Below are 288358 nucleotides of genomic sequence, written 5' to 3' on the forward strand. Positions count from 1 at the left end.
ACAGGTCAGGCTCTGTGACCAACACAGAAGCCTGGAAATGTATACTTTGCTTACTCCTTCTGCAGCTGGCTGGGATACACAGTCTAGAAATAAATTCCAAGTTTGGGCTAAGTGATGGAGAAACTCTAAAGCTACACTCATACTTCCATGATGACTCCATCATTAAGCTGTAGTGGGGACTCAGTCACATCAGGCACTGTACCCAGTCCAGTGAAAAAGAGGTGAAGAGAAATAAGCCCTACTGCCTAAGGCTTGCAGACGGTGCTGAGGTGACAAGAGATGCTCTCAGCACTTCCTGTAACTATAGCTGACACCTATTGAGTACCTAATATGTGCTTGATACTGTGCTAAGCACTTGGTTGTTTTTTAATGTCATTCAATGCTCATTTGAAATAAGTACTGTCATCACCCCATTTTAGAGATAAGAAAATTAAGGCACAGAGAGGTTAAGCAACTTGCCCATGGCCGTTTCTGCTGTTGGGTCCAAGAACCAGAATGAACTCAGAGCCTCTGTTTGTAACCTCTGACCTGCTCCCTTTCAAAGACTATGTTTTCCACCGGGGCATAAAAGAGACACTTCTTGCAACATTTACCCTGCTGTTCACTCTACCAATGTGAACTTTTCTGTGATTAGGATGTCAGTGTATTTGAAAGACAATGTAAAATAAAGTGAATCATTTCTCTCTGTCAAAGTGGAGCTAGAGCTGGGTAAGCGTAGGGTCAGGGTAAGTTGTATCAGAAGCCAAAGGAAATAAGGATAAAAACATGGGCAGAGGCAGAATCCCTCAGAAAAGGGGTGATCAGGAACTGACAGTGCAGCCATGTTTGATTGGCATGGCCAGTTGGCTTAATTCCCAGTGCATTGGGGCCCAAGGGAGATTCAGAGGGGAGGGTGACACGGGCTCACTTCAGAATCACGGACTCACAGGGAACTGTTGAGAAAAGAGGTCGTTTCAGAAAGGGCTCAAGGTTGGGAAGAAAGAGGTGGAAAATAACGTCAGGGACTCCTCCTGGATATAAAGGCTGAAGAAGGTGAAAGGAGTGGCACGACCAGTGCCCAGGAGAAGTACGTCAGCCGGGACGGAGGCAGGCAGCCAGCCTTCCTGGGGCAGCTGCACCTGACAGCCTTTCTACAGACTGGCACTTCTGCCAATCCCATCACCTGATTCAGGGAGAGTGGGGACCCTACAGATAACTAGTGTCACCAGGAGGAGCTGGGATTTAAGTAAAAGGGCAGAAAATTCTCTCTTCTAGTCAAGACTCCGAATTGCTGGCAGTAGCCAGATCGCCCCCGAAGCACAAGCTTGGAGTCACAGAGTGTTTCACGGTGAGTAGAGGGAAGCGAGGCAGAAGGAGATGACAACAACAGGGAACTGATACCCCCATTCTGGGAAAAAAGATTCTAGTTTACTCAGTGTCTATAGAAAACCTTGTCCTTGGAAAGCTCTGAGAGTGCAGAGAGGGGCCCAGAGGGAGACGGGGACACAAAAGGTGGTTCCTCCAGCTTCCTTGGACTCATTCTCCTTAGCACATACGTATCAATACATCCCCGGGGCAACCCCACTTGCGGAGGCCAGATAGGGTATGGGGGCTGCCGGGCGTCCTGCTTGTACCTGCCGTTAATACCATGTGCGCGAGTCATTGAATGAAGAACTGGAGGGCTCCCGGCCTGGGATTGGAGACAACCAGATTCACAGTGGTCTTTCCTCCCACTTGGGGTTCCAGGTGCTGAGAAGGCCAGACTAACAATGAAGGACCCTGTTCAAGGTGAGAGACTGGACACCCAGGCCACCCCTCAGGCCTCCCCTGGGTAAGCCTGTATGGAAACCACAAACCTGGGTATATTTCTGTTCTAGCGTCCCCGTGGGGCCACTGGACTGGCACGTAATGTCTGCTTGCACACCTATTCTGTAGCCTGTAACTGTTTACTAGCTGTGTGCTGCCAGGATGGGCTGAGCACGTGTGGACAGTTATAAACGTGAGCCTCAGAGCCAGGGGAATCCCAACACTGTTGACCTTGACGGCACCTCTCTGAGCCTTGTTTTCTTCATCTGGAAGATGGGCTGATGAGAGCATGCACTCCATGCTGCCTCTTCCCCTGTGTTCATCACTCACACACTATGCTGCCTTCTTCTGTTTCTCACACACCCTGAACTCAATCCCATCTCAGACCTTCCGGAAGGCTCTCCCCACCGTTCTTTCCACGGCTGGTTCCTTTTCACCCTGCAGGCTTCACTCAAATATCACCCTTCGCCATACAATCATACCTTCCTTGGCCAGACAATCTCAAGTAGCTTCTCCCCCAAACTCAAGTTCGTTTTTTTATTCTGATCTATGGTCTTCACAAAATTTGCTACTCTTTGAAATTATCTTGTTTACTTGTTTACACACTGCTTTTGCACTCACTCAGTAAGAACTCACCTTACTCCTTATGGAAAATTATTTCCAGGCAGGATGGGGCCCCTAGAACTTGATCCTGGTCTAGGAAATACTCTCTTTATTACCCTTTCATGGTAAAACAAATCTTTTTGTTGAGTCGACTTGGAATATTGAAGCTCAACTGTTAACAAGCGCTATGTTAAATTACATTAAAGTCAAGGTTTGAGCATTTCACACTAGCTAATAGTGCCCCACCCCTTGGAAACCTGATTGGCTTTTAGGTCAAGGTGAGTCTAGAAGGAATCTATCCATGTTAGACACATCCTGGCTCTTCCAATGTTTGCCATGTGTTTTCACTGTCGTGCTGTTTGATTTTTAGTAAACGGCTGTGTTTTCCTATGCCCAGTGGAGCTGCATTGAAGCAGAGGGGTTGTCTGTCAGAGAGGCCAGCAGTTTAGAGTAGTATATGATTTTCTCAAAAGAGGGAAGCCCAGACCCAGGCCCGCTATACACTGGATTTCCACCATGAAGAGTATTTTTTTTTAGGAATGGAAGGCCATGTTTGAGCTTTCAGTCCCACATTTAGGGGACTCTTCTGATACAATAGACACATCCTCCCCCAAAAGGAATTTAACAGTTTGATGACCTGGTAAATCCCACTATTTGAGGCCTGAAAGTGGGCATGAAAGCCTTTGAGAACCCAACTTTCAGCTGATTTTAAGTATTTGCTCTGACTTTAAGAGCACTGGGAACTTGGTGAATATCATACCTGAGGTTCACTGATTGTCTTTAGACAAATCCTAATCTCACAGGTGTAGCCTTGGAAGGAGAGGAGAACCTGGGTGAGTTCCTGATCAGGCTAATTGTTTGCAATTGGCTGCCTAAAAATAAGACATGCGACATCTCCAGACCTTTGGAAGTATGGTGGCAACCAAGATTTTTATTTTTAATGCCATGTTCCTACAATAGCAAATGTCTGGAGAAGAATGGAATCTACCAGTATGTGTCTGGAAGCCTTACCCCGTGGACCCCCAAATTGACTGATGCTGCATATCCCACTCTACCAGCTCCTCCACCCCTAGCTTGGCCCAGGTTCACTGCAGATCTCAAGACAAAGAGCTGGACCTTCACAACTCTCTTCACCCTCCCAGAGACCTCAAAGCTCAAGAAAAACGGAAATCGGCGAGCCCTCACCAGTGATGGGGAATCCCTCCCCTGGGAAAAGCAAAGGCTAGAGCCCAGCTGCCTTTTATTCTTTGTTAGACTAGCTAATTACAGCCTTAACTCACAACTTTTCTCCTCATTCAAACCTGAAACCTGGACAACTCCCTTTTCTTGCATAATATCCTGGAGTTACCACTGCAAAGGAAGATGTGTGACAGGTAAGTTGCTTTCTCTATTTCTAGACTAACTAAGGTAGATGTGAGAAGTGATGTAATCACTGACCATGAAAATGTTGTTAAATTATTTTATCTAAAAAAATGTTTGTTGCAGTTTGCTATGCATACATGTAGAAGTCACAGTCAGTATTCTGTGAGCACATTTTTGAGGCCTGATACATTTCATATAACAACCTCCTCTTTGAAAACAGTTTTTAAAACAGAATTAGCACAAAGCATTGATGTCACTTTTAAAAGTGGTATTTTAAAATGAGTTTAAAATGCTATTAAGTTGTAACCACCTTACAAAACAATATGACTAAATATAAAGCAATACAGTACAAGCTGAGCTCACAAGTTTGAAACGAAATTTTTAAAGATGAAGCAAGCAGTGAAGTTCACATTCTGTTTAAGCAGATCTTCTGGTACTCCCATTGTAGCTCCTTTACCCTTATTCCAATAATTTGAATTTTTTTAAATTATGGCAATTTGAAGAGTTCTCAAAATAAGATCTACCTTCATCTCAGTAACAACAGACATATGGTTTTATTTACCTTGAATTATAAATTGGCATATTTTGGATATTTTTTTCAATCACACATACAGCAAAACTTTATCTATACAAAACTCAGCTATCCTGAAATCTCAGGGAGACAGGGGTTGGCTCAAGACCACAAAAAAATTAAAATAAATAAATAAATAAGTAAAAGAGGCCTCTGGTTAACCAAATAAATTTTGGAAAATCTATGCACTAAAGCTCATGCACTTGATTCAAGTGGCAACTCAGAATCTGTTTTGGCTTACTTGATTTACCATTCTAAACTTACAGATTGGGACTTCCCTGGCGGCACAGTGGTTGGGAATCCACCTGCTAATGCAGGGAACACAGGGTCGGGCCCTGGTCCGGGAAGATCCCACATGCCGCGGCCCATGTGCCACAGCTACTGAGCCTGCGCTCTAGAGCCTGCGAGCCACAACTACTGAGCCCACGTGCCACAACTACTGAAGCCCGTGTGCCTAGAGCCCGTGCTCCACAACAGGAGAAACCACTGCAATGAGAAGCCTGCGCACCGCAATGAAGAGTAGCCCCCGCTCACCGCAACTAGAAAAAGCCTGCGCGCAGCAATGAAGACCCAATGCAGCCAAAAATAAATAAATAAAAAATAAACTTACAGATTAAACACTGCATAAAAAAGAGGGAGTTAGAGATATTTCTTCAAGGTTATAACATTATCATCATCAATAAGCGATGGCTGAAAGCTCATCAGCAATGAAGGAGGTAAACAAACCAAGAACCAAGAACCAGCCAGTGAAATTGCCTATATGAAGTAGATATTTATTTATTACAGGGACAAAATCCCAAGAGCTGTCACTGCATTTCAGCTAATGTTCACAGTGATAAACCTCAGTCATCAAAGAAAGATAAGTTAAGTTCAGAACATTCCGTGTACAAATGGAGAGAAATGTTTAGCCAAACAGAAAATTAAGCTATTCCGACTTATTCATTCATTCAGCAAATCTTTACTGAATATATCTATTTATGTGCCAAGTACTGTGCTAGGCAGGTCTTGGGGACACACAGATACTGAGATAGCAGTTCCTGCTCTCAAGAAACTCACATTCTGGGACTTCCCTGGTGGCACAGTGGTTAAGAATCTGCCTGCCAATGCAGGGGACACGGGTTCGAGCCCTTGTCTGGGAAGATCCCACATGCCGCGGAGCAACTAAGTCCGTGTGCCACAACTACTGAGCCTTCATTCTAGAGCCCACGAGCCACAACTACTGAGCCCACGAGCCACAACTACTGAAGCCTGCACGCCTAGAGCCTGTGCTCCGCAGCAAGAGGAGCCACCGCAATGAGAAGCCTGCACACTGCAACGAAGAGTAGCCTCCGCTCGCTGCAACTAGAGAAAGCCCACATGCAGCAACGAAGACCTAACGCAGCCAAAAATAAATAAATAAAAATAAATTTTTAAAAATAAAAACACATTCTAAGTCAGAGCTTTCAAAGTATGGTCAGGGAACCCCTAGGGGTCCATAAGATCCTTCCAGGCTATGTTCAAGGTCAAAGCTATTTTTATTAATAATACATACTAAGATGGCATTTGCTTTTTTCCCACTGTTTTGGCATTTTCACTTATAGTGCAAAAGTAATGGTGAGTAAAACTGCTGGTTCCTTAGCATGAATCAAGACAGTGGCACCACACATACTAGTAATCATTGTATCATTCATCCCCCATGCACAGAAAAAAACAAAAACAAACAAACAAACAAAACACTCCTGCCACTTTCACTGCAGAATGTCCTTGACATAGCAGGAAAAATGATCAATTTTATTAAATTTCAACCTGAAATATATATCTTTTTAATATTCTATGTAATGAAATGAGAGTTATGCATGAATCACTTTTGCTGCATGTTGAAGTATGATAGTTGTCTAGAGGAAAAACACTTGTGTGATTGCTTGAGTTACAAGCTGAACTAGCCACTTTTTTAATGGAACCCAATTTTCACTTGAAAGGGTGATTGACGTATAAACTGTGTTCAAACGGGTATTTGGCAGAAGTTTTGTCAAAAGTGAGAAAAGTGAGCCTATCACTTCAAGAAAACAACCTGTATTATTGGTTGCCAATAATATAATTTGAGCTTTCAGATGACACTTGGAGTTTTGGAAAACTAGAGCTTGCAGCTTCCCAATAATGAAAGATATGTTTGATGAGAATGATACTAACAATTTTTTAATATTATATAATGAAATCATCAAATTAGAATGATGTGTATAATTCAGTGAACCAATCTTTTCCAGATTGCCAAAATGTATGTTACGAAATCACGCATGGATAAAAAATTTCACTCAAAGTGAAGAATAGACCAAATGGATTTTAATATAACAAAATACAGAAAGTTCATTGATTTGCTTTCACATTACACATCGAACGTAAACTTTAAGAATCTACCATTTGTTGAGTTTTAGCATAGTATAAAAGAAGAATATCCACAATTACCTGAAAAGGTTATAAAAGTATCTTTCCCTTTTCCAACTATCTGTATGAAACTGGATTCTCCTCATATACTTCAAGCCAAAAGAATTTATTGCAATATATTGAATGCAAAGGCAGATAGCAGAGTCCATGTACAAATGTATAACAATGCCATTTAAAAATGTATAACAATGCCATTTTCTCTCTGAAATTTTTGTTTTGAAAAATATAATTTTCATAAAAACATGTCCTTAGATGTTAACATGTAATAAGTTTATTACCATTATTTTTAAATGAATTGATAAAAATATTTTAAGAATTTCCCAATTTTAATTTCTAATACAATAAATATCAATAGTGATACCCACATTTACAAAAGCTCTTCAGGGTCCTTAATAATTTTTAAGAGTACCAAATATCCTGAGTCCAAAAACTTTAAGAACCACTGGTCTAGAAAGAAGACACAGACCTATAAGTCACTAATTCTAACCTATTTCTATATGGACTTTAATAGGAAGAAGCACAAGATACCATGGGAGACTAGGGGATCCAGCCCAGTCTTGGAGAGTCAGAGAAGGCTCCCTGGAGGAAGTTATCTCTATGCTAGGACTTGATGGATGAGAAGCTAGCATAGTAAGAGGGGTAAGATGTTTAGGACAGAAGGAGGAGCTGATGCAAAGGTCCAGAGGAAAGAGAGAGTATGGCTCATTTATGAAAATAAAAGTTACTTGGCAGAGCTAGAGACTAGTTCGTGATAACCTAGATTGTTCTACTTATATGATCATTTCAATAAAACGAGCATATATGTGCAGTGAAGGGTAAAAAATGGATTCTCTCTCAAGTATACATAATACTAATAAAGGGGGGAAGGTGGAAATAGTCTCTGGCGTGCTGTAAATATTTATGGAAAGTTTAAAAAAACCACCTTAATAAGTTGGCACAAATATTTAATTAGAAGTTGTAGTCTACATTCCATAATATCTCTAAACTTAAGCCAAAATTCAGACTATCTTTAAAAGATTTTTTCATGTTTAAAAGAATTCTAATGAGATAGTTAAAGTCTGATTTGAATTTGAAATATTACATGTTAAAGTTTAAAGCCTTATATTCTTTATAAATACTATTTTCACCCCGATCAGTGACAGTTATCTCATGAATTCAGGTTGTATCCAACAGTGATTTCCTCTAAAAGTGTCATAGATTGTAATGTCAACTTCTCCACATCTTGGTGGCTTCTTTGTCATGTCTGCCATATGGTCATGGTTTCCTGTTTTTTCATTTCAATTCTCTTTAATAGAGTCTTCACATCACTCTAAAGAAAACCTTTCAGTCAAATGCCCTGGAAAACTCCACCAGGAGTGAGATGTTGGCAGAGGCCAAGGTAGGCATGTGTCCTGAAGACCAGGTAACCAGCAACTCTAAGAGGCATGTTCATACTCAACGCCCCTGGTCTATCCCATGGGTATTCATGAGCTGGAACAGAGCTTCTGAGAGTGATTTTTTATCTTTTTGGTAGGAGTTCAGAAGAAGCAGAAACAAATATTTCTGGCTCAGAGGTTGGGCTCTGTTTAACTGGTATCTTGGAACAGAAAGCCACCCACAATCACGTGACTGCAATCTTTGGATGGCAGGCTGCTGTTATGTATTATAGAATTAGGATTCACTGTGAAGAAAATGCAGTGGCCAAGGCTGTATTGCTACACTTCACAAACCATCTGAAGGGCTCTCTTTATTCATAAACATTTATAGGGCACACCAGAGATTATTTAGTCAACTTCTGTTTGTAAGTCTGCATGCATGTTGCTTTATCAGTATATCTTCTGCATTATATGTTGCATGTTGTTTTGTTTGTCTATATCTTTTGTGGTTCCTGAGACTCTGAAAGGACAAAATAATACAACCATGGGTGGACTATAGTGTGACATTTTTTATAGTCTATTGTACTTTAAGGTATTATCAAAAACAAACCAAAAAAGCAGCAAAAATATGTCAAACCAGTAAAACTAAGTAGTTTAAAAATAAGATCAACTCTGGAACTGTGGACACCACCTATATCTCCTAAAAGATTTAAAAGGACATTAGACAGTTAACATACTGTATCCCCAGCAACTAGCACTGTGTCTGACACCCAGTGTGTATGTAGTAAATGCTGAATGAGTAAATGAATGGATGACTGAATTCTATGATATAGAAATGATAGTTATGCACAGTTTTCAAATGAGGAAATTGAGACACAATGAGATGAGGTAGCTTGTCTAATACACACAGCTAATAAAAGGTGGGACTGGGCTTGGAAGTCAGGCAACCTGACTAGAAACACACTTGATTAACCTCTATGCCACGCTTGAACATAACGTTAGTGAAGTTTTCAGAGATCATTTATATTTAGGAAATGTGACATTTTTCCATCAAATATGATGATTGAATATTTAATAATTATTTTTTAGGATGAAAGGTCAGGCTGACAAATAATGTTCTAACTTCCTCGCTGTCAGTAATCACTTACTGGGGTCATCTCATTGGTGACAGTGAGGGGGGTGGTGGATGAAAATCTCAGGGGACAGCACATGTGGCTCAAAGACTAGCACAGTGGCCTTCGTGTTCACATGACCTAAGTAGCCCCCTCTTGCATGCTTCCCTGCTGTGTGCCCCTGCTTCATGCTGCTGTCATGATTAAGGTAAAAATGCTTTTCCAGATCAAATCAGAACCTTCTTTTACAATTACCATTTGGTTTGGTTTGTTTGTAATCCTGATGATTAATACATTTTGAAGTTTCAAATACTTAAAAGGCAGTCGATTTTTATATTTGCCACAGGAGGGCATATGGTTTAAAAGGCTGAGAAACGACAATATAGTCATGTTGCCTCCAGGTTATAATAATACCTGTTAGTGATGGTCCTAATGACCTTCCTGTGCCGGTTTTGTATCCTGGAAAATGGAAGCATGGGAATTGAGAGAGACAATGTTTCTGAAGCCTGCTACAAGCTGTGAAGGCAGTACAAACGCCCAGTTACACGGGGGCTGTTCTGAGTCTGGTCATCAACCCACGCCCCTTTAGTTCTGGCAGATTCTCCACACTCCTTACTGCCAGTTGGCTATTTCTTGTGTCATGTCCACTAGCGGCCAGCTTCTCACTCCCTGGTGTGGATGGAGAAACAGTGATTCAAGGGCATTCAAGATGCCATCTCATTCCACACTGAATCTGTACCACTTCACAGTTCTTTCAGAGGCATTTTGTCCAGTGAACCTTCCTTTATTATCATCTAAAGAATGTTTAAGGTGCCGTTTCTCCCCTTTCCCTGGTTTTCCGTATTTGCACTTCTTCCCTTCTGGAAAGTAAGCTCTATGAGGGTAGGGACCAAGCTTGTTTTTCTCATCATTGCATCTTGAGGAACTAGAGTAGTATCTGGTACATGGTAGATGGTTATTAAAGACATGCTGACTGAATAAATGTATGAGTGACTTAATAAAGGACTATCCCTTTGTGTGCTGATATCACATCTTAGAAAACTTACTTTTATTCTGCTTGTCTGTATATGATTTCCCTTTTTTTCCTATCACTTTTAAAAACTTCTCACACGTACACACAGAAGGAATCCATCTCTGAAGTAACTAATCCATAAGCAACTATGGAATTCTAAACAGAACCAAACTCTTTTCAGAAATGGCAAAACTTGAATACCATCTAATGGGAAATCGGATACTTGCTGACTATGGGATTCGAGATAGACGGCCCACAGTTTTCTAAAGGGCAACTCTGATTGTATCGCTATTTTAAATCCCAGTGGTTTTCAGATGTTCTTGCCCAGCTCCAACCTATTTAGAGGGTGAATACCATGTACCCTGACTGTGCTCTATGAGAAGCACAAAGATGAGAGATGCTGCATCAGGCAGCTTCACAAACAGTCCCAATCCTTCGTTCCCAGACCCATTCTCCCCATGACCCAGCCCACAATGGGTGGGACTGGGACATAGCCATCCAGAATTCCAGGCTACGTGGGAGCTTCCCAGAAGGCATGACACAAAGAATTAGGTTCCCAAAGTGTTACCTGTGTTAACAAATTACCACAAGTTTAGTGGCTTAAAACAACACAGATGAATTACTTTACAGTTTTAGGGGTCGGAAGCCCTAAAATCAAGGTGTCAAGCAGAGGTTCGTTCCTTCTGGAAATTCAAGGGGGGAATCCATTTGCGTGTCTTTTCCAGCTTCTAGAGGCCACCCACGTTCCTTGGCTCGTGGCCTTCTTCCCCCATCTTCAAAACCAGCGGAGTACCTTCAAATCTCAATCTCTCTGTCTGTGTCTCTCTCACCTCATCACATCTCTCTTCCATCATCACATCTCCTTCTCTAACTCAGACACTCCTGTCTCCCTCTTATAAAGACCTTTGTGATTATACTGGGCCCACCCAAATAATTCAGGATAATCTCCCCATCTCAAAATCCTGAGCTTAATTACATCTGCAAAGTCTTTTTTGCCAGGTAAAGTAACATATTCACCCATTCCAGGGATTAAGACATGAATGTTTTGTGGGAGGCATTATTCTGCCTACTACCCCACCCCCCTGCTTTCTTCCTAATAGCCTCACGAAGTGGCCTCAGGGCCTCCCCTCTCCCGAGGCTGAGCACACTCAGAGGTTGCTGGAGGCCTCCTGCCATTTCCTCCTTCTGAGTTTTCCTGGTCCTCCCATCCGGATGCCACCTACTTCTTTCTCCACATTCCTTGGAGCAAGCCGGACCCTCTCGGGGCATTCCTCTCTGCTGCCTTCCACCACATGTGTGTGTGCATGTGTTACCTTCCTGACTCGCCTGAGCCAAGAGCCAACTCTCTGTGCCCTCCTGGGGCCTAGAACACTGCGGCGGATTGCAGGTGCTCAGCAGAGGACACGTGAGCCACTTCTCCCTGGGCCGGGGGCCATCCGGAGGTTCCCCCCAGAGTCCCCAGACAGCACCCCTCACCCAACCCCGGAGCGCCTCTGCCCGCGAGGGATGGCTTCCCTGACCGTAAGCTGGTTGGATCTTGCTGTTTAGACTACAGTTGTCCGTGGGGCGGGGGCCGTTTGCCTGTGGCCCGGGAAGGGAGTTTGCATTTACGTCTGCAGCTTCCCACCAAGCCGGCTTGTTATTGCTTTGCTGTTTGCTGTGGCCCCGGCAGTTTGTCTGCAGTGCCAGCTGAGGAGCTCCGTCTCCAAGCAGCCTTGGCTATTTCCACTATAATTCTCTTTCCCTCAGGATGCCATCCTCTACATTGGTATGACTCACTGGGCACTTGTACTTGGTAAGGGCCTGAGCTTAATGAGAAGGTTGGCCGAGAACTTCCCAGTCTCCTTTTCAGGCACTCCCTGGGCAGGTCCTACCTCAGCACAGGCAGAATCTTACCTCTAGCCATCAAGAAATGCAGAAGTAAGAACTGCTTAATTGCCAGACACTAGGTGAAGCTTGGGGCTGGAGTTGAAGTGGATGAAAGGGCAGGGCAGGTGAGGGAATAAAAACATGAAATCAAAGTTTCTGCTCTTACGCATTCAAAATCGGCTGGGGAGAAAGATAGGTTACCAAGTCATTGCAAAATCTTCTCTCAGCAAAATGCTGTGGGGCTGAGGCAAAATGAGTGGATTCATGTCTCCCAGTCTTCATCTGGATAAATCCAAATCATTAAGAAAAAAGTCTTAAAAGTACTAGAAAACCCCTGGGTGAATTTTTCTTACATAATCTCAGAATGGCAAAGGCCTTTCTAAATATAACATAGGACTCATAAACCATAAATGAAAAAAATAGTTAAATTTAACTACATAAAAAATATTCCCCATGGCAAAATCTACAATACATAGAGTCAAAAAAAAAAAAGTCAAAATGAGAAAAAATATTTGTAAATCATAGTACAGAAAAAAAGCAAAGTTCCCTAATGTATAAAAAACAGACACGGATCAATAAGAAAAACACTAACCATCCAATAGAAAAATGGGCAAAGGATATAAGCAGACAGCTCATAGAAGATGAAATGCAGATCACCCTTAAACGTATGAAAAGATGGTCCATCTCACTTATAATAAGAGAAAAAATTTTAAATCCATTCATAAAAACTGAGAACAAAATGTAACAAAGGAACCTATTTATGTATTGAGTTAGTGGCATAATATATAAAAAGGAATTAACTCAAGTGACTTTAAAACTGCATCCCTGTGGGATATATCTAATAACAAAGAAAATTGCAAAAAAAAAAGAAAAATATCCTAAATTGCTTTCAGTAATCCTATTGATATCAGTAGCATTTTTATTGCTATTCTGTTATTCTAAGAGGGTTGTATGCGAATTGTAAAATAAAACAAAAAGAAAAATGACCATTTTGCTGTTTTTGGCAACTGGTAATTTTGGTTCTCTAGTGTGATACATTCTAAGAACAAAAGTAATTGCAAAAATTTTAAACTGCTTTTAGTAATCATTGTTAGCAAAAGTATTTTGACCTGAGACTCCTGTCAGTATAATTTGTATATATTTTCAGATAAAGAAAATGAGAAATTATCTGCTCTTCTAATTCTTTCACCCTTGGTGACTTTGAGAACTGGAATTCTTGGCATAAGACAAAGGAAATACAGTTGTAAAATTGAAGGGTAAGCAAAATCTCTGTAGTCCTGACCCTGAATTGGCAATTTCAGTATGAACTCTTATTATCTAGAAAAAAAATTCACTTTCTATTTCTGTCCACTGAAAATACCTACAAACAATGACTAAGATAGTAGCAACAAGTCGCTCCTAGTATTCAGACTATGGTCTCTAAATACAATTTCCCTCTTAGGGAACTAGGGTTCCATAGAGAAATGGCTAATTCCATGTTCTGAGGCCAGGTATATTCAAGGTGAGCTGGGAATATCTTAGCATATCACTGCCCAAAGATTGAAAAGTTAAAATATCAATATGAATAATGACTTAAGTTATATTCTTAATGATACAAAAAAATTATTAATCACCTTTGGAGGATGTTATGGAATTCATTATTTTCAAAATTAGTAAATAAAGAGAATCATGTGTTTATCTTTCCCTTCCTGCATAAGTGTACCTCAGGCTAACCAAGTGACAGGGTGATATTTCTCCGAACAGAAGTCTCCCAGCTGTCAAATGAAGAAAGAATAATAAAATTAGAATATTATTATATTCCAACCTTTAATGAAATAAAGGATCTAGGTAATGATCATCAATGGCTGCCAAGACCTCAGGACAAGGTCAGCCAGTCTTTATGTGCTTCCTGATGGAAGAACACAGTATCACCCAAGAAGTATAATTGCAAAAAAATATCAAACCTGAATGTGATCAAGCCTTTAGATTTAACTATCAATATACAGATAATTCAGGAGATGGACGAACATGTTAAATAACAGAGATGCAATCAGCAAAACTCAGACTGTGAAATTCTGCAGAACAAATGTTCCTACTATTCAACAAGAAGTTTCAAAGGAAAAAAAAGGGTAGGAACACAAAGATTAAGAGACTTAAAACATATCAATCAATTGAAATATATGGATCTCATTTGAATCTTGATTTAAATAAGCAAACTGTAAAAATCATTTGATTGGGGATAATGGGTACATGGAGGTTTCTTATACTATTCTCTCTCCTTTTATATACGTTTGAAATTTTCCATAGTAAAATATTTAACAATAGCAGAAACAACTAACCCTTACTGAGTGCTTATTACATATACGGCACTATTTTAAGCACTTTACGTATTTAAACTGTCCCCCTGTCTGTGAGGTGGGCACTCATCTCTACTATGCAAATGAGGAAACCAAGGCATAGAGTGGTTAAGCGTCTTGCCCAAGGTCACACAGCTAATAAACTATGGTGCTGGGACTTGAAAGCAGGCAGTCTGACTCCAGAACCCAATTTCTAACCTGTACACTACTACCTCTCATGATGATGGTAGCTTGGACCAGGATGGGGACAGTGGAAAGAAGTAGAAGGATTGAAAAGATACTTAGGAGGTAAAATTGACCAGACTCCATGCTAAATTGTACATGGGGCTAAGAGTCAGGAAGGAGTCCAAGATGCCTGTGAGGTTTCTGCTTGATCACAGGATAGGTGGTGATACCGTTCACTGAAATAGGAAAAGTGAGAGAGGATCAGGTTTGGAGGGCAAAGATAATTTGGGTTTGGAGCATGTTGAGCCTGAGGGGCCTTTGGGACACCCAGGTAATATCAAGTGGCAGCAGGTAACACAGGTACTCTTATAAGTTAGTTTTCCCCTTCTTCCTTAGGACTGTATCTTTTTTTCCTGAGATGGGGAGGGGAGCAACTACTTTTCTAGTTTGCAGTGTCACTTAATATTCAATTCTTGTTTCAGAGGTGTTGGTAGTTGTGCCCAACTTGATGTCACCTACACATTTTGTAAGGGTGCTTTTACTTCATTATCTGAGAAACTTGGTCAAAACAGGTCTATTCATCAATCATGTCTTAAGTGCTTACCATATTGCAATCACTGTATTAGGCATTTACATTTATATCATTTACTCTTCTCTTACGTAGTTACTCACACAGTTGTAAATATATTCTGCCCAGTATACAGATGAAGAGACTGAAGATAAGAATAAGTCACTTGCCCAAAGTTACAAAGTTTTACATTGGCAGTCAGCATCTCTAGTCTGTGTTCTTCCATTTTGTCTCTTTTTCAAAGTGTGGGTAATGACTTAGGTGGTTCATGGTCATGGCATTTAATTGCAAGAACTCATACAGTAAGAAGGCTCTTCTGTTGTTTTCATCCAACCTTCTGTTATGACAACGGAGAATGACTCAGGTGCTAGTATGTCTTTAATACCTCTCTAACACTTGCTATCTCTGTTTTTAACTTAGGGCACACCTCAGGGTCAGAGTCTTGAGCAAATAACAACAGTGTATAGCAGGAATTTTATCATATTACTTATTTTCATTATGTTTATTCTTAAGGATACCTCCTAATTATAGTAATATTAGTGTTTCCATCTATACAGCAATAAAGAATTTCATTTAAAATAAATTTAAGTAAAAGAAATAGAGCTAATGAAAACTATTACATAAATAAAAGTAATGGTGGTTCAGAGAAATGGAAGACAATCACTAGCTGACGCTAATTCCAAGCCTGAAATTGGAAAACAGTGGTCCTCGCCATATCTCCTCCCCCCATTATGGGCTTTGGTGCCTTCCTCATCTCTCAAACAGCAATTGAATGCCTTCTCTTGACCAAAATGTGATGTTACCATCTCACTTGGAAACTCTTTGTCACTGCTCACTGGTGAATGCAGCTCACCAGTAAGATTGTCACAGACCCCGAGTGCTGTGGGCCAGATGGTATCTTTAGTCCCCATTGATCAGACTGGCATTTAGGATGGGGCCAGGACCGTGTCAGGGTTTCAGGAAGGAGCTAAGAGCAAAGAGTACATTACCAATAAGTCAGGGTGGTTAACAGCTAAGACCATGGGCTATTTTGGAAGTCTTAGTATATCCAGGTGATTTTTTTTTTTTTTTTTACTAATATGCATTCTAGTATTAAAACTATATTGACTACTCTAGTTTCCATCCATTCCTCTTCCTAAGCCTCTTATCCCCCAGTCTTTTATGATAGTACTGTGTTTGCACGTTTTGTTCCTTCTTCACCACCACCCCCCCCTTCCTGGGACAGAAGCTATATTCAGTATGTTTGTAGAAATGGTTGTAGATGGGCTGCCTTTAAACAACATTTTTATGAGTTCTTCTAAACATAGACAAAGACAATAAAAATTCCCAATGCTACATGTATTTTAAAAGACATCATTGTCACATGAAATAATTTTTGTGTGTTCCCCAAGGAACTGCAAAGTATATTATAGTCACTATAATCCTGCTGGGTAGAGACAGTATCTTCTCTTTATTCTTTGTTATGCCTGATATCTGTTCAGCATATTATTAAGAAAAATCTGTATCTGGAATAATGCATCTGCATTCTTCTCATTTCCCACGAGCACCACAAAGCCAGTACTTTTTCATCAGTGGCTCCTGCAGAGTAAGGTCCAAAGCCTGAACAATGGTAAGCTTAGGTTTTGCATTTTTGATGTATTCTTTACAGTGAAGGTGGTGAATACTGGTAAATATGTCTTCCTGAATTCACATCAAAGAAGAGACAGGTTCCATCTTCCCGGGCGGGGTACCCTCAGCCCCACGTCCGCTGTGCTAACACAGCTCCTGAGAACCTGGCTTCAACGCAGATGGGACACAAGGCAGAGACCTGACTTGTGCACCTCGGACAAGGTAAAATATCCCGACTCTGAAAACGGAAACCCATCCCATTCTCCTGCACCAGCGGGGTGAGGGTTTGCAGCGGGCGGTGGGTGTGGTGTGGGGTGTAGGTTGGGAGTGTTTTCCCCCCTTAGAGTCCTCCTGCCCCTTGACTCGCGGCCCTGCCCTGACCATTGTCCGCACATCTCGTCCCTCCAGCTTCCGGGCCGCGGGCGAGATGATTTGCTGCAGATGACATCAGCCCTGGGCCAACGGCTGGAAGAGCGGAGGCAGCCACCCCGTGAGGATGTGCCGGGTGGTCCTTTCCTCCTCCTCTTCCTCCTCCTACCCGCTTCCCTGCCTAGTCTCCATATAAAAGAGGCGCCGCCTCCCCGCCCTCTCTCACTCCCCAGTCCTCTCCGCCGCGCGCTCTAGGAGAGGGCGGAGGGGGAGGCGGCGCGCAGCGCCAGGAGGAGGGGAGACGCAGGGGGCGGAGCGGAGACTGCACCTTCGGAGATAATCCTTTCTCCTGCCGCAGAGGAGAGGAGCGGCTGGAGCGCGGCACTTCGCCGAGGCATAGCAAGCCGGCAGGATGGCGACCGTGGTGGTGGAAGCCACCGAGCCTGAGCCGTCCGGCAGCATCGCCAGCCCGGCAGCGACCACCTCGCCCAGCCTGTCGCATCGCTTCCTCGACAGCAAATTCTACCTGCTGGTGGTCGTCGGCGAGATTGTGACCGAGGAGCACCTGCGACGCGCCATCGGCAACATCGAACTCGGTAAGAGGCCCTGCACCCCGAGGGGACGCGTTTGGGGAGACGCGCAAACGCGACCCCACCCAGGGCGCGACGGCCACCTTTCTCCTCCGGCACGCCCCGCGCCCATGTCTTACCCCGCTACTTCCCACACTCGGTCCAGACTCTTTTTTTCTGGGCTCATTTCGGAGAATAATTCGAATTATCAGATTTGAGACGCAGTGGGAGAGCTTCTCCTAATCTTGATGGATCCGTTACCAGGCTGGGTCGGCAGATCCCAGCTGGCTACCGCCTCTCCCGCTAAATGAGATGCAGGTGTCAAAGGGGCAGAGGCCACAATAAAGCCGCAACCGCAGGGAACCAAAGGTGGGGGGGGGCGCTGATGCGACCACTCCTTTCAGCCCCCCTCTCACCCCCGCAAAATGCTGGGATTGCCCCTCGCCGGCAGACCCCAGGCTGAAGTACCATGTGCCAGGGCTCGCGTGGGAATCATTCTCACCACAACCACCTCAGCCCCCGAGAAGTGCCTTTGCTGGCTTAAAACCTCCCCATCTTTTCTTTCCTTGGAATGACTAGGCTAGTCCTAGGGCCACGCCCGCTCCCCCCCACCCCCCGGGACGCAGAGATGGAGAACCGCCTGCGCCTCCTTCCCAGACGGCGCCTGCCTCGCTACCGCCCCTGGGGCCTTGGTTGCAGCTTTTAGCAAGGACAATGGGACCCCCAAGTTGTGGGGTGGGGCTTCTTCTTCTAAAATTCTCGGCCTCGGGAGTGATAGCTTAGGGAGGGGGCCGGCGGGAGGCCCGCGGGGGGGGGCCGGCGCCTCGCCCGGTGCGCGCACTACGGGCGCGCCCTGCAGAGGCCGAATAGCGGTTTGCCGGGAACCCTGGGCGGGGCCGTGAGGGTCCGGCGGGCGCAGCCTCGGGCGCGCGGACCGACCCGCCCCGCAGCCCCACCCGGGCTGCCGCAGTGCCCCCGCCCGCCGCACCTGCCCCCCGCACTGCGGCGCCCCCAGTGGGCGCGGCTGGCCGGGAGTGCGCTCCGCCAGGGCATGGGGGTGCTACGTGCCCCCACCTCTCCCCAGCCCGGCTTTGTTGCGCTTGAAGTCCCCGGGTAGGCAGTCTGTCCTCTGCCTGTCCCTTTACCCCCGGCGTTCCAGACCTCCCCTCGCCCTGACAGGGGTCGCTGGTCCCTCCGCAGGCCCAGCCCGCGCTCTATTCTCTCGGGGTGGTGCTGAAGCGGTTCTGCCCGGAGACACCGGCTGGTGGGCGTGGTGCAGTCCGCACTGCGGTCTCTACGGCAGCCCGAGGCGGACAAAGAGCGTTCACGCAGCCCTCGTTCCCCGCGCCCGCCCCCCCCCCCGCCCCATAAATTTAAGACGAGAGAAAAACCTTGTTTTAGATGAAAAAAAAATAAACGCTAGTCGTCTGCCGCTACATTTGGAAACGGTCGCCTGTCCCCAGAACAAAAGGCTGCAGGGTGGGGGCTGGAGTTGCAGACCTGGTTCTTTTGTTTAACTTTAAAAGCACTGATGTTCCTTTTCAGATTAAAAAAAAAAAAGAAAGAAAGAAAAAAGAAAAGAAAAAGAATGTGAGCAACAAGCAGTCTTGTTATTTTCTTCGGAAAACAATATTTAAGAATAGGATATGTCAATAGTGAAATGCCTCATTTGAGCATCTCAATAACGCTTCATTTTCAAACTACAGCCCTTTAATCTGATCTGTACTCATTTAGTTTATTTGCACATTTTCTCCTTGGAAGATTTCACACGTACTGATTTTGGGTGTGGCTACGGTATGAATCAATGACTTTGTATTTTTAAAAAAATATTAGTTGTCAGCACCTTTGCTGGGAAGCAATAATACATCAGGAAGTGTTTTTCTATCTATAAAAGGTTCATAACCACCCAATGTGGTGCGAGGAGAGGGACCACCATCCCCATTTTGGAGATGGGGGGCCCAGAGAGGCAGGAAGGATAAAGGCACCGGCTCAAGGTGACACCACTCATAAGTGACAGAGGTGCCAGCACTGCAGCATCACTGGTTTTCTGGCCCTGTCATGATGTTAGTGCAGGACAAGCTAACATCAGGGAGATCAAACAGCAATTTTCAGAGCTTGCCTTTATACAAAGGCAATAGTCATCCACTTGTGGGCAGCGCCCCATGCAGGGAGGTGGTTCAGCAATCACCTTCCATGTAATTATATTCCTGCTTTGTTACTCTGCTGGTATCCTTTTAGTGCCCCATTTCTCAGGGGGTTTATTCAAGCTGCTTCTGTTTGAGGATAAACTAGAGGCATTCAAGTATCGCTGTGAAGTGCTCTCTACTGATTTTTACACTACTGGCGCTTAGGGATAATATTCAGATTTGTCTTCCTGTCTTTTAAAAAAATTTTTTTATTGATGTATTATATAGAGAGGAAAAGGCACAAATCATAAATGAGGAGCTTGGTGAATTTTCACAAAACGACATACCTGTATGATCCTGATCAAGAAGCAGACATTACTGGAATCCCAGAAGCCCCCTCAGGTTTCCTTTTCAGTCAGCATGCCTTCCTGATTTTTAATTCCCTGATTCAGTCAGGTTTTTGCAGGTACCTCTGAAATGGCAGTATTGATCCCATTAAGAATCAACCAAGTGAGTGAGCAGAGCCATTTCCTAACGCACAGTAACAGATGCTGCTTTTCCTCTGGAGATCACTCTCTTGGGTCCTGGGGTCTCGGATGCAGATCAAGCTGCAGGGCCTTCCAGTGCTAAGTGAAAATACTGCTCCCGTAGCTTTTCTGATAGTCTAAGATGACTTAGCAACAGGGCAGGCTGGCTGTTTCCCTGTGCCGGACTCGCTGCTGCCTCAGCTTTCAGGTCCCAGCTGGACCTCCTCCAGAGGTCACTCTGATACCACGGCTGTAGTTGCTGGTGCCCATGGACCCCGTTGTGTGAAGCAAGATGGAGATGCTCCAGGGGGTTCGGCTCTGATTGTGTGCTGCAGGCTGGGAAAGCCGTTCATCATCTGTTCCTCTTGCTTCCCATTTCCCCTCTTGTCTTAACAAAGGCTCTGTGGGTTTGGAGACCCTGGTGACTTGGAATTTTGCCATTTGATGACTTAGGGCTCTCTGGGAAGTCCAGAAAATAGATCTGTAGGAAGATGGTGGTAATGCAGTAAATCAACAGGCCTGAAACACCCCAGCATGGATGCTTAGTAAATTCTTCATGAAACCCGGTGTTACTGAACCAAACTCGGGTCTGCTCACCCTCGCACAGTAAAGCCAATCTACTGACACCAGGTTGTGGTGAAGGAAAGTGCAGCTTTATTGTAAGGTGCCAATACAAGGAGAATGGGTAGTTTGTGCTCAAAACCCTGAACTCCCCGAAGGGTTTCAGTGAAGCATTTTTAAAGGCAAGGTGAGGGAGGGCGTCCCAGGGTTTGTGACTAGCTCGTGCACAATTCTCTGGTTGATTGATGATGAGGTAACAAGGCGGTAATGGGCACTATGTGCTCTTGGTCATCAAGTAGTTAATTTCTTCCATTTGGTGGTGGTTTTAGCATCTGAAAAACAAGTCAGGAAGTAATGCATCAGATACTAATATCTAGGTACTTCAGAGAGGCGCTAAAGCAGAGGATATAGGGGAGGGGTCTGTCCCAGGAAGGCCCCATAGGGTCCTGCTTGGTTACACAAGGAAGAGAGACCATCACTCATTTCTTCAGCTGTATTCAAAATGCATAATGTAGGGTCTGGTCATTTCTTCTCAAATTTGAAACAATAGACTTTCCTCAGACTGGTCTAGCTTTAGTTAGTTAGTTATGCAGGACTCAATGCCAAACCATTGTTGTTCCATCAACTGCTCTTTGGCACCTCTGTTGCCCTCTTCCTAATTAGTCCCCAAGAAGGACTTAACAGTCATCCCTATTTTTAGCAGAGCCTCCACTCCTCCTGTTTATTTTAGGACATGGACTACATATATCCATGCCTTGCAAAACTAATTCTAGAGCCTTGTGAAAAGTTTTCTTTGCTTTATTTTATTTTTTTTAAAAGAAACTAAAACATATAAAGAATACAAGGTATCCGTTTGATGTTTTCAATTACTGTTAAAGAGTGTAACTTTCCTCTAGTTAACATTGGGAATCAGCAGGATTTGTTCATAAAAAGATAGATGTGTGTAACATCTAATGTCCTGGATTTTTAGATGTAAGTTTCGCTAACTACAGTGTTTCAGATGTCATTTATTGAATGTTTTTAGTCTAAGATGGTTAAGAGAATTAAGAACCCAGGAAAGATTTGGGGTTTCATTTCCATTTTATTTCAACAGGAAAACAACAACAACATGGTGGGAATTAAAAGAAATGTTGGGGACTGTTAAATTTATTATGTTCATCTTCATACTTTTCAAAGTCAAAAGGCAGATGCCTTTCTGCTTGCACTGCTTAACTGGTATTACCTACTAAGGGTTCTTTGATCCATGCTGAAATATAAGCCAGACACTAAACTCAAGGTCATTAAATTGATGAGTCATTATTAATCTTCTCTAAAGGCTTACTTTTTAAATAAGTTCTAACTTTTAGGCCAATAAATAAATTATTATAAATCACTTCTTTTGCTTGCTTCTAATGTGAAATGCTAGCCAAGACCTAAATTATTTATCATCAATGCTTTGAAATGATGAACTCTGTAAGATACTGTCTGCATTACACATAACATATAAATTATGAACGTCAAATTGTTGGCTTAAAACAAAAGGAAAAAAGCAAATTGAAGGTTAGGTCAAGGGAAAAAATTGGAAAACTTTTCTCTAGGAAAGAAAACCTTATGGAATTTAGCATTTCTTTGTTTTAATTGTTTCTTTATGATTCAAATCTGACTTCAGATCACGTTTTAGCATAGTTTTGAAAATAGAATCTTATGGTTATAGTTTAGTAATAATTTAGGAACTTGGGCAAAAAATATTCAAAGTCTGTTTCTGAGAGGGAGCAACTAAAGCTCATGGAAGAAAACCAACTTGCTCAAATAGCAGTCAGATAGAATCTGTGTACCATTTCAACACACAATGCATGGTCATTTCTTTCTGCTTTCTTCAATCTATTGTCTCTTTCAGGATATAGATTTTAGCCTTAAAATGAGAGGTGTTTTTAAAAAATTGTTGGTTTTATTAAATAATCCTGCAAAACGCTTGCATGATCAGTAAACTTGGCAAGATCTAACCTATGTAAAATAAGGCGACCTGGCTCTTCCTTATTGTTCACCCTGACTTGTCCTGTGATACCCACCCCCCAACAATACACACACACACACACACACACACACACACACACACACACACCCTTTTCTCCTTTTTTCATCTGTCAACTTTATGTGCACTTTAGCCTCCCCTTTGTGCACTGCCACCCCTGGAATCAGAGAACTGAGATGGAAATCCATGATCCTTTGTTCCTGCCTGGTCATCAGGCTATACACAGACAGTGATGGTACTTGCTTCCAGGGCTGGAAGACAGCGCCAGGTTAGGTAAGGGTGTTCTCAGGATGCTAGCCATAGGCCAGCTGCCCAGGGGTGACAGATGTTCTCTGGGCCCAGTTTAAAAAGTGGAGGTTGATCTCCTCCAACTGGTGGGGTTGTTTTGTCCCCACCTGGGTAAGCCTGTAAGGGCACAGTCATGATAGTTTGCTGGAGAAGCAAAGGCCCAGGGAAGAGCTTGACCTGGCGTGGATTGGGGGATAGTCAGAAAAAGAGCCAGGAAATTCCATGGCTTTTCTACTGCCCACTGGAAACCAGGATGACCTTCTTCTGAAAGCCTCTTCAGACCTTCTTTACCAGCACCCCGCTATCCCCTCCACCCGTGAACTCAGGGAGGGGACTATGTGAGAAGAGCCAAAGAAGACATTTTTTTTGTCCTGTGAGCTTTAGAGGGGCCACTGCTGGCTTCTTCTTAGGCACAAAGGAGCGATATATAAACTGACTAAATGCAATATGAATCTTCATTGAGAAGTAGTATTTCCCTTTACTAACATTATCCAGTAGAAGGTATAAGGTAATTACACAGTATTTTCTTTCTAAAATTGGTATAGAAAGTGGCTTGGTTCCAAAATTTTCCTTTCCAACTAAAATTACTAGTAAATCCATTGTAACCTTCATTTTATAAGTGGTAGTGGTGATGATGCATCGTTAAGACGTAATTTGGCTGGAAATTGCTCCCTTGAAAAGAGAATCCTGAATTTTTAATTTCACTGGGAGTATAAGTTACATTATCAGCTGTTTGCTAATGTAACTTAAAAATTACTAAATGGTTTTTCTACTGTTTCATACTTTTTCCATTGCTAAATTACAAATCATAGAACCAGGAGTTTATGAAATAAAAAGCAAATGTTTAACTGCATGTGTCATGACATTGAAGTTAATTGAAGCCAAGGGAAAAATGGCAAACAACAATCTAAGAACAAGTCTATGTATAACTCTAGATGAAGCCATTCAAATCATGTAGCAATTTAGACATTTCTTAGAACAAAGGCAGAAAAATTATACGAATTTAATTTTAATACATATGTTCATTATTAACTTTATTGACCCTACTTGACAAGGCCTGAAGACAAAGTGGAGCTCAGACCTGGAGCACAGATAATCCGGTCAACAATTTCCAATTAAGCAGCTCAGACAGGAGCTCGATGATTTTCCATGCTAGCCGAATACACAGTATATATACGTGGAAGTAAAATATTCTAATGAATTCAGGCCTCTCGACCTGTCAGGCTTTCTGTGAAACAAACAAACAAAAAAAACCCCATTTATCATTTCTGCACGAAAAAGATCCACAAAATCACAGCGTGCCTTTCTTGTTAAAATTTAAATACTCCATTAGCACAAATGCAAACTGAGACTGTTAATGTTTCCAGGGAGACCCATAAAATTCTCCCTGTAATTTAGCCTCTCTTTAGGAATGTTAACTCTTGCACACCTGAATTCTTCCCAAAGATTGTATGAGAAATTTCTGCCTCTATGTAGTAGATATACATCTATTTGAAAATATTTCTCATATTCGTAAAGGTGTTTGGTGTATCATCTGAAGATATTTTAGATGTGTAGTCAACTCAGTTTCCAGAATCTTTGTAGTCTGTGTGTGTGTGTGTGTGTGTGTGTGTGTGTATCTACCTTCATTCTTTGCAAGACAGGAAAACTGAACAAGATTTAAATGGGGGTAAATGCACGTATGCCTTAAGGATTTAAGAGGTGTGTTTAAATAACACACTGCCATTTATACTCCCAAGTCTGTATGCATGACTAATGACCAGCAAAAATGATTAAATGACCAAGTGTTTATTTAGAGATAGTTCACCTGTGTGGTACCCCTAGACGTTCAAGTCCCTGCCTTTAGTAGATAGGCAATAATGATTGTTGTTCCAGAGGTTTGTTTCCGGCAATTGAGGATGCTTCATGCAGGGGTACAATCAAGGATACTACCTACGTAATGGCTCTACCATGAGCCGTCTATTTGGGAAGATATAAAAATACATGAAAAACAAACACACACTCCCAGTTCTGTGGTTCCCCAATTTTGCCTGGCCTGCTCCCCTGGACTCCCACCTCTGCTGTACCCTTTAGCCATCTCTCTTGGAAGGTCAGGAGAGAGGAAGCAGGAAGAGATGAGGGAGGTAGGGCGTCAGCACTCCTTACCCTCTCATTCCCCTCACCCCAGCTTCCAGTCTTGTGAACGGAAGCCTGAACTTTTGTGGGAATAGACAGTTCATGGCCCTCAACTCTGTAGAAGTTTTATACAGTATAAAATGTTGCCACATTTCTTTGCCTCTGGATAAGAAAATTCAGGACAACTAACAATTGTGAATGAAAGAGCTGTCTGCCAAGCTAGTCAGGTAAATGCCTGGGAGGACAGAGAGGCCACGTCTTTTAAGATTGAGATCCAGCTTTCTTAGCAAAGATCACACAAATTTTGATTGATATCTAGGGGTTGAGAAATCAAGGTCAAGAATGGGAGGGGTAAAGAAAAGTAACCAGATACACACACAAAATGCATATGCACACTGCAAAATCTTTAAAAACAGAGCCCTGGACTTGAATGCCAGCCTCCGTATCTCTGCTTCCCCACCCTCATTCTACATTTTCTAGCCACGTACAAGCGGACCATGGGAAAGCTAGCAATTGTCTGGTAGCCCCCTAACTGCTACAGGCTCACCATCTTCCTGTCCTTTCTACTCCCTCCCTGGAGTAAAGCCTGTCATTTTCCTAATAACTGTTTTCCTTTACTCTTCCAGAAGAGCTGCATTTACATTTTATGGGGGGCAGGAGTTCAGTCCACACTGCTAGTTATCCTTCCCCTGTGGCCTGGTGGAGAGACTTCCCCGGCCCTCCCATTTTGTGGGCATCCACTGCTGGTCACCACGCTCTTCAGGAAAGGATTTTCCACATCCTTCCTTAAAGCCTGAGAAATGCTACCGTGATGCTTTCCAAACCACTTCGAAATGAGTAACTGGAGATCTGTCATCTGTCTTCCTTTCCTTCCTTAGGAATCCGATCATGGGACACAAACCTGATTGAATGCAACCTGGATCAAGAACTGAAACTTTTTGTATCCCGACACTCTGCAAGATTCTCTCCTGAAGTTCCAGGTGAGGCTTAGTTCAGTATTAGTCAACCTAGAATTTGAAAGGACCAGAACAGACCATTGGCTGGAAAGCTTTGCCTGGGGCATGGAAAAGATTTCCTCTTATTGCTAAAGGATTCTTTGTGTTTGTTATTATCAACTAGGTTAGCAGGAAGCCATATTTTAGGAAAGTCAACTAACTCTTAAGTTGTCACTGTGTGGGTTTCTATTTTGTGGAGTCTTAAAAGTTTTTAAGTTCTAGGGTAAATTTAAAAAATTTTTTTCATATTTATCTCACTGTACTCTGAGCTTAAGGGTTTGTAAACTATTTAAATGTTAATTTTACTCACATGAAGTCATGAATACAAATTGGATGCTCCCAGAATTTCATAACTGCCCTTCCCTCTCAAGAAAATGAAATATCTGCTTTTCTGCATTTTCTGTCTCAATGAAATATACATTATCATTTTCGTCATTGCATTATCACCTACTTTTCTTAGTGTGGGTAAAAGAGTCTGAAATTCCAAACTACTGTTAAAATAGCCTTTCTTTCAGAGATGAAAAAGAATACTACAGAATAATTAAAGGTAAGGACACAAACATTTGTCATTTATGAAGATGCTGCCGCTAACTAGCCGCTTCACTGGGGATGTAGTCTACCTGTGCCTCTAGGCCTGGGGATGTAGGCAGACTCACCCACCTTGTCTTCCTCATGTGAGCTGTGACCCATACTTCTCCCACTTAGTCACATTTGAGGATTATGAACAGAGTTACTTGCCCATAAAGACTCTAAACCTGGGGTGTGTTTCTCAAAAGCTCTGCCACTGATCTATCACAGATACTGTTTTGCATTTTATTTCTTAAATATCACCTAAATTTTATGTAGAAGAGAGAACACTCTTTTCTGTTTACATGATTCTGTTGTATGATTGCAAATTTTGTTGGCATTGATAAAAAAACCAGCAAGGAGGTTCAGCCTTTTGGACTGATTACATCATATTCCATTAGCCTTGTGCATACTGAGATTGAAAATCACTTACGGAATGTCAGTGCCTTCATGCATCGCACTTGGCTGCGGCAGTATGCCCATGACACTGGGGTAGTTCTCCTTGAGTTGCTATTAGAGTAAAATCCCATACTTTTCAGTTCTCAAATGAATTGTAGCTTTCAAGCATGGAGTTGAGTAAATGTGTTAAGAACAACTTAGCAAGAACTGGTTCATTAAAAGTTAAATTTGCCGTAAAGCCATGTGAAAATCAGCTCTGTAACTTTGCGTCGAGACAAAAAGAATGATCCAGAGACTATCAGACAGCGCATGATTTGCTGAAGTAAAGGTACGGTATGTGGTTGTTTCTCTCGTTGTTATGTTGTATTTGTTATGTCTTGCACATTTCCGTGACTTTTAAATTCATCTCATGAAAAGAAGAATAAGGGAAGTACCCTTTTCCAACAAGTATGTTTCAAAATGTAAAATTCAAGCTTTTATCCTTTCTCTGTAGGTTGTTCTGGCTTTCTTACTATGACTATTTTTTTTTTTTTTTTTTTTTTTTTGGTAAATGAATCCTGTGATTTGCATTGTGTTCATTCATACTTGTATTTGACTTTATAGAATGACAGTATATTGTGAAATGAAAGGCTGCAAGAATTGCTAAAGAATTAACCATTTTTGAACCAGGGACCTAGTATTACTCTTGTGGACTAAGGAAGGTCAGGTCCCCCCACAAACCACTACCTTAGGCTCATGTAGCCCATTCTCCCTTCTTTTCCTGCTGTCACCCACAGTAAAGATTGGTTACCGACCTAGTTGTAGCAGTGCTGTGCTAGGCTCTGTGTCTAGAGATTGGCGCCTGGACACACAGCACCCTCCCATTCTTGCCAGCTCCAGGAAGAGGTTATGAGCTTCCCTCCCCAGCCTAAGAGTGCAGCTGTGCAGGGCTGGGCCTCCGCTCTGAGAACCGAGCATCCAGAATGCAGCCATGGGGGTGAGGCCCTATGTGGGAAGCATTCAGAGCGGGGTGTAGGTTTCTAACCAAGACTACAACAGAGGATAAAAGCACACGTCAGATTCAGTTCAGGTAAGTAAGTGTGTTTTAGAGAGAAGAGATGTTACGTTAGAGGATGAGGATGCCAAATTGGGGTAAGCGGAGATCGTAGGGTGATCGCTGGATTGGACCCAAAGAAGCCTTTAGCTTTTCCTGAACAAACTGAAGGGTTTTATGGGAAAATTTGAGATCTGTTTTTTAAGTGGCTTCCAATCTAGTGTGTCTTCCCCACTCACTGATAGTCTGTAGAAGCTAACGCATGTACCTCAGGCCCCTAAAATGGAGGCAGCGGAACCTCTGCATTTAGAGTTTCAAGAGTCTGAGTTAACTTAGAGGCAAGGAGCAAGATGAAGGTTGACTCCTCTAAAAAAATAAAGCTGTTCCTTCAGCCAATTAAAACATACCTAAATAGCACCTACAGTGTGCCAGGCCCTGTGGGGTGGGGAAGGTGAACATGCAGTGACGAACAAAAAAGCACAGTCACTGCTTTGCTTACTCTTGTCTTCTTGTGAGAAGAGCAGGCATTTAACAGTCATATACAGACTAGCACAAACTCTAGCACCCTGCATCAAATCCAAACAGTTTTTGTTTTGCTTTGCTTAGGCTGGCAGAGTTTTAATAAAATATTCACTGTGCTCCCTGATGACACGGGTATAGTGGCACTCAGAATCTGTAGAGATTTGGTCCAGGACTCCTGTGGATACCAAATCCGATGAATGCTCAAGTCCCTTATATGAAATGGCATGTTGTTTACGTATAACCTACGCACATCCTCTCATATACTTTAAATCATCTCTAGGTTACTTATAATACAATGTATAATACCTAAAAGCCATGTAAATCGTTGCCAGCCTGTGGCAAATTCGAGTTTTGCTTCTTGGAACTTTCTGGAATTAAAAAAAAGTATTTTCAACCCTTGGTTGGTTGAATCTGCAGATGTGGGACCCGCAGATACGGAGGGCCAACTGTAGATGAGGAGCTAGGGTTGCTCATATATCTCTTTTGCATTCATGCTACTATACCCCTGTTGCTATTTTTAAAAATTGGAGAGTCCTTATAAAAGACTGGTGATAGCCTCAAATGCAGCTAATAGCTCATGCGAGCAGCACAGCCAGATTTGTCAGATTTGTTCCCTTGTACTAGTTTATGTCTTGTACTAGTTTTTAAATATGGTTTTGAGATTCAGTTGGCCTATTTCTTCAGGATTGCAGGTCTGATTGAATGGCCTAGTCATCTTGAACAAATATCCTTTGAGCAGGAAGCTGGAATATGTTGCTTTCTCTGCAGAGGTGGAGGTCATCTACTATGAATAATGAGGTGATGGGTCCTCCAGCTCCCCAGAATGTGAGCTCTGGGATCACCAAGTGCCGTCCAAGTCTGGCATACTCTAATTCTTGGAATAGTCAGTCATCTAGGGTCATCTTACTCGCTCAAACCTGTTGCAGCATTGACTTCCTCAATATCCTTCAACAGATGTCTCTGTTCCCAGGGCAGGTCTCTGCTGATTAGCCCTGGTGTAACACCACTCCTGGCCACATCTAAGCAGGGTTCAAGTGAGACCAGTTATCTTGAGAGAAAAGATTATGTATTCTTTCATGAACACCCCCCCAGTCTTTTCACTCAAGTCAAAGTTCAACAGTTGAGTCTTTTCAAAATAGAGGAATAGTCTTATATTTCCTTATATGTACAAATTCAAATACTATCATAAAATTTTTGTTTATATGTTACAGTATTTTTTTTTGTACCTTAATTGTGTTGGGTGAGGATCATTTTGATAAATCTTACCACGAGAGTAGAGCTAGGTTTACCATGCTGAATGGAATTTATTTCACTCTCCATTCCTATTTGCTTCTTTCCCTAACTTAACTTTAGATCTGTCTGCCCCTAACAATAGAGAGGACTATCTCCTAGGGTTATAGAAAGTGTCCCATGATTGCCTGTGTTAGACAAACATCATTTCAAAACAACAAACAAATACAGAGCATTCCTAGGACAAGGGACACCAGAATGAAAATTAATTTCAGTCTTTTTTCCATCATTTTGCTACTTCTGCCTACAAAAATAATTCAACATTTTTGTTAACCCAAATCCTCACCAGCAACAGAGCATGATGCAGATTCTGGGTCCTAGCTCTAAAACTTATTTGCTGTGGGATCTCTGACACAAGTTACCTAACCATTCTATGCCTCAGTTTTGTTGTTTGTAAAACAGAGATGATCGCTTCTACCTCATAGAGCTTTCATGAGGATCAAATGAATTAATTTGTATAAAGATCTTGAAACAGTGCTTATCACATGGTAAAACAATAAACTAAGCTTGTATTAAAATTGTGGCCCTTGTTGAAAATCTATCAGATTTGTATATTTGGTGATTCTTATTATCTAGGGGAAATAGTGGCTTTAGATATTGGCTGGCTTCCTTTTTGTAATAATTAAAAAAATTGTATGAAAGGTGTTTCTCAGAGAAGCAATTGCCATCGACATTATCAGAAGGCACATGGTTGCTGCTTACGTGCAGGAGACAGCAACATTCTTTGGCTGAGTTTAGGAAGGTCCTTTGGGTGTGAGAGCGAAATGGAGTTGATGCATTAAGGTGCTGCCATAGCAGGACCGTAGGGCAGGGTTGAAGACCATTTGCAGAGTGGTCCTGTTGCTGCCTCTCTGAGGATGCTGATGTGGATGAGGTTGCTAGCGTGCTCTCTCGCTGTGATGATCTGTCCATGGGTGACGTCTTCTGATCCCTCCTACCCCTCGGTTCTCTCTTCTTTTCTCTCCAAACAACAAGTGACTATAGACTTTTCCAGTTTTAAGAAACTGAGATTTCTTATGGCTTATTTTCTTAGTCAACTGAATAAATAGTAAGACTTTGGTATATTTACATTTTGTCCCTAGTTTTATAACTCCTAGATCGCATTCACAAAAAAGCTTCATGCGGTGTGATTGACTTTGTAATGTGTATATGGGTGGTTCTGTTTAAGAATCCACGCCTTTTCTCTGGAAGGTAAATAAATCACAGATTTGTGCTGAGTGACTGCTAAAAATATCTTGCCTCAAGATTGGTTTTTGACGGAGAATTAAAATCAAGCCCTTTGAATTTAAGTCATGAGAACCCCTTCCTCCCGTTGACATTAAAGAGTCAAGGATTTACAACATTTGCTGGTAGAATGATAAGAAAATACTAAAATGCTCTTAGAAAAGGTCTACGAATGTTTGTAGTCATCTTCTTTCTCTGTCTAGACTTGTATGTTTAGTCTGTCATTGTACAGAATTATAGCCTAATTGTATGTGCCTAGAATACATCAACCCCTCTATAACAGCCAGTAATGAATGTGTTTTCGGCCCTGCTCCCAACCTTTAAAAGATAAAGCACACAAATACACGTTCACTTGCATTCGAGAGGCTGACTCGACCCTCAGGGATCCTGTGATTTCCAAGGGAAAGCAGATGCTTCATCCTTCTGTTCTCTCTCTCTCACGTGCATACGCACAGGTACAGGCACTTGCTCACATGCCCACCGGGCTCATCTTTTCTCACTGCATCATCATATGAGGTTATGGGAGGAATCCTGGTCTTAGAAGAAAATGGCAAATAAAGAGCCTTAGTTTTGTTGAAGTAACCAGACCTCTGTTTAACATCCATTGAGGTCAATGCCGCCCGCCTGGGAAGGGGACTCCCATTTTAATGCAAATCACTCGCCTTTCTCCACTCGCCCCCTGCCCTCAGCCTTCCCGGCCCCTCCAGCTTCGTGCTCCACCCAAGTGCTCCCATTCACACGCTGCCCCAAACTGCCCGCTTGGCCCCCCCCCCCCCCCCCGCACCCCCGCCCCGCCCGCATTCCTTTGAAACAGTGAGAGGTCCAGACTTTCCAAGGAGAAGATCCAGAATTTGGTAGTGTATGCAATACAGGCGTTAATTCCTGTGAGGTTTGCAGTTTGCTCAGCTTTGAAATTTGGCGATCCTTTATATCCATAGATCCTTACAGCGCATGTGATTTTTTTTTTTTTTCTTTCTTTTTCCGGTGCAAGTGTGGCCGGAGGAATAAAATGGTGTTTCATTGCCCTGTGCAGGTGCCTTCATTCCCCAGGGTTGTTAATGATGACTCATTCAGACCACCCTAGATCTCACTTTTTTTTCAGAGTCAGAAGGATGCTTTACTCTGCCGGCTGTAATGGCTCTCAAGCAGTTCCTAATGGACACTGCGGAACCACTCAACATAGACAAGCACAGGCAGGAAGGTAGCAGAAAATTGGCTGCCCGGGCCCAGTAGCCATTTTGGGGACTGTCAGTAACCCCGCCATTAAATCTCACTGGGTTCATCCCAGAACAGCTGCTACCGTCGCCCACCAAGGACGGCATCTTACGCTGAATGTCAGTGCTTTTGTCTTCATTTCCAGAGACCAAAGAGAGCCCATGGTCTTTGCTAGATTTGTTGCTGTGGTGGGTGTGTATTTGTTTGTTTTTAAAGCACACCACACAGCAACCAGCAAGTACAGTCCCTTTACTTTTTACTGCCTGCTTTTGTTTTTTTGTAGGATGTTTTGTTCAGCATCTATGAAAACATGCTGGAAATGATGGTGGAAGATGAGGAATAAAGCATCAGCTAGTAGATTTCTTTTAAAAAAGTCAAGTAATATTTCTGAGTGTTTAGGAATAAGCAAGGAATTTGTAAAGGGATCTATGGAAGAATTAGGTATCCCCACTGCTTATAAGTTAGTTGGGAAAATAGGTCATTCACAGCTTTAAAAGACACTAACAAAGAGTGTTTCCTTAATTTAAAAACCATGTGTGTGAGAGAGACAGACACAGGAGGAGGGGCGCGGGGGTGGATTTAGTCAAATTCCTAAAGAAGACAAGGGGTGAGAAATGGACATCATAACAAGCATTGCATTTTGATTGTTCAACCAGAGATTGAGTCACAGCGACAGAGGTTACCGAGGTACCAGCATCCCACCCCAGCTGCACCCCAAGCCTAATTAAACGCTACCCAGGCAACCATCAAGTATCTCCAAACATCATACTCCAGGGCTTACGCCTTTTGTTTTCTCTGCCGCGGTCTAAGGGTAATTTCTATTGCATGTGAAGTCAGATTTCCTTGGTCCTAGAGAAATGTGAGAAAGTAAGAAGTGCCCCTGGGGACGTGCACTTAAAAGTGGGCCACAGGGACTGGAGAAATTAACATAAACACAAGACAAAAATAATGTTGTTTTAATAAACTTTTCTAACCCATGTCGTAGACTTGCCTACAGTCAGGACTAGAGAGGTGACTGCTTGCAGAAAATGCAATACGAGAGTCTACATATGATTTAAAAATAAAATTATCTAATTAAAAATGAGCACTAAAAGCCTGGGGAAGGTGGCGTTCTATGAGATGTGGCTCCTTTCCGCAGTTACAGCATCGCTCATTTTAAAGACACACACTGAATTGCCTCTAAAAATTGCCTTATGGAGTTAATTATCTGAGGGTTTGAGATAAAATACGAACATCCCTAGGATTGCCTTGATTTGGAAAGCCCTCTAAACCTGCCCTTTGCTGGCCCTTTCTTTCCTGATCAAACTGATTTTCATTGGAGGCTGTGAGTAAGTGAGGCACAGTGGAGCATTTTGGACCAAACTCATGGATTCCCTGTTTGCATCTCACATGGATAGTCTGGGGAAGGGACAGCTGCTCCCCTGAGGGGCACCGCATTTTGGCGCACCTTGTCCCTAGGATGCTGCTGCATATAGATGTTGCTTTTTGGTTCCGGAAATGTCAGTCGGTGGAAATGTCACATTTGGGGAAGCTAACTTGATAACAGTAAAACTAAAGACGGAATAAATTCTGCATCTCAGGCTGACGACACTCTCTTGGTACAGAGCTCTTCAGCCATTTTGGGCAGTTGTTTTCTGCATTCTAAATTCTCATCTGGAAGTGTAGACCTGTGTAAAAAAAAGACCAGTGAAATAGGCATGAAGACTGATTGATGGAACTCCTCCCCTTTAATGTTTGTGTGCATCCAAGACAGACAGACAGACAGACAGACAGAGAGAGAGAGAGAGAGATGGAGGGAGGGATACCTTATCATATTTGGAAAGGAGATAATCTTTTCACATTATGTCTTTTGAGAAGGTGTCCTAGAATCAGCCAGTCTGTCATTAAACATTTACGTGGCAGTTCCTGGGAGTTGTTTACAATTGAGCGTGAAAATAAGATGACTAACAGAACAAGTCAGGGTATAATAATGTGTCAAATGAGAATTTTGCTGGAGAGAATCCTTCTGTAAATTTTTTTGTTCAAGCTATTTTAAAAAATATACAGGCATAAAAATATGCACTAAAATCTTATTATCTATACAAATTGAGGCATAAATACAACAGATCTAATGTACTGGATTCCCTCTGTGATCAAGAAATTTGGATTCATACTGAATTAATTATTCCCTAGTTTGGAGCTACATTGTAAGCCCTTTAATTTAATTATGAAAAGATTGAAAGTTTTAGGATTCCTTCCCCCACCTCTCCTCCCCTTCCCAAAAAAAAGAGCATGTGAGAACAGAACTGCTGAACTAAATGTAGAGGCTTGATTTCAAAATTGTCTTCATCTTTGAGTGCTGGAAAATTATCCATTGGCAGACTCTGAAGACACTTGGGAGAGATTGTGGCAGTGAAAGGTTTTATGGAAATAAATCTTAAGTAATCGATTCACTGCCCCGAGGCTAGAAGGAGAGAGCAGGGAGGGGACATCTGTTGTGAGCTGCTTCCCAGGACCGCCCCCCTCCAGAGAGTCCTCGAAGCCTGACCTAGTCAGCAGCTCTGGGCCACACCTGAAATTACTGTCGCCCACGTAGCCCCCTGAAAAGTTGCTGTGAGGCCTTTCCCCTTCTTGCAAAACAAAGGGGCTGGACTAGATTGGGGTATCCGAAGCTTTGTTCTGCCAACTGTTAGTTCTGTAAAATATTAATAGATAGTCAGTGGGGAAGAATGCCATGGTGAAATAAATCTGGGAACTATGGCATACTAGATCTTACGTTTTGAGGAGCCATAAGGTATGTAACTGCGTGTAAATAAACTTGTTTAATTTTGTATAACCGTAAATGTCCTTAACCTGTTTGACCTGTCACTTCCACCGCTACTGTCTCCCAGGGATCTAAATTTCTCTAGAACACAATTTGGGAAAGGATGGACTAAGTGATCTCTGAGTCCCTTCCAGTTTTTGTATTCCATGATTCATGGATTTTTACTAAATTGTCTCATCTGTGAAATGTAGAAGGGAATTTGTCCTGTTCTGTGTTTAGCTTACAGTGGCTTTTAATCCAAGTTTTAAAATGTCAGTGAACAAATTTAGTTTAGAAAATCTGCCTGTCGCATCTGCTAGGATTATTAATTTTAGGGGAAGATGCACGGCTTTATGACACTCAGGCTGACTTCCCAGTTTGGTAATTCTTGGCCCTTGGCTTTTCCCATCTGTCTTTACCTTGCAGACAGACCAAACAAGACAAAACTTAATCGTGTTTGCACGATGCCAAACACCTGCATGGAAAGTATTTCAGAAGTCAAATTCTTGAGCGTTTTGTCTACGTAATGCCAAATAGGAAATAGCTCCATTTTTTTCCATTAAAATTAGAATTTCCACGTTGATGTTTGGTGCTGCATTGAGCTTCAGATTAGTTACTTATTCACAGATCTTTGGAAGGAGGCTGAAGACTCAACCTCCTGAGTTCTGGGGATCATCTGTAGGTTGAGTGTATTAAAAGTGCCAGGGACCTCGTTTGTTCTGGATAATTGAGAATGGCCTGCATTTTAATAAGCATGATCAGCTATGCATATCTTGTCATGTGAACCATCAATTAGCACAACACAATTTAACAAGTCAGTACATGCAGATATGAACACCTTTGGGAAGCAATGCTCAAATCAAATTATTACTGACAGTGTACAGCTTGCATGCGGGTAATCATTATCAGAAAGCCATGATGGTCCAGAAGGGAAAGTGATTTTTATGGTAATGTGTCATGTGATTGACTCTTGGTATCTAATAACCTTTGAGGGAACAATTTCAGTCTGTCCTCTCCCTAATTTGATCATGTTTGCAAAAAATGTTTAATTCACTCCCTAAGACCTATGTGTAATATTTTTACAGCAAACCTTACAGAGTGTTCTAAAACGCAAATGAAATAATCTTTGTACCAAAGACATTACTGATAATATCTCTATGGATGAGAAGACTGGTCTGGTTAATCAAATATTCTAGGTAATAGAGAGTTGCCAGTAATTCCTTGTGGGATTATTATTCTTTGAAAGTTTTAGAATCTAGTTATACAGTCCTTTCTTTTATATATACCCTCAAATTTATCTAGAATTAGAATTCCTAAACCAAATTTATTTCTTTAGCTCAGGATATATTTAAACAACGTATAGAAAACATGCCCTTAGAAATCTGTTGTTCCTTTTTCCTTCCGATTACGGTGATATTTTCAAAGGGAGTTTTTAATAAATAACTGTTGTACTTTTGGGGCAAATATTGGCATTTTATTGAAGCATGGGCCAAGAGAGATGCACTCACACAAGAGAACACACTTTGTTTGCCACCTACTTGGAACCCAAGCTCAGAACAATCTAAGTGAGTCTTCCTTAGATAATTCAGGAGGAAAGTCCCCTGTGCTTCGGGTCCTCATTACAAACGCTAGTGGTGACTACACTGTCTACACAGGGGTGTGCTGATTAGAAGCAAGTTCTTGTTATTGAAACATTAGCGAGCAAACCATTTATGTTGCGCTAGCCAAATGGCCACCTCAAAACTAATACGATTGTGTTTCTATATAAGACATCGGATGTCCCCGGTAGTTATACTGCTTTTGAAGAGGAGTTATTGGATCTAAATATTGCAGTGGAACTCAGAACTGCTGTAGGGAAAGAAGGGGAGAGTGGAGAAAGAGACGACGGCAGTCTTCTAGGTAGCTTCACAAAATGGGACTTTGCAAAATATGTGTTAGCCCACTGCGTTTACATTGTCCTGTTATATATACAACTACTACACCCCACTCCTAAGTCCTCACCATTTTTCCTGCTTCCTGTGTCTCTTGCATATGAAAACATGATTTTTTAAATAGAGAACTGTCTTCTCCATTACACCATATCCCTCCTCATGAGCTAATAAACAGAAAAACCCAACCAAGTGGTAAAGGAAATGAGAAGTGAGATTATTTTTAAAGGCTTATGGCCTGTGCTTTTAGATGGTCTAGAATAGCTTTGGATCTGGGAATAGACAGGTTGTGTGGCTAAAATTGTGTAAACATTTACATGCATGTATGTAATTATATGTGTGTGCGTGAATGACTTTGCTTTTACATTATTTCAAAAACATCTTTCCTCTTTAAAGAAGCATTCCAACAGCCAAGTAAATATCCGTTGATGAAAAAGTGACATTTCATGTGGGTTTACCTCCTTTACTTCCATTGTTTTGTCATCTGTATCACTCAAGCCTTTTTTTCTAATCTAATGTCATCTATTTCCCCCGTTTCTCTTTTCTTTTTCTTACCCTTTTTCCTAATATGCCCCTCCCCACTCTCCAATCACAGTTTTCTTTTCTACAAATAATGCCGGTTTGGGTTATTTTAAAACATCTGACAAGATCGTTGTCTGCTTTTTAAAGAAGCATTATATTATGTATTCGTTATACATATTATTATACTGTGTCTTATTTTCATTTTATTGTTTTATACATAGAACAGAGACTATTTGGAGCCTTTGGAATAACATTCCAGCATATAAATATAAATGAAATAATTTGGCAAATTGACTCACTCTGGGGTCATCTAGAAATATGATTCCATCATCAGATAGAAATTTCTGTTGTTGGGATCCTTTAGCCAGCAAATGGATTTTCTATGCTTGGTAAGCAGACTCATCAAAAATATGAAACTAGTTGTTAAAAAACAAAACAAAACAAAACAAAAAAACCCAAGCTCTAACTTACAACTTAAAAAGAAGGAAAAGAAAAAAACCAACTAACCAAACAAAAACCTATCTCGAATGAAAAAAATGGAGACCAAAGACTTTGAGTCAAGTAATCGTAGGGCTAGATTTTTAATCTTTCAGGATTCTAACTTTTCAGAAATGGCTTTTTCCCAGTCGCAGCTGAATGATAAGAGAAAAGGAATGCAATTAGGTCATAACCACAGAACTAAGGAGGCCTTAGGCTAATGTCCCTTAATAAAGAACCGTAGAACAGTGCCTGGCACATAGTACTGGCTTAGTATGTGTATGACAATGAAGAAGAGGTGTCATGGGTTTGAGAAACTATAATTAGCTCTTAGGCTTGACAAATAAGCTGCATAAGAAATCTGAAAATTTGTAGTGATTACTTATATTGCAAACAATTTCTTTATTGCAGATTTCCTTTAAACATTGAGGTGTGGCAAAATGTTTATTTACAAACTATTGATTACTTTCAGAGACTTGGTAACCTAGAAGCTCTGGTTAAGAGCCAGTGTCTTGAGAAGCAATGGATAGAACCTTTGGAGGGTGGAGGTGAGGGATAGAAAATGTGTTCCAATCCCAGTTTTACTGCTAAGTAGATTGTGCTATTGTGGACATATTACTTAGCATTTATTAACTTCAGTTTCATTACCTCTAAGATTCCTTTTATGTTCAGTACTCTGATATAATACCAACCCATAGTGAAAAAAGTCATTTACATATTTTAAAAAAATGGTTTGCCTGGAAAGTTGATATGCATAGCCAACGTGTAGAAGCAAGATGTGTTGTTAGTATAAAGTTCTTTGGAATTCTTAGGATACAATAACTTGCTTGGCTGAACAGTGCATAAAAACATACACGCAGTCTATTCATTTCACAAATATATATTGCTTGTCTGATAGGGCTGGTACTGTGTCAAATATTGAGGTTAACGATAATAAGCAAAATAAATAAATCCGTATCTCCTACATGGTCTCCCATGGAGCTCTCAGTCAACGTAAGGAGGCAGATATTAATCAAATAGTCATGTAAATATGTATCACAATCTGTGCTAAGTACTAGGGAAGAGAAGATGGTGCTATATAAGGATATAAAAGAGGAAACTGACCTATAAGGGGAAAGTGAGAGAACTGTAGAGCTGAGATTCGTGATGAATGCTTTTTATTTTATATTAAAACATTGGACACTATTTATCTTTCCCTTTGAATGCAACATTAGCAATTTAACCTAGTTTTACAGGTTCTAGAGTATACAGATATTTCTTGACTTTCACAGGGGTCAATGTGAGGTTACAATAGCACATTTCTCAGGATATAGGAACAATTAAATAGACATGATTTTAAAATATTTCTGTGAAGATACTAACATTCTTGTAAGGATTCCACTACTTTGCTCTGAGTTAAGAATGGAAGTAAAAGAGAGCTATCTGAATATTCATTGGCCTCTTAAAAGCATGGGCTTAATTACAAATTTGCTGGGCTGCAAAAATCCCAATGAGAGGGAAGTGAAGCAACCAAAATTTCTGAATCAGAATTTGAAGGTTTGTGTTGCAAAATAATTATGGTTCCTGAGTCCCTCTGGAACATCCCTCATATACATGGTTCTTAGAGGTTCGTTCAGTACCTTCCTCCCAGCATCTTCCCTGTGCCTCCTTCAGGGATACTCACCTGGTAATTGTAGGGCTCTGTTAGGCCAGACATCTCTTACTGATGTTTTCTTTTTTTTTCAGGCCAATTATAAGCAGCTTTCTCGCATCACCTCTCTGATCATTTGTCATTTACCTTCTGGTTTAAAAGTCCATTTCTCCTCTTGCATGGCAATTAATATCTCTTGACCCTACTTGATGAAGTATAAAAATACTTTTGCTTTAACCTGGAGGATATGACCATAGCAAACAACCTATGTATTACTGGAAACCAGTGTCCCTTATTGGGAAAAAGAAAACCTGACTTTCCCATTAAGTCTAGTATAGAACAGGCCTTCTTGTTCTACATAGGATTTTATGTGAAGGTGTTAAAAATTCAGTTGCATTGCAGATTAACTTTCATTTGTTCACTCCCAGATCTTGGCTACTCTTCTGACGCTATCTGAAATTAAAATATGTTGTAAAGAAATATTGAGATAGAAGTATTTTTCATTATTTTTTTCTGAAATACTCTTGAACCCTTTCAGACTGCAGACTTTGGTCTTTTTTCAGGTGCAAAGTTCTTTTCCATATATCCTTGTCATTGTCTCTGTTCCCGTTCTGATTTTAGCCTTAAGAATATGTATAATTCTTATAATAGTATAAGTTGTTTTTATACTCATCCTCTGTCTCATCATTTTTCTTTGATCTTTTGCCACCTGTTCTAGAACACCTCACATTTGCCTTGTACATCACGGTCAATATTCTACAGGGTTTGTCCTGCCCTTTATTGCCAATTTAATTTCTGCTACTGCATTTCGTCTTTCCCAGAATTATTTTGTTAATTCCACTGTCTTCTTTTTCAATCTCTACCTATAATTCAGCCCATTCTATTTTTATTGTTCTGTGTCATTTCACAGAGATGATGTCTGCCATCTTTTGTATCGAGTGTCATTTTCTAAAATTTTATTTTGTTCCCTATGGAAAGTCATTTTTAGAGATCGGGTTTTCCACCAAGCCTCAAGACAGTGCTCATTTTTTCTTGTGCTGCAGAGTCTTTTCAAAGGTCCCATTTTTTTCTATTTATATTCTTCTTCTTATAACACAGAGGAAGGTCTGTCCAGGCACAGCACTGGCTAACAGAGGGTTGTGGAGACTACTTACTGATCCCCACTGCCCACTTGGGTGCTGGCAGTTTCACCCTTTCATAACTAGAGCCTGGAAGTCAGGCTCAGGTGCATATCCCCACCCCGTGTCCGTGGTCCAGCATGTGGCTTGGGATGCAGGCCTGAGAAACGATGGTGTGTCTTTGCTGTCAGAGCTTCTGCCTCTGATAGAGAACTAGATGGAACCTGCAGTTCGGCTTTGTGCAAATAAGATGTCAGGAAGACTGCAGTATGGGCTGCTCTCTGAGTTCTTCCTCTCTCTGCTTCTACTTGCGAGTGCTTTTCCTGAGAAACCATTCAGCTCAGGTTGTAATGCAGGATGGCAATATTTTTCTCCCCCTAGTGTCTGCTGGGTTCTGAAGGTGAGGAGCTGGAGGGGAGGGGCAGGGAGCAGTGGGGACAGAGTTATCAGTTACCCTGCAGTAAGGGACTCAGACCTCTTTTTCTGGTCTTTGCATCCTAGACTTAGGAGCAGATATTGAAAGGGTGAGTCAAAACCTTTTTAACCTTCTTGAATCCAGCAAAATGGTGAAGGGCAGGGACTCAAGAGGTGGAGTGCCCATGTTCAAATACAAGCTGCACCTCATGCTTAAGTTCTTTGTGTCATGGTTTTCTCATCTATAAACCCCACCTTTAGGGGATTTATGTTCTTCATCTATAAATCTACCTTACAGAGGATTTATGAAAATTTGGTGGCATTAGGACATGTAAAGCATTGAAGTGGTGGATGGAACATACTAAGTGCTCTACAAACGTTAGCTATTGTTAATACAGGTACTGTTTTTCTGGGGTGGAGAGTATGTTCAAGTGTGCCCAAAAATGTGTATTTCAGTTCCCTTTGGTACAATTCTTCCTCCCCCTGCTGAACCCCTCTACCCACCACCTTTCAGCATATGGCCATCTATTTACTTTTTTTTTTTTTTTTTGGCTGCGTTGGGTCTTCGTTGCTGCGCGCGGGCTTTCTTTAGTTGCATCGAGCGGGGGCTACTCCTTGTTGCGGTGCACGGGCTTCTCATTGCGGTGGCTTCTCTTGTTGTGAAGCACGGGCTCTAGGCATGTGGGCTTCAGTAGTTGTGGCACTCGGGCTCAGTAGTTGTGGCTCACGGGCTCTAGAGCGCAGGCTCAGTAGTTGTGGTGCACAGGCTTAGTTGATCCGCGGCATGTGGGATCTTCCTGGACCAGGGCTCGAACCTGTGCACCCCGCGTTGGCAGGCGGATTCGTAACCGCTGCGCCACCAGGGAAGCCCCATCTATTTACTTTAAATCACCGTGGTCAGTTTTTCTGATTTTATATATTTTCATGAATGTTTCAAAAATTCATAAATTTGCCTAAGGATATATTAGGCACTTCTGCTACCACATTAACCCACTAGCCTTCCTAATTCCAACTCAAAGTAATAATTAAAGGATATAATCTTCATTTGTGAAAATCTGTAATGCTTACATAATGTGTCATTTTGGCATCTTGGATACACTTCAAAATCATTTTTAAGAGAGAATTACACATGTCATTTGTACAAAACAAATCCTCTGGTAAACTTGATTCGTTTCATGGTAAACAGCATACCATTCTTATTCTAAATAATGTGTAGAATTCTGTACTATAAACAATAGTTTACTTTACCAAATATGTTATATTTTTTAAAGGGATTTTTAGATAAAAGTGCTTTAAAAGAAAACTTTGTGAATGATTAATGCTTTTAACCTGCTGTTCAAGGAAATGAATTAGAAATGTTAGCAGGAAAAGCTGATTCATCTTGATGTAATGTTCAAATGACCTGTAACATTTGCTACTCATAAAATCTACAGTATTATTCAAGCATAATTTGTTTGGGCTTATGGTTTCTTTATAACATTATCAGTTCTCTTTACTTGAAGTTCCCTAGAGCTAAATATCTTTATTTCTCTGTATCTAATCAAGGCTTTACACATTTCAAAAGTTTATATAAATCCCTCTCTTCTTTACAGTTTAGAAAATTCCTTCCTGCAACTTCTAGCTTCTGCCAAATGAAGTGCCACATTCATTCTTATGTCACTGTATGAAAACCTTGTGAATTACAGCTTTCTTTTTTACCTTCAGTTTGTGCATGTTTGTGAGTTTTTTATGTGTGCACATGTTGTCTTTTGTGACACTACAGTTCTACTTGGTTGAATGAGAAAAATGCAGTTTTATTTAAGTGGTATCTTGGGGACATAAAGTTTGCATCAGAAAAATCAAGCCTGAACCCATGGCCCAGGTAGTGCTTTGATTTCTGCTGCTTTTGATATTGTCCCAGCAAGACTCCACCACTGCTTTCGTGGGTCCCATTGTATTCACAGAGAGGGCCCAGTGGGAAGGGCTTGCCTGCCCCTCCCAGCGCCTCCATCACTCTGCATTATTAAGCCTGTAATTACAGCGGACATTACATTTGTCCCCAGCTTCTGTGAGATGATGTCATCACCCGTCAAACAGGGGATTAGCATGAAGAGCGAAATCCTACTGACATGTTCGTTTTCATTAAGAAGAATTTGGTTTTACTTCATTTTGTTAACAGGAACTGCTGTCTTACTTCATAGGATAAATTTTTAAAAAGGAAAAAAAAAAACAAGAAAAACTTGAGAACTTAGAAGCAGGCATGCGCTGACTGCATGAATGGGAACGTGCTCGGTAGCGCTACTCTATCAATTAGTGAAAGAGTCTGGGACACAAAGCATGCCTGGGAAATCTGCTCCCTTTCTTACAAAAGCAGAATATCATTCTTCTCAAAGCCCACAATGGCCTGGGCCTGGCTGCAGCAAATGTTCCTGAAAAGAAGGAAAGCAAAGACTGTGGCTACAGCTGAAAGGGTATGCAGGCGGCTGGTCCCACCCACCTCTGAAATGTTTCCCTTTCTTAAGATGGCATTGATCGAGGATGTCTTAAAGTCTCATTCCTTACATCTTAGGGGAAAGCTTAGTTCCCTTCCCATGTGGAAAAAATAAATAAGTCAGGGAGAGAGGCCTGATGGTCAAGGATGCTTTGGTCCCAGAGCTGAGTCCATAGGAGAACATAATTTATATCAATCATTTTCAGTGCCTCCAACAAAAATAAGCGTAGGAAGAAAATCATGATCAGGCTTGGGAAAGGGAGTCCTGTCCTCCTTTGGAGCAAACTACCAATAATTCTGCATCAGGAAAGCTGGATTCAAACGCCAGCTCTGGCTTTTACTTAGCTCTGTGACCTTGGGTAGCTGAACTGCTCTGAGCCTTAGTCTGTTCATCTGTACAGTCGAGTTAACTAGCAGTAGTGCCTGCACCTCATAGGGTTGTGCCTGGTACCTTTTGGCTGTTTTTCATCTCCCAAAATGATTTCCTTTCAGAAAATAGTTCTGAAGTGACCTTATTACTCCAGTGAGTAAAGGAGGCAACCTCCTCTTTTCCTTTGTCTCACCATTTCCCTCAGCGTCTTGCAGGCACAGACCTAGGTTCTCGTCAGTCTAGATTCTCTCCCTGGAGCGTGGGCTGGGAGCCATGAGATTGAGGAGATCGAGGGTCCCTGGATTAGATAGGCTCTGGAATTTCAGTCTTTTTGAATTTTGTCACAGCATTGGAAGAATTTTTACAAGTTCTCACAGATTTTTCTTGGGAGATTTTCAAACCCTTCTAATGTTTCTCAGTTCTCTATATTTGGACACCAGAATTTTCTTAGCATCCAGTTTCTTTGGAACAGAGTCGTCCTGTGAAGAAGGCTGAATCCAGTCCAAATCAGGCCCTCCTGCCGAGTGATAATTTTCCATCCACACTGCCCTGGGACCTTTCCATTTTCATTTTTGTCTTGCTTTGAAAGGTAGCTTGGTAAGCTATTTCTTTTTTCTCATCTGGCTTCTCAGGTTCAATTACCTAGCTAATTGTTGCTTGTTAGAATGACATTTTAGAAGTAAGCTCCTGAACCACACGTGGTTTTGAGGTGTAGCACAGCTGGGTTTGACCAAAGGTCAAAGGTCTATGTGTTTGATTGTTGTGCTGGAAGGGAACCTAGATGTGCCAAGCTCTGCGTGAGTGTTCTAGAAAGAACTAGACCCTCTGAATCGCCTCTCCCATTGCCCTTGTATGGAATGAGGAGAAGGGAGAAGGCACTGACTCGTGCTGAGCACTTACCTGCGACGTAAAGTGCCAGTTACTGCCCTGGACATACCTGGGTACCTGTGCTCTCTGAGTTTCCCCTGAGTTTCTCTACTGAATTTATGGAACTTTGCCATTGTTTCCTTCACCCCCACCTCCAGTACTCCTTAGATTATCTGAAATACAGGACAGGTCTCTTAGCACAAGTTACCTGCGTGTAGATGGAATTCCTAGGAGACATATTACAAGTAGGAAATTGGCAGTTGCTTTTGGAAGTTGAAATTGCTCTCTGTAGGTGGCAAGATGCTTTTTCCTGGGCGGCTGGTGGGGCAGTTAGGTCATCTTCCCAGTGCCTCACTGTGTCCTCTCCAAGCTCTCAGCATGGTGCTGTCGTCCTAGGCTTGTCCTCATCTGTGGGTTTGGTTCTCTAGGATAATTAAATATCTGTTTTCCACCCCCTTGCCCCCCATCTCCCCAGACCTGATAGCTGAGATGGTGGGAAAAGGGAAACATTCTCAGCTGCCCCAGATCATACCTAGTCTAATGCTTTGTTCTCTCTATTTAATTGTTGGCCAGCCACTCCCTTCCCTTCCAATTAGAGGATATTCTTGAGTTGTTTTGTATTCTCCCCTGATTATAAACTGCAGACTTACAAATTTTGTCTACTGAGTCCAAGTCAGCCTATAAGAAAAATCTTGTCTAGAGTTTGCTAAGATGAGTGAATAATATGTGAATCTTTTTTTTTTTTTGTGCAAGCACAATATAAAAATTTATTTTATTAAAAATGTTTTGAATTCAGTTTTGAGTATTTTACATTCGGTCTTTACAAGTTGTAGAGAGATTCAGATTTCTGCATCTTCTTCCACCCAAAAAACCGAGTGCTTTTACTGTTACTGAAGGCTGTGTTTATGGCACACCAAATCAGTGGGGTTCTTAGAGTGATTGGCATTTTTGTTTACAGCAGCAGTCTCAAGGGTTGAATGATAATTCACAGTTCCACAAAGTTAGTTCAGTTCATTCATTAGGATGCTTTTTTACAAAGCAGCTTTTCCATTTATCTTCCTAGGGATGACAGACCATTTGGTGATAGATCCTGTAGCTTGGCTGTTGACCTCCATGGATAGGAGTAAAATCAATGACTTGTTGGCCCTGTTGCTTTAGTGATTGATCATCTTGACAGCCTGTTTCTGTAGAACTTTGGAGTGGATTGTATTTCCCAGATCAGTTTCCTCGGGACGTACAGGCAACAAAGGTGTTCCATAACTGTGGCTTCGTGAAAACCACACATTAAACCATATTTTTCATTTGAATTATATGAAAACCTTGTGATCTTTAACTGGTAAGACCCGTCTTCATCCAAAATGAAGTGGCAGCATCTTCCCTTAATTGGCCTGGCCAAATCAAGCCTGTATTGATTTTAAATGATCTGTAACTAGTGCATATCATGGTGTAGGAGAAGCTCTGGTTTGAAGATTCCTCTTTCTAAAAATGCCTTTTGAAAAAAAAAATAAGGCCACCTCTCTCCATTCATCTGATATTTAAACTTGGGTTTTCAATTATCACGATTCCTTAAATCAAGGCACATATACCTGTGTCTAAAATTGGTTCCAGAGATGGCTTCAGAACTAAACTTTGCTTTCTCTTAATGATATCTAACATGAGTCAAGCTTGTCTGTTTAAGTGAAGTAACCTTAAAAATATTTAGTGAACAGAGATTTTTAGTCATAAGATCCATGTGCATGAAATGTTATAAATTGCTCCAGTCCACCATTTGTCTTTTGTTTCCAACACTTTAATATAATCGGCATGGAAAAAATATTAACTCTGCATCCTATCTTGGAAACATGGAGAATTGCCGTCTATTTTGTTTTGTTTTTTACCAGCAGGTGGCATGAGTTATTGCTATGCTGGTAACAATGTAAAAACCAATGCATCTTGTTACTTTAAATTGTTTTAGAGTTAAAAGTGATTCCCAAAGTTTTGCTCAAAATATAACAGTCAAAATTTAATATCCATATTATATAAAGAGCTTTTATAAATTAAAAGTAAATCCTTAACATTTCAGTAGAGAAATGGGTAGATATGAACATTCAGTTTACACATATGTACACAGACACACACACAGCAGGGAGTTGGGGGGGTCAGGAAAAAGTGAGGGATAAAAAATGGCCAATAACATAAAATAATAACATAAAAAACACTCAACCTCTCTATCAATTAAGAAATACAAATGAACACAATGAGGTACAATTTTTTACCTATAAATTGTAAGGCTTTAAAAAATACTACTACTCATGATTGGCAAAGAGGACAAGATAGGCAGCTTCATATTTTGTTCTTTGAATATAAATAACCTTTCTGGAATGGAATTTTTTAATATATATCTGGAGTCTTAACAGTACTCACACCCTTTACTCAGTAATTCCCTACAGAGAATTTGTTCTATGGAAAATAAGTAGAGATATGCACACACACACGCATACAAAAAAAAAACCTATGTAAAAAGATGCTTACTGCCACATTATTTATATATGTGAAAAACTGGAAAAAAAAAAAACCCCAAAGTTGTCAATAATAGTGAATGGTGTAATGGATAATGATTCATCAGTAGGATGCAACATTTGGCCCGTTTTTTAAAGCATATATTTAAAGAATCTTTACTGATTCATATTTTTAATGAATCTTTACAGTCATTACTGATGTGTAATGTTGAGTGAAAAGGGCAGGATATATGAAAGTATTTTTCAGTTTGATCACAATTTTGTACCGAAAGAATTTTTGTATATTCATAGGCAAAATACACCCACATTTTTAATATGGGTTATCACTGACTAATATGTCAACAAGTTCTTTTAATTGTCTTCCTTATCTTTTTCTGTATTTTTTACATTTTACACAGCGGGCACATGCTATTTTACAGTGAGGGAAAAGTATAAGACTTTTCAAAAATGGTAAGCCTAGCATTGGAGACATGAGTCACGAGTGCTTTTGTGATTCTCCTGGAAATGAGATTCAGTAGTAAGTTATATGTCTGGGGAAAATAGAGCTCATTTGAGTCCGAGGTTGGGAAGCTCTTACGAACACTAACCTCAGAAACCTCAAACCAGTATGAAGTGGAATAATGACATGGCATGAAAAGCCACAGATGTCAGTTTGAGTTAAGGAGGTTAGGGTAAATACATAATACAGCCAACAGAGGAGAAAACTCACTAGTGTCTTACCTCCAGCTCTGGTAACCTCTAGGGTCAGTCTGTGCCGCCATATTTAATCTGTATCAAGGTGCATTGCGCTGGGGCTGGGTACTGGAGGCCTGTGTTCTCCTTCTGGCTGCTCCGCTGATACATTTTGTACTTAACCTTGGGCAAGTCACCAAGCTTTCTGCACTCAGTTTTCTTCCAGGGCTGGATGTTTATTCTTTTTTTGCAGTTTGGCATTCTGATACAGTTTTGAGCCCTATAAGGTGAGTCTCTTGTGGTGTCTGGCCAATGCTGAGGCGGATTGAGGCCCCTTTGGGGTCACACCCTTGAATCAGATGCGTCTGACGTAATCCTGGTCCTGTCATTTTTGAATAATAAGTTACTATGACATATATCCTTGAGAAGGACTGCAGTCGAGGGTAAAAAAGGCAGTTTCATTCTCTCTCGGAGCTCACAAAATGAAAGCAGAGATATGTCACAGAACGTGAACAGACCTGGTATACTTTAACAATATATTTTTTTCTTATATAAAAATTCAAGTTTGCAGACTCACAGACATAAAGAACAGGCTTGTGATTGCCGAGGGGGAGGGAGGGAGCAGGGGGAGGGATGGATTGGGAGTTTGGGACTAACAGATGCAAACTATTACATATAGAATGGATAAACAACAAGATCCTATTGTAGTGTATAGCACAGGGAGCTATATTCAGTATCTTGTAATAAACCATAAGGGAAAAGAAAAAAATTCAAGTTTGCAATTACCAAGTTAATTTTCATCCCATCAATGGTAGAGGTGGTTTTCTAATTTGAGACTTTAGGGGCAGTGGATCTGCATCCAGTAAGTACACTGGCACATAAGGTGGGCCCAGTGCGGGAGATTTTATTGTTTAACCCAGACGAACTTATATTCAGAGACGTATAGGAATGTTTTATAGACTTGTTTTACCATAACTGCAGTATAAAAAATATGTGGTGACTCACGAATACATATAAAATAGAAATAAAATTCTCACAAGACAATACCTGTCCTTCCTATTTTCAGTGCGTTAGGATTATTTTCTCTTCTATTTTATTCTATTCTGTTAAAAAATACTGGTTGCGACTCACTAATGTGATTTCCTGCCACACTACAGTATTGCAAACTTCATTTTGAAGAACCCTGGTATAGAGCTTTTTAAAGAGATGCCCAGAATGGAGAGAAAAACTATTAACTAACCTTGAGAGCTATTAAATATCACTTACAAATTTCTTTGCAGAGAAATAGGAAAGGAAAATAGATCCTTTCTGTATTAAGTTCTTTGTGAGGAAACAAGAACGCAAATAACATAGGAAGCACATGTTAAAGAGGAGGTTTGCACGTATCCAATAATTTTCAGGTGAGAAGAATGCATCTGAAAAGAGGTAAGATTGTGCTTGTGGAAGCAATCACTTTAAACCTCTGCAGGTGGAGGAAATTGCCACCGACTTTAGACAACTCAGGAAAAGAAAAGGGCCAAGATCTAAGTGGGCCTGTTTCTAGCGTCCACCTAGTTCTTTTTGCTTTTTGTCTCAATACCAACCTCAATGTATGGGTCCTTGTGATTGAAAGGATTACCACACAATAAACCAGCTCTAGGCAGCAACTCCTGGGGGTGGGGTGGTGGTGCACTGTCCAATTTCCACCTGCCTTCTGGACCACTCGATTACTGGGGATGCCCACGACATAATGTGCTTTTTCTGGTGTCTGGGTCTCCTGCAGCATCAACCTTGGCCAGTGTAGGGAGGAGTGCCCTGAACCCCAGGACTCCACTCCCACCATGTAACTCCCTGCACTCCGTTCCTGCACATTACCCTCCTCCTGCCCGCGAGCTTTTCTCCTTCTTTCCTCCCGTCCCCTCTCTTCTGCCTTTGCTTTGCTAGTGGCACCGGTGACCATAACGTACCTCAGCGTATGGCTGGTAAGGCTGAACACTTGTCACCCAGTGCGCCAGGATTTAAGTGGTTGGAGGTCCTTGAATAAGACTTGGTAGCCACAAGTCTTTAATTTCTTCAGCAGGTTTTTAATGGCCTCGGACGCCCAGTTAGAAATAGATGAAAAGACCTTTGTGCCGGGCACTTTATCAGCAGGCCAGCCCTGTCTGTGGGCCGAATGGGTCTCTTGAAATTATTAATGCATCGAGCGGGGACCAGTAGCCAGACTGACCTTTCCCACTCGTGGCCAGCCTGGAGCTTGGAAAGGTTAAGCTCTTTCCTGTGTGAGCTACCCCCTCCGTCCCCGGTACTGCATGACTCAGAAAGCTTGAAAGTGCCCTAGGATGACTTTCTCTGTTGAGCCCAAGAAACACTGTGTAGAATCAGTCTGTCTGAAACTCCTTATATGGAGAGGTTCTGAGACTCTATTTTATGTTTGGTTTGTAAGAGGATCACAGCTTTAAAAAAGAAAGAAAAGAAAGGAAAGCCTAAGGCAAGGGAATGATATCATATTACTAAGAGGCTTGGTTAGAGAAAGAAAAATACCCTTTCCAATCCGTTCCACCCTAATTCTGGATTACTGTCGGGGCGACAGCAAATCCATCATTTGCACTGGTTCTGGCCGACCTTCCTCTGCATCTTGAACCCTTTGGACCAAGGAAGCCCTCCCTGATGAGACGCTGTCTGCCCGTGTCTCCCAGCGCGGGCTGCAGAGAGGCTGCGAGGCCGGGAAGTCCTGCCACGTGTTTCTGTAAATGGGAGGTTTTTATTATTTCTGGAACGCAGCCCCCAGCCCTAAATCTTAAAATGCTGACAGGGCAAAAGCGAAGGAGATGTGTGGGGCCTTAACCAGCTACAATTTGCTGACCCTCTCCAACCTGGCTCCGTGCCCGGAGGAGTGAGTGACAGCAGTGGGGGACCGGCTTAGGGGCTGGGACACCCTCCCTGTGCCCACCGTGGACCCCCAGCCCTCCTAGCTACCCTGAGTTGACTGGGGGCGCAGGGCCAATCAGTAAAGAGGAGTAATTGATTAAGGTACCTCTATGGGATGGGGGTCTGGGCGCTGCTTATGATGCAGATGAGATTGTGGTGCCAGAAACTTGCCTGCCTGTGGGTGGGGCCTGCCTGCCTGTGGGTGGGGCCTGCCCGCCTGTGGGTGGGGCCTTACCCACCAGTGGGTGGGGCCTGCCTTTTCACATCCACCTCCTTTCATCAGGGAGGAGAGGAGCAGGGGCAGGCTTTCTGTGAAACCTCTCAATGTCCTTTAACACAGTGATGACCCGGAACCTCTGATGGGTGAGCAAGAGCCGAGAGCTGTACCTAGGCGTTTCTAGGTAGGATACTGGAGCCAGGATATTGGAACTAATTGAGAAAAAATGACATGGAAACAAATTCAATATCCAATCTTAAATGTATTATTTAAAATGTAGTTAAATAAAGCTGTGCACTTCTAATTTTCAAAGATGATTTGAGAAGACAAGACTTTTCAAGTCAAAGAGACTTGAAATAAAGAAAAAGATTTCTCAGGGAAAAAAATGCTCTCCAAGTGGAACAAGAGAAATTTTCCAGCATAAGTTTCAATGAAAACAAACAAGCAAACAACACCCCGGCAAACTGAGTTCAGCACATGGTGTTTGGGCAAAGAATAAAAGACTAAATCAGAACTGTTGTGGGTCATTTTTATATGGCCTGTAATCTATATTTAAACATTTTTAACTTCCAGTTTTGATTTTCTATTTCTTAATAGGTTGGGGGTGAGTGGGTGGATTGAGGCATAGAGTTTTTAAGTGATTTGAAGGAAAGATATAATCATTCTAGGTCCAACTGCATAGTTCACCCTTCAGAAATAAGATTTTCTGGTTCTTGTGTGAAATCCATAGTGAGAAGTTTGGTTGTCTAGGTGCCAACACGTTGGTGTTCTAATAAAGGATTCTTCTGTTGTGTTCTTAAGGGGGGTGTGTGTGTGTGTGGTTTCTACAGGAACACACAACTATTGACGAAGTGTGGAAAATCTTTATATTTACTTTAGATAAGCTGTATAGTTTGACCAGGATTCCCAGACAAGAAAATGTGAAATATTGGTCCCGGGAATTTAGTAACAGAAGAATACACTGCCTTGTTGAGATGCTATATAAAAGAGAATGTTCAGCACAGTCCAAGGGGCAAATATGTTTCCTTTCAAAGACCCTGGGGTGAGGCAGTGCAGTGAGGCCTTGCTTGAACCCCTTGAACAAAATCCAGCCTTTTAAAAACCAATTCAAGGTGATCATTATGAACGTCCACCATTGGATCATGTCATTATGCCTTCAGTGTCCTAGCAGAGCGGACTTGTTGGTTTTTCCATCACACTAAATGGTCTCATCTATGGTTTTTTATTTTTTATTTTTAAAAAATTTTTATTGGAGTATAGTTGGCTTACAGTGTTGTGTTAGTTTCAGGTGTACAGTAAAGTGAATCAGTTATACATATACATATATCCACTCTTTTTTAGATTCTTTTCCCATATAGTTTCAGCTATAGTTCTTTAATTCATAGTCTTTTAGAAAACTTATCCATCTTGATCTCCTCCATTGGTATCATGCTGTAGGTTGTTTCTTTCTAAATTACCTTCACTTGTTTCTAAGTACTCTTCCATGTTAGTTTTCTACGGCTGTCCTAAGGAAGAATCACAAACTGGGTGGCTTATAACAACAGAAACTTATTCTTTCACACTTCTGGAGGCCGGAAGTCTGAAATCAAGATGTCAGCTAGGCTGGTTGCTTCTGGAGGCTCTGAGGAAGAATATGTTTCATACCTCCCTCCTGGTTTCTTATGGTTGCTGGCAATCCTTGACATTCCTTGGCTCATAGATGGATCAGTCCAATATCTTCCTCTGTCATCACATGGTGTTTTCTCCCTGTATCTCTGTCTCTGTTTTCTCTTCTTATAAGGACATCAGTCATTGGATTAGGGCTCACCCACCCTAATCTGATATCACCTCATCATAACTAACTCTATCTGCAAAGAGCCTATTTCCAAATAAGGTCACATCCTGAGGTTCCAGGTGGGCATGAATTTGGGGGAAACATTTTTCTTCCTTCTATTTTGTTCTTTTGAATCTGCAGTAGATTAAAAATCCAGCAACAAAGCCTATTAGACCTCGTATCTAAAGGAGAAAAAACGAGGAGAGACTTGACCCCGTGTGTTAAACCTTGAGGGATTTCCCTGGAATAAAGTCCTTGAGCTTTAGTGCTTTGACTTAGTTGTATCTGTTTTGGAGCTCTTTTCTTTTCTTCCTGGACTCTAGCCTGAATGTCCTGTAGTGGAGATTGCTGAGTAAAGAACCTCTGAACACATGATGTGTTATCGTTGGATCCTTCAGACAGCGCTTTGTAGGGTACTGGGGGAAAATGAGCCAAGTAATGCTTCTGAGAGGTAGTCTAGGCCATTACCAGAAATGGGCAAGAAGAGGCTGTGTGGGAGAGGTCCTAGAATGCATTCCTTCTTACAACTGAAACACAGATCCCTCTTTTTGCTTGCCCATCTGAGTTGCTGGAGACTGTTGGTGCTTGTGTGTGATTTTAGAAGAGGGCCATCCCTGCCTGTCTCTAGTGCTGCTGGTGAATTACTCTCTGTGTCGGTGCAGATCATGTTCTGTACAGCTGTGGGGAACAGTGTCTGGGACAAACTCCCTCCTCAGTTCCACTTATTAATATTTTTTAAGAACTACCCTTGTGCAGATTTGCCCACTAGACTGTGGACAGGGCGGGGAGGGCATTGGCCTCTAAAGAAAATGAGAACAACCCTAGTGGAAAATGGTCACCACACAGTATGAAGTTATGGAAAGATCTTCCTGGTAATTTGGGAGCCCTTGCCACCAACCTTTTTATTTCTCTGCCGAAAGAAAATACTAAACCTCAGAGGAACACAAAGAAAGAGAATATGAAACACAGAATGATTTTAATCTTTGGCAGCAGCCCACATACTTAAAAAAAAATCCTGTTTCCATTGTCGTGCACCTGTCATTACTCTGAATGAGTTCTTTTTCTCTCTTGATGGATGGTGGTCTTAAAAGCTTGCTGTTTTTCATTAACAAAGTGAAATGGGGTGCCAGTGCGAATGCTCTGTCATTCTGATGGAGTGTAATGCCTGAATCGGTGTAATTATTCAGTGTTTGCATAATCAGCAAGATTTTGAAGGGGAATGTTGCACAACTCAGAAGTGGCCTAATTTCACCTACAATATTCCATTCAGACTCCAAGCATCTCCTTCAAGAAGAAGTGAAGTGTTGGTGGATTTCTGTAAGGCACAAGGCAATGATGGTGGGAAATTGAGTTGTCCTAAATCACTGGCTAATTATGATAATGCCCAGTGGGCACCTAGAGGGTCTTGCTCTAGATCTCAGATATATTCATCCTTATTGTTTTAGAAATGTCCTTTATTTATTATGCATGAAGCATGATATGTTGTCCCACACGGGTCCAGTAAGGAACGACCAGCCAAATCCATTAAATTCCATTCAGGAGTAAAGTTAGACCCAGAAATATGGGCAGTTTGTCGGGAATCCTGACAGAAAGGCAGAAGCTGAATAAAGAGGTAGGCCAAATCAGAGACTCCTTGGGAGTGATTTGGAAAAAGCTACGTAAGTTAAATGTATACTTTTCTTTCTGAAGGAGAGGGTCTCATTTATCTATACAAGGAAGGAGCTTGCTCAGTTGAGCTGTTTCAGAAACCCTTGCAATACCAGTTGCAAAGAGGGAGACTGAATTTTTCATTAACTCATTTAAATCAATTTATTTCAGCCCTGCATGACACCAGAACCAAAAATCTGAACAGTGCCCCAGGGCTGGATCTCACAGTCATCCAGCTCATCAAATTTGGACTAGATTGCTTTTTTCATTAAATCTAAAAATAATTTCAGGCAGGCCACCTTTCTAGGGATTTCTGTGGTGAATCATATTCTAGGGAAGAATGCTTGCCTTTCTCAGACAGAGCTAGTGGCTTCTGAGTCTGCGTTTGTTCCCCTTTCCTCCATGAAGCCAGCATGCCTTGCTCCTCATTTATTTTTTTCAGTTGAAGTATAGTTGATTTACAATATGGTGTTAGTTTCAGGTGTATAGCAAAGTGATTCATTTATATAGATGTATATATATACATATATAGACATACATATATAATCAAAAAGAATATATATATTCTTTTTTTTGATTCTTTTCCTTTATAGGTTATTACAAGGTATTGAATATAGTTCCCTGTGCTATACAGTAAATCCTTGTTGTTTATCTATTTTATATATGGTAGACTGTATCTGTTAATCCCATACTCCTAATATATCCCTCCCTGCTTCTCATTCTTGATGAGAGTTAATAATAGTAATAGTAGCTAACATTTGCTGAATGATCACCTTGTGCCAGGCACTGTTCTAAGCACTTTACATGTATTAACTAATGTCATCCTCACAACCTCCCAAGAGGGAGGTACTATTATCATCCGCATTTAACTAGGAAGAAACTGAGGCACAGATTAGTTACATAGCCTGCCCAAGGTCACATAGCCAGTGAGTGGTGGAGAGAGATGGGGCTCAGACTCCAGCAGTCTGCCACCGGGGCTCACTCCTCAATTCTCCAAACCTTTGAATACGAGTGGAGAGCATTCCTTAGGTAAAGAACTCCTGCATTCCAAGGCAGACCCTCTGAGCACCTTATAGGTCTGGGGCAAATGGATTCCAAGCACAGGTAGTACATGCATTTGAGATGCAGCATCGACCCCTTTCTGGGGCACCTAAAACCTTTTTAAAAAGCGGAGCCTGATTGGCAATGAGATATGCTAAAGGATACTCTCATACACAGCTGATGGAAGAGCATATCTTATCAAAATCCTCTTTTTAAAAAAAAAAATGAGCAAAGCCTAGAATCAACACTGCTGGCCACTTTCTCAGTAAGGCTGTACCAGAAAGGCCTGTCTTTTGTCACTGGGCCAACATCCTGAAGGACACCTGTGTCTTATCACTTGCTCTGTAGTTATTTATAGTCCACGTTAGAGGCATTACTGGAAGGATCCCTTTTAGTGATTAAAAAAGAGATGGGGGAGATGTCTGGGAGGGAAAGGCAGGCTCAGTCCCTGGAAGCCCAAAGCCTGGGGTGAGGCCCACAGAGGACACCCCGCTGAGTGATGACTTGGCCAGTGTTCACGTGTCCTCCTAGGACTGCCCGTCCTCTCCTCCCACTGCAGTCGGACGATCAGTGGTGGAGTCGGGGTGGCCCGCTGGCAGGGGAGGACTTGGGAGAGATGTCAAGGGAGAAAACTGGTGACTATTGGATGGACCGGGGTTGGTGGCTGTTGCCTGGGAGACCCTGCTGACTACAGAGTGGACCAGAGGAGGAACCAGTTTGCTGTCTTCACTGACAGATTTATAGACTGAGAAACAAGGTCTTCTTACCGGACCCCAGTGAAAAGTTAACATGAGAATGAAAAGGAGTCTCTGCAAAGTGGTGTTCAGGACGGTGGTTTCCAAAACATCTCTTGGGTACAGAGGAGAGAAAATCACCCAAATTAGGGAAATGGTAAGTTTCCCTAAATAGAAGAACAATTTCGTACAAAGATGGTACCTAGTTTATAGCAAATGATCCATATTAATTATAAATAAATTTTATGGTAGTTATGAGGGGTATGAAGACTTTAAAAATAGGAATTATTTCTTAAAATACTTATTTCCTGAAACACTTCTTTTGCATTGCTCCTTGGAACCAAAGAACATATCCAGCTTAGTGAAGCCACTTCTGAAGCTTTATTCTGTGGAACTTTTCATTTCACCCTGAGGTAGCACAGGGCTTCTTAAAGTCCTCTTTCCACCTAGTCCCCTGGGGATTCAGGGGACACCCCCTCAGCCCCTCTGTTCTTGGAGACCAGTGGAGGCGTGCAAAAGAAGAGCCCTCATGCAGGGAGGTCTTTGCTAGCACTGTCTAAGGAATTGGCCACCCGTCCTTGAGGTAACCCTGCTAGGTTTCAATATTCTCCTCTTCAGATTCATTGCAGAAAGTCCAGCTTAGCTAAAGCTTTCATCAGACTCCCTTGGCGGGGGCATGCGTGTGATGAATCTACAGCTTCCTGAGTCTCATCCCAGAGCTGCTGACCTGGAGCCTCCAAGAGTGGGATCCAGGAATCTGCATTTTGAACGAGCTCGCCACATGATTCCAGTGCGCATCAGAGCAGTTTTCTGCTCTTTCTAGAGTTCGGAAGGCGACATGGTCTTAAGCATTTTAAGATCCGTGAGGTCTTAAGCATCACTGTTCCTTCGAACTAACAAGGTAGAGATTTCCTATTTCTAACCAAATGATTTATCCCCTCTTGGGGCAGTGTCCTAGTCAAGCATGTTAGGGGAGGTGGTGAGCAAAATCTAATTTCCCTTTTTTCAAAATAGACATTTATTTCACTGTGTACTCTCAACATACATCTGATGAACATTACATTTGACAAGAAGTGTTTGGTAATTTGTTGCCTTTGTTGAAAAGATTGTTAGCTCATTAGTAAGACTCTGGTCCAGCTTCCTAAGATTGGAGAACTTGATTTTCTAAACAGATTGTTGAAAGTCTCCCAGGACGCCCTCTGGACAGAGTTTGTTTGCTCAGTGGGGATGCCTCTGTCTTCTTCTGTCACTCCTCTGAACTTTTATTTAGAACCATGGAGGCAAGTGGGTTGGAACAGAAAATGGGGTGGAGGTAGGGAGCAAAAGGAAGGTTTTCTCTTACATATACCCTATAGCCAGAGGGGAGACAGTGGGATAAATGAAATTCAAAAATAAGAATTTAAATTTATTCCTCAAAGCCAACTTCTCTGTGTATGTTTGGGTTTTTGTTTTTTGTTTTTTCCTGAATATTGATGTAGCCACTTGAGTGCACCATGGGGAGAGAAATCTTGGCAGGATTAAGTTTGTTTTGGGATTTGGCTGTGTGTGTGCGTGTGTGTGTGTCTGAGTGGGTATATCACATGGGATCCCATTTTCCCCACTAGGAGCTAGGCGTAGGCCATTTCTGCATCTTTACATACGTAGGTTTTCACTCATTTCTTAATATCGGGCTGATATTTATTCCCATTTAGGTTTTTACAAAAATGAGTGTGTTGACTTAGTGTGCAACACAAGCAGACTGGCTCATTTAAAACACCACCATGGTTTTCTAGGTCTTGATGTCTGCTATTTTTATTTTATTATTCACTAATTTCTGATTCAGAATCCATTTAAGATTTTATACCGATGTAACTCAGGGTACTTGCATTCTCTTTTCTTATGGGCTGAGATTTTCTCTGGTGGTCACTGGCATTTTATTCTAAGCATCATTAACTGACCACAAAGCCAAAATGGACCCAAACATTCAGGAACAACCTGTTGTGCCTAATTTACCAGTGAGGAGTAACTTAACCCCAGAGAGAACTGGATACAGGACTGTTTTTTTTCTTAAGCCGTTCCCGTGGTGTATTAACAGAGTGGGCACAACTTGGAGGCACCCTGATGCAGCAGTGGGTGTCCGGTGAGGGTGAACTGCAGAGCTGTTGCCCAGTGGAGTTTGTGGGCAGCCATTAAACCTGTGTTTGCGAAGCTTTGGGTTGATGTCGGGAAGTCAATTATGAAAGAACATTAAGTGAAGAAAGCAGGACCGCAGAACGGTGTTTCCAATATGCCTTCAACTATGTAAAAAATGTGCGTGTAGAAATGAAAGGAAATACAATGAAAGATGAACAATAATGATTGTTTCTGGGGAAGGTGAGTATAGGTGAATGCTAGCTGCTGCTTCATTTATGGCATCCAAACTGTCCACAGTGGGACATTACATTTACTTTCAAAATTTGTTAAAGGTGTTAGAAAATCCATCTCTGTGAGACTGAAAAGGGCGTGGTCTTGCTGTTGGTATAGGCGGCCTCCCAAGGCGGCAGCGCCGAGCTGGCCTGACCCCAGGGTCCTTGTTCTATCCCTCCGTGGTTGTCACAGCTCCCTCCCTTGTTTTTTGGGTAGGTAATAACCCCTGTGTGTGGACTGAGCATATTTTTAATCACTTTTGACATTTCTTTTATTTTTGAATAATTTTAGGTTTACAGAAAAACTTTAGATATACAGACATTTGAATAATTCTGGATTTATGCAGAAGTAGCACAGAGAGTTCCTCTAGACCCTTTACCCAGCTTCTCCTAATATTAACGAGTTCTATAACCACGGTACCTTTATCAAAACTAAGGAATTAACATTGGTAGAGTGCTAGTAAAGAAACTACAGATTTTATTGGAATTTCCCCAGTTTTTCCCATTAATGTCCTTTTATTGTTCAAGGATCCAAGGAAGAATTCCACAGTGCATTTAGAGGGTGGTTCTTCTTAAAGGTACAAATCAGAACAGCATTCTAGCAGGTGTGTATTATTCTATCTGTTGTAGATTATCATATCTGCTTTATGTACATAAAAACCAGATTTTTCTTCCTCTAGGGGTGGAGTGACACAGTTAAGCAATCAGCCTCTAACTTCTCAAAATGAGAATTTATTTTTTCTCCAAAACCCAGGGGTCTAGTCCTATTCTATCCCCTTCCCACCCTGAGCATTATGTTGAACAACCGCAGGTCTGTGAGGGGAAACATAGCAGAACAAAAGAGAGCATTTGGAAAATCCCATATTATTTTTGATGGCATTTCTTATAAATAAATCAGGTTCTGTAAAAAAAAAAAAAAAAAAATCCAGCTTTGGTTGAGAAATACCATTTCAAGGGAGGACAGTGTACAGCTAGGCCTCTGAAAGCAGTGTGGCTGCAGCGTGGCCCCCCGGGCTGCTGGCCGGCCTGGCTGTAACGGGAAGCAGCCCCGTGGTTCCCCCAGCAGAGCCACAGGGAAACCCAGGCCGTCTGAAGTCTGAGAAGAAAGCCCGTCCAGGGTCCCAGGAGTGAGCGGAAGAAAACAAAAGTCAGTCGGGGAATCGCACTGTGGCTGTGTCTGGCGTCCGGCTCTATGGATTCTGACCAGACGATAGACAAGTGTTCGCTCAGTTACCTTGTATTTGCGGAACCTTTTTGCATAGGTTTGTCTTTCTTCGCGTGCCACCGGCACACGCGAGGCCACAGGTCACCCTTGTTGCACGGCAACCGGCTGCGTTCTCAGCGCCCGAGTTCTCACGGGAGGGAGGGGCGGGGCGCGTGCAGGTGCCGAGCCCACACGTCATCCCCCCTGGAAGCCGGTTCACGAATAGGCAGGGGCTGCAGTTAACTTGACGAGAAGCACTCACTTGGTCTTGTGAAGGTATGAGGTCTTTTAATTGGCTCAAGTCAGGAAATATTTGGTAGAAGCAATAGTATTTTGCCATTTTTTCTGCGGGTACCAATCTTCCATTATAGTCTCACTCAAAAATGAAGTGGAGACAGGCAGAACTGAGGCCTTAAAGCTGGTGTGGTGGTGATTTATAAGGGTGGGTTGGAATTGAATCCGGGTGGGACCACACATAGCGGGTGGTGTGTGGCTTTGGGCGGTGGGGCATGAATAAGATGGGCAGTTAGGAATATAAACCCCTGAAGATGTCGGAATCAGTTTACTTTCCCCTTTCCATTCCCTGGGTTCCCTCCTGGGGGTCATGAAACAGGGAGCGAGAGGGCATCCCTTACCCTGGGTTTAGAGACCACAGGTTGACTTTGAAGAGCAAATGAGAGTGGAAATGCCCAGAACAGCTCCAGCTCTCAGCTGTGGGACCCTGTGGGCAGCGTGCTGCACGGACTCACTCCCAAAACCTGTGCTGTTGCTTTTACATTGTCTATTTTTTTTTTTTTTTAAATCTCTTTTCCTTAGATGACGTTCAAAACACAAATTCCGACTAAACCCTGCAGGTCGGAACTATAGTTAGGGACCAATTCCTGATTAAAACACCCTGCAAATTTCTCATATAGTGAACAAAAGCAAAACCAAAGCAAGTATAGTGGTATAGAATTATTAGTTTGCTTATATTTCCACTGGGGGATTGATTGTCTTTATTACTTGTCTCCTCTTCCTCGCCCACCCCGTGGTGTCTGTCGCAGTGGGCATGAGGCCGTCAAGTTCTCTAGGAACGTTATGTACCTGGAGTGTTCTCATGAGCAGAGGGGACAGGATTTGGGGCCAAGGAACAGGGATGGCCCTGCTTAGGGCCCACGTGTAATGCCACACAGACTGAGTGACTTTCTTCCAAGTGTGTGTTAGGCTGACATATTTTTGGATCAGTTGAATGTTTTTGGTCCCGTTCCAGTTTGCTGTTAACAACTTAATCTATTTGTAAACAGACATAGAGGTGGTGTCTCTACAACATGAAGGGAGGTTTGACAACTTATAGTTAATTTGGCCGCTCCAGATGGCCACAGGCAGGCGAGAGTCAGCGGGACATGGGGGAGCAGTGAGCCTTGTGGTTTCAGCTGTGCCCAGCATCCTGTCCGGTGGAGCTCGTGAGCTTTGCCAGCCAGGGTTTCCTGCATAGATAAGCACAGGGCCCCTAGCAGACAGAAGGTGGATGTAGCACAGGCCCCAGGCGAGCAGTTGTGCCACTCTCTGAGCCCAGGCTTGGGGGCTGAGGAGCCGCTGCTTGTTCACGGGGGCCTCTCTTCTCCAGGTGCTCTGGATCCCCGCAGGACTGGGCTTCCTCATTGCTCCCCTTTGTGTATGCCTCCTCGCACTGTAAACAGGCGTCCTAACAGCTCCTGTCTACCTCTGCTCACCTTGAGAGTCATGTCTTCTAAACAGGGAATCTTTTATCTGGGGAAATTTTGCCCTGACAAATCCAGGCGCACTGCAAAGTTTTGAGTGTCATCAGCGTGCTCCAAAGCCTAGATTATACTAGACTCCAGGTTGGACAACAGATTAGGTGTTCTTCCAGAAATAGAGGGCTGAGCAGTGTGGTGAACTGGAGATGAATCCACGTCCTTACCCACCGTGTCCCTTCACTGACCTGGCACTTGAATATATACTAGCATATATTTTCTAAATATTTTCTATACAAAAATCTGGCCTCACTGACTAGAATGTTAAACTCCTCAAGAGTGCTAATTCCATGTTTTGTACATCTTGTTCCCCCCAGAGTATAGCAAAAAGCCAGCTTGGGAAAGGGCTTAAATTCTAGGCTGAGGAGCTTGGATTTAATCCTGAGGGCACTGGGAGCCATTGGTGGTTCTTGAGTTGTGGACTAACTCAACAAAAGCAGTGATTGAGAATGTGATTTAGTGAGAGTGTGATGGCTCGAAAACAGAGGTTGTGGTTTTGTGTATTCCTGTCCTTGAAAGTTTCTGGTAGTTGTGCTAACAACAACAAAAATATGTTATGGATTCCATGAAAATAGTGTTTAAGTCTGTGAAGGGTAATGTCCCTCATCGAGGAATTGCACAACCATCCCATCATTTCCAGGCTCACACAGCCACATTCAGGGTCTCCACTCTGTGTTCCCAGCATCAGCAGACTTGGAAGAGCAGTAATGTTCTCTGGTCTATGGTGGCCTTTTCTTTAAAAGCATATATATATATGTATATATATTTATTTATTGAAGTATAGTTGATTTACAATGTTTCAGGTGTACAGCAAAGTGATTCAGTTATGCACATATATATATACACACACACATATATATATATATTCTTTTTCTTTTTCAGATTCTTTTCCATTATAGGTTATTACAAGATATTGAGTATAGTTCCCTGTGCTATACAGTAGGTCCTTGTTGTTTATCTATTTTATATGTAGTAGTGTGTATCTATTAATCCCAAATTCCTAGTTTATCCCTCCCCAGCCCTTTCCCCTTTGGTAACTATAAGTTTGTTTTTCCATGATGGCCGTTTTTGAAACATTTCCTAAATCACTTTGTTTCTTGACAGTTTCCCCCTCACTTCTGAGTAGCCTTTCGGTAGAACATCCAATAAGAATGGTGCAGAGGTAGTTGAAGGATTTTCATGTTGAACACACATCTAGCTCCTCGGGCTCGCCCCTCTGTCCCTGCCCCCCGATTTTCACTTCCTCTGCTTCTGAAACACCGAATTTTCTTTATGGCATTCATGTGCCATCATGCTTGCTACTCCAGGCTGCGTGAAAACAGCAGGGGGAAAGTGCCAGCCTGGGAGGTGGGGGCCTTGCCCACGAAACCCACCCCTTTCTGCTCCTCAGCCTAACTTCCTTCTGTATGGGGTTTCTTAAGCTCCCTCTGGGGATAAGCACTCAATTTAGGAGACAAAACAGAAATCTGTCTGGCTAAGCAAACATTTACTTATGGACCAAGGAGACAGTAGATGAAGGCAGGATATTTTAAAAAATCTCATCTTCTTACAAACAAAAGGCCACCTGATCATGGAGTATAGCATGGCCACATAGTAAGAGCCACTGTGTGCTAACTGAATGGTATAAGCGTAAAATATGACAGAGATGCTTAAGCACAGTAGAAAGATAAGCTATCGATTCCTGATCCTGAAGGTCGTTACATTTCAGGGATGTGAGTGATAACTCGTATTTGTACGGTGCCTTCCAAAGCAGTTCTCATGTTACCTCTTTTAAATTTTGCAACAACCCTGTAGATAAGAATTGTCATTGTTCCCATATTGTATACCAGGAAACTAGGACCTAGTAAGATTTAGGGACTTTATGGTTCTTCTGGTTCCAGCTCCTGTTGCCGTACTTTTCCACGCACAATGTGGGAAACTGTTTTTTCTGACACACACAGGAACACAGAGCAAGACCAAAGTACCCGAGTTCCTCTGGAGTGTCAGAGCAGAAAGAGACTCTCTAGGGAAGCCAGTACAAACTCCCTCCCCACTTGTTCCCACTTTACAGATGAGGAAACTGAGGCCAGGGAGACCTTGTGAGTCAGAGCGGAGAAGCAGCGGCATCTCATGGAGCAGACCTTCCACCTTCCTGGCTCCTAATCTCTTTGCTGTAGGCTTATTTGTACCGGGCAATGGATTGTAAGCTCCCACACCCACCCTAACTGGCTGGGGGCCCGTGACCAGCGCTTGGTCAGTGCTTAGTAAATGTGCGTTGAACAGATGTATGAATGATTGACTGCCTTCAGTTGTAACCGTATGCAAATAGTAAATTTCTTTTATATCTGTCTTGACCTAGTTTTCCTACCCAAAGACGTGATTTTTCACTCTGGATCGAGAGGGTGTTGTTTATAAAAATCCTGAGACAATCAGCTGAGAGGCCCTGTATGTGTATCAAGGACCATCAGTGGTAATAATGAGTCTCTTTTCTGTAGTACTGTGGGTTAATCAAAGACCTTTGTTATAGTTGTTTTAAACACAAATCTCCAATTTGTTATTTAATTTCTTGCTTTTTCTTAACGTATTTGAAATGCAGATAGTAGCAAAACACAGGTCAACAGCTGCAGCTGTGGGTTGAAGACAGTGGGAGGCAAGGGACAAGCTGGATATGGGATCCCACGCCCTCCCAGGGGACTGACTGGGGAGGACGGCTTCGATTACAGGGAACGGGGGAGGGTCTAGGAACAAGGGGGCAGCAAAACCTAAAAGGAACCATTGATCTCATTCCCTCAAAGTGGAAAAAATGACTAGAGAGCCCATACCTGCCTGATAAGATTCATGGCCATCCCCTAATGGATCATGGCTGGAGAAGCAAAGTCCAAGCCTTCCAGTAATTGCTCTGGACTATGGGAAATGACAGTGGTAAAGGAAATAATGCATGCAGAACACTTTCAACAATGCCTTGCACAGGGCATCCCTGGTGGCGCAGTGGTTAAGAATCCGCCTGCCAATGCAGGAGACACAGGTTCTAGCCCGGGTCCGGGAAGATCCCACATGCCGCGGAGCAACTAAGCCCGTGCGCCACGACTACTGACCCTGCGCTCTAGAGCCTGTGCTCTGCAACAAGGGAAGCCACCGCAGTGAGAAGCCCGCACACCGCAACGAAGAGTAGCCACCGCTCGCTGCAACTAGAGAAAGCCGGCCCGCAGCAACGAAGACCTAACACAGCCAGAAATAAATAATTATTAATTATTTTAAAAAATGTCTTAGAAAGCACCTACTAAATGCTAGTTGTTGTTACTTTTTCATCTGATTTGTATAATATTATAGTCCTTATAATCAGATGTATTAGTAAGAGAGAGTGGGAAACTCTAAAATGATGCAAAATGAAATGAACATTAAATCTTGTCCTAATTTCGCACAACTATTTAGGTGACTAAAGCAATTGGAGAGAAGAAAGAGAGGTGTTCGGGAAGCGTGACCGGGTTCCCTTCCCGCTAGCAGCAATGGATACACAAGGGAAATGTCACGTGGCTGAATGGGGGAACTTTGCAGTGGTGTTTTATAGTTGTGTGATTTTTAGGATGACTAATTGGGAGAGGATCACCGATGTATTGATTGGTAAAGCAATGACAGCTTGGAATTTTGGTGAGATCTAAAACTCATGCTCAGTGGAAATGATAAAGGAAGTGGCAGGTAAGATTGAGGTGCACAACGCACTGTGCTGTCCCTGTTCTAGGACTCTTATGGCCGAGCAGTTCAGGAGTGAGAGCTGAAGCGTGGAGGACACTGAATGGAGACAATCAGGGCGTCTTGGAGAGGAGCACAGGGACGGTCCGAGGGGTTATATATAAATGTCTACATTTTGATATTGAAAGGGTTCATTTATGCAGGAAGTTAGATACTTGGGCAATATATCCGACTCCAATTATTATAGTAATTATAGCTACGCCCATTTAGTGAGCCACCCACATGCCAGGCTCCTAAGGAACAAGACCTCATTTAATCCTCACTACAGCCCTATGAGGTGTGGGTCCTGTTCTTCCCATTTAATGATGGGAATGAGGAACCTGAGGGTCAGAGGGATTCAGTAATCTGCCCAGCGTCATAGCTAGCCAGTTGCAGCGCTGGGATTTGAGCTCAGGTTTGCTTTCTCCACAGCTTCTTTCACTGCCTCTATTGAGAGAAGGAGCGTTATACAATCAAGACTGGGGAAAAAAATCTGTCTTCGATAAAAGGCTGTAGAGAGGTGATCCATCGTTGAAGAAGGATGTTTAGGAATTAGTCAAAATAATAGATTACTACCCCATTATGCCTGCATTTGCACTTATTTCTTAAGAATCCTTAAAAGTAGCAACAACTCTCTGAGTCTTTTGAAGGGGCAAAAATATCCAATGTCTGGAAGCTCCTGAATAGGCAGATAGGCTATGTTAACACAGTGAAGAATATTGCTAGGTGCTTACTTCCTAAGGGCTGGTAAGTAATTAACAATAGGCCATCTTCTAGCTTGGCTGTGTATATGAAATTATTTGGTTTAAGTTGACATATTGTGTCGTTGATAAACATCATTATACCAGTGATTTAGCTTATGCCCTGGAGGAGGAAGTGCCTTCTAGACTCTCTTAATGTTCATTAAAAGTTGGCATTGATGGATTTTTGAGGGTGCCCTCTAGCCATTGAATGATGGAAATGAAGAAAGGAACATTTATAAAGATTCAACAGGGATTTCAGGGGCCCTACAGGAACTAGAGTTTCGTACCAAATTCATATCTGAGTCTGAGTCCAATTTTCAGGGGAACAATGTTTCACGAATAGTGTGAGATCCAGGCCTTCCTCATGGCTGTTTAACTTGAGAAATGGCGCACACACCGCCTCTGTCCACAGGAAATCATGCTTTTCACCTGGTAGAGGACAGGGCTCCATCGGAATCACACCCAACTTGCTTCTTTTCTGCTTCCTTATCTTTCTGTGGTTTCTTCTTGAGCCAAAATGTGAGGACTATTTCAGTTTTTGTGGAGAAGGGCAAAAATATGTTTTTGAACTGAGCAAGGGAAGGTTTCAACCCATTCTTTTCTCTTCCCTGTATTTCCATTTTCACTTTGAGCACAAAGGAGGTTGGAGGAGCAGGAGAAAGGAAGATGTTATTGTGCATTAGGGACAGAGGAAAAGGGGGCTGAGCTGGAACTAAACCCCACCCTAAGCAAAAAGACCTCCTGCAGCCACTTGAAAAGACTCTGAAAGGAGAATAACATCTTTAATCAAGAGCACTAGTGTTAGGTCTTTTACTACAAGTTATACTTTTCTTTGAGCCTATATTTATTTTGCCTGGCTAGAAATAGCTGACGTTATTTCAGCAGCCATGACTATTGTCTAGGAATTGGATGTGGGCTGGGAATAGACTGGCTGATTATTACACGGTTTAGAAATAAACCCCTTTTTTGGCAATCTCTTCTGGTGAGAAGGGTTCATAAATGTCCCTGTGGCTGGTTGTTCCATGGTGCTTTTTTTTTTTTTTTTTTATCCAGTAGCCTTATAATGCGATCATCTTCTTCTGGAATATATTATTTTAAGCAGAGTGCACAGAGCTAGTCCTGTTCCTGGAGACAGGTACTATAGGCAATATCAGGAAGCCTTGTAAGAAATCTCTTAATTAGTACTAGCACTGGTGCTACAGTGAGGGGATGAATGAACTGAAATGCTTCCCTCTCTGAGATTCTTTTCAACTGAAAGGGCCTCTTGCCCCATAGCAGCCCGTAGTCCGGCCGATGGACGGACTGGGAAAGTTGCGGTGGCCGCAGTTGGTGATGTTCCTGGCTTCCTCTGCCCTTCTTACCTACTTCTGCGGTTTTCTGCACCCTCAAGTCACACTTGGCTCTGTTGATGGTGTGGTGAAAAGGTAGGTGTTAAAAGAACCAGAATTGTCAGCAGTTCAGAGACCTTATGGGCCTTCAGGTCTGAGACAGTACTGTGGGCAGCATTACTGCATCCAAGGTGAAAGGCACTGGACTTTCTGTGGCGCTTAAGACCTAACATTCTGTGATCAGGGATGTGGCCTGTTGTGATAAAACTGGTATGATGGACCAGATGAGTGTCTGAGCTGGAAAGAAAGGGAAGAACCTAAAATAGAGGCAGAAGTTTTTTTTTCTCCTATGGAAGTCATTGTCGATATGACCACTTTAAAGACCTTTTCATTTCCTCTGAGATCTTTTCAAAGTGACTACCTTGAAAAATCTTTGATGTGAGGGTCAGGACGTGATGGGGAAAGCATCTTCTTTTTCTCCACTTTTATCTTACTCCTTGGAGGAGAGATGAAAATAAAATGGCTCTAAGGAAAAGGAAAACATTCTTTTAAAAAGAAAGTTAATAAAAAACAAAAGGTGATAGATAGCTCTTTCTAAACAGCTTACCACCTTACCCCCTGTGGTTACCTATGTTACCTTATGGTCGTGATAATGAAATATTTCTAAAGAAATATAAGGATGATCACATGATTTTCCCTCCTTAGATGTTGTCGCTTCGGTGGAGCCCAGAGATTTTGTTTATGTGCATCGTGAGGGACCCAACACAGTGGGGACTTTGTAAATATAAAATCATTATCATTAAAAAACACTTCCTCCTTCACTCTGAGATCTTTCCATTTTATGAATGCACATGGGGAGAGATATTAATTACAGCACAGTGAGTGTTGCTCGGAGGTGATTATGCCACCGGCTTGAAGCCTTCCTGTGCAGGGTATGAGGATTTTCATTTCATCCATCCTCCAGAGTTTGCCACGAGGGGGTCTCCGAAGACAGGAAAAGAGGAGCCTGAGGAGAGGAGACTTACTGGACATTCTGTGATAGAGTTCCCTGCCTCCACACTATATCGTTTTGTAACTAAGATAGTTATGTTTTCCAGTTTGTTATTTTTCTAAAAGAAGAGAGGATGTGTGACCAGCAGTTGTAGCCTAAGTGGATGAGGTTCGATGTTCTTGCCATCACTGATCCAAATAGGTAACCTAAGAACAGGGCTTCAGTTGCTTCTCTCGCAGTCCACTAAGGAATCTGAGCGATATCTAGACTGAGAATCAGATACCTTTTATGTCACTTAACAGGATGCTTCCGTTTGCCGTGGGATAGGGTGCAGGTGCAGGAGGGAGGCATCTGGATCCCAGAGCCGTGGGGTCACGAAGCTCTGTGGGAGCATCCTCAGCCTCTGCAGTGGTCCTGCCAGGAGAGGAAAAAGCTTGGGTGTCGGGATACCCACGCTTGACTCCTGGCTCTCGCATTATCTTGCTGTGTGACTCTGGACAAGTCACTTAGCCTTTCTGAACCTTAATGTCTATATCTGTAAGACAGGGGTTTGGAATAGAGCCATCCAAATTCACATTTCTACAAACCTGGATTACTGGCTCTAGGCCTTCTAGCTGGACTGGATCTCCTCATCCCTGATGGCTTATTTCTAGGGCTTGGGGCTCCCTGCTGTACACCTTCTTGCTTCATTTCCCCGCCATCTTCTAACTCCCATCTAGATGCCATCTTAGTACGGAAGCCTTCCTAAGCCCTCCAGTTACTCCCTTGAGCACTGCCTCTCCCGGGTCAGTGTGTGCCCAGAAGGCAGGGGCCATCCTGCTCTTTTTGCTGACCACTGCCCCACAGTTCTAGGGTCATGCCAGATTCAGCACTCTGTCAGGATTTGGTGAATCGAATTATACCCGATCATGAAGTAAAGCACGGCCTCTGCCCAGTCATTTGTTCCTGTTCTCACATTGGCTTCTAGCTCCTTCCAGACTTCTTTGACTCTACGCTCTCCTGGCTTCCTCCTGGCTGGATGTCTTTTTCTTTCATTCTAGCATGCCACCTCTTTCTTTTCCTGTTTTCTAACTTGTGAAAGCCCCTTAGATTATCTCCTGTTTCAAATCCTAGAGGCGACTATCTTGATACATTGAGAAGAGGAGAACTTTCCCAGAGGAGTTGCTTTTTACAGTGTCAAATGTGGTTATAAATCACTGGAACTTAGGATTTAAAGGGGCCCCTAGAGAAGCTTCTGGAGAGGTCAGCCCTCCCCCCAGCACTAGAACAGTCTGTAGAACAGAGCTTCCCAAATCTGCTTGGTGATCAGAATCATCACCCAGTGCTTTTAAATCACAGGTTTCAACCCTGGCTCTAGGGATTCTGACTTAGTAGGTCTAGATGGGACCCAGCCATGTGTAATTTTCACAAGCACCTTCCATGCTCCCGATGGTCAGCCAGGACCAGGAGCCACCATTCTAGAACTGCTGACAGCTGGACCGTCAGCTCCTGGTTTCATACCATCTCTACAGTGCGGGCCTCACTTTCAGCCAGTCTCTGGGAACGTGCTTTCAGCCCCCCCTTTCAGCCAGTCTCTGGGAACGTGCCTTGACTCTACAGTGCTTGAAATTATTAGCTGGATCTAAAACCCATATTTGTAGGTAAAATAAAGTCATTTATTTAATGACTAGATTAAATCAGGTACCTGTTTGACAACTTCTTCTCTGGTATTTATGAATAGCTGGAATCAGCTTATGTGGGATACCTTTATGCAGCTATTTAAAAATATCTGAGTATAACTCATAGTCTGAATCAATATCTATCCCTGTCTGCCTCATTTGCAAAGTCTCTTTTTAATGATTCTGCATCCATTATTCAATTAATAGTACTATTTTCAAAACCTTGAACTACGATTTCCATTAAGGAGGCCTTTTCTTCACACTGTCATCCCACTGATGAATAATAAATAAACGCCGAGCACCCACCTGTAAGAAAGCACCGGATTCCATCTTGAAACCTGATTTCTGACATCATAGTGGGCCTCTGCGCTGACCACGTGGGGAAGCTGAGAGGGACGTTTACGATCGTGGGAGTGAGCCCCAGCTGCTCTGGGGCTGGGCCCTTCAGAGAAGACTCCCCAAAGGTGGTGATGTGTCTCCAAGACCTGAAGGAACATAGGAAGCAGCCAAGTGAATAGGAGGGGACCAGTCTTCTAGACAAAGGGAACAACATATGTAAAAACCCAGAAAGACCGGGTAGAACAGGTTGAAACATCCTAGCTATGGTTTGTGTGACTATGATGTAAAAACTGCATAATTTGTGAGGTGTGTCCCAGCACTTTAAGCCTCAGAACGTTTGCCCAGCATTTCCTCCCAGAGCCCTGTGGCTTCTGAGGCTCACACAGAGCCTCGCCTCTGAGCAGTGCGGCTGTTTCGTGACCCACATGAGAGTCCAGGGGGCAAGGGCAGCTCGGGGACGCATTTCCCGTGTCTGAGAGGAGAGAACTGACCACTGGAATTGTGATGGAGAGTATTCCAGGGTCCTGCTATATGATGGACACCTGTGTGTAAAAAGCATGTGATTTTGGCCCAAAGAGCATTCATTGTGGTCTGGTTCTTCGCTCTCACCTGCTGGACTGGGACCCAGTGATAACAGAGCAGTATTCACTCCCTAGAAATCGCTTCCAGGCGCCCAGAGGTGTCTCCCTCATCTTCCCCTCGGCTCTCTGGGGTGGGTGACTGCCTTTAGCTCCTTTATTGTCTGCAGCCAGCAAGCCCTTGTGATAACGGGAGGCCTTGGAAGTCCAGCAGTGCCACAATTTGTCTCTGGGACTCTCCTCTGATAACGTGGAAAGAGAAATACAAGCCCCAGGCACCAGCAGCTGGCCGGCTTCCAGAGCCAAAACTGAATTAGAAACTCATTAAATACTTCGAGCCAGTTAGGCTGGTTGGGCTGTGCAGTGGCTGGGAAAGCTGGGAGCGGAGGAGGGGACGGGGCGGGCATCTCTGGTTGGCAAATGGCAGGCTGTGAGCCGGGCAGGAAACAAGACAAAACAGAGCCGACTTGCCTGTCACACAGACGTGTTTGTGAGTGTGCTGGTGTAGCACAGTCACATAATGTATGCTAATTGCTATATTTCCTTTATTTTTGACACTGGAAACGCTCCGTTGGAAAGCTTTGAAACCAAAGAGGCAGCGCAGAAATGCCCAAATGTAGACGCTACAAAAAAGAGAGGAGGAACAAAGGGAAACGGGGGATGTGGATTTACAGAACGGCTTAGCATTCTGCTCTGTGAGCACCTCCCTCTCCCACGCAACCTTATGGAGAGTAAGTGAGCTGAAGGGTCTGGTTTCCTAGTCTGAAATTTGTTGGTTGGATATTTTTAAACAATGGAATGAATATAGAGGTAGCAAGATGAAACTCAAGAATAGTTCTCACAGCTTCCAGTAAATGTTAATAAGAAAGCGTGAGCTGGTTCTCTCTCTGCGACTTTTCTGGCCAAGCCAGAAATGCAGAACTGAGGAGGGCATGCAACTGAGCCCACTTAAATAATTATCCATTAATAGGAAAGACTCTGTCAGTAACTTTTTTTTAACATGTCAAACCATGTAACCCTAGTCCCATTAGATACCCTTGGATGACTGTCATTCTTTAAATCAAGTAAAAACAGACCAACATATTAAAATAATGGTTTTTCTAATGAAGCTTATCAGAGTGCACAGACATTTTATATTGAAAAAGAATGGGCTAGGGAAGAGAAATATATTCATCAGTGACATCAAAATCCCAAGGGTTGTAGTATTGATAAGTGAACTTCTTGTCTTTACCCCAATAACCCTTAATTTTTTTATCATTAAAAAAAGATGTAATTTATTCTTTAAAGCAGTTTTGGAGACATGAGACATTTAGGAAATTTCATAATGAATTGATTGGTCTGATAGCAAGACAATGTAGATATTTTCCGGAACAGTATAGAAAACACATCAAAGCATCAGATTATATCCTTTAAGAGTTGTGAGAAAAAAGTGACATAAATTTAAGCATCTTTTTCAGATGTTTTAAACTTCCTATAAGGCTTTTTGTCCCAGGATTAAACATTTAGCCACACTGCACAAAAGATACTGGATACATAGTCAAGTGCCAGTGTGGGGAGGCCTCTATTTTATATACAGAAATCCTCTTCTGGCCCATTTCCCCCCAAGTCCTGGTTGTTGTCTGAGGGCAGATTCCTTTTGTGAAGCCTAAAGTTGTGAGAGAAAGAGCATCCTCTTTGTCTGGGGCTGGTATTCTGGTCCAATTTCAGTTAGGAAGTTGCCTCCAGAACCACATCCAGACCCTGATCCAGAAGCATTTCTCTGAAAGAGGGAAGACATCCAGCAGGTCCTGGAACCTCTTCACGGAAAAAAGTTAAGGCTTTAAAGGGAGGATGGTATTGGATTTGCCTGGAGGCAGGACGAACAGTGGTCCCTTTTCTTCAGTGTGATTTGCAGAATAACTGTCTGGGCTGCAGTAAACCCACTGGTACTTAGTTCTCTGTATAGGAGAACCTCGTACTGAAGATTCCAAAACCCGGATTGGGAAGAGCCAGGAACCTTCTAGTGCACTTGTGCAGCCCCTGGTCGTGACCAGCACACTCCAGGCTCTGACCTGTGCTCCAACCTCACAAAATCGAGTCAGTGGTACCTGCTACAACCTTCGTGTACCCGGCTCACCTTTCTAGCTTCTCCAGTGACAGCCTCTACTCCAAAATAAATGGGCAGGTGTTCAGTGTGTTGTTCTCTGGAGCAGAATTTGATGTTCTTTCTTCCAGTTATACCCCAGGGCTCCAGCAGAGGACGCTCTGGGGAGCCTGATTCTGTCTGTTCTCCAGAGCCGGCTTACCTGTCGGCATTTTTCACTTGGGACAAAACATACTCTCAACTCACACTCTTTTATCTGTGAAAGGACAAAGAGTAATGCATTCTAAGAACTTTGCTTAGCATACACATGGAAAGTGCATATATTCCATGTGTATAAATACATAAAAATTAACCAAGAAAGAATAATACAAGATAGGAATGTAGAAAGTGATTTTATGCACTTTCTACATTTTTTTTCTTATGAGAACCTGTTACTTCTCACCGAAATTAAAATCTAGAGATTCTCTTAAAAGCAAGTTTTCCCAAAGTCCCCAATTTACCTACCTTTCTCTTTGAACTTATTCTAAACTGGAATTTCAGTCTTTCTTAAAAGATGATTGAAGAGGGTAGAATTTGCTTGACTGACTGACTATCTGTTGGAATCACTTTGCATCACAGGGTTTGGACTTTTTTTCAGGAGAGCTACCTCTGTTGGTTCAGAATACACTTAACACTGCCTTGAAAATGCCCCTTAGCCAGATTTGATTGAATCATGTCAAAAACCAATCTCTGCTAAGTAAATATTAACTAATTATATGGCCCTGAATTTAGTCCTTGTTTCCTACATTAAATTTTCCTAAGTCCGCAGATGTAGTCATTCAGCTACAATCTCCCGCAGAAGGTCAAGTGTGGTTTGGCGACATACAGTGGCACCACACTGATGGTGACCTTGTGAAGACCTTGTAGATGAATAGAAAATCAAGATGGAATCTTCCTAATGATGCCCTATGTTAATTCTTTAAGGAATCATAAGGGGGTGGCTGAACGACCAGAGGCAAAATTCAGTGCATTGGTGAAAAATATGAACACAGACAACTCCTGACATCCTTCTCCTGCTGCTGTCTGTTAGAACGACACACACAGAGTAGAGAGGATAACATGGGAGCGGCCGGGGTGGGGGGGGACTTACCTCTCCTTCACTTAGAATAAGAAAAGGAGGGGACTTCCCTGGTGACGCAGTGGCTAAGACTACACACTCGCAGTGCAGGGGGCCTGGGTTTGATCCCTGGTCGGGGAACTAGATCCCACATGCATGCTGCAACTAAGAGTTCACAAGCCACAACTAAGGAGCCTGCCTGCTGCAACTAAGACCCAGCGCAACCAAATAAATAAATATTAAAAAAAAAAGAATAAGAAAAGGAGCAAACTAAGGAGGAAAACATGTGAGCAAAGATGTCAAATGGCTGGGGCCATTTGTCAGAGCACGGCAAGGGATCGAGGTGCAGCAGAAATCATGAAAGACTGGCTAGGAGCCACGAGTTTTCTAAAGAAAAGTCCTTTACAAATGGGAAGAGTGTGCTCCAGAATCAATGAGATGTGAGCAGAGCGTCTGAGTCAGAGAAGCTGAGGACCAGGCTGTAAGTGAAACTTCACATCCTGGGTCAGCAGACAGGGCACATAACTGAGGGCGAAGAACAGGAAAGCAAAGAGGAATCACGGCTCTGGCCCTGGTGTGCTGAGCATCACCCTTCAGCCCCAGGAGAGGGAAGACCCAGGGCAATCAGAATTGGGTGTACTTTTCTGGGCAGCCCAAGCACCAAGCCAGGACGGGACAACACAGGCACATGTAAAGGAGAAATACACAGATGCTGGGCGGAGCAGCCATTTCCGCCCCCCTTCTGAATGAGGCAGTATATAAATAAACAGAACTAACACAAACAACAAAATTACAGCTCCCTTGGGTTGGGCTAAGGCTTTATGCCAGGTACTTTAAAAGATATGACCAGGTTTACTCATAGCAGCTGGGACACAGGACTGCGTATCCCCCTTACTACAGATGGTGGCAGTGGAGGCACCACTTCAGCTAAGGCCAGATCTCAGGTCCCTTGAGCCTCAGACTTCCAGGTCAGGATCGTGACCTCAAGAAGTCCCTTCCTGGGAGATCACCAAGCTGTTTGCTGTGCCCCAGCCTGACGCTACTACTGCGGGTAGCATTGCCCCCTCGGGACGTTACTGGGAAAAATTCAACTCCTGCTGTTTCTCCCTGGTGTATGGCTAAGAGCTACCAGGGGATTAGTAATTATTAGTTAGTACGTGTGATATATGTTATATCAGCTATTTTTCTTTTTCTGTTCCCTTTTCAATAGGCAATACCAAAAGGACTGATTTGATTTTTGTTTTTAAGGCAGCTGGCTTTGAGGTTGAATTGTGTGATGATTTGGTTCTGAACAGTAACAGATGAGGGTGAAAGGTCAACCGTTTCCCTGGATTTGATCAATGGCAGGAGTTTGATGGCAAATTAAATGCCAGATAAAACTGTCAAATGATTCTGAGAATCGATACTTACTGGGAAAAGTCGTTTGAGCCTTTAATGATCACATTGGCTCCCAAGGGAAATAATTCTAGAGTCTGTTCAGACCTTAGGGTAGTAATGCATAAAATCAATGTGAGGATGATTTAAAATAAGGTCACATTATGCTGTTATTGATCAGTAGCATATTCAGCATCTACACTGTCTTGTTTCTCAAAGAAGGGACCACAGAACCATCAGAATTGAGACTGCAGAAATGCAGAGTCCCAGGCCCCACCCACGCCTCCTGAATCAGACTGCCTGAGGGTGGGCCATGCAGATCTGCATTTTATTAAGTCTCTCAGGTGACTGTGGGGAATATTACACCCTGAGGACTGCCAACCTACAGTCTTTTCCCTCCACCAGGCAGATGTCTCCCAGACAGAAAATAAAGCCATGCCCACGGGCTAAGCATAGTATCACGGCAGTGGATATGTAGGTCAAAGTGCGTATGCTTTGGGTTGAATTTGTAAAGCAGGTATCAGTTATTACTGGATTATTTAATGTATTTGCAATATTCTGCCTCGACTCTCCTCTATGTGGAGGTGGTTTAAGTTTGCAAATCAGGACAGCACTACAGTTATAGGTCACGTCAGGGGCTGGGGCTGAAGGTGAGCAGAGAAGTCAGTGGCACCATCACTTCTCTCGAGTTTTTCTCCATCACCTTCACCAGCTCTTTCCTGCTTTTGCGCACCCTTTAAATAGTGGCATTTCCCAACACTGTTCTCAGCAAAAGGCTCTTTCTCCAAGAGCATCACTTAAAATATGCTGATGCCTCCCTGATCTGTGCTTATGGCCCAACCTATGGCCTCAGCATCAGATCCACGTTTCTGCCTGCCTATTGGACAGAGCCACCTGGCTCTCCCACGGGAGACACCTCAAACTCAGCGTGCCCCAAATCGAACTGTCTTCTGTCTTCCCTCCTCCCGTTTAAAATGACTCTTTTGGTTAAGAACCTGGGCTCTGGACACTAACCACCCAGGTTTCCATCCTTCATTAATATTCCCTTGGGCTATTGCTTAACTGCCCTGTGCCTCATTTTTCTCATCTGTAAAATGGGAGTAATGACTTCCTCATAGGGTTAATGTGCAGATTAAATGCGATAACCGCGCATAAATAACTTAGGTCAGTGCCTGACCCAGGGCAGGTATTCAGTATATCTTAGCTATTTTTATTATTCATTCCTTTATCTAATATTGATTGAGCTCCCTGCTCTGTGTCAGGCACTACTTCTGACTTAACGTTTCCCAAACTAGACACTGTCAAAATTCCAAGTCTCCCCATGAAACTATCTTCCCTTCAGGGTAGGTATAGCATCCCATTCGTGCTTTAATCTCACTGCTACTTTATGAAGGTAGCACTAATTTGCCCAAATTAAACTTTAGAAAGGTGTGTTCTCTAAGTAATTCACATTGTCTTAATAAACAGGGAATATAACATCTCTTACAAAGGCAAGAAAAGACCAGGAAGATTAAGAAACATTCTCCGAAACCTACTCTGATCTCAAGAAAGTGAGGTCTAATTGTTGAACCATAGGAAAGTGTCATTTTTGAGTTAAACAGTAGCTAATATTGGCAATCTTATGGTTTAACCTAATACGTGGCAGGGTACCTGGAACATGGCAGGTATCCCTCAATACAAAAAGAATTTCCAAACCTAGGTCCCCAATTCTGGGAGTATTCTATAATATACTAAGAGAAATGTATGTCAGATAAACCTTATTTTTAAAAAATAAGGTTTCAGACCTTGTAAACTCCTAAAACAACCTGAGAAGCATTGGGAGGCAGTGACAAGAATGGGGGTCAGGATTCAGACGGGCTAGATTCAAAACCTACTTCAACAGCTTATTTTATCCCTGTGTTGCTGGATAAGGCAGCTAACTCTTATTAGACAACCTGCTTCATCAGCTTCCAGTTCCCCATCCGTAAAAAAGGAATAATTATAACAGTTGATCTTTGTGATGCTCTGAGATAACATGCGAAGTAGAAAAGATTTTATAAGCCACCAAGTGCATAACAATGAAAGGTAGTGTTAGTATTTTAGCACCTATCCCCAGATAGAACTGTCTACCATATGCATAGGAATTGCCTTTGGCAGCTGTACAAATACAACAGTCACCTGTGATAGGCCACTGCGCCTCTGAGGCTCGGCTTTCTCTCCTGTAGAGGGAGAAGAGTGGGGTGCAATGTCGCCAGGGCTCCTTCAGGTCCCCCCATTCTATGGGATGAGGAAATTCTGGTTTCTTCTTCCACAGGGCTGGCAAGTTCTTCTCAAGGCTCATGGGTAGGAGGTTCTCTCCTTGGCCTGCTCGACTCCTTGCATCTCAGAGGCAGAAGGGACTCCTGTCTTGTGCAGGAGGAGCATATACGTTTTCTTCTTTGTCTGCAGCAGGTTTCGTTGAGAACAGGGCGCTCAAACCTCCCACCTCGCTGTAGCCCAGAGGACCGGGCTCATAGACTTGGAACACCTTCATCAAGGTTTAAATGGGTGAGCACAGAGGAAGGTGCTTTGCAAATGGTAAAGCACTAGATAGATGTTGATCTCTGGAGTTGGCGGCCCTGACAGGTTTAATACATCGCCCTTCACTAGGTGTGCCTTTTTTTAATCTGTAGCATCTGCACATTTTGAAGAAACAACCTTCAGGTTATCTTACCACCCTCAGCTGGTGCCAACACTGGGTGCTACTGTTTCCCTGTAGATGCTCTCCAGGGAGCCAGACTTTCATCAACACCATCTCTGAGATTTATTTCTACTTCTTTCAGCCAGAGCATAAAATAGGGGGAAAGAAAAAGGAAACAAACAGCTTTCTTCCACTGTCTTCCACTTCTAACCCCTGATAGCCTGGATTCTCATCCCTCTGCCTTGAGACCCTTAGAAAAGGGAGTGGGGAAAGGCAAGAAGATTACCTAGGAGAGCAGCATTGGGTAGGAGAAAACCCCGAAGAGAGGATTTAGAAGAACGGTGCACTGTGAGAACGCTGCAAAAGGAATCAGACCTTTTGTCCCTGGTGTCCCATTTCCTCACGAGCTGTGCTCCTAGTGTGCGCAGCTGGAACACGATGGGAAGGAAATGCAAAAGGAGGCTCCCCCTGCCCCCAGGAACAAGGGTGCCTGCACCTTTGTGCGGTGAACGTGTTTGGGACGAGGGAGCCTCGGAAGTCTGGGCAATTTGGGTTGTCTGCTTATCTGGGCATCTAAAGGTCAGGGAAACATAAAGCAGAAGATGGCAGAGAACCCAAGAGAATGATGGGCTGGAAGGACCAGCAGATACATGAAAAACCAAACCAAACCAAATGACAACAAAAAAGAAAGATAGTTCAGTCCAGAAAATGTAAAGAAAAATAGGTATAGACTCAAATTCCGTTATAACTAAATTCTCTGTAATGCAAAAGATATCTAAGTTTTTGAAAAAAACTCCCAAGCAATGATCAACTTATTTAAATTTAAAAAATTATTCGTGAAGTCTCCTGAACTTGTTTATAATGGAATTTGGTTCTTATTCTCTTAAAAAAAACAAACACTGAAAATTTGGGGAGTGACATGACACTCAGGAACATACATCAGGGTTGAAACAAATGCAGAAACAGAAAAAATGTATTTCCAGCAGAAAAGAAACACCATTTCCAGGAGTTTCAGGGGGAAGGTGGGAGAGAACTGGGCTCCGATTGTGCAGCAGAAACAAAGAGGGAATTGGCCTCGGGGTGTGTGGGAGGCCAGTGTGCCCGCTGGAGGGGTGAGTGAGTGAGTGGGCAGGCGTTGGCTGACCAGTGGCTGACCCAGGCTGCATGTTTACTGCTTACAAAAGAGAATCTTGGCATCACAACTTGGAAACCTTTATTTTGGACGAGGTGGATCAGGAAAAGAGGGAGAAAAGGATAGCGTCACAGCCTTGGCCATGAGTGGCTGTATGGCGTGTGACATGGGTCCTAGTCCTGCTCTCCTGTACTGTCTGTGAGGCCTTGGGCAAGTCATTAGACCTCAGATATTTGGTCCATGAAGAGGGGAAAAGAATATTTGCTCCCATCACTTCACAGGAATGTTATGAGGATTAAACAGGGCACCACTACCCAGAGGACAAAGTGCTTTGGGAACTGTGAAGCCGTCTACAGGCAGAAGGGTTTACTGCTGTGTTCTTGTGATGGGCTCTCTGGTGATCAAAGAGTTGGATGCTCTCACTTCCACGCGTTTGCCTCCTATTTTAGGTGTTTTCTGATCCAGGTGGGAGAGCGGGAAGCACACAAAAGGTGCTCCCACACCTGTGTGACCTGAAAACCAGCTCGCAGGGTTGGGTCATGCTTCTGCTGTCTTTCCCCCCTTGTTCCCCCCTTGCCTCTGGGACACCCTGCCTAGAAAGGGTCCTCTTCCCAGCCCCAGGCTGAAAGCTGCAAGAACAGACAGATGAGGAAGATAAAGAGTTGATCTTGATGTGCGAGAGCCCCTGGGGAATCAAACTCCCTCTAGCGTTAGGAGTTTTACTGCCCTGGGGAGGGGATCTGTGTCCTCTCCCTGACAGCTGGTGTCCTGTGGTCTGCACTGACACTGTTGGTCTTTGGGGACCGTGGAATCAGGAGATACCGAGTCTCCCAGCACTTTTGTGTTTTAAGGGCGCCTCAGTGGCAGGGGCGAGGGACTGAGCTGTCTAGCCCTCCTCGTGGTCACCTTCGCCCTCTCTCTGAGGTGTTTCTTATTCCAGGGAACCAGGCGAGGCTTCTGTTAGGTGGGCTCCTCGGCCCTCCTCCTGGGTCCTCCTCTGAGCCCTCCCGTGGGAGCCCCTGGAAGAGACATCTGCGCGTTGTGGCCTCGCAGAAGTGCTGTTACCAGTAACCCAGAGCCACTGGCTCTTCTCTCGCTGTTTCTCTTGCTCAGCAGTGATGGGGTGGGAGCAGGAGCACAGGGGGGGACCAGCAGGGGCTCTTGGGAGCGGGCCTGTGTGCTGCTGTGCGGCCTCCAGACTTGCTCTTCTGTCCCCCCCTGTGAGAAGGCAGCTGGGAGCCAAGTTCCCGCCAGCCTGGGCCTCGGGCCTGCTCTGTGCCCTGGCCTTGGGCGAGAGGCGTGGAGGGGCTTCTGTGAGGGCGCCGGAAGACAGGAAGATCCACCAGAAAACCTGACGGGTTCAGGTGTCCCCCATCCCTACGTGCCAGCTCCCTTTCTCTTCAAACGTCTCCCATCACTTCACCCACTGCTTGACATCGTTACGTGGATTCCTGCAGAAGGGAGTCCTGGACGTTACTCCTAATAAAAAGCTGCTGTGAAACGAGCTGCTGGAAGACCAGCTGGTAATGAATTTTTAGTTCCTGCACTGAGCACCGTTCGCTTCTTGCTTTCATCCATTTTGCTAAATTTTACCCCGGGGGTGTTTTCTGCACGTCGGGGTTGGAGGTGAGAGGTTTCCTCTTTGAGAATCCGCTTTGGTGAAGAGGCAGAGTTGGAGAGCTCTCACTGCTGTCATTTTCTCTTTCCTCCCTCCCTCCGTCCCTTCCCTCCCTCCCTCCCTCCCTTCCCTCTGAGGAAAACAGAGTTTAACCTCAAGTCCTTCTGTGCTTGTGGGCTTTTCTTGATCCACCAAAGCTTCCCTTTAGTTAAATAATCACAGTCCTTCTTCACCCCACGCGTTTCCCTTTCTAACTCTAGAATCTTCTTTAACCCTCTCCAAGATTTCTGCTTCTTCACATTGGACCTTTTTCTAGTGCTAAATCATTATATCAAATTCCTTTTCCAAAAAGAGTCCGCTCTGATATTCACCAGGGCCAGGGGCTGGAGGACTTGTGGGTGAAGGTAGGGCAGCGGCGGGAGCTGGCGGAGGAAAGCGCAGGGCTGGTGGGCAGAGGGCTCTGCTTCTCCCGTCCCAGTTACTGGTCTGTCCCTATCAGTGACTCAGGACCCTCCTCCTCATCCCCCCTCGATACTGAATGGATACAGAAGCTATCTTTAGTCTTCATATCCATTTCTTGATTATGCTCGCAAGAGTTCAGTTTTTAGGAAAAGCAAGTTTCAGGGATAAGGTTCTGGATTGTGATCATTAATGGAAGTGGAAATTACATATTCATCCCCAAGATATGCAGTTATCATCCTCTTAAAGACAATCTAAAAGGTTTTAGCATTGCTAGTTATTATTTTCATCAAGGATTTTCTCCCATCTCTTAGCGCTCCTGCAGCTTGGGCCCAGCACTCTCTCCGTTGCGCTCAGCTTTTTCATTAAGCGGCTGCCTGCCTGGGCCGAGACCATTGCTGGTGTTGCCCTGGCAGCAGAGATGCTGCAGCCTCCTAGGCCACTGTGTTCTGGGGCCGACGTGTGAGGTGTGTGTGGGAGAGAAGGGCCAGCTGTGTGCCGGCGAGAAGGCTCTGAGTTTTACGGGGCTTGGTTATGGCTGTTCCTCAACAGTGCCTGTCTTTTAATTTAGCCACGGTCAGAGCCTGCTGAAACCAGGAGAGAGCCTGTGTGTGTGCGTGTGTGTGTCTTTAGATGAATATTAATTCTGTGGAGATAAGACCCTATAAGCAGCCTAAAAATTACATACCTAGAAAATGACGTTTTGCTTTCAGAGATTTCAAAGTCACCTGGATACAGTAAAACGTAAACCACTAAAACAGCCCAACCTTACAAGACACATAGATTGAGTTGATCTGTCAGAATTTCAGTAATTAAAAAAGGGTCCAACAATAACTGAGAAATACAGGCTTATTTGAGTTTGAAAGCGTAGCCTTTGGGAGCCCACAGACAAAAGTCTCATTGTGTGCGAGGCCCTGCTGCTTCAGGGGGTCCCCAGGCCTTCCTCTTTTGATTCCAAGGTGGAGCAGACCCCTTTTTGTCACATAACAGTCCCCCCCGCCCTCCCTGCCACCCAGGATTGAGCCTTCACAATTACCCTGAGTTTTGTGGGGAAGCCCTCAAAGACTTTTTTCTTATCCCAGCAGTAAGTGACACAATCAGTCCATCTCAAGCCCCCGCTTTCGGTGCCCCCTGACCAGTGCTGAGGAGACCTGACTATTCATCTGGGCTGCCTAATGGTTTCCCTGTGAGCTGTTTCTGGAGAATGCAGGCGATAATGGCAAAGAGAGAGGCTGCAACCGTGTTGTCTTTCTCTTCTGGGAACTTCTTTTCTGAAGCAACTGAATGAGACCTCTGCAGGCGAGGGTGGTGGCCTCTCCTTCAGGACGCCTGGCCTGTTTCCCAGTGTGAAACATTCCCCAAATATGCAACTTCGTGAGCATCGCAGCAGCCTGAGCCCAGAGCCGCCTGCCGCCAGGAGAGCTGGCACCCCACTGGGATGTGGGAGTGCGGGCATGGCTTGCCCGGGCCCCTCGTGCAGGCCCTGGGTTTGCCAGATGCCAGGAAGGCCCGGCCCCTGCTTACGTTGTCGGTCGTCTGGGGCGAGAATCTGGCCAACAGTCGGCTGTGATGAAAGCTTGAAGCTTCTCTCTCTCTCTTTAAATCCCCTTCTTCATTCAAATCCCATGCTGTAAAAAGGCTTTTGTTGAAGGAGCAGCCGTGGCATCTTGGTGCATGTCTGTGTCACTGCTGTCCGTATTTCCAAAGATGGGCAGAAAAAACATCCTTGGTTGAATTCCTGAGCCAACAGGTCCAAAAACTGACTTGGAAGGAGTAGAGGTAAACGGCAGCTGTCACATGGCACTTGTGTTGTTTGCAAGTGATGAAGCCAAAGAGGAAAGGAACTTCTTGAGGATGGTAAGAACCCCCTTCCAGGGGGCTTGGCAGGAGGGTCCTCACTGCGTGTCTCGGGGAGGGGGTGCTGGGGCAGAAGCCCAGGCGGTGCTGGGCTTTTGTGCTTGGACTTGCATTTGGGAGGGTGCAGCTAGCAGGGTCTGGGCATTGTGTAGATCACTTAGGAAAGAAAGGAGCTCTGGGGAAGGAGCCGCTTCCATGTACCTCACTGGATCTACTTTTGTGGGTTCCTACAGAGTATAGCCATGACCACAGCCCTACCTTGGCATTATGCTGCCTGAGGCTTTGGGTGCCAAAAAGAGTCACATCAAAAGTACGATCAAGGAAATGAACACTCACTTTTCCTTAGTCTTAAGCTTTCGCTTAATTTTATCTCAACTTAAGCACCTCTGAAGCTCCTGAAGTCTTTGTTTCAAAGGAGGCCACTGATGGAAGGACCTAGAAAAGGGATGGTTTTCTATGTTTTGCTGATTGTCATTTTATCATTTGCTTATTCAGTTTGATGTTCTTTTGCTTTAGCTTGACATGCACATGCTTGTCAAAAGCAAAAACAGCTAAGTGAAAAAGCCATGCCTAATAAATTACAGACTTGAGCATTCACAATAAACAAATGTTCTTTCCCATGGCTTAGTTGAATTATTTTTCTTGAGGCTTAGTCCTTCACCTGTTCAAACTGGGTGACATTGTTCTGTTCTGGAGTTTCTTCATTTTCAGGCATTTGTAGTAAAACATCATATACCTTCCCTTAACTTTACCCTCTTTTATGTGGGTGTTCTGTCACCTTCGCTTTTTTTTCCTTCTTTTTGCCAATATTCTTCTCCTAATGCTTTCTGAATTCTTGCTTCTTTAAGCACATCTCTGATTTTATTCCTTTGGATTTTTCCCAAGCTCTCCCTTGGCATTCGATGTCTGCACCATGTCTGTTTTTCCAAACCCTCATCCACAGAGCAGTGAGGCGGAGGACTCAGGAGCCTGGGTGCAGGTCCTGGCTTGACCACTTCTTAGTTCTGTGACTTGGGGCTAGTTAGTTCTCCTCTATAGGCTTCACTGTCCTCAACAGTAAAACGGGATAATCATGGTACCTATGTCATAGAGCTCTTCTGCGGACTAAATGAGTTAGTACTTGTGAGGTGCTTGGAACAGTGCCTGAAACCATTATTTAGTTTGGGCTTTTTCCATTTCTAATGTGGGGTTTACTGGTAAATATTAGCTGTTAGCAAAGATAAGACAATGGAGGAAAATGGGCTTGTCAATGTGATGGTGGTAAGTATTTCAACGTATTCTGTTTCTGTACTACTTCTGGTCCTTGATGATATAAAGGAAAAAAGCCCTAACTAAAGCCACCTTCTTTTTTTCTTAACCTCTTTATTGAGATTCAATTCACACACCATATAATTCACCCCTTTAAAGTGTGCTGTTCAACGGTTTTGATACACTGCATTAATAATTTTTTTAAATTTCTGGTGATATATATATATAAAACAAAATTTGCCATTTTAACCATTACTAGATGTACAATTCAGTGGCATTAATTACATTCACAGTGTTATGCAACATCACTGCTATTCCCAAAACTTTTTCATCACCCCAAAGAGAAACTCGTACCCATTAAGCAGTAACTCCCCAATCCCTCCACCTGCAGCCTCTGGTAAATCTCTCATCTGCTCTCTGACTCTATAAATTAGCCTACTCTAGATAGTTCATGTAAATGGAATCATACAGTCATTTGTCCTTTAGTGTCTGGCCTATTTCACTTGGCATGCTTTCAAGGTTCATATTGATGCATGTATCAGAACTTCATTCCTTCTTATGGCTGAGTTATATTCCATTGCATGGATAGACCATAATTTGTTTTCCAGTCATCCATCGGTGGACACTTGGGTTGGCTCCACCTTTTGGCTATTGTGAATAATGCTGCAGTGAACATGGACATACAAGTCTCTTTTCAGTTCACCTAAAGTGGTATTGCTAGGCCATATAGAAATTCTGTTTTAGCTTTTTGAAGAACTGTTTGCCTGGAAAGCAGTTGCTTTCTGGCCATCCTCTCTTGTATACTCTCCTTTAGTGTCTGTCTCCCTCAGATTCTATTCCATTTCCTCCTGTCACCAGCGTTTCATTGTCCTTCCTTTTCTACCATCCCAAGCACGTGTCTCCCAGCCATGTGTCTGAGGGACACCCCTCTGCTGCTCTGTCCGTCACCCACTGCCAGAGCATGTATCACCCACTCTGGCCATACATCCGCTTGATCCCTTTCATCTCATTGTCTGAGGAGGGAGACGCTTGTAGAAGGTCATCCACAGGCCTCAGACCACTTCGGCTGGAGGTGGTTTCATGAAGTTCCTATAACGTTTCAGGTGTGGGGAGCCAGGGATGTGGAGCCAGAAGCCCCGAAGAATTTCAGCCGTCCTCAGACAGGCTCCTCCATCCCCACGTCCCCTTGCTTTCGTGGTCTCCATCCACTTTGCTTGTCTTTTTTTTTGGCCACCCTGTCCAGAGGGAGAGTTGTTCTCCCATCTTTCTTTGCTCACAGTTTCTGCACTTTTCTATGAGCAAGTGAATTAATGAATGAATACCCCAACAGACTGTAAGCCTGCCTCAGACAGACATTCTGGTTGTTGGGCTAATTGTTAGCTGGGGTTTCTGGATGTCGTTCATTTCATAGTAAGGCTCCTAGTTAATCTCAGCGCCGTTCTCACCAGAAGAAAGGCTGATACGGAGAAACATCCCCAATTACCATGAGAAAGGAAATGTCGAGAGCCCTGTTGAGTTTTACTGGCATCCACCCCTTGTCTCAGATGAAAACCGCCCTTAACGCGCAGAGGCAGCCTGGCGATCAACCCTGACAACTAGAGGGTTGTGAGAGGCCGTGGAGCCCCGGACCATCTTGTTTGGTGACACCAATTGTGTTTCCCAGGACAGTGGGGAATCCTGGAGCCCTGGGCGGCGGCGCCTCTGCTGTCCCAGAAGCAGACGGGGCGGTTTTAATTCGGAAAAGCTATAGGTCTCCTCTTTTGTCTGTGTTTTTGTGCCTGCAGGACAAAAGATCCTTCATCACAGAAGTGACGTTTTAGAAACAGTGGTCCTGATCAACCCCTCAGATGAAGCAGTCAGCACTGAGGTAAGTATCTGGCCCCGCAGGGCCTCACACAGTGGACGGAGACCCAGCTGATGAGAGGGGCTGGGCAGGTGGCAAGAGAGGGACAAGGGAGAGACAGGTTCTGGGTCCAGGGATGCTTCCGTACCCCTAGTCAGCGGCTGGTTCTCTGCATCAGTACCACCCGAGACTGCCCCTTTCAGTAAGGACAGAGTGGAAGACGCTGGCCAGAACTGTAGTATTTTGTAGAGGTGAAGGGGGTGTGGCATGTGGGATGTACCCGGAGGGTGGGCTGCTGGGATGGAGTCTGGCTGGGAGGTAGCAGGGGAAGTAGACTGCAGACCTTCAGGCTGAGACCTCCATGACCCAAATTTGGAGAATAATGGCTTCTCAGATGCAGGCCTCCTTCAGAGCATCCTGCCCCCCCCCCCCCCCTTATCACTGCTGAAAGGCAGGACAGCACAGCTGTCAGGAGCACGGCCTCTGCTGCCAGACTGCCTGGGTTCTGCCACTTGTTAGCTGGTGGCCTTGGGCAAGTTATTGACCATCTCTTTGTCTCATTCCACCTCTATAAAATGGAGATCATAATAGCACTGACATTTAGTTTTGTGTCCAGAAGTGTCAAGTGCTTAGAACAGAGCATGGCATATGACAACCGAAACATATATGTTGGCTTTTCTCAGTATTAATATTTGTATTACCACCATATGAAATTGTTGCCAGAGAGAGTGGGTATTTCAGAGCCTACTGTAAGAGAGGAACTAGGCTGATGCCAAGAATCCCTGCTCACCCAGGCAGGGTGAGAATTGTTTCACCTCCATTTCCCACTGTCTTTACTGCAGTTTGATACCTTTGAGATTGAGTTGCTTCTTGGATGTTAGTTAGAATAGCCACAGGCCCAGGGGCTTGCACTATCCACAGCATCTCTTCTCCCATGCTGAGCCTCTCTGTGACTGTAGCTTGTCTTTAAAAATTGAGATATAATTCACATGCCACAAAATCCATCCTTTTAAAGTATGTAGTTCATTGGGGTTTAGTCTAGTCACAGTATTGTGCAACTATCATCAGTATCTAATTCCTGAATGTGTCCATCACCCCCCCAAAACCCCAAGCCCATTAGCAGTCACCCCCATTCCCCCAACCACTGGCAACCATTAATCTACTTTGTGCCTCTATGGATTTTCCTATTCTGAGCACGTATTTCAGACAGTGGAATCATATGATATGTGGCCTTTTGTGTCTGGCTTATTTCACTTTATGTAGTGTTTTCCAGAGTCATCTACATCGTAGCCCATATCAGTACCTCATTCCTTTTTATGACAGAATAGTATTCCAATGTATGGGTACACCACTTTTATTTATCCATTCATCAGTTGATGGACATTTGGTTTGCTTCCACTTTGTGGCTGTCATTATATAGCCTGTTTTGATCCCATTTCATCTGCTCCAGATCAGCAGGACCTCTCTGACAATCCATGAAGGTACAAGGTGAGGCAGGTGATGGGCTAGCAATCTGTCCTTGGCCATCAGAATCAGGAAGTAGATACAACTTGAAAAAAGCTGGAGGTTGAATATATGTGCAGGCAGATTGCCTGGAACGGCTGTGAGAAATGAAGAAGGAAAAAATGAGGAATTTCTTTAAGGAACCCAGGCTTGCCTGTGGAGCAGATGGGGCTGGAACAGTTACTTCGGTACATGTGCATTTCCCTGGACTCTGGGGTTTGTGGGGACAGTGGGTCACGTCCTGTTTACTTTGCATCCCTCCCTCAGTGCCTAGCATGATGCCTGGCAGTCACTTTGTGCTGAACTGAGTTGGGCTCAGGATGAATAACCTTGGTGCTTGGAGTGGTATTTCTGCTGAAGGACAGGCTGGCTCCCTGCCACTTAAAGAACAGAGAGTTCTTTCGTGCAAACCGTTTACAATTCTATTTAAAAGATTCCCAATCAGGGCAGCCTTTTGTTTATGTTCAAGTTCAACGTTAGGCACCTTGCTGCTCCCACTGGAGACTGCTTTTGGAGCTGTGTGTTCGGTGTGTGGCTTGGCAGGAAAGGGGTCCTGGGTGGGAGGGGCTGACTTGGGACCCTAGCTGGAAACCTATGTTTCCTGAGGCAGCAGTTGGGAGACCTGGACTGTACTTGATGAGTCAGCCTGTGAGATATTCATGTCTCACGGACTGCACGCTGCTAGTATGCACGCTGCTAGTAGGCACAGCTGTGCAACAAATGATTGCCAGCTGTGGAGACTGCTTTGAAAAAGACAAGGAAACTAAGGGGAGAAAGTTAACTCCTACTACTGTCTTGGTGGTAGCCAGATTTGGAAAATGGCATTCATGGGCAGCTGGTGACCACAGTCATTGGCTCCGTCCAACACCCCAGGGGCAATGTGAATACCGGGGAACGCATAATTCTTGTTGGTAAGAAACTTCAAGAGCTCCAAGGGCCAGCCTGATCCTGAAGGTGGGATTCCAGCGCCCCCCATGGCTCATGCTCCCCGTGCTTTGTTTCAGGTGCGCTTAATGATCACGGACGCCGCCCGACACAAGCTGCTCGTGTTGACGGGGCAGTGCTTTGAAAATACCGGAGAGCTCATTCTCCAGTCCGGCTCTTTCTCCTTCCAGAACTTCATAGAGATTTTCACCGATCAAGAGGTAGGCTCCTGTCTGGGAGTATCCAAGCTTTACAGTTGCTCGGTTATTGTTGTAGCCTTAGGCTGATCTTTGAAAGCGCTCGTGGGAGATAGAAGGAGGAGGGGAGGGGGTGTTGCACTCCTTTGAAATAAGCAAAACCGCGTGGTGCAGTGTCCTGCAGTCCTGTGGCTCATCACCCGAGGAATTTAGAGCACTCATCTATAATTAATTGGAACCATTCTGAATGTGCCCGAGATACAGATGGAGGGGGGTTGGAACAGTCAGCATTTTACAGATGGCAGAGATGATGGAGAAACTTGGAATGACAAGAGTCCAAAAGAAAACCCAGGTTTCCTGTTTTCTGAAATACTCCAAAGATCTCTTGGATTTTGGGTAGGATTTAACTGCCCTGATCTCTTTCAGTGCATGTACTTACTTATCCTGGTCAAATAACTTCTGATTTCTCTTACTTTTAATGCCTGGCCCCAGTGTTTGAACTTGGGCTGCTTGAATAGCCCAAGAAAGGGAGGCATGTAGGAAAATGGGGTGTGTCTATGGGACATGTCCATGCCCCAAGAGAAGGATGGTTAAAGTAGCTGGACTGAAGCCTGATCATTAATATTTCTAACGAATATATCTTATTCAAGGATGATACATGTGAAGTTTTGAAAATTATAGGATACTAGTGGTATTTGGTAAAATCAGATCGAACATTTGAATTTGGTTATTTCTGCTTGAGAATTTATCTGGTTGGGAAACTTCTCTTTGCAAAATAACACGCCTCTGTCTCCTAGTTAGAGCGACAATTCAGGGCTGTCACCATAGCAGCTTGGGGCTGCCCGTAGCTGATAGCAGATTTCTACATGGAGAGGTTGAGGGACGTGCTGACAGGAGGAGTTGCCACATCTATTTAAAACCATCTTCCTGAGAACTTCCTGAGATGGCGGCGTCTTAGTCTCGTTGGGAAGGGCCATCTGTCTTTCTGCATTTAATCTTCCTTGGCCCCGAGAGTCACAGAGAGGCCTCTGTGTACTTTCCATCATTGGCAAGAGCTGTAAATAAACTGCCCAGCTTCATTAGGTTCACCTGGAGCCTTTTTGTAGAAAGACTGATCGGATGACATCACTGTTTCTTCATTCACTGGGGAGGAATAAAAAGGAACATTTTTCTCCAGCTTTCAGAAGTTGTGATGTCATCTGGGTCCCGAGGCAGATAGCTCAGGCTCCCCCCACAGTGAGAAAGGGCCCAGGGCTCCCTCACAACCTTGTTTGATTGCATTGAGATTCCCAAGCCAGAGCTCTAATTCTCACTCTTCCTGCTGCCCTGAGATGGGTGTGTGACCACTGTAATGTCAGAATCTTACGCAAGATTGTGTCCCCAGGTTCGTGTTCTGCCCAGGGCCAGCTGGGCATCTGTCTGGTAGCTCAGAGGTCACACATACTATCAGCACCTTGGCCTGGGCAAGGGAGAGGGCTGCAGAGGCCTGGAAACAGCCCCGTGGCCCAGTACCACGGGTGGGCGGTTAACCGGCTTGCTCTAGGCTCAGTTCAGCCCTGAACCCTCAGCTCATTTACGTGAACACAGGTGCCTCTCCTACATTCCTGTGCAGTTCCACAGTTAGTTTCTAGTGGTTGGTTTCTACCCCCCTGTCATTGGTTTGTCTTTTTTTTTTTACAGTAAAATAGAACAGAGGACATATGTAAACAAAAGGGTTTGTCATTGCCAGAATTTTAAATCTGGAGGTATCACAATCCACCCATCTGGACCCCAAATAATACCTCTCTCTCTGTCTTTAAATAAGGCAGTGTCAATAAGGTTGTGTTGTGAATATTGCTGCTTAAATCATTTTTACTAGCCCACAAAAGTAGAATTTTAGCACAAGGGACTGTGCATATATCAGAATTTACCACTAATTACAGAAGAAAAAGAAACAGCTTTAACTGGAGAATGGGAGTTCCGTGCAAGGGCTGAATTCTAATCACTGAGGCGTGTTCGGAAGGGCACACGTTTTCATTATACCAGGCAGGCGTTTTAAAGGCCAGAGGCTCTGTCATATTCTCTTCTGCCGGCCCCATAACCCCCACCCCGATACTTTGGAGAAGTAATGCTCAACACACGTTAAAAGATCTCTAGAACTTTCCCTTACAGACCAGATCAGTGGTGTCAGGGGTGCTGGGGGAAGACAAGAAAAGGGGAAGACACAGGGTAGAATTCACTCACTTCCCCTTGTCCCAACCAGAGTACCTGGGCCTTTACCTTTTTTACATTCTGGACTTTGGAGAAAAGATGCCATAGCCAAAGTGGATTGGAAACCACTGGAGCAGGCCAATGGTTAGCAGGCTTTTAGAGCTGTGATTGCCTATCGTTGCCTTGGGAAAAGGTTTTGAGTACAGAATGACTCAGTAACTAAGGGATCTTAAAGGCCGTTTGATGTCTACTCTTGTTCCTTTTATTTAGTCCTTGAAACATACTAGTCACTCCAGAGAAACCAGGAACACAATTTGGCAAAACCAAAAATGACACATTTTTTTAACAAGAAGAGCTAAAAATAAATGGACTGAAAAATAGAATTATCAATGCATTTTGAGCTTCAGCTTTTGTGAGTCATTGGAGGTCAACGACAAAACCAGAGCCTACAGATAGAACAGTCATCTGGCTAACCCATCCCTCCCTGAAATCTGAGGATGGTGAAATCACCATCTCCTGGGGACATTTTTCATTCTCTCTGTTAGAAAGTTTTTCCTCATTTGTCTCATCGTATCCTCATGGAAGGAATGTGATCCCTTTTCCACCTGACAGTGTCTTAACAAACACCCTTCACCAGTGCTGCCAGTTTTTTTCCCCTCCAGATTAATCACTTTCAGTTCTACTCAGTGTTCTCCATGAAACAAGATATTAAAAGTTCCTTACATTCTCTGGTCACTGTCCATTGGCAGGAAACGGGGTAGGGTGGGGATGGGGGAAACTCAGGAGCTCAGTCTTGGCCATGTTTCAGTGCCTTGGCGTTATCGGACAATTAGATATAGGAGGCCAGAGCTCGGGGAACTAAGGGTGGGGTAGAGACATTAATGTGGAAGCCATCAGCACATTAGAAAATAGATGAAGTAATCTAGAGGGAGAAATGTGTTAGAAGAGAAGGGGGCCCAGGTCTAGCATTTAGAGGTTAAGGCCAAGGAGAAGGAGCGAGCAATTTCAGTTTGTTTGTTTTTGGTCCAGTTTGTCTAAAATGCTACAGCTCACACTGGACACCATACTCCAGGGGTCACTGACCAGGTTAGGATTGTGAGAGTCAGTGACTTCTGTAGTTTTCAATACAATTTTCTATTCAGTAAGTCTAAAAGTAACTTTTGACCATCACCATCCACAATGAAACGTCAGTGAAGAAGGGATGCAGGCTCTGAGGAGCTCTGTAATTAACATAGTTTTCGGGGGGGTTCCCTTTAAGAAAAAGGAAACAAAATTATTAATACACAATTAAGTACAGGACTTTGGGAGGGGACCAGGCCACTGAGGAGCCTTGAAATTTAAGCTTCTTTAGCTTTATGATAAATGCACTTGACTGTCAACTAAAATCCCTGAGTCTTTTCCATGGATATTGTTGATAAGCCCCATCTCCCAATCCTGCTTTCCCAGCTGGTTTATTGGACTTTACATTTATCCCTTTAGAATACCTCTGTTAGAGTTGACTTAGTCATCATCATCCCAATGTCAAGAGCTTTCCTAAATGTCTTAATTCTGCCACCCCACAATGCCTAGGCCTCCTATTTTCATGCTGTCTGCAGATTTGATAAGCATGCCTTCACCATTTTCATTCAAGTCAATACCAACAGGACGTAAATGAGCCCATCGTAGACCTCCCTCCAGGTTGACATGGAGCAGCAGAATTTATATGGCTGGCTACAGATCACCCAATTCTACCGTCACACTGTGCAGAGATCCTGTTAAACATCTTGCTAAAACCTACAGATACACTGTCTGCTATATTTTCTCATTAGCCAAGCAAGTAATCTAACCACAAAAGGAAATGTGGTTAGTAGGCTATGGTTTAGAAATTGCAATCTTATTTCATTAATATTATCTGCTGTAAAGTCATTTATTTCCTATATCTATCTTCCTTCCTCTTCCAGTATGCCTGCATTTAATTAGAAAAGGTGATTAACAAAAAAGACTATCTTTGCCCCAAACAATATTCCTTCTGGTCATGTCACCCACCCGTCTTTGTAAGAACAAGGGGAGGGTAGCAGTCAGTGTGCTTGAGAAGTATTAGTGGGCTCTGGTCACTTCCCAAGTGTCCACTTCAGGAGGACAGCACGTATTGAACTGGCCAAGTTCAGTGAGGTTCAACAAACATCGATTGAGCCTGATGATGTATTGGGGAAACAAAGATAACAGAGATAGAGAAGACGTGTTTCTGGCCTATTCAGGAGCTTTTAGTATAACGGGCTCTACTAGCTACCATTTATCATGGCGATGATTTCCAAACTCTTTTAGAGGAAGCCTCAGGTTCCAAATCTAAGACCTACTCCCAGGTTTCCTTGTCACTGCTCACATTGTTGGCTCCTCCTCGTTGCTCTCACCTGCTCCTTGGTTGAGCGGGCACTTGTGAGACCCAGCCTTTGCCCTTGAGGCCCTCTCTCTCCAGTGTACATGCTGGCACAGGTCTGGAAGCCGGTTCTGGGGGGACATCGGGGCTTTGTTTCTGCTGTGCTGCTCCAAGGCCGTAGGACTTGTTCTTCCTCCTCCTCCCGGACCCTTTCCATCTGTCTCTTTCATGACGGGTTCTCTCCAGCCTGAGACTGTGTTCTCGTCTCATGCACAGTACGTTGTTCCTTCCCCAAAGGAACCGGATTTTCCCTCTCTGAAAAAAAACCTGTCTGGCAGTGCTGACTTTCTTTTCTGCTTTCTCTTGTACGTCATAGTTTTCCATTCACCAGCCTCTTTGCTGTTTTTCAAGGCCCTTGACTTCCTCAGAATTCTGCACAGCTTTGTTTCCTTTGGGGGGGTCATTTCCTTTGTTTCATAGAAACTCTCTGGGTAGAGGTGAAAAGATGGAAAGTAAGGAGGTATTCCTCAAGTCCTTTTACCTTCTCCTTGATCTTGATGATTACCTACTTCACATAAAAAGAGCTAGTGACCGAATACCCCCTGCACACAGCTGGATCATACCTTTACCTGCCACACCCCTCAGGGTAGAATTTCAAAAATTAAAATGAACTAAACTTAATTTTTACATTTCACTATTAAAGACTCAGCAGTTTGAGTTATCCTGGATTTCTCCTCAAAAATGTGTTATAAAACATGAATAGTTTGCATGTGCTCTGTGTGAAAATTAGGATTGAGACAATTGTAACTGTTCTATAGTGATGGTGATGTGGGTCTATGCTATTTACTGGACAAGAAGCCATAGTTGGTGCTGATGTTTGCTTTGGTCAGCAAATAATTTGAGCAAAGACTCCCCCATGGATGGCTACCATTTACTGTTTATCAGTTTTCTTAGCTTCCAAAATAGTTGATTCTTATCCCTTTTGTAGAAGATGGTCAAGTCAGAGGAAGACAGCAAAGTCAAAGAAAGACTTGTTGTTTTGCTGTTTTGTGACCCTTCACATAAAATGTAGGACAAATAGGCTAACAAAACAAAAATGGCTATTTTACTGCAATCTAACATTGGAAAATTCAGATTTTATAACCCTTCTAAACATTCATACTAGTAGCCTCAGAATACTGGTATCCAGGAGGTTGTATGAGACAGAGAAAACCACTCCAGTACTAGAAGGGAAGAGTTTAGACCCACTGGCTCAGGGATGCCTGGACCAAATGAAATCTTTGCTTTGCCCTCATCATTTACCATTAAGGACACAGAGCTCTTTTCACTGGAAACTCTGAGCTGATTTATGAGCTTTGCTGTTAACTGAAGGAAGAAGACTGGAGTTGTTTATGGCATGATTCTCCCTCACTACCTACTAGGCATAGGGCCATAATATGGAGTGAGAAAGAAAACAGCATTTTCATTAAGTAAGTCACAGTCTCTGTTTTGGTCCCAATTAACTCTTCTGCATTCCCATCCTGCAGTACTAAACAATGTATTGAAAACTTTTCAGCCAGATTTGATTTTAGCCACTCATGCCCAGCTTGCCCTGAAAAGAACAGGAATTGTAATAGAGTAGAATATCTCACCTTGGATTCAAACAAGAGCAAATGGGGGACAAATTTTGGCTACTTGTTCACATAATTATCCAGCTGCTCTGACCATCTTGGTTTCAGAGTGTCTGTATTTGCAGAGAATCTGCTGGATGAACTACTCATGCTTTACATAGTGTGAACTGATGCCAGAACCAGTAATTTTTTGTAGTAATGTGCAGTCTATAACTTCCTGTCTCCAAGATGCAAAAAAAAAAAAACCACCAAATTTTTTCTTCTCTACCTACCAAATTCTAAAAATTGACACCATGTGCACTATATCAAAATTCATTTAATGTGTCATCAGTCCTTTTTGCCCAGCCCAGTGGAATAAAAGAAAACATTTTATATCAGTGGTGAAATGACTCACCGAGCCATCCCCTGTGATTGATAGTTTGTTACTTTTTAAAGGGTATTTTTGCATGGCAAGTACCCAGGGGTTGTATCCAGAGTATTTCATAACCACACAGGCACTGATCATCCAGATGGTCACTAGTCTTAGAAGTGGAGCAGAGTTCTGAAGATTCCCTGCTGGGCAAGAACAGATGGTGGCGAGGTCTGAGGGGGAGGTGCTTGGGGCGGGGGTAGCGGAGTAGGGAGTTGAGGGAGAAGGGAATGGTAGGAGTGGTCAGGACAGAGGCTGTTCACTTACCAGTATGGAAATATTTACCAACCAACATCTCTGACATTTGCCCTGTGTGCATCCAGTGATCCTGTAATACCTAGTAATAGATGGAGAGGATGGATCAGTGATGACAGTCACTTAAACGTCTTCTTTCTTTGTTTCTTATGATTTTTTAAATCCCAGATTGGGGAGTTACTGAGTACCACCCATCCTGCCAACAAAGCCAGCTTAACCCTTTTCTGTCCCGAAGAAGGGGACTGGAAAAACTCCAATCTTGACAGACATAATCTCCAAGACTTCATCAATATTAAACTCAACTCCGCTTCTATATTGCCAGAAATGGAAGGACTTTCCGAGTTTACCGAGTATCTCTCAGAATCCGTGGAAGTCCCATCTCCCTTTGATATCCTAGAACCTCCCACATCAGGTGGATTTCTGAAGCTCTCCAAGCCCTGCTGTTACATTTTTCCAGGAGGGAGGGGCGATTCTGCATTGTTTGCAGTGAATGGATTCAATATGCTCATCAACGGCGGATCAGAAAGAAAATCCTGCTTCTGGAAGCTCATCCGACACTTGGACCGAGTGGACTCCATCCTGCTCACCCACATTGGGGATGACAATTTGCCTGGAATAAACAGCGTGCTCCAGCGGAAAATCGCGGAGCTCGAGGAAGAACAGTCCCAGGGCTCCACCACAAATAGTGACTGGATGAAAAACCTCATCTCCCCCGACTTAGGAGTTGTATTTCTCAATGTACCTGAAAATCTGAAAAACCCAGAGCCAAACATCAAGATGAAGAGAAGCATAGAAGAAGCTTGCTTCACTCTCCAGTACCTAAACAAATTGTCCATGAAGCCAGAACCTCTGTTCAGAAGCGTAGGCAATACCATTGATCCTGTCATTCTTTTCCAAAAAATGGGTGTTGGTAAACTAGAGATGTATGTGCTTAACCCAGTCAAGAGCAGCAAGGAAATGCAGTATTTTATGCAGCAGTGGACTGGCACCAACAAAGACAAGGCTGACCTAATCCTGCCTAACGGTCAAGAGCTAGACATCCCAGTCTCCTACTTAACTTCAGTCTCATCTTTGATCGTGTGGCATCCTGCAAACCCTGCAGAGAAAATCATCCGAGTCTTATTTCCTGGCAACAGCACCCAATACAATATCCTGGAAGGACTGGAAAAGCTCAAACATTTGGACTTCCTGAAACAGCCGCTGGCCACCCAGAAGGATCTAACTGGCCAGGTGGCCACCCCTGCTGTGAAACAAGTAAAACTGAAGCAGAGGGCCGACAGCCGGGAGAGCCTGAAGCCAGCTGCAAAACCACTCCCCAGCAAATCCGTGCGAAAGGAGTCGAAAGAAGAAACCCCTGAAGTCACAAAAGCTAATCACGTGGAAAAGGCACCCAAAGTTGAAAGCAAAGACAAGGTAACAGTGAAAAAAGACAAACCAGTAAAAACAGAAACCAAACCTCCAGTGACAGAAAAGGAGGTGCCCAGCAAAGAAGAGCTGCCTCCGGCCAAAGCCGAGGGGCCTGAAAAGCAAGGCACAGACGTCAAACCCAAAGTCACCAAGGAGAAGACTGTGAAAAAGGAAACAAAGGCAAAACCCGAAGAAAAGAAAGAGGAGAAGGAAAAGGAAAAGCCAAAGAAAGAAGTGGCTAAAAAGGAGGACAAAACACCTGTCAAGAAGGAGGAAAAACCAAAAAAGGAAGAGGTGAAAAAGGAAGTCAAAAAAGAAATCAAGAAAGAAGAGAAAAAAGAAGTCAAAAAAGAGGTTAAGAAAGAAACCCCACTGAAGGAAGCCAAGAAGGAAGTTAAGAAGGAGGAAAAGAAGGAAATAAAAAAGGAGGAAAAGGAACCCAAAAAAGAAATTAAGAAACTTCCTAAAGACACAAAGAAATCACCTACTCCCGTATCTGAAGCAAAAAAACCGGCTGCATTAAAACCAAAAGTACCCAAGAAGGAAGAGACTGTCAAGAAAGATTCTGTTGCTGCTGGGCAGCTGAAGGAGAAGGGGAAAATTAAAGTCGTTAAGAAGGAAGGCAAGGCCGCAGAGGCTGTGGCCGCGGCCGCTGGCACCATGGCCACTGCAGCGGCTGTGGCGGCAGCGGCTGGAATAGTGACCACTGGCCCCGCCAAAGAACTCGAAGCCGAGAGGTCCCTTATGTCATCCCCCGAGGATCTGACCAAGGACTTTGAAGAGCTGAAGGCTGAAGAGGTCGATTTAGCAAAAGACATCAAGCCTCAGCTGGAGCTGATCGAAGATGAAGAGAAACTGAAGGAAACCGAGCCCGTCGAGGCCTATGTCATCCAGAAAGAGACAGAAGTCACCAGAGGTCCCGCCGAGTCCCCCGATGAGGGCATCACCACCACTGAAGGGGAGGGTGAGTGCGAGCAAACCCCCGAGGAGCTGGAGCCCGTCGAGAAGCAGGGCGTGGAGGACACTGAAAAATTTGAAGACGAAGGAGCGGGTTTTGAGGAGTCCTCCGAGACTGGAGACTATGAAGAGAAGGCGGAAACCGAGGAGGCTGAGGAGCCAGAAGAGGACGGAGAGGAGACCGTGCGTGTGAGCACCTCCAAGCACAGCCTGGCGGAGGAGGAGGAGAGCGTGAAGGCTGAGGCTGACGGGTACATCAAGGAGAAGAGGGAGTCGGTGGCCAGTGGTGATGACCGAGCAGAAGAAGACATGGACGAGGCACTGGAGAAGGGAGAAGCTGAACAATCTGAGGAGGAGGGCGACGAGGAGGACAGAGCCGAGGATGCCAGAGAGGAAGACTATGAGCCCGAAAAGGCTGAAGCTGAAGATTACGTGATGGCCGTGGTTGACAAGGCTGCGGAGGCTAGCGGTGCCGAGGACCAGTATGGATTCCTTACCACGTCCACCAAGCTAGCAGGAGCCCAGTCTCCTGTCCAAGAACCTGCATCTTCAATTCACGATGAGACTTTACCCGGAGGCTCGGAGAGTGAGGCCACTGCCTCCGACGAGGAGAATCGGGAAGACCAGCCTGAAGAATTCACTGCCACCTCCGGCTACACCCAGTCTACCATTGAGATATCCAGCGAGCCCACCCCCATGGACGAGATGTCTACTCCTCGAGATGTGATGAGTGACGAGACCAACAATGAAGAGACCGAGTCCCCATCTCAAGAATTTGTAAACATCACCAAATACGAGTCTTCACTGTATCCTCAGGAATACTCCAAACCTGCTATGACATCACTCAACGGACTTTCTGAAGGGTCAAAAACAGATGCCACTGATGGGAAGGATTACAGTGCTTCAGCCTCCACCATCTCACCACCCTCGTCCATGGAGGAAGACAAATTCAGCAGATCTGCTCTACATGATGCCTACTGCTATGAAGAGAAAGACGTGAGAGCCAGTGCCACGCTGGAGATCAAAGACACCGTCTCAGCAGTTTCAGATGAAAAACTTAGCCCACCCAAGAGCCCGTCCCTGAGTCCATCTCCACCATCACCCATAGAAAAGACCCCGCTGGGTGAACGTAGCGTGAACTTTTCTCTGACACCCAGTGAGATTAAAGTCTCAGCAGAGGCAGAAGTAGTCCCAGCATCTCTGGAGGTGACCCAAGAAGTAGTGGAAGAACACTGTGCCAGTCCTGAGGATAAGACCCTGGAAGTGGTGTCTCCATCTCAGTCTGTGACTGGCAGTGCTGGCCACACACCGTACTACCAATCTCCCACTGATGAGAAATCTAGTCACCTTCCCACAGAGGTCATTGAAAAACCAGCGGCAGTCCCAGTGAGCTTTGAATTCAGTGATGCCAAAGATGAGAGTGAAAGGGCTTCCATAAGCCCCATGGATGAACCTGTGCCTGACTCGGAGTCTCCTATTGAAAAAGTTTTGTCTCCTTTACGGAGCCCTCCCCTAATTGGATCTGAGTCTGCATATGAAAGTTTTCCAAGTGCGGATGACAAGGCTCCTGATAGATGTACCGAAAGCCCCTTTGAAGGAAAGAATGGAAAAGAAGGCTTTCCAGACCAAATAAGTCCAGTTTCTGACATGACTTCCACTGGTCTTTTCCAAGACAAACAGGAAGGGAAAAGCACAGACTTTATACCGATAAAGGAAGACTTTGGTCAAGAAAAGAAAACTGATGATGTTGAAGCCCTGAGTTCTCAAGCAGGACTGGCTTTAGATGAAAGGAAGTTAGGAGGAGATGTTTCTCCTACACAAATAGATGTCAGTCAGTTTGGATCTTTTAAAGAAGACACTAAGATGTCCATTTCTGAAGGCACTGTCTCAGACAAGTCAGCTACCCCTGTTGATGAGGGTGTGGCAGAAGACACATACTCTCACATGGAGGGTGTGGCCTCGGTCTCCACAGCTTCTGTGGCTACGAGCTCATTTCCAGAGCCAACAACAGATGACGCGTCTCCCTCGCTGCATGCTGAGGTTGGTTCCCCACATTCCACTGAAGTAGATGACTCCCTTTCAGTGTCTGTCGTGCAAACGCCTACCACTTTCCAGGAAACAGAAATGTCTCCATCTAAGGAAGAAAGCCCAAGACCAATGTCAATTTCTCCACCAGACTTCTCCCCTAAAACAGCCAAGTCTAGGACACCAGTTCAAGATCACAGATCTGAACAATCCTCGATGTCGATTGAATTTGGCCAGGAATCCCCTGAGCATTCCCTTGCTATGGACTTCAGTCGTCAGTCTCCAGATCACCCTACAGTGGGTGCAAGTATGCTTCACATCACTGAAAATGGGCCAACTGAGGTGGACTACAGTCCTTCTGACATGCAGGACTCTAGTTTATCACACAAGATCCCACCAACGGAGGAGCCGTCCTACACCCAAGATAATGATCTTTCTGAGCTCATCTCAGTCTCTCAGGTGGAGGCCTCCCCATCCACCTCCTCCGCACATACCCCTTCTCAGATCGCTTCTCCTCTCCAAGAAGATACTCTATCCGATGTTGTTCCTCCCGGAGATATATCCTTATATGCCTCCCTCACCACTGAAAAAGTGCAAAGTCTGGAAGGCGAGAAGCTCTCACCAAAATCTGATCTCTCTCCACTCACCCCGAGAGAGTCCTCTCCTTTGTATTCCCCTAGTTTTTCAGACTCTACCTCTGCAGTCAAAGAGAGCACAGCACCTTGCCACACTGCCTCTCCCCCACCAATGGGTGCAGCATCTGCAGAGCCGTATGGCTTCCGTGCCTCCATGTTATTTGATACGATGCCACACCATCTAGCCTTGACGAGAGATTTGACTACATCCAGCCTGGAGAAGGACAGTGGAGGGAAGACACCTGGAGACTTCAGCTATGCCTATCAGAAGCCTGAGAAGACAACCAGGTCCCCAGATGAAGAAGGTTACGACTATGAGGCTTATGAGAAAACTACCCGGACCCCAGATGTGAGTGGCTATTACTATGAGAAAACAGAGGGCACCATCAAATCCCCATGTGACAGAGGCTACTCCTATGAGACCATTGAGAAAACCACCAAGACTCCCGAAGATGGTGGCTATGCCTATGAAATTACTGAAAAGCCCACGCGGAGCCCCGAAGAGTCTGGGTACGCATACGAGATAAGTGAGAAGACAATAAGGACCCCTGAAGTGAGTGCTTACAGCTACGAAAAGACTGAGCGGTCTCAAAGGCTCCTGGATGACATCAGCAATGGCTATGATGACTCTGAAGAGGGTGGCCACACACTTGGGGATTCCAGCTACTCTTATGAGACCACTGAGAAAACTGCCAGTTTCCCTGGGTCTGAAAGTTACTCCTATGAGACATTGACAACAACTACACGAACCCCTGTTACCTCCGCATACTGTTATGAGACCCCCGATAAAAGTGCTAGAACCCCCCAGGCGTCTACATATGCCTATGAGACTTCAGACCAGTGCTACACTGCTGAAAAGAAGTCCCCCTCCGAGGCTCGCCAGGATGTTGACTTATGCCTTGTGTCCTCCTGTGAATACAAGCATCCCAAGACGGAGCTTTCACCCTCCTTCATTAATCCCAATCCTCTCGAGTGGTTTGCCAGTGAAGAGCCAACGGAAGAATCAGAGAAGCCCCTCACCCAATCAGGGGGAGCCCCACCACCTCCTGGAGGAAAGCCCCAGGGCCGACAATGTGATGAAACCCCTCCCACCTCAGTCAGCGAGTCAGCCCCGTCCCAGACGGACTCTGATGTCCCCCCGGAGACAGAAGAGTGCCCCTCCATCACAGCTGATGCGAACATCGACTCGGAAGATGAATCAGAAACCATCCCCACAGACAAAACCGTCACGTACAAACACATGGATCCACCTCCGGCCCCCATGCAGGACCGCAGCCCTTCTCCACGCCACCCTGATGTGTCCATGATGGACCCGGAGGCCTTGGCCATCGAGCAGAACCTGGGCAAAGCTCTGAAGAAGGACCTGAAGGAGAAGACCAAAACCAAAAAGCCAGGTACAAAGACCAAGTCATCCTCACCTGTCAAGAAGGGTGATGGGAAGTCCAAGCCCTCCGCAGCTTCACCCAAGCCAGGGGCCTTGAAGGAATCCTCAGATAAGGTGTCCCGAGTGGCTTCTCCTAAGAAGAAGGAATCTGTGGAAAAAGCAACAAAAACCACCACCACTCCTGAGGTCAAAGCCGCACGTGGAGAAGAGAAAGACAAGGAGACCAAGAATGCCGCGAACACCTCCACATCCAAATCGGTAAAGACGGCGACTGCAGGTAGGTGGAAGGTGCTGGCATCCTGGTACAGGACACGACAATTCTACTTTTCACTGCAGCCTCTGCATTTCCATCCGACTTTGTACTGGGGAGGTGAGAGAACACAACTTGGTGCTCTCTCTTCCCTTCACTGTTTTCGTCTGCCAAAAGGTATAGAACTCAGCCCAGTGTAGCCTGTAGGCCTGGGGATAGCTCAGCTTATGGCCCAGGGCAGCTCTGATTTCCCAGATGCGACCCCTGGGTTTGCTCCCTTTTGCAACACAGCAACCGCAGCCTTGTTCTGAATCTTCAGAACCAAGGGTGTGTGTTTCATGCTCCTTGGGAAGATTCTGTTGGCATTGGCTTCGGCCACGCTGGCCCCAGAATCAAGCTGAGGTGACACGGGCCAGGAGCTCTCACAGGCCTAGGGAGAACCAGAGTTCCAAGCCAAGCCTGGAATAAGCAGCATAGGTCCAAGATTTAGGTTCCATTTTTTAAAAATAAAAACATTTAAAATAAAGTTACAACATTTTAAAAATTAAAAATTATACAGTTTTTAAATAGAAAAAAATTACCAGGCTGGAGATGCATCCCCATTAAAGGCAATGCTTTGTTTGATCAACCAGCGAATTCAGTTGACCACTGGGTACCCAGTACAAATAGAGAGAAAAGCATCCAAGGCTCTACTTATCCCATTCTGACCACAAGGCCTCACTAACAGAGACTCAGCATTCTATTTCAGATTGAAATTCCACTTGGCAAGAGCAGATATCCCTGACTTCAGATTCTTAGACTTATCAAGGTCTCAGCAATGACCTGGGTTTTTGATGGAACAGGTCTCTGATGGCCCAGCTTCATTTTGTTGCTTCAAACCAATTACAGGGATTTGAATTCATATATTTTATTTGCTTTACACAGTTATTTGGGGATTTTAGATCACAGTTCACAAAGTAACATAAATTGACTCAAACGTGTAAAGCAAACAGTAATTTAAGCAACACTTCCTTGATTTATTATGGAAAATCTGAGAGATGAACCTTTGGGACTCTCAAATTCAGTACATTTTAGGAAGTATTAGTTACAGGTACAAATTTTTACTTTTAAGCAACATGGAGCATCAATTTCAAGACTCAGGTCTTATCAGGTTTCCTCTTTTTACTTGCACGTAGAAAACAAACTGAATTTGTTCATGCTTAGACTTAATAGAAAACCACCAGATAATTAACTCCTTGATCTAAAGGACTTGACAGCTTGACCTGCACTTAGGAGAAAACATGAAATCCATCCAAACAGATAAAATTCAACTGAAATCTGCTACCAAACTTGCTGAACATACACTCTAGCCCACACAACTGATTTTTTTTTAAAACATTTTTTTTTTCTTTTGGGTCACTTAAAGAGAGAATTTTGAGGCAAAGTGAGTTAATTTGAACTTACTTTGAAGATGCTTCCCCAGTAGATTTTTAAAAAGATAAAATTGCACTATTAATTAATTTTAAAACAAACCTGAGTCGACTTCTGGCATTTCCCTCGGTTTGGGCTTCTATGAGCAATGTTCCTTTGGTGTTGATGGGAGTGATTTAGTGTGCAAGGGGAAACCGCAGACATTTTTAAATATTAGAAGAAATGTAACTCACAAACTTCTGTTACAAGTCAGAATTCTCTGGGAGACTTACACATGGATATGTTGAGGGCTTTTAGCTTAGGTTCATTATAAAGGCTGGCTAATCTATTCATAAAATGAGTCGGTTTATCCAAATACCAGTTTGGCTGATTCTCACCACTTCCCTACCCCCCTGAAAATAAAACTAGACCATTGATGGAATTCACTGCTGGTTTTGACTCTGGGATGACAGCCTCTATACATCCCATGGAGAAAGGCAAGAGGATTAAATACATAGGATCCAGCTAGTATTTTAAATGGCTTTACAGCAGTGGTCTCAAACCAGATACACATTAGCATCAGCTGGGGTGCTTTTAAAAAATGGTGGTACCCAGGCCCTACCCCAGCCCAATTAAGCCAGACTCTGGGGCATGGGGCCTGGTATTAAGCATGCTAAGTGATTCTAATCATGTGGCCAGGGAAAGAATCACTGCCTTAGAATGCTAGTTGTATTAATGTTTCAAAAAGTTTAAACCTTCTAATTAGAACAAATCAGAAAGCCAGCTCACCAAACAAGGTGCCCAGAAACTTTGGGTTTAGTCTGAATCTTTACTTTGCCCAGGCTTTCTGATTTAGACTGGGAATTTTGGCTGCCACATGCCCCTGACCTCAGTCTGGTATGTCCTGATTGGCTAGAGAAAGCCTAGTCTTTCTGACCCTTCCTCTTGCCAAAGTTTGGTATCCGATCTTGTCTAAGGAGAGACGTCTCACATTTTAGAGTACTGTCCTAAGGAGAGAATACAGTGTTTCATCAGTTTATGAATGAGGTTGAGGTGCTGAGGGTCTTGGAAATCATATGATGTTAATTAAGATCTGACCACTGGCTAGGTCGAATGTGAGGGTATAATATTCAGCTGTTGGCAAAATTGCTTTCAAACGAGATCTTAACTGGATTACAAAGATTGCTTAACTGTGTTTTACCAAATGCAGATATTTTCTTTTGTCCTTTAAAATCTGTTTCTTAGACCACTTTTCAAATTAAAATGCACATTAGTAGCTCTTTCAGGAGTGTTACTACCTAGTTCCATCTTTGAGGAAGGCCTGAACTCTTCTTCCTAATGGGTTGTCCACAAAGGGAAACATTCCATTCTTCGTTTCTCCTGTTGAGATGGTAAACAACCAGGTGATATTTTCTCAAACTGCCAGTGTTAAATGCCCTCTATGAGAGAGGGGAATGCCCAGTACCCACTCCCCATGTCCTAGAGGACCTCCTCGGGAAGGAGTAGGGAAGGTGTACTGGACAGATGGGTCTATTCGCATTCCAGTGACCCTGGCTTTCTCTTTATTTTTGTTCATTTACTGAAGGGCCAGGAAACACCAAGACATCCAAGCCCTCAGCTGTGCCTCCAGGCCCCCCTGTGTACTTGGACCTGTGCTATATTCCCAACCACAGCAATAGTAAGAACGTCGATGTTGAATTTTTCAAGAGAGTGAGGTCGTCCTACTACGTGGTGAGTGGGAATGACCCCGCTGCTGAGGAGCCTAGCCGGGCTGTCCTGGATGCCTTGTTGGAAGGGAAGGCCCAGTGGGGCAGCAACATGCAGGTAAGAGCTCCAGGACAGTGTCCGCACTGCACATGGAGCTGTGTCCAGAGGCAGAGGCAGGGGATCATGTTTAATGAGGCATCATTATGACTGTGGATGCACATGAGGTACCCCGGGGGGTCTGCCACACATAAACTATCCTGAGGACAAAGTGGACTTAACACACAGAAGGCGGTCTAAAAGTATTCTTGTTACCACCAGCCACCAGGGACTTGGAGGAAAGCCACTTTACCACCCTAAAGCATAATACATTTATCTGCAAAATGGGACTAAGATTACTTGCCCTTCACCCTAATATACCAAGAATATTAACCAATGTAACCAAGTGGTCATATTTCCATGTGATGCGGATAAGGACTTGTCTTTTACTCCTTTGTGCTTCACAAGTAGACCAAAGCTTGGAATATGGCCATTTAGAAAATCAGCTGTCCAGTGAGATTCTGCAGGAGGAGCAGTGCTGAAAATGGTCCCCAGCAGGATACTCCCAACTCCCAAACATCATAACTAGGCACGAACCACTCTTAATACTATTTCAGCTGTGGTTTTTGCTTATCTAAGTTTTCCTTATGGTTTTGTACAGTCATTTAGTAAACTGTGCTTGCATAACATTAAGTAGAAATGCTGGTTATTTCATCATATGAAATCTAATGAGAAACACCCAGTGCCCTCTTACTGAATACGAGGTGGAATTTTTACTATTCAAGCCAGTACCCGCCTACCCACCCAACTCCTCTGCCCCTAAGCACACACACAAATTAAAGATACAAATGTTTGTTCTTAGGATCAGTTATGTTAAAGGAAATACAAGAAATTCCACCTTAACTGAAGCACTTCTCTTAACACTAAAGAACTGAAAAACCGAGGACTCATTGATAAACTAATTAGCTAGTCATGACCTGCTTTTGGTTCCAGTCTTCAGCTCCCCCAGAAAAACTGATTTTTTGGCAGCTTTATTCTGGTTCCTAGAAAACGTTAAGTTGAAAAGTTCTTTGAATTTCCTAAGGACAATAGAAGATTCTTCTCTTTGCCCTTCTTTTTCTAATGGTCTAATTAATACCTCGCTGTTGCTCTGTTTTTTTTTTTCATCCGATTTCCGGTTCTGCTCTTCAGCAGCTGTTTTCTCTCTCCCTGCAGGTGACCCTGATCCCAACTCATGACTCAGAAGTGATGAGGGAATGGTATCAGGAGACCCATGAGAAGCAGCAGGACCTCAACATCATGGTTTTAGCAAGCAGCAGTACCGTGGTTATGCAAGACGAATCCTTCCCTGCATGTAAGATCGAACTGTAACAACCAGGCCAGCCACACCACAGGGTTTGAACTTTGTTTCCAGAAATTCTTCAGTTTGAAACCACCTTTTCTAACAAAAGTCAATTCACCTAAATAAGTCACTGAACTGTTTCCTGCCAAACGCTATACTGTGTCATGGTGATACAAGTCACTAATATTTCTCAGTTTTTGCTGATTGCTAAGGGAAGTAGCAGTCTTCCCACACTAGGGTTCAAGTTACTGCAAAATTACCTACCCCAGTTCATCTCTGCTGAACATTTGGAAACCATGCACTAGCAAACCCAACTGATTTCTGCTAGGTAGAGGCATCTGTCTTAGAGAGAGAAAGAGAGAGAGAGCGCGCACGCACAAAAGAGAGGGAACGCAGAACAGAGAGAGAGAGAGAGAAAATGAGAAAGAAAAAAAGAATGCAAGAGGAGGAGATGTAATGGTAGAGAATGCTGGTGAGATACCAGAGAGAAAGAGAGAGCAGGGTGGGGCAGAGAAGAGAAAATAACCATTAGTTAGGTCTGCATTTTCTGTCTATTCTGTAGTCTGCAGAGGCAAAGAAGTTTGTAACTTGTGTCAGTCTGAGTCATCAAAAAGGGTCTTAGTTTCCTAAAACAAGTTGGCTGGAAGAAAACAGAAAAGAACAAAACTTGTAATGAGGGCATGTGAGATTTTTCACGCCTTAATTAAGCTCCTTCAGTTTGAAGGCTGCACACTGACAAAATGTAGTGAGTGTAGACTGGACATGCAAGTGGTTTGAACCCCATTCAGAACTCTCAGACTCTTCAAACACACGAGTAGATTGATCTAAGGCATGCTCCCAGCATCTGTGCACCCAGTTAGTCCACTCTGAGTCAATTAACCTGCATGCGGAGACACCCAAGTCCACCCCGATAAACAAGCAAATACCAAAGCAGTTGGGAGTACATACGGTAGACAATTTGCCTTAGGAAGTGACTTGAATGTACAAAGATACTTGATGCACTTATTTTTTAATGTGAGACAGCGAGTTTATAAAACATCCGTGTAGGATTATAGATACTCCAGTTAAAGGAGCATGTGTGTGCGCGTGGGAGGGGTACTAGGAGCTTACCTGATCGGTGCAACAGTCTGATGCTGAGCATTGCGTGTTGAATACCACCTCAGGCCCCTCAGCCAAGCAAGCTGAGCCTTTCATAGCTTCTTTACTACTGCAAGTTCAAGATTGAAACGGCTTCTATGATCAGAACTGGGAAAACAGTGAATCTTAATGGTGGAAGAGGTTCTCAGCAAGTGTACAGTATTTAGCTTCCCTCGTCTTACATTGGCTTTTTTTTTTTTTAATTTTCCATTAATTTCAGCATAATTATGGGAACAAGTGTACAGAAGAATTTTTTTTTTTTTTTTTAGATATGTGAGAACTTTTCATAGATGAACTTTTTAACAAATGTTTTCATTTACAGGAAAATGCAAAGAAAATTTTCAAGTGACAGTCTTTTTTTTTTAAGTGTTTCGTAAGACAAAAAAATGAATAATGTTTTTTGAAGTTCTGGTGAGATTGAAGTCTGATATTGCAGTAATAATATTTATTAAAAGCCCATCACTACCAGTAATAGTGATACCTCCCACCCCTTGAGTCCCATAACAAAAATCTGAGTATGCGCTATCTTAGAGTGGGGGAGAATGGCTACTTTTCCAGGCCTTTACGAGTACATCACCCAGTGGTATCCTACGTACTTCTTTCAAGATCTTCAACCATGAGGTAAAAGAGCCAAGACAAGTTCAAAGAACCCTAGCAAAAATTTGCTTTGGGATTTTCTTTTTTGGAAAAAAAAAAACAAAAAACGAAAAATACGTTGAAAACAAATGAATTCCCAACTCCTACGGTTCATCACGTAGAGTTCAGAGATCATTTCCATCATTGTCATCATTGAACTATGAACCTGGGAAGCCAGATCATGATTAAAACTGACGTTAAGTTTCAAGTTGCAGATCAACGCACCCAGTGTTCAGATGTGGCAAACTTTTCAGTGACAGCTGTGCTGGGCTCTGTCGAGTTGCGTCTCCTGCAGACTCTAAGATCTACGGAGTAGTCAACAATCACCTCGTTTTATTTTCTATGTTAGTTATTTATTTCAGAATTAACATTTTAGTTTATTTTTGTCTGATAAGTGTGTGTTTTGCACTGCTAACTACTATGAGGGTTTAAACAATGCTTCCTCCAGGTCCCTTCACCGAGGACCTAATGCAGTCTACTTAATGCTGTGAATTACATTTTTCAAATGTTTAATTTTTTTTAAAAATTAATATTCTATTTTTTTTAGGCTTCTCTAGAAATGCAGCTTTTATTTATTACCCTATTTCTTTGAAGTCCTTAAGAACAACGCATTGATTTAGGGTACAAAAAAATGAGCACACGATGGAAAACACATTGTGACAAAAAAGGATTTCAGTGAGTATAAACTCACCTACTTAAAAGGTATTTTAAGAGATAACCTAAGATACTCAAGACGATTATTTAATAATTAGTTGTTAAGTTGGTTCACATGATGCATTGGAAGAGAAACAGATTTCCAGCCTTCTTGCCAAATCCAGACCTCTGGTTGATTTTTCTTTGATAGAAGATGGAATTATTTTCCAATTTCCCAAATTAAATTCATTTAACATGTACATTATTTTGCTTTAAGAAAAAAACCAAACATTTTAGGAAAATTATAGCCAGTCTTCAATTATAACCATTCTATCCCACTCCTTTTTTTTTTTTTTCTTTTCTTTTCTTTTTTGCTATGGAATTTAATGGAAAAAATATACAAAAGCTGTCACTGGTCAGCTGGCTCTTTTTCCTATGAATAGATCAGTACCTTTCTCCATCCATTGTTCTCAGTGATGACCACAGAGCCTGAATATAACAGGAACACCAATATTTACATTACAGGTTGCTCCTGTCCTTCCAGACACCTTTCCTACCTGTGTGACTAACCTAATTTTGCTAGTTTCATAAATACACAATTAGTTTAGTAACAGCCATCACAATGTACCATGTACATTCATGGTGAGAGCTAAAGATTGACACAGACTTCTAGGAGCTTTATTCATACTGATTACTTAATCCAATTGTATAGATTGAATATTTGAGTGAAAGGAATTTACACTCTGTTTAAACGATGGGATTCCATCGAGATAGCACTCATGATCATGAACTTTTTGGTAGTATTCTTAAAATTCTACAGAGACTAAACGTTAGAGATGATCCTCCATTTTCAATTTTAACTAATTCTATCCCCTTTCTCAAAACCCAATCCCTGTGCATGCTTTCTCAGTCTTGTGGTGGGGCTGGATACAGTGACTGACCCTCCCCCCCCCAACCCTTAAATGCCATTTTCCATGGTGTTCCAAAAAAAAAATGTTTTTTTTTCCTTAACCTTACATATCATAGTGAATGGTTTCCCCAGTGTATATGAATGTTTTAAGTGTCTCCAATAGCTTACACAGTTTAGGAGCTTTCCAGTACTCATTTAATAAGATTTAATCATTTGCTAATGGAAATTTTACCACTTCCCATTTTCCCTGTTACCAAATTTCAGCTCTCAGGAGCTGCTCTACAATTCTGAAATTGCTTTTCTTGCCTCTTTAGTCACCTGTCACAGGAGGTTCTTGCTCAGTAATGACATTGTGAGTTGTTAGATTAATAACTTTTTTTTTTGTGCTTCAGATTTAGAAGAAAAGACCCTGTTTCCATCTGAAAGGAACTGTAAGCTTTTATCTTTTAACCAACTGAACAACACACCAAAAGCAGCCTAGGGGATGAGCATTTCTTTGAAAGCAATTAGGTTATTCACCTGGTATTAAAACTATTTACTATGAAAAAAAAAATCTGTGACTTTATTAATTTAAAAGGCAGCATCAACAACTGAAAAGGGAAGAAATAAATAGCTTCTCTGCACTCATTTGGAGCTCCCCAAAAAAGGAGCCATCGAGATGGGGCATCAAGACCGGGGCTGCCCTTTTCAGAATGCCCCTGCGGCACTGAGTCAGGCTTACGGCGCTGCATGCAGCCCTTCTCCTTCCACCCTGGAAGGACATGGTCTTGAGCCTGGCTGAGAAGCACCTCCCACTCCTCTCTCTTGTTCTGAATGGTGTTTGTGTCAGTCTGCAGCTGTGTATGGTATTATGTCTTATAATCCTGCATCACTTCTATCCTATCCAGTCATATCTAATGTAGAAAATTAGTTTCCAGTGAAAGTAATATGTAGTGCTTTTATGATATTTGTGTGCAATATCCCCTCTTCCATTGAGGATATTTGATGTAAAAGAAAAAAAAAAAAACACCTCAGTTCCACAATAAAATACAAAAGTGGCAAAAGTTGGTGTGTGTGCTGTGCTGTCTTTTGTTGTGTGTTACTGAGTTGGGTGTGTTGGGGGGCTGAGGCGTGTGTGGGTGGGTTCATTCACAAGGGGTGATTGATTGTGTTCTTTTCAGAGTGGGCTCCCTGGCTTTTGGTAAACCGCTGAGAGGGCCCTGCTACTATTTCTACAACTGTTTTTGTAGCCAAGCCCTAGAGGACCTTGGGGTCTAAGGACAGAAACCGGAAGATCAGAGAAAGAGTTAAAATTATTGCTTAAAAAGAAAAAGTCAACAGAGCAGTGTATCTGAAGGAGGATATTGGGAGGGTTTCCTACTAAATCACAATATAAACCAAAAACCAGGTTTTAATCTTAGCTCTGCCACACCTGGCTGTGTGACCTCAGTCACTTAATCCATCCGGAACTCCTTTCCTTACCTGTAAAATGAGAGGATTTGACAAGATGGTCAAACTGGATGATCCCTCCTAGGGCTGACTTTCTGGGGCTCTACAAAGCCATCACAGTCAATATATCCAATACGTTATCTCCTTTTTTTGTTTCTTGCTCAGTTACAGAGTAAGCTCTATATAACATAATATGCTGTGGATTGGATTCACACCTAGGAACTAAAAGATTTTTAGGAAAAGTGATGATAAATAACAAAAAAAAAAAAGAAAGGAGGAATTCTCCTCAATCATTCAATGATTATTGTACCTTTACTCTATACCCAGCAGTGGGTAAGACCATGGGGGTTTAAAGGTGAGCAAAACATAAGTCCTGCCCTAACTGAACGCGGTGACTGGGACTCCCAAAATCCAAGGATGAGTGAAGGTGACCATAGGAAAAGCACCAGAAATGATGTCTAAACTGAGACTGTGTGTGTGTGTGCCTCAATTCCCTCCACAGAAGACGTGATCAACAGACCTCCAGTACCTGGTCTTGTCTGTCCTCAGAGATGGTCCTTTGGCCTCAAAAGGCCACTGCAGCCTGTCTGAAGTCATAATGATGTTCCTCTGTCACAAACACTCCTTTTAATCTTACACTGTGCTTCCAAGCCCTGGGGCTGGTCGACCGGTCCCATTAGAAGTCACTGTGTACCAGAAGGCATTCTGAAATCCCTCCAGAAATTAAAGGGTTAAGCATGTGAGAACTCAGGGTGGGAAATAATCACCAAGAGATTTTGATTACATCTGTCAGATTGAATTTAAATAAGTTGTTTTCTATTCCACTGCCAAACTACTCGGTTCCAGGGAGTCTTTCTGGCCTGAACACAGGGTGACCAAGCATCCTGCTTTGCCCAGGACTGCCCTGGTTTCAGCATGGGAAGTCCTGTGTCCCAGGAGACCCCCTCAGCCCCAGGGAAGCCCCACAGTTGACCATACCTGAACCCCTCCGTGTGTTTGTATCCCACTCCCTCCGGACCGAGCACGGCGGAGATGGCAACGAGTTCACCTCCTTCCAGCTGGTCCTTTTCTACTTTGAAGGTAGCTTTTCTTCAGTTTCTGTTTTTCTATTTTGCAGGCAAATCAACAAAGTTCTGTTAAGGTACTATGACTACATTTTCTTTCTCTTTATAAATGTATTGCTCATTCTAGATGCTTCTCTGTGTCCCTACAATGACCTTCCAACACACACTTGACTCATGAATTCTTGGGTCTCTTGCATAATCCTGGATCCCACCATTTCCTCTCTGATCTTATATTGTACGTCTTAGAAATTCACTGGAGCCATACAGGCAGATTGAGTTTTGGTCACAGTCAATTCCTTTAGTATGAGCAGTTCTGGCTAATTCTCTGGGGGTTACTGGCAATGTTTTCACAGATGATGGAACATCATTATGAGGCCACGTTCATGGGGTAATCGCCCCTAAAAAGTAGGCACAGTTCTAGTTCATGGCTTCGACTATCCCCGACTCAAACCAATAATGCATGTTACTTTAATGCAGTCTCATGGATTTAAATGCTATGTGTCAACTGATGACTTTTACAATTCGTATCTCCAGTCTGTACCTCTTCTCTGATCTCCAGACTCATATATTCAGCTGTCCATTAAAAGCTCCATTCGGATGTGCAGTAGGGACCTTTAAAACATCCCAAATCAAATTTAACATGTCCTCAAATAAATCCCTGGTCTCCCCTGACTGCTTCTCCTTTTAGGCTTTTCCACCTCAGTAAATGGTACACACATCATTCCAGTTGCTCAGGTCAAAAATCTTGGCCCGTCAGCAAATCTGCTGGCTCCACCTTCAAGACACACGCAGTCTAACCCCTTCTCCTCACGTTCACTGTTACTACTGTCGTGCAGGCCAGTCATTTCTCCCCTGGATAACTGCAGTAGCCCCCTAACTGGTCTCCTGTTTCCTGTCCTTGCCCTCCAAGTATCTGCACATAGCAGCTAGACTAGAGCAATCCTCTAAAAATGTTAGCTTACACCATGCCATCCGGTGCTCAAAACCTTCAAATGGGTTCTCATCTCAGAGTAAAAGCCAACGTCCTTACTAATGGGCTGGCGGCCTTCACCACCTGTCCTTTCCTTTACCCCTCGTCTCCCTGGCCTCAAACCCCGCTGCTCTGCGCCTTGCACAGTCTGCTCCAGCCACACGGGCCTTCCTTACACACTCTAGGCACACTTCCCTCCAGGGCCTCAGCACTGGTGTCTTTGTCTGCCACGCTTTTCCCCAGGTGACTCCAGGATCCTCAGCCTCATCCGCGTGGGTCTTTTTTCAAATGTCATCTACTCAGGAAGGCCTTCCCTCACTGCCCTGTGTTAGGCTGCAACCTCCACCACTTAACCAGAACTCTTTCCCTCTTCCTTGCTTTGTCTCTGTATCACGTATCACCACATGACATGTTACATACTTATTATGTGTCTCCTTCCATAGACTAGAAACACCACGAGGGAAGGGATCTTAGTCTATTTTGTTCCCTTCTGTATCCTCAGTGACTATTTTAACCATTCCTGACACACACTAGATGTTCAATAAATATTTGTTGAATGATTGAACGAATGAATGAACGTACTTAGTCCCAGGTTAGCACAGTGATTATAGGGGGTAGTTGTTTGAAAGGGGCTTTGGAATCAGACAACCATGGGTTCAAGCACTGTCCTTGCCACTTATTAATTGTGTGGCCCTAGGCAATTCACATAAGTCTCAGTTTTCTCCTCTGCAAAATGAGGGTAATAATCCCTGCCCTGAAGGGTTGCTGTAAGGATTAGAGAGGATTTATTTAATTAGGATTAAATTACGTAGGAATGGGCATTCACAAAGAGCAGTTGTTAAATATAATTTGTGTAATCAAGATGGGTACATGATTGTTTGTGAACCAGAGCCGGGAAAACGCTGACACCCAACAGTGGCCCAGCAGACTGTCACTGGAGGAAACTTCGCGGGCATTCTTGCCGAGTCTATTCCGGATACTATCTTAGGCATATTAACCTCGGCATTTTAAGAATTAATATGTTGAACTCTGCAGAGATGAAGCATCATGGAAACCAAAAGGGCAAGCAAATTCTCTTAACACTGGGTATATCAGAGGATATAATGTCACTTTTATAAATCCTTTATAAACCTTCCCCAAAGTCCTTGATCTAGCATTTAAAGCCCATAATGGAATTTATTTTCAGACACTTCTTTTTAAGAACAAACCATTTTCTGAACATGTCCAGCTCAGATCTGGAATCATCACATTCATGTATAATAAACACAAAACCTAAGTGTCACTCACTGTTTTGTTTTAAACAAAGATGCTGGTGGTAACTGCCACACTCTCAGGGGCGTTGCCACCATCCTTTGTTTGGACTTCCTTGTTACCATACAGGTAATAACATCCTCATGGCAGCATGCAATGTCAGTGAAAAGGCCAAATCAATGAGGAAAGAAAGGGTTATTTTCAAGTGAAGAAGTTGTTATTTAGAATAAAAGGCAACTTTCCTGACATAACTATGTTTGTTAAAAAGTACTCCTTTCCCCATTTTCTAAAGTAAGATTTAAAAATTTATCGTTTTCAGTTTGAAGAGTTCAGCTCTGAAGGTTACTAACAATCTTTTAATGAAAATGCAGTCACACCACATTTTTCTGCTTTTATGATTCACTAAAGCCAAAACTTCATCCCTTCCTCAGCCACACGACTGGGTGCAATGGTGTCGGGTTCCACTGACTCAGGGGAGGAAGCAGCTTCATTGTGGAACTCAAGACTCCTGGTTCCAGCTACATACCCCCAGATAGCAAATCATATAAATTACAGACAGCCTATGGACTGGGAAAAACTATTTGCAAATGATGCGACCGACAAGGGATTAATTTCCAAAATATACAAACAGCTCACACAATTCAATACCAAAAAGCAAACCACCCAATCAAAAAATGGGCAGAAGATCTAAATAGACATTTCCCTAAAAAAGACATACAGATGGCCAAGAAGCACATGAAAAGATGCTCAACATTGCTAATTATTATAGAAATGCAAATCAAAACTACAATGAGGTATCACCTCACACCAGTCAGAATGGCCATCATCAAAAAGTCTGCAAACAATAAATGCTGGAGAGGGTGTGGAGAAAAGGGAACCCTCCTACACTGTTGGTGGGAATGTAAATTGGTGCAGCCATCATGAAGAACAGTATGGAGGTTCCTTAAAAAACAAAAGTAGAGTTACCATATGATCCAGCAATCCCACTCCTAGGCATATATCTGGAAAAACTCAAATTCGAAAAGATACATGTACCCCAGTGTTCACAGCAGCACTATTTACAACAGACAAGACATGGAAGCAACCTAAGTGTCCACTGACAGATGAATGGATAAAGAAGATGTCGTATACACACACACACACACACACACACACACACACACACACACACACACACAGCAATTTGCAGCCATTTGCAGCAACATGGATGGACCTAGAGATTATCATACTAAGTAGAATAAGTCAGACAGAGAAAGACAAATATGATATCACTTATATGTAGAATCTAAAATATGATACAAATGGACTTGTTTACAAAACAGAAACAGACTCACAGACATAGAAAACAAACTGATGGTTACCAAAGGGGAAAAGGGGCGGGGGGGATAAAGGAGGAGTTTGGGATTAGCAGATACAAACTACTATATATAAAATAGATAAACAAAGTCCCATTGTATAGTACAGGGAACTATATTCAATATCTTGTAATAAACTATAATGGAAAAAAATATATATATATCTGAATCACTTTGCTGTACACCAGAAACTAACACAACATTGTAAATTAACTATATTTCAATTAAAAAAAAGAAAAAAATCATATAAATCACCATTTATCCTTTTCCATATGGACTTTTTTGAGGAAGGATAACGGCCCACCCTCTATCACTGCATATTTTATACTCATATACAGTTAGACAAGAAACAACTAATGTACATCACTGCAAAAATTCCTGTGGCTGCCTGGCTCGTATACCCTAGACCAGGGTTTGTAAACTTGGCACCACTGACATTTTGGACCAGATAGTTCTTTGTTATGAGGGCTGCCCTATGCACCGTAAGAGGTTTAGCAGCATCCCTGGACTCACTAATATGTTATTTCATTCAGAGTGAAAAAACGACTTTGATAAACCAGTTTTCAAGGCCTCTGACTACTTGTAAAATGGACAAATTTCCCACACACATATCTGATGTGCACAGCCAGCTAGAAGGTATGAAAACAAAATGCAAAGTTTGGTGCCAAGGCAACACAGCCCCAAGAAGAGGAGAGCAAGGTATGTGTACCTCATCATTGTTTTTTCTTCTTCTACTACTCTGCCTTTTTCTTCTATTTCTTCTTCCTTTTTTGGTGGGGGAGCGGGGGACATGCAGGGTGGGTGTGGGCTGTTCATTCCAGTTCAACTTAAAGTAATTTCTCTTGAACACCTACTTTACACGACTCCATGGGGAAGAAGAGGACCATCTCTACCTCAAGACAGCTTGAGACAGACCTATGTGACTAACTAAAGCACAAAGCAGGTGATGATTTCCCTTCATTAGAGCTTTCCCATCTCTGGGCTTGAAGTGCTCTTCCTGTGAACACCCATATCACTTTGTGTCTCTAATGATACTTTTTGGTTTATCAAGGGCAGGGCTTTTTCAACCACTCCGTTATTATATCAAGAGGAAGGTTCAAGATACATCAAAAGGCGCCTTTTGCTCAGTAAATTAACCATCATGCATGAAGCATGATAGGTGCATATGTGCCTGCCCCCTCTCTCTCCCTAGAATATAAGTTATTTGAGGGTAGGGTCTATCGTTTACTCGTCTGTGTAAACTCAACAGTTCTTAGTACGGTGCCCAGCATACAGTATGTGCCACACAGAGGCCTGTGAGCGCAGGAAAGCAGTGCCAGAACAGAGAGAGACTGTGTGCTGTAGTCACCAAGCTTCTAAGGGAGTGATCAGTGCTGCTAAACAGAGCAGAGGGGAAAGAATCATTGCAGTTGGTATGCAGCAGAGTGAAAGCCAAATTCTCGGGGTCTAATGAACCAGCAACGAACCAGTAAGTGGAGATACCCTTTTAAGAAGTTTGGAGACAAAAGGAAGGAGGGACAGGGTAGGAGCTTGACTGATGGCAGGATAAAGGCTTTTTTGTTTCTAAAAGGGAAGGAAGTCTTGAATAAGATTGCAGGCTTGGGGCTTCCCTGGTGGCGCAGTGGTTGAGAATCTGCCTGCCAATGCAGGGGACACGGGTTCGAGCCCTGGTCTGGGAAGATCCCACATGCCACGGAGCAACTGGGCCCGTGAGCCACAACTACTGAGCCTGCGCGTCTGGAGCTTGTGCTCTGCAACAAGAGAGGCTGCGATAGTGAGAGGCCCATGCACCGCGATGAAGAGTGGCCCCCGCTTGCTGCAACTAGAGAAAGCCCTCGCACAGAAACGAAGATCCAACACAGCCAAAAATAAATAAATAAATAAATAAATAATAAAAATAAAGGAATTCCTTTAAAAAAAAAAAAGATTGCAGGCTTGGAAGAAGAAATCTGTAGAGATGATGCAAGATGGAAAGAGAAGATGGCTCTGGAACAGGCAGGCAGGTAAGGAATCAGGTCACAAGTGAAGAGCCTAACCTTGGAAAGGAGGGCAGGGACACCTATCACTTTGAAGTAGAAGGGATGATGGAGAGAACAGGTAAGGAGAGAGCTGTTAAGGTAGAAACAAGGGAGACTGAGGTTGTATTATGTGGCCTAAATTTTCTTGATAAAGCAGGAGGCAGGAACATCTGCTTACAGTTCTGGGGGGCAAGGGTCTAGGGCTTAAGCAGACCCAATAGAGAAGCTATTGAGGTAAAAACGAGAGTCAGTAAGAGAAATGAAAGAACTAAGTTGAAGAGGACAGCTGTAAATCTGTAGAGGAATCAGCCTGACATTACAACTTTGTATGTCAAACTTAGTGGGTCAGAAGCAAGGAGACAGAGACCAAGTGGCGGTGTGTTTGTCTCCTAGGGCTGCTGTAACAAAGTACCAAAAACTGAGTGGCTTAAAGAAGCAGAACTGGAGGCTAGAAGTTCAAAATCAAGCTGTCAGCAGGGTCACACTCTCTTTGGTGGCTCCAGGAGACAATCCTTCCTTGCCTCTTCTGGCTTCCGGTGTTGGCTTGCAATCCTTGGCTTGTGGATGCACCACTCCATTCAGGTAGCCATCTTCTCCCTGTGTGTCTTCACCTTGTCTTCCTTCTGTATCTATCTTTTGTCCAAATTTCTCCTTTTTATAATTTGATTTTAATTTGATTATCTTTGTAAAGACCTTATTTCCAACTAAGGTCAGATTCTAAGGCATTGGGGTCAGGGCTTCAACATATTTTTTTCTTGGTGGTGGTGGGTGGACACCATTCAACCCATAACAGGTGGCTCCAAGGATACAGGTCCATGGACAGCAAGTGGGCCTGGATAAAGGGAATGAGAAGAAATTAGAGATGCATCAGTGGGATGGCCAACCACGGGGCCCAGACTGGAAGGAAGGCAAGCAGGGTCTGAATTCTGGAGATCGAGGGTTTGAGTGACAGGGTAAAGGCTAAGGGTTTGCAGGCAGAAAGTACAGGGAAGAGCTGGTTCAGCGGGAGTCACATGAGGAGAGAAAGGGAAGACTGGGAGAATGCGACTTCAGGCTGTAAGATCTTGGATTAGTGATACGAGACTGGAGGTCTGGCTATGACTATGGTAGGTCAGCTAGAGGGAAGGTCATCCGTTACAGTTCAGGTCATCCCCAGAGGCCAGGGTACTGACAGCAGTTTCTCCATCCACGTGGAAGAAATACAGACAGTGATACTGGTGAAAAGACCAAGGACAATTGTGGTCAGCTCTCATCATCTAGGAGGGTGGTAGGGTATCCTATAGCTCAGGGGAGGAGAGCCTGGGGAAAGGGGAATAGATGGTGGGGAAAGACTCTCAAAGGGGAGAGTTCCTGAGAGAGATGCGGGCACATGTGTGGAAGAAGTCCGAGCAGCGGAGAGCTTGGAAACTCCTGCTGGGCAGCAGCATGGTGAAATGGTCTCTTGAAGCCTGGAAGTAAAGTGCCACAGGCACAGACAAGGAGGAAAATGCAGGCAAAACTATGAGCTGAAATATCGACCAGATGCTTCATGTGTGACGGTGGTTAATTTACTGAGCAAAAGGCGTCTTTTGATGTATCTTGAACCTGCCTCTTGATATAATAAGGGCTGAAAAAGTCCTGCCCTTGATAAACCAAAATGTCAGAACCAACTTTTGGTCATGACCCTCTTCCTAAGTAAGACTCAGGCCCTGTGTTGGATACTGACTGCAGGTATGTACGGAGGGAACACGCAGGGTGAGAAGCAGTGCGAGCCTGACCCCCCTAAGTTACTTAGTTTCAGTTTCCTCATTCAAAAACAGGGTAATAGTAGCTCCCTCATAGGGTTGCTGGAGCTCAGCGAGTCCTGAACACAAGTTAGTGGTTGTGGTGATTATTATTATTACAAATGCCACAGTCTACTGGAGAAGGAGGGTTGAAAATATGTTGCTCAAAATCATAGTGACTATAATGACGATGAAACTCCCTACTTCTCCCTCCCTTCCCCCAAAGATGAAGAATACACCAAAATGATCCTAGAACATTTATTTCCATAGGTTCTTGATACAAAAGCACAATCCTGCATAAAAGTATACCACTACACATAAGGGCAAAATTACACAGCCAGCAAGAGCGGCCCCTGACCCCTTCCACAGAGAAACCCCAGAGAGAAATTTTCCACCTCCTGACAGTTTTACAATCACTCATGTCTTCTACGCACTGCAAGCCCCATCCCATCTCTCATTTTCTCCAACTTCTAACTGAAACTTGTGTTCACAAATTGTATGTGTGTGCATGTGTGTACACAGAAGGCTCACTTTACCTACTTGATGAGGAGCTGAGACAATGCTTTGTGAGAAAGTTACCCCAACGTGATGGGGAGTCAAGCCACGGAAGCTTCAGAGCTAGGGCTAGCTCTCTCCTCAAAAGCCCTTACATGCTAAAAATGCCACCGGGGGTCCCTGAAATTCGAGAGCCAGCAGGTCTTGTGTTTGCTGCTGTACTGAACTTCTCCCAGTTCAGGTCTGGGAGGGGAAAGTGGGGATGTGTGGGCATCCCACACCCAGCTCAGGCTGAGAGCTTGCACGCGAGAGGAGACTAGGGGACAAGGTCTCAGGACCTGCAGGTGGCCTCCGCTGGGAACAGAGAGACCATTCAAAAGCTTGTGCTTGAGACCAGATTCTTCAGTCATGGCTTCTCCCACCACCATCGCTAGGTATCAGGGATTTTCAGTCTTCAAAATTGATCCCTGTCCCCCAAGAACTCCACTATAAGCCTCGAGAGCCCTTATTTAAGGTATTTAGCCGGTGGCTTCAGTCTGACCATTTGCCACTTTCATGGTTCCACAGCCTTCTTGGCATCCGGGTGGGTGGTCACATGGCTTGACATGTACCTTAGGGGGCCTGCTTTAAGAACAGGAGAAGGTGGATGCAGGACACTGAGGCTGCCCTCACGGTCACTGTGGATCCTGAGATGGGCTCTTGTGAAGTTCCTGTGGCCCCTGAGGGGCCTAATTAGGCAGATGCCTTCGCTGCTCTTCGAGCCGCTGCTCCTGCTTGGCCCTCGCCCTCTGCTCCTTTTCCCTCTGAATCAAATGTACCCAGTCCAGATGCCACTGCTGCAGCTTCTGCTCGTAGGCAGCGATGTCTTCTGCTTCACAGGGAGGGAGCTGTTCCTTGACAAGCTGGGTGGTCAGGGTCAGAAGGCTTTCTGACTCAACTTTGCCCAGAGCGTGTAGCTTAGAATGTAAGGCCTATTGGAAACAAAGGAAAAAAAAAAAAAAAGAAAAAAAAAAAGAAGATGTGGGAGGGGCAGGTAGGTAAAGAATACAAAGAGGAAAAGAGAAGAGGTTAAGTCACTTACAAAATCTCCACACATTCTGCTCACAGGAGAAGGTACTTTATTGGGAGCCTGTCATGCTGCCTTTCATCCAGGCACTGTTAGCTTTTGCTCTTTTTTTTTTATTTCAGCCCAGCAATTCTGCTAAGATGCACCACAGGTCATTTCTTCCCCTTCACTCACAAACGGTAAATGGAACGCCATATGCTGTGACTCCCTGTGTAATTTCTTGTTTTAGACCACAAAGACTGCACGAGAAAAGAAACCTTCATTTCCATTCTGACCTGCACCAAACCAAGCAGCAAACTCCAAGAACAAAGAACCCTAAGATGGAAACAAAACGGCAGAAGCAGCTGATAAAATGCAGCAAGTTCATCCATAGCTTTTCCTCTAGAATTACTGGGATAAATGTTTGCCTAACCAGTACTCCTTTCAACAGATGGAATTCATGTCAATGCTTTCTTACTAACGGCAGGCTAAACAGCTCCCATGAGTGCCTGCACTATTATAAGCCTCCACGTGCTGTGCTTCACTGCAGGTCAGCCTTGACATCCTGACTACTTACGGCTCCATCTGAAACGGCAGCTCGATTTGGTCGGTATTGTATTTCTGGAGAAGTAAAGTACTAAAAACACTAATCTACTTAAGTGCTTCAAGATGTAGATCATCAGAGACCCACTTATGGCCCCAGACTTAGCATATATGACACACCCCATGTTCCACAAAACAAATGCAATTTACTGGCGTAGGTGATGAGGCCTGCTCTAACAGCAGGGGCTGGAAGGTGGGAAGGGTCCATGGGCTTCAAGGAGTGGCCAGACGTCTGGTGTGACAGGTCAGTCATAAAAATGAGCCCCAAAAAGATTACCTGGGACTAATAAAAATCAGGCACCAGGAAGAAAAGGAAGCGTAAAATGAGAATTCTTTCTTTCTGATCACTTCCCACCTGGTTTGAGGCCAAGGAGACAGCTTGGGACACCAGAACAAGGACTCAACTCTGAGTCAGCAAACTTGTGTTCAAATCCAGAGTCAGTCACTTATGGACTAGGTTCCCTCAACCTTGGTGTCATGTAACACAGGAAGAGCAGTATCTGCCACCCAGGCGAGGATAAAGGAAACGCAGTAGAGCCTAACACATAACTAGCAGTCAAGAAATATTGGTCTTTTTTTTTGTGAATTAAAAAAAAAATGCATTGTGGAAGAGTGAGGGCTGAGAATTTAATGCAGGCACAGATTTCTATTCTCCGAGATTAAATATATAAGCTATAAGAAAAAGGTGGTAATTTTTAAGAGTGGTGGGGCAGCCTTGGTCAATATGAACATGGTAAATGATAATCTATGGGGCTAAGCAGATTTTTTGCTTTTTAGCTTTTCTAAATCTGCAAAGTTAAGAGGAAAGAACAGGTATGTAAATTCTTAACCTAGCTGCTAATTCTCCGTGTACCATGGAAACATTGATTAACCTTCCTTTTTCAGTTTCTAAATTATAAAAAAGGGAAGTTGAGCAATTACCTTATGGAAATACTGGGGAAAACAGCTACTAAAGGTATTAGGATCCTCCTTAGAACAAGGGGAAATAGATTTCCCACAGCTGGTTCAATATAATTACTGCAAAGATTTCAATGTAATACTCTGGCAAAGTATACATCCCTCTGTACCAAAAGGACACAATGGGGCAGCTGGGATGGATGGGAAGGTTTTCTGCTTCACACAATGAATTCTCCTTCAGGCAGCAATTTTTTTTTTTTTTTTTCGCTTTGTGCTAAATAGATGAGAAACACAGCAAGGAAGAGGCCAAGGGCTTAAAATGTGAACATGGCTCTTCCTCCCTGACTCTGATCACAGAGCATTTTGGGATGTACAGTTGAAAGCTACCAAAGGCAGTTTGAGTGCTCAGGGCTGTCCTGAAACCTGTAGAAACCTGTTTACACCATCCATGTAGTCCAGAGAGCATTTCCAATGGCCCTAGTGCACACCACAAAGCCAAGCAAGAGAAGATGCCTGCATTTCATCTTCATCATATTCAAATGCGGCTTTGTGATTTCTACCTGGGTTTCCGGTGATCAAGAAGGTTCAATGCAATATGGAGAAATGACCAGATCCTCTTCACCCAGGGCTGAAGTCAGGTGCTTGCTATGAGAGGGCAAACTATTACCCACCCATCAGGCAGATGTCAGGGATGAGTAGCAGGTAGTGACATGCTGCCTTAGGAAACAAAACTGTGACCGATTTGCTCAAGTATGAAAAGGAGCATAAAAATTCCATTTGTTTCTTTTAAGACCACTTCCTGTGTGAAGCAATAACAATGTGATCTTTGATGTCAGTTTTTAATGCCCTTGTGTGTGACATTGATGCATGAAGGGATTGCTGGTCTATCACCACGGCAGAGAAGCATGCTTAATGCACAGCTGAGAGGGACTCAATTCTGCCACCACTCACCTCAAATCGTTCCAGGTAACGGGGAAGCTTGGACTGTTCCGTTTCCTCCACATCCAGCTGCTCCACCAGTTCTTCTGACCTCTGGGTCTTCTCACCTTCTTGGGGCTGGTCCTCTGAAGACCCTTGGGCCGGAGCGGTCAGAGCCGCCTTCAGCGCTCTGTCCAGCACATCGAGCTGCGGAGCAGAAAGGGGGGCAGAGATTAAACATCCTGCGGCCCTGAAAGCACTGGGAAGGGAGGCTGGAGAAGGGAAAGGAAGGGAAACCTGGGATCTAAAATATTGCGAGAAGAGTTCTCTTATCAAATTATAGGGAACAGAAATGGTTATATAATTTTACACTAGAAACACCCTGTCCCGTGGCATGAACACTTAGTACAAAACAAATGGAACAATAAGCAAGCTCAGAATTATCTGTATAAGTGAATCAACACAGCAGTTTTTGATTTCACTTTTAATCACCCAGGTAGGAATCCAAGAACTACGCTTGATGGGCACTGAAGTACCACCCCTTCCATGTTTTTCTTCCTCAATTGCTTTGGAATTGGGAGAAAGGGAAAGAAAAACCACTACAAACCACAACCAAAATGGGCCACTTGGAATGCACGGTAAAGCCTCTGAATCTAGGCAGGGGCTTTCTTCAGAGAAAAATTTTAGCTCATAGGGTATCCAGAGATTAGGGATCAGTCAATCTATATAAGCTGCTGACAAAGACCAGATAGACATACATGAAATTTATTGTAACAGGTGATTTCTATGGCTTAGAAAGTAAATAAACTATAAAACAGAAGGTTTCTTTTTGTTTTGACCCCTCTCCCCTGCCACTTTGATCTTGGGGCAACCTCCCTCGACCCTCAGAGGGCCTAATCATTAGAGATGGGACAGAAACAACCTCGAGGCCAGCATCAGCACCTGCATGGATACCGATTAATTCTGTCCATGTCACTTCAGAACAAAAATCCAGAAAATACTCCAAGGCTTTTTAATGCCACTAATACATTATACCCAAATGTATATGTGGGATATACATACACATACACATACATATATGTGACCCACATCCCACTCTTGCTGACATCTGAATCGCATTCCTATGAAGTCAGAACACAAACAATGCAAATCTGGCTCCAACTGGAAGGAGTATGTCCCTGGCAAAGCATTTATATATAATTTTGTGTTTTCAATCACCGGCACTGACTACAGCAGGGCTAAAACACGAAAATGTATTTAGAAATGTGTATACTTGGTTGTAAATGTCTGGCAGAGAACATAAGGACTCACTAGACATCAGTATAAGGAGCCCGTACAGGGACCAGACTTGTGCATCCTGTGACTGAACGAAAGCCACGAGGTGAGTCCTAGAGATCAGCATCAAGGCAAAGCAAATAAGCAGCTGCTCAAAGTTAACTTTTACACCCTGTTAATGAAACAACTGATGTCCTCCTATGCCTCACTCTGGCTATAATAGCTGCTTGGGCAGGAGCGAACACTGTTGGCTCCCTATCGGGGGTAAGCTCGCCGCATGCTTTCCTGTAGCCTGAGCTCACTCTAGTAACTTCGTAGTGTCAAGAGCCCAAGGTGACCAGGAGGGATGAGCTTTGAGGCTGGTGGGAGGACAGTGCCCTAGTCCAGGCAAAGTGAACGCCTTAGAACTATGAGAGGAACATTTGGTCCAGATCTCCTCGGCATCATGCTTTCACCACAGAACAGTTTAATGGAAGGAAACAAAGACAGTGCCATCTCTAGTCCCTAGACTCATTTCTTGAGAGCTTGTATGACGGAAAAAATTGACAGGTAGTTAGTCTCCGGGGACTACATGAGGAGACAGAAATGCCAAAAAATAAAAATGAAATCTTAACCTCTCAAGCTCCTACTGAGATTTTACTTTAGGGGTCGGGTGAAATTCAACAGTATTTTACTGAATTCAGTTTGAATTTTCGGGAAGGGGAATGGTCTTCCTCCCAGATAGTGAACTATAAAAGCAACATCAATCTTATTTTCTAGTGCTTTTTGTCAGTAACATTGAGAATGTTTGTGGTTTTTCACTCCTTTTCACCTGAATAAGTACATGATTCTATAGAGATAAAGAAAGTGGGGCATGGGGGAGACAAGGGAAACAAATCCAAAGCTTGACTTACGAGTAACAGGAGATGATAAATCCCACTTAATTAGAGACGGGAACTTACCGCTTCTCTACACAGCTTTCTGTCTTCTGGGGAGGAGGCTACCTTCTCCATTACTTGAAGGGCTCTGTTGAGGTAGCCTGGTTGCCACAGCAGGGGCATGTTATGGTACACAGCCCGCAGCCCTTGCTGCAATTCCACCTTCCCTGTGGCCAAAAAGAACAACGAAGAAGGCTCAGCCGTGGCTTCCCACTATGTCTGAGACGGAGGACTTGAAGGCACAAGTGAATACTCACCTGGCAGCTCTAGAAATAGAGAAGGATCGTTTCAAACCTGTATCAAGAGCCTCATCCCATCCAGTGAATGGGGACACTTTGGATGTATGATGAAAAATGTAAAATTCTATGTATACACCTTTCAATATAAAGTCATGTGAACTTATTTTTCTTCTTTTTCATTTGGACTGCTGGAGATTATCATGAGGATATATGAATCAAAGGGTTGAGGGAAATTTACAGAGGTTGCTATTTATTTTTTATTTATTTATTTTATTTTGGCTGTGCCGGGTCTTAGTTGCGGCACGTGGGATCTTTAGTTGTGGCACGCAGGATCTTTTAGTTGTGGCATGCGGCCTTCTTAGTTGCGGCATGCACGTGGGATCTAGTTCCCCGACCAGGGATCGAACCCAGGCCCCCTGCATTGGGAGCGCGGAGTATTACCCACCGGACCACGAGGGAAGTCCCTACAGAGGTTGTTACATCTGCCTCTAAGTGGAGCTACCCTTATAAAACAAGTCAAACAACTGAAATACTAGTTTTGTTTCAAGAACAAAATCTTCCTCTGAAAAAGAAATTCCACAACTTTTTTACAGTGGAAATCTTGTCAACATCTGACAACTTTCCCTGCCAGGAAATGTTTGACATTTTTCAAAATGCTCCAAAACACCCCATTGACTGTCTTTATGAAAAAAAAAAAATCTCACTTTACTCTTTATTTATTTGAGCTTTATTTCCTTTATTTGAGCTTCATCGGTACTTAAATCGTATAGTCCTCATTCATCCTTTTGGGTCTCAGGACATGAATGTTTCTCTTGGTACCTCAAACAATCACAACTGGAGCTTAAAACGCGGCTGGCAGCAAGGTCCCCGAGTGAGGAGAGGGGCTGTCTCTGGACTCCTGGGGAACAGAAACTTCTGCACTAATGACCAAAGTCACCTTGAGCTGCCAGGTTTTAAATCTACCTTCACTTATCTTTCCCGGGAAGGAGGATTTGGGACAGCTGTAGTGGAACATAAATAGACAAAGCTCATCAGGTGACAGCTAATTTTAGACCTGTAAGATGCTTGGGGCTGGCTGCAGCCACGTTCCGGGAAGCTGCTTCTGTCGGAGGTGAATGAGGCTGCGCAGCACATGACACAGTGAGAGCAAAGGGCTTTGGATCTGATGCTCCCAGACCCAAAACACCCGGGCCTCTGCTCAGCAACAGGAACAACAAAGTACATTTTCTTAGCCTTGACAACTTCCCGGCCAACTCATGCAGTGTAACAGTCCTGGGTGCTCATCTGAAGGCAAAGGCCAAAAACTTGTAAATCAATATCAGCATCAGCATCTGAGAATGCCACGCTACATTTTATTGGTGAAGATCAACTCCAAAAGCAGTCAAACTGCTATAACTTAGATGATTTTCAGAAAACAAAGGTAAGCAGACACAATGTATGATCAGAAGGGACTTTCTCAAATGCCTACCTACTTAGGAGAGAGACTGGAAGGATAATGAAATAACATGCATTTAATAAACCTGTGTAAATCGGGACACATTTTATGCACATTTAGGGTGAATGTTATTTGCCCAGATTCCACACAACCCAAGTGCCGAGGCTGCCCCTCAGAAGGCTTTGCCCTCCTGACTGTCTGATTCTCATGCAATCCAGGGTCTAAAGCAGAGCTAGCTGTCCCGTGTGTGGCACAGTCACATTGCACCAGTGAGCCCCTCTCTGCTTTCCCAACCAAGTGCTGCTGGACATGCTCTCTGAATTTCTCTTCCCTCACACCTGAAAACGATACCAAGGATATGTGTTCAACTCCAACTCTTAATTTCTTTCCTCCTGGACTTTAGGTTTAAGAGACAGAAAGATCTTTGTTAATAATGGGAAAGATCCTACTGGCCGGTTCTCCCAAAAGAGGGCCAGAACTTTCCTTTCTTTATCCCTTCCTCACACTGATTACCACTAAATATAATTGAGAGCCATCAGAACTAATTCTCACCTTGCCAGTGGTGGGAGGTTTTAGAACCCGCTTTATTGTCTTAGGTCATAACTGTAAGGCCATCAAAGTCTAGTTTTACGTCTAAAAATGAAAGCTGTATTGGAATTTCACTCGCAAATTTAAATGAAATTATAATTTTATTATGAAGTAAAAGAATGCATCAGTTCTATCCATGAAGAACAATGTTTGCAAGGACCTCCAGCTTACCAAGAAGCGCACAGCCGTACAACTGGGAACTCAACCCCACCGAATTCTTTTGCTTTAGGCCTGGGAGTAACAGGGATGCACCAAAGTTCCTCTCCTCTTCCCACTGCAACAGAATATACCAGATCACGGTGCAGCCAAGCAATGCATAAATGCATTTTGTATGCAAAAATGTGATTTTTAATGACACAGAGGAAAAAACATGTTATAACATTAAGTAAAAGAAGCAAAATAACAAAACTAAAGGTACATTATAATTCTAATTTTGGAAAGAAAAGATATTTATGCTTAATGAAAAATACAGAATAGAAATGCCCAATATGTTAACAGATTTCTGGGCAGTGAAATTACAAGCAATTTTGGTTTTCTTCTTTGTACTTTTCATTACTTTCCAAATTTGGGGCAGTGAGCAAGAGTTCCTTTTACGATCAGAAAAGCAAAACAAAACAAAAATAAAGCGTACACTCTGGACCAGCATTGCCTCGAGACAATCAACAAAGATTACCCATGCTGTTAGCCCTGTACTCACACTGCTATGAAATGACAGAGCAAGCTTTTTGAATTTTAAACAATTCAGCAATAAGACTCCTTCTACTTCACAGTGTTCAAATAAATATAACTATTAGGCTGCCTTTAGATAGATTTATGCCTCTCAAAAATCAATTAGGCAATCAGAAACACTTAGCGATTCTTTCTTTCAACCCAGGGTGCAAAATTACACTTCAATAAAATTGAAGCCTTATGAGACATGGGAAAAGAAGGGGCAAAATACAAGCATTGCTAAGGCTGCTGCAGACTAGCAACAGCAGTGACGGGGGACTCACTGTAAAGGCAAGCCTGAGGAGAGCCTTGGCAACTCCCCAGACAACGAGGGCTGTGATCTTCTTGGTGCTGGCGCAGTAGGAGCACACAGCGGCCTGAGCCTTTGTTCCAGCTTGGAAATACAGAACGCAAAGCTCAGGTGGCCCTGCACTGGTCAGAGAATGAACAAGGTGTGCAAGCTACAATTGCAGCCAGGTATATAAGTGGGGTACCCCAGGTGTTAATGGGCACCCGAACCTCTTTATTGGGAATGACTTTTGTGCAATGCAAGTGCAATTTCTTAAGGTTTTTCTAAGCCTTTGAAACAAGCAAAGACCCTGGGAGAAAAGCAAAGCCTCCTCAGGGGCTTCTGCAGCACACATAAGCAAGAGAGCTGGTAATGAAGGACCAGGTCATTTCACTTGCGAAAGCAAATCACTCGGAGGTTTGATTTTCCCCCACAAAGACTGCATGAAAAGGGGCCCAAGGAAAAATAAATAAGGAGCCTTAGAAGCATTTTTTCTTTTCTTTAGGGAAAAACATGACCTATAGTATCAGGATGCAACAGGGGCTAAAAGCCAAATGAGCAGCATCCTTGCTGTGCTAGAACCGAGCAGGGGTGGTGATGGTGGCTGCAATGGTGATTCTTCCAAAAGCACTTTGACAAAGATGAATGAAAGCAAATGGATGTGTTAGAGATTTTTTGGATGATTGGGAAAAATACAACCACTGCTGCTTAGATGAAAGGCTAGTTATGTGTTAACATAAAATTTCAGGTCTCTTCCAAGCCTTTAACGTCTACTGTATGTACTATTATGGACTAAATCAGGAGCTATTTTACCAATGTCCTCAAGGTTTTCTCATTTCATGCTTCAGCTTCTCCCAGTAATACAAAGCAAACCCTGTTTCTCTCCTTCCTCCCTCCACTCCCCTTCACGGCCACACATCTCAAAGCACTGCTGATGCTCATTGTCTCCTTTCTGCACCTCGGACTCACTCCACAATCCACTCCAATTTGGTTTCCTGCTCCATTACTCTATGGCCCTCACACCACTAAGTTCAACGCACTTCATAGAAGTCCTCGTCTCACCTACCCTCTGAGGAGCGCTCTACATGCAGACCACCTCCTCCCACGGTGTTTGTTCCAACACATTCCTGACTCTCCTTTTGGCCTGTGGCTCATCTGCAGACACTTACACGTGGATTTATAAATTACATCTCCAGTCCAGATTTTTCCATTAAGATGCCAATTTCCCTTGTGAAATCTCTTGACTGTCTCAAAGGTATCTCAAAATGCAACACATTCAGAGTCAAATTAATGATCTTCCTCATCAAAAGAAGTCTTTGCAAACACATGGTGACCCTTTTGTCCAGATACCCCAGGCAGAAACTGAGGAGGTCAGACTTCACCCCCACCTCCCTGCCTCCACATCTACCTCCTTCCTGATCACGCTCTTTGCCTCCTAGATACGGTCATCGGCTACTTTGTACCTCCACCACGTTCTGGTCCCCACACTACCATTACTCTTGCTCAGACGACCATGATAGTCTCCTAAGTGCTCTGACCATAACCACCCTGGCCCTGATCCAATCTCCTACCCATATTACAGCCCAGATACACAAATCTGATCATGCCACCCCTTCTGCTTAAAACTTTTCAGTGGCTTCTCACTATTTTTAGAATGTAGACGAAACAGCTTAGCATGACCTGCCTTCTGCAACCTCATCTCACCCTACAATTCTCTCTGTGGCAGCTACACTATCTTCCTACCTTCTTCCAGCCCTTTTCTGCTCAGCATGTTCTTTCTGCCACAGGACTTTTGCACATGTCATTTCCTCTTTTTGGATTGTTCTTCCTCTCTTCAGTCTGTTAATTCCTATTCATGCTTCAAATATTAACTCAAGAAATATTTCCTTAAGGAAGAAGCCTTTCCTAACAAGTTTAAAATACAAACAAAAACTCACTACCATACAGGCTCTTCATAGAAGACGTCTTTGTAGTGATCATTATAGTCACAATTTTATATTCGTGTGTTTGTTTTGTTTTAAATGCCTATATTCGTCTTAGATTGTAAGGAGGAAATTTTTGCTCACCACTGTATAAGGAGCACTTGAAATGTATGGAATGTAGTAGTTGCTCAATATATATTTAATGAATTAATAAACATGAGGTATGCCATAGGCTATGACATTCATCTTACAAAAACAAAACACACAATAAATTTTTTTAGAATGGGGCTAGACTAGATGATCTTTTCAGTTCCTACCCAAAGTAGTATTTTTTGGTGTTACATTTGAGGTTAAGGGCAGACTGTAGGGCCAGGCTGCTTGGCTTCACCAGGTGGCTTCATCACCTACTAGCTGGGTGGCTATTGTGCAACATCTCTGTGCCCCAGTCTTCTCATCTGCATGGAGTTGTGAGGATTAAATGAATTAATAAATCTAAAACATCAAGAACACAGCCTGGTGTAAAGTAAGTGCCATTTAAGTATTAGCTATTGTTGTTGTTACTGTTGTTATTCTTAGGATAGCAATAAACAATGACTAAATACCCTAAGAGATGAAACCAAAACTTAGTCTTCTGGACTGACCCAGAGCAACCTTAGGAAAATACTGACACAAATTAAACAATGAGTATTTAATACCTGAGGTCGTGGTCGAAGCTGGCTGCCTCACTGCTTTGTTGGTATGCCATGTCCAGCTCTCATTGATCATCGATTACCTACTTCTGCACGTGTGAGGTGCACTTAGCCTAGCTCAAGTCTCAGAACGTACATAAGGACTTTCCCTTGAGATTTTTCCAAGTGGAAGAATGTCCAATTCCACTTTGTTAGAACCCAGTACCTAAAATGTACAGGATAAACACTCATTCCTGGTTGTACGGGGCCACAGAGCTGTACATCAGGCATCTTTTTCCAGATGCTGAGGGCAGAGGTTTCCTCTGGCGCCCACATCCCTACTAAGCAGCCACTGTTTGCTTCTTCTAAGGCTCTCACTGCTGCTTTAAGGTAGATCACTTACACTGAAGTTTGTCTTCTTTGCCAGGCAGTAGTATAAAACATAGAGGGAGAGGAGTTGGGTGGAGGGAACCTCAAAAGCTTCTTGCATCATGATCTCAAAAACCACGGATAAAGCATCTGGAAAGAAGAACAAAGTAAAAATGAGAGGTAATTAGTTTTACGTAACATCATCAAACCTGTATTTAACTATAAACACTCTTAAAAAGTGGGGCATGATAGAAAAATAAACAGAATTAAGAAGTTAAGAAATGTGGCCTCTGGTCCTAGTTCTTCCATAAACTAGGTCTTTCCCAAGTCTGCAGCTTCTACTGTACACACTACTATGTACTGAATCAGGTGCTATTCTATCACTGTCCTCAAGGATGTCAAATAAACCACTCAATTTCTCATTATTATCTTCATGATGTTAAAATACCATTTGTCCCACATACATCACAAGACTGTTGACAGTCCAACAAAATAATACATATGAAAATGCCTCATAAACTGTGAAGCAAATTTAAGGCATCATGTCCATCAGCTGGAAGAGCTAAGACATACAGAAAGGAGGCAAATATATTTTCCAGGTCACCCTGACAAGTAGAGAGGGGGCTCGGCTGACTGCCCCACTGTATATTCTGGAATTTTCTCCCTGTTTGGGCAAAAGAGAACAAATGCTAGAGACAATTCTAAATCCCAGGTATTATTTCAAAGACAGAAAACTGATGACTACAAAAAGGACAATCAGGCTCAATTTAAAAGAACTGAAAGAATGGAAAGGAAATGCTTATTCATAAGTTATAATTCTGTGAGTGTAACATAGAAGATATTTGTTTTCACATGAATGCTGATCATAGGAGACCAGACCTTGAGCAAGGTCTAATTTATTTTCCCTCAATATTTCACAATATAGGCAGAAGGCAAGAAAATCAAATTCAAACAATTTCTTTCCCTTAGTATTCGTTGTTAAATCAGAGAATGTTAATATTGGTTTAAAATACGGTGCCTGCACATAACACAGGCACAACAAATGTTTTTGAATAACTGACTGAGCTGCTCTGTTAAGCGATTTTTGCATATACTCATAATTATAAGAGTTAGCACTGATCTGCAGCTGTTGCTAGCCAGCTGGTTTTGTGTGTGTTGTCATGGTTCTACATGAGGCCACAGGCAAGAATTTCTATATTTTTTTTGCAGACGGGGAAACTGAGATAGACAGGCAGACCAGGGAGGAGGCACCCAGTAAGTCAGTAGCAAAATAAGAACCTGGAAGAGATTAAACAAACAACACTCCCACCTCACCAACAAACCGATATTTTAAAAGAACACAGTTAAAGTTACAAATCCAGCTTAAAAAAAATCTGTTTTGCCAACTGTTCAATACTGAATCCAAAATTACATATGAAAAATAAATCAAATTTATTTTATCTCTAATTTATATTCATTTCAGTCAGCTTGGGAAGGGAAATTAGGTTGATCTGTATAAGTAACTTCCTTTTCCTCCATAATGATTTATATACTTTGATATTTCCTATTTTAGCCATAAAAAATATAACATTTTCTAAATTTTGCCATAAACAATAATAATCTTCGTCAAAACTTTATTTTAAAAAATCCTCAATATTATTTACTCTGAATTTAGAAGGAAAAAAAAGAAAAAAACCAAACCCAAAACGCCTTTTACCCTTCCAACATTACCTTTAAAGAGAGAAGGGAGAAAACTGCTACTACATAATTTTCCAGTGATAGAGTAATAAGGATTCTTAAATCTGATGTTCACAGAGAACAGACGATGAAACATGCAAAAGCTAATTATCTTTTAGTTGAATTCAGGAAGTCCATGTTTAAAATGGACAAGGGATAATGAGCATTTCAAAAAATAATGCACAGCAAATATTTTCAGGCAGTCAACAACTGCAAGCCTTATGAGAGAGAAGATAAAGCAGAGACCTGGAGAAGAGAAAGGAGAGACGTCCCCGGTCCCCAGGTCCCCAGCCTAATCACTGAGTCCAGGCAGCGACGCGATGGAAAAGGCTGAGGGTGCTGGTGTGCAGGGACAAGAGGATGTAACCCAATGACAGGAATCACAGGTGTCATAGAAGCATAAGTGACCACCAGCCCATATCCACATTCCTGAGGTAGTGACTATGCTAACACGGGCATGGCTCCTCAGAACCAAGCCTGAGGATGAAATGATGGAAGGGGAAGCCAGTGTGTGTCTTTACACAACGGCACGGCCTCCTCTTTCCTTCTTCACTGTCTGCGTAGCTGCAAGCACAAGCGTGCTGAACTACCCTTCGCTGTCCACTGGAGACTGGCAGGGCTCCACCAGACTGCTCTGTAGGGTCTGCCACATCCCCATCTTTCCTTGGCCTCCCTTATTGTAGCTGAAAGTAAGAGCCACTTTAAATTAATTCCATGGGGTCAGAGGATTTTGGGGGTAAAGAGATCTCAGAGTTCACCAATGCACTTACTTTAGAGATGGGGAAACAAAAGCCTAGGGAGATGAAATGACTTTCCTTCATAGCGAGTGTACTACTCTCTCCAGTGTTTAAGATTTTTTTTTTTTTTTAAACATCTTTATTGAAGTATAATTGCTTTACAATGGTGTGCTAGCTTCTGCTTTACAACAAAGTGAATCAGTTACACATATACATATGTTGCCATATCTCTTCCCTCTTGCATCTCCCTCCCTCCCACCCTCCCTATCCCACCCCTCTAGGTGGTCACAAAGCACCGAGCTGATCTCCCTGTGCTATGCGGCTGCTTCCCACTAGTTATCTATTTTACATTTGGTAGTGTATATATGTCCATGACACTCTCTCACCCTGTCACATCTCACCCCTCCCCCTCCCCATATCCTCAAGTCCATTCTCTAGTAGGTCTGTGTCTTTATTCCCATCTTGCCACTAGGTTCTTCATGACCTCTTTTTTTTTTTTTTTCCCTTAGATTCCATATATATGTGTTAGCATACTGTATTTGTTTTTCTCTTTCTGACTTACTTCACTCTGTATGACAGACTCTAACTCCATCCACCTCATTACAAACACCTCCATTTCATTTCTTTTTATGGCTGAGTAATATTCCATTGTATATATGTGCCACATCTTCTTTATCCATTCATCCGATGATGGACACCTAGGTTGCTTCCATGTCCTGGCTATTGTAAACAGAGCTGCAATGAATATTTTGGTACATGACTCTTTCTGAATTATGGTTTTCTCAGGGTATATGCCCAGTAGTGGGATTGCTGGGTCATATGGTAGTTCTATTTTTAGTTTTTTAAGGAACCTCCATACTGTTCTCCATAGTGGCTGTATCAATTTACATTCCCACCAACAGTGCAAGAGTGTTCCCTTTTCTCCACACCCTCTCCAGCATTTATTGTTTCTAGATTTTTTGATGATGGCCATTCTGACCGGTGTGAGATGATACCTCATTGTAGTTTTGATTTGCATTTCTCTAATGATTAATGATGTTGAGCATTCTTTCATGTGTCTGTTGGCAATCTGTATCTCTTCTTTGGAGAAATGTCTATTTAGGTCTTCTGCCCATTTTTGGATTGGGTTGTTTGTTTTTTTGTTATTGAGCTGCATGAGCTGCTTGTAAATCTTGGAGATTAATCCTTTGTCCGTTGCTTCATTTGCAAATATTTTCTCCCATTCTGAGGGTTGTCTTTTGGTCTTGTTTATGGTTTCCTTTGCTGTGCAAAAGCTTTTAAGTTTCATTAGGTCCCATTTGTTTATTTGTGTATAAGATTTTATACTTACACACTTCACATGCTATAACAACTGTGATTTAAATAAAAGAAAGTTAGCAAATGGTGCTAAAAAAAGTCAAGCTAATAGTTGAATTAATATAATCTTAACTAGCCATGGAAACTCAGGCAAGGCTTATTGCTTAACTAAATTCATTGTCCTTTGCCCAAAGAGACATGAACAAATAAACTTGAGAAACTCAGAGGAAAAAAGACCTGAATATGATTCTCCTACCTGGCCAACTGGTGTGGTAAATCAACTACACACCTATTTCTGACTGAAAGAGTGATGTAGAGAGTCATTAAGAAATAAAAAAAGTAAAAGTGCCTACATTTACTTCCCTTTGGGAGCTGAAGATCCATTATAAATGGAACTGGGTTTGGTTTCTTACCTTTGTAATTTTCTTCCTTTATGAAATGATCCATCAGTAAATTAAATGTAAAGTTATCTGGAAAAATACCATATTGGACCTGTAATGAAAATAAAAGTAAGATAAGGGAAAAAATATTCATTTAATTCAGTTTATAATTTATGCCTATGTATTATTCAGGAAAAAACTTGCCACCGTTAGCTTTAAAATATCTGACTATCATTTTACAGCATCTGTGACGGTGAAATAGAAGCTGTGACTCACACAGCTTGGTAACTGGAACTGTTGGTGAGGGTGAGAGAGTTGTGAGTGGGTGTCTGATATAAGACAACTGACATCTGAAAAATAAAGCTCAATTCTAACACTTCATCATAACTAAAAAAAAACCCCAAACCAAACCAAGACAATAAAAAACCACCGTACTCCACTGGTTCAGTGATTCTTTTCAGAAGGTACGAATATCAATGCAAAAATGGACTCCCATGAGAAAGCACACATTATCACATTATGCAGCATTTTCTGGTCCTTAGAGTGCTTTTTCTCCAACTTTATTAAGATATAATTGACATACAACATTGTGTAATTTTAAGGTGTACAACAGGATAATTTAACACACATATATATTGCAAAATGATTACTACAATAAGGCTAGTTAACACATTCATTGCCTCACATAATTACCATTTTTTTGGTGGTGGTAGTGGTGAGAACATTTAAGATCTACTTTCCTGGCAACTTTCAAGTATACAATACAGTACTGTTAACTACAGTCACCGTGCTGTACATTAGATCCTCAGAACTTACTCATCTTACAACTGGAAGTTTGTATCCTTTGACCAACATCTCCCCATTTCTCCCGCCCTCCCAGTCCCTGGCATCCATTATTCTACACTGTTTCTATGAGTTCCGCTTTTTTAGATTTCACATATAAGTGAGATCATGAGGTATTTGTCTTTCTTTGAGTGACTTATTTTACTGAGCATAATGCCCTTAAGGTTTGTCCATGTAGTCTCAAATGACAGGATCTCCTTTTTTATGGCTAACTATTCCATTGTATGTATATGTTCATATACACACCCCACATCTTCTTTAGCCATTCATCTGTAAATGGACATTTAGGTTGTTTCCATGGCTTGGCTATTGTGAATAGTGCTGCAATGAACATGGGGGTGCAGGTATCTCTTTGAGATAGTCATTTCATCTCCTTTGGATTTATACCCAGAAGTGGAATTGCTGGATCAAATTATAGTTCTATTTTTAACTTCTTGAGGGACCTTCATACTGTTTCCCACACTGGCTGTACCAATTTACATTCCTGCCGACAATGCACAAGGGATCCCTTTTTGCCACATTCTTGTCAGCATCTGTTATCTCTTGTCTCTTAGACTAGTTTTTAAAGACCCAAGAAGCCTGAAGTTGCCGTGGCTCCTGTGTGACTTGCACACACAATCAAGTCTGACTACTAATGGTCTAGGCTGTGGTCATGTGTCTGTTTTAAATCCTTACTTCAGTAAGCTCATCCCCCCCGCCCCCCGTCAACCACCAGAAACACCTGAGGAATTCTTTTTTTTCCAATTATACCTATCCCCTTAGAAATTCTGATAACCCTAAACCCCAGTTGCAAATCACTGCTGAACTGAGTCACTATTACCAGCAGGCTGTACAGAATGCCTCAGATGTGCCGCAATGGAAAAAAAGTTTAGAATCCGTTGCTTTAAAGGTTGTAGCTCATGGGCAGTGTTTAAATTCATCAAAGCAGTCAACCAAATCTGCACTAATCCCTAAGGCAGGGTAAAAACAAAATATCTTAGAATGATAAATCATTAAAGCTGGAAGGAACCTTAGAAATCAACTGGTCAGTGATTCTCAACACTGACTGCAAATGAGAATCAGCTTGGGAGCTTTAAAAAGACACCAATGAGGTATGAAAAGGCAGAGCACAGAGGATTTTAAGGGCAGTGAAACTAGTCTGTATGATACTACAATGGTAGATACACGTCATTATACATTGTTTAAACCCATAGAATGTACATCAAGAGTGAACCCTAATGTAAACTACGGACTTTGGGCGATTATGTGTCAATGTAGGTTCATCAGTTGTAACAAATGGCTCACTCGGGAGGCTGTGCACGTGTGGGGACAGGGAACATGTGGGAAATCTCTGTACCTTCTGCTCAATTTTATTGTGAACCCAAAATTGCTCCAAAAAAATAAAATCTATTTTTTAAAAAAACAATTAAAAAAATACCAATGCCTGGGCTCCAGAAATATCAATTAAATTAGAATCTTGGGGGTGGAGAAAAGCATCTATAATTTTTAAAAGCTTCTTGTGTGATTCTAACAGGCAGCCAGGGTTGGAAATCACTGATTTAGTGTAACTCACTTGACTTAAGAGTTGAAAAAACTAAGACCTAGAAGAATAAAACTATTATTTGCCTGAAGTTATGAGCAATTGGTAGAATTTATGAGGTTATAGCTTGGGTCTTCTGACTCCTTGTCTGGTGTTCTTTCCACTAAAAGACTAGTAAGAGCAGAAAGTGAGATAGACATTTTTTGTCTTTCCAGAACTTCTTGTTTTGTTTTCATAGGAATCTTCTTCTTTGAGTATGTCTGTGTCATTAAAGTCTGAACTGAAGAGCAAGATTTAATCCATTCCTTCCCCTGGGGCCTAATATTAGATTTATCAGTGAACCTGCTTATCTACTTTATTAAATTATAAGCTTTCCGAGGGAAAGGATAGGACATTGCTCATTTTTGGGGACAATGCCATACCCAACGCAACATCTCAAACACAAACTATCTGAAATGTATATTAAGTTAAATGAGGCCCAAGTCATGGGAACAAGAACTCCCAAAAACAAAATTAGTATTTCTTTTTGAGGTCTACCATAGAAGGTCCAGTGACACTATAGAAATAATACATTTCCACAGAAATATTGTTATAGTCTTGTTAAGGGTCAAACTAGGATTGTAGTTTGAGACTCACAATAATAACATTCTAAACTTTTGCTTATTTTGTATTTATTTCGTACTATGAAGGGAATGAAGACTCAACCCTTGGGTAGAATATAATATGCAGAAAGACCCTAATCATAGGGGCTCTGGGGCTTGAGGGGAGGAGTCAGGGACTTAGGAAGACATGTTTTGAATAACCTAGGAATCTTCTTAAAAATGTGTAAGATGATCTGAATGCTCTGGAGATCACACTCCAGCAAAATGGTCATGTCTTTTTCTCTCAACTTCACCAAAGGGAACTAGGCAAAAAATCCAAGACTTAGGGATCAAGAATGAAATGACCACCAACAAAGTTCTTGTGATTGGATTACCTTTTGCTTTTACCACTCCATTTTTAAGTCACTGTGCTTGGAAAAGCCGCAGCTACCGGAATGTTTATTTTTAATGTGTTGGTTAATTTATACCAGCTCCATTCTAAAAAGATTTTCTGAGGGCAAATAAATTTAAAAGTTACTTCTTGTACTATTCTCTGCTGTTCTGTAATGGTACAAACACCACATCACCTAAACTCAGGAGAATAAGCTGCAAATGCCAAGAAACCACTCACCTTATTTACAAGGGTATATAAGGCTTTGTCTTGGGCACCGTATTTTAGACACTGCCTAATCCAGGTGTGGATAGTCCAATCTCTCAGGTACCAGCAGTTGGGGCTGTGTCGAAATCTAAATAAAGCATAAGAAGAGAGAAAACTGGGGTTAACTCTTAAATGTCAATGCCAAAATTCCTCTTCCATCAGCAGGTCCTGATGTACAGTCAATGTGATCATAAAAGTCATAAAGACCAACAGTTGATAAAAGCTTGAGGGTAAAACTCATTCACTATAAAGTCTGAAATGGGAAAAAGAAGGCAAAATAATAATAAACAAAAAGAGTATAAAAATTTTGTTCCTTATTTATACCCCCAATTCAATACCTTGTTTTAACATGAGATTTACAAAAATGATTTCAGGAATATGCTCTTCTAACCATGGTGTTACATAAATACACATTTCATTAGAAGACAGATGTGGAAGCTTATACTTTAGAAGTTTAAAATAAAACAGATGAAGCAAAAATGAAAACTAGGATAGCATAACAATTCTAGAGGAAAATCAGCTTTGAGTTATATTGCTATTTCTTGTGGCACTTAGGAGAGATTAGGACACTCTTCAGTGAACTGAAAGAAAACAAAAAAGAAAAAAAAAATGAGCAAAATTTAGCATTCAGGCCCTCCAGGATCCGTGATCACGCTTTCTCACAGCTCTATTCCAGCGCTTCAGTCTATCTCCTCTTGCTTCCTACTGTTCCCCGCATGGTTTTAAAAGGCCTAAGCAGTCCAAGCTGAGGTGTATAATAGTACCAGTATTCCCACAAAAGAATGGAACTTGGAAAGGAATTCGAATGCTGCTCTTGCCTTGAGTTGGCACACACTGGTTGGAGCGGCTTCTCCTTGCTCTTGGGGGTCTGTGCCACAGGGCTGAGTGAGAGGGGAGACCTCTCACTCAGGTGAGAGGTGTGAGGGTGTGAGGAGACCTCTGTTTATCTGTTTTGATCGGGACGGTTCCTCAAACATCATCTCGTGTCAGCTGAAGTCCCCACTTTGACCATTCAGGAGGCAAGTCAATCCCTGGACCCCACAAAATTCAAACAGTTTTCTTAAAAACAAAAGGCAAGACAAAAACTTAAAGTGAAAGAATTTTGTGCCATATTTGAGAATTGGGGCTAGAGGCTAATACTGGTGTTTTTCAAAGGCTGGTTATTCAATCTGCCACCTGCTATTTCCTGCCATCTGGCATTGGGATAGTTTCCTGCTGAACAGGTTCTCTGCCAAAGTAAAAGCTGAGAAAAAGAGAGCAAGTGAGAAGTAGTATTTAATTTAGGCTATTTATTAGTGATCTGGTGAGAGATTTGACAAAAATAAGATCTGAAGATGTTTTATGGATTTGAAGTCATCTAGCTCTGTCCAGTTTTTTGACTGCCTTAGATTTGGCTGGAAAATGTCTCTCTCACTCTTTCTTTACAGAATTAACCCCTTTAGATAAAAGCAGAAGGATAGAAATATGTCAAATTATGTTTAAGATGAGAGTGACCTAGCCAGAGAAAGCCATCGTATAAGTGCCCTAGATAGTAGTTTTAATGAGATCCTCTGCATAGAAATGAAACAAACTATATCTTTTAGTACTTCATGCTTTCCCTCACATTTTAAAATCAACAGTTGAGCAACTTGAGCATCACTCCTTGTTACTCTGAAAAATCTGAGATTTAAAGTGTAATGGCCAATTAACAGCTAATTTTATTTAAAAAAAAAAAAAAAAAAAAGTCAAGTGAAATACCAGGCGTACTGCCTAAAGATGGTGATGCTTTCTCGCTAGCCTGTAGGCTCCCTGGGCAGTAAGTAGGGGCAGTGACTGCCTTGCTCCACACTGATTCCTCAGTGCCTGACACAATTTGTGGCCCACAATAGGTTTTTGACAAATAAAAAAAGAGCTTTAATGAACACGTATTAAATGCAATAATGTATTGATCATTATGTTAACGTCTATGGTATACTGTAGAATTGTAAATTCCCTGTTTGGGGTATTTATAATCTCATTACAAAAATAAGGTATATAAACCAGTTTAACAATAACACGGGGGCAGGGGGCATGATAAATACTAAAAATGCAAAGGGCACTGCTAGATGCTAGAGGTATTTTTGGTAGTAGTGGCTGTTAGGTTTAGTGTATTTTTCCTTTGAAAACAAACAAACAAAACAAAACAAAAAATGTCAATTATCTCCTTTACCCACGATTATTTAAATCTTATCTTCTGCTTTAGGATGTCTCCAATGACCATTAAAGTTATTACTTTTCTTTTTGATGGACTTTAAAATAAGAGCACCATGACCACATCCAACCAAACACCCTTTTCTCTTATTCACAATTAGCAGACCAGTTTTAGGCTTTGAAAAAGAGGAACAAAGATTGATAGGATCTAGTTATAGACCTTCAAAGCGCAAATGAAAATTTGTTTAAAGCCATTTGCTAACCTTCTGAGGCTAATTTTAACACACAGATGAACAGAAAAGTCTTTTCTTCTCAAATCTTTCCTTATCACCTTTTATTTCTTAGAAGCCTAAAGGGAAAGTAACTCAAGACTTCACACAACTAATATAATCATCTGCATGGCTGTCCTTTGAAAGATGTGTCAACAGACTCACATGGGTCTTTACTAAGTTCACTCCCTCTCCCATCCTGGAACAGGGCTACTTGGTGTGATCTCTGCTCTGTAAGACCTAATAATCCAGATACACAACCATGACTAGGACATTTTCAACTAAGTGACAATATTAAATCAATTTAGGAATAAGAGGCAAACACACATATATTATGAAATATGTTGCTCAAAGTGCAATTCTTGCATTTCCTAGCCAGGCAACAAACAAACTCCTTTTTAAGCCCTCATCAGCATTAAAAAAAAAAAAAAAAAAAATTAGCACACAACTTACATGAATAACTATCTAGAATATAAACCACTCAAAACATTGGAATAGTAGGGTCCAACTTTGGATGTTGAGTTTAAGAATTCTCTGTCAGTGGCTTTTTAAGCAGTTCAGACAGAAAAACTCGGGCCCTTTTCAGAACAGCCAGTGGAAATATGACAGGCAGGTAAGTCTCTGGAATGGGTACTCGCCTGGAACGATTCTGCAAACTGCTGGACCAGCATTCTCCCTTTTTAGCCAAGAGAAAGGCAAAGAGACAAGAACACAACTAACACATTGATTTTCCAAATTGCCTGCAAACAGACTGGCTTTTGTTCTTGCCTACATCTGACCACCAGCCCGGCAGATTACAGGCAGCTACTGTAGGAGTCCCCTCTGTGCCCCATGCCATCAGCTGTTTGCTCACCTCGACAGAAGCTTTATTATTGTCCAGGCCAGCAGGCTGCCAAGCTAGGCAAACCGTGTGAGTGTGGAAAAGATAAACAAATGCAACCCAAATAACCCCAACAATGCTTGTGCTCATGAAGGCAAGAGACATTCTGAGCTTCCCGCTTATAAAACAGAAGCAAACTTGACAACAATCCTAAGGACATGAGTATTTTCTTGGAAGGAAGGAGGGGCACAAGAAGGAGAAGGAGAGAATGAAGTGTGCTCTTAAGCTCCGGCTTTACTAGTTCCCAAAGCTGGTACCCTGTGGCTGAAGATAACTCTGTCCACAGTGCTAAGTGGGTTCCCAGGTGAAGACGGAACTTGTCCAGGCAAGTCAAACGGCAGGAACTGAGAAGCTTCCTCTCCTCAAAAATCAGGTTACATTCCAGGCTTTTCAGGGCATTCACCAGCACTACTGTTCATTCAAGACTGATGTCACCAGGAAGGAAGGAGAGCAGAATCACAGGATGCATGACATGGGGAAAAAGTCTTTGATACCTTTGAGATATCTTAGAAGGGAAGAGCAGTTATATAAAGGAAGTCAAGAGTGAAAAGTAAAACACCAGAGACTTACTATGATTACATAGGAGGTACTTCATTGTGTGTAGAAGTCACATGGGATTTCCTATTCGTGACCAATTTCATCGTTGCATTAAAAAAAAAAAAAAAAAAAAAGCGATATAGCCTTTTTTCCATGGGTTCAACCAAAGGTTACTGTTGAAGGCAAAAGTGGTGATGCTCCTCAGCTATTTCAGTATCACAAATAAAAGCGCTCCTGACTGAGCAGGGCTAATGCACAGATGCCAGAGCCTGGAGCTCAGCGGCTCCACCATTTAGCTGCAGCGCTGGCTCTTCCATATGAATGAGCAAGCTTTCCACAACATTTATCTGATTATGAGAGCCACCATCCTTAAACACACACATGCAGCTTTCCCTCCTCCCAAGTGAATTCTGTATCCTGTAGCAACAGGCTTTACAGATGGAAACCTCAGCCCCCGAGTTGGGTAGACACGGAGATGGGTGAGGGGGCTGGGGTAAAAGGAGGACAGGAAGAGTGCCAAGAAGAAAACACAGCTGGCTTCAGAGTCTGTAGTGCGGACGGGGAGCCTTATCAATGAAGCAAAGTGGGCACTTATTGAAAGGTTTGAGCGCTTCCCTGAACTAGAACCAAAGAGCAAGAGGGTGTCAGGTGATTATTCAAACCAGAATCTGATTCAGTCATGGCTACGCACTTTCTTATTCTACAAGGATAATTACTTTCTTTTGCATCCTGCTGGAAATTCTGCTTTCATCAATTATTAGTTGCCCCCAACTACCACAAATAAAACCAAGTTCTGATGCAATAATTTTCTAATGACTATTATATCTTTGTCAAGTTTTTGAAAAAGGGGGCTAATATAGGAGTCTAATATAGGAACTGATAATAAAGACATCAGTATTCTAGATTAAAACCACTTTCTTGCTTGAGATCCCAGATTCTTACTTTTATAGGGGAACTTCAGGTCATTTTAACTTTTTAAAAAAATTTATTTATTTTATTTTATTTATTTATTGGCTGCATTGGGTCTTCATTGCTGAGCACAGGCTTTCTCTAGTTGTGGTGAGCGGGGGCTACTCTTCGTTGCGGTGCACGGGCTTCTCATTGCGGTGGCTTCTCTTGTTGCCGGAGCACGGGCTCTAGAGCGCAGCCTCAGTAGTTGCGGCGCACGGGCTTAGTTGCTCCGCGGCATGTGAGATCTTCCCAGACCAGGGCTCGAACCCATGTCCCCTGCCTTGGCAGGCAGACTCTTAACCACTGCGCCACCAAGGAAGCCCAAGGTAATTTTAACTTTTCAACAAATATGTCCTGAGTGTGCACTAAGTGATGCACCAAGAGCAAGAATCCCCTCCTTTTAAAACATTGCCCTCGCAAATGCCCAAGTTTGGGCTTGTACATTTCCAATGAATTCATTATCTACCTCTTAGGCAGATAAAAATGTCTTTTTTTTTTTTTAAAGTTCTACTGTTTTTTTCTTTTTTAAAAAGCAGGTTTACAAAGATATAACATACAAACAGTAAAATTCACACTTTTCAGTGAATTTGTCTGTGAATTTTGACAAATGCATCCAGTTGTGTAACCACCACCACAGTCAAGCTATAAGAACAGTTCTATCGGGGCTTCCCTGGTGGCGCAGTGGTTGAGAGTCTGCCTGCCAATGCAGGGGACACGGGTTCGAGCCCAGGTCTGGGAAGATCCCACATGCCGCGGAGCAACTAGGCCCGTGAGCCACAACTACTGAGCCTGCGCATCTGGAGCTTGTGCTCCGCAACAAGAGAGGCCGCGATAGTGAGAGGCGCGCGCACCGCGATGAAGAGTGGCCCCCGCTCGCCGCAACTAGAGAAAGCCCTCGCACAGAAACAAAGACCCAACACAGCCATAAATAAATAAATAAATAAATTAAAAAAAAAAAAAAAAGAACAGTTCTATCACCCCTAAAAACTCCTAATGCCTCCTTTAGAATCAACCTCTCCAGGGTTTGCTGCTTAATCTGAGCAAATTTTATACAGATAACCTCCTTGAGATTCTTTCTAACCCTAGAGTTATTAATTTTATAAGAGGAAAAGCAAATAAGGTAATAAAACTATAATTTCAGTTCATTTGTAATTTACATTCTGCCAATTTCCAAAATAGAACTTGAAAAAATTAAAATCCAGTTTACAAGTAGTTTTCTCTGAGTTCTGTACACAGCCATGAGACATTTGGTATCCCTGTTTACCATTCTAATAAGGGTAACAAGTAAGTGGATTTTTTGGTAGAGAATAACACAGGCATAGAATTTTACAAAAGTGAAGTGCTAAATAAATGCAGCATAATAACACATTTTAAAGTGAAGATGGAAAACAGAGGGACTTGCTAGATATCAAAGTCTAAATTTGTCATACCCTGGGCTTAAAAATGAGGTCGCCAGCATTTCACCTGGTATAATGAAATAACATTTCACATCCAAGAAAGTACTCTAGGAGAAATACTCCATTTTCCATATCCATTCACGGAATAGAAAACAAGCAAGGACAAGTAGGACATATATCCCCAAACTATTCTGTCTTCTCTCTGATCTGGCTATTGTTTAGCCAGATCAACATCTCTCAATATAGGGGACACATTTTTCATTCACTAAGAAAATATTTACTAAGTAGCTACCCTGTACCAGATGGTCTGTGGTCTAACCCTGCTGGTCTGCCCAGTTTCCTCTAGTTTCAAACAATCTTAAAGATGACATCTCTCCCTTCAGATACAGAAAGAAAAAACCTATAGACTGACTCTATGCTCTGCTGCTCCTTCTCTCATGGTAAATATATAAAGCACAGGAGCCAGTCAGATGAAGCCAACTGTTCTTTGTCTGAAGCCTACTATTTTTGTCAGCCTCCAAAAGGTGATGCATGTGGATAACAGGGAAGGATTATTTGCGGGGAGAACTGGAGAAGAAAAAAGTATTTACAGTGATTGCTGAGATGCCCTCCTGGCGATGGTCCTACAAGCATAAAACGTCTGTCTTTGTAGCCAACAACTGATCTGTCAGTGAAATTGCACCCGAAGTGCCTGGTGGGGCTTCTCCAGCCACTTGCAAGGTGGATACACAGGTTAGCTTCATGCCTGAGAGACGGTGGAGGGCAAGGTGAGGCTAAAGGAAGAGGGCCTTCAGCTCAGGACAGCAGGAAGCTGAGAAAAACTGGATTTTGGAACCAGTCCTATTTATAAAAACACATAGAGTTGTGGGAACTGTCTTGGGTCGGGCGGAGATAAGGGAAATATTTTTGGTTTTCAGTAGGAAATCTATGAGCCATAAATGAGCCAGTTTTAAAAAGACGCCAACATTTCCTGATGTCTTCTAAAGTTTGGGCTAGGAACTTCAGACATAATTTCTGCAAAATCATAAATAATACGATGACTAAGGCAGGAAAATCACATATATTAATTAACCAGGGGTAGGCTATATATCTGAATAGTTCTGAGGAAGGGGGAGGTGTGAAAAAGGAGGAAGCCAAAGGAATAGCATTTAGGATTTCTGGAGTATTCTAGGCTTAGTGAAGTTGTCGGGATTAAGTCTGCCACAAAAGAAATGAGCAGGCAGAGGACTGGCCCAGGGGACGAAGCACACCAGCATAAAAGCAGGGAAGAGTTAAGCTGGTGTTGAGCGGATTTATATGTGTTTTTGTGTGTGAGATTATGGATCTCTTTTGGGGTATTTTTGATGGAAGAGAAGCTCAGCACTAATCTGGATTTCTTAAGAATCAGATCTTTTTTTTTAAATAAAGAAGAAAAGCATCTCAGCGTTTTAAACATTTTGATTCTCTAACACATGGAAAAGCTGAATCTCAAAGGATTCTATTTATAGCAAAAGGTAAGACTGGATTTACTTCCAGTTATACAAGCCAAGTTCATACCTAGTTTCTATTTCTGTAACTCTACTGACTTCATTATTAAGGCTTTAAGCTCTTAAAAGGCAGGGGACAAGTTTTCTATCTTTTTGTGACCTACAACAGTAGGTGTTTGATGATTTGGCAATAGTGACTAGGCCTGCTAAGACTGTATAAATACCAATAATGTCTGTTGAAACTCATGAGTATTATTTATATTTGAAATGATAATCCACTTCCGGTTTTGAAGTCTTATCCTGCCTATAAACAGACCAAGCCAGGAGGAAATGCTACCTTTTTTGTGCAAGGCAGGAGGAGATCAGAGACGGCAGAGAATGTGAAATAATATGTGGTCATTCTGGAAAGTCACCTACTCCTCACTTCTGCCCCCTGCTGCCTCCTTCCCATCATACGTAAAAGGATACATGGATTCTGCAGTGCAATAAGTTCAGGGAACAGACAAGCTGATGGGAGAGTGAAACCAAAAACAGGAGAATAGACGATAGAGCACATGGGTTCAAAGACCTCCTCTAACAAGTTCTAAATCAAAAAACTTAGACTCCTCTCAAGATTGGAAGAGACTCTGAAAGCCATCTAGGCCAAGTAAATTGGGGATGGGGAAGGAAGAAAAGTTCATATAGAATTAGAGAATCTATAGTTTAGTGCTGGTAGGGACCTTCAATAACCACTGTTCATTAAACTGTTTATTGAGAAGTCACTACTTACCAAGCCCTGTACTGGGTGAAGTGAAATCGTCTAGTCTAATTCCTTTACTTTATGCATGAGGAATCTTGGTGTCCAATGAGATGAAATGATTTATCCAAGATAAGCCAGATAACTCCAGGACCTAAATTATAAACTAGACTGTTTACTCTTACTATTCCACCACTGCCTTTCAATTCTTTTATTTGTAAGACATCTTTAAGAAACATCTCTGCCGTTTGACAAAGGTCTCTAACCTACTAAAAACAAAGAAACAAACAAAGAAAAAAAACTCAGGCAGTGAAACAGTTTTGGAATTGCCCTGAATTAGCCGTTTGACTTTGTAGTCACTCGATCCTTGGGGTTTCAGTTCCTACAACTGTAAAATGAAAAGGTAGGATTATCTAGATCATACACTCAAATGTCTGCAGGGGCCAGTCAGTTAATATAAATGCATGAAGAATCATGTAAGACAATAGGTACAAAGCTACTTGTATTATTATCAAGCAAAGTAGCTGCCTAGTTATACTGTTTTTGAAAACATATGGTATGGGTCAAACAAAATACACTGGAACTCAACTAGACCAGACCCCTGAAACTCCTTCCAGCTCTCATGTTTAATGACTGAAGAATAATAAGCCTAATCCATTCATTAAAACATCATACATTTACACGTCTCTGTTAAACTAGAAAAATGGTAGTGATACAAATAAGAGAACAGAGACTCAAAGATAAAAGCTACCATTCAGTCCACATCTGATTCTGCTCTATTCCACTAGCCTCATTCCCCAGTCAGGTGAATATCATTTCACCCAGCTTGGGCAGTCTACATAGACTATTACGGGGACAGCAGACCTCACAAACTGGCATCTAAAATTTCAAGATGAAATGATACAATCACTAAATTAAATTCGAGGTCCTTAAAAGTAGATTTTAATTGGAGATCAAGTTTTGTAAGATAATAAAAATTTCAGCAATTGATCTCTCCCTAAGTAAAGGATTTTCTACTCAAATGAATACTTCATTGTATTCAATTTATATCTAAGAGTCAGCCATCCAAAGTAACTTTCCTATAAAACACAAATTGTTTCTGTATGTTACTACTTTCTTTTGCTCCTTAAATTATTGCTAAGCAGGCATAAACATCCAAATAGTTCACCACTATAACTTACTTATTTTTGGTATCAAACCCCTGTTAAGTGGCAATTCTTAGAGCAGAGATGGTTGAACCCTTCAAAAATGGGGGAGTGATATGGGAGTGGTCACAGGGATATTAAGAAATTACTTGCCAGTTGCTGGAACCATAAAAGGACATAAACATTTTTTGTAGCTAAAAGGGAAAGAAATTTGAAAACTGAGGATTAGATTTGTTAGTCTAACTGGTTTTCTGGAAGCTTTAATTTACCAATTACCAAAACATCCTTATTTATATATGAAGGTAAGAGAATTAAGATGTCATTTCTTTCCTGTGCTGCCAAATGGTAAAAACCAGACTGCCTACATTTAATAAGCAGCTCCTCTATTTAGCTCAAGCTAGCACCCCCATACTAAAACCAAACATTTTAATAGCTGAATATTTGAAATTGTACATCACAATATACTAAGAAAATTCTTAAGAATGACCAAATGCAACATGATAACAATCATTTAAGAAAGAATGATTACCAATTTTAAACAGGGAAGAGCTAATTCCTTAGTAATACTCCAAAAACAAAGGCCTGGGTTTGTCTGTTCTGGCTGGCAAGACTTCCATACAACCACCATGCTACAGTTAAACAAAAGCTGTTAGGCTGGCCCAGAAGGAGGGAATGAACAATTTGAAAAACATCTTTTATTGCTTAAGAAAATTTTTTAAATGTCTGAAAGTGCCAGGAGAGCTGTCTCAGTGTGACTGCAGGCAGCTTTCCAAAGTCCCTCTGCTTTTCTAAGGATGAGTCACAAGGAGAGGAGAGAGCATCTTGGCAAAGATACAGTCTTTCCTCTGGTTCCACGTTCACTCCCCCTTTTATTAAAAAAAAAAAAAAAGAAAAGCTTTGATGGATAACATTTAAATAGATTCCAGACAGGCTTAACTGAAGAAGTTTGAACACCAGGGAGGCAAAATATCATTGCAGAAGTCTCTATTGTTTGCCATTGTGAGCCACAGACACAGGGAAGCATCTCCTGCATCCTAAAAAGGGCTGCACTCATTGATCGTGTGTCAGATCGTGGCCATGTTTTGTGGGAGAGGAGAGAGAAACAAGCTATGAAAATACCTTTGCTTCCCTAGCTTCCTAAATGCCATTAGCTCATCTGCTGAACAATTACAGTGAGCTGGAAGGAGCGGGAGCCCGTCCTTTATGAATGCACATCAAGTGCAATTTCACCTGCAGTAGCTGTAGGCTATCCACGTGTACCCGGCTCCTACAATGCATGCAGCCTTCAGTGAACAGGCACGATTTTTCCTTCACTAACTTTAGGCAAAAAAACAAGGGAGCTAGTTAAAAAAAAATTTTTTTTTTTAAACAGAGAACAATTAAGGAAAAGTTGAATGTTAAACTAGAGAGAATAGTTCTGCTACTGTACCTATATGGAATCACTTATTCCAACAGAATGGAGCATGTGGTGAGGACAAAGCTGCTCTCTTCTGCATGTGATCATTCATCAGCCTACTATGAATCAGGATATTCTGCTGGATACTAAGTGAAGATAAGCAAATATACTTCTTGCCTTCAATGAGGTTAGATTGGGATTATCAAAAACCGAGTATTTTGTGAGCATCTAAAACAAGCATAGAAGGGTAATTCAGAAGCATTATAATACAATTCCTCATTTATACAACACTGATTATTTCATAACACTCTGGTACTCAATTTTCTAAAAATCAGCTCTCAGTAGAAAAGTAAATTCAATGTTTCTCTCCTCTTCCCAATAATCTTTTTTGTTTTCTTTGAATATATTTTAAAAATAAAATATTACAGATATAAAGTTGTACCTTCCTCCTCTCACTTTCCAGAGGAGGAAAGTTGGTGGCCATCACTCTCAGGCATGTTTTTATACCTTTATTACCTAGGGATGTGTCCTGTGTTGAGTACTTTAGGGTACATATGCCTTTTAACTCTGTATTCAAGGGCCTGTCTGATAGAGAACTGAGCCAAACCATAGTAATGTGTGCTTCTCCAGGGGTAGAAGGGTAGGGACAGAAACAACAAAATTTCTGCTATCTGAGACATGAGGGAGGCTAGGATGCTACTTTTCCTGTGGAAACTAATCAGCACTGTCACCAGGAACATCCCTGACAAGGTGATTGCTGCTCTGCATCTGACTGGAGCCCAGCCCTGACTCATTTACTGACTGGTTAAATCAACCTGAGAATCAGTTTTGTCATCTGTAAAATAAAGGTGATAATGCCTTTATCACTGGGTTACTATGAAAATCAAAGGAGAATTGGGTTAAGTATTTTGACAACTTTTAATCCTTTTTGGAACCAAGCAGAGTAGAAATATGCACACAAACAAGAAATATTATTGTTACGGCCTACTTGATATAGCACTTGATGGCATTCTGTCTGGTACTGCTTACTCGCTGCCTCAAGTGTGTCCTTCCTGAGGCTAAGGCCTGGGGCAGAACTGCTTTTGGTAGTAGAGAAGTAGAGACAAGATCTGGCAGCAGACGGACCTCACTTCTGTGTTATACCCCCAGGAAACTGACTCTAAAACCTCAGGATCCTGATTTGTAGAATGTGGGTAAAAGTTGTTCCCACTTGTGTGGTACAACTCTGGATTGAAATTCAGGCTGGAGAGAGAAGACGTGTGATGTGCTCAGTGCAATGGCTGCAACGGCGCTTTCAGGCAACCAGGACAGGGTTGCTGGCGGCAGCCACATGCTGAGGGCCGCCGCGTTAAATGTGAGCTCGTAGGACTACTTTTCTCCACACAGGATGTGACTTGCACGGTGCTGGGCACCTGTGCAGCAAACACCTGACTGCCACTAGCCAACAGGGATGGAACAGAAGGGGAAGGACGGTCTCAGTAAGAAAGCGAAGAGTCCCCTACCCCTCGCTCTTCTAGACGCAGTCTCAAAGGAGGTGCTGGAAGGTGAACCAGAGGAGAGAACAGAGAGGCTTTTCACAACCCCAAAGGCTCAAAGCCAGCCAGTACAGGGTGTGCCAGTCAGTCTGATGCCTGGTAGCAGGGTTTCTGATCTTATTTATCAGAAAAAAAGGTCCAAGCTCCCTTCTCCCAAAGAAGGGAGTTGGGGGGTGACCTAATGAGGAGTTAATTTACCCATTAGTGCTCTTGGGCCCTTGGACTGGTTTTCACAAGCTTGGCGACGCAGGGTTACAGCACAGTAGAGTTTATGCTTTGAGTCCTCTGTCCGCTCAGTGCCCAGCAGCCTGTGGCTGGAGCCAACAACTAAGGAGTACAGACACCTACTGAAGATACACCAAACCACTCCGAAGAGAGCTGCCAAGTACGCTTATGGCTCAGATCTGTGTGTGGGGTAGAATCTCAGAGGAAGGAAAGAGTATCTACATAGGACATGCCACCCATCTAAGCCTAGGAAATAAGGAAAAGAGCAACAAGGCAACCCATCTGCCACTAAACAAGCCACTGCCCAACCTGCAACCTTTGCTCGCTCCCACCCCCTAAGCAGCCAAGAACCCTCTTTTCCATCACTTTTCTACCATCGGGCACCCAAGAGTTTAAGGCTGAAAGCTCCCATTCCTGCCCCCAACCCAATGGTGCCATCAGCCCCTTCAGACAACTTGGACAAGGCAGCTGACGACAGCCACATGACAGTAAAGGGCCACCGAGTTAATGGGATATCTACGAAAAACACAATAGTTTTTCTCACGTTGAAAAGAACAAGTGTGGATACGTATAACTAACGACTATTAACTTGTGTTTTAGAATCCTGTGTTAAGATAGGCTCAAAAAAGGAGAGAAAGACGGGGTAAGCTGTTGCTATAGTGACCACAGAATTTGATCATTTCTAGGATTTTTCCATAATCCCATGAAACCTTAGGAAAGTCTAATTTATTAGCAATACCGGAAGTATTTGGTTGGCCAAAAAGTGCCTTCAGTTTTTAAGTAATAATTAAAAACACATTTTTCATTTTCACCAAGAACTTTATTGAACAACCATATTCACCCTTTTGTTCCACTACCTTCTGCCATTTTTTCAGGCAACTTCATAATTCCATCTTCCCAAAACTTTTTAAGAACAGATGCCTTTCACAGTCTTCCAGGGAATTGAAATTTTTTCCATTAAGAGAATTTTGTAAAGACCAAAATAAATGGAAATTCGAAGGTGCAATGTCTGGTGAATACGGCGGATCAATCAGAACTTCCCAGCCAAGCTGTAACAGTTTTTGCCTGGTCATCAAAGAAACATGCGGTCTTGTATCCAGATGGAAGATTATGCATTTTCTGTTGACTATGCGTTTTCTGTTTTCTGTTTCAGTAGACGCTTTTTGTTGAGTGCTGCTTTCAGTTGGTCTAATTGGGAGCAGTACTTGTTGGAATTAATCGTTTGGTTTTCCAGAAGGAGCTCATAATAGAGGACTCCCTTCCACTCCCACCATATACACAACATCACCTTCTTTGGACGAAGACCGCTGGCCTTTGGTGTGGTTGGTGGTGGTTCATTTCACTTGCCCCACGATCTCTTCCGTTCCACATTATTGTACAGTATCCACTTTTCATCGCCCGTCACAATTTGTTTTAAAAATGGCATGTTTTCATTATGTTTAAGTAGAGAATTGCATGCAGAAATATGGTCAAGAAGGTTTTTTTCCACTTAACTTATGTGGAACCCGAACATCAAAGCGATTCACATAACCAAGCTGGTGCAAATGATTTTCGGCGCTTGATTTGGTTATTTTGAGTATGTCGGCTATCTTCCGAGTGGTATAACGTTGATTGTTCTCAATTAATGTCTCGATTTGATCACTATCAACTCCAACTGGTCCACCCGCCCACGGAGCATCGTCCAGCGAGAGATCTCCAGCACGAAACTTCGCAAACCACCTTTGACGTGTTCTATCAGTCACAGCACCTTCTCCACACACTGCACAAATCTTTGTGTTTCAGTTGCATTTTTACCTTTCTTGAAATAATAAAGCATAATGGGCTGAAAATGTTGCTTTTTTCCTTCCATCTTCAACAGTAAAATGGCTACACAAAAATTCACCAATTTTGATGTCCTTTCTAAAATGCATGCTGATATGACAGCTGTCACATACAATCTAACAAAATTGTTCTGAATGAAGTTAAAGACAACTAAGTGCTACTAGAGCCATCTTACAGAAAAAAAAAGAATGAACCCTTTGGCCAACCCAATATATTTCTAGAAATGAATGAATACTTATAAAAGAGTACAACATACTAAAGCACTTGCTTGTTTTGAGTATTTAGATCTTTTTTTAAAAAAAGAAAAAAATCAAACTGAGGGAAAGCTCCCTCTTCCTGGATCAGTTTGTGCAAAATCTTTAACTATTACTGAGATTGATGATGAGAAGATGATAATGAATAACAGTATTATTAATTAAGAAGTACTGAACACTTATCATGTACTAGGCATTATCTTAAGTACTTTATATACTTTTTCCTTTTTACAGAGTAGGAAATTGGAACTGCAGAGGATAAATATCTCGTCTAAGAGCTTGTAATGAATCCAACACAGGTGGTTTTCCCCATAGTGTTTGAAACAGATTGCTGGTTGTTGTTAAGCATCAGATGTAGTTAGCTTGCATTTAGACAGCATTCTTTATAAAAAACGTGTCACTCTGAGCACTAAACTTGAATTCAGCGTGGCAGGAATGTAGAAATGAAAACAACAGGTTCTTATCTTCCATCTCATGCTTTTGTGAGGGTAGCCTGGCAGTGTTATTTTGTTGGGGGGCTCCCAAGGAATGCATAGGTCTTTTCTCTTGCATTGGTCAGTTTGCTCAGAGAGGACTCCCCCAGTCTCCTCCCTGAGAGGCGTAATAAGGCTTGTATCCTCAGGTCCAGAGCCTTTCTGCCTCAACTCTCCAGAAAGAAAACCACCAGTCTTCTGCTAGGGTTGGAGAGAAACAATCTGGGCATTTCATTACTTCTTATGAAAACCTCTAATCAATCTGCCTCAGTTCCACCCACATCTCTTCTTTGGGAATTACCTGCTTTTTATTTATGAGCCTTTCTAGGGTCCTCTGGTATGAACCACCTTGCTTCCAGATTTCCTCTCCCGCCAGTTTAACTTGCAGCTTTCTCTTTCTGCTAAGAAGTTCGTTACCTCCTGTCCATCTGTTTTCTAGCTTCCAAAATTTTGTTGCCTCCTCTCTTGTTCTCTTTATTCTGTAGGCTTTTATCTTTTTTACCCTCTATTGACATATTTGTGGAGATTTTGGTAGGGAATGCGGTTAAGCACATATGTTCAATCTGTCACATTTAATCAGAAGACGTCTACAGGCTCTTTGATCTCTCTATGGTTGGTCAATGGATATATAACGTTAGAAGTAATGATGATAAAGAAAATGTACTATTTCAGCAGTAATATCCTCAGTTTAAAAAAGAAGGAAACATCTTGAGTAAGACACTTAACTTCTCTGGATTTCAATTTTAATAAATTATGAAACAAGAGGCTAAAAAAGTCTCTCAATAACCCTTTCAACTCTAATATCCTTCAACAAAGGCCAAAAAGAAATCACAGTACTACATTTTGAATTATTTGTTCAATCTAAACCATTTTACTGAAAACATCTGTGTACACATATTAAGACCCTAGTACATGGATGGTATGCTAAGTGTTAAGAGTATTGTTAAGACAGGGCTTCTCTGGTGGCTCAGTGGTTAAGAATCCGCCTGTCAATGCAGGGGACACGGGTTCGAGCCCTGGTCCGGGAAGATCCCACATGCTGCGGAGCAACTAAGCCCGTGCGCCACAACTACTGAGCCTGTGCTCTAGAGCCTGCGAGCCACAACTACTGAAGCCCACAAGCCACAACTACTGAAGCCCGTGTACCTAGAGCCCGTGCTCCGCAACAAGAGAAGCCACTGCAATGAGAAGCTCGTGCACTGTGATGAAGAGTAACCCTCGCTCGCCACAACTAAAGAAAGCCCGTGCACAGCAACGAAGACCCAACACAGCCAAAAATAAAAAAAATAAAATAAAAATTAAAAAAGAGCATTGTTAAGACACAATCCCGAAATATTACCTTTTTTTTTTTTTTTCCTGGGGGAAAAAAGGATAATCATGTTAACAACATTATTCAGGATTACTCTGAGCAATGAAAGACAGGTAAATCAAGCTTGGCTAGTTCCTTCTTAAGAAAGTAGGACATTATGTAATATTGCAATAATTTCTTAAATGGTAAAACTTCAGCCATATTCATAGTACCTTGTCTGCTCTGATTTTTAAAAAATGAAACACTTTATTTACATCTTAAGGGTCAAGAAGCTAGAGGAATGGATCCCACAAGATTATGAAACCAATATAACAGGAATATCTAACCTAGGTTGAAGCCCAGCGGAGCATCAAGGTACTTATGTGGCGACGTCCTGTAGCAGGTTTGCACAAAGCCTGGGAAACTGAGAACATACATCACACCACAGCCTAGCTTCCTGGGAAATACAATAACCACCCTCACTTATTATTCTTAGGGTTGACACAAAGCTAACACCACTTCCCCCTTCCTGAAACTCTATACATGGACCCTATTGCTTTACATGGAGAGACAGCTACAGTCTAACAGAGATAGAAAAATGTCAGAATTTAGTGAATTCAGTACCACATAAGAACAGGGAACAAGAATCTCTTCCTTTGCATACTGTGGAGAACCATTTGTATTACAGCACAATATCACATATAATGCCACCTCTTCCTCTAGTAAATATGACCAAACTTTTCATTGCTTATAAATGCCACATGGGATGTGACATTACACACAAGCCATGTCTTCAGGTACATTTTATTTTCTACCAATTCAAGGGATAACAAAGACTCAAAGGGTTCAGTTAAAAATTCGACTTTAGTGAATTCAGGTCATTCAAAAGTCAGGACTGTTGTTTGATATGCTTAATGATCTTTTGCTTTCTGGCTACCCTATTCTTTTCTTCAGCAAAGAACCTGCTGCCAAGAAATGTGAATGTCACTTTTATTCACTGAATCAAAGAAATCTGCACGATTTAGTAGCTTTACAGAGAAGAGCTTGTCCTTCGCATCTAAATGTTACTTTTGTTGATATACATCAATATACACATATACATCTGAAATAAGAATAGCAGACGTGGGGAATTCCCTGGTGGTCCAGTGGTTAGGACTCTGAGCTCTCACTGCTGAGGGCCTGGGTTCAATCCCTAGTTGGGGAACTAAAATCCTACAAGCCTCATGGTGTGGCCAATAAAAAATAACATAAAATCAGTACCCAACATTTTCTGAACTCTTACGTTGTTCCAGTCACTGTGCTTGCTAATTGCTTTCGAAAGATTATTTCACTTACGTATTAGAATGACTCTATATAACGTAAGTATGTTATTATCCCCATTTTACAGATGAAGAACCTGAACATCAAAGGGTTAAATAACTTCTCCAAGGTCACACAGTTAATATGAAACAAGACCAGGATTTAAACCCAGACAGTCTGACTCCAGAGCTCTTGACAACTAAGCATACTGCCTGGTACCATAATTAGGTGATTTTAGGGGTAAAGTCTCTATTAACTTTCTACCAGTAATTGGGGCTTCTTAATGCCCCAGTCAGAGTATCAGCATCAGAACAGGAGGTCTATTCTAATTAAGATTTCCCTCTAGAAGGAGGAGGATTTGGCTAGAAAACTCTGACTTACCATTTCAGAAGTTAGAGATAAAATCATTTGGTTTGAATTGTACGGAATGAAAGCCATTCTCATTTTTCTCCTGATCCTGGAATGCAACGTTATAAATAGATGTTCAGCAACCTCTCCACCCTAGCATTTCCACTGTTATTCACTAATGACAATCAAGTGTCACTATCTGCTATTATATCCTGCCAATGACTATATGCATCTAATGATATCACAGACACGTGTATCTGTGTATATCTGATATATTCCATGTATAGTGGAATTATATGTTTTATTCCCTTACAGGTTTATACATATATTCACACATAAGAAAATGCTATCAAATGGAATAATATGCATTTTATAGCTAAGAAGCAGAGCTACAGCCATTCCAAAAATTTAAATACCTAAAAGTATAAATGAAAGAATGAAACTTAAGTTGGGAGGGTGGTAGGTAGGAGAAAGGACCCGTGCTGACTCAGTGGCAAGGCATCCTATTATAAGAATAATGGAGAGCTGGAAAGGAACTCTTCAAAGTAGCCAGTCAATCCTTTCACTTTCTTCATTACAAACAAAGTGAGGTTGGAACGATCATGTAAACTTGGCCAAGAGCTCTTTGACAATTTTATTACGTAAATTATATTAACTGAGCCTTAATGTACTGCCTTCTTCCTTTTCTCTCAGCAATCCCAATGCTAAGTCATTTGGCACTGTAGTGGGTAGAACTGCAGAAATATAAGGGTGAGGCAGAGTGGAAGCAGTTCAGAAAGAAGCCTCTCAGAGGAGAGGAAATTATTCCATGTGCTATGATTTTAGGCATTTGCCTAAGTGATCTTCAAAACAATGAGTCTATTATAATGCTCATTTTCCCATAAAACGTCTACCAGTTCTGTACTCAGTGCCTCTATGCTGATTCATGCTGTATTATCAGATCTCAAGAATAAGATAAAAGCATGAGACTCCTTAAAGCCTAATGCATTAGAGGACATTATTATTCTTATAAGATGCTATGATGTGTTCCTGTACAGAACAACCAGACATGCCATTCTTGATAAGCTTAGGATTTAAGGCAGTCCCTAAGATAATTTCCAAAAGAAATATAAATGTAAGAATAAATACAGTATATGTGCAATTATGTGTTATTTATATACCATTGACAGGAAGGAGACTCACCCACAGGTAACCCACAAGGTATCCAAAGCTGTTCCTAAAGCTGCAGCTTTGATTCTCTATCTCCCACACAAGTCTACTTATAACTGTAATGATTTTTGGTGGAATTTTCATATAACTATACTCTATTACAAATAGCTATGTACCTTTGGGAAAGTCTTTTATTCCTTTTGACATAGTTTCTAGCTCTGTAAATTAGATATCTTGAACATTCCAAATTGACTATGAATCTATAATATAACACTGTCTTTGAAGGTCCACAAATGCTTAGACTATTCTCCCTACACTAAAATGAATATAGACTTTTTCCCCCATGGCTGATAAGTCTTTCTCTTCTGTCATTATGGGCTGCTAGGGAGGAGCTGACCACTATGCCTGCTACTTTCACCCACAATCCTGAATCAACTGAATCAACTGAGTCAACTGAATTACAGCTCCTTTGCTCCCATGTAGATTCATGTGCAATCGTTTTATGGGTAGCCTGTTTCAGAAGACCAAAATTTCATATCCCAGGCTATGGTGGGAAGAATATGAATTGGATTTTTGTGACACTCCAAACAGCAGTAGTAGGGTTTCACTATTGTTATTATTTATTCAGTGTGGATTGGAGTGGTGGTGGTAAAGGGAAGACATTTTAGAATTGGCTGTCTCAGTTAAGATGGGATTTTGTGATTATTTAGAGTAGCAGCATGTACTGCTTATCCACCCAAGGAGTTGGTCTACAAGAAGGTCAAAGACTTGGAGAGTCCCTGTTACCATAGCACTTAGAAGATCAAATGTCCACAACAAAGAGAGATGACATCAAAGAACTCTTACCTACTATATATAAAATAGATAACTAATAAGGACATACTGTATAGCACAGGGAACTCTACTCAATACTCTGTAATGACCTATATGGGAAAAGAATCTAAAAAAGAGTGGATATATGTATATGTATAACTGATTCACTTTGCTGTACAGCAGAAAGTACATAACTCTGTAAATCAACTATACTCCAATAAAAATTTAAAACAACAAAAAAACCAAAAAAACCCAAACCTCCCCCAAAAAACCAAAGAACTCTGACCAGAGAAGCTACAAGGAAAGCCCATGTATCTAAGTGAATGGAGCTGCTGTTCCAAAATGCACTTATGTCTACTGTGTGATATAAAGAAGCCTACCATGTTTTCTCATTTTTAGAGGCTTAAAAAGCAAAGGGAAACAAGAGATTTCATGCCTTCTTTGATCTCAGCTGAATATGAACCATTTCATCATCATGATTTCAACAACTAAATACCTCAGGTGAGTATGTAGGTAATAAAAAAGCTTAGCTGAAAACATAGGCAGAACACTCTGACATAAATCACAGCAATATTTTTTTGGATCTGTCTCCTAGAGTAATGGAAATAAAAGCAAAAATAAACAGATGGGACATAATTAAACTTAAAAGCTTTTGCACAGCAAAGGAAACCATAAACAAAACCAAAAGACAACCCACAGAATGGGAGAAATGGACTTAATTGATATTTATAGAGCATTCCATCCAAAAGCAGCAGAATACACATTCTTCTCAAGTGTACATGGAACATTCTCCGGGATTGATCACATGCTGGGCCACAAAGCAAGCGTCAGTAAATTTAAGAAAACTGAAATCATATCAAGCATCTTTTCCGACCACAATGCTATGAGATTAGAAATCAACTACAAGAAAAAAACTGCAAAAAACACAAACACGTGAAGGCTAAACAACATGCTACTAAACAACCAATGGATCACTGAAGAAATCAAAGAGGAAATAAAAAAATACTTGCAGAGAAATGAAAATGAAAGCATGACAATCCAAAACCTATGGGACATAGCAAAAGCAGTTCTAAGAGGGAAGCTCATAGCAATACAAGCTTACCTAAGGAAACAAAAAAAATCTCCGATAAACAACCTAACCTTACACCTACAGCAACTAAAGAACAAACAAAACCCAAAGTTAGTAGAAGGAAAGAAATCATAAAGATCAGAGTAGAGATAAATGAAATAGAGACTAAAAAAAAAATAGAAAAGATCAATGAAACTAAAAGCTGGTTCTTTGAGAAGATAAACAAAATTGATAAACCACTAGCCAGACTCATTAAGAGGGAGATGGCTCAAATCAATAAAATTAGAAATGAAAAAGGAGAAGTTACAACGGACACCACAGAAATACGATGGGTCATAAAATACTACTACAAACAACTATATGCCAATAAAATGTACAACCTAGAAGAAATGGACAAATTCTTAGAAACGTACAACCTTCCAAGACTGAATCAGGAAGAAATAGAAAATATGAACAGACCAATCACAAGTACAGAAATTGAAACAGTGATTAAAAAACTCCAAACAAAAGTCCAGGACCAGATGGCTTCACAGGTGAATTCTATCAAACATTTAGAGAAGAGTTAACACCTATCCTTCAGAAACTATTCCAAACAATTGCAGAGGAAAGAACACTCCCAAGCTCATTCTATGAGGCCACCATCACCCTGATACCAAAACCAGACAAAGATACCACAAAAAAAGAAAATTACAGGCCAATATCACTGATGAACATAGATGCAAAAATCCTCAACAAAATACCAGCAAACTGACTCCAACAATACATTAAAAGGATCATACACCATGATCAAGTTGGATTTATCCCAGGGATGCAAGGATTCTTCAATATCCACAAATTAATCATGTGATACACCACATTAACAAACTGAAGAATAAAAACCATATGATCATCTCAATAGATGCAGAAAAAGCTTCTGACAAAATTCAACACCCATTTATGATAAAAGCTCTCCAGAAAGTGGGAAGAGAGGGAACCTACCTCAACATAAGAAAGGCCATCTATGACAAACCCACAGCAAACATCATTCTCAATGGTGAAAAGCTAAAAGCATTCCCTCTAAGATCAGGAACAAGACAAGGATGTCCACTCTTGCCACTTTTATTCAACATAGTTTTGAAAGTCCTAGCCATGGCAATCAAAGAAGAAAAAGAAATAAAAGGAATTCAAATTGGAAAAAAAGAAGTAAAACTGTCATTGTTTGCAGATGACATGATACTCTACATAGAAAATCCTGTAGATGCTACCAGAAAACTACTAGAGCTCATCAGTGAATTCGGTAAAGTTGCAGGATACAAAATTAATACACAGATATCACTTGCATTCCTACACACTAACTGTGAAAGATCAGAAAGAGAAATTAAGGAAACAATCCCATTTACCATCACATCAAAAAGAATAAAATACCTAGGAATAAACCTACCTAAGGAGACAAAAGACCTTTACTCTAAAAATTAAAAGACACTGATGAAAGAAATCAAAGACAACACAAACAGATGGAAGGATATACCATGTTCTTGGACTGGAAGAATCAATATTGTCAAAATGACTATACTACCCAAGGCAATCTACAGATTCAATGTAATCCCTATCAAATTACCAATGGCAGTTTTCACAGAACTAGAGCAAAAAATTTTTAAATTTATATGGAAACACAAAAGACCCTAAATAGCCAAAGCAATCTTGAGAATGAAAAGCAGAGCTGGAGGAATCAGACTCCCTGACTTCAGACTATACTACAAAGCTACAGTAATCAAAACAGTATGGTACTGACACAAAAACAGAAATACAGATCAATGGAACAGGATAGAAAGCCCAGAAATAAACCCACACACCTATGGTCAATTAATCTACGACAAGGGAGGCAAAAACATACAATGGAGAAAAGACAGTCTCTACAAGAAGTGGTGCTGGGAAAACTGGACAGCTACATGTAAAAGAATGAATTTAGAACATTCTCTAATACCATACACCAAAATAAACTCGAAATGGATCAAAGGCCTAAACGTAAGGCTGGACACTATAAAACTCTTAGAGGAAAACATCTTTGATTTAAATCGCAGTAATATCTTTTTTGATCCACCTCCTAGAATAATGAAAATAAAAAATAAACAAATGGGACCTAATTAAACTTAAAAGCTTCTGCACAGCAAAGGAAACCATCAACAAAATGAAAAGACAACCCACAGAGTGGGAGAAAATCTTTGCAAACGAAGTGACCAACAAGGGATTAATCTCCAAAATATACAAACAGCTCATGCAGCTCTATACCAAAAAAACAAACAACCCAAACAAAAAATGGGCAGAAGGTCCAAATAGTCATTTCTCCAAAGATGACATACAGATGGCCAAAAAGCACATGAAAAGATGCTCAACATCACCAATTATCAGAGAAATGCAAATCAAAACTACAATGAGGTATCACCTCACACCTCACGCATGGTCAGAATGGCCATCATCAAAAAGTCTACAAAAAATAAATGCTGGAGAGGGTGTGAAGAAAAGGGAACCCTCCTACACTGTTGTGGGAATGTAAATTGGTACAGCCACTATGGAAAACAGTATGGAGGTTCCCTAAAAAACTAAAAGTAGAAGTACCATATGATCCAGCAATCCCACTCCTGGGCATTTATCCAGAGAAACACATAATTCGAAAAGATACAGGCACCCCAATGTGCACTGCAGCACTATTTACAACAGCCAAGACATGGTAGCAACCTAAATGCCCAATGACAGAGGAATGGATAAAGAAGATGTGGTACATATATACAATAGAATATTACTCAGCCATTAAAAAAAAAAATGAAATAATGCCATTTGCAGCAACATGGATGGACCTAGAGATTCTCATACTAAGTGAAGTAAGTCAGACAGAGAAAGACAAATATCATACAATATCACTCATATGTGGAATCTAATTTTTAAAAATAAACTCATTTACAAAACAGAAACAGACTTATAGATATGAAAAACCAACTTATGGTTACCAAAGGGGAAACATGGAGGGGAGGAATAAGTCAGGAGCTTGGGATTAACATACACACACTACCATATATAAGATAGGTAACCAACAAGGACCTATTGTATAGCACAGGGAATTCTACTCAATAGTCTGTGATATAACCTACATGAGAAAAGAATCTGAAAAAAGAATGAATATATGTATATGTATAATTGAATCACTTTGCTGTACACCTGAAGCTAACACAACACTGTAAATCAACTATACTCCAATAAAGTTACATATATATAAAAAGAAAACCTCTATACTACAGTCAGGAACAACAGTATTGAACCAATTCTCCATAATGAATGGGGTGACAAAAGCAAGTAGACGGAAGAAAAGGAGAAGAGAGTTAGATCTTCTTGATGGAAGGGAGAATGATGGAATTCCATTTCATAGGAATTCTCCGAGGAACAAAGTGACAGTTCTTTATGCCTGTGTGATGGTGAATTTTATATGTCAACTTGATGAGGCCACAGGATACCCAGATATTTGGTTAAATATTATTCTGGTGTGTGAAAGAGTGTTTCTGGATGAGATTAACATTTGAATCAGTAGACTGAGAAAAACAAATTGCTTCTCCAATGTACATGGGTCTCATTCAATCTGCTGAAATCCTTTTTTTAACTTCATTGTATGAAGTACATATAGTGGAGTATTGTTCAGCCATAAAAAGGAATGAAGTACTGATACATGCTACAAATGGATGAACTTTGAAAACATTATTCTAAGCAAAAGAAACCAGACACAAAAGGTCACATATTGTATGATTCTATTTATATGAATAGTCCAGAATAGATAAATCCATAGAAACAGAAAGTAGACTATGGTTGCCATGGGCTACAGGGAGGGTGTAATGAGGAATAATAGCTTAATTGACATGGGGTTTCCTTTTGGGGTGACAAAAATGTTTTGGAACCAGATAAAGGTGGTTATAGTACAACACTGTGAACAAACTCACTGAACTGCTCACTTTACAGTGAAAATGGTATATTTTCTTTTATGTGAATTTCATTTAAAAAAAAAAAAGAGAGAAAGAGAGAATGAGTGTGATGGGTTGAATTGTGTCCCCTCCCCCCAAAAGATATGTTGAAGTCCTAACCTCCAGTACCTGTGAATGTGACCTTATTTGGAAAAAGGTCTTTGCAGATGTAATCAAGTTAAGATGAGGTCATTAAGGGGGCCCTTCTAAGGACAACTGGTGTCATTAGAAGAAGAGGACAAGACACACACATACACACACACACACACACACAAACACAAAGGAGAATGCCATGTGATGACAAAGGCAGAGACTAGATCAATATATCTACAAGCCAAGAAACACCAAAGATTGCTCGCAACACCAGAAGCCAAGAGGAGGGCATGGAACAGATTCTCTCTTAGAATCTTTAGAGAGAGCATGACACCTACTGACACCTTGATTTCAATTTCCATTGTTTTAAGCCACTAGTTTGTTGTAATTTGTTACAGCAGCCCTATGAAACTAGTTACAATGGAAAAAACAAGGTAGGTGGTAGGCTTCGAGAAGGAAATAATTATAAGATGGAATAGCAACTAGACTGTGAGGAGAGCTCAGACATGAGGTTCAGGGTACTTCTATGGGGAGAACTGGAATAAAATGATTCTGATCTTGTAGCTTAAGATGGTGGTAAAATTTCAAGAAAGAAGAGTTGCAGATACTCATTTATTTATTTAACAGGCAATTACTGAACATTTATTGCATGCAGAATAATTTTTAAGGCCCTCTGCTAATTATCAAGTTTTATTAGATAAGGTTTACTCAAAATGCAGACAATCTCACAAAGCTGGATCACATGTGATCAGTGTAATCTGAGTAATGCAAGCTAAGTTCTACCAGTGGGCAAGTCAGGGGTTACTGCTGGCTGGAGTGATCTGAAATGGCATCATGGAGTCTGGCCACTTAAGATCTGGCAGACTTTTAAAAGGAAAGGAATTAATCCCCAGGGCAAGAGCAGGGACCAATTTACAGATCAAATACAATTAATACTCATTAAGCAAAACTGAATGACAGGAAAGATAATTCCATAAATGTAGGGTTTATGTTAGGGATTAGTGATATCTGGCTGGAAAATTAGGCTGGAACCAAATTCTATGAACAGTCTGGGCTATATTTGAAATATGTGGCATCAGGAACAGGAATGACCCTTAGGGGATGGAAAGGCTTGGGTAATCATTTTATTCTTCTAACTTTGAATCTAGTATATGATAGTGGACCTACTGATGACTGTGAGAACATGAGTCACATAGTTTTATCACCTTAATAAAGTTTACTTGGACAGATGCCTCATAGAGTCATAAAATAAGTGAATGATGATGTTCACATCTCTATTTTACAAATGGGAATTGTAAATCCAAGGAGCCATGAATATAACTTGTAAAACACAGCAATATCTAGTGTCTTAACTGAAAAAAAAGCCTGATTCTGTTATAAAAACCAAGAATATGACTTCAAGTAGACTATGACATTAATGAATTTAACTAAAGTCAAATATCTTATTTTAAACTAATGATTAGACTACTAAAGTGAAAGCAGGATTCTGATTTGAAATTTGTTAATGATATTTTCTCTTTATTGAAGGTTTGCTATGAACAAAATTTGAATATAGACACTTGAAATAAAAATAGAAAACAGGTTAGAGCTTGACCTAGGATGATATTCCATAGAACAGAGAGGGGAAGACACAAGAACGTGAAGGGAGAAGTCAGAGGCCTCGGTGAAGAAGATAAAAAGTGAACCACAGATGCTAGGATATTAAAAGTAAATCACGAAGAACAACAGAAGGGGGTGACAATTTAAGAGAGGACATACATCCACCTATTATTATCATGGAGTTGAAAAGACATTGAGGCTAGAAAATTAGATATCCACTTTGCCTCCTCCTCCTACTTCTAAGACCCACATCTTCCTTTTCTGACCCACTCCTAATGTGATAAGTAGTGTGTATCTACATCAGTTTCCCTCGAGAATCGCTAGATGTAGTATACACATGACTGCCCCAACTCCTAACCCAGGTAAAGAAGTTGAACAGCAACTTCCCGTGGCCTGAATTTGAACAAAAGTCAAGTCCCCAAAGTGGCACCATGTGCTTTTTCATGTTCTATGTATCTGCTGCCGACTCAGTTCCTAGCTATAGGAAGAGAAATGACAAGGAAAATTTTATTGAACTACAGGACAAGGAACTCCTACAGCAATACAGAAGGAGCCAGAAATGTGCTATGTGTTACCTTTAGGTTCATGAACCTTTCCTCACATTAGAAAACATGCTGAAGTTTAAGGCAAAGGGCCCCCAAACCTTCCCAAGGTGGGTCGCAGACCTCTAGGGAAAGCCATATAGACACTGGAGCCCCTATAGAATGTGTTAACGTTTCCAAAGCATTCCTACATGACTTTCTATCTTTATTTTAAAGATGAGAAGACGGAGGCCAGCAAGGCTAAGTGACCTGACAAGGATCAGACTATAAAAATCATTTTGGTGGAACTACACGGAACTTGCAGTTCAGGGCTTACTGTCAGCCCACACCACTTCCCTAGACTGATATTCTGTTTCACAGTGAAATTTATTTGAAATTGCCTAAATATTTGTCCTTACTTGCTCAAACAATGGGTTCAAACAGAGAAAGACAAAGTGTACGTGGTCAGGGTTTTAAATGACATTAATTTGCTTTTGGACTTCATTCAACAAATATTTATTGAGGCTCAACTATGTTCCAGGCACATGTAACTGCTGGGAATACAAAATCAAATAAGATAGAATCATTATCCTTAAAAAGTTCACCTTAGATTGGTTGTTCTCCAGAAGCACATTTTGTCCAAAGTCAAAAATGTCAGCAGTCAAAATCAAATTTACTGCTGCCAAAGATGCAGATACCAAAACAGAAAGAATCCGTACTACCTTGCTGTAATAAGATATCAGGATCTTAAAAAAAAAAAAAAACGCGTGCTCAGATACTGCTTTCCAAATACATATCCAGATGAAATGAACTATGTGAATCACTACCAAGCACTTGGCCAAAGAGATCTAACAGCAGAGTCCAAATGATTACACTCTACAAAGAAAATACTTAGAAATGAAAAAAAAGAGAGAGGGAAAAAAATTACATAAAGGCATTTATAACTACTTTCACACTGACTCCAACCTCAACAAACACGGACACCAAAACTAGCCTCAGGAGTCTCCCGATTTGGTTTCAAACCTGTATTCTATTCAGAGTTAAAAGTTCCTTCTACAGTGGGGAAAGATCTTCCTAAAAAAGATCTAAAAGTCAGCTCCTTAAAATGTAATAAAATTTTGGAATCATAAACATGACAATTTATCATTGGACTGTATCAGAATATAACCTTACTCTTAAAATCATTCTTTCTTTCAATCTTCTAAAAGCCCAGCGGCTTACAGACATATCTACTAGCGAATCAAAACAAATACCAGGCAACTTTTGCCTTTGTCCTTAAAAAGATTTTATTATTCTCTTTACCCCATGAGTGTTTCTGAATAGGAAGAAGAGTGTTTTGGCACCACTAGGGAAGGTGATATGAACACCTAGCCAGAAATATGAGAGTGTACTTTCAGGAGGATGAAACATACCACCACGATTTCACGCTAATTTAAATTTAACCTGTCTGGATGTTTGTGGAGCTGACAAATAATGTTTTTATGAGATTAGGTGATATGGGAAATAAGTGTTCTTTCAGGCTTAGAGGAAGAACCAGAACTTCAAAAGATCTAGGATCAAGGTCCTCTGCTGTCACTCACTAGCCGTTTGACTTCGGAAAAGTTTCTCCCCTGGTTTACATCCTTTATCTACAAAAGAAGGGCAAAAACAATATCTGCCCTTTCTGTTTTGCAGGCTCTTATATTAGGATGATAAACAAAAATGAGATGACAATGTACTTTTGTAGAGATAAAAGTAATTATTATTTGACCTTTATTTTGATGATCCACAATGTCACTCCAATTGACAGGTGGCTAAATGGACTTCTGAGAGGTTTGTTCACTCTCATCCCAATCTGACTGAGCGTTCCCAAAGGCAGGGAGTCAGTGCGATCAGTCACTTGTACTCCCACTTAAGGAAGCACATTACTGAATGATGTAACTAGCCAGCTCTGGAGCCAGCAGCTCAGATGGGAAGGAGAAGGCAAGGGAAGGAATATGCATCTGGTTTTCTTGCTAATTCTTTCACTGACTACATTATTTGTATGGTGCAGTGCAATTCAAGACTGTTATGTACAGGTTTGCCTTGTAAAGTGGCCCAAAGTTATGAACAGGGGCTAAAATCAGTCCTAGCAACTATGTAATCAAGTACAAGGTTGCATCTTTCAGAAAAAGGTGCTTTTTCTCTAATTTATCTGCCTAGAAGAAGTAATCTTTTTCTTATTTGCACAAAGATGCCCTAAATGCTCTTTGAGGTCCTGGTCACATACCTGAGACTTTCAACCATCACTTGAGTCTCCCCACTAGGGAGAGGAAAGATGGAATGTACATTCAAATAAGGTATTTGGAAAATATTTCCATTAATAAGGTTGTTAAACACAGGAAAAAGGGGAATAATGGAGGTTGAGCAAAGAGGTGGACAAAACTGTGGACTTTTTCCTCAGATATTAAAACAGAGTAAGAAGCCACAATAATTAAAGCAAACGTGAATCTAATGGATGAAAAGGCAGATCAGTGGAACAACAAGGAAGGTTTAGAAACAGGCCCAAACTTAAACAAGAAATTAGTACATGATAAGGCAGCATTTTATATCAGTAGGCAAAATATGGGTTATTCAATAAATGGCATTAGGATAACTGGTTAGCCATTTGCTTTGGGCATGGGTGGGGGTATGTGTATGTATGACTCTGTACCTCACATAAGTAAATCAAAATAAACTCCAGACGAATTGAATATTTACATGTTAAAAACAAAAGCATACATTCACTGATGGAAAATACGGAAAAATTTCTTGGAATAGAGTGTCACTCTTAGTCTGATGCAAAAGCCATAAAAGAAATAAATTCAATTACATAAAAAATTAAAATGTTTACATAGCAAAAACTATCATAAAGCAAAGTAATTAAAAAACAAAACCAAAAAGGAATAAGAAAAATATTCATCAATCCAAGGTTATTCCCTAACAGTGAGCAGTCCTACAAATCAATGAAAGACTAACAACTCAGCAGAAAGGATAAAAGATAAGAAAGTTCACAGAAATATGAATGACACTTCAGCATATAAGAACATGTCAACTTCACCAATAGTTAAAAAAATGCAAATAAAACTACATTGAGAAGCCATATATCTGTTCAAAATATTAATTTGAAATTTAAAATCTTCTTAAGAAGAAAACTCCAGGCCCACATGACTTCACTGGTGAATGCTATCAAATGTGGAAGAAATAATATAAATCTTATACAAAAATTTCAGATAATAAAAGGAAAGAACACTTTCCAATACACTTTATGACATCACATAATCCTGACGCCAAAACCACACAAGGATGTTACAAGCAAAGAAATTTAGAGACCAGTATTACTAACAACACAGACACAAATATGTCTAATAAATATTAATAAACTAAGAATATATCCAGACAATACATTCTTGGGAGTTTACCCCAAGAATGCTAGGCTGGATTAACATTTGAAAACCAATCAAAGTAATTCAATATTAGAATGGAGGAGAAAACCCATATGATAGTCTCTATATTTGTAGAAAAAGTATTTAACACAATTTAGCATCCATTCATGATAAAAAACAGTCAAGAAACTAGGAATAAAAGTGAACTCCCCTGACCTGATAAAAGGGCACTTATGAAAAATCTACAGTTAACATCAGTTTAATGGTGAAATATTAAACACTTTCTGCCAAGATTAGGAACAAAAGCAAGGATATCTGCTTCCACTACTTTTATTCAACATTGTATTGGAGGTCTTAGTGCAGTAAGGCAAGAAAAAAATTAAAAGGCCTATAATTTGGAAAGAAAGACATAAATGTATTTCTATTCACAGACAACATGACTGTAGATTCCTTAGTGTTTTCTACATATCCAAACAACTACTAGAGCTAATAAGTGAATTTATCAAGTTCTTGAGATACAAGGGTCAAGATACAAAAATCAATTGCATTTATATATAGTAGCAAACAACTGGAAAATAAAATTTAGAAAAATAACATCAAAACCCATAAAGCACTTTGAAATAAATTTAACACAAGACTTACAATTCCTACAATGAAATTTATAAAACACTGCTAAAAGCAAAAAACGACCTAAAAAGGGGGGGGTGGACAGTGGGAGAAACCATATTCATAGGATGGAACTCAATATTTTATGACATCATATTAAGACCTAATTAAGAGGTCAATTCTTCTTAAAATGATCTGTAGACTTAACAAAATCCCAAACAGAATCCCAGCGGGCCTGTGTAACAGAAACTGACAATCTAGTTCTAGTATATGGAAAGGTAAAGAACCTAAATAACCATAATAATATTGAAAAAGAACAAAGCTGTAAGACTCACAGTATCTGGCTTTAGAACACAGTTAATTAAGAGTGTGGTATTAGCATCTGGATAGACAGATCAATGGAAAAGAAGACAGAAAACAGAAACATTCATACTGAAGAAATGAATGCTAACACTTATCTTACACCATACAAAGAATTAGAGATCTAAAATTAAATTGAAACTACAATTTAAAATTATAATGTTTTTAAGAAGAAAACAGAAGAATATCTATGACCAAGGGATAGGCAATAACTGCTTAGGACACAGAAAACAATAACCATAAAAGACTGCTAAATTAGATTTCATCAAAATTAAAAACTTCTGCTCATCAAAACACGCCTTTAAGAAACAAAAGAGAAAAGCTTGCATTAGGAGAAAATATCTGCAAAACATCTATGACAAAGAATAATGAGAACAGGATTTCTTACTGTCAGAAGGGAATTACAAAATAAGGTAAAGGGTAAGATTAAAATGAAACCTGAAGTGTTAGACTGGAATTGCAGGCACCACCAAGAAGATGGTTTAAATATACATATACAGATGACAGACAGATGAATGGATAGACTGATTTTCTAGCTCTGACCACTGAGAAAGCCTGGGAACAATGACACTCCAGTAGCAATGAGCACACCTGACATCCAGATTTTGACTTCTGAATACCTTTCTCCTCTAAAAAGAACCAGGGCTCTTTGGCAAATTGGCTAATTCCAGGACTGGGGCAGGTGAAGTATAAAATAAAACTAAAATATCTTCTTGTACTAGAAAATAAGAAAATGCTCAAAGAATGATGGAGATAGAACAATGCAAGAGAGATGGTCTCTTACTGACGGAATCTGGGATACTCTGAGCATCAAATAAGTAATGGATCAGAACTAACTGAATAAAATAAAATCAAGAGTCCTTATGATAGAAATAAATGAATAAATAAATAAATGAAGGGAAAGGACAAGTTCTTTCTTACAATAGAATGCTAATTAAAATTTAGACAGAATGATGCAACTAGAAAATCATCAAAGGATGCCAATATTAGTGGGTGAAAGTTTAATGAGGAACAGGATATTTCATAATCTCAAGTACCTCCCCACACATTACTTACTAATTACAAAGGGAAAAACAATGAATTTATAGTGGCCAAATCTGGCAGATACCGCCTTAATTAAGTGATCAAAATTAACATCACCAATATAGGAATGAACCATCATATGCATCTCCTCATAAAGATGCACTGAGAAGAACACAACATCACTTCTGAGGTACTCCTATTCACAAACTCCTCCCTTCCATGGAAATACCAGAAAAACCTATTTTTTGGTAGAATTGAGGGACATTCTACAGAATAACAGGCCTATGCTCTTAAAAAATGTCAAGGTCAAGAAACACACGTACACACACACACACATACACACACCCCTCCAAAGGCTGAGGAACTGTTTCAAATTAAAGGAGACTAAAGAGATATGGCAACTAAATATAATGTATGACCCTGGTTTGGATCCTGGATAAGGAAAAAAAAAAATATCCATACACAACATTAAGGAGGCAACTGACAAAATCTGAATATGGACTGTATATCAGATCATACTATTGTATTACTGTTAAATGTTCTGATTTCAATCATTGTATAGTGGTTATGGAAGAGAAATGCTTAAATAAAAGGTCAAGTAATCAATATCAATATTCGTGTGAGTTGGTATCTATCAGTTAACAAGGTCATCTTTCTTCTTCTGGAACCTGTGTGAAAAAGGAGCACATGCCAGCCATCTGCTGTTATCCAGCATTTGCCACAGGACTGATGATAATTATACCTGTGCTCACCCTGGATACAAAACAGCCATCCAACTGATTGCTTCTCCTTGTGCTCCATTGCAAAATCAGACAGCTTAGGAGTTAGTTTCAGCTTTAGTCTCTACTTTTTCCCCTCAAAACAAAACAAAACAAAACAGTAAGAATGGATGAAATGATACAACAGGATGTTTCCCTCTGAAAATCTTAAGAACAGGGAAGTAGGTGAGGGTGTAGATCAAGGGTTGGCAAACTGGGGCCTATGGGCCACATCCAACCCGCAGCCTGTTGCTGTACAACGCATGAACTAAAATTAGTTTTTATATTTAAAAATGGTTGTATATAGAAAAGAGCCATATCAGGCCTGAGAGTGTTATTCTTAGAAAGAGGGTAGTTATCTGGCCCAAGCTGGCCCGAACATATTATTACCCCGTCCTGCCAAAGTGAACTCTGACGCAAGTGGGGCCAGCCCTACCTCAAGATTTTTCTAAGAAGGAATTAGCCTCAAATCTGTTCAAATACGTATTCTAACAAATGTGAAAAGATTTTTTTTTTCTGTGTGGTGGGAGAAGATATTAAAACATTATGAAGTATTTTAAACATTCAGAAAAGTATAGAGCATATAGCATTCATGTACTTGACTACCTACCTTCATCAAATTCTAAAATCTTGTCACACTTACTTCAGACTTTTTTCTTTTTTACAAAACAGAGTATTATAAATACAGTGGAAGCTCCCCTATATACATCTCCTGATCTTATTTCTACCCCGCTGTCCTTCTTCACAGGTAAATAACATCCTGAATTTTTTGTTTATCATTCTTGGGCACTTTTTTACACTCTTACACTTCATATAGGTATCCATATACACACATAAGCTATGGCATTGCTTTACATGTTTTCAAACAACATAAATGGTATCATATTGTATGTATGATTCTTCACCATGCTATTTTTAACTCATATTTTTAAGAGAACCATGCTTTAGCTCATTCTTTCTAACTGCTATACGCTATTCCACTTTGTCTATTTTCCTGTTGATGAACATTGAAGTTGCTTCCAGATTTTTACTATTATGGACAATGCTACAATGAATAATCTTAGAAGTTAATCCTTGTGCATGCCAGAGCTTCTTTGAAGTATATACCTAGGAGTAAAATGCTGAGTAGAAGACCACGCCCATCCTCACTTTTACCTCATATTGCCAAACTGCTCTTTAAGGTGCTATACAACTTTCAACTCTCACTGGTTATCAGTTCCTGTTGCTCCTCTACTTTGCCACAATTATTACTGTTATAACTCTTTGTTTTCACATCTGATGATTGTGAAAGTATGCAGCATTTTAATCTGCAACTTAAATGTTACTAATGAGTGAGCATCTTTTCATATATTTATGACCACTCTGATTTTTTATTCTGTGAATTCCTGGTTCATATCCTCTACCCATTTCTCTATTGAATCATCTTCTTATCTTATTGATCTATAGATGTAGTCTAATGTTTGCCAGTTACATGCATTGCAAATCTTTCCCTTGTCTTTGACTTGTCTTTTAATTTGCTAATGACATCTCGTGATATAGAACTTTAAAATTTTAGTTCATTAAAATTTATCAATCTTTTATCAGTTTTTTGTCTTATTCAGAAAATCTTTCAGAAAGTCACACAAATATTAATATGCTCCTATATTTCTTTATAAAAGTTTTATACTTTGCTTTTTCTATTTAAGTTTTAATCTAACTTAAAAAAATGTGTGTGCACTTGCATTTTGAGATAGGGATTAATTTTTTTTCCCATATAATCAATTGTCCAAACACCATTTATCAACTAGTCCATTCTTTCTCCTGTGATATATAAAACATCTCAAGTTTCCATGAGTAAAAATACATTTCTGGGCTCTCTCTATTCTGTTGCACTAGTATGTTTGCCTAAGTCTAATCCAATATCTCATTTGTATTTATTGTAGCTTCTTACTAATTCTTGTTATCTATCTTGTAGATCAATCATTTTATCTTAGTCTTCTTAAAAGTGTCTTAGTATTTTTGGCCCTTTACTCTTTCATTCAATTTTAGGGTCATCATCTCAGGTTCCACAAAAAATTTTGCTGAGACTTTGGATGGAATTACACTGAATTTATAGATGAAATCTGAGAGTTAAATAGTTTAAAACAAATAAAATGCAAAGGTGTAGTAAAAAGCCTGGCAGGAAACAATAATAAGTGAGTGATTTTTCCTGTACAAATTGGAAAAAAAGTATGTCATTACGTTTTTTCATAAGCAAAACATAAGTTTAAAAATATGGAAAAATTTATATGTTCTAACCTATCCTGCAGGGTCACAGCAGTCAGCCTGGTTTTCCATATAACAATAGGCTACACAAATAGAAACTCTTACTAAGTTTCTAGAGCAGGGGGAAAAAAACCAATAAGATAAAATAAAGAATGGGGAATGCTGACAACATTAAGCATCCTTATCTATTCTGAGCTGCTCTTGTGCACTACAGGTATCAGAGCTAAAAATCACTGGAAGCAGTCGCTCAGTTTCTATTTCAACTGTTTAAATGTTTTTCTGTCATGCTCCCAGCCGTCAGAACAGACTTCTCTTCTTGTGTCTAATCTGCATTTTGATTGGTTATTCAATAACATCTTATCGGAGATCAGTTTTGGTGCAGGTTGTTCCTAATGGGAAATCAACTTCTTTAGGCTTCTCCCTGTCTCCACAGATGGGAAGCAGGTGACTTTCTGCTGCCCCCTTCTGGTTTCTGACTGCGGTAAAGCTTAAGCAATATGGGTATATACAACCCTCAGAATGGGAGAAAATATTTACAAATGAAGCAACTGACAAAGGATTAATCTCCAAAATTTACAAACAGCTCATGCAGCTCAATATCAAAAAAACAAACAACCCAATCCAAAAATGGGCAGAAGACCTAAATAGACATTTCTCCAAAGAAGATATACCAATTGCCAACAAACACATGAAAGGATGCTCAACATTACTAATCATTAGAGAAATGCAAATAAAAACTACAATGAGGTATCACCTCACACCAGTCAGAATGACCATCATCAAAAAATCTACAAACAATAAATGCTGGAGAGGGTGTGGAGAAAAGGGAATCCTCTTGCAGTTGGTGGGAATGTAAACTGATACAGCCACTATGGAGAACAGTATGGAGGTTCCTTAAAAAACTAAAAATAGACCTACCATACGACCCAGCAATCCCACTACTGGGCATATACCCTGAGAAAACCATAATTCAAAAAGTCATGTTACCACAATGTTCACTGCAGCTCTATTTACGATAGCCAGGACATGGAGGCAACCTAAGTGTCCATCGACAGATGAATGGATAAAGATGTGGCACATATATACAATGGAATATTACTCAGCCATAAAAAGAAACGAAACTGAGTTATTTGTAGTGAGGTGGATGGACCTAGAGTCTGTCATACAGAGTGAAGTAAGTCAGAAAGAGAAAAACAAATACCGTATGCTAACATATATATGGAATCCAAAAAAAAAAAAAAAAGGTTATGAAGAAACTAGAGGCAGGACGGGAATAAAGACGCAGACCTACTAGAGAATGGACTTGAGGACATGGGGAGGGGGAAGGGTAAGCTGGGACAAAGAGAGTGGCATGGACATATATACACTACCAAATGTAAAATCGATAGCTAGTGGGAAGCAGCCGCATAGCACAGGGAGATCAGCTCGGTGCTTTGTGACCACCTAGAGGGGTGGGATAGGGAGGTGGGAGGGAGGGACACGCAAGAGGGAAGAGATATGGGGATACATGTATATGTATAGCTGATTCACTTCATTATAAAGCAGAAACTAACGCACCATTGTAAAGCAATTATACTCCAATAAAGATGTTAAAAAAAAAAATATGGGTATATACATTGAGCCTTTCCTTTTTAATGTCAGACAGCTTTCCAAAAAATGTGATGTCGTTTCCATCTGGGTGTTTAACTACTAGTGTTCATAAGCATCTATTTCTCCCTATCTCTGAGCCATGATAATCTTTGTACCTTGATGCCCTTGGGGTAGGAGTGGTGAAGATATATGGGAACTATCAGTCTTAGAAACGTAAACTGGAGTCAAAATACATTTTCCCTAAGGAGAGAAGTATGGGGAAGAAATAGTCCCTGTTCTTCAAGATGTTACAATCTAGCAAAACCAACACTAAGGCCAAATTTACTGAATACTAACTTTCTCTGTCCTAAGATTGTTCTAAGGACCTTATTATAATATATTCATATCTTTACGTCTCATATACCTATTCTAAATCACAGGCACTATTTCCCCCCCCCCACAGGCACTATTTTAATCCCCATTTTGTGGATGAGGAAACTGAGGGACAGAGAATATAAGTAACTAAATCATACAGTTAATAGATGGCTGTATTCAAATCTAGACAGATTGGCTCCAGAGGCCATGCTCTTAATTAATACATTATACTGTTTCTCAAGTAAAGAAAAATAAGAAGCACATATTTTTGATTAGTCAAAAGACAAAACAAACTAATTAAGCACCCCTGACTAGATAAAAGAAAATTCTATAGAAGGGGTCAGAGAAATCACAATCAAATCATGAAAATCAGAGCAAGTTTATGGATGTAGTAGAATTTGGGACAGGCCTTAAAAGACGGGTTGTACTCTATTATAGAAGGAGATGGGGAATGGAGGGAAGAACAGAGGCAAAGACAGTAAAGTACAGGGCACATTCAGAGAGCAACAGTCCATTTTGGCTGGAGTCTAAAAGCACTGTGTAAATGTCCCATACACGTTAACTGTTACCACCTGCTATTAAGTCAGCAAATGGAGGATTATAATAATCTATACGTGCAAGATCCACAAAGTTCTCGTTTTAATGAATAATTTCAGTGTCCTTCCTATCAAAACTCTGCCTGGGCTTTTATCAATAGGGACTAATGACCGATTTGAGTTCCCCTCCTGGTAGCATCCATCACTGAGCCATGAAACAGTCGGTGTGTAATAAATACACTGTTCATGTACTGTAATGGCCTAGGGGTGGAACACCTGGTTTTAAGTCCCAGCCTTGCCCATCATTAGCTATGAAACTGGTGATAACATTTGTCTTAGTATCAGCACTGATATTAAAAAGAAGAACAGAACAGATTTCAAAATACAAACTCTTGCCTGGTTTAAAAAAACAACAACAAACAAACATAACAGGAAATCTGGCATGGAAATGACAGCAGCCAAGACCACTAAAGAGAATTCACATCAAATACTTCTAGCTCCTCAAATGTCCTCTTGCCTAGACCCATGACATCTGGAAATACTCAGGAATTTATTTGCCACTGGCCTCAAAAGTCATGATGCAATCAACTGAAACCTCTGTTCCCACAAATCTCTTCCTGAAGCTTTTGTTTATCTACTCATCTCTCCCTTAAATATTGTACCAGCTCCTGAAAAGATCTCTTAATTACCTTCAAATCAAACCTCCTCAATACAAAACCCTACCAAAGTCTCTTTAATAAATATAAGACAATATATTCAGTTATACTTTCTCTCTGCCCTATAGCTATAATTCCTTGTACCATGATTATGACTTCACAGTTATGAAAATAAACAGTAAAAAGATTTTTGGATCAAACGATTCTGTACTGTGGAAAAAACAACTTGGGATATATCTTTTTATAGGAACTATAGGAGTTTTTAGGTTTAATCTGCAAAGAGTTCTGCAGCTATTAGAATAGATCAACTTTAGCCCTCTCCTTCTAAATCCCATGTACATGCAAGGCATCAAAAATATATGTTTTGTGGGCCTTTCAGATAAAGATCATAGGTAAATGTCAAATATATATGGTACAGAAATTAGTTCCCTGGAAAACAAGAGTGAATACCCTACTCTCATACCAAGAAATTTGCTAAAGGTACTTATAAGTAAGACAGTAAATGAAGAAGCCTGCCCCCCAAATCCAGAAGAGAATGAGTGATCCCCTATTCTTTCTGTTGCTTAATTTTACATCTGTTAGTTGTTCTTTTGATATTCATGGTTAAGGTGGCTGAACTTCAATTCTACTATTTAAATAAATAAGGCTCTGAGTGAGAAACTAAACAAAGACCAGAACCTCATGCTTTCAAAGCCTGAAGTTCCTGGTGATAAAGTCTAGCTTCTATATCAGTGAGACTGAGAAACAGATTTCAGATATGTAAGGTGCCTTGAGAGGCATCCAAGATCAGCTGCTCGTCTAGGAAGCTGATGTCCAGATAGTTCATTAACTGGTTCCAAGTTACAGATCAAAGTGGGAACTAAACCGGTCCTGAAAACACAGGTCACCTGACTCTTTCCTCCCATCCTGATTTCTTCAGAGTCTTTTCAGCTCTTTTTTTTTTCCATGACTATGTATTTTTAACTGGTGAACCTCTGTATATGCTAGGTTTTTCTAGGTTTAATTAATTTCATGTCACTTTGTTAGGAGGTATTTAAATATTCACTGAGTATGCTGGTTTACTACCTAGACTGCCTCAGGAAAAAGAACTGGCACAAAGAGACACACTGGTCTAGCTGATGACCCTCTGAACTTCAAGTCAGGCCTTCATCCACAACTAGAGCTTGGACTTGCCACATGGAAACTGCTTAGTCTTCCTAGGTCTTAATTTCACAGATTCTGAAAGTTAGCAGGACTTCAGGGCTTCAGAGATCACCTAGTCTAAAAGTTCCCAACTTGTACCAGGACACCAGGTAGACCCTAATGTAGGTATGTTTTGGCAGTTGTTCTTTCTCCAAAGCTCTGTAGCCAGTTCCTCTCAAACAGTCCAAATGTGGTCAGTAGGCATAAGATGTGATGCAGCAAACTTAGAAATATGTATACGTACAATGAAAAGGCAAGAGAAAAACACACCGCCTTGCTGTCTTCTAAATCTGCTTCCAATTCAATACTTCTATTAAAGTAGACCAGCCTCATTAACTGAGGCTCAATTTTCAGTTCATTTTTGACCTTCCTTGTTTTCTAGCTTTATATTCAACCTGTCACTAATCCTGTTGATTGATTTTTCCTTCTTATGTGCAAAATATTTCTTTCTTCATTTCCACTGTCAACTACCACAGGACAGGCCTTTTATCACCTTAAGTATACATAATAAATTTCCCTCCCACACTTACCTCTTTCAATCCAAAATTTACTCTATTAATCTTCCTGAAATAGTTTTATGATATACATTTCTCAAGAATCTACTGATGACTAACAATCTTAAGGATCTTTAAAAAAATTTTTTTTTGAATAACTAATATCTGCAGGCCGTGATGGACATAATCTTTTTGTAATGGATATTATTTCACATGTATGCAGTGCGTCAGGAGTTCCTAGAGGTGAAATTATTGGGTCAAAGGGTATGTGCGTTCATAATTTGATAGATGTTGCCAAAGTTCTCTCTACAGAAGTTGTACCACTATATATATATCTACTAGCAATGCATGATGCTGCCAACATTCTATTCCCTCTATAATCGGCCCACCTTATTTCCCACGACTCCCTGGTAGGCCCCTGTCAATCCCCATAAGGTCAGTTCTCACCTCACTCTATTAACCCCCCCTATACTGCTTGCTGCATCTTGAACACTCACTCCCATTTCTTCTACTCATCCAATCTTCAAGGCTGTCTCAAGTTCTGCCTTTTTTATGAATGTTTGCTGATAATGACATCAACCCCTCTTCCAGCCTGCCCAAAGCATGTTTTCTCAGAAACACACATTTTGTTACATATCGTCAATTTACCTATTTATTATATCCAAGATTTCTGTTGATGTTGAATTGTTTCACATATCTAGTTATCCCCAGCCAATTTATAACCTTTTTGATTGTAGTGATTCATATCCTTCCTTTGAACACACCACAGTTCTGGCAAATTAAAAAATACTTCTCTTAAACCTTCTATTGGCTTTGGAAATTCCCTTTTAAACAGAGCTGAGAATCATTTGTCTTACAGACTTGAAATCTGAAATTCTGTCAGGATAGTTTAAATTTGTCTTCAATGGAAAAAGAATGATTACTGTCTTTCACATAATCAATATCCCTTCATATCCTATAAGATCCTTCTTACCATCTTATTTCTAAATATATACTAGATACTCAATACATATTTCTGGAATTGATCTTGCTCCTAATTTCTCTATTATTAATAATATATGTATGCATGTATGTGTGTACATACACACAAAGTGATTCTAAAATTGATATGGAATGCAAAGGACCTAGACTAGGTAAAACGACTTTGGAAAAGAACAACAAAGTTGGAAGACTCACACTACCTAATTTTAAGATTTATTATAAAACTACAGCCATAAAGATAGTGTAGTACTGGCATCAAGAGAGGCAATGGAACAGAGATCAACGGAACAAAACAGTTCAGAAAGAGACTCACTTGTCTATAAACAACTGGTTTTCAACAAAGATTCAAAGGTAATTCAGTGCAGAAAGAAAAGTCTTTTCAACAAATGGTGCTGACACGACTAGGTATTCTTAACGCCAGAAATTTAACTTGGACCCTTACCTCATACCATATTAAAAAAAAATAACTTAAAATGGATCATAGACCTAACTGTGAAACCTAAAACTATAAAACTTCTGAAACAAAACATAGGAGAAAAATCTTTGTGGTGTTGGGTTAAGCAAAGATTTCTCAGTTGACACCAAAGGCATGATTCATAAAAGAAAAAATTAACAAACTGGACTTCCATCAAAAATAAAAACTGCTCTTTGAAAAACACTGTTGAGTGAATAAAAAGATAAAGAAGATTACGAGAGAAAAAGTTCTCAAAACTCAATAATAAGAAAACAAGCAACTCAATAAAAGAAAAAAGGGCAGAAGATTTAAACAGATACTTCACCAAGGAGTTATATGGCTAGAAAATAAGCACATGAAAAGATGCTCAACATCATTAATTATCAGGCAAATACAAATTAAAACCACAGTGAGAGTGAGATACCATTAAACACGTTAGCATGGCCAACTCTGTCGGCAAAAATATGGAGCACTGGAACCGCTGGTGGGCCTGTGCAATGGTATAACCCCTCTGGAATGTATACCTACTACATGCTCCAGCCATTCCACTGCTAGATATTTACCCCAAAGAAATGAAAGCTTACGTCTCTACAAAGACTTGTAAATAGATGTCTGTAGCAGAATGGACTGCTTTGGCCTCCGAGGATAAGGGCCTTCAGGGACCCATTCATTATGCCAGAGGAATACGAGAGTATCTAAGGTGTGAGATCACTCTGGGCAAGTTGGGTGGAATGTTAGAACCATAGCCAAGAAAACACCCTTGAAGGTTACCCCTACACTCCTCCTATGACCAGGCTCCAGGACGAAATAACAAGACCAGCGGGAGAGAAGTGCAAAGTCAGAAGGAGTGGAGCCTCCATGGGTCTCTGGCAAGGCGTGGTGATGTTCGTGACAATCTGCTATCCTCTCACACAGAGCCATTAACAGTACCTCTCTCCCAGGCCTGTGGTAAGGATTAGCAAATAAGAACTAAATAAAGCGCTTAGCAATATTAAAGTATGAAAGTGTTTTTCTAAAAAATGCTCTAAGACTCATTTACCGCCCCCCTTGGGCTCTTTGCTCTTTCCTTAATAATGTTCAAACATAATGAGACTTGGCAGTATGCTAACAGAAAAATTTTAAATTTCATTTTAGTGCTGTAAAACACAATCTCTACGCCCTCAAAGAAAAATGATCACTGCTTAAACTCATGAAGTGTTCCCTCCTAGTAAACTCCCACTTTCCCCTCTTCCTACAGGCAGAAATGGATTCTTATAACATAGGCCTGGGGTAATGTGCTCACCTTCTAAGGAACCATGTGGATATTTTTGCTTATTGAAAAATGAAGCTATTTTGGTCCTTCCTTTTTAACCACTGCACCACCAGGGAAGCCATTGGTCCTTCCTTTTTAAGGCTGGCTGCCAACCCGGGACCTGGAAACGTGCAGGCTGCCATCTGCCTCGCCCCAGCTGTTCCTGACCCGTCATCCGTCTCCAACCAGGGACACTTGGTATCTGCCAGGTCAGTTAAGCCACGGATGAAAGATGCCTGAGGCCAAGGTACAGCGTGGATCACTCTGTTGGCAACACACAGCCTGCCACACAACCTTAACTTCCTCTCATTAGTGGGTGGCACGCCACTCTCCATGGCAACACAGAGAGCTGTATTCTGAGAAAAACAGACCTTCTCATGGAGCTCTGCCACAATCTTTTCTTACTGTATGACAAGTAATTCAGCATTCCCCACATTTTTGCTAACAACCAAAAGGCTACCTTTTAAAAAATGTATATTCTTAAAATAGAGAGAATATGTTATATAAACATTAGAAATTTCTATCACTTATCCTTAGGAATGACCATTTAGGTTGCAGATTAAATTATCAGTTCAAATTATTGACGCTCTATAGTAAAAGGAGCAAGTTTAATTTCATGCATCTCTTAACTGCCACGGTCCCAAAATGATTTGAAAGTCTAAATAAGCCTTTAAAAATGCAATTTGCAAACATCCGCAGTGAAGAAGGAATTTTTATGGCTTGGGTTTGCATTCTATTAATGCAGTAATCCAATACTAATACAGCCACTGTTAAAGCTTGTTATAAACCATGAAAATAACAGCTTTTACTGATGCCACAATTTCACTGATGACATGCAGTTTTATCTCCTGAAAGGGAGACACAGAGCCTGCCTCAGGGCTCACGTGTCTGCATGTGGGCAGCACACGTCAACCTGGAGAGTCCTGAGCTCAGAACTACTGACTAGGTGGTCCAGAAAAGACACGCTCCCCAAAAAATAATAAATGAAAATTCTAGATAAACTCACTATACAATAACACTGACCTCAAGCGGACAGATCACAAAAAGAGATCTACTGTGGAGAAAAAGCTAAGATCATGGTTCTTAGGAAACAAACAACAACAACCCACAGACTATAAGAAATATAAGGGATTTCCTCTTATCCCTTAATTTTAATTTCCTCCTGCTTTACCACGCTCTAGACTGTACTTTCCATGGAATTCCTTCTGCCTCAGTTTTCTTAAAAATAAATTGTAGCCCCATCTGAAATCCTTATCGATATTACCTTACACTGGGAAAGCACTGTCTTGGTCTTTCTAGCACTGCTCCACTGTTCACATTCATCCTCATGGCTTCCCTTCTCAGCGCAGGACAGGCAGTGGCTTACACACACACACTCTATGTTGGGTCTGCTCAGTTAATCTCCATGCCTTAGTCTCTGCGTCAGTAAAATCAAGATGCAAACTGGATTCTTAGCAACACTATAAATTGATAGTAAGGCAAAGGTAAGAAATCTTTTTTCTTCAAAAGCCAATGAGAGGGCATGTGGGTAAGAAGCAGAAATCAATCCTTTGGTAAGGAAAAAAAAATTGGGTGCTCAATTCCTTTTAAAACTAAAGTGGGACGTAAAAAAACTCTTTTTAACAAATGTTAAGCATGAATCAGCAGTCAACTTCTCATGCTCACCAATCACTGAGCAGCCTCTTCCTCTTAGCTGCCGTTAGCTGTGCTGTGCTCTTACCTTTATCTTCTGTGCCACCAAACCTCTGCTGCTACTGCAGGGGGAACACTGTGGCTTCTCCCCTCGCCAACCGGGGGCTGGAGTGGGGAGGGGGTTGATGATACCAAAATCGAGCAGCGGTGTTCATACCCAACACCCTCCCAGCACTAGTCTCCTGATGGACAGCATCTCAGGGCCTGTCCAAATCTCATTTTTCGCCAAACCTCTTCCTGCTCCAGTGGGGAGACAAGAGACTGGCTGTATCTAAGCTCTCATTTGGATAACAGAACACATATCAACCATATGCCTGTCTTACTCTATGAGGTCTAACCTAAAATAAAAGAAAGCCTTCTTTGTACGAAGAAAAACAAAGAACTAGAAAACTTCAAAAGGCCTGGGGTAAGAAGCAGGAATAAGCCTAAGCAAAAGGCCTTCACGGTGAGGTTTATAACATTTTTTTGCGGCATGAACTCGCGGGCAGTCTGATGGCACCTTCTCGAATAATGTTTTAAATGCACAGGATAACAAAGGAGACCAATTATAGTGAAATAGAATTATCAAAACATTAAAAAATCCTTGAGATATGGTCACATGTGCTTCTCCATTAATGTACGAGACAACACTAGCCAGCAGTAGCTTAATTATAAATGCAATTTCTAAGCAGTGATGAGCATAATTTGTCAAGATAGCTGCAACAAATGTAATGAGATATAAAAAAAAATCAATGATTTTTATTGGTGAGAAAGACACAGACGCTGCTAACAGTACTGTGATCTGTTGCCTATATTCACGATTGAAGGCAATGCTAAATACTGAGAGGTGAGTGAAAATAAAAATGTAATTTTATTCTCATCGAAGTTCACAGAACCCCCTGAATTCTCTCCACCACCCCGATACATAAAGCAGCTGGAGGCACAGCTTTTCTGGCTGAAGCAGAAGCAGAGGGCTGGTGGCAGCACTGTCTGGCCTCTCCCTCACATCCTATTCCTCCCCAAGCCACGCACCGGAGGCCCCTTGAGGAACCAGCTCGAGGGCTTCTTGGAAGACAGTTTGCAAACCACTCATACAGTGATTTATTATTCAGCCTGCTGAGAGTACCCCTGCAATAGCGTGCCTGTGCCTATTTTCCTAACCTCCCAGCCATATCTATACACAGTTTATGAAGTCCCTGGCTCACGTCCTTCTTATCTTGCTTTATTTATTTTTTATTTGTTTTTTTAGTTCTCTTATTTTAATCATGTTTTATTTTGTTACAGCCCAACAGTTCTTAGCAGGCTTTGCTCTCTTATTTCTTAGCTTTCATATTTTGTTTATTTTACTTCAATTTAGCCTTTTTACTGTTGTAATCACTTTTACTCTTGGTTTGTTGTAGAGTATTATCAGGTTTTTAAAGAAAATTTCTTTATTGTCAACCTATGTGATTATAGGTATTATAATGTTGATGCCCCCAAACTTTTAAACCTGTGTACTTCAGGAGATTCAAAGGCTGAGAGTCTTTCCTGGAATGAGAGGATGATAACACACTGGCATGTGCTGGAAGCACCCTGAACTGCTTACTTGTTCACCTGACTCAACGGCAGATGCTCAACTAGCTCTCCACTGATCACTCCAGGTTTCCAAACTTCTTCGGCTCTAATAGCCTTTACATAATCACTGGGGAGATCTGATCACTAGAAGATGAGAGGATGTGGCGATTACATTCTGCTTGCAGAGCCTGGTCTCTACAGACTGAGGCAGGGAAAGATCTGCGCCACTGACAGAGGTGGCAGCCAAAGTCCTGTTGTGGGCCTTCCCCTCAAAGACAGTACTGCCTGGGAAATGAGAAATTCTCCAGGCAGGCCAGCAAGAAGCTATTAGTTGCAGGATTAATGAATTGCTCCTATATTTCCGTATCTTACACCTGTGATTGTAAGTTTACTCCGAGATGACTAACGTCATCCCATGTGGAAATGTTAGGCATTGCAACCATGAACGCTGAAGACCTAACTGGTGGAAATCCCAGAGGCCCTTGGTGTCCTCAGGATTAACATTCTTGATTTCAATTAAAGCAGGGAAACCCCAAGAGTTCATAACTTAACCTGTAATTCTGCTGAGGCATTACTATGTTTTGTATATCCTCTAAGGCTGGAAAGCAGGAGTTGATACTTAGCTGATGAACGAATACTGGCCAGCCTCCATCATCTACACCTGATGCAGCTTTATGGTGCTGTATTTGGTCTCACACACCTACAACAGTAATCTCATGAAGTCATGAAAACGTTTCTTTCTTAAAAAAAAAAAAATCTCAGAAAAAGAGAGCTAACTTTCTTGGCAATGGAAGGGAGGAGAAAGAACGGAAATAAAGAGTGATAAGTCATGGTTAGAACACTAGTTTTGATTAAGCAAAGGATGGGGAATGTCAAATTAAACAACGCCTCAGATTTAAGATGGACAAGAGTCTTCTATATGACCTATATGAAAACAGGGAGATTTTATGAAACTTTCAATAAGACTCCAGGCCTCACAAAACTGGACATGATATGAAGAATTAATCACAGAATGTCTTTCGGTAGGACTTAAATTTCTCAGTTAAACTTCAATGCATGAAGACAGGGAGAGTGTCTAACTTTTTCATCACTATATGCCCAGCACCTTGGACAAATTCTGGGCACACAATAGGTGTTCAGGAAATACATACTGAATATTGAATTGCTGAAATCAATTATATGCTACACAGGTACAAGTAAATTTGGGACATATTTCTTCTAAGACTATAGCACTGTGTCCTACAGGATGGAATTCTAAAAAATAGTTCCTATTTATAAATTGGAACTATTTTCTGCATTTTCCCATGAACAAAGCAAACAAAGGTGCCAGCCCAAATACATCTTTCACCACTGGCAAAAATAACTACCAAAGGAGCCTTACGGTGCCAAAGAACCACTAAAGGAAGGCAGGGCTTGCTCCCATCAAGGAATCCATTTATGTTTATCTTAATGAAGGGTAGGAGGGCACTTGCAATTATGATTTCAGCACCTAGAATTTAAACTTAGGACACTGTTAAAGACAATCTTAGATTTAAAATAATTTTTTTTTTAAGGTTTGGAATCTTATCTACTTGAGATTTGTATTTAAACAGAAAACACCAAAACGATGGTAGACACTACCCAATTCAGGAAGAAAAAAAAGAAGCCTTATTACTAGTTAGCAATATCACATACAAGAAAATTGGATATGTTTTCCCTAATATAAAGAAAGCTTTAAAAAAAAAAAATACCCAGATGGAAATAACTGAAAACTCTCTTGATCAAAACAAAGTTAAGGGACTTCCCTAGTGGCGCAGTGGATAAGACTCCACGCTCCCAGTGCAGGGGGCCCAGGTTTGATCCCTGGTCAGGAAACTAGATCCCACATGCATGCCGCAACTAAGAGTTCGCATGCCACAACTAAGGAGCTCACGTGCACAACTAAGGAGCTGGTGAGTCACAACTAAAGAGCCTGCCTGCAGCAACTAAGGAGCTGGCGAGCCGCAACTAAGGAGTCCACGAACCGCAACTAAGGAGCTCACCTGCTGCAACTAAATAAATAAATATTTTTAAAAAAACAAAAAAACCAAAGATCGAATGGGAAATTCTAATACAATGTTTACTGGAAACATTTTAAATTTCAGTCTGAGTCTTTTTTTGCAGCCTAGGAATTGGAACAAATCATAAATCTGGTTTTTAAAATCACAATAATGAATCACAATAAAAAGTTAGTGGTAAGGTATCATTTTGACAGGTATTTGATAGATGAAAAATGAACTATAAGAATAAATCATAATCTATTTGATCAATCCTTTATTTAATGAACTTTAGGTTATTCCAGTTTTTACTGCTATAGATGGTGCTGTACTGAACATACTTCTTTGTACACAGGGGCGAGTGTAGCTATAGTTCAGTGGGATTGTTCCCAGTTGTGAGAAAGAATGAAGTAAATGTAGTAATGTAGAAAAAGTTTTAAAATACAGTGTTAATTGAAAATAGGAGCTGAATAGTACTTAAAGAGTGTGTTTGCACCTAAATAAAAAAGGGAGGAAAAAGATAAACAGACATATATTTTTTTCTCCTATCAGACTAACAAAAATCCACAAGTGTGAAAATACCTCTGTTGGCCAAGCTGTAGAAACAGGTCTCTTTCATACACTGCTGGTGGGAATGTAAATTGGTAAGACCCCAGTGGAAAGCAATTTGGCAACAGCTATTGAAATTAAATATATATATATATATATATATATATACATGTGTATTATTACATTTACATATGTATTAAATATACATACTTATGAGAACTATGTGCAAAATTACCTATGTAAAAGGTTATTAATTATTGCATTGTGCATCATACAAAAAGAGAGCACAAACAACCTAAAGGCCCTACAATAGGGAACTGGTTTAAATAATATATTCATAGTATGGAATATGATACAGTTATAAAAAATGTCTAATCTCTCTATACACTGATATGGAAAGATCTCCAAAGCACAAACTTAAAAAGCAAGGAGCTGAACATTATATACAGTACTTACCACCTTTTGTGTTTAAAAAGGATGTGAAACAAGAGAATATATAGTCAAATGAAATGGAAAACTTACTTGTACAGGTAATACTCTGCATGGTCTATCTCTTCTCGAGATGAAATGTTGTCCACAAACTAAAAGACAAAAAAAGAAACCTTTGGTTGAATATAAATTATGCCATATATTGAGCCTAAGTCACACACTGACCTTAAAAATAAAACACCCATTTTATTAGAACAGTGTTCATGTAGTGTGGCTCCATCCTCAAAACCACTCTATGTTAATGCCAACAAAGAATCTACAATGTCCTCTCTTTTTCTATATGTAGAACAACCTTGGTTAGAAAAACTGTTTAAAAACTAAACGTTAACCTTGCTCAGAACAAGAGAGAGCTCCTCTTAGTGTATTTATAATTAGTCACTGGTATTTCCCATTATCTTTAAACCCTGATATTTTCTCTATGTTCCAAACTCCAAATACATGGGAACACATAGTTGAAAGGATGAAGACTCTAATGGCTGAAAAAACATGGCCCAAGAGAGGAAAAATCTAAATTTAGAGAACTCAGTCTTATAACCATTTTTCCTATCTGATTTGGTTCTGCTACAGACCAGTCAACCTGTGATTCTTCTACCAGCAAAGTCTCCCCTCGAACCACAAACTCCTTCAGTGTGCTCAACTCTAAACCAGAGAAACAAACAGAAAAGACTCCTCTGAGGAGGAATTCTACTCTAAAGTAAAGACTCAGAGGCAAAAAGGATGAAGTAGGAGATAATGGATGTAGTGAATATAATTAAAACCTCGGGAAGAGGGAGAGAAAAGTAAAGAGGGGGAGACTTAATGGATCTCCCCCTTTTTAGGACTTATGGACTTGATTTAGAAATCTCATTAAGGGGCAGATAAAATATGGTTCAAACACAGGACCTGAACTTGAGAACTAGCTCTCCTGACTGCATGCTGTGTGGCATAAACAGACGGCACGGCCCCTCTGGAACTTAGCTGCTCCCTCTGCATAAACAGAATACAGGCACCTGCACTGAAGAGGACGAGGCTCCAACGAGAAAGTGTACGTGAAAGCTCTTTAAACTCTGAAGTGCTGCCTAAACAAACACCAGGCATTATGGCATACAGAGATTTTATACATCATGTAAGGGATGAACCAGTGGTCTTTCAGTTCCCCTCCAATATGAAAATGATAAGTCCATAAAATTTAGGTTATAACCTAGCTAAACGGTTCCCCTACTAAAAGGAAAATATCAAGGAGCAGAAAGAAAGGACTCAGACTAAAAAGGATGATGGTTTCTCTACTTTTCTTCTCCTAGATTTAAGTCTCTTGAATTTTATGGTGCCATTAATTTCTACAAAGAGCTTTCACATCTAAGATCTCAATTTAGCGTCACATCAGCCCTATGAGGAAAATACTATTGTCCCCATACTGAATATGAGGAAATTGAGAGGGGTCCACTTGCCCAATGTCATAAAGCAAATTCATTAAGACAAGATAAGATCTATTTAAGGGAGGCAACAGAAAAGAACTTCAATGTCCCAGAGATCTGGGTTTGAAGCCCAATTTTTCCACCTATGAACTGTGTGAACTTGGGAAAGTCATCAAGCATTCTGAGTCTTACATGCAAAATGGAGATAACAACGCTTACCTCATATGGCCGCTATGAGAATAGCAAGATAATGTATGTTAAGAAACTAGTAAAACAGCTGGCACAGAAGGTGGTCAGTAACGGTTACTCTCAAGTCCTATTCCTGACTCCTAGCCTAATATTATTCTCCCATCCATTGCTCTGTAGCAGTTTAACATTAACATTAATAGCCATTCTTTTACAGACTTTCTCAACTACCAAAATTACTTCCAATATTAACAAGTAAATACTATCACTTTGAAGGGTATATCAACTTAAAAAAAAATCATGATACCAAATCCTGGAAAAATTAAAATAAACCAGATACACAACAGTAATCACTGACACTGGAGTCTGGTAAATTTATTACCTTTTATTTCAGTCAAAGAAATTTGCTACTTCATCATAAAATATCTATTAGCAACTACAAAAACATACCATACTCTGGAAAAATATATCCTATGAAAGATAGTCTTTATTTACAGAGCCTCATGTATATAAAGTGGCTTTCTTGCCTTCTTTCTCTTTCTTTATATTTAAGTTTTCTTACCCGTGATATTGTTAAAGAACTAACGGGCAGCTTTCTCTCATATGTTTTATCCATTAAAGATGCCAGATCAGCTGTGAAGACAAAGAAGAAAAAAGAACCTTGTCAAATATACATATTTCTTAAGAAAAATGTAACAGATACAACTCCTGCCAGATGGCTGTCAACATTATGTAGTCAGTATTAAAACAGATGCTCTTTCTTGAAATTATTTTTGTATAAATTAAAGAGGCTAGAGAAATATTAGTATAATTTTTTTTAAAGTATTTACTTGATGCAGAAAGAATTATTTTAAAAGTCCTAGCATAGATTTAGCTTTAAAAAATGGATCAGTAAAATATCTCTGGAAGGAGACACAAGAAAGTGTTATTATTGACAGACTCCAGGGAAAGGAGGGCCAAGATGGTAGGGCGGCAAGAAAAGGAAACTCTTCATTGCTTACACATTTATTCCTTTTGTATTTTGAACCAGGTAAATATATTAGCTGTTCAAAAATGTTTTAAGTTGGAACTTATTAAATTACTTTTATACATTCCCTGAACGAATCACAGGGGCCAGGCATTCTGGTTATAATGAATGATTTTCAGCCTGAACTATTCCTATTCTGATTCCTTTTACCAGAACATACGTACAAATACTTGGTATTCCTGAGATTACACTGTTATCTTAGAGTCTAAAAAGCTCTGGGGCTTCCCTGGTGGCGCAGTGGTTGAGAGTCTGCCTGCCAATGCAGGGGACACGGGTTCGAGCCCTGGTCTGGGAGGATCCCACATGCCGCGGAGCGACTGGGTCTGTGAGCCACAATTACTGAGCCTGCGCGTCTGGAGCCTGTGCTCCGCAACGAGAGGCCGCGACAGTGAGAGGCCCGCGCACCGCGATGAAGAGTGGCCCCCGCTCGCCGCAACTAGAGAAAGCCCTGGCACAGAAACGAAGACCCAACACAGCCATAAATAAATAAATAAATAAATTTAAAAAGCTCTGGAATAACAGGCAACATAACTCTTCAAAATAATTATTTCATACCTTCTCATTGCTTCTAGAACTTACAATGTGTCTTTCCCCTTCTCTGCTCACTCTCACTCTCAGCTCATGATTTTGTGTCTTATTTCCCTAAGTATAAAATAGAAGCAATCATGGGAACTTTATCCTCCTACCATCAGGTCTACCAGGCTACCAGCATCTGTATCCATATACCCTGCCTCCTATTTTTTTTTTAAAAAAAGGATGAACTTTATTAAACAAACAAAAAACAAAAATGACAAAAATTTCCTCTGACCTCCTATCTCCCTCCAGCTACTTCTCCTTTGCTCTGCTCCCGTCAGCAGCAAGACTCCACAACAGAGTCAGCCCCAATACAACTGCCACCACTTCCTTAGTTCCATCCTCCCGTGAACTGACTCAAATCACATTTTGGTTTCCGTCACTCTACTGACACCAAACACCACCTCTACTTTGTTAAATCCAGTGGTTAATTCTTCATCCTCATCTTACCTCTCCTCTCACTAACAATTAATAGAGTTGAGCATTCTGTTCTTCATGAAATGCTCTTTTCTCTCTTTTTGGGTTCCTTTGCAGGGTCTCCTCTTCTTGACTTCTTGATGTTGACGTGCCCTAAGTCTGAGGAGCTGACTCTTCACCATCTGCTCGGTCTCTGGGTATCTCCTTCTCTCCCTCCCAGAGCTTTAATCATCATCTACAGACTACTGACTCCACACATATATGCCTACCCTGACTTCTTCTTGTGACTCCAAACTTGTATTTCCAACTACATGGGTGACATCTCTATGTGGGTGTCTAATAGGTCTCTTAACATTACATGTCCTCTTAATTCTCTAACCTTCCACTCCAAACCTGCTTTTCTCCAAACCTTTCCCATCTCAGTAAATGGCCCCTACGTTAACTGGCTTACTCAGGCCAAAAACTAAGGCGTCATCCTTGATCCCATTCTTTCTCACTCTCTGTAACCATGTGTCAGCAAATCATATACGCTCTAGACCTGAAATATAAATATATATATGTAAATAAATCAGATCCTGTCATTTTCTTTTCTCAACCAGCCAATAGCTACCTATCACACTTGGAATAAAATCCAAAATATTTTCTATGATCTATAAATGCCTATATACGCTGGTCTGTGTTTGGCTTTTTGTTTTTTCTCTTTTACACTTAGAAGTAAAAACCATGAACGCAAGGACTTAATTCACTGATATATTCTCAGTTCCTAGAAAAGTTCTATAAAAGGCACTCAATAAATATCTAAAGAAATAAATCAAAGGAATAAAGCAAGGGAGGGAGAGAGGGAGGGGAGAAAGAGAGGGAGGAAGGAAAAAGAAATGCAGTTATCTCTTGGTGTCCACATAGGACTGGTTCCAGGACCCACTGTGGATACCAAAATCCACAGATGCTCAAGTTCCATAGCTGGCTCTCCGCATCCGTGGATTCAACCAACTGCATCATGTAATGCTGTGTAGAAAAAAATCCACATATAAGTGGACCCACAAAGTTCAAATCCATATTGTTCATGGGTCAACTCTAACTGGAGTTCCAAGTTTTTTTTTACTCCCTGGTGGAAGAAATTAGTATTAAGCAAAACGGCAACAGGTAATCAATTGACAAGTATTTGTTAAAGACCTGTGCACTTAACCGATATTTTTCTCTTTTCTTTCCCTGGGATAATGCTCTCAATGACTCAGTAGCTACCAGGGGAAAGGAACTTTGCAAAACCACTAAAACCTGATATGACGTAAAAGTAATTACTTTTCTTATGACTATCTTAAAGGGGTTGGTACCATGTGATTTAAAAATTTTAAAACACAAATACACATATACAAAGAAGTCCCTAAAACCTCTTCATACTAAGGCAAATTAATATTGTTAAATCTAACTGCTTACAGAATGATATTAAACAGCATTCCCATGATACCAAATCTTTATGATCTCTTCATAATAGAGGCTCTTGTGTTGAGATGATAGGCAATATAAAGAATTAACTAACCCTTTACTCAAAATTTAAATTTTAACTAAAAAAATGCAGGATCAGGATCTACTGGCCTAATTAAAATGACCTCCATTTCCTCATGGGTTTCATATAGTACACAGCATATAACTAAACACTGGATTGAGCAGGCTTCTGTAGTGTGATAAGTCAAGATTCCATTTTAATCTTTTACACCAAGATATCCTCAGTCAAGTAAAATCGGCTGGGGCCTCAAAAAAGGCAACAGCTGCAGAGCCAGCATCTGATGAATAATATTTGCATATTATAAGTCAGAGAAAGGTTTGCTGCTAAATATAATATGCAACCAATCACCTCACATGATAGCACTAGCGTGATGAATGAGGCAGAAAACTGCGCGGAGCAGGGATGGCCATGAAAGCTGGGGCAGCTGCAGCCTGCAGAGGGCCAGCGCCACAGGCTTCTGGACCATGGTTTCAACAGTCAAAATCACTCTTCATGTTTCAGCGAGGGGTCAGCAGATGCCCAGGTTTTATTCAAAGGGATGTGCCAAAGAAGATGCTTTCTTGCCTGTCACTCAGCTCCTCAGGAATATACGTGGCAGTGGACAGTTGTGGTCAGCAAAGACTATAAAGGAAAATGGGTCTGAAATTTGAATTCTTCATTAACAAAACTTAAAGCTGTATAGACAATGTGGAAGTATGTACAGAAAATGAAATGTATCGTAGTATAAAAATGTTCTTTTTGTTTGAAGAAAACAATATCATTGATAATCTAAGGACATAAAGGATTTTCCTGAGGACCCCGCACTATTCGAAGTATAGGAGTGTAATCCTGGTTAAGGATCTGAACCCCTAAGAGGCTTTAAGACTTTAAAATGTCACATTCCTAGGCTTCACACCCAGAGGGCAATTCTAATTCCATAGGTTTGAAGTGAGACCACGGAAACATAAATTTTTAAACAAAAGCCCCAGGAGATTGTGATGTAGCCTGGCAAAAAGCACTCGAGTGAGTTAGTTTGAGAACTACCACAGAGGGAACACAAAAAGGATGTTGCTCCTAAGTTCGAAGATGATATTAAACTGAATTCCATCTCAGCAATAAGGTGGACTAAATAGCCTTTAAAAAATTCCCCCTACTATAAAAACAAAACACCTAAATAAAATGTTAAAAAAAAATTTCAAATATATGACTGAGCTTTCAAGAAGATAGATGTAATTGTCAGCGGCTAAAGGCAGGATGGGAGCACAAACCTTGAGAGTTTAAGGGACTACTAAGGGTAGCAGTCACCTGAGAGCATCTGCAGGGAGCTGTGGTTTTAATGACTTACAGGGAACAGAGGATAGAACCAAGGCCTCTGTAAGGTAGGAAGCTGTTTCAGAGATCCTAGGTAAAGCCAGAGCTGCCTAAGGTTACACCTGTAGTGAAGGTGAACTAGAAAGTAATGCACCCTGCAAAGGGAAAACAGCAAGGACATTGTCCCCTGAGGATTCTAAACCACAAAGTCAGCCCTCACACCTCTGAGGCCCTAATTATACTTCCTATGTCATACAAGATACACCAACTTGAGAACTATGTTTTAAGTGGTTTAAAGAGTTGATTTTACTACATAAAATTGTAGAAAATACATACTAATCTATGATGACAGAAAATATCAGAGGTTTCCTGGGAATGTGGGAAGGTGGGCAGGAAGAAGAGGAAAGGACTACAAAGAAGTAGGAGAACATGTGGGGGGTGGGTGACAGATATGCTTCTTATCTTGATTGTAGTAATGATTTCATGGACATATACACACGTACTTATGTCAAGACTTGTCAAATTGTACACTTTAAATAAGTGCGGTATATTCTATGTAAATAATACGTCAACAAAGCTGTAAAAAAGAAATTCGATGAATAAGTTAAAGAGCTGGTAAGACACAGGTGAGGTAAGAATTAGCAACCTGAAAGATCTAAAAGAAATTACAAGAAACTAGAAGACTGCAGCAAAGACAGATAAAAATGAAAAGTATAAAAAAGGAGTTAAGAGATACAGAAAATAGAACAGTAAGGTCTAAAATACATTTAATTGAATTTCCCAAAGAAGTTAATAAAGAGAATGGGGAAAGGTGATATATGATGAGCTAACTGCTAAGCATTTTTTAGAACTGATAAAAGATATCTATTTTCAGATTCAGGAAACACAAAAAATCTCAAGTCAATTAAGTAAAATTAAGGCCACACCATGATATATTACACTTAAACTGAGGAATAAGAGGACTTTAAAAGTAGCCAGAAAGTAAAGATAGATTACTTACAAAGGAAAAACAACTATACCAACAGGTGTTTTCTCACTGGAAACAACAGAAAACAGTAGAATAACATGTTGGGAGTAAATACAATCAAAATAGAATTACATATCTAGCAAAATTATCTTTTAAAATTAACGGAAAAATAAAGACACTTAAAAACTGAAAGAATTTATTAGCAACAAATACTCACTAAAGGAACTTTTTACAAGTTGTGTTTTTTAGAAGACGTGTTTTTGAAAGAAGGAAGATGATCCTTTAAAGAAGACTTGAAATGTTAGAAAGAATGGTAAGTAAATAAAATTAATTCAATTTGGGGGGAAGTTGTTTAAAATAATAATGTCTTATGTGTGTATGTGTGTTTTAAAGGATAAAACTTTAATATTAGACAGTAACACATGGTTGGGGGTTATGTGACTGGACTAAAGGACAGCAGAGTGTGAATAACACTAGAATTTAAGGTAAATATGCATGCTAGAAGTTATGCAGCAACCATCTAAAAGATGTAGATTTAGAATGGTAAAACCCACCATTCTGAAAGAGTAGAAATAGAGGATACAATTTCTAGAGGGGGAGGAAATGTAAAAAACAAAAACACCACAACCAATCCAAAAGAAGATATAAAAGAAAGAATAAAGAAAGATGGGACAAATCACAAAATATGGTAGAAACAAATCCAAATAAATCAACAATCATAAAATGACAATGTAAATAAACTAAATTTTCCAGTTACAAAGACAACGATTTCCAGATTGGTTTTAAAAATACATAATCCAGCTATATAAATCATATGAACACATGAAGAGTTAAAAATAACTGTATGAAAAATGTACTAAGCAAAAAGTAGCCTAAAGAAAGCTAGTATAGCTATATTAATATCAGACACAATAGATTTAAAGCAAAAAGAATTCGTTTTTCAGATTAGGTGGGTCATTACATAATGACCAAATATTCATTTTTCCAGGAGGATAATTGGTGTGCTCCAAAGTAACACAGCTCCAAAGTATATAAAATTCTGAGAAAGAAAATGATAATCTCCTCAATGATCACAAAATCTACAGTAGAGATGTGCTAGGAAAGAAGCCTCTTATAAAGGAGGGTGGTCTCTGGGTCAAAGTTATGATGAGGAAGGTCTCTGAAGGAATGATGGATCCTCTATTGAACCCTGGGAGCTTTAGGTGAGAAATTATTAGATGGTTTCAGTTTTTCATGATTTCTATGTAACTGTACATCACTGTTACCCATTCAGTCAACACTAAGTTCTTTCTGGGCATATGCATACCTTACCTAATTTATGTAATTCTTTAAGAACTAGATACAAGTTATTACTGTACTTCCTAGAAGAAGCGATCTGGAAAACACAGGCTGAAACTCTGTTTTTGTTTCAGGGACAGATGACCTATAACATGTATGGAAATAATAGAAGGAATTAGGAAAAATTAACCTAAGAACCATTTGAATATAGATATTTAGCTTTCCTTCTATTTGTCTTTCTGTCACCAGAAGCTTTAAAATAATAAAGAAAAAAATGTGAAGGCAAGCTTCATATACATATATACTAAGACTAAAGGAGGATGATGTGCACAGGCCAGACCCATCTCTAGAACTGCCAGCAGACAGTAAATATGAAACCTAGTGAATGAATACATGTCACAGACATGCAAATAGGAAAGCAGGCCTCAGAAAATCTCCATCAAGCTTCAAAAGCAGGATTTGAAAAACCACTGCAACAAGCCAAAGGCCTCCACAGCTGAAATGACACAGTAAAACTACACCTCAGCTAATAAGTGTCCAGCTAATGAAAGATGACCACAGTGCTCAGTTTCAGCCTCAATGCAAAAAAAAGAAACAAAAAAGCAGTAACTAAAACTGAAAGGTATCCCTTACTTTTTGATTATTTATAAAATGAAAAATCAGAAATAAAATATTTAATTCAGTAGGGCTCAGGAACTAATTCAGTTCAAGTCACCTAGTCCCTTCCCCTGGCAGGGTAACCCAAGCAAACTTCTCATGGAACGCAGGGAACTTCCCCCATGAGGCCTGCCTTCCTACCAGCACCCTACCCAGTTCCCCAGAATGGTTTTCTCCTGAATCCTATTCACTGTGGGCCCTAATCTGTAACAGCTGCTAACTGGCTAATGCTGCTAACTTTCACCCTGTATCTCTCCAGTAGATCTGCATGGCTAATGCAGGAATTTCAGAGACAATGCTTTAATTCAGTGTTTATTTTAACCAAAGGGAAGCCCAGTACAGAAACAGTCTAAAATTGAAATCTTCTGATTTGAGTTGGAAAGCTCAAAAATTCCCAGGGCTCTACAAAGCCTAGCTGGAGAACTACGGCTCTTTCAATAAAATATCAACTGCAATGAATTAAAATGTCTGGAATACTTAAGTCCATGAGTTCATAATATTAGGAAAAAAAAAATTAAAACCCTCACTGATAACCTTTGGAGGATGGTAGGAGGTCAATTTATTATTTTCAAAGCTGCCTCTTCCATACAAACTATAACTCAGGATAACTGAACCACTGATGAAAGGAAATTCTTTCACAAAAATTTTCTGGGTAATTAATGAGAGAAATGATAGAATTAAAATAGCAACATTTTGCAGCTCCTAATGAAAAAATGGATCTAAGCAATGATCACGAATGGCCTTTAACATCATAGTGACAACCAAATGCTGTGTGCCTCTTGACAACAGTAAACAACACTTCCTATGAAGTACTCATGCCAAAAGAAAAAAACAAAAAAAAACCCCTGAATCTGATCAAGGCTTCCTCTCTAATTGCCAGTTTTATAGGACATATGGAAGGTAGAGGAACATGTTAAACACCACCATAAAGATGAAAACAGCAAATCTAGAATGTGGGAAACTACAAGACAAAAGAGACCTGTTTTCTTCAACAAATAGACTGCCAAGACAGAAAGAGAAACCTATAGATTAAAATCATCTCAACATATTACAATGTATGGACTTTATCTGGATCCCATTTCAACAAACTGTAAATTAAAAAGAAATTTATAAGACATTTGAGGAAATGTGAACATTGAGGAAATATTTAATGATGTTAAGGAATTACTAATTTTTAGATATGAGAATGGTATTATAGTTATGTTTTTTAAAAAACCCTTATCTATAGAAATACGTATCAAAATATATATAAAATGATCAGATAACAAGAATTTGTTAAAATGTAATCTGGTGATGGGGTAGGGTTTGATGAAACAAGACTGGCAGGGAATTGATAACCATTGAAGCTGGGTGACAGACCATGGGGGTTCATTATACTATCTCTCTACCTTTTTATGTTTCCATTAAAAAGATTTAAAAAGAGGCAAGATAAGGGGGGAACATAACCAACTGCATTGCATGGACCTTATGTGCATAACCATTAAAAAAAATTTACCAGAGTATCAGGGAAATTTGAACACTGACTTGATACTTCATATTTAAATGATTATTAATATTTTAGATGTGATAATGATATTGAAAATATCCTTATCTTTTAGAGGTATATACTGAAATATTTATGGGTAAAATGATATACTGTCTGGGATCTGCCTCAAAATCATCCGAAGGATCAGGATGGGGAAATAAGTAGAAGTAGAGATGAAGATTGGCCAGGAGCTGATAATTGTTGAAGCCAGGTGATGGGTAAAGAAGATTCCTCATACCATTCACTCTACTTTTGTATGTTTTACATTTTCCATTATAAAACATTAAAAAAAAAAAAACAAAACCCTACAGTGCTAGAAGTCAGAATAATGGTTACTTTTGAAGAGGGTAATGGGAGCCACAATAAGGGCTTCTGGAGTGGTAGGAACATTCTATTACACAGGTTTGTTTACTTTGTGATAATTCATCAATCTGTACATTATGATTTGCGCACTTTTCGGTATATTATACTGCAATCAAAAAATATTTTTTAAAAGGAAGAGATCCACTACTTCAATGCAAGAGAAGACACTAAGGTAGAATTACAGGTACTACAGCAATCACTAAGAAAGTTTAGTGAGCAGAAAGGCAAGAGGATACTGTATGGCCCTAAGCAAATGCTGGGATCTGGTCTCATTTTTCCCATCTCTTAAGTGAAATAGCAGCTGCCTCGGCCGCTGTTGTGGAGCATTAAACGGAACAGTGTGTGTGAAAGTGCTTAGCACAGACCCGGGGCACACTGAACAAAAGCTGCCTTGACTTTTATGTCAGAGGACGCAGCCTGCATTCATGGCCTGCTTGCCCTCTAGACTGCAACGTACGTATACTGCACTCGTGGTGTTCATCTAGACCTCCGTAGTAATAAATTACTCTCAGACGGGGAGCTGGGTAGATACCCATCAGCCCTCCCCCAAGGCTCTAACAGAAAACCACTAATGAGACTGAACAGAGGAGGCACCGCAGCTGCACGACCATCCGAGAGAACCCAGCAAGTCTCCTCCGCAGTATTCGGCATGGAGGCAAAACCACTTCAGACCAGGGAAGTCCACGCCCAGTCACCGTCCCTCCAGAGCCGCGATCCACTCCACCCCACTCCACGCCCTCCAATGGGGACGCGCGGAGTAAAAGCCTCATATCGCCCCCTCCTCCCTCCCCCAATCAGCAAGCCCGCACCAGATCACAGCGCCCAATCACATTGCTCCACATGCCGAGGGCAGCCCTCCGCGCACGCGCGCATAGGGAGGCTTCCCAAGGCCAGCGCCCAAACGCCGGGCTCCACGGGCTGCGCGCGTCTCCGCAGAGGCCACACTGCCACCTACTGCCCGATCATCGGCATGTAGCCCCAGGCGTACTACCTGATTCTCCGGGCCCATAGCCCAGACCAAAGGCGCAAATAAGAATTAGGGAAAACATGCAGTAATATCACGCATGAACGCAAGTTTTAATTACATTCTCTTACACAGCAGAAAAAAAATATTGTCTCTAACAGCCTCTTTTTCTTCCAAGCAGTTTGAGTTTCAAAACCTCATCTCACCTCACAATCTAATGTTTTATATAGGAGTAAAATCAAGGGGCCTAGGGACTTGTTCCTTTCACATATTTCTGGAGCACCTACTATATGTCAGGGTATTACCTGGGGCGGGCATTATCATCCCTAATTTATAGGTATAGGAGCCGAGTTAAGGGACAGTTTCTGAAAGCTGGCAGAGCTGGGGTTCACAGCCAGCTGTCTTCCCCTCCAAGTGCAGACTCTTCACCACATCACACTGCATAATGAAGGTACAAAGTGCTGTAAGAATATAGGATGAGGAAAAATCAACTGACTCGATAGGGACTCAGGATGTACAGAGAGGATCATTGGCAGGGTGGTATTCAGTAAATGGTAGTGGGTACGTACTGCTTTTCTAAGTGCATTAATCTTAACAGAGGAGACAGTTACCTCCATGTGATATTTATTCACTGCAGACTATTATGCTCATTCTTTGGCAAACAGCATCTGCTCACTCAGGAATCCATGACAGTTTTCCCTAGGTTTGTCTCCGAATAACAGAGATGACCCATACCAAGGCACCAAATATAATGGTCTTGTTTCCTAATTTTCCCTTCATACCTAGGTAAGTGTTCACAATAGCTTACATGAAATTCTTCGTTCTCGTTTCTGCACTTCCATAGCACTTTTCTTATAATTCACATATGGCACATCAGAACAAGCTCTGCAATGTAATTAACTGAGCCCATTGTGCTTTCATCACTAGAACAGTGGTTCCCAAAAGGAGTACCAAAAGGCCCTCAAGGGCATTTTAGAATATATAGGGGTATTTTTTTTGACTGTCTCGATGACTGCAGGGCATTACTGGCACTTACTGGGTAGAAGACAGGAAAATTAGATAACCTGCAATGCCTAGACTGATGGACACATCAAAACACTGTCCCTGTTGGGAGCCAGTGTTTTCAGTATGGAAGGGAGATACAAATATGAACTAGAGGAAAGCAAGGAAGAACTCTGTAGAGATGAACTGGAAGTGCAGGTTTCAGAATGATTTTTTCATAATTTGTAAACTATGTACATGTAAGCTTATATGCATGTATGTGCACATATGTATGTTTATGTGTACATGTATACATATTTTTCCTAGCTCTGTCCACTGAATGGGCAAAGAAGCAAAAATTCCATAGTAGCAAGGGGGACACCTAGTGCACAGATCTTGGTTTCTAATACCACTCACTCCCTAGTAAAAGGAACCAGTGCTCCTTGGAGAAATTCAGTTGACCCTTGAACAAAACAGGCTTGAACTGTGCAGGTCTACTTATACATGAATTTCTTTCACTAAATGCATACTACAGGATTACATGCATGATCCGCAGTTGGTTGAATCATGGATGGAACCTTGGCTAGGAAGAAACCACTTATACGGAGGACCAACTATACGTTATATGTGGATTTCTGACTGCGTTGAGGGTGGGCTCCTTTAACCCCCATTGTTTAAGGGCTAACTGTAATTGATTTCAGGGCTAGAGCAAGAAAGGTACAAGATGGAACACTGGGAGCCAGCCTGAAAGTGCTTCTACTAGCCAAATTTCAGAGAATTGGACTACCAAAATAACTAAGGATGGTAATGAATCATTAAAAGAAAAAAAAAAAAAAAGAGGAATCCATAAGATCATACTGATAATAAACAGAGAAAGAAATGGGAGAAAAAGGGTTCTTGCTTACAGTAAATACTGAGTAATAATTAGTAAATGTGGAGGTATTAATGAATTTGGAAAACCATCATTTTGTAACCATCATAGTAAAGATTGATTCTGCAGATAAAACAGTCAGGCTGCATGGTAACTAACTATATGATAAAAATGAACAAAAAAACAAGAAAGAAAATAATTGTTTACATAATTCAAGGAGACTAACTGTGAAGGCAAAAATGAAATAGAAATTTGCAGGAAAGAAAAAATGATTTTGCCACATGTGAAACAACAGTCTAATTCTTTTTAAGGCTTAAATATGTGCTTATCTGAATTGGATTATCATAAAAGCATCATTTCACATATATCTCATATGAATATATGATGACAAACATGGAGTGACTGGAAATGACACATATAACAGCCCGATAAGTACCTACCAAGGTGACAATCTTCTTTTTCTCTTGCTTCCCATTTGTGGCTGTCCACATATGCTGCAGAAAGCAGGCATCTTTTACCTGAGGAAAAAGACAATTATTTCAACAGGCCTGGTTTCACAACAGGTTCAGTTTATATATCTGTTTTATTAAACATATCTTTGCCATATTTTCCATTTACTAGATTATTTAAAGATTATGAAACTGTAACCAATATTACACAGTCTACAATTCAGTTCATGACAACATGCATTCAACCTCTAACAAGCAGAAGATGCAGAAAGCCTGTTAAAATTTCTACCATAACGTTATGAGTAAAAATGTTGCTACTTTTGTTCCTATTACTTTAGGACTAGGAGCCATTTGTTTCCACTAATGTAGAGCCTAGATGAGCCTTAAAACTCCTTCTTAGAACCCAAAATATTTGCTGAACAGTTGTTTAACTCATTAAAAGACTGCTTTGTCATCATTAGTTAGTCCTAAAAAATTTCCATCTGACTTGGATCAGCATATTTACCCTTATTTCACATAAAGCAAAGAGTAATCTTACCCGGTAACACAGCACTCTAGTGGTAAATAACAGAAACCTAATAAGCCAAATCTGGTGTAACCCACAAGATGACACCTGTCACAATGACTGGCATATAGCAATGCTCAATAAACATGAGCTCAAGGAATTAATGAGAAAGAATGAATGGCAACCTAAAATTAAAACCTTTTGAGCTTCAAAGACACCATCAAGAAAGTGAAAGAATAACTCAGAATGGGAGGAAATATTTCCAAACCATTTATCTGATCAGGGACTTGTACCCAGAATATATAAATAACTCTTACAACTCAAAATTTAAAAAGACAACCCAGCAGAAAAATGGGCAAAGGATTTAACAGACATTTCTAAAAAAAAAGAAAACACACAGATACATAGATACTCATAAATACACACACACACACACACACACACACACACACACACACACATGGCCAACAAGTGCATGGAAAGATGTTTAATATCATTTCCCATTAAGGAAATGCAAAATATATTTAAATACAACTTCACACGCAGTTCTGCAAAATGTTAACATGGAGTTACCAGGTAACCCAGCAATTCCACTCCTAGGTATGTACCCAAGAGAAATGAAATCATGTCCACCTAAAAAACTGTATAAAAATGTTTGTAGCAATATTATTCATAATAACCAAAAGGAAAAATGCAAATATCCATCAATTTATGAATGGCTAAACAAAATAGTATATTCTTATAAAGGAATATTATTCAGCAATAAAAAGAAATTAAGTACTGATACATGCTACAACATGGATGAACCTTGAAAATATTATGCTAAGGATAAAGAAGCCAGTCACAAAGGACTACGTATTATGTAATTCCATTTATATGAAATGTCCACAATCAGCAAATCTAGAGACAGAAAGCAGCTTATTGGTTGCCTAGATCTGGAGGGTAGACAGGCAGAAAAACCTGGGTGGAAATGGGGAGTGACTGCTAATGAGTATGGGGTTTTTTTGAAGTGATGAAAATGTCCTAAATTGATTGTGGTGATGGCTGCTGCACAACCCTGTGTATATACAAAAAAAAAATTCAACATGAAACTGACTACTTTAAATGGGTGAATTGTATGTGAACTAAATCTAAATAAAGCTGTTTAAAAAAATTGAAAAGGAATGAATGGCAGACTATTACCTGAAGGTCATAGCAGACCATAAACCAAACACAACTAGAAGGCATGGGAGCTGATTAAACACAGTATTTGCATGCTATTGTTATTCTCTATCCATCTCCCAACTAAAACAAATATAAACACGTCTGTGTGTGTTTATACACAAGACCAGTCCCTCCCTTGCCTTCAGCAGAGGTTGGGTCAGACCTTTACTAGAATAATATGTCTAAATTTGAAGTCTAAAGTTTAAGCAATGAAGCAATAATATTAAAAGCTGCCAAAGACTGCCTCAAAGGGGAACTAAGATATTTCTTAAAAATAGTAACTATTAAAAAGTGCCTACATTTCAAATGGATTATTTTTTAAAAAATGATTAGCTGTTTGGAACTTAGAATACATTTTTCATACAAACGATGTTATAAATTGTCAGTTACGTTCCTAGATCTGTCAAGAAGGATGAACAAATGCAACGGCATTGATGGCATTACATTAGGTGTGTAGCTGCACACAAGGTCAGGAGTGAGCAGACCTGAGATTTAGTTTGAGTTTTACCAGCTGGTAGAAAACTTCAGACCCTGCAGTTGTAAGTGAAGGAACTGGCCGGGTGATATTTAAGGTCTCTGCATGCTCTAACAGTCTGACATAGAACCAAAACAATCAGTTCAGATAACCCATTCATAATTTACTGTAGCATTTCTATGCAAACTGAATTCCAATTTCTAAAACCAGGTAGATCTCTCCTTTCTGTGGGAAACAAGGGCAGCCCTTTTCTACGTGAGCATGAGCTCACGAGAGGGCTGTTAACCTATATACTCCAGGATACCAGTGACTTAAATATTCTCTATTTGTTGTTATTACATTCTCTTACTTATTCTCTATTTCTTCTCCTAGCATATGCTTTATTCTAGCATAAGAAATCAGCCCTCCTTGTTCTAAGGTCAGAAAAGACAATTATCTAGAATTATGTTCATGAGTTTTGAACTGGGAGACAAAAAGCAGAGGAGGTGATGGTGGGGAAAGACAGGAGTGCCAGAATGCTGTGTGCAGTTGTTCAAGGGGATCACATGACCGAAAACAAAATTAGAACTAGTAAAGTTACAAAAGATAAGCCCAGTAACTTTCATATATATGAACTTTTAAATGTTTGCTTTATAAGAAAGTAACCAGTAATCATTTTCCATCTCCACTGAGGATACAATGAAAGGAAATAGGTATAAGGATGAAGAATTTAAATTTGGCAAGTGGAAAATCTTCCTAATAGAAACCAATGACAAACATAGGAATGAGTTACCAAGTGGGGTAGGCAGAATAATGTCCCCCCCAAAAGATGTCCATGTCCTAGTCCCTAGAACCTGTGAATATTAGGGTACATGAGAAAGGGGGATTAAGGTGACAGATGGAATTAAGACCAGCACATCAGCTGATCTTAAAGTGAGAAGACTGTCCTGGGCTGTCCAGGTGGGCTCAGGGTTGGTTTGTTTGTTTGGCCACACTGCACGGCATGTGGGATCTTAGTTCCTTAACCAGGGATCAAACCTGAGCCCCCTGCACTGGAAGAGCAGAGTCTTAACGACTGGACTGCCAGGGAAGTCCAGGTGGGCTCAATATAATCACAGGTCCTTAAAAAGTGGAAGAGGGAGACAGGTTGTTAGTGTGATGCATGGAAGACAGAGTTACATAAGAAAAACCTAGGGCTTCCCTGGTGGCGCAGTGGTTGAGAATCTGCCTGCCTAATGCAGGGGACATGGGTTCGAGCCCTGGTCTGGGAAGATCCCACATGCCGCGGAGCAACTAGGCCCGTGAGCCACAATTACTGAGCCTGTGCGTCTGGAGCCTGTGCTCCGCAACAGAAGAGGCCGCAACAGTGAGAGGCCCGCGCACCGCGATGAAGAGTGGCCCCCACTTGCCGCAACTAGAGAAAGCCCTCGCACAGAAACGAAGACCCAACACAGCTAAAAATAAATAAATAAATAAATTTATTAAAAAAAAAAAAAAAAAAAAAGAAAGACCTGACTTGCCACTGCTCGCTTTGAAGATGTTTGAGAAAGGGACATTGAGCCAAAGAATGCAGGTGGTCTCTAGAAGATGGAAAAGGCTAGGGAAACAGATTCACCCCTAGAAATTCCTAAAGGGAATACACCCCTTTCAACACCTTGATTTTAGCACAAAAAGACTCTGTATCAGACTTCTGACCTATATAATAGTAAGGTAATAAATCTACGTTGCTTTAAGCCACCAAATTTGTGGTAATTTGTTACAGCAGCAATAGGAAATTACTACACCTTCAGATAGACAGACATTCCATTATCTGTAAACCTTTTAAAGTAGGATAGTCATCTTTCTGAGATACTTTTAAATGACATCATTTAAAGTTTTTCCCATCTCTGTATGGTAGTTGAGGGGTCTGTATATTAACGTTAAAACCAAAGAATTTCTATGAAGCCAGATAGGACATTAAGTGGACAATGGCAAAATGGAAAATCTAGATCACCTTCTCAAACCTTAATGTGCATATGAATCTTGATAAAATGCAGATTCTGATCAGTAGGTCTGGGGTGGGAACAGAGATTCTGCATTTCTAAAAGTTCCCAGGTAATGATGATGATGTTGACCCTCAGATAACATTGAAGTAACAAGGGGATAGGATGTTATCAGCCTCACAAGTTTAGATCTCTGAGCCCGTTTAATCCCACTCTGAATATGCCACCCAAGAGCATATATAAACCCTTCTTGAACCTGCTAACCCTTCCGCCAGCCAGTCAACTTTAGGAGCAACAATATTCTAAGATAACTATCCACTAAAAAGCAAATATTTCCCCTGCTTAATTCTGAAAAGATACCTCCATGGACCAGAATTTCAAAGTTTAGTAAATACTTATTTATTAAAAACTTACTTATTTTATAGTTAATTTGGCCTAAAATGTCTCCAAACATGTTTTCCATCCAAAGGGAAGCAGTGTGATTGTGAACACAGATAGGCTTTAGAGTCACAAAGTCTAAGTGTGAATCCTAGCCTTGCTGTAAAAAATTTTATAAAAACGTGGGCAAGTTACACCAGGTCTCCGAGCCTCTTTCTTCATATGTAAAACAGGGAAATACTGTACCATAATTTAAATAAGGGCATATATTAAGTACCTAGCCTAATGTCCACTATGTAGTAAGTGCCCAAAAAGTTTCCCTCTCTAGCCTCTTCATATACTGAAGTCACTTTTTCGGTTCATCTCAATAAATCTTTCTTTCACCCTCTTGATCACTTTAGTTGCCCTTATCCATTATGTTGTAGGGAGAATCAGTGGACGCACTGAAGTATTCCAAATACTGATTTGTCCTGAGTTTGTACAAATTTTTTCCTCTTTTATCTGGTAATGGTTCAAGATGTTTTGATGACTTAAAGCTCCTTATCAGCATTCTCAAACCCCCAGTGGTCCATAATGTACTATCCTACATACTTATATCACTTGCCTTATACCCTTCAGTTCCTGATTTCAAGACTCCTTTCATCTGTGGTCTAACCCCGTGCTTGTGCAATATAACTTTCTGTAATGAAGGAGATGTTCAATTCTGAACTGTTCAATACAGTAGCCACTAGCTACAGGTGTCTACTGAGCACTTAAAATGTAGCTAATGTGACTAAAGAACAGAATTTTTAAATTTAAACTAATTTAAATAGCCATGTGTAGCTCCCGGCTACTACAATGGAACAGCACAGGTGTAACCTATCATGAGCTCACCATTTCAAACTACGATCAAAATGCTAACTGGAAATTCTCTCAATTCACCTGTATCTAATTTCCATTCCCTTGTTAGTATGACTGCCCCCGAATATCCTAAGCAACTATGATACTTTCCCTGATAGACAATCCAAGGTCTTGTTTAAATTGAAAAGCATTTACTAACAACCATAAGTAAACAAGCTAGTAAATAGCTACAACAGTTAATTCTTACTGAGGTGCCAAGTACTGTGCAGACCACTTTACCTAATGTGTGGCATGAAACATTTTCATTAGCTAGGTCAATCAGTTAATTCTCAGAAAACTTCTGGTGGCCAACTATAAGGTTTCACGTTGATATTTAAAGGCGTGTGGGCAAAACTGTGTGTGTTGCTTTTTAACAGGGGCTAGAGGAGGTATGCTGGAAAGAGGAGATAATAGGCATTGGAAAAATCAATTGTGATTACTGTATTTTAATCATATAATCAGATACATCTGTCAGGATTTAGCTTCTGTAAATTAAAAAAGTTTTTCCCAATGTCTTCATCAGCAGGTCCTTTAAACAGGCTTTGAGTGAGCCATCATTCATTCGGATATCAAAGTACTTTAAAGATAACTATTAGCATTCATTGTCTGAACGGAAAACTTGGGCAAAGAAAGGTCAATCAAAAGTTGCGCCCAAGGTCATCAGGCAAACTGAGATTAGTACTGAGAAATTCCTTCACCAAGTGAAAACCAAGGGTCTGGCCACACGTCAGGTGTTGAGGAGAACGTTTATGACGCCCCTCTAAGGAAACTCAACAGGGAGAGAAATTTCATAGCGCCAGGGGGGACACATTTGGGCTTTTCACGGGCAGCAAAGAGATGACCACCCTCACACACAAACCCGGCAAAACATACGCAAAAGCTCTCATGCCAGGACTTCCTCTGCTCTTCACACCTTTGGATAGGCAGACACTATTATTTTAGGGAAGGAGATGGGTCATAGACCTTACCTCCCCTCTCTGTGCTACCAAACACCTCCAGGGGTTTCTCTAGCAACTAGATCCCAGAAGCATTTCCTCTCCCCTTAAAAGCCCACTGCTCCCTTTACTCAAGGAACAGAGTTCTCAGGGGCCTAATGAGGCAGCCCCACGAAGGTAGCAGCCACCAACCTGTCAGGGAGAGCTGAGGCAGCGACACTTTCCGCGCCCAGAGGATCCCGCGCCGCACCACGTGGGCCGCCATCTTGGAGCATACCACAGGGCTGGGCGGTCGGGGGACTGCGGGCGGAGCAAGGGTGGGCACAGTCCACGCCCCTCCCCCCCCCGGCTCCCGCAGTTGGTGCGGTCCGGGACAGTATGGCGGCTGCCTTTCGGCCCGGGAAGCAAGTCCTACCGCTGCAGGCGCTGCGGAGTTCGGTGTATCCAGGGCTGGGAGGCTCGGGCTCCACCTGCAGCCGCTGCCCTCTCGGAGGTATCCGCGGCCTCGGGCCGTGAAGGAGGGGAGGGATGGGACAGAAGGGAGCTTTACACCTCAGCGGGCATCTCTTTGGAGAAATAACGGCGCCTCGCTCAGGGGCCTAGAGCAACCGAGCATGCACTTGCCCTCTGCACGTGGGTACAGTGGTGGCCTCTGCGTGTCGTGGACGCCCGTGTGCCTGGGAATAAAAGGACAGATGGGCTGGGCTCTTGACCTGGGGGCTGTAGTACTCCCTCGGATGGAGCTGTGCTGCGCCCCGGGAACACCCCCCTCCCCCTTGGGTGTACCGTTCTGCAGAGTTTGGGAGGGGAGGTCAAAGACTTATGATTTTGGAGTCCAGCTCTGTAGCGAACAGTCTGAAAGACTCTGAGCAGGTTTCTTTATTTTTAAAATTATCCCTTAATATCTTTATGAAAATGATTAAATTTGAAGATGCTGGTGAGTGATAATAAAATATTTAACACTTTGTGTCAGGCTTTCCTGTAATACATTTTACATACATTCATTCCTTTTGTCCTCACATCACCCAGTGAGAGAGGTACTATTCTTCATTTACAGAGGAGGAAACCGCAAAGCTAAGTAATTTGCTCAAGGTCAGAGGGAACTGGTAGAGGAAGGGTTTGAACACAGGCAGTCCTACTGTAACCCCTTCTCTGGACTGCCTCTCTAGAAATCAGCAATTTTTGTTGTTACATTGTTATTGTAGTACACAGAGCTCTTGTAGTGGACGATTCTTTGGCCAAGCTCCAGTTCATGCACAGCCGAGCATCCTAAAGAAATGATGTTTCCTAAACTCAACATTTCTGCCAAGTTGTGGTCAGTGATTCCTCATGTATCTAGAGGATACCAGGAGTCCAAATCTGAGAGGCCATAACGCCTCATTTCACAAATGACAGTCCTGGGAATTCCAATGGTCACACTATAGCTTTTTCCCCTACCCTATATGCTTCTACCTGTTTAAACCAAATCCAGATATACCTGTTTTGCTATCTGTCTTTCAGATCCCAGATTCCTGTCTACCCATCCCCATACCCAGTTAATCACTAGCTCCTTTCACACACACACACACAGACAAAACTTGTCTTGTGGAGGATTTGCATTCTTTGGTAGTTTGGACATTTTTTTCCCCACCAGGGTGACTGTTATATTTGTACCTGTCTAGGTGGATTATTTATACTAACCGAAGATAAGATCAGTTATTAGAAAGAGGCAGTCAAGCTCTACACATTATTTGCTAAGTATAAAACAGTCAAAATGATTTTACTTTCTCTTTCTCTGATTTTTAGCTAAAAGATACCTACTTACAGATAATATTGTGAAATTAAAGGACTTTCAGCATAAGAAGGTGGCCGTTGCATGTAATCTTCCTGGCACCAAAGGTAATCAAGTCTATTTCATTACTTCTTTCATTGATCTGTCATTAAACTTCCCTCTGTCTTTATCCCTATTCAGTCTCTTCTTCAATGACCTTATCTCACAGAAGAAACTGAGATGATTTATTCTTAGTTTCCTAGTCTGCCCTTGCATGCCCCTTTCACTTCACTCTGTTACTGCAGAGTCTACCGCTCTTCTCTTGTCCCTTCTCCCTTCTCCCAGGACCCCAGAGAAATACTAAAACTACTGCTGCAACCAGTCCTCTAGATCAGTGCCACTCAGAGTGAGGTTCAAGGATTAGCAGCAAGTGAGAGGTGGATAGAAATGGCAAATCTCGGGCCCCAGACAATTTGTCTGCAAAATAAAGTCTGAGAAGAACTGCTCCACATGACTGGCTTTCAGACTTCTTGATGCCACCCTCAGTAAAAAATACAATTTGCATTGCATCTCCAGTATACACATACATATCTATAGATAAATGAGATTTAATGATACAAAAAATGTATGATGATGCATTTTCATATTTTCTACTGTGTGCTGGAAGAATCAGTAGATTAAAACAAAGGTTTCTTTAAAAAATCAGCAAAACATTGATAACTGTTGAGGCTGGGTGATGGGCACGTGGGAGGTGATTTTACTGTTCTCTCTACTTTTAGGTATGTTTGAAAATTTTTATTGTAAAAAGCTAAAAACACGGCACCACCACCCTAGGTCCTATTCCCTTTCAGCATCTGAGAAATCTTGTTGCGTTCATTCCCACTTCTCCTGCACGTTGAGTTTTTCCCAGTACTTCAGATTCCTTTATAAACACAGCAAGGCTCTCCTCTTTTTTAATAACAACTCTTTTGTTTGTCCTACTTACTTTTCCAGCCTTCCTCCTTCTCACTGTCAGATGCTTGTGAGCACCTAATGAACACTCCTTGCTTCTCATCTCTCCAGAAAGCAGTCTTCCTTCACTGGTCCACTATCATGCTGTTGTACAAAACCACCTACAGAACAAGAAGATAAGAGTGACGGAAAATAGATTAATCTCCACTTTAGTAGACTCAATCTAGATTTTACTTCAGTCTTTTCTTCTTACCCCAGGTCGTCTAGAGCTCTGTGAAGTTCGCAGTTAGGGCTTCATGTCACTATCTAGTTGTTATTCCAGTTGTCATAGTCTTTCTAAGGCTGTGACAGTCGTGCATATGTTCTGAAAGGCAATTAATATAATGAGTGCCAATCTACTCCACTGTCAGGTATTTATAAAATCCTGTCCACATTTCATCATTACAAGAACCACAATGGTACCCCGTCATATACCACATCATGTACAAACTTGCCCCTTCCCTCCAGCTTCCTAGCTCTTCCATAGTGGATCTCACCCTTTCTAGAACCAGTGCAATTTCCTGTTAATCTAGTCACGGTCTCCCCTCACCACCTTTTCCCCCAGTTCTGTGCTTTTTCTCATGCTGATTCCCATGCCAACAGTTCCCCACCCCCTCAGCTTTGCCAACACTACCCAGCCCCTTCCTTCCTCTCTGGTACCTCTCCACTTCCACCAGACCTGGTCTGTTTCTGCTGCCCTGATTTCTCTCCTCTCTCCTGTTATGTTTATACTGTCACATGTCACCTACTCTGTCATTATTTTCAGGTAGCTTTATATAAATATATCTTGTCTTCTCAAATAGACTCTAAGCTCTTTGAGGGTAGGAACCATACCTTATCCTTCCTTGTGTCTCTCACACAAAGAAGGATACCTCTGACTATAATATACGATAAGCACTTAATTTTGATTGATTTTTTTTAAAATACAAATTACATCTGTTGAAATTTTGGACTTATTAAGTATTAAGAAGTACAAGATGTAAAGACGTCCCATTAAAATCTTTTAGGTTGGAAATTGTTTAGAAATATTTAATAGAATAAATCCTCGTGACAGAGGAATGAAAATAAGAACAATATGTCTATGATTTCCTGGCAGTTACTACATGCTGGGCCCTGTGCTAAGTGCTTTACGCACATTATCTCAGGATGACCCCATGAGGTAGGTATCATGGTCCTCACTTCACACATGAATCATGTCTCAGAGACAGGCCTCCCCAGATCTCCCCATAGCATGCAAGTGGCAGAGCCCAGATTTCAGCCCATGTCTTCCCAACTCTAAAACCTTTAACCATTACACGATTCTGCAAATAGAGATTGGAGGATCCATTGCATTAATTCAAACCTAATGGACCTTCTTTTCTTGTAAATCAAGAGCAGTGTCTGCCTCAGCTTCCCGATCTTGTGTTTTTAATGTATATTGTGCCATTCCTTTAAGCAGCATTCCTTCGGAGCTCTGGGCCTTGGAACAAATCTTGTAGACTTTCGCAGCTTCTGATACTGAGAACAGCCCTGCCTTCTGGAAAGCAGATGTTTGCTTGGTGGCTGCCTTGCATCTCACCCTACATTCTGCCAAAAATACAGTCCCTTCCTAATGCCAAGAAGCAGTGTTTCCTGTTGGTGTTTGATTGTCTCCACAGTTGATCAGATACAAGACAAGGGACATAGACCGGGATCACCTTGAAATGATTCTATTACTAAAAGAGGGTGTGCTGCTGTTTAGAGGACTCTTTTACCCTCTGTGCATTATGCAGTACTGTGGCATGCTTTCTAACAACTGAGAAGAGAGGGACCAGGAGGAATGAAAAAGTGGTAAAATTGAATCAAGTGAAAAAGACGTGAAGTATTCCTGACTCATGTGAGTCATCCATTGTGGGTTGACCACATTTTCCTTTCAGTTTTCCTGCTAGGTGCCCTGCCAATTGATGGTTTGGATATCTTGGTTACTTTTTTTTTCTCATGGGTCACCTGTAGATACAGTTCTTTGGGCTAAGCCTCTGGGACGTTAGTTCTCATACTTTCCTGTGCATAAGCATCACCCAGGTAGTCAAAAATGCACATTCTTGTGCTCCTCTTCCCAGAGATTCTGTGTTGGGAAGTCTGGAGTGAGGCCTGGGCCTGCGCCCTGTGACAGATGCGCTGCTTCATACACCACGTCTGACACTCTGCTCTCAAGACCAGCCAGTGATGGGAGCTGCATGGCCGTGAGCCCCTCTCAGTGGCTCTTTGCATTGTGCCAGGTTCTAGCCTCCCCTTCTCCCTGAGGTCAGCCTCCTGACAGCCTGAGACAGCCTAAGTGATGACCACCACACTGTGCTTTCTTCCAGAAACCTATTTGAGAAACTTGGAAGAGAAACTGACCCAGAGTAAGCTCATCTTGAAAGAGGAGTTGAGAACCTTACTTCATTTGTGTGAGTCCTGGGACGATGTGGAGCTGGCTAAAAATGTCATTTACAGGTGAGGCATTTCCTTCAAATCCTGCCAGCCTTTGTCTTTTCCTACTCTCTCCTTTTTCCTGAGCAATCTCATCTACCTCCAAGATTTCAGCTCTCACCTCTAAACTGGTGACTTCCCAAACTCTTGTCCAGATGCCAGCCCTGAGCGCCACACATTTATATTCATTCATTCATTTAGCGAACACTTATTGGGTTCCTACTACATGCCAGGTGCCGAAGATAGAAAAACAGATAATTCATGCCCCAGGAGATCACCAACCTCTTCACCAAGTCCACTTACATGTTCCCAAGGTCTTCACATTCAACTTACACAGATTTCTTCCTCTTGCCGTGTTTGCTGTCACACTGACCAGTCATTCTTTCCCCCGATCTCATTTGCCCTCCTCCTGCATCTGCTCCATGGTGTCTCTCATCCCTAGCCTTTCTCTCTCGGTCCCCATTACCAGTGTCTTAGCTCAGGCCTCATGCCTCTCACTTGGATCACTTCAGTGGACTCCGAACTAGCCTCCCCCCTACAGGCTTATGCCTGTTACGTTCACTGTCTCTGATCCCTTATCAGACTTCCCCATGACAGAAGGAACTCATATGTAATCACAGTCTGCTATTAGGAAACCGAGCAAAGGTGTCACTTGGGAGCAGGATGGCACCAAGTCAACAGCTTCCTTTCACCATTCTTTAAAGATACATTTCTATACATGAACCTGCATTTATACTGTACATTTACAGAGAAAAATATGAGGTATTCATATATGGAATACTGGAAGTATACATACCATAAGTTAACCATGGTTCTTTGAGAATTATACATTATAATTTTTGTTCATCTAAATGTGTACTTTTCTGATTTCTCAAACTTGTCTATAAGGGATATTATTTTATAATGTGAAAAAATTAATGTTACTTTTAAAAAGGAAAAGAAAAGCAGAATTACGCAAATTTCATTGAAACTTTGAAAAACACAAAAAAGTAGAAAGAAGAAATAACTGCATACATCACAGTTTGCTGTTTCGATTGTCTCTAGCTGCATAACAAACCACACCAGAACTTAATGACTTAAAATTACGACTGATTATTATTTCTCATAACTCTGTTGGTCAGGAACTGAGGCCGGTCTCAGCTGGGCAATTCTTATTGTTATCAGCTGAAGTCACCTGCACACCTGCAGTCAGCTTTAGTGGGCTGAGCCGAGAGGTCCAAGAAGGCTTCGCTTGCGTTTCTGAAGCCTCAGTGCCCCTGCATGCAGCCCCTCCTCCCGCTGGTAGAATCTCACTGCTCACGAGTCCAGCCTGAGCTGCACTAGCGCACAGCACACGTGGAAGCTGCAGGCCTTGTGGAGCTGCCCAGGATTGGCACGTCTTCACTCCTGTCCTGTTCTCTTGGTCAGGGCGAGTTAGTGGCCAGCCCCGATCCACGGGGAGGGGAAAGGATTCCACCTCTGGAAGGACGGAGCCACATGCACATACAGGGAGGAATGATGGCGGCCAACTTTGGGGCCTGTCTACCACATCCAAGAAACCACTGTTAATCTTTTTGATATATTTTCTCACTGATTTTTTTCAGGCAAAGATTTTGAGGTTTAGGTAGGGTTTATTTTACATAGTTGTAGTTATTACTGTGTATATAAAATGATATTTTCTTGTTTTCTAATTAGCATTGTAGCATAAATGTTTTTGCCTGTTAATACTCTAGGAATCATATCTTAATGGCTATACACTGTTCGATTATAGGTTAGGTATTTTAATTAACTGTGCCCCTATTGTGGAACATCTAAATTATTTCTAATTTTTCACCAGGATAAATAATGCCATGATGAGCAAACCCTGTGCATAAAATTTATTCTTTATTTCCTTTTGGGGATCGGAGGGCATGCACCTTTTAAAGCTTGTCAATACAGACTGCCAGATTATTTTCCAAAAGGGATTATGCTAATTCACAGTCACACTATATCTGCAAACCTAAACCTGCTATTTCAGTTTCATACAGTTGAATCATTTGAGACCCTCTGGCTCATTTTACTCTCAGTTTTCTTTTTACTACCCAAAGCTATCAGATGTTTACAAGAGTAACAAAACGGGATAACATTCTAAATGCTCCCTCCTTCCACTCTTATTTTTGTCATACACATTCAGAGTATGGCTCGTAATCCCTTTATTGATGCTAATACTTTCTGCCTGATTGCTGCCCTTTCCCTCTCCTTGTGGACAAGCTGGCGGCGGGGGGGGGGGGGGGCGCCGGGGGGGGGGTTCGGTCCTCCGCCTTACCAACCTGTTCTCTCTCTTCCTGAGACAGGCGGCCCCCCTTGGGGAAAAAGAGCAACGAGCCAGAACAGAAGCTCCTTATTGAGCCAAAGATGGGGAACGACTGAATCTCCTCAGAGTCTTGACCACATGCTGTTGTTTGGTTTATAGAAGGGTTTTAGATCCTCTAACTTGAATGTTTCTTGTCAAGAAGAGGTGATATTAACTACCTCTGTGACTTTCTAGCACTTTTATTAGTGTGAATGTCATTTAAGTTAGGAAAATTTTCATTTTTGTTTTGTTTTTAATCTGGCACACATTTCTCTGGAGATTATTTACTGAAATACTTTGATTTTTAAAGATGTTCTCCTCAGCATGCCTTACACTGTATAAGAGGGAGCATATGTGTAAGGCTTACTGTGTGCCAGGCACATCATCTCATCTGATCTTCACAAAAACTCTCTGAGTTGAGTTCTTATCTCCATTTTACAGATGAGGAAACTGAGGCACAGAGTCATTAATTAATTTGCTCACGGTTACAGTTAGTAAGTCAAACAGCTGGGATTTCAACTGTCATTTTGGAATCAAAGTCTAAAAATCCTTAATCACTACACTATATTGCCTTTTAATAACTTAATTATTTCTTCTTTCCTCCAGCTTTATTGAGGTATAATTAACAAATAAAAATTGTATATTTTTAAGGTACACAACTTGATATTTTGATATAATAAGTTAATTCATAACTGTTGTAAATGAAGCAATGAATATTTTTTGTAACTTTTATAATTGGATTATGAAATGTATCTTTAAAAGTACACTCATCATTCTTTTTGGCAGTATATATGTTTAAAATAGACTATCCATAATGCTATTATGACTTTCCTCAGTGATTTTAGCAGAAGGTAAAAGAATATTCTGTTCTTTAAAATCAGAGCTTCCTAAAATCTGATTTACATGCAATCATGAGGTACTTGTTTTGTCACCAGATTGTCTTCTTGGTGTCTAAAGCAGAAAGAGTTGGTTATTGAAAGGAAATTTATGGGGGCGATTTTCAGTTCTGCAGTTCTAACTGGCAGACTGGCTGCTTGTAGAAATCCCAAGCCACATACATATAAAACATCACTGTCTTTGAAACTAGCCTTTTTCTAAAACTAAAATTTCAAAGCTGCATTTAATTTGTTTGGCTAGGTGATTGTAGTTCACATATACCTTTCCCTTAGCCAAGAAAAACAGAGAAATTGGTCTAAATTGTAAAATGCACCTATTGGTCGTTTGCCATCCCATATGGGGATAAAGCCAGACTTGAGGGGGACACAGCATCACCCCACTCCTTTCCTTGCTCTTCTCCAGGAGCATGGAAGGAGACAGTCCATTCTGCTGGGCTTACAGATACAAGACCCCTGCTATTCCCTGACATATGCTCACATTCAGTCCTAGCAGGTTGTTGGTAAATTGAGATGATTACAATCTGCATTTTTACTTTCTTTTATTTCAGAGTGTGTGGGCCTCTAATGACCTTGTTTGTTTATTTAAATGCCTAGTATACTTCTGCTTGCCAGGATTCTTCTGGTCATCTTTAATTCTGCACTTTCCCCTCCAGACTGTGAGAGGACCTCATTCTTTGCTGTGTCCCCAACACCTAGTAGAGTGCATGCCACGGTCTGTCTTTCCTCAGGTCCCACTGTTTGGCTCATTGAATTATTTTGATTACCAGGTACCATGCAGAGAACAGGAATATCACTTTGGGGGAGTACAAGTTTGGACCACTTTTCATGAGGTTGTGCTACGAGTTGGATCTTGAGGAATCTGCAGTGGAGCTCATCAAAGACCAGGTTACTGTCTCCCAATTGCTTTCCCTGCCATGGTGACTTCCTTGCGCTGAGGATGGGGTGTTTTCAGTGATGTTAGGAAGGGCAGCTCTTCTATACACATTATTCCTGGGTTCGATTTTCAGAGAAAGGCTGCTGGGTTGAGGGAATGAGCTCTTCCCTGGATTTTTAAGGTTTCCTTGGAGTCACTGCCTATGAAGAGGTGTAGGTCTCTTTATACAGAGGTGTGGAAGAGGTGTAAGTACAGATTACAAGGTATCTACCTACCTTGGATGTGTGTCCACCTGGGACTGACATCTTCTCTTTTGAGGAGCTTTTAGTGGGGGATAGTTTGAGGCAGGCTGCCATTTTAAGACTGCCTTTCCTATTCTTCACCTGTGCCTCGCTCCTGTTTTCGTATTTTTACTTCTGGTTGAAGGCTATGTTGTAAAGTGCTTTTCTGTTTTCAGAATTTCTGCTTTTCACATATTCTGATTTTATTTTCCTAAAAGCAAAAGTAACAATAATTAGTTTTGTAATTATTCATTGAATATTTACCAAGTCCGCAGCATCATGCTTAAGCATTATACATGTTTCATTTGTTTCCCACAATAGCCCTGGCGAGGTAGGTACTATTATTATTTCCATTTTACAGATGAGGAAACGGGGACTCAGAGACATTATAAATTCATCCATGGTCAGAAACATTTATTAAATTTGGGGGCCAGGGCTGGCCCCCTGGGACATTTTAATATTTTTAAGAATCTCCATAACTAAGTTGTCCTTTTGCCTCTTACTTTTTTTCATATAAAGTATTGTATCCATGGAGGAACTGTTAACTCTCACCTTGCCCCTCTTTTAAGGACCCTGGGTATTAGAAAGATGACCATAATATATTAGTAAGCAGAGAAAAGGTGGTTTCAGAACAGTATGGATTAGTTTGAGCCTATTTTTTCCTAAAAGAAGAAATATACATACATATTTACATTATAGCGTATATGTTTTAAAAATCTAGAAGGATATACACTAAACTACTGCTTATCTTCAGGGGGTAGAATTAGAGGAAATCCTCACTTTTTACTGTATATACTTTTGTATTGTTAGACTATTTTGTAATAAGCATATGTTCATGTTGTAATTAAAAGAAAACAAACGTTTCACTGTAATAAATCACAGCCATGAGTATAATTGATAAAAAGAAACAAAAAGAAAGAAAATGAGGGTGAAGGTTTTTGTTTTTTGGTTTTTTTAACCTACCTGAGCATGAAGCATTCATGTATGTATACGTTTCCTGGAGTTGTAGAATAAACTGAATTAGAGTCAAGTGCCATAAAGCCTAATCCTGCTTCCACCTTACCGTGTTGTGTCCCCTGCCCAGAACCCTGAAGTGCTGCCAGTATGGTAGCCACTACCCCCATGTACCCTTGGAGGCCTTGGACTGCGGCTAGTTAGATTTACATGGGCTGTAGTGTAAAATACATGATGGATTTTAAATATCTGGCATAAAAAGGAGAATGCAAAGTATCTTATTAATAATGTTTTATATTCATTACATGTTGAAATTTTGGATTTAGTGGGTTAAGTAACATATTATTAAAACTGATTTCACATCTTTCTTTTTACTTTTTTAAATGAAACTACTTGAAAATTTAGAGTCACATACATGGCTCACACTTGAGGCTTGCAATCTCTCCCTATGGACGGGGCTGCTCTGGTGGCTTCCCATCCCACATAGCATAGAACTTAGACCCCTGACCATGCCCTCAAGGTCCCGTTGTGGTACTTCATCTCCTGCCATTCTCCCTCTTGCTTACTCCACTCTGGACCTTCTGGTTTTCTCTCAGACAACCAGGCCCGTGGCCTCAGACTGGAGTGCTCTACATCTGCATCACTTCATTGAGGTCTCCTCTTCTCAGAGAGCCTTCCCTGACCACCTTCCATCATCTTCTCTGTTCCCTTTATCCTGTTTCATTGTTCTTCATAGCCCTTATTGATACTTGAAATTATATTTTTATTTTTTCCGCTTGTTTTATTCACTTGTTCATTGTCTCCTCTGCCAGAATTTAAGCTCCCCTAGATTATAAGCCCTACTAGAGTTTAGGGCAGGACCTTTGTCTTGTTCATCATTTCTTTATTAACACCTAGAATAGGGTCTGCCTAATAGGGTCTCAAAAAAAATAACAGACTTGCACAAGACATTTAATGGTGTATTTGAATAGCATGTGTCACATTATCATCCCATTAAAAATGTTGAGAACCACTGTTTTAGTGAGTTATTTCAAAAAATGAATAATCAACTATTATTCATTTGCCAAAAGAGGATCATAGTTGTGTAAGCCTCTCCCACCTTAGCCCTCAAGCATACTTATAGCTGCCACTTCGTGTTAATATTCTGCACCCAGGTTCCAAGACAACCCCCAGGAGGGCTAACCGGCTTGCTTCTTTTCTTCTAAGCGTGGCAGAGCCCATTGCATAAAGATGTCCTTCACTGTATTTCTGAAACCTAGAGGTCTCTTGCCGTATCTTTTGCTTCTTGTTCACTGTGCCCGTTGCTAAAGGCATGACCCCAAAAGAGTGGGCACCATTTAAATTTTTTTGCTAAATGAATAAAATATGTAGACAGTCCTAGACAGAGAAGATGCAGTATAAGTACTCCCTTAATAGTTTTACCTTTTAACCAAAATATATTGTTTTTCTTCATTAGCATTTACGAGGTTTCTTCTCAGACTCCACATCATTCAATATTTTGATGGATATGTTATTTATCAAAGGTAAATATAAAAGTAAGTATCACAATTTATGTTTGCTGAAAAACAAGGGACTATGTAAAATTAGGAAAAACAATGGACTATGTAAAAATGATCTTTATATTCCTGATGAGTGGCTGAATTATGGAGACCCCATTCTTTTTTTTTTTTTCACACACACACACACTGTATTTTATTTTTATAAGAGATAAATAGACTGACACCAAGCATTGTACATGGATGACCACAACAAAAGCAACAATGATTGCAATTACCAAACATGAAACACACTCATACTACGTCATAATATTGACATTCAGTCCAGTAATCCTCCACTGTAACAGCTCCTTTACTTTGCAGTGAAAATTGATTTGTATATTCTTTGCCTGAGTCCTTGTGGGATTTTTTTTTTTTTAATTCAAACAGAAAGTCACAAAAATTATACTCATCCTCATCAGTTCACTCAGTCCCATGTAATTAATTTTTTTTTTTATCTTGATCTTTTGTTAGCACTTTTATGAGTTCATCAGTTTTTCATTAGAGTTCTGAAAATGCTTATTCATTCAGTTCAGCAGTACAGTCAGTTACCAGAAACCTGTACTTGTCAGAGTCTTTTCCATGAATTTCTTGAAGATGAAACCCTTTTATAGGAACATATTTGCAAAAGCATCAGAGTACACCCAGAACTGTCTGTAAATGACAAAAGACTTAAAAATGACCACGGTTAAAGATTTGATGAAAGTTCATAATAATGCAGTTGACAAGAAAATTAGTTATTTCTGAGATATACATTTTAAAGTAATAACTAGGATTATGACTTATAACATTATACCAGAACATATAAGATTTTTAGAAATTTCATGTAATGTCTGAAACATTTATATTAACATATTTCCATACAAATAACCCAATGAAAGTTTAGTATTAGTTGTTTTGTTTGTTTGTTTTTTTATACTGCAGGTTCTTATTAGTCATCAATTTTATACACATCAGTGTCAATCCCAATCGCCCAATTCAGCACACCACCATCCCCACCCCACCGCAGTTTTCCCCCCTTGGTGTCCATATGTCTGTTCTCTACATCTGTGAGACCCCATTCTTTAAGTGTGAAAACATTACTGCATCACATCATGACTTAAACACTCCAGATTTTACTTATGCTGCAATTATAATAGGTTTTAAAATACTAGTTCTTCCTATATGACCTGATAATTGATTTTGAAATTTAGTTAATTGACAAATGACTTTGAAAGTTTTTATTGTGCTGAAGTATACTTTTCAGTAGATGGAGCTAAACAGATTGAACTCTGGGAATCAATAGTAGAGGACTCTGAACTCACTTGAATGCATTTAACACTGCCGGCCCACTCCTGGCTTTTGACAGGTGCATTGGAAGTACTGATTGAGATGAAAAACCAAGATGTGAAGTTCAACAAAGATACTTACGTCCTTGCTTTTGCAATTTGCTACAAACTGGTAAGACTTGTCTTCCCTAAACTTTTAGAGCATTTTGGGTAATGTTTGAGAGAGGGTTTATTTTTTTTCTCTCTACAAATAAAATTCAGTTCCCCTGAAGTCTGTTTTCCATCTGGTGCAGATATTTCCATTTTAAATATGTTCATTTTTAGAAAACCCAAGTTAGCCATGTCAGACAGTTTTATCATGGGAAAAGCAATTTTATCATCTTTCCATCTTTTCTGGCATTTGTATAGATAATGAGAACAAGAAACAGCATGCTGGGTTCAGACTCTGCTTTAGAGGCCTCTTTCTCATGCTGGACCTCATGAAACCAGTCTTCTCTGTGGCCCTCTTCCATGGAAGCCTTAGCATCCTTCACTGGTGAACTCAAGGGCTACTTTGTCCTCATCTGTGAATTTTTCTGTGATCACCTAAGTTGGAAGTGCTCTCTCTGTCCTTCAGTATCCCTTGATTGTGATCTATTTGTATTCACAGACATGGCACTTACAACACTGCCTGATCTACTAAGTGGATGCACAGTCCATCCTCCCCACTAGAGGGTAGACTCCTTGAGGCATCTTTATTGGCCAGCACCTAACGGTGCCTGGTTCACAAGTGATCTTTAATAAATGTATGTGACATTAAAATGAGTTCTTTGAGAATAGAGAGCATGACTTATAAATCCCTGTCTCATTACTGTATCAGGATTGTTTCTTGCACATAGACTATTTCTTTATTACTTACTGAATGCATAAATGGTAACTGAAATAGTACAGTGACCAAGATTCCATGCATTACTGTACACATTCATGCCGTTTTAACACTGGAAACTTAACAAAACCTTTTTATACTGAAAATGAAGGAACACTAAGGTAGAACATGGCTATTGAAAAATTTCCCTGAAAAGCGTAGCGATAGCAATTTTCCAAAACAAGAGGGGCAGTTGGGTTACAGGGGAAAGAAACCAACTTGGAAATTGAGAAATGTGGAGTCTAGTCTCAACTTTAACATGAACTGGCTTTGAAGTGGTCACTTACCTCATTTGTGAAATGAAGCGTTTGGATTCAGGAGCCAGCAAGCTTTTTCTATAAAAGGCCAGATAGTGAATATTTTAGGCTTTGGGGGCCACGTACAGTCTCTACCACTTACGGTCCTAGTCACATCTTCTTTGTTTTTGTTTTGACAAATCTTTAAAAATCTAAGAACCATTTTTAGCCATAGGCTGGCTTTGGCCCCAGGGTCGTAGTTTGCTGACCGCTGGATTACTAGATGATCCTTTCCAATCCTGCCACTTTATGATTCTGTGAACAGAGGCCAACACGACACACACTTGAGCATCGGTTCTTCAGCACTGTGATACACAGTTTCCTGACCTTCTTAGAGATGTCTCCCTGAGCGTATACTGAAGTGGAGAGAATTTAACTCTACTACTTACAAAGGGCCAGAGGACTTTTCTTCCCTATATCAGGGGTCCCCAACCCCCAGGCTGCGGACCGGTGGCAGTCCGCGGCCTGTTAGGAACCGGGCCGCACAGCAGGAGGTGAGCGGTGGGCAAACAAGCGAAGTTTCACCTGTCGCTCCCCACCGCTCCCCATCGCTCGCATTACCGCCTGACCCATCCCCCCACCCCCGGCTCCATGGAACAGGTGTCTTCCACGAAACCTGTCCCTGGTGCCAAAAAGGGTGGGGACTGCTGCCCTATATTGTGTTCAAGAATAACTTGTTTCACTCAGTGGAGACTGCAGTTGAAAAATTGAACTGGTCAGCTGTTACAAATTCCAAGCCAATTCTGGGAACTGTCCCCTCTCATTAAATTCAGCTTTTCCTTTAGGATTTGAGTTACCAATCATGCCATGACAGACACACACAGGTACAGAACTAATGCTGCTCCTGTAAACCTAACGCACCTACAACATAGACAAAGGAAGAGAATTTTGTCTTACTGCTGCTGTCTGCTACTTTGTATATCACTCATCTTCCTGGTGTGTGTGTGGTTTTTTTGTTTGGTTATTTTTTTAAGGCATCTGGTTTTATGGGATTCTTTCATGATTTCCATTCAAATATGTTTTCATGTTTTCAAACATTTGACTTAACATGGATATTTTCAGATTGGAAACCCCCTAAGGAAAAGTTCTGTGGTGTTGCTAAGCTTTACTGTTATCATTTAATACGGTAGTAGCAGGCTGACTCTTCACACGTGTATGTTATGGTACCTATGTGTTGAAACCAGCCTGCCTGGATGAAAAGAGACCTGTATGTTTGTGGGTAAAGCTGCCCCAAGTCAGAAAACCGACAAAGAGCTAAAAATAAAGTTCATTTAAGATCTGAGCTGCTAATATATAGATAACTGAGTCTATTTGCAAATAGTCTCTATATGGAGCTTAATCTTTTAAGTGGCTTGAGATAGGCTCCAGGAAATTCTTCCAAAAGGAAATCTGAAACACTGGGCACCATTAATCATCTTATTAACCTAAAGGTTTGTGACATTTATTTATTGAGCAATCCTGTCTTCCTCCAGAATAGCCCTGAATCTTTTACAATCTGTACCACGTTAAGAGAAGAAGCCCTCATCAAAGGAGAAATCCTCTCCAGGAGAGCATCCTGTTTTGCAGTGGCATTAGCTCTGAACCAGGTAAGGCTTTGGGGTGCACATAAGTGAATTAGGAGTAGGCAAGACTTTACTACTTTCATTTGTTCTCGCTTTTATTTTATCTTTTTTCCTCTGACTCTGTCATAAAGAAAAAGTCCCCATAAAGAGACCAATGCCTTTGGTGCCATGGCAACCTACATCTATACCTCTGTCTCCAAAGAATGTTTTCATTTACAGTTGAGGGCCTAACGTGCACTGCTGTTTACACGGGGCTGGCCAGGATCCTATGGAAAATCAATGAGGGAGGCTGTACTCAGAGAAATTTCTCAAGTAATTAAAGTGGAAATTTCAAATGATTCGTTTACTATGTAACGTGCTCAGGGAATGGTTTTAATTTAAGGCTCTCCAAAGTGTGTTCTGGTAAATTCCTCAGGGGAACAGTACTCCTTGAGTTCTTGGTATTTAATATTATTTGCCCTTTTTTTTTTTTTTTTAAACCTGAACTACAGTTTGGCCAGATATAAAATTGTGAGGTGATATTTGCTTTACTTGAGGTTTTCTTCGGCATTGTTTTTCTGTCTTCTAGTATGCAATGTTGCTATGGAGAAATCTGAGGCCTGCCTGAATTTTTTTTTTTCCACTTCTGAGCGACTTGGTCTTGTTAGTTTTTCTCTTTTCTGGCCCTTATATCCATGGAAACATTTTTCCTTTGGGAGTTCTTCATCTGCCAGTTCTTTTCTTTTCTTTTTTTTTTTTTTCCTTGCTGTAATCCTTTTTTTCTTTTTTCCTCATAATGTCTTTATATAGTTTACATGCTGGTTCTTTTTTGGTTATTCATCATTGAAAGATGCTTAGACCAGCCATTTGCAGAAGATTCATGTCAGAAGAGAATAGCGCCATGTTGCCATGTTCTAGGCTAGCAGGAATTTTCTTTATTTCTGAGTTTTGTCTACAAATACGCATTGGCTCTATTTCTTCCTGGCCAATGGGAGTAGGCATGGAGGTGATTTTCAATGAAAAGTCTCTTCTCTGCTGCTGCTATAAGTGACATATTGTTTCCTGCAAGTATGGCTGATCTGTGTAAATTCTTAATGAGCCTCACCTCTGCCACCAAAAGGATCCAAAGACCTCATTACTAGTCCTAAACTCTATTATCATCATTGTAAACAGGGATTTAGTACTTCAGGCCGTGCCCTCACCTTGGAGAACTACTTTGTGCACTCCTTCTGAGATATGCGGCAATGTCCTCCTCTTACTGCTTTGTCTGGAACTCATGTCTGCTCCATCTCCAGTGCTTCCGGCAATGCAAATTTCTTCTGTGGTTAGAGGTTTCTGCTGTGTTCTAATTATGTCAAAGATGGGTGTGCATTTCTATTTCTCAACCTTGTTTTTTTTTTGAAAGCTCATTCCAGTGAGAGAAGGGGAAATGCCAACTTTATGCCTCCATCTGAAAACGTGGAACTCAGGCAGGTTGTTAAAACATTCAGTAATATGCCACTGTAGGAAACACTTTATAGAATGTTCATTTTTGATTACCAAAAAACTTTTTTTCTTTGTGGACTTCAAAACCCTGGGGCACCATGAACAGGACTATCCTGACATCTTTAAATGATCTTTATGATAGCAGAGTAATGTTTATATGCCTTGGGGGTATGACTTGTTTTTCTTCCTTCTAGAACCAGCTGGCAAAAGCTATATCCATTTTTTCGCAAATCATGAAGCCAGAAAGCATAATCTGCACTAATTTAAATGTAAGTGACTTCTTTATGGTTTAAAGTAAGGCTTGAAATGTAATAAAATGAAGTCTAGATTTTTTTGTCTGTGTACAACAAATGACCTTTGATCTCCCAAGGTCTTCATCCATTCCGTTCATTTATTGATCACTGTGTGAAAGTTATAATGGAGCCCTATGAGAGGAGTCAATACGTGCTTCCAGGAGTGTATAAATAGGTGGGAAACACAGATATGCTCAGATATAAGAGGTGGCTAAATGCTGCAGGTGTAACACATGACTATAGAAGGCTGTCGATTTAGAGAGAAGGGAGATGGACTCTGCAGTCTCTCCACTGAGACTTAGGAAGAGCCTGCGTGCTGATGACATCCTATCCATGGTACCTGACTCACGGAGTCAGTACACCTACGGCATAAGGTGGCATCTAACCTGGTAAGTGCTCAATAAATGCTAGCCATTTTCATTCTTACTTTGTTGCCAGCCTGCCGTGGTCCACCTTTTCAGTGAGCAGTGAGTCGTCTGCGCCTTCCTGGGGCAATGAAAAGACTAAGAGACTCTCCTGTCATTAACGACATCACAGCCCCCACTCAGCCAGGCCCTGCTGAAGCCCTGCTTGTATGCTGAGTAGGTGTGTTGTGGGGAGTTGAAAAGAAAGCCCCTAGCGTCCAGGAGCTTACAGTCTCCTGAAACATCAAGGGGTCAAGATGAGGAAAACATTGTCTGAAGAACCAAAATGTGTAAACACCAGCATGACATGAACTGGGATAGCGGGTCGTAGCCAGTGCGGTATTCCAGGCTGGGGAGCAAAGGGCTGGCCAGCAGGCGCTAACGGAGGGGAACGGGGGAGGAGAATATTGTTGGGCAGTGTTCTGAAGGAGGACAGGGCTGTGGGACTGCAGGCATGGAGGTGAAAGGGCATTCTCTGTTGGGAGGTGAGCTTTGCTGAGGGTTCTAGCTTGCTAGTTAGTTTGCTAGTTCTCTTCCTAGTTCTGAGTCCTTAGGCAAAGTTACTTAACCTCTACCACCCCATTTTCCGTTTATCTGAAGTAGCAGTAGTAATAGTACCATTCTTTCATTAGGAGAATTGAAAGAATAATGCATATAAAGTCCTTAGTTAACACAACACAGTTAGTGCCTGGCATGTAATCAGTGTTCAGTGATGCTTGCTAATACCAGTAGTATTTGTTTAAAATGAAATATGTTAAATAAAAAGGATTATTTATTTCTAACAAATCCTAGAACCCATGAACAGGAATTAGGCATAACTGCAAGCTCCCATGGTTTTCAGTTCTGCCCATAATTATCCTCAAATGTCACCACCAGACCAGTGCCCAGATGACTTTCAAGAGAAGGACTAGATAAGCCTTTATGGTAAATTCTGGGGAACAAGTTCCAGCAAGAAGTCTGAGATAAGAATACCTTATATTTGACCTCGTATTTACTTTTCAAAATGCTTACACAGGAGGGAAAGATGAGCCTAGGGAACCAGAAAGATGGAGACAGTGATTAGTAGAGAACCTGGGGGAAAAAAAGGGAAAGAGGTCGGTTTGGAAGGGAAGAGACTAAATATAAGAAAAATACCCAAAAAGAGATCTTGTAGTTGGCAAAGGGCAGGAGCCTGGAGTGGGGATGAGTGTCAAAGCTGTCAGTTAAGAACATATCTGTAAAACCTGGTAATGGATCTGCTATAAACTGATGAATGCCACAAAAAAGGGAGGTAAGAGGTCCCAGAAATGAGTTTTTATGGCATTAATGGTGAGGCAGAGGAAGCATCAGAAAAAGACAGGGAAGGAATCGCACCAGTGGATTGATACCCAAGCGAGCTGATAGCCCTACGTGCCATGGCCTCCTGCAGGCAGCCCCTGGCCCAAGACTGGGCACCTGAACAGAAACTGCAGGTCAGCCTGAAAAGCTCTCAGCTGAAGGAGGCCAAGGTGGCAAAGGTCCAGAGTCCAGAAGTCCAGGTCATTTGAGCCAGTAAGCCAAACAGACTAGGAATCCTGGTCTTCCAGCAGACGCATATGTTATTTTTTCTTCTTCTCAGCTTCCTACTGGATGTGGACGGCTCAGCGTCTCCAAGTATTAATATATTTATCTGCTTCTGAGAGAGTGGCCTGCAGATGCATTCATTTCATGACTGGATAGCAGTAGAATTGCTAGGATTCCAGGTGGTTCATAGCATCAGGTGGGAAAGAAACACAGGAGAGTGTGTGAAAGAAGTTTTATGTGGGTCATTAGTCGCTTTTCCTAGAGTTGAAGTGGGCATGGGGGGATCAATAAGGGTTGATAAGAAATGGAAGAGAGTGAGATCGGCAGGGTTTCAGTTTATTTTAGCTAAGGTACCACGCTAGATACTTACATTTGTCAGTTTATTTTATACAACACTGTCAGAACAGTACTTCTCCATATTATACATGTGGAAAATGAAGATTCAAAGGGTAAGTAAACTACCCAGGTTCTCACAGCTAATTAAATAGCAGAGTCAAAGTTTTAACACAATCAAATCTGTCTGACTACATACAAAGCCTAGGGTTTCCCCACCACTCCAGACCTACAGAGATCAGCGTTGTGCGTCTTTTATCTAGGACTGGCGCTAACCGCTTCTCCGGGATGGTGAAAGGAACACAGGACTGGATGTCAAACAACGAACCTGCTCTTAGTGCACATGCTCCATGCCCTTGAATTTAGATTCCTCGGCTATTCAGTCCTGGCAGCGGGAACAGCTTCTCCTGGGAGAGCTGGGTTGCGGGGCCGGGAGACGGCAGACCAGCGTGGTCGAATGAATGGGCGTGTTTCTGGCAAGCGCTATGTAAGGATCCTTGAAGTGATCTTGAATATGAACCATCCCCTCCATGAATTGGGTCGCAGAATTATCCATTGTCCAGAAACTTAAGAAAGATTGGTTAAGATTGTTTTATTGTTTAAAAATTTTCACTCAGGCAATTCTTGCCAATGTCCAATCTAAATTTCTCATATTTCAACACAAGCCTGTTTCTTCTTCCTTCCTCGGGAATGGTGAAAAAGAGCTGGTTGCCATTCTCAGGTTTAATAATCTTTCAGATTCTGGGTCTCTGTTATTAGAGCAGGTTTTTAAAAAATAATTTAATTCTGGGCCCTAGCTTCTCCAAGGCTGAGTCGTCTGCTTAGAATCCTTAAGGGCAATTTGTTAATTATTCAGAAATGGAAACCTAACAAGTAGGCTGAATAGAGTCTGTTCAGTCAGTATCAGCAGAAATAAATGAAGTTTTTTTCTGATATACTTTAAAAATTAATGCCTGACACTAAAATCTTTTCTTGCTGCCAGTTGGAATATGAACTTACCTAATTTTTCCCCTCAACTTAATTTTCTTTTCACTGAAATTGCTCCTGCTGCTGATACGACCCAGAGGTCCTGGCTCCCCGTTTCCCGGCTCACGCTCGCTCCACACCGAACTGGTTGAGCACATGATCTCATCGAGGCGTGTGCGTGTTGACTCTGCCCTTTGAGTCTCAATTTAAACCCATCGATCGCAGAAGAACTATAGCCACCTCTTTATTTAGCATCGCTGCTTAATATAAGAGGACTAATTTCCACTTCTCAAATATGTCTGATAGTAGCAGAGGCCAACAAAGGGTAGTTTTCCACTGATTTTATTTGAATTCTAATCATTTCTCTAGAAATCTAGACCCATTTTGGAATTGAATTACCTTACAGGGGAACTGACAAGTGGTGAGTTTTGCTGCTTTTATCATTTATTTGTTAACACAGGTAAATGTTTTAAAGTTTGTTTCTCCTACTCACTAAGGCCACCCTCAAGTTCTAGCTCATGCTGGGAAGTCCTAGGCCACACTGGTAGGAAAGGAGACAGCACTTATTATTTCTCATAAATCCCTTTGTGGCAGCATCTCACTTATATGTTTAAGAATTGCATTTGGTTGGAAGCAATGCAGACTCTAAAAATACAAGAGTCTATACAAATTAGAGGATTTCTTTTTCTTCCAAGTAGAAAACCAGAGGTGGTCAGTCTAGGTCTGGTATGACATTCCGTGATGTCATCAGGGACCTGGCCTCTTGTATTTCCATACCACTATCCTAAGCACGTGACTTCTATCCATTACATCTATTCCAGCAAGAAGTAGGAGAATGCAGGAGGACAAAGAAGTTGGTCCCTTTTAAGAATGCTTTCCCAAATGTCTCACCCAACAACTTGTACTTACATGTTAATGGTGAGAGCTTAATCCCATGACCACATCTAGTTGCAGACAAACCTGAGAAATACAGTTTTTGAGTTCCGTACATGACAGCATCAGTTAAAGTTAGGGAGCTCTGTTATCAGAAAAAAGAAGGGAAAAGTGGATATTGGTTAGAAAATTAGCAGTCTCTACCACACTATGCTATTCTACTTCAAATATAGCAAACTTAAAAAGAAAAGAAATGCAAATGTTTGCATGTTCAGGGCTTCTGTTCCCTTTTTTGGTCAAAGGTGTCCAGTGACACATTTCTTGAGGTCTCAGAAAATCAGAGGGGTGGTAAGTATGTGTTCTTTGACTAGTTTTTCTTAACGAAAATTCCCCCTGCTCCTTGCTAATTCAATTTTCCTAGCCTTTTGTTTGAAATCTGTAAGATTGAAGCAATGCACTGTACCCTGATTTAGCTTTTCTAATTGTACCCTGAGACTTCAGTTTGAGACAAGCTCCTAGCTTTAAATTTTTTCTTTGCCTTTCATCAGTAACTGCCTCATCTATGTTGCCCTTCAGCAGTATATAGTTCAAGGTATTGAACCTTACTCTTGAAATCCTCACTGAGTCAGAGTTAGTTGCTGGAGGCAGGAGAGAAACTGGGAAAAATTAGGAAGAAAAGTTGAAATCTTTCAGAAGCACATCATTAATAATTTCTAGCGTGAGCTCCAGGAGGTTTATCCCTGTAAATTGCTAGGGGACCTTCACTCCCTTTCTCATTTCTCATTGTTGAGGGTCTGCTCGGTGCCAGGCACTGCAGATGTGGCATCAACAAGGTAGACTTCTCCTTGCCCTTGATAGGACAGACCACTGCCAACCAAACTGGGATTGGTTTTTACTAACAAAACTGTTAAGAACTATTAAGACTTGGAGATGTTACCCCACTTCCGAGCTAACGAGTTAACCTGCCACAGTTTTGTGGATGCTGGTAGAGAACACAAGACACCGAGAGAAGAAGGACGGTTTATTACTCACAGCAATAGCAGTAGCCAGCGGATTAGCATTTTTGCAGCAGTTTCTTGAGCCCAGTTCCCATGAGCGACATGAAGAGGTCTATATGCTTCTTGCACACACAGGGGATTATATTTTAAGAGAGGAATTGTGGACTTGGGGAACCCAAATCTCTTAAACTGGACAGTAAGCATACCTGCCCTCTGCTTTGGATGAGACACTGTCTGTCTTCCCAGGCTGCTGGCTGTACAAACATCCTTGAAAATACAGTCGGGACTAAAGACAGTCAGTGCTTCTGCCTGATTGTGAGAGACCCACGGAATGTTCTCTCCCTACAAAGGGTTTTGCCTGGGCTCTAGAACACTCAACTTAGATCAGGTCTTTTGGAGTTAGGCTACTTGGGGTCACTTCATTCTGTTCTTCAGGACCAAAGATAACCCCTCATCCCGCTCAGCTGCTCAACAAACACACAATGTTATAAAATGGACTCTTAAGAGAACTGAGCTGGTTTGGAATAAAAAAGGAATCTCTCTCCCAGAAAAACTATCCTTCCTAAAGATCAAGAGGCTTAAAAATGTTTATACCCTTCGATTTTGTAATTTCACTTCTGGGAATCAAGTCTAAGAAAGTAACAATTTTTTTTAAATGTATGACATTTATTGATATAATAAAGTATGGTATTGCTTTATTTGATTTATATGATGGATTGCTATGCATTCATCATTAAAAATGAGGTTTTACTTTTTCCTAAAACTTCTTGAGGCTATGAGAAAATGTTCATATTATAATAATTGACCAAAAAGCAGAATCAAATTGGGGGGTGGGGGGGATTAATATATTTGGAAGATAATACATGAGATTGTAAACAATGGTTAACATTAGTTGGTGAATTCTGAGTTATTCTCATTTTCTTTAAACTTTGCTGTATTTTTCAAATTAGACTAGTGAACATTGGTAATTGGGGTGAGGGGGAAATGTGTTCTTTTTTTTCCTTATGTTAATTGTATCTGATGGAAGGTAGCTAGTGGTATCATTTTGAAAGCCAAGTATAAGCACCCAGTTTTGATAGCTATAGTATAAATAGGAGTGCCTCATTAAGACTTTAACCAGCTTCCACTTTATACTTGAACAATCTGTATGCCTGCGATTTCCTAACCAAAAAAATAAAATAAAAAGATAAAGGTATCTTTTGACCCAGAGCCAGTCTTATGAGATTGTCTGACTGTCATATCCTCTGAATCTAGAGGAAATAGGGAAGAAGAATCTAATAGTAATGTTTATTGAGTACCTCCTGCGTGCTGATATTTCATTTAATGTTCACAATAATTCAAAATGTGAGATGTAAAGGTATTTTCCTCATTTCACAAATAAAGATATTGAAAGAGATTAAATACCTGGCCAGAGTCACTTAGCTGTAATTGCCAGTGCCAAGACTCTGACCCAGGTATGGCAGACTCCAAAATCCATGTTCTCTCTGTTTCTGCCTTTTAGCAAGTTTTGAAGTTGTGGTGTTTTGATTAGCTATTGGAAAACAAGTTTTGGCTGGTGGGCATTCATTCAAAGCACCTTTGAACTTGAGCAAGCAAATGAATTAGGAAACGGCATGAAAGCAGGGTAGATGCCTATAAATGTAGGCTTATCTCACAGGATACATTTCTCAGTGTTGATTACTAGCTCGATCTTGTTTTTCTTGTTTCTTCTTTTTATTCAGATTATGATCCATATCCAGTCAAATATGTTGAAAACCCTAATAGATATACTAAAGGATGCTACAGAGGGAAATCTATCAAGATTTGTGAAAAAACATGTGTTCTCAGAAGAAGTGGTGAGTAGGCGGTTTCCACAGAAATCCTATAAAGGTGCAAGAACACTCTTTAAACTGTCCACTTGATACCTTAATCCTGTAGGCCACCTCTTTAAAGAGACTGTCCACTCCAGCAACCTCTCTGTTGTTCCTGTTGCTAGATTTCTATGTGTGGGTGCAGACTTTTTTCCTCTAACACAATATATCCTCTGAAATTCTAGCAAAACTTGTTCCTTTTACATTGTTCTTTTCCCCACACTGTCTTCATGGGTGTCGGCCCTCTTTTTTCTTTTTCCTTTCCCCTTAAGCATCCAATTCCTTCTCCCCACTCCTCACTCTCAGTTGATGACCTTGCTTCCTGTTTCACAGAGGAAACAGAAGCAATTAGAGGAGAACCGCTCCTGCACCGACAGCCTCCTTGCCCCTCTCTCTCTCTGCTCAGCCTTCCCTCCTGAAGCCGTGGTGACTGCAGGCACCTCTCTAGAGCCTGGGAGCCCATCCCCAGCCCCGGCCAGCCCAGGGCATCAGCCCAGAAGTTGTGTCACCTTCTTTTGAACATCATCCCTATTGCTCGCCTTCCCTGTGGATCATCCCCATAGGCAGACAGTAAGCTATAGCATCTCTCATCTTAACAAAAAGAAAATCTCCCCTACCTAAACAAGTAAAAAGACATACGGCCTAGAGGGGTGGGATAAGGGAGGGTGGGAGGGAGACGCAAGAGGGAGGAGATAAGGGGATGTATGTATATGTATAGATGAGTCACTTTGTTATACAGCAGAAACTAACACACCATTGTAAAGCAATTATACTCCAACAAAGATGTTAAAAAAAAGACCTACTAGGTGTTTAGATAGGAAGACTCAACCTCATAAAGTCAGTTCTGCCCAAGTTAATGTGATAATGTAACATTTCAATAAAAATACCATTAGGTTTTTTTCTGTAGTTAAGGTTTAGTAGAAAGAGCAAACTAGCAAGGATAGCTGGGAAAACTCTGTGAAAGAAGAGGTGGTAGACCTGCCGGATATGAAACCATATTAAAGCTTTTCTAATTAGAACTGTGGTTTTAGCTCCTGAATAGACCAACTAATGGAACCATATAAATGCTTTGCAAAATTATAAAATAAAATTAAATAAAAACGAAGAGAAAGAAGCAATTTCTAAAAATTGAAAGCAAAATGAAACAAATGAACCTTGTGTCATACTGATGGCTTAAGCATATAAAGAGGAATTATTGTAAGTCATTCGAAATTTAGTAATTTGTACATCGCTAGTCATATATAGCCTACAGGGAAAAAAGACGGTGAGGAAATCATAAATTATTGGCAGTGATCATATTGTTAGTAATGATACTGGTATTGTCATTTTGACTAACCAAGGGGCCTGGTTGTTGGTCCTCCCCCAGCTTTTCTCCCTTTTCCCTGGCCTTTGGTAGCACGGTCCCAGCTGGGTTCCGGCTAGCACCTGAGATGGCAGGTTGGCAGCAGAGGGCAGGTGGCAGCTCTCCACCTCTGCCACACTGTGGCTTTCCCAGCCCTGTCCCATTCCTCACTCCCACCTGAAGGCTGGCAAAGGGAGCTTGTCAGGAAACTAACTGGTTATGATTAAATTTAAAGCTTCTTTCTATTTGAGGTCTTAGCTCTGTGTAGGTTGTGACCGACCTAAACCTTTTTGGAGTATGTTTAGAAAAGTAGGGGAACTAGAAACATAAACTGGTTTTAAAGCACACGATCATGTGCATGTGTGTGCAGCACTGACACAACTTCTGCTTTCTCACTAGCACTGATGTTGATCCTTCCTTAGACCTGGCCCATCAATATGTTGCCTGAATTATACGACTAAAGCATCCAAACTTCACACTGAAAAATACTCATTGTTTTTATCTGATTCTCCCCCGCAAAGCCTATAAGGCTGATTTACTTAGAAAGCTCACCCTCTAGTTCAGTGTATCCCCTGGTTGCTGGGAGGCTACTCAGGGAGCTGCTTGTTGAGAAGTGAATTGATCCCTAAAACTCCAGCAGCTTTTGAGCTAGTTCTAAATATCTTTGTGAGATTGCATGTGGAGTCTTATGTCGTAAAACTCTGCATTTTACAAATGCTCTATTTAGTGTTTATGCCACCAGTTACTGGACGTGTTTTATGTGTGGTGAGAAGGTGCTGTTGCGCCACTAGAGGAATGGTGAAAAGAACTGCGGACTTCTCTGCAGCACCGTGATGAAAACCACTCCAGCGTGAACTGTTTCCTTATTGACTTCTTTTTTAAAACTTAATTAACAAACAATGTCGTACCAGCTGTTTTCTGCTTCAGTTGTAGGATGGTCCTAGTAATACCATTTAATATTTATTTTTGTAGTGATTTAAGAGAACTGAGGTAGTTAAAAAAAGAAAGAAAGAAGAAAGAAAAAAAAGAACTGAGGTAGCATCTGCAGCGAGAGCAAGGCTACCTCCAGCTTGGCTCACCTGCTTTGCTGCTTTTGAAAGCCATATGCTGCTGCATCTCACCCTGAACATGAGGACTAAACAAGCTATTCTTTTTAAGAATGTTAGCAGTGTTTAAACTTTACCTGAAGGTGCAGTGGGGAGCCCTTGTTTGAAAAGAAGGTGTGCAGGTTTGTGCTATATTACACAACCTGTGTATATGTGATAGACTCACATTCACACTCTAATTTTGAGCTCACTCATTTTTGTAGAAGTAAATACCATTCATATACTTGTGATGCTAATATTTATACCTCTGGTCTAGACCTCGCCCCCATGCCTCATAATTGTGTAGCCAATAACCTCTGGACATGTCTGCCTAGATGTTTCACAGACATCTCAATCTTGTCCAAAACAGAACTCTTGATTTTCCCTCTCCAAATCTCATCCTGCCATCTTCCCCATCTCAGTTAATGACATCCCCCATCTCCAGGTTACTAAAGCCCAAATTGCGAAGATGTCTTTGATGCCTCCCTTTTCCTCTCCCCTTCGACAATAAATCCTTTCAGTTTAATCTCCAAAATATACTTCATATATATCTACTTCTCCATCTTTTCTATACCTTTCCCAGTCTAAACCATCACCTGTTCTCATCTGGCCTATGATGGGGGCCCCTGGATTAGTCTCCACATTCTTGTACCCTCCAGTTCTCCACACAGCTTTTTAAATCTAAATCAGATCATGTCCCAGTTTGGACCTTCTGATGGCTTTTAGAATAAATTCCAAAAAACTTACCATGAGCTAGAAAGCCCTACATCATTTGACCCTGCCTCCTGCTCTGATCGTTAAATTGGACACACTTGATTCCATGCTGTTTGACCTCCTTTCCCTGGTATGTTTCATCGTATAGTATGCGCCACTTGAACCCCCCTTTTATAAAATACCAGGGATGATTTTTAAGTACTAATCTTGAATGTTGTTTATAGCTTATGGCATCCCTTATAGTTAGTTATACCTCTGTGTGCCCCAGCACCCTGGTTTTTACCACTTTAGGTGCACACTTTACTTTTTTTTTTTTTTTGCATTTATATCTCTGCTTCTTGGAGGATAAAAGGAACAAGGAAGAAATCTTGCAGAGATATAACAATCTACTCTTCTTGCTTTTCTTTCAGCTGGTCAAAGTGAGGGAAAAAGTGCAGGATGTGCCTGCTCTTCTGGCCACATTTGATGAGCTGTATGAGAAACTGCACATACATGGCCAGGTCACCACGTACACTTTGGATGCTCTGCTCTGCCACACCCCCAGTGACAGGAAATCCCACACGGTGCTACTAAACAAGAGGACAGTCAGCCGTCGGACCTTCCAGCCGCTCAGCCAGTCCCTGTGGGCTGAGTAACCCTGTGTTCAAACCATCCGTGGGTCTGAGTTGGGGGGGGCCTGCTTCTAGTGAATTATTGGCTTCCTAAGAAATCAGCCATCGTACTCCAGTGTACAGTATACTAACACTTGGTCTCCTTAAATTTCCAAGATCACTGAGTGCTGGCATGCTGCCTTGAGACGTTTATATGTTGTGGCACCAGGAAGATCTAGATACAGGCAAGCAGAAAGCTCGGGCTCCCGTGGGAAGGAGGCTTCCCCTTGTAAAGGGCTGAGGATCCTTGAAGGAACATGGTCACGGTCTCCAGGGGAACCCAATAAGCACTAACAGGAAGGAATTTCACTATAAGTGGCCACCTCCAGCTAATTTTCAGGGGAATAGTGGTCTGAAACCCTACTCTACCATGCTGGGAAATAGCCCAGGATTTTCTCACTGCTTCTGTCATCATTTACCTGTGACCCTAGACAAGATACTTAAGCCCTCAGTTTTTCATCTGTAAAATAATAGTGCCTATGTGAATCTCCATATTGATTTGAAATTTTCATTCAAGGTTCAGTAGGGTCAAGTTTTCTCAAAAATAAGAGAAATTAAAAGGTTCCTGAGAAAACTTGTTGTTTTCTCAGCAGAACAAACAAAACCAGAATTTAACTCTCAGAACTGATAATAAGCCAAAATTTAAATGGTTACCACTTTGGTCATGGGCAATCCATGTGCTTTTCAAAATAAATGCCAATAAAAACCACATAACGCTCTCTGTATTCCTTAGTTTTCTATATAGGTCATAAATATTTGGTCCTATAGTTCGTCTCGTTTGTTAATGATTTTCTTTTTTCTCTCTTTGGATGTTTTATCTTTTATAAATAAATATGTCATGACAGCAGGTCAGAGCTTCCTCGTAAGGATCTGCCTCTTGATGGTTTGAAGGCCAGCCCCTGGGGGGTTGGTTGTGCCTTTTCTCTCTGAGGGCCCACATGATGGTGAAGCCTCCCAGCTGTCTGCCTGGAGTGCTGCAGACTCCTTATTCAGTGCTGTTTCAAAACCCGGAGATAACTCTGACTTTACTGTTATTCATAGAACCAGAAGTTCTAGAGTAGGAGGAATCTTCTAAGTCTCCTCCTCAGGTCAAGGAAAATGTCCTGTCCAAATTGGTGGAGCTGAGATTAAAATCCAGATTCCTAGCCTCACTCCCTTCCCACTGTACCACATGATGTCTCCTCAGAGAAGAAACAGGAGAATCTCTTCAGAGATAAAGCACTAAGAGCTCCTTGACTTACTGTGTGGCCATGGGCTCCCCTCAATCTCCTCATCTGTTCAACAGGGATAACAGTAATACCACCTCGTGGACTTACTGTGGACAGAATGAGGTAATAAATGCAAAGCAAGCTGAACACTACCTGGCACAAAGAAAATGCTATGTGAACATTAACTGTTGTTATTACCGTCAGTAGCATTCAGGGTGTTTGTACCTAGTCGAAGAATTACATAAACAAATGAGTTCTTCCTCCTGTTCAGAAATATCAAAAGAATTTCTTTAGCCTATGCTCTGTGAAGCATAAGCTTCATTTAAAGAAAATTCTCTGCCTCGTAGAATCTTAATTACATCTTATGTGTGTCTGGTGTTTTGCAAAAGAAAAAAAAAAAGGATTTAAATTTCTCTACCTTCAAAGTCTTAGGGAATAATAGGGCATGCATCCTGTCCCTCAACTTATCTTTTATCTTCTCCAGCATTCACAGAGAGCATTCAAACAGCTATTATGCCCTGGGTGAATGTGGTCTTGGTTGTTAGCTAACAACTATTCATTAGCAAAAAAAAAAGATCGTGAGCAATAAATAGCAGCCATGACCTTCCCAAGCCCTGCCGCTCTGAGCAGCTGCCGGCTGTGGCTCTCTGCGGACTGCAAAACCAGGCTCTCTGACCTGTTCCCAGAAGTCTTACTGAGGGGCAACTTAGTAATGAGGTAATGAATGTGCGTAACGTTCACCTCAAAATAACAGACGATTCTAAAGGCAAAGAAAAAAACCATCAAAGAAAAAGTATGCTCAGTATATAGTGACCATTTCATTCTTTAAAACTTGGCAGTTTCTTTGAAAAATGGTGTTTCTCTGCAATCAATAATTTGCCTAAAGCATCTATGTACTCTACGGTAATTTGCCTAAAGCGTGTACTTACTCTGTTAATGAGAATATTTGACGGACAGAACATCTTACTCCCCAACTCTATGTGCCTTTGTAGATTGTTTTCACTTAGTGTAAATGTCTGTTGCTACAGAAGCCAAAAATTATGGTGAGTACAGCACAGTATGAAAAAGAGACGAAAAGATATCTCCTTAATTGGGTGATATAAGGGTAGTGGTCTGGTTATCTATTGCTGTGTCAAAAATACTCCAGAAATTAGTGGCTTAAAACAAGACCAATCATTTCATTAGACTGGGCTCAGCCAGGCAGTCACCTCAAAGACTTCTTCACTTAATGCTTCTGGCACTGGATGCTAGGACCTCAGCTGAGGCTGGGGCCTGCACAACCACACGTGGCTCCCTGACAGCACAGTACCTGGTACTAGGGAGTGAGTGTCCCCAGACAGGCAGAAGCTTTGTCACCTTTCATGACCTAGTCTCAGAAGTTGCATAGCATCACTTCCACTCAAGTCACAGGCCCATCCAGATTCAAGGGAGGGAGCATACATTCCACCTTTCAGTGGTGGTGATGTCAAAGAATTTATGGACATGTTTTAAGCCACCACAGATCATTTTTTTCCAGCAAGCTCTTTAAACTTGTCCTTTCCCATTGTTACTTCCCTAATTAAAGTCACCATCATCAATCATCTGTCTTTCAGCTCTTCTCTCTACTGAAGCCAGAGTGAGGTTTCCAAACCAAATTCGTCCTCTGCCCTGTTTAAAACCTCCTGAAGACTCCTCACATCCCTCTGGGTAGAGCTCAGACTCTAACACGGCTTAGAAGGCCTTTCCGAATCTGGCCCTCGGTTTGCCCATCCAGCCCCATCCCACTGCACACCTCTTCTTCCCTCCTACACATCTTTCGGGTCGTAACTGAGACATCTTTTCATCTGGGAAGACTTCTGGATCCACTGGATCCCAGCCCAGGTTAGGGGAGCTACCAACCTCCCCCTGTACTTCACTCATCAACACACTTACCATACTCCCGTCGTTGCCTGTTTTCATTTTTTAGTAGATTCCGGTGCCACATCTATCTTGTTCTCCACTGTGTGCCCTGTACCTAGCGCAGTAGGGAACGCACCAGAGGACGAGTACTCATTTTTTTTTTCTAGTATATTATTTTTATTTAAAAATCTATCTTTAAAAATAGCACCATTACCAAATAGTTTTATGAGTAAATTGAAACAACCCTCAGAGAACCTTTGTCATTCACGTTACAGCAATCTTTCAATTCATAGAATATTATAGCATATATTATAATATTATAGCATAAAGAAATTAATTTAAAAACTCATTTTAAAAAGTTCAAATAACTTCCAAATCACACTTTTAAAGAATATGAACACACAGCTGTATGAGACTATATACATACACACAAACACAAATACAAATACTATAGGTCATTTTTGCTAATAAACCGAGACTTTAAAAAAAGTAAATAGAATTCAGAAATACATTTAGACAAGTGAATAAGGTTTGTCCTAGGGATATGAGTTTAGACAAAAATTAGAAAGTCTGCTTATTTGTTATACTATGTTAATAAATTAAGGTAAAAAAATCATATGACCAGATGAGTACTCATTTAACTACTACCTCATTTATATTATGTAATGACAATCGTCATCATGATCTCCCTGTGAATAGCGTTTCTTCTCCAATGCCATCCACTCAGTCCCAGACACTTCTCATTTAGACCCCACTCCACGCTTTTGCTCAGCCCACTATGTATCCTTGTCTCCTCCCACCTAAAATGCCCTCACTCGGGCTTCCCTGGTGGCGCAGTGGTTGAGAATCTGCCTGCCAATGCAGGGGACACGGGTTCGAGCCCTGGTCTGGGAAGATCCCACATGCCGCGGAGCAACTAGGCCCGTGAGCCACAATTACTGAGCCTGCGCATCTGGAGCCTGTGCTCCGCAACGAGAGGCCGCGATAGTGAGAGGCCCGCACACCACGATGAAGAGTGGCCCCCGCTTGCCGCAACTAGAGAAAGCCCTCGCACAGAAACGAAGACCCAACACAGTCAAAAATAAATAAATAAATAAAAATTTTAAAAGAAAATAAATAAATAAAATAAAATAAAATGCCCTCACTCTTTCTCTACCCACCCTTTTCTACCCAACTCGTGTCACCTCTTCCATAAGGCATTCTCAAGCTGTAGAACCCATATGGATTCTCCATTCATTCATTTACCAACTCCATATTGAGCATCTACAAAGGACAAGGCACTATGAAAGGCCCTTAAGTTGCCACAGGGTAAAGACTGACCATATCCCTTTCCCAAAGCAGAATATTTGTATCCTGCCATGAACTAAAGGACCTTTTGGCCTAGTCATTTGCTCTTTGCTTCTGTAGATAGTACTCATTACAGATTGATCAAAATCCTGCCAAAAATAGACTCGGTAGTGAAAGAGACCAACCCTGGGCCACTTTTGCTAACAGTTTCGTTGATGATGACCCAAGAAATTAATACAAATTTTAACTAATTCATAATGAATATCACTGGGAAATTATAATGGGGAGGTAAAGATTTATCTGCTACAATTCAGGTAGGCAAAACTGTAGATTTCTCTATTTCTTTGCAAGTGAACAAAAATTTCTTATTCATTTTCTGGTTATATTGAGAACCCAAGAGAGGATTTCATGGGAGACTTGATCTTGCTTGAAGGATATTTTTAAGCTTTGTTTTAGATAAATGTTTGATCTTTCTGGATATCTTCCTCTTACCCATTTTCATAGCCACGAGGACAGCTGGGGATAAAGCTGTGGTTGTCAAACTTTAGCAAGCATGAGAGTCAGCTGGAGAGCTTGTTCAAACCCAGAAGGCTGGGCCCCAGCTCCAGAGTGTCTGAATACCCCCGTAGATATGGGGTAGGGCCCAAGAATGCATTTCTAATACATTCTCAGCTGCTGCTGTTGCTAGTCTGGAGACTGTGCTTTTCACCACTGTGTTAGAGGAAGCCTGTGCTTCTTCATGTGCATGGGAAGCTCAGGCTTCAGGTGCAATCTCTGGGTCCTCTCTGGTCTCTGCTGTGAGGAGGGAAGAGCAGGGAAGTGTGGCCTTGTCCCTGGACTCTTGAGCCAGTATCTGCTGGCACCCACTTCTGAGCTCTGTGCCACTGCCATTTGCCTCTACTCATAAGGACCCTCCCTCCGATGTCAACCCACCCCAACCCCTACACTGGACTTAATGAATCAGGAGTCCCAGGGCATTATGATTTAAGATCAGTGAAAAGTGTATCTATTTAGTGTTTTCAGATTGTACACATGAACACATGGCAAAATAGCACAGGGCTTGACAAAACTAACCCAAGATTCAAATTTACGTTATAACACTTCTATCTACAAATTTGACTTGGGGAAATTAAACTCAGTAGATAAAGTAGTCATTTAAAAAATCACAATGGATCAAGCTATGATTAGTAAAATTTGATATGCATTATGCATAAAAAATGGGTGGTGAACCAAATCACTGTGAATGGATCTCAATGGAAATAGTTCAGAAAAGTAAAAATCAAAAGATTTTTACATAGGAAATGGTTTGTATTGCATAGAAAATGGATCACAGAATTAAGCTGGCTTAAACGGCATTACCCCAAAAATATCTTCTGAACAAAAACTGAATGATATTGGTGTAATTCTGATTGAAATATTTTTTATTCATTAACATGGCATTAAGAACAAGGTGATTAAAAATGCCCTCTGTTCTCATGGAGCTTGCATTCTACAGGAGCAACAGACATTAAATGGATGACAGTGCAAATGACCACATGATCACAATTGGGATAAATGATTAGCCTGGGGGCATAGATAGTAAGTGGTGTGTGTGCACACATGCACACACACACACACACACACATAAGAGGAGGACCTTTTCTGGTCTTGCATAGCACCAGTTGTCTATGGCATTCATTTTGACACAGAAAGTATGTTGCCGTGTATTGTTACAGAACCTTATAGTATATCAAGTGTCTCCTGAAGGATGAAGTATTCTACATTTGTCTTATATGACCCCAAAGTGCCTATGTAGCATAATACTGTACATACAATGGGGCCTTAATGTTTTTTGAAAGAATGAACTAATTAATGGCCGACTTTAGTTAATATGGACCATCTGCCACAATATGCTTTAAGTACTTCACAACTTTCTCACAAACCGGTCACTCTTTCTATCCCAGTTTTATAGATGAGAGACCCCAGACCCAGAGAAGGGCGCGTGGGCCGACCAGTGCATTAACAGACTGGCCGAGCCCCTCTACCTTCCAGCTCCGACATATGGATTCCTGCCCCTCCCCCGCCTTGTTGCCCAGCCCTCAGCCAATCTGAGACAGAAGTGACCACGCACCCATCCAGCTGCCAGCCTCGCTCAGGTGACTCTTCTTCTGAGGGCTGTGGCCTCCAAGGGCCTCAGAGGCACTATTACCACCATGATCAAAGGTGGGGTTGGGGAAAGAAGGCTCAGAGGAAAAAAGAAGCCCACGCTTGGCTGCTAATCACTGCCCTGCAGCTGAAACCTCCAAAGCTGGGTGAATTGGGACAGGAGAAGGCCTCATTTAATTAGGCTCTGAGAGGAAAATGCAGCAGTAGCCCGAGTGGGCCCAGAAGGCATCAGGGTATCCTGTGTGTCACCTGCAGGCCTGCCTGAGCAATGCCTGCCCAGATTAATGATGCTTACACCCACCATCTTCGCTGATTCCTTTTTCCTACCCCAAATCAGGCAAGTTGCTCACCCACAATAGCCCAGCGTCACCACATCACTTAATCCCTCAAACCTCCCTCACTCCCAGGCAGCAAGATCATCCTGTCAAATTACAAGTGACATCACAAAGAAGGAAGGCACAACCCCCCACCAAGTGACTGCTCTACAACTGGATTTGGTTTGAATTCACCAATGCAAGTCCCATGCCTGGCAACCATGCAGCAGAACCTCATGGTGTGTCCTACTGCACCCCAGGGGGACATATTATGTAGCCCTTAGGGTTCAAGAGGATTAAAGTGACCTTCACTTTCATGGCTGAAAATTACTGGATTAATATCAGGTAGTTTAAGGAATATGTTCTGGTTGTAGCAGGGGGCAGGACGGCCACATGCACGTCCAAAGATAACTCAACACGAATGCCACTCGCTGAGAAGCCAGGAGAGAACCAGGCAACTCAGCATGAGGCTTTTGGGCCATAGGGTTTGTCCCCCCCCCCCATATAAAACAATAGAGAGCAGAGAAAATGTCATTTCCAATTTAGATTAGCATAATCGCTTCTTTGACAGTTTGCTGCTCCGGTGACAGGGAATTCAACAACAACAACATACGCTTTGTATGCTAAACTTCATAAAATACAAGAAATAAAAGAAAAACTCTAACACATAAGACTTACCGTTTGTCAGATCCTGTTTAAAGCACTTTGTATACAGTATCTTATTTAATTGTCAGGAAAACTCCACGTGGGACTATTACCCCACTTCACAGATGAGAAAACGGAAGCTCAGAGAGGTTAAGGTACCTGCCCATGGATATAAGAGTAGGGAGTGGTTGACCTCAGGTAGTCTGGTGCCAGAGCTCACGTTTTCGACTCCGTCTCTGTACTCCAGCTCTCAGGGCGGCTCTACGTGCACGTGCGCGCGCGTGTGTTCGCACATGCGCATATGTGCCCTTTGCAGGAGAAGCGGTTTGCAGTGTTGATTCAGCAGAACCTCAAAGGGGCCTCTGAGCAAAAAAGGTTAAAATAGACATGCTTACACACATATACATAGATATGCATGTTACATATGCGTATATTACACACACACACATACATAAATGTGTGTGTGTATGTCTGAGTCTTTTTCAGTTGATCCCCGGCCAGCTTCAAGCTTTGCTCTGTCGCCAGTACGCAGCTGAAGAACTTAGAGTAGCCAGCAGAGGGCGCCCAGAGTCACTATTTTTAAAGGTGCAAGTTTTTAGAAGCATCTTCCATGTCTGGAATTCAGAGAGAACAGAGGTCCACATTGCAGGCTAGACAGGAAAGGTAGCTGTAGATAGACTTCAGAGAAGATACAGCCTTCACTCAGATTAAGAATTATCCAGTGTAGAAAGGATGTTTTTAGAAGAGAGAAAACAGAGAGGATGATCCTCTGCAGATAATATACCAATGCAAGTGTGTGTGTGTTGCATCAACTAGATGTTTCATGAGAAAATATACAACTCAGCTCCTTATGAAGGAAAAAAGATGGTCCTTGCCTAACTTGGGAAAGAGTTTCCTCCTAAATTAAGAAGAAAAACAATGAACTGTTTGCTTTATTTACTAAAATCACATGGTTATGCGAGAGAAGTGAAAAGGAATTAGGCTCTTAATTATTTCTATTGTCTTTCCACCCTAGTCAAATCAACCAAATGAATGCAACCTGACTACCTCTTCCTGCTGCCATCAGAAAGGTCCTATGTCTTGGAACTTTCTCCATTTAGGTGAGGGGGAATTTGGTGTTCTGGTATTCATCACTGCCCATTTCTAGGAATACGTCAAAGATCAAGTCCATTATCACGAAGCTTTAATGTATATTGAGACCTCACAGAGTACTAATTATTATAACAGGATTGAGGTTGGGATTCTGGTGAAAGACACCCCTGACAGAGACCAGAGCCCAGGAGGAGGAGAATGGCAGAGCCCTTGCTCAAGAGTATTCAATAGGTAACTCCTAGGAACCACGAAAAGTACCTGGAGGAGATTCTGTTGGACTGGATATCTGACAACAACTGACAGGGGTGAAAAAGATCACAGAACACCTGGTTGATGGCCATTTGATCAAACTCCTCTAGGAGTGTGGAGTGGAGCGGCCAGAGCTAAGTCTGTCTACACGCTGTGTCTGCAGACTTTTATCCCATTCAGAGGTTGGATGTGGAGGTAGGGCCATGTGAAGGCAGTGCTCTACTGCACTGCACCTGGTGGAGGGGATCTCACCATCACCTGACCCTCACTGCAAGTAAACAATCAGTAGCATGAAGCTCACTCATGCAGGATGTGTCCTGACAACATTGAGAGCTGCGGGGTTAACCAGTGAACAGTTGGTATGGGCAGCAGTTCTGGCCTCCTACACACCTGGCAGTCCACAGCTTTTGTTACCTTCTTAGAGTCAAAATGCTGAACTCAGTGGACCAAGGGTCTGGCCCAAATGTATAAACCTTTTATTCATATGGACCATTCAGGTCTGTTTTTAAAATCTTTTGTTCCCTCGAACCATCTGAATTCCGCATTTCACTTTGCAATAGTAGACACAACTTATAAGTTGTCTATCCCTTCACTCTGTTGAAATCCTTTTATGTGCAAAATACCTGGATAGATACAGAGGGGGAAACAAAGGTAAACAGCACACAACTGCTACCTCTGAACAGCACACCTCCTGGCTCCATTTTGTCTTGGAGTTAGTTTTGACAAGCAAGCTGGGCTGGAGGAGACTGGGTGCAATTTTGCCTTCTGTTAAGTTTTCAATAAACCAATGTCATGATTTTTTTTTCCTCCTGAATTCTACTTCCTCTTTCTTCTTTCTCTGTTCTTCTATTTTGTGTCTTCCCCATCAGTTCGTTAATGCTTCTCCCTTTGAAAAAATATATTTTAGGTCCCTTTTTCGGGCTCTTTGGTGACGGAGTTTGGCTTCCTGTGTTCTCATTCTTTCACTCACTGACTCAGAGTGGAGGCTGCTTTACTGGAACTTAGGAGAAACTTGAGGTTTGCTTTCAGTCCTGTTTTCTCCCTAGCAGAAACTATTATTTCAAGGGAGAAGATCTGAATAGGCCAAGTTGAGAAAAGCAAGCAACAAGCCTAAAAACTGGTTTTCCTCACCAGCTGCCCTTGGGCTATATTCTGTAGAAAGGGAACAAGGCCATTTGGAGCTGCCCATTTGCTCCCCAAATATGTCTTCCGTGCCCAGCGTCTTATGGAGCCTTTGACATAAGTTAAGTCCCTCAAAGTAGGGCATGGGCAGGATTAACGAACTACAACTGTCTTTTACCTCAACCCAAGGTACGTTTCAACTTTCCCACTTTGTTCAACAGAGAATATTTAGCAAGCATCCATTCTGCCTGGAAGACAGGACAGATTAAAAATAACAAAATGTGTTCGCCAGTTCAACGTTTCCAGACCCGATATTCAGGTACCTCCTCATGATGAACTTCAGATCTAAGTTTAAAGTTCAACTCTAGGACTTCATCTTTCATTCTCTATTATAGTTTGGAAGATGCTTATTACCACAAAATTAATAATATTATCCCATCACTTTCATCTTTATTGTTTTAAGTGGAGGCAAACAAATTACCTTTGTCCATAGCAGCTAGGAGAGGAATATCTATTTTTAAATTGATCCCATTTTTTCATTCATAGAAACTGATAAACGACTAGAAGATGCCCAATCAAACCTCTGGGTAAGAAGTCAAAGATTGTGTGCATGTGTGATTAGGGAAATTGTACACCTAATGAAGACAACAGTGGGAAAAGAATGAACCACGATGCTCATGATGACTCACTTTTCGGTAAAGTCCACACTGTTTGGAAAGCACATTTTCATCCCTGGTGTCAAAACCTCCAATGGCACATAGAAAAGTAAAAGATGCTGGTCCATGATGAGTTTATCTAGGGTTATTTTGGAAGCTCCTGTAGTATTTAATGGTGATGAAAATGCCTTTTATTTCTTCACCTTGTCTAGCAGACTCCTTGTCCAAAATAATAAGTAAAAAGGGAGGAAGGCCAACTAACGAGTAGTCAGCCCACAACTGGACTGGTTCCAGTCAAATCCAATAGAACCACATCAAGTTGCTAAAGAAATTTACCTGCTGACAACAATGGCACAGCAGCAAAGCTCGAGCCTTTGTTTCACATTCCCCATTGTTACTAGGCTGTTATGGCCCAGATTTTGAGAAATTTAACCTGCATGCAAATGTGTGACAGGGCGTTCCTGGCAACCTGTAGTTCAACAAAGAATAGGAAATGAAAACCATCATTATCGCCACAAGGTTCCTCTTACACAAGTTTCCATAACTTAGAAAGGTACCTCTGCTAAGGACTCTCTGTCCTATTTTTCTCATCTATACTGCTCTGCACTACCTCAGAATGAGGAAGAAGAAGAAGTGCTTGTCCCAGGGGTGAAAGGTCTCAGGAATTGGCTGAGACTCCTTTCAAGGGCAAAGGGGTACCCCTCAGAGTGGGCACGCTTCCTTTTGCCCAGTTGGAGCCCAGAAGTCACTGCCTTAAGGTGAATAATTTGCATACCAAATATAATCAAAGTTAAAAAAAAAAGAAGAATATCATTTGATTTGGAGTTTCTCAAGTAACCTCAGCAGCACTTGAGACCGAGGACCACGACGTACAGCTGTGTGAGCTGTTCCCCACCCAAGGGTGTTTGGCAAAGGGGCTGAGTGTCAGCAGCAATATGAGGAAGCACCTTTTCCTAATCCACTGAGATCCACTGTGTGGGCAAGTGCGCTGTGAAGAGCCACCCTGACCCCTTCTGCCTGATGGTAAAAACTCAGAACATGCCATTCCTTGTCTCAACGTTTCAAAGGCCTTCCCATCGCGCTGAGAAATGGTAACATAATCTGGTCCCAAGACCTCTCCAACCTCAGCTGTCACACTCTTTCCTAACTTGCATTATTCCTGCCACGCAGGCCTTCTTCCTGTTCCCAGAAGACCCCGGGCAGGTTCCTGCTTCAGGGCCTTTGCACTGGCTTTCCCCTCTGGTTTGCTCCTTCACTGCATTCGGCTGTCTGATCAAATGTCATCTCCTCAGGGAGGTCTTCCTTGACCACCTCGTTGAAATTCCACCTTGCCTCTTTTCTGTCTCTTATCCTGCCTTTCAAATAGAAGAGCACTCACTTCTTGAATTTTATATTTATTTGTTTATTATCTGTTTTCTCTCTAGAACAAAGGTTGACAAGCTATAGCCTGAGGGCTAAATCACACTTGCTGTCTACTTTTGTAAATAAAATTTTATTAGGATACAGTCACTCTCACTCATTTACATATTGTCTTTGGCTGCTCTCAGCCTACAACTGTAGAGTTGAGTGGTTGCAATAGAGACTGCATGGCTGGCAAAGCCAAAAAGATTTACTATCTTGCCCTTTACAGAAGAAGTTTGTCAATCCTGCTCTGGAATGTAAGCCCCATGAGGACAGGCCTTTGTCTCTTTTGCTTACTCCTGTATCCCCATTGCTCAAAATATTGCCTGATACTTGGTAGACACTTGGTAAATATTTATCAAATGATTGAACACGTGGATGAATGAGTATCAAGATGTATCTAGAAAATGCTTTTCTTAATTCAGCAACTGAGTGTCAACTTGTGACAGGATTCTATGCAGAGGATCCCACAATGATGAGAAACCAACAAATTCAAGGCTCTGTGAAGAATATCACATTACAAGTAAGTGCCAGGTGTCACAGGGCCATAAAGAAAGATACCCGACCAAGGCATCCAAGAACGGTGATTCCTTCAAGCAGTTCCACTCCTGGGTATATATTCAGAAAAAAATGAAAACACTAATTTGGAAAGATACATGCACCCCAATGTTCATAGCAGCACTATTTACAATAGCCAAGACATGGAAGCAACCCAGGTGCCCATCAACAGACGAATAGATAAAGAAGATGTGGTATATATACACAATGGAAAACTACCCATCCTTAATAAAGAACGAAATTCTGCCATTTGTAGCAATGTGGATGGACCTAGAGAATATTATGTTTAGTGAAATAAGTCAGACAGAGAAAGACAAACACTGTATGATATCACTTACATGTGGAATCTAAAAAATAATACCAATGGTGGGACTTCCCTGGCGGTCCAATGGATAAGACTCTGCGCTCCCAATGCAGAGGGCCTGGGTTCGATCCCTGGTCGGGGAACTAGATTCCACATGCGTGCCACAACTAAGAGTCCATATGCTGCAACTAAAGATCCCACATGCCGCAACAAAGATCCTGTGTGCCACAACTAAGACCCAGCACAGCCAAAATAAATAAATAAAAAATAAATAAAATAAATATTAAAAAATAAAATGAAATAAAAATAATACCAATGGTGTATATGCAAAATGGAAACAGACTCACAGATATAGAAAACAAACTAGAGTAGGGGTCCCCAACCCCTGGGCCGCAGACTGGTACCAGTCTGTGGCCTGTTAGGAACCACACAGCCAGAGGTGAGCAGCTGGCAGGCGAGCGGGTGAAGCTTCATCTGCCGCTCCCCATAGCTCCCCATTGCTCCCATTACTGCCTGAACCATCCCACCCCCGCGCCCTTCCGTGGAAAAATTGTCTTCCACGAAACCGGTCCCTGGTGCCAAAAAGTTTGGGGACTGCTGAACTAGAGGTTATCAAAGGGGAGAGGTAAGGGGGAAGGGGCAAGATACGGGTATGGGATTAAGAGTAACAAACTACTATGTATAAGATAGACAAGAAACAAGGATATCTTGTATAGCATAGGGAATTACAGACGTTATCTTGTAATAACTTTTAATGGAGTATAATCTGTAAAAATATTGAATCCCTATGCTGTATACCCAAAACTAATACAATACTGTAAATCAAGTATACTTCAATTAAATAAAAAATATGGTGATCCCTAAGGATGAGTTTCTCCAAGCCAAGAGAAGGGTGAAGGGAGTTGCAGGCAGAGTAGAACGTGCACTGGTCCAGAGGCAGGCAACCGGCCATGGTCATCTGGGTTGCAACAGGTTGTTTGATATGTGAGACTTGTTTGAAGGGGGTTTGAACAATTCTTCATGGGTCTGAATAATCACTCTCTTCATCTTTCTGACTCTGACTCCCTTGGTTGTCATTTAAAATTTGGAGGAAAATAATGATTCTTCTCAAAAGCCTACCCCTTTTCTTCTGATATCTTCAGTCAAACCCAAAACATACTAAATGCATTTTCTAAAGGGACGTCTGGGATACATTACATCCAGATTTCTCAACCTTGGCACTAGTGACATGTTGGACCAGATAATTCTTTGCGGTGGGGGCTGTCCTGTGCATCGTAGGAGGTTTAGCAGCATCTCTGGCCTTTACACACTACATGCCAGTAGCACTCCCCCAGTGTGACAACCAAACATGTCTCCAGATGTCGCTACATGTCCCCTGGGGCCAATAGCACCCCATATTGATAACCACTGCATTAGTCAGTGCCAGCGAAACATGACGGGCAACTTGCAGATGAAATATGTTAATGATCTGCAAATGCTGGATAGAGGGGGCTTTTGAAAGCCTGAGGGGCTCAGTCTCTGGAATAAAAACTTCCTGTCCCTTTTCATCTTCAGATGATCACCCCATCATGGTTATGACAAGTAACCATAGTTACAGAGTTATGACAAGTAGCCACAGAATTTGAAAAATTAACCTTAGCTACTTCTTCACTTGGTTACTCAAGTGCCATTTTTTCTAGGGGCTCATGGGGTCTTTGCTATACCAGTAAAATGCTAAGTTAAATATGCACTAGGACAATGGAACCCTAATCAGCAATAAAAAAAGAATAAGCTGTTGATAAATGCAACAACATGGGTGAATCTCAACAGGAAAGAAGACAGTTTCAGAAGGTTAAAAGCCATCTGATTCTATCTGTATGACTTTCTGGAAAAGGCAAAATAGATTAGTGGCAACAAGAAGTTGGAATGGCGGAGAGTGTGACTACAAAAGGACAGCATGAGAGTTTTGGGGGTGACAGGCTGTTCTGTATCCTGATTGTGGCGGCAGTTACATGAGTCATTTAATGCATGAATTTAATACATGCATTAAAACTGCACACCCAAAAAAATCCCTTGATTTTACTAGATGTTAATTTTTTTAATTAATTAATTTAATTAATTTATTTTTGGCTGCATTGGGTCTTCGTTGCTGCATGCGGGCTTTCTCTAGTTGTGGTAAGCAGGGGCTACTCTTCATTGTGGTGCGCGGGCTTCTCATTGCAGTGGCTTCTCTTGTTGCGGAGCACGGGCTCTAGGCGCCCGGGCTCGGTAGTTGTGGCACATGGGCTCAGTAGTTGCGGCTCACAGGCTTTAGAGCGCAGGCTCAGTAGTTGTGGTGCACGGGCTTAGTTGCTCCGCGGCATGTGGGATCTTCCCGGACCAGGGCTCGAACCTGTGTCCCCTGCATTGGCAGGTGGATTCTTAACCACTGAGCCACCAGGGGAGCCCCTAGATGTTAATTTAAAAAACAAACAAAAAGGTAGTTCCTGAAGAATATTAAGGGCTTTTAATATTTACATGTCTTCTTCCAACCACAGTGAAGCATTTAAAGCCACATTTTTAAAAGCGTACCAGGTATCGAGGCCTTGACTGCCGGTAATTACAGTGCTCAAGGGGAGAGGAGAAAGTCGATGTTCTGGAAGCAAAGGAAGAGCGTTAGCTTCCTTTGCTTCGATTCCTCTTTCACTTTCCACAGAACAGGGTGATCTTCACTTCCCAATCCAGGTGTACCAAATTTCACCCCAGAATTGGTTGAGCCTCTTTGGGCAGAAGAGAGAAAATGTTTTCAGTAGTTGACATATATTCGAGCAGATTTACCACACACTTTGAGGACCGTACAGGTCAGAATGTTGCATGGATATGACATTCTGGGTAGGTAGAAAAGGCTCATCTAAGGGATAAAAGAGAGTCTAAAAGAGTGTGGGGCTAGCTTTCCAACGCTCCAGGCAAGAGCAGGAACAGAGAGCACAATGGAATGACTTGATTCGAAAAGAGAACAGTATCCCATGTTCTTACTCATATGAATAATATCACCAGATTCATGTGTATATGAAATAATCAGTACTTCTGGAGATTTTTAACTCACCTGAAATATCTAGTCTGTTGGTCTATGATGATGGTGATGGGGCCCAGGGTATACATGGGAAGGTAGTGGTGACATTTATCTAGGATCCTACTTCATAAGCATCCGGTTCAGGGTAAGAATATTTAGCATTCCTCCTTTTTTTGCGGGGACTGCTCGCTGTGGTTTACACATACATGAAAGGGCTGTTCACAGGAAAATCTTGCTCATCTGCTTATGCAATGATGCCAGTGAACCACAGAATTATCACACCAGAAAAGAATGTGCTTGACTTCTCAGAGAATGAAATGCATGGCAACAGTGAGAATCAGAAAGTGTCATCGGCCAGATATTCGTCCTGAAAGAGCTGCACAAAGCACAATGTCACAATTGTGAATATTATACTGCTTTCTCTTCGTCCCCCATCATCCAACATTTTCAGCAACATGATTTCAGACGGACAGTTGAAGTGCCTTTACATTTTTTCAGAGGTAGCCTAGTACACCGAACATCCTCAGGGGCTGTTGATTCTTTTCCCCCTCGGCTAAATGTAAACTGTGAAAACAAAGTAAAAATTATAGCCCTCCTGTGTCTGTGGAGGGGAGCAATAGGGCAGAGTGGCAGAGGTAAGAAATATACTGCAGAAGGACTAGCTCGTGACTTCAGATCATCTTGAAAGAAGAGCTTTGAACTTTTCGGTAGCGTTTTACATCTTTTGTCTTAATTGATCCTCACAACTACCCTCCCCCCATGATGTAAGGAATTATTACTCTATACCCATTCAACAGAATGTAAAACCAAGGCAGATGTATGTTAAGAATTTACCAGAGGTAACACAGGGGGTTAGTGGAAAAACAAGGTATAAAACCTGAGTCTCCCGATTCTAGACCCCATGGTTCCAGTCAGCAGACTGTATTGTAAAGTGTCATCTGGTTTCACCAAACTTAGACCAAAAGCTAGGAGGTGAAGAAGGTTACCTTCTGTAGGGATTGTTGAACTTGTACTCCTATTTCCAGGCTTGAAGATAGTTGGGGATATGCTTGATCCCTTTTAAGACTTATCTCAAGCATCAAGCTGACCCATTCCTACCCACAAAGAATTGTTTACTCCCTTGGTTGAGCCCCACCATATCCTAAACACAGTGCTATCCTTGTGCCTGCAGCTCTTTCACATGCTTCAGGGCCTGGCTCTTGCTGCTCTTGGATTCCCAGACCCTGACACAGTGCCTGGCACACAGTAGGCACTCAAAGCTTGTGTGCTAAATGAAAAGCATGGCATGAACTTTATTCCTTAGAGGTGTTAAGTCAAAGCCTTCCAAGCTGGGCATGGAAGAACCTTGGGAACATCATTTACACTCTCAAAGCCTCAGTTTCCTCATCTGTAAAATGGGGATAGTAAGAAAACAAGAACCTTGCGGGGTTATTGTATGTAAAATGCTTGGCAAGGTGTCTGTCTCACAGTAAGCTCTCAGTATATGATAGCTCTTTGTGGTAGCCAGCCTCCAAGATGTCTCCCAACGACTCTCACCTCCTGGTACCCACACCCTTGTGTGGTCCCCCTCACACTGAATAGGGCTGACTATGTGACAATAGGATGATGGAGAAATGACAGAATGTGACTGACCAGACTAAGTCTTAAAAACTATTGAGGCTTCTGCCTTGCTCTCTCTGGGATCACTTGCTCTGGGGGGAGTAGACATCCTATCATGAAGACACTTCAAGCAGCCCCATGGAGAATTCATTGTGGTAAGGATCTAGGCTTCCTACAAAAGCCAACATCGAGTCACCTTCTGCGTGAGTGAACCATCCTGGAAACTGATCCTCCAGCCCCCGTAAAGCTTTCAGATGACTCGCAGCCCTTGCGGGTAACTTGACTGCAACTTCATGTTAAGCCACTCCTAGATTCCTGACCTACAGAAATCCTGTGAGACAAATGCTTATTGTTGTTCTAAGCTGCTGAGTTTGGGGGTGATGTATTACAGAGCAATAAGTAAACAGTACACTCTTATTGTAAATGGTTGTACGTGCATCAGTAGCGAGATACCTCCCACGGGGTCAGTTCTGGTTCTTGCCTGATCTCAGTTCACAGGAGCTATGTGGAAGGAAGGCTGGTTTTGACCAAATTAGGACTTCTCCTTTCTCCAAATTGAAGAGGTAACTAAGGTAGACCTCCTCAGGAACTGACCTGAGGAAGGTGAGAAAGTCCTCATGGAGATATTTGCTACATCAGACAAACTTTCAGAGAATATCACTGGACCCTGAACCAGATATTCTAATGTTATTTAACCTTGTCAGGCATGTAAGTCATCTCTCCAAATAATGGGACAATTCTGACCCTAAGAGCTAATCTTGGACTCCCTTTTCTGTCCCCTACCCTAGCAGCTAGCATACCACCCACACCAATTCCTTGCTTGTGTTCACCTTCCCAAGCCCTTCATACCACAAAACTTTGATGAAAATGGTGACATTTTTAAAGTGGCCAATATTTGACTGAATATTGAGAAATCCTTATTTTTTCAGGCTACACAGGCCTTGGAGATATTCAAAGCTTGGGTGATGGGCAGGGAGGTATTTGGCTCTGAGTTCCCACATGGTTGTGTTACTGTAACTCTAAACCCCAAGTCCCTTCCCTTCCCCCATGATCCCTGGTATCTCCCTAGAGTATTTGCCACTGCTTCTGGAGCATTCCATTCCTCAACAAATGCTTTCATTCTTTACCGCCATCCCCAGTTCTCCTGTAGTCCCTGCCCTGCTCAGTTTCTCTCAAAACTAGAGGGTTTGTACCCCAGGCCCCAACCCAGGCAAATCCAATTCTTTCAGATAACCTTGAACTGTCTGACCCTTAAGTGACCACAGACTTTGAAGGCTGCCTCTGTGTAGGAATTTACTATTTCCCTGGACACGAAGACACAGCTCTTTGTTTTGTACTCAAAAGCATGTCTTGACTATAAAAGATGAATGCCTCAAGATGGAGAACATGAGCTGTGTCCCTCCTTCACCTCAGAGAGTTCTTGGCCGACATGCACTCCCTCTTCCTGCCGAGAGGTTGGCACAGACGCAGCGTCTTCTTTTTGTTCAGGAATCCTGAAGTTCCCACTGTGTTCCAGGGAGCTTAATCACCTATCATCATTGGTTCTACCATGGTCAGTCTGCCTTGGATCCCGGACCTCCCAGAGAGGCAAATATATTGTAGATGGGACCACCATGCCTCCCCTGATGAGAACTAGACACCAGCAGGACCCTGTGTGAAGCTTGCCTTGACCAACTCCATTCTGTTGCATATATGGTATTCCTCAAAATTTCCACCTGAAACTCTCCTAACCCTTATTTCTCCTCAGTCCAGCTGTGACAGGAACAAGAGGAGGGCATGGTGATCCTAGCCAGCAGACCACTCTAAGGCCTTGGTTTAAGGATTCCCCAGCAACTGGCCTTCATCCACCCCTGACACTAAAGTCCTGTGACTTGATTGCCAGGGCCTGCTTTCACATCCACACAGTCCCCTGAAAACGTGGCCGTTTTAGGAATCCGTGGGCGTTGTGTTGTCTGAAACATCTAACGGCCTATGCTTTAAGCACTGGAGAATGTCTGAGTTGACTTTAACACTCAGCAGAGAAACCAATGGGCAGAGTATGCCCTTGGGGTCGTTACATGGAATTTGAAATTTTAACAACTCACCTCTGCTTCAATGCAGACTATTACATTGACAGTACACAAATCTCTGTCCCTAAGCTTAAGGAAAAATTATTCAGTGTTTTCTCTTAGCATGGTGCGTTGCACATTGAGGGCTGCCAATCAAAGTTTTTGATTTGGCTTTATTAGTATTTCGTTGGGTTGGGGGAATCACCAGTTTAGTGTTTGTACAGAGGATTTCTTCCTCTGTTTTGTCAAGGTTGTAATTTTGTTTTATGACTTCAGCTATGTTAAGAAAGAGAGGCTCCAAGTTCAGGCTGGGGCAAAAGGAAAAGACAGTTCAACCTGTCACCATTTTTATCAATGGGTTTCTCCACCTGTATTACTACTGACCCCTCTGGATTTAGGGCTTAAACCCTCCTCTTCAGTCTTCTCACCAATAAAACTGACAAACTAACCCACCTCCAAACTTGATACTTAATCTCTAGTGACAGAAAGACATGTTTCAGCACCAATGTTATTTGTGTTATTGGCATGCTCAAATTATATAAATAGCCTCAATAGCTGCAAAACACACAGAAGAAAATAAAATTTACTGATTTTCACTCTTCCCAAGACAAACCCAGAAGTAGCTTAGCCCAATTGCCTGAAACTTCTTACAAGTAATTTCAATGGTAATTTTACTATGGAAAAGAAAAAGGAGAACTAGAAGGTAAAGCCTAGGAACTTCTCCTTTATCTCAATTGTCTATCTCTTCTCACACTTGGAGTGACAGGAACAGAGACCAAGCGTGGAAATGGTATGATTGATACATATACAAAATCTCACCCGTGGTTAAGACTTTCAGGGGAAATTTAGACCACAGCCTCAGCTTCCCGTGCTCACTACCCTTTGGATCAGTTCTGTTTTTAAAAATCAAAAAGCGCAACATTTGGAAGCTTCACATAGGATACATTATAAGAGATGAACAGCATATCTCTCTACCAGAGGCAATGCTTTGTAGCAGAGCTCGGTTCCTGCAGGACTGACAATTCCAAGCTTGTGACTGTCACAGAGAAGACAAGGAGGTAGGGCACTTGAAAAAGCGTCCTGCTTGAGACGATGAAGCCAGCTGTGAAACATTTCCTAAGATTACAGGGCCCCCATGGCTATGCGTGCCTAAATCACCTCGAGGCTTTTCCTAGTCCAATCCATCTGACACCTGTCTCCAGGCTAATCCTTCTAGTCTAAACAGCTGCCTCGGTTACATCCTGCCTGTCTTTAGTGACTCCCCGAGGCCTCCAAAAATGTCAGTTACACCCTAGGCTGGCCTTTATATTGTGCAAGAATCTGGCTGCCTCTGACGTTTAATCTCCCTCCATCTCCAACAGGAATCTGCCACCCCCAGTCAGCAGTCTCTGCACCACGTTCTCTTTGCCCATCTATATTGCACGCCTTTCCCTGTAACCGTCTCCATTCTCTTCACCTGACATATCCTCCTCCTCCCGCCCTCCTTCTCACCCACCAACTCCAAGGTATGATACAAAGAGTGGGATTTTGAATTAGGTAGATCTGCGTTAAATTCTAGCTCTACTACCTGCTTGCTGTGTCTCATTGGGCAAGTGTCTTACCTTCTCTGAACCTCAGCTTCCTCGTCTATAAAATGAGAATGTTCACACCAGGTTCATGGTAGATGCTCAGTAAAGGTTAATTCCTTTTTTCTGCATGTCTGCTCAACTCCATGCACCATCCCAAGCTCCTAAATCAACTGATTTCTATCAATGGGCCATAAAATATGGTTTACATATGAGAATAAGGTTTAAGTGTAGTAAAGCTGTTACCAAGGAATGGCCAGGTCAGGAACATAGAGATCACAAGACCCTCTCAGGACAGAGCTCAGAGGCCGAGGCGTATGGGTTCATTCTCTGCTAGTGACATGCTGAAATTTCAGTTTCGAGGGAGTGGAACCCAACACAAATACTTGGAAAAGACCCAACCAGTCCATGGATGGGAAATTATAGTGGTGTCATGACTCACAGTTAGATAGTTGAAAGAATTCCTGAATAACACATTTTTATAATTTCCCTCAAATTTGCAAAAGATGCCAATTAACAAATTCAGTTCTGTGATACTTGAATCTTAATTTTTTAAAAAGCAGACGCATTAGATGTATTTATAATGCTTCAGCCCCTTTGAAAGAAATTAATCCACTAACAGATCTTCATTTGGCAGCTGATTTTCCATGTGATGGAACCCTTCTTTGGGCACATCTGATTAGTGTAGCGATGGGCACCAGACCAAAGGACAGCCAATCCCATGGTCTGGAGAGCAACTATGACTCATGTCCAAGTGCAAAAAGATGAGCTGAGCCAATCACATTCTCTGTCTTGCAAGAGCTGGGACTAGGCAACATGGAAGGAATGAGCCCATAGCAACAAGAATAAGGATGCCCTAAGGGAAAGTCAGGGACATGGCAGGCAAAAGCCATAAGCAAGCCAGAGTTAAGAAAGTTCAGAAACGTCTAACAAGCAGAACCAGCCAGTTAGTAATGAGGAGAACTGAGCAGAAGTGTAAGGAGAAGCAAGAAGCCATGAGAAAGAGATGGTCTGAGCAGTGGGTCCCTGGAGCTGACCAGTTCCTCAGGCTGCCTCAATCTTTGGAGCGATCTCAGTTCCTACAGTAAAATCCCCTGTTTCAAGCTAACTTACAATCAGTATTCCTTATAAACAGAACCTAACCTAAACAGTAGGAAAGCGGTGAGATATTTTATTACCAGAAAAATATAAATACACCTACTCTGAATGCATATATTATTCCACAAGTCACAAAACCAATAGGACCCTGAGGATTATTTCTTTTCAGTAAGATGCAAGGTGCAGGGTTAGACTACCTTAAAGGACAGACCAATGTTTTCTCAGAGCACCAGCAGGAGGGAGCCTCTTATTACTTCACTTCTGAGGGCAGCCATGACAGTTTCCAAAACGTTTCCACTGGCTTTGAGGACTTGGACCATCCCTGGTGGAGGATACCAGGGTGACTTGGAAGAGAGAGCCCTCTTTTGCAATAAGACATGCCACCTGTGCCCTGTGCTTGGTGATACCTACTAGTCCTGTGACCTGCAAGAAAGTTACATCTCTCTGAGACTCAGCTTTCTTCCTTGTGACAGATGATCACTAAAGTAACTTTTGGAATTAATAATATATGAATCTCCTAAGTAAAATTCTTCCTCCAATTAGATCAGAAGAGGAGGTGGCCTAGAAGAAAAAGAAAAACTGTGGACCACAAGTCAGGAAGCCTGCATTCCAACTCTACTGCTCACTGGCTGGGCAAGCTTGGACAGCACCTGTCTGGGTATCACCCCTAAAAGGAGGAAGTTGATTTGTGTCTCATCAAAAGGGCATTTTCAGCCCAAATTCATAATTCTAAGATTTCTGAACATCCCAATCTATAATTCCAATGGCTCCTTACATCTGTATTTAAAATTCCTTACGTTGTTTTTCTTTCCCACCCTGATGATCCAGAAAGCAGTCTGTGCCACAATTCCTAGGAGAACTTACTTCTTTCAGTTTGTCTAGCTACAGACTAAGCATGATGCATGTTGGGGACAAGTCTGATGTGTTTCAGTCCAATGCTAGTTGGAACAGACATGTGGACTAAATTGGATTCCTGGTGGCACAAGTTGTCTGGTTGCTGATAGAGAACTGTGAAGTCTAAATAGGAAGACAGGCCATATCCAAAAGAAAATCTGTGTCTCCTTCCCAGAAGACCATAAATCCATAAATAGAAAATAAAGATGTGGAGCCCAAAGCATTCCTCAAGGCCTTTTTAAATGTCTCTTTTTAAAAAGATTAAATTGATTGGTGGAAATTAGGAGTTTTGGGGTCCATGGATTAAGGGAGTCACAGGCCAAGAGAAAAAGGGCAGGAGCAAATATGGCTCATTATAAAAGAAAATAGTGCCCTGCGATTTCAGCAAAAACTGAAAGCACAAATGACTCCAAGATACTGAAGGTCATGGATTTTCATTGTTTCACCAACAGAGCGAATGCTCTGGCTAAATGAAGTCACAAAACTCTACAGTAACATTTTTATTAGCCTGTAGGGGCAGTTGACCTAAAGTAATCGGAAACAAAAGGCGTGAACTGATAACTCACAGAATAAATACCTACAGGCAAGAAAGATATGAAAAGGGGTTCAACGTCGATAATAAAATTTTAAACGAGATTTTTCTTTTTGCCCATCAGGTTGGCAAAAAAATAAATAAATAGCATTCATTGCCACTAAGGATGTAAGGGAATAGCCAATCCTGAACACAGCAGGTCATGCAAAATTTTAAATATGCATAGTCGTTGACCTAGCAATATCAAGCCTAGAAATTAAGCCATCAGAAATTCTTCCATGGGTATTTACGTAATGCTCATTTGCTCTTAATAGCAAAAACTTGAAACTACTCACACCAATAGTGGTTTGGTTGAACAAACTTTGTACACCCCAATAATAGAGTAGTACTCCAGAGCTGTTTTTAAAAAGGATGAGCAATATCTAAATGTACTGATGTGGGAAGATCTTCCTGTGAAAAACAAGTTTTGGAAGAGAACGCACAGTATGATCCAATTTCTTTAAAAGGTGCACAAGTGCATACGTGTGCACGGGTGCACGCAGGCACACACATGACGCCCTCAAAGTCCCCACCTGCCTCCACCTTCACGTCTGGCCACACCCACCTCACACGCCTTGTCCTAGCACCCAACTGCGTCTCCAACTTCTGTAATGTCTCTTACGAGCACAAGTTCTCAGCCCTGGCTCCCCACTCAATGACTGGTCAACTCCTAACCTTAAACCTATGTTAGTGCAGGAATCTGGGAGAGTATACACCAAACTGTTAACGTGGATATTCCTGAGACAGTGATGACAAGGTATTTTCTCTTTCTGTATCAAACTTTCCTGTATTGTTTGAATTTCTAATAATGATAATAATGTTTGACTATTCTGTAATCAAGAAAAAAACCCACTGTAAATGTAAAGAATAAAACTGAAAAATAAAGGGATCAGATTGTACTTCTTGTTCTGCAACTATTGCTACATTCTGCCCCCTATAAATTCCTCCAGTTCCAGTTAGATATCACCCATTTGTGGACTAAAAACCTCCAAATAAAGCATCCCAGGAAAGTCTAGGATAGAGGGGGTGAGACAGAGAGGAAAAAAAGGAGATTTGCCAGTGACTTAAAAAGATGGTGTTTACTTCCAAATTTCAGGTTAGGAGACTGGAGTATTTTTAGCCCTATGGAATGAAAGCTGAAGCTTTGGTTTATTGTTCAACTTCTCAGAGAACCTAAAAAGAGAAATAACTTTAGTAGGAACTAGATACGATGTTTTAATTTTATATTATCAAGCCCCCAAGCCAAAAAAAATCAAAGAATACACTTTCGTTAACTGTAAAATTAAACAAACAAAGCTCTGTCACTTAATTGATCTTATACAAGTCAAAGTATGCTGTATTTGAAAATTCGTAAGTATCAGAGCATCTGGGTTATAATTTGAGTTCTACAATAATGTGTGGAGCTTATATTAGTGCATGCCACTCCAAACATAGTAAGTTCATCTTTAATTTCTTTCTTTCCATCCCCTGCTGACCTCCCCACCCTCCATCCAATGAGTCTCCAGGCTCTGTCAATTCCTGTCCCTGGGTGCCTCTCAAATCCAGCCACTGCCACTACTCTACCACCGCTCAGCGCCCTCCCTCACCTGGACCACAGCTTTATGGCTGGTCTCCTTAGTCCTAGCAGTCTCTTCTCCACCCTAGAACTGGACTGATCTGTTACCATTCAAAATGTGATCACGTCTTTTCTCTGCCCTAACCCCTTTGGTGCCTTCCCAATGCTCACAAGACAAAGTCCGAACTCTGATTGAGTCAAGGGTGAGGCTTGAGGCAGCTTTCCTATTAGGCGCTGCCTTGGTTAAAGCAGTGATTCTCAACCCTGAGATTTACCCCCTCCCCCAAATTTTAATGCTGATCCATTTTGAAAATTCATCCCAGATGACTCTAGCCTAAATGGCCAGATGCCCACTTAGAGGCACACTGATGAGGGACAGGAACAAGGAGAGTCAGAGGTCCAAATGTGGGTGCAGCCTGGAGTTTGGCATTAACCAAAGGTGGCTTCCAAGTGCAGGCTAAGCCCCTGTTCTCCGAATCTGCACCAAAGAAGCCTCAATTTCATCTCATTCCCTCTCCATGGAGGAAGGTTCTGGTGGCATGCTCCAGCCAGGGGCTCTTTAAAAAAGCAATGTAAATATTGAACCTTCCCTTTTGTAAATAATGCACCTATTTATTTATAAGAAGTGAATATTTAACAAGCAGCAGTGTGGCAATTTTAATTTGGAATTTAACCTGTTTACAAAATCCAAGAGCAAAATTCCACAAGGGCAAGACAAATTCATACATATGCTGAGTTTCCGTTGCATCTCCAAGCATTCCTGTGTACCGCTTGTTTAAATACGCCTTGGGTCCAGGGCAGGGGCAGGGGGAGGGGCAGGGGCAGGGTCGGGAAGGATACTCCATACAGTCTTTTAATCCCATAGCTTCTCATTGAGCTTATTATCTTTTTCCCTTCACACAGGACTGAAAAGTACTTCCAAACAGCATACATCTATTGGATGCTTGAAAAAGAACTTGAGGAGAGTTTCTCTCTTAGGTAACTGTGCATTCTAATTTCTAAGTCTTATTACAAGGGCACTTTTATACTTATTTTTATACAAATTATCTCCTCTTATTATTATTACTCTTCAAACTAGCCAGGCCTGGGGTTAAATACCATCCCTCCGAGCTACTAGTTGCTAACTCTGGTCAATTTACTTACCCTTCTCAAGCCTGTTCTCTGGTTATTCTTCTTATTTAAAATAAGTATGCAGGACCTGGTAAAACAAGGTAGGTGTCCTATGAATGTTAGTTCCCCTCCCTTTCCCTTCTCCCCACTTCCCATCACACACCACAGCATTACCTCCAGGCTGCAGTTGTGCTTTTGATAATCTCCTTTTAGTCTAGAATTGGAATTTCTTTTCTTGCAGTCATGCACTCTGTAATAATATCAGTTTAAAGGAAACGTTGTTTGGTCTCACATGGTCCAGCAGGGCATCTTCTAAGAGTGCGGCTGGTTGGCCTTCAAGGGGACTTTGAAGGTGGTGTTTACCCTGTGGGAATTCACGATGGCCCAAGGTGTCATCTTCAGCCTTCCAGACATGGAACCTGATTTGTCCAATATGCTGATGGAGGGTCTCTCCTCTCTGGGATGCTGTCTGTTAACCGAGGTCACAAAGACTAATACATATAAACCAGAATACCGATTCTTTAATTTACAGTGGTAGGGGAGGGACACTTTATTAGGGGTACAAAACAAGAAAAACTGGCTCCATAATGTCACTGTCTAGGAGGCCCTGACAGCTCTCTCTCCCACTTTCAGAGATAAGAGTTTGCTAAGGTAGACACATCCAGCTTCTTATGTTCTAGATCCCATTTTCTATGTTCTAGTTTATGCTTTTCTGCTCACGCATCTTTCTCCAACTAAAGTACAAAACTATTCTAGTCCTGCCGCCTTGCGTTCTCCTTGGTTGATATCCTGGGTGCCCACAACTCTGGATTCATGCTGTTACACCCTCGTGGTTTACCGCCACTACATGGCAATGCTTTCCCCCTGGCTGGCATTTCCTTCTTTGTGATGGAAGATCGATTAACATAATAGCTCGGATTTTCTTTCACTCTCCCTTTCACTCACAGTCTCCTCCTCTTGACTCCCTCGGAAGATGGAATGACTTCTCCACTTGGTCAATTTGGGGAAAATAAACTGGATGTTCAATATCAGTTTCTTTTTCTCTTTCTTTTTGGCAGTAGACCTGTTCACAGAGAATGGGATTTCTCCTCTGTTCCTCCAGTCATGCTTCCCATAAGGAGAGGTCCAGCACTGCCTGGGCCAGGTGGAAAAGGCTACCTCGTTCTGGGGTTCAGTATCAGGGAGCCGCCCCCATAGATAAAAGCCTTGTTCTGATCTATCCTTATCAGTGAAAACAGTGACTATTTTGATCCCTGTTTGTCATTCTTACATTATTGCTCATTGTTTCAGAAGGTGAGCGGGGGGTAAATGATGCTGTTTATTAGGCCCTATCGAATGTCCAGTGGCTGTTAGGTGTTCACCAAAGCCATTTCCACTTTTTCTAGCACAAGGGTGATGGATCAACCATCCTGGTTTGTCTGGAACTGAGGGGTTTTCTGGAATGAGGTCCCTTCTTGAAGGCAGGGACCATATGTACACTTTTTAAGGTCGTAGTAGAAGCTCAATAAACCTGTGTCAATTCAATGGATTAGTTATATGAGATTCACAACAGGCCCTTGTCTTTAATAGCTTTCTATTTTGTCAGTGGCAACAATCATGGCTGCTTTGTTTTAAACTTGTGGAACTATGTAGCCAGTGTAAAATATGTCTTATAATAGCTTTATGCTTAACTTTCTATATTTTGAATCCAAGTTCCCAGAAAATAACAATAATTCTTACCTGTGACTTTGACTAAATCTTCACAAACATATTGAAAACGAAAGGATTTAAACTCTGGTTGTTTTAATACTTTGATTTGTGTGAACACGTACAAGAGATCAGACTGACAATGCACACGAATGGAAGGAAACATTGACACAGAGAGTTTTAAAAGAGGATTAAAATATTTTCCTGATGATTTTTGAGTACAGATGCGCCAAAGATCCTGGAACTCCCATTGTTTCAAATAAAATAATGAAGTCATTGTGAAAAGATTTCATTTGGGAGAGCTGAGTCATGCTTCTGTATCCTGTCTTAACAAACTGTTCCCTGATCTTTACCCCATCATAAAAATTGACTACAGCACCCCTCACACTGATGGAAAGCGAACCTTATCAACACTTTGTCTCAAAGCTGGCTGTCTTCTATATCCTACTTCCTTGATGTTGCAGTTAAAGCTTTACTTATGTATTTCAACTGGAAAAGAGTTAAAAGATTTAGACTAATGTTGACAAATTATTCAATAAAATAAAGTTGATGATGTTAACAAGAACTGAAAGGCAAATTTTGCTAGTGATGACTCACAATGATGATATGGTAGGAGTCTGTAACCTGTGCTCCACTAAAGAAAAAAACATTCAGTGACACTGGTTAAAGATGGAAAGACAGACTTTCTTCAGGACCATCATGATAGGTGTAGAATCGTTGCATCGGGGTGTTACAGTGGGGAAGAGAGATTCGGCTCAACTCTGAACACAGCCTGGACAAGTGGGAATTTATAGCCAAAGAGCAGGGTGGGGCCCCATGCATGGAAGGTTACTAGGAGGAAACATCAGGAGTAGGGGGTTTTGGCTAAATCAACCTAATAGGATTCTTACTGAAGACAGGCCAGGGTGATCAGATATCACCTGAGAGATGGTGGAGGGTGAAGAACCTGATTAGATGTTGAGGGTGATCAGATTTTATGGGTGGAAAATTCTAGTTAAACTGACTTAGCAGGGTTCTAGTTAAGCTAGATTTTATAGGGACGTGCACAGATGGGCCTAGGAGAAGGTTCAGGAGCCTGACTAAAGTTTGGTCAAGTAAAGAATCTTTGTCAGCTCCCCAGACCTCTACGGGGCCCCTGAACATTCAGAATGCAAGCTCTAATGGTCCATCCCCACAAGGAGTTTTTCATGCACTGGGGGAAGAAGACAATAAACAAGTAAATACAGAGGATAACAGGTATTAAAAGAAACTAATAGGAAGCTGTAAAGGAGAATTAGAAGAGGCCACTTTGGCAAGTCAGTCAGGGGCGGTGCCTTGAGCAATGCAAAGCGCTGAGGCCAGGGGGAGCCTGGTGTGGTCTCAGAAGGGTGGGAAAGCCAGCATGGCTGGAGTGCTGGGAGGGCAATGCCCAATGCCAACATCGAGGGGGAGCTGGGCCCATGGCATGCAAAGGAGGGTCTGCTTTATTGGATGTACAGGGTAAGCCAGTGAGGGGTTTGAACCCAGGTTGAGATTGGGCCTGACTTGCATTTTAAAACAATTATTCTGCACTGTATGGAGAGAAGTGGTGGCAGTGGAGCCAGAGGGAAGCAGGGAACCCAGTTAGGAGGCAATGCAGCAGGCGGTAAGAGCTGACGCAGGCTTCTCTAAGGCTGGCACAGTGGGCCCTCAGGAAGAAAGATGGTGTCAATCTGAAGATGCATACGTAAAGATATCTCATAGTTAAATAAAGGCTTTTTAAAATATTGAGTGTTTTAATGTTGATGTTGTCCTCAAGAAATGCACTAATGTTATGGAACAAATAATCCCCAATTTCCACATAAATGCATAGGATTGACATGTAATTTTCATTGAATCTTCACGCCTAGCAGAAGAATCCTATACCAGCCATAAAGCATAGGAGCTTGGAGACGGTGACTGATTCTCCTGCCAAACAAACTCCTGTTCTCTGTGATTAACAGAGGCTGAGTCATGCAGGCAACAAGCCTGTTTACGTACAGCTGTCTTAAAATAGGCTGGGTGGCAGAGTGAGGGAAGAAGGAGGAAATCACACTCCTAAGTTTTTCTTACTAATTTCCTCCTTGGGGCATTGGATGCAGGCAAGGATCTATTATCAAAGATGTATCAGGTTATCCTGGGAAGATGTAGTGAATGAAGGTTGTATGCACACATGTGTGTAACTCACTGCTTTAATCACCAATGCATCGCTCTAACTAGCTACAAACAAAACAAGCTCATAGAAATTCCATTAGTGAAAAGGTTCGGAGAGAAATGACTTCATTTGGTGACATAAGTAAAAACTCCACCAAAGTAAACTTCATGTGACATCTAAATTGCTTGGCAGGAAATATTAACAGGTTTGAGATAAATGACTTGGTGAAATCATTCTACAGAAGCCACAGTCTATGAGGCAGAAATTGGGCCTATTCTCTGGGTAATGAATTTATCATGTAAAATGGCACTCTTTGATTGGAACCCAGCAAGGGAAAGGAAAACTCAGTACCTCTGCTTCACCTCAGCCTTTAGGCCTATTTCCTGTCTTGAGGCAATATGTGGCTGGCTAGGGTGATTGAGATGTTTGAGGTGAGGAAAAATCAGAAGACTTGAAGGGTCACTGCTACCTGAGGGCAGAACAAAAAACTGGGATCAGCTCAGCTCTTCCTCTCCACAAGCCAAAGCAGTCAAATAATTCATTCAATTTTTTTTTTTTTTTAAGACTGAATGACATTTTGTGAATGGGGATGAAAGGAAAATGCTATTATAAGATCATTTATTTTATAAGATTTTAGGCATATCAATAAAGCTCTAATCCAGGATATAGAAGATGCCCTCCCCCAAATTATTCAAAATTGGTTTAATTGTTGAAGAAATATTGGTAAAAATTTCAAACAATTCAGAAGCACAGAAGGAAAAAATTGAAATTCCCCTCCTCACTTCCTATACTTTCTCCTCCCCCCAAAGCAACCACTGTTACATGTGGTCTATATCCTTTCAGATTTTTTTCTAACCATATATAAACTTATATATAATACACAGCATACTACTAACACATAGCATAGAACGTAGATTTTTTTAAAACAGGGATTCTACTAGATGTATTCTTCTGCAAATTGCTTTCTTTACTCTCTAGACACTGTACATAGCCACCTCATATTAAAAAATAAATGCACCATTATTTTACCAGTGTCCTATTGGTGAACATTTAGAAAGTGAATTTCAAAGAAGAAGTTTTCTTCATGTAATGGTAGGATTCTTTCAATGTAAGGGTAGAATGTGCCTATGCTGTGGTAGGGTTTTTATCCAGGTGGTTTAAACCAAGTATGGATATGAACTGAGAACTATTTTGAATTTACAGACAACTGAGGCCCTGAGACACTGAAGAACTCGTCCAAGGTTGTAGGGCCCTGAGCTGTCTGTCTGCTTCTCAGCCTGGGCTCTTCCCTTTCGAGCCAGTGAATGTCACTGTCCCCTAGGGATTGGAAGAGTGCTGAGACGGGGAAGAAGAAGTTTTTAGTGGAGAAAATAATGCAAGGAAAGGAGGCAGGAAAGTGACACAACAGGCAAGGGAAGAAGGAAGAACAAAAGTAGTTGGTGACCTTGCTGGGGGCCCCCGAAGAGAAGAAGGAGGCCACAGGAGGGACTGAAAGACTGTGTGGAGATCCTTGGAATGCAGGAGATCCTGGAGTCATTGTTTTCAAAGGATATTTTGATGCCAAAATAAAATTTAAGGGAGAAACCAGAAACTATTCACATAGGAAGGACATTGTGAAACTTTGATTACATTCTGACAGATGACTCAAAGAACATTGCCATGACTCAGATTGGAATAAAAAGCATGATGCAAGTTTTAGGAAGGGAGTGATTTTTCATGTAGTTATTTTGGGGGTTAAGCATGCCAAAGATGAAGTTTACAAAGATGATGTGTGTTGCCTCCAGGCACAAATTCCAAAGGAGATCCAACTTTGTCTGGGTCCCCATTTCCCCATTCTCAGCTATCTTCCACCTTGTAGGGTGTCCCCCGCTCTCTAATGCCCTGAGCCACAGTGGCAGCTCCAGAATTTCTGTAGTGGAGGAATTTAGGGGCAGCAATTTGAGTAGAAGGAGGAGCTAGAGGCCTAATCTTGAAATTGCAACTATAGAGCAAGCAAACCATTTTTTGCTTAGAGTATGTTATAAAGCAAGACAAATAGCAAAGTTTCTAAAGATGCTTTTATTCACACTCTTCATAATAGTAAGAGAAAGTTAATTATTCACCCCAAACGATGTTTCTCATATTTTCTGTGGGGTGGCTTGAGAGAATGGAGGGAGGGAATCTCTTCCCAGGCCACGCACTCATTCCTTTGTACTGCTGGCCACATCCTCGTGTTCTCTCTGCTTCCTTCTTCTCATCAACACTTGCTCTGAGGACAGGTTAGGATGAGCTCAAATAAGGCACTTCTGGATCACAGCCTCAACTATCACAATGACTGGGCTATCTGTATTTTGTCAGGGGAAAAAAACCCAAGCCAAAGAATCAGTCCCTTTGGGGTACAGTATTAGTTGGTGGAGTGAGGATTCTGGAAGAGAAATTGCTCTTCTCGGGCTCCTAAAGTTTGTCTGCCTCTCTGTCTGCTCCTGAGGCCAGGTCAAATAAGAGTCAAGGGATTTAGTTGATGCTTTTAGGTTGGGGGAAAATTACACTGTCATTAGTCAAATAAATAAAACACTGGATAGATCCTTGAGTACGTAAATGAAGATATTATCTTCATTGTGAATGATGTGCTATTTTAAACACGTTGAGCCTTTGTCATGTGATCAAGCATGACAAGAAGCTCTGGAGGGGGGCTCCACAAGGACTGAACACGAGGACTGCCCTCAGGAAGTTTATAAGAGAATGCTAAAACGGAAGTGTCAGCCTGGTTGTTGATGTGCCAGTGAATTTTGTTCCCTACTCCCTTTCCTAAGGGGAGGTATATCAGTCAGGGATCATTTGCAGGAAACAGAAACCACTCTAGATATTTTAATCAGAATGAGGTTTATTTCAAGGAATTTGGTGCTTAGAAAATTTTAGAAGGACTGGAGGAGTAGATTTCAGGCCAGGCCTACAGAAATGACTGTCAGAAGAGGACCACTGAATGGGTCCCCAGGGGAGCTGCTACTCTGGCCACCATCCAGAGGTGAGGAGTCAAGAGGCCAACACTAGGACTCTAGAACCATTGACATCAAGATCATACCACCAGAACTATGATCCAGGGAGGAGGACATCTCTGCCATCACTGATGCAACTACTTCTTAATGTCCATGAAGATAGTGGTTGGACACTGGATCATGGATGCAGAAAAGTTCTATCTTTATCTCCATGGCCTTGCATGCAGTGAGAAGATCCCTCACCCTGTCCCCCTGCTCCATTCTGCCTTCCAAATCTTGTTCAAGTGCCATCAATTGATGGAACCTAATTTGCTTCCAGAACCCTAACTGCAAGAGAATCTGTAGTGCAGTACAAGAAAGCACACAAGAAAGGAGATTGGAATTGATGCTAAGGACCAATTCACTATATCGGTTATAGAAGGGAGGACTTGGGGTAGGTGTCAGGGGGTGATTCCCCCTTCCTTCAGGTCAAGAGAGAAGGGCCTCAGGGGCACTATTCAGAAAGTGAGAAATGTGTCCTTTGCAGTTTAGGAGGGAGGAGGGGGATGCATTCTCACCCCTGCCTAGGGAATCTAAAAATGAGAGACACGCTGACAGCAGGAGCAAAGGTGATTTTGGTGCTGCACTGTCTGGCCTATTCTCCCAGAGTTTGGGACTCAAAAGGAAGAAAGTAAAAGGGCTGAAAAGCATGAAAGTAAAAGCATGAGGGTTTCCAATGGACATAATGGCCCACACATGAGAGGGAGCTGGTGTGGAATTGACTCACGTCTGTGCAAGTAGGTCGTCTGAAGGGGAGGAGGGGTTTCGGCAGGAAGATGCTGGAAGTCAGCTCTGGAATTCTTGGGGGTTGAGGAAGGAGCTGTAAGCATGGAGCAGGAGGATGTAGCAACCATATCAAGAAGGCCTACTAAGAGCTGAAAAATATTCTTCCTAAGAGAAGGAGTCATGTTTACACTCTACCAGGCCTGGGGAGTGTACTGAAGTCTCACACCAGCTTCAGACAAGTATAAATGGTCCTGCTGGGACTTCCCTGGTGGTCCAGTGGTTAAGGCTCCGTGCTTCCACTGCAGGGGGCACAAGTTTGATTCCCAGTCGGGGAACTAAGATCCCACATGTTGCGTGGTGCGGCCAAAGATTAAAAAAATAAAATAAAATAAAAAATTCAAATGGTCCTGCTTCGTTAAATCTCCTCTCTCCCCATATTCATGGGCCAGAAAGTAGGTACAAGAAGGGAAGGAGGAGGAGAGGCAAGGTGATGAAAGTAAGTTTTACAGACTGAATTGTGCCCCCCCAAATTCATATATTGAAGCCCGAACCCCCAGTGTAACTGAATTTGAGATAGGGCCTTTAAGGAAGTAATTAAGGTTAAATGAGGTCATAAGGGTGGAGCCCTGATCCAACAGAATGAGTGCCCTTATAAGAAGAGACACCAGAGAGATCTCTCACTCCACCTTGTGAGGACACAGTGAGAAGGTGACTGTCTGCAAGCCAGGATGACAGTCCTCACCAGGAAATGAATTGACCAGCACCTTGATCTTGGACTTCCCAGCCTCCAGAACTGAGAGATATATTTCTGTTGTTTAAACCTCTGAGTCTATGGTATTTTGTTATGGTAGCCTGAGCAGACTAACACAGTGAGAAGCCAGCCAAACCCCTTCTCTGTCTCATCACAACTCACAAGCTGAAGGGAGGGATGCACCAATTTGCTAACACAAGTCCTCAAGTCTTCTGGATGACTTGACAATTCATGCTAAGCTCACAGATTGGTGTTCTGGTTTGTGTATATCAGTCCCTGTGAGCTTGGCTAATGTGAGTCTGCCCCTGAGGGAGAAGTCCATTCTCAGTGTCTGCCAAACATCAGTCAATCAAGCAAGCCATGGATTGATAAGAGTTCTAATTTTAAGACTGATACCCGAGTCTAGAAAATTATCAAGGGAAATACTTTATTGTGTCTCTTGGCAACTAGCTGTTGGCAACTAAAGCTATACTTCTGGAGACATGCATTATCAGATGCCTTTCCATTTCCAAAAGTACCAAAGGCCTATATAAACAGAGGCAGAATTCAAGTTCGTGAGCCCTTCAAGGAATCCATGCAGATCGTGGCACTTAAGTTGGAGCTGTTTAATGAATCGCAAACTAATTCCCTCCACTGTTCATGGCTGTTTTGTTGTTGCTGAAAATGTTTGCCAAGTAAAGGATCATACAACTTCTTACTTTAACATGTTAAAGCATATTTGGTATATGATGGTATATGATGCCTCAGGCATGCAGCACAGAGCCAATTTATAATCTATGTGGAAATAACAGTTGTGTAAATAGTCTGACAAGGAAATGTAATTTTATTCCAGTGACTGGAAGCCAAAGCAAGGAGATTCTGTCCATTAGCCACCTCCAGTCTGCTTTCTTCAGCCACTCTGGCCCTTTTCCCAAGCAGGATAAGTCTCATTACTGAAACAGCACAGCTTTAAAGCAGGCCACCCACATGATGTTTGAATGGAATGAAGACACATGGGAAACATTCTTGGCCTTCTACCAATAAAAAGCCAGAATAGGTTAAGGCCTTCTTTGTAGGAAGAAGCCTAATCTGACAGGTAACAGACAACCCAGATTCTGATGAAAAATTTGACCCTGATAAAGGCAAACTATGTTGCCTCTCTTCACCACTAGTCTTTAAATTTTTTAATTAACTGAACAAGGTGAAACCATTCTTTCAGGTCTAAAAGTCAACATTTCAAATGTGTCTGTTTATTCAGTGTTGGATTTTGAAGACATTGACTAATATTGTCAAAATTTGGTAACCCAGTAAAGGAAATCAACATACACTTTAAAGTCTATTTGTAGTTTTTGTTGCTCAGTGGCCAAGCAAGGGCAAATGGCACCAAGGAACAGTGTAATGTGTTTGGACCCTCTCTCCATTGTGATGTTAGAGTTTTCCCAGAAATGAAAAATGCCAAGCAAAGCAGCGTGGGTTAATAGGTTCAAAAGTCAATAAAGCTAAAGATAAAAAACTTAGCAAAACAATTCTCTAATTTGTATATCACATATTTTACCCATTATGTTTCATTATTTCTAACCAATTGGCAGTTGTATAACCATCATCACACCCAGTTTTAGAATTTTTCTACTGTTTCAGACAGTGTCTTATGCCCATTTACAGTAAATCTCCATTCTACCCTCAGCTTCAGAAACTAATCTAATTTCTGTCTCTATAGATTTTATATAAATGGAATACAATGTGTACTTTTGTATACATCTGGCTTCTTTCAGTTGGCATAAGGTTTGGCTTTTATGAATAATACTGTGATGAACATTCTATACAAGTATTTGTGTAGATGTTTGATTTTATTTCTCTTGGGTGGATACTTCAGAGTGGAATAGCTAGGTTGTATAGTAAGTTTATGTTTAACTTTTTAAGAAACTACAAAACTATTTGCCAAAGTGGCTCTATCATTTTACAACCTCATCAACAATGTATGAAGGTTCCTATTTCTCCACATCCTCTATAACACTTGTTATTGTCTGTCATGATTTTAGCCATTCTAATGAGTGTGAAAAGGTAACTCATTGTTTTACTTTGCATTTCCTTGATGAGTAATGACATGAACACCTTTTCGTATGCTTATTAAAATCCCTATTTAAATCTTTTGCTCACTTTTTAATTGGGTTATCTTGTATTATTGAGTTGTGTGGGTTCTTATACATTCTATATATAAATCTTTTATTAGATACATGATTTGCAAATATTTTCTCCCAGTCAAGAGACTTGTTTTGGTTTTCTTAGTAGGGTCTTTTGAAACACAAAAGGTTTAATTTTAATCAAGTCCAATTTATCAATATTTTTATTTTATGGATCATGTTTTGGTGTGACAACCTTTTTTGTGGGGGATGGTTCTATCATAAAATAGTTCATGGGAATATATATTCTCCTCTGTCCCTTTTGCTATATCCCTAAAGCTGCCCAAAAGTATTCAGCCGAAGCAATACAGGGATAGGGAAGAGTTTTCAGGTATGCACAATCTCTAACAGATTATTTTGAGAGTGGAGAAAACTGAGCTTGCAATGAATAAAGGTAGAAAATAACCTAAAACACAGTCTGAAAGTTACTATTAGAGAAATGTTGCAGTAAACCTAACATTAAATTAATGTGAACAAGAGGATGGAAGAGCAGGAAAGAAGAAATGGTCAAAAATTAATGCTATTGATTCTTTCCAGGGATTATAAAAGAACAAGCAGATGGCTTTGGGGAGACCTTGACTCCAGGTGGGCCAAGGGAGGGACTGGTGATGTTTTCCTCTCTGTCATTCTCTTATCTCTCTTCTGGTCACGTGAACTGAGCGGGTGAGCAGGGTGTAAACGAGAGGAGGAGAACAGAGCACTCAGTCGGTAACACATACGGAAAAGGATGATGTGCAGGAGTTGAAGTCAGAACACTCAGGCTTGTATCCCAGCTCTGCCCCCAACTAGCTAAGTTGCCTCAGACGGGACACTGGATCGCCAAGACTTGTTTCTTCCCCTTTAAATTGGGAACAGTAATTCTGCTTCCCCGGGGGTTGTGAGGATCAGGTGTGTGTGTGTTGGGTGGAGGGTGCTTGTGGATGTGCCCGCTGCACGATAGGAAGTAAGTCGACTCCACCACAAGGATCCAGAAAAGTTCTGGAGCAAAGTACATCTAGATGTGACAAGAGAATGCCAGCACCAGGTCCCAGAAGCTAGAAACTGAAATAACCATTCATAGCAAAAGTCTACATCCCCACTGGAAGCCCTCCCAGACACTACGAGAAGGAATCCCAGGGTCATCAGTAAACTGATTTGCAGAGTGGAATATAGGGAAGGCTCTCTGGGAGAAAGAAACCCCATCGTTGTTTGTTTTTATCTTAAGTTATTAGAGGTGTTGGAGATCTTAGACCCTAATTGAAAGATAACGGAGAACAAATGGGAGAGGGAGAGATGAGTTGAAATCTAATCACTGTCATTAAAAAAGGAAAAAGCAGGAAGGATTTTTCTCATCAGTCAGATGAAGGGGTTGCCATAGATAACCTCGGAGACTATTGCTTGCTTATGATTCCACCAGGAGGAAAAGCTTTTCACAGAAGTAAGACTGTACTTGCCAGAGGACAGCTTCCAGAAGAGATTTTAAGGTAGTTGGTAAGACAGAGAGTTGCTCAAAAAATTCCCTTAAGAGGGAAGGTATTTTGAATGAAGTGAGAAGGCAGAAATAAAGAATTCCTACCTTAAGACACATGCCAGTACTTAAAAATTGATGCGTGGAAAACACTGAGGACATATTTAATTCTGTAGATAGACTTTTCTTTATATAGGAATTCAGAAAAAGTCATTATTTTGGAACATGATGCTGAGAGCGCTAACTTTCAGATTGCAATGTTAGACACTGCAAAATAAGTACATTTGGAAAGGCCTGGAGATTTGCAAATAGATTATGAGAATCAAGAAGGCAACTGAGGGACAGATTATTTAAAGGGCCTGGACCTACACTGGGGCTTGAAAGAATACTGTGACCCACGTATGTCACAATTAAACAGCTTGTCATTGAAAAGCATTTCCAGAGACTGGCAATTTCCCCCTAATTCTCTAGGCCTGCAACTCTGGTTGCCAGCACCCTGAAGCTTAGACCCACCAGGCAGGTTTATCTGTGGCATACGGCTATGACTGAGTTTTAAAATATGTTCTTCAGTACCTGGATATGATGTTCTATAAAGATGCAACTACTAAAGTAACTTAGTCATCACACCTGTGCTGAATCTTTCCCATTCTTCCCCCTATATCTTTTTCCCACCTGTCACTGCTCTGCTCTTGGCCCTGGAAGGCTGCCCTCTTTGGTGTGCATCAGCAGAGCCCTTTGCCCTCTAAATCCCTGCTGGGACCCTGGCAAATACTATACCTAGTGCTAGGTGTTAGGAAAGAAACCTGATTACATTTCTCAGTCTCAGGAGAATAGGAGTTTTGTTTGGGGTGTGAGTGTGAGTGTGTGTGTGTGTGTGTGTGTGTGTGTGTTTAATTACATAACAACATGTGCTGATTTTGAAAATTCTGAGTATATAATACTGTATGGAGGAAAAAGTAAGAGACACTTTTCCCTTTTGGATCAGAAGTCGATAACGGGACATCAGACTAAATAACATAGTTTCAGCCTTCAGAGTGTGATTGCTCACAGAACTTGGTCACATGCTCACACCCGAAAAATGTACAGGGAACGCTGACTTTGAATGATATTTCTCTCCCTGAGGTTCACAGTTTCTCCCTGTCTCAGTTCCCCTCTTCTTTTTAGTGAATAACTATTTGGTCATGACAATTTTGATGACCATGATCTTAGAGGAGCTTAAAAAGCTTTAGGTAGGAATTCTTTCCCTTTCTGAACAATGTAAAGGTATTTTTGAATTAAAAAAATAATTTTTGTAACAAATTGGTACATTATTATCATAAAAACTTTAAACAAAAACAGTTAAAATCAAATGTAAAGGTGCCCTGTTCTCCTCCCAATCATTACCCAAAAACTGCCCCAATTCCACACTTGGGGGAAACCATTGCTTAAATATATTTTTTAAAAAAACTGAACAGAATGGCTATCATCAAAAATAATAAATGCTGGAGAGAGTGTAGAGAAAAGGAAACGTTCCTACACTGTTGAGGGGAATGTAAATCGGTGCAGTCACTATGGAGAACAGTATGGAGGTTCCTTAAAAACTAAAAATAGAGCTACCATATGATTCAGCAATCCCATTCCTGGGCATATATCTGGAAAAGACAAAAATTCTAATTAAAAAAGATAATGCACCCCGATGTTCATAGAAGCACTATTTACAATAGCAAAGACATGAGAGCAACCTAAGTGCCCATCAACAGATGATTGGCTTAAGAAGATGTTGTGTATATATATATATATATATATATATATATAATGGAGTATTACTCAGCCATAAAAGTGAATGAAATATTTGCATGCATATTTCCATGTCATTTGCAGCAACATGGATAGACTTAGAGATTATCATACTAAATGAAATCAAACAGAGAGAGACAAATATTATATGATATTACCAATATGTGGAATCTAATCTAATAATACAAATGAATCTATATACAAAACAGAAACAGACTCACAGTCATAGAAAACAAACTTATAGTTACCAAAGGGGAAAGGGAGTGAGGGAGGGATAAATTAGGGGTATGGGATTAACAGATTCACACTACTATGTATAAAATAGATAAGCAACAAAGATTTACTGTATAGCACAGGGAATTATATTCAATAACTTGTAATAGCCTATCATGGAAAATAATCTGAAAATATATATATACAACTGAATCACTTTGTTGTACACCTGAAACTAATACAATATGGTAAATCTTACACTTCAATTAAAAAAAGAGAACTGAATAAACAGAACAATTTTCATCAGATGTTTTTAAGGTATGAAAAAAAATTTTGGAGAAAGAGAATCAACCTATATTTTGCCCATTTTAAGTGGGCGGAAAGGGATAACACCAACACAAAACTTACAAGGTGAGAAGGAGGCTTACAAAGCAGGAAGCAAAAAGGTAAGAGACAAGGTAAAAAACAACATTCTGAGAGAAAAGTGTACCCCTAGAGAAGAATTCAATTTGTTGGGGGGGAATTAAGAAGCGATTCAATTTTAGCAAGTTTTAAGAATTGAAACTTCCAGAGGGAAGTAGAGATGGAGTGTGGTTCATACACCAGGGGAAATGGCTCACTCAGGAGGTCGTGGAGGGCTTCAGCAGGATGGTGACAGGGTTCCCCAGGGATGTCAGGGAAATGAAGGAGAGGGCTGGCCACACTTGATTGCTGGAGGCCGAATTTTAAGCCCTCGGGCACAACCCATTTGGCATAGAGGCTAAGGAATGGTGGGATGGACTGAAAACGGTTGGTAATAAGAACATAGTAAGGAGACAATAGAAAGTTTGATATGAGAAGAGGAACATTAATGACCCCGATGGTACATTGCTTTTTTTAACAGTTTAAGATGATGTTTATAATTAGAGAGTGTGGTTAAGAAAATAAAGACCAAGGATGTTTACCAAGTAGGGCACAGGTGAAAATCTTTCTGGTTTTGTTGATGGCTATAACTGTAGGCAGGGCCTATTACTAATTTGTAACCAGACTTCTTGGAATTTCTTTTTTTCTTTCAAAAATAGCCACCGTATTTTTGGAGATCGCTGTGTTGGGATTAGAGCCCTAAAGCCATTTTGCAACGAGAAAACGTTTGAAAGTAAGACCCTGCGCAAGCTTTCATGGGACCAATTATGGGCTTGAGCCCATTTAGGAAAGAAAGAAAAATCCTCCTTAAGGGGAAGTGAGAAGAAAAATGAGGAACAAAACTGTAAGAAAGAGGTAGGCTAGAAATGTTTATGTTCAGTAACTTTGTGTTATCGGTTTCTGAGTATGGTGTGAAAAAAATTAATAGATGATGATTGAGTAGGAAGTGGTAAAGTGGAGAGAAAAAGAATCAATCCTCCAAAATAAGGTTAAGCTACTTTTGTTATTATTGTTGTTAGGCAGTTATTAGTCGCTGAACTGGGTGGTTTTTGGTTTTTTTTTTAAGTATAGGAATTATGAAGTTAAAAGAGTTGGCATAGGAAGACATAACACTTGTTTCATTATTTATTTTTTTAAACTTCCTTTGTAGCACTTTTCCTACTAGAGTATGTTGATCATTAAGTTGAAATCTGGCTTTGAAAAGTCAGCAACCAATATTTACCCTAATCATCCCATTGATGGAAGCGCAGCTGTGGAGCCTAACAATTAGAAGAGGACTGTCCAGCAAGCATTTCTTCAAGTGGGCAGACTGAAGCAAGTAAGTGGCAGAAAGAGTTTTTAATAGAAAGTGGTGTAAATAAAGTAGCAAAACTAGCTGTTTCCACCTCCAGTCTTCCTACTCTTTTATATATGCTTATTAGCTGCATGCTAAAAAAACAACAACAGCAACAATAAAAAAAACCTACTTGCATTTCAGTCTGTTGAATATCAAGAACCCCTGTCATGGTTAGAATTCCTTTGATTATAAGAAACAGTGTGGTTACATGCTAACAAAGACACATGCTGACGCCCCTGGGAGTCTGACCACCAGGCCACAGGGAGGGTGAGAATCAAGGCAGCTTTGAGCCCCGGCTACATTCTCTCCTCTCCTTTCCTGCTCGCCCTTTCTTTTCCCTCCCCCTTCCTTTCCTCCTGCCCCTTCCCCCTTCTCTCCTCTCCTTTTCTTGGCAACTTTCTTCTTTCCTCTGTCTACTCAGTTGGTCCAAATGGCTTCTTCTGGTTACCCCACCCTCTCTCCCTCATCCCTCTGCATTTGCACGTGCTGCATCTTCACCCTGACTGTTCTGCTTCCTCTTCTTAGCCTGGCTACGTCCTGTCTGCACCTGGTGCAGGATGCAGGCTTCTCAGGTGCAGCCTTTTCCAGGGAGCTGCCCTTGGTCCCCCCAAGGCTGGGATAAGTGTCCCACCTCTGAGTTTCCAGGTTCGCTGGTGCTAATTATTCCACCTTACATCTTTCCACTCTGTACTGTAATTGCCTGACCACTGGTGCCTTTTTCTCACTGCACTGAGCCCCTTGAAGGCAGGGACTGTCCCTTGCTCCCCTGGAGCTTTACGCAGAGTGTGGAAACATCTGTGAATGGCATGCCCTGGAGCGATAAAGTGCCCTCTGACCAGGAGCTCAATGAACACTTATTGAATGGATGACCGGGTGAATAAATGGATCTATTGCTCACACTTCTGGATTACACGTAAATTGTTTGTATTGTCACAGGACCTAGTCTTCCCATCTTTGTCTTCCTCATCATAGCATGCATCAGGTTTACTTGGGACTGGAGTTGAAGTCCAGAATTTTATAGTGCAAATCAGTACAGGTCTAGCACTAAGTAAAATTGTACTGGAACTGAACATAAAGGACCCTGACTCAAGTCTTGGACTCTCTGACTGAGAATTCCAGCTGGCAAAGAAGCAGCACACCTGCAGGAAGATGGCTAAGATGAGTGGCTTTGTCCATATCCATAAGACAAGTCCCACTTTGGATATCAAAGGACTGAACTGGTTGGTACTCCTCTTGAAAGTTTCCATTCCCAACTGGAGAAATTCACAGTGTATAAAGAAAATAATGGCTTGTGATTTATATTTTTGTGATCTTAAGAATATTCCCAGGAGGCACCTTATGTGTTCATCCTCTTACCAGGCTCATAAACTTTTGTTTCGGGTCTTTAGCTAGGTTGCAGAAATTGGTTTTAACGTTTCTGATTTGATTTCATCATAGTCTGTGAACACTGCAAATTGGCCGTGTCTATGATGTAAAAATAGTCTATTTTATAGTTACTGGTTCCTCCATTACTACCCACTTCAATCTGGGCTCATGCTCACCTGTAAAAGGAGGGTAAAAAAGTGGGTTTGAACCCTGAAGTATTTCAAGGTCCAGTGTAGATAACCCTATTCAAGCTCTTTTCCATAAGTACCAGATCTAACTGCTGAGTTACAGATATCATATTCCCAGAGGGGCTTATTGTGAATTCTTGGGACATCAACATCAAGAAAAATCATGTTCTCTTTCTAATTGGAGGCAGAAGGATATAAAGAACATTTCTTTGATGAGGAAATGGGATTTTCCTCCCAAAGCTCATGAGGAAATTTTTGGCTTATTTTTTTGCTGCCACAGCCATGGAGGCAGAATGTCCTTAAGTACAGTATAAGAAATCAATTTCTAGTTGTCAAACTCTGTACCAACCCAGGGATTAATTTCTCCTGACTAGTTTCACCGCCTTTGTCCGTAGTTATGTTTCTCTCTCAAGCATCCTTTACTCAAAATATATAACAGAAAAATCTCCACGGTGGACTGAGGGGCATTCCTTACACATGAGCACAAGAGGAGTTTGCAAAAAGCAAATGCGGTTCCGGGATGGGAAGGTCAGAGAGAAAATCAAGTCAATTTTTTGTGTGTGTATGGCGGTGGGTGGTTGGGTGGGCAAGGAATAGCGCCTTTATTTGGAAAGCCAGCAGATCTAGACGATGGTGGACTAGTGTCCCAAAGAACCATCTTGCTTGGGTTTGGATGCTAGTTTCTTTTATAGAACAAAGACAGGGAGGTGAGGAGGTCAAGTACAAAAGACGATAAGTTTGTTGCAGAAAATCAAGTCAATCTTGATTAAAAATGTCCACTTAAACAGTGAGACTCCAAGATAGATAACCGCATGGAATTTCACTTTTGTTATAAGAAGCCAGGTGGATGTCTACTAAATATGTTGTTTCATTAAGTTCAGCTCTGACGGTTGGTTTCTGGGACATTGTGAATTAGGCAGAAGCTGAAAGGAGGTAGCTTATAAGCAAATTATTTCCTTTTGCAGGAAATAGCCCAACTGGTGGTGTATTGGCTTATGGCCATACCCACTTGTAAAGGTCCAAGCCAAGATTTGCTCTTTCCTGGATTAAGATTTTTCCAGAACCATATTTAGGAGCAACTGTATCCTTCCCTTATTAAGGCTCGGGCTATGGAAAGAAGAATGGAAAAGGAGGAAGCTTGTCTGTCAACAGGGTCACTAAGGTGCTTGGGCAGCCATTCAGAGTTGAAAGGCCGCAGGACACCTGGATCAGGTGCTTCCTGCCTTACCTTGACGGCACAGGAGCCACATACTTGGACAATACTGAATGTGAACTGACCAACCTGCCTTTCAAATTCCCCTGCAAATCATACATCAGGCATCAGGTGATGCCAAAAATAGTTTTTCAAGGCAAAAATATCTGCCCTACTTTCCAGTCTCTGATGCCTAAAATATCACCAGTCAGTATCCTTGTACTGAAGAACTGAGTTCACAAGCCAGAGGTTTGGGACTGTGTCGTTCTGTAACCGCAACAAGGCACTTAACCGCTTTGAACCTCATCTATAAAATCTGGTAAATAATGTCACCTTTCAGGTTGTTGCGAGGGTTAAATGGGATATTAGCTGCTTTCAAACTTTGGTGCATATGAAAATTATCGTGGGTGTTTGTTAAAAATGTAGATTCTCAGACTTCCTTCAGAAGATAATGTGTATTAACTAATTTTGTGAATGTGAAGAGTCGTACAAATATAAGTAATCGCTCTTATCATCCTGGGCACTCCTAGAAGGCTTAACACGTCGAGTAGTAATCAGCCTGTTACACAACAAGAAAGGGAGTGGGGTTAAAGAAACTGACATTTATTGAATATCTAATATGGTCTAGGCCTACTAAATACTTTAAATTATTTAATTATATGAGGTGGATATTAGTATTCCCACTTTACAGATGAGGATATTGAGACTGAGAAGTGAAGAGTCTTGTTCAGTGTCAAACAACAGGGTCTGTGAACCTGCTTTACTTGACTCCAAAGACCAAATTCTTCCCGCTATACTAGAATTACATCACTGATAGGTATGGATCCTCTCTAAGTAACCATAAGCAGAGACCAGGCCTGTAGAAGAGGAGAGATATAAACACGAGGTCCTCAAAGTGTGGTTTCCAGGTCAGCAGCTTCAGCATCACCCTGGGAACTTGTTAGAAATGCAAACTCCTGGGTCCCACCCCAGGCTTCTGGATCAGAAACTCTGGAAGCGGGCCCCAGAAATCTGGGTTTTAAAAGGCCCTGCAGGTGATTCTAATGCACGCGCACGTCTGACAACCTCTCCGGTAGAGCCAAGGCGCTGAGTGTGAGTGTGTGTCTGTGTGTGTCCCTATTGTGGGGAGGACCCTGGGAGGGTGCAGAGGAGGGGTGGCCTGAGGTAGGAGGTGACCTGAGAAGGGGGAAGGTAACTGAAGCAGAGGTAGGAGACCTGGCAATGCTCCCCTTCCCTCCCCAACTTGCTCTGTGTGTCTCATTCCCCAGGCAGGGTGGGCCTATACATCACACACCGCGTGCCTAGGAGTGAAATGGTGTCAGGAGAGTCTTCCGTAAATCGAAGGATCTGCTAAAGTTCTGAGCTAATCATTCATTCATTTTTTATAGGTGACTAGAGACTTAGGGCAAGTTCAACAAGAAAATCTTCAACCAAGTATCAGAATGATCTCATAATGAATGGAAACAGAAAACCTGCATTAAAAACTGTTCCTCTTTTCTTTTTGCTTTTACCTCACCTCCCTTCACCGCCACCCCGAAAATACTATCTGGCCATCACTGGAACTATCTTGCTCCCTTTCAAATTAAAAAAAAAATTCCCCTCAAAAATTTTGTTGAGATTAAAAAACAAGAGTGAATGGAAATCAATAACTAAGTGACAGGAGGTTTAAAAGAGAATTCGAAAGTAAATATCCTTAAGAATGGAATGACTAAAATGCAATTTTTGAACTGTGTTAGGTCATGAGCGTAAATTAACCGTAGGCATATAAGAAACTTCAGAAAATTACTAAGTGTGGCAGAAATGGATTCTTTCAATTAATTGCTTAGCCTTTTAAAAATGTTTTTGAACAAGCAAGTATACTCACATGCTTCAAAATTTAGAAGATTCAAAAGGGCACACAATGAAAAGTCTCCCCATCCCTGTCCTTCGGCCACCCAGCTCCTCTCACACTAGGCCACCAAGTTTATCGTAAATCTTTCTAGAGATAGTTTACACATTTAAACATTTTTACCTGAATTTCAGGATAATATACAGTCTTCTGCATTTGACTTTTAAAAACCTAATAATACATCTTTCAAACCATTAAAAATATGATATTTTATATAAAAATAGGAGCCAGAATTATCAGTGTGCCTTCCTAAAGAGTATTCCCAGAATAAAAGAGTATTTCAATATAACTTGTTCTTCTATAACTAGTGCTGCATTCATTAACTTCATTCTGTCTAACTTTGTCATCTATTGGTGGTTTCTTGCTGTGAAAGAGAGACAGGGGGAGGTGAGCTGTTGTTTCCAGTGAGCACACTTGGGCTGGGTGGCCTAATAAGAGGGGCTACCATGTGCCTTTGCACATGGGGGTGGGGTATCATGAACCTTTACAGGTCCAGAAACACCCCTTTATTTCACCATGAGTTGTTCCACCTCAGTAGGACTCTCAGAGAAAATTTATAAGTGCCCATTTTAAACAAGACCTCCAAAGAGTCAAGTGGACTCCTGTTGGCTGATGAGTCCCATCTCTTTTCTAGGTAAGTGTACATAGGAAACCAAATCACTATCTAGACGGTACTTGGTAAAACTAGAGCTTGAGGCATCAGGTGGTGGTATTATTGGCTTTTGTCGTTGAGCTACTCATAACTGCTGGCCGGCAAACTCTTCCTTTTATACTAGCTATATTTTTGTTGTATAGTTGTTACTTAATGCTTGTCACGTGCCGAGCACTTTACTCCTGTTACCACACTCAGTTCTCACACAAGGCTGTGAGGTCTCATCTGAATGTTACAGATGAAGAAACTGAGGCTACGACGAATGGGTAAACAACTTGCCTAAGGTCACACAAAATTCCTAACTAGTCCTCTCCACTCTCTCTATGATCTCTGGGCAAATCCTCCAATTAACAGATTCACTCTTCTCACAGGCTAAAGAACCTTGGGGTCACAGTTTTTTTTTTTATTACATCCCAGTCCTAATGACACCCCCTACTTTTCCAGCACCTGTTCACGCATGTATCCAGCATCACTGGCTCCTTGGCTGCTAGAAATGCAGGTATGAAGGGGCTCCCACCTGGTGCCCTCGTCTAGTGGTGAAAAAGACTTATAAACTAATATTTACAATGCAGGATGTTTTCACAGAGACTAGGTATATCAAACTTTACCCGAGGGTGTAGGAAATGGTTATAATGGCTAACATTTACTGAGTACTTGCCACACGCCAGGAACTGCCCTAATTTATTTTATACTTATTTAATCATCTCAACAATCCCCTGAGGGAGGGACTATTATTGTGCCATCAGTCACAGGGAGGTTATGTAACTGGCCCCAGTGGCACACAGTTATAATGTAAGCTAAGCATTTCCATGATGTGTTTTCTTAGTTCAATTCAGAGGACAACATAGCCGAGTCTCGTGGCACCTTGCCATGACACTTAAGAGCTAACTGTGTTGTTGTAGCTAATGTTTGATGATGTGGTAGCTAGAGTAGTGTCTGCGGAGAAAGAATAAAATATGAAGGTACCCAAAGAAACTGCTTTGAACTTTAACTGCGTGGTCAGATCACCCTTGAGGGAGAGACTGGGGAGAGGAGACTCAATGTGGTATAGACATAAGTCAATTTCAAAACTGATAATGCATTCCATTTAGGGTGCAGTGCTCTTATGCCTGGATTAACTTTTCACTCCCTGCACTGGCCACCCAACCCTTCCACTGGGAAAAGCCCTGTTTTGCAGTTGGCCAAAGACTATACCTCCCAATCAGCCAGTTTGCTCTCCAATGCGTGAGGTCACAAGGGAAACTAGTCTGAATGACTCAGCATGACCCATAACTGCCACTAGAAAAATCACCCAAACCAAGATGCACGGGCTCTGATTTCCTGGTGTCCAAAGAGCAGTATCATCTCACTGATCCTAAAGGAATCCCCTCTAGAGAGGGGATTTCACAGAGGCACCCAAATGTGTAAGATGAACAAGAATGCACATTGCACATGGGTGGGACCTGTGCGGGAAGGGGACTCGGGGCATTTCAGAAATGGGTGGGTCTGGAGTGGAGTGTGGACTGGGAAGGGAAGACAGAAAGGGTCTATCCTAGGAGAAGTTTTACA

At 41.5% G+C, this 288358-nt stretch overlaps 3 protein-coding genes across 3 annotated transcripts; 2 read left to right on the forward strand and 1 right to left on the reverse strand.

Annotated features, from left to right (window-relative positions):
* Positions 1-17499: 17499 nt before the first annotated feature.
* Positions 17500-108798, forward strand: MAP1B (microtubule associated protein 1B). Its single transcript, XM_061189341.1, has 7 exons — positions 17500-17732; positions 26212-26313; positions 86683-86765; positions 89249-89389; positions 96354-102870; positions 105818-106056; positions 107191-108798. Exons 1-7 carry the CDS (start codon positions 17549-17551, stop codon positions 107344-107346), a joined length of 7422 nt encoding a protein of 2473 aa, XP_061045324.1. The 5' UTR covers positions 17500-17548; the 3' UTR covers positions 107347-108798.
* An 11928-nt stretch (positions 108799-120726) lies between these two features.
* Positions 120727-211240, reverse strand: MRPS27 (mitochondrial ribosomal protein S27). The gene is given in 12 exon segments (XM_061187894.1): positions 120727-121744; positions 121747-121948; positions 124474-124647; positions 126657-126799; positions 129066-129168; positions 132885-133000; positions 137013-137091; positions 140554-140668; positions 190220-190278; positions 192329-192399; positions 204624-204701; positions 211161-211240. Coding segments are annotated over 12 exon segments (1248 nt in total). The 5' UTR covers positions 211234-211240; the 3' UTR covers positions 120727-121709.
* A 49-nt stretch (positions 211241-211289) lies between these two features.
* Positions 211290-240165, forward strand: PTCD2 (pentatricopeptide repeat domain 2; the record flags this gene model as incomplete). The annotated part of the gene is made up of 10 exons (XM_061188949.1): positions 211290-211461; positions 212754-212846; positions 216033-216162; positions 220113-220230; positions 222911-222989; positions 224338-224429; positions 226930-227043; positions 228678-228752; positions 235614-235727; positions 239294-240165. Coding segments are annotated over 10 exons (1212 nt in total), but the record flags the coding sequence as incomplete, so codon positions are not given.
* Between the last annotated feature and the right edge of the window lie 48193 nt (positions 240166-288358).

This window comes from Eubalaena glacialis, chromosome 4, assembly GCF_028564815.1.
Source record: "Eubalaena glacialis isolate mEubGla1 chromosome 4, mEubGla1.1.hap2.+ XY, whole genome shotgun sequence".
NCBI lineage: Eukaryota > Metazoa > Chordata > Mammalia > Artiodactyla > Balaenidae > Eubalaena > Eubalaena glacialis.

Coding starts and splice junctions, on each gene's coding strand:
- MAP1B (XM_061189341.1), top strand. CDS start 17,549: ATGGCGACCGTGGTGGTGGAAGCCACCGAGCCTGAGCCGTCCGGCAGC. Junction 17,733..26,211: donor CATCGGCAACATCGAACTCG/GTAAGAGGCCCT, acceptor TTCCTTCCTTAG/GAATCCGATCATGGGACACA. Junction 102,871..105,817: donor GGTAAAGACGGCGACTGCAG/GTAGGTGGAAGG, acceptor CATTTACTGAAG/GGCCAGGAAACACCAAGACA.